Raw genomic sequence first — 255,414 nt, 5'->3', positions numbered from 1 at the left:
AAATGCCCTCCCTGCTCTAAGAGAAATACTTCCCTGCTCGCAAGCCCTGAGTCTGGATAAAACTGGAAACTTTACTGGGGATGGGGAAGGGAAGGAAACAAGGCATTCATTTTGGAAAATACGTCCACAAGAAATCAACAGTACGAATACCACAGTAAATCTGGCTGTAGTCCTTGCCTCAGTCTCCCCACCAACTACCGTGACCGTCCAGTGGGCAAATGTCCCCCTCCATTGCCATTACTTAGCAAAGTTCCATCATCCAGGAGCGCACTCAGGCAGGACTGTGGTCAGCCACTCGGGGAAGTGCTGCCAGGTCCTCCCCTGGTACCACCTTCCACTGTATCATCACCTCTCCACCATCTCTCCCTGTGCTACCGCGGCTCCCTCTCCTCTCGCCATGCCTGCGCTATTCCTCACTGTACCACCCCTGCACCTTATGGCTAGCCAGACTGTGATCCGCCCTGAGGACTGGTGCATAGCTGCCCCTCGCCAGGAGCAAGCCTAGGAAGCTGACTCTGACCTGGTGAGTCACAGGCTGTCTCCTGGTTTCTCTGCTGCTCCAGGGAAGGGAGTAAACAGTGCTGGGCCCATCCCTGTGCAGCATGCACTCCTCAGCAGGTTGAACAGCCATGCCTCTGGGCATGGAGGAGACCGTTGCACAATGTTCTCTCCGCACCCTTCCATCCCTTCCTGCCCACATGCCCGAGGGGGGACACAATGGCTCTGTGGAGCCTGCTACTGCCCATGTGCTGACGCAGTGGTACAGTGTACTGGCACAAGGGGGCGTCGGGCAGCCATGTGCAAGGCAGGAGATCATCTGACACTTAGGGTATAAGCTGTTTGGGGCAGAAGTCGTGTTGTTTTATGAGGCTGTCCATGGACTAGCACAATGGTGCCCCAATCTGCATTAAAACAATGACTGGAATGGAATCTTATGCTTCAGGGCTTCAGCCATCATTTGTAGGGGTCAGGAAGGAACTTTTCCCACAATGCACAATTGGTTGCATTCTAGGGTGTTTTTTTTCCCCCTTTGCTCTGAGCATCAGAGTTTGGTCACAGCTGGACGTGAGATACTGATCGGGGTGGCATGGTCTTCTGAGTTGGTGAGGAGAACCCTCTTTCTTAGAGGTTTGTCTGGTGTGTTTTGCTCACATGGTCAGGGTGAAACTGATGAGCAGATTTGGGGATGGGAAGGGATTTCCCCCAAAATTAGATCAACAGGGACCTTGGGGTTGCATTTTTGCTTTGTTTTATGTTTTGCCTTCCTCTGCAGCATGGGCTATGGAGCATCATTCGGGCATATCTCAGCTAATCAATTCCCTGTCTTTGCAGGGGTGTCAGGCATTGGTGGCACTTCTAGAGTTCTCTACCTGTGTTAGAAAGGAGGTCAGGCTAGGTAATCTAATGGTCCCTTCTAGCCTTAACATTGATGAAACTGAGCATCCTGTTTGGAGTCTCTGGGTAATATCTCTATAGAAATAATAATAATATTTAATTGTCTCATAACTCTGGAAAGCTGGGAGACTCTCAATTTTCCTATGGCCTAAAACAGGCGTTTCTACCCTTGACGTTTCATCATCAGAAAAACTGTGATCCCCAGCCCCCATCTTGGCTGATGCCCCAGGATTGAACTGGGGACCTCCATAACTAAAAGCATGAATGGCTACAGTGTGAGCTAAAGCTGTCTGCTTGAGGCTATAACAGACTCATATCCTCTGTGGATTGGTTCAGAAGGGGACCTGTACCACACCCTGACCAGAGGGTTACCCTAGCACTATCTCTTGGTACTTGATAGTCTGATCAGAGAGACCAAGAGTTGAGTGGGAATGGAATCTGGAGCAACTTCTTCAATGATCCATCTAGATCAGGGTTGCGAACCATGAGTAGGACAGCACAGGCAAGCTTGTATTACCAAGGATATTCATATTGGGGGATCAGTTGAAGATTTCAGCCTCAGGGCTGCTAATCTGGAACCTTCCACCAGCACAACTGTTATTTGAAACAGTGGTTCTCAACCAGGGGTACACATACTCCTGGGGTTATGCAGAGGTCTTTCAGGGGGTACATCAACTCATCTAGATATTCACCTAGTTTTACAACAGGCTACATAAAAAGCACTGGCAAACTCAGTATAAACTAAAATTTCATACAGACCATGACACGTTTGTATTGTTCTATATACAATACACAGAAATGTAAGAACAGTATTTACATTCCATTGATTTATTTTGCAATTATATAGTAAAAGTGACAGTAAGCAATTTTTTCAACAATAGCGTGCTGTGACACTTCTGCTTTTTTATTAAGCAAGTCGTTTTTAAGTGAGATGAAACTTGGGGCACTCAAGACAAATCAGACTCCTGAAAGGGATACAGTCGTCTGGAAAGGTTGAGAGCCACTGATTTAAAACATACACAAAGCCTATTTAATTTTGGAGTGACGGTCTGGGGGGAAGTTTGAGGGTCGTGCCTAACTTATTTAACCTTAGTGTTAATGATATGCCATTGAGTTGGGCTACAAGTGCTAGTCAAATGTCCAGTTTATAAGAAAAGCGGGAGTGTTTGAAATACGAATTTACATCAGTACAGAAAAGTTAGACATGGTGATATTTATGGTGCTATGTTCACAAAATGGCAATTATAGAATTGTACTGACATTTTGGCCAACACTTGCTGACTCAAAAGCACAGCATAGTCAAATTGTATTTGGGTAGATATTTTTGCCTAGCAACATACAGACAGTGTAATTGTTGGAAATTTATTTTAATTACATTGTATATGAAATGGGCAGATGGATTTAAATGAGCAGCCATGAGAACTGCTTCAAGGAAACATTGAGTGAAAAGCATTCAGTCATGTTTAAATGTATTAAGCTAAATCGGTTTAAGTGCATTTATATTGGGACTTTGTAGCAGTGTACCAAGAACAATCCTCTTTGGGGCAGGTTTTCTAAGATAGAGAAGGCCTGATGTTGCAAAGGCTGATGGGATTTCCAGGTGAAGATCTCAGAAAGCACACTGGTGTCTCAGTACTTTCCTTAAAAGAAATCTTAAAGGAACAATGTGCATGCAGAAACAGGACTGCATGGACTGGTGTGTGTTGTATATATGAATAATTCTAATAGCCTGGTTAGCTTTCTAAATGATAGCTTGTGTACGTTTAACTGGGTGTATCGTGTGCTTTTATTTCATTTATGTTTAAACATGGCCAAAGGCTAAGTCAATATTCATTTTACTTGATTTGCTTATATATATGTAAAAATGTTCCCCTTCAGTACATATTATAAATAGCCCAAGCTGGAATTCAATGACAGGGTTGTTAATTTTCATATTAATGGGGTAATGAGAAGCTTTTCCTAGTAAAGGGTATCTAACAGAGTCTCTCGTGAGCATATCAGCATAGGCACACTCCCCACGCAAAGTCGAACATCACACATTTACATAAGTATAGGTCAAACATTTTCCATCAAATATCTTTTTTTAATGGAAAATGGCGTTTCGAGCTAATGGCAATTTTTGTGGGGCCAAAAACTCTTTTCACTGAAAAATGTCAGGTTCTCGTCAAAAGCAAAAAACTGATTCCCGAACAGAAAACCAAACTTTTTTTGTTTTAAATTGAATATTTTGGGTTTCAGCTCCTGAAAACAGGTTTGATTTCCAGATGCTGAAAACAATAGAAAACAAAAAATCAGTTCTCAGGGGTTTTTTTTACAACTGCTAAAAAAACACTGAAGAAAAAAATTGATGAAACTGTTTTTTTCCCCTTTCTGTTGAAGTATTAAATGGTGCAGTGTGATAAATGAAGGGGGAAGGGGAGCTCCCTTTTATGGACACCCAGCCAGCCAGCAGCTAAAAAATCCCTCTTAGTAGCTGTTCTCTAATTGCTCTACCTGTAAAGGGTTAAAAAGCCTCACAGCTATGCATAGGTAAAAGGAAGTGAGTGGACACCTGGCCAAAAGAGCCAATGGGAAGACTAGAACTTTTTAAAATGGAGAAAAAACTCTCCTTTTGTCTGTCTATTGTTGTTCTCCCAGGAAGAGGTGGACAGGGCAACAGCTATGCTGTAAAAAACTTGGGCCAGGTATGAAAAACCATCAGTAGCATACCTAGAAACTATTCATTGGAAACCCCAGATATGTAAGGTTTCAGAGGAACAGCCGTGTTAGTCTGTATTCGCAAAAAGAAAAGGAGTACTTGTGGCACCTTAGAGACTAACCAATTTATTTGAGCATGAGCTTTCGTGAGCTACAGCTCACTTCATCAGATGTTTACCGTGGAAACTGCAGCAGACTTTATATACACACAGAGATCAGGAAATGTCTAGGAAGATGCGATTAGGTTTATCCCTTTTATTTCTTTATGGCTTGTGGATTCTTCTGTGCTAACCCCCAGGTGCTTTTGTTTTGCTTGTAACCTTTAAGCTGGACCTCAAGAAAGTTATTCTTGGTGCTTAATCCTTGTAGTTGCTCTTTTAAAATCTAGCAATAGCCCGAGTTCCCAGATGTATTTTCTTTTTCTTTTTTTATTAATAAAATTTACCTTTTTTAAGAACAGGATTGGATTTTTGTGTCCTAAGAAGTTTGTGCGCATGTTGTTTAATTAGCTGGTGGCAACACTGATTTCCTTTGTTTTTCTTTCTCAGCTCTTCCCCTGAGTGGGGGTGAAAGGGCTTGAGGGTACCCCACAGGAAGGAATTCCCAAGTGCGCCTTCCTGGGCTCTCAAAGGGGTTTTGCACTTGGGTGGTGGCAGCATCTACCCATCCAAGGTCAGAGAGGAGCTGTAACCTTGGGAGTTTAATACAAGCCTGGAGTGGCCAGTATTAATATTTAGAATCCTTGTGGGCCCACATCTTCTGCACTCGAAGTGCTAGAGTGGGGAATTAGCCTTGTCATGCAGAAAAAAATAATTCCTTGATCAGCTCTAATAGGTTCATTATAGTGGCGGAGAAAGGAGAAAGCAACTGTCATCCTCTGAAGCATCTGTTATGATCACTGGTTTGAACAATGGTCCAATTTGCTATGAGAACTAGCATCAGCCAGAAAGATTTTCACCTCAACAATTTTCAAGTGAACTAGAAAATAAAATCTCTAAAAATGCTCTCAAAAACACCAGTTCTCATATGGATCCTATTGGAAATTCTATTGTGCTCTATTGGAATCCTTCAACTCGTCTTTTCAATCATCAGTTGGCCTCTCTTGATTATTCATGGAGGACCCAGTAGGCCAATAGGATGACTGCTCAGTTCCAGAAGCTAGTTGTCATCGATGATATTCGTGGCACACACACTGAAAAGTTAGGTCCGGGGTGGCCAACCTCGGGCTCCGGAGCCACACGCGGCTCTTCAGAAGTTAACATGCGGCTCCTTGTCTAGGCACCGACTCCAGGGCTGGAGCTACAGGCACCAACTTTCCAATGTGCTGGGGGGGGGCTCACTGCTCAACCCCTGGCTCTGCCACAGGCCCTGCCCCCCACTCCACCCCTTCCCACCCTCTCCCCTGAGCCTGCCTTGCCCTTGCTCCTCCCCCTCCCTCTCCGAGCCTCCTGCATGCCACGAAACTGCTGATCGGCAGGTGTGGGGAGGGAGGCGCTGATTGGCCAGGCTGCCGGTGGGTGGGAGGCACTGGGAGCGGGGGCAGGGGAGCTGACGTGTTACTGGGGCTCTGTGGCAATGTCCATTGGTCAATTCTGACTCCTCCTCAGGCTCAGATTGGCCACCCCTGAGTTAGATAAAAACGTAAAATACTCTTCCCCTGAGTTAGATAAAAACGTAAAATACTCTTGCTGGAAGGTTTCAGAGTAACAGCCGTGTTAGTCTGTATTCGCAAAAAGAAAAGGAGTACTTGTAGCACCTTAGAGACTAACCAATTTATTTGAGCATGAGCTTTCGTGAGCTACAGCTCACTTCATCAGATGTATACCGTGGAAACTGCAGCAGACTTTATATACACACAGAGATCATGAAACAATACCTCCTCCCACCCCACTGTCCTGCTGGTAATAGCTTATCTAAAGTGATCATCAGGTGGGCCATTTCCTGCACAAATCTAGGTTTTCTCACCCTCCACCCCCCCACACAAATTCACTCTCCTGCTGGTGCTAGCCCATCCAAAGTGACAACTCTTTACATAATCAAGTCGGGCTATTTCCTGCATAAATCCAGGTTTTCTCACATCCCCCCCACCCCCATACACACACAAACTCACTCTCCTGCTGGTAATAGCTCATCTAAACTGACCACTCTCCAAGTTTAAATCCAAGTTAAACCAGAACATCTGGGGGGGGGGGGTGTAGGAAAAAACAAGAGGAAACAGGCTACCTTGCATAATGACTTAGCCACTCCCAGTCTCTATTTAAGCCTAAATTAATAGTATCCAATTTGCAAATGAATTCCAATTCAGCAGTTTCTCGCTGGAGTCTGGATTTGAAGTTTTTTTGTTTTAAGATAGCGACCTTCATGTCTGTGATTGAGTGACCAGAGAGATTGAAGTGTTCTCCGACTGGTTTATGAATGTTATAATTCTTGACATCTGATTTGTGTCCATTTATTCTTTTACGTAGAGACTGTCCAGTTTGACCAATGTACATGGCAGAGGGGCATTGCTGGCACATGATGGCATATATCACATTGGTGGATGTGCAGGTGAACGAGCCTCTGATAGTGTGGCTGATGTTATTAGGCCCTGTGATGGTGTCCCCTGAATAGATATGTGGGCACAATTGGCAACGGGCTTTGTTGCAAGGTTGCAGTATAACCCTCCTTTGTTTCTTAGAACTCAGAATGATAACATACAAGGACCCCAAACCAGAGTGACAAAGCAGGCTGCCCCCTAAAGCACAGAGCCACAACTCAACCCACCACACTCTGGGCTGGCTTTCTGCAGACTGACTGCTGCTAGGCACAGCCATGGCATGTTGCCCTACGGAGCCCCTCGGCCTGCAGGTAGGACCAGGAGACCCCCCTGACATTTGAAAGTGATAGCTTACAATTTTAACACAGTTTTCCATATACCACATGGCCTGGAACCAGTAAAAAAAACAACGGAGAGAGTTTTTAACCGGGGAAATCTTCTGTCCCTTTTTTTTTTAATTGGCCAAACAACGAGAAAAATAGTTTCTGATAAAAAAATTGAGATTACAGTTCCCTGCTGCACAACATACCAGAAAATCACAGGGGCTTTAATATTGCATGGCCCAGAAAGTCTACTTCTTTCAATCCTGATTTAATCAACTGCTTGTAATCACCTTGCAATTGCCAGATACATCCCTTTGATAGAACTAAGTATGTGATCAGGCCACATACTGCTGGCTGTACTCCGTCTGGGTCCTGTGGCAGAGAGGGATAAAGAAAAACTCCATGCCTGTGGGGTGCCGCAGTACCCTAAAGATGGTGGAGTCCCTGTTTCTTCCTTCCTCAGAAGTCTTTGACTCCCTCCCACCCTTGGGACCAATGGGCCTTGGGTTCACAATGACTGGTGCCTCCATCCATTGGCCAGGTGAAGTGACCTCTAGGATAAATTAACTAATATACTAAACCAAAACCACATAAGATAGCAACCATTTACTTCCTGGAACAGGACACATGTATAACAATGAAAGGGGAGGGGAACAGGAAACATGGAGCAGGTCCTCAAAGAATCAATCCTGAAGCACTTGCATGAGAGGAAAGTGATCAGGAACAGCCAGCATGGATTCACCAAGGGAAGGTCATGCCTGACTAATCTAATCGCCTTTTATGATGAGATTACTGTTCTGTGGATGAAGGGAAAGCAGTGGATGTATTGTTTCTTGACTTTAGCAAAGCTTTTGACACGGTCTCCCACAGTATTCTTGTCAGCAAGTTAAGGAAGTATGGGCTGGATGAATGCACTATAAGGTGGGTAGAAAGCTGGCTAGATTGTCGGGCTCAACGGGTAGTGATCAATGGCTCCATGTCTAGTTGGCAGCCGGTGTCAAGTGGAGTGCCCCAGGGGTCGGTCCTGGGGCCGGTTTTGTTCAATATCTTCATAAATGGTGTAGATTGCACTCTCAGCAAATTTGCGGATGATACTAAACTGGGAGGAGAGGTAGATATGCTGGAGGGGAGGGATAGGATACAGAAGGACCTAGACAAATTGGAGGATTGGGCCAAAAGAAATCTGATGAGGTTCAATAAGGATAAGTGCAGGGTCCTGCACTTAGGACGGAAGAATCCAATGCACCGCTACAGACTAGGGGCCGAATGGCTAGGCAGCAGTTCTGCGGAAAAGGACCTAGGGGTGACAGTGGATGAGAAGCTGGATATGAGTCAGCAGTGTGCCCTTGTTGCCAAGAAGGCCAATGGCATTTTGGGATGTATAAGTAGGGGCATAGCGAGCAGATCGAGGGACGTGATCGTTCCCCTCTATTCGACATTGGTGAGGCCTCAGCTGGAGTACTGTGTCCAGTTTTGGGCCCCACACTACAAGAAGGATGTGGATAAATTGGAGAGAGTCCAGCGAAGGGCAACAAAAATGATTAGGGGTCTAGAACACATGACTTATGAGGAGAGGCTGAGGGAGCTGGGATTGTTTAGTCTGCAGAAGAGAAGAATGAGGGGGGATTTGATAGCTGCTTTCAACTACCTGAAAGGGGGTTCCAAAGAGGATGGCTCTAGACTGTTCTCAATGGTAGCAGATGACAGAACGAGGAGTAATTGTCTCAAGTTGCAGTGGGGGAGGTTTAGATTGGATATTAGGAAAAACTTTTTCACTATGAGGGTGGTGAAACACTGGAATGAGTTACCTAGGGAGGTGGTAGAATCTGCTTCCTTAGAGGTTTTTAAGGTCAGGCTTGACAAAGCTCTGGCTGGGATGATTTAACTGGGAATTGGTCCTGCTTCGAGCAGGGGGTTGGACTAGATGACCTTCTGGGGTCCCTTCCAACCCTGATATTCTATGATTCTATGATTCTATGATTGTATGAAACAGACTTAGGGATGGTGACTAAAGGGATCCCCATCCTGCACCACAACACCACACTAAAACCCCACAACAGCAATATAACAAGGAAACACCCAGTCCCCCAGCCCTTCCCAAAGTCCCCACAGTTGGGCAGCATGGTTGGGGTTCAATGGATAGGCTGGTGTTGCTGTCTGTTCTGTGGGCTAGTCAATGGGTTGGCATCCCAGGCAAATCAAGCCATGGCTGATCTCAGGCTTTCAGTACAGCAGGAGCCTCTCAAGGAACTCTCAGGCTTTCTGAAGCAGAGTGGGGGCTCCAGGTCAGCTTCAGGCTCTCTAACCTGGAGAGTCAGAAAATGGTTTCCTCTCCATGTGGCTGAGAAGAACAAGCACTCCTTCCCCTACATCTCTCTCTGATCCCACAGTGCGTCTCCTGAGCCTCACCTGGGGCCACTCTGGAGGGTCAATCAAGCTTCCGGGTGTGCCCTCCAGTGTAAGCCAACAAGCAGGCAGTGTCAATCCCTCTGCTACCCTGCTCCCTGTCAGAGCTGTGTCTCTGCAGCCCCAGACTGCCAGGGGTTACCCAGCTTTGGGGGCTGATATTAGGATGTGCTCTGCAAAACTAGCAAGGAAAGAGAATGATGAGCCTAGAAGCCATTTGAGAGAATCTGGGGCCTAGTGTCCAAACTTTGTGGAAGACGTAGAGATTGTGACTCATTTGGTGAAAAATCGACACTGGTTAGACCTCTGGTGTACCAAGACCATTGCCTACCATGCTGACCAATATTGTCTTATTGATTCCTTGTACTCTCCCATCTGACTGTATGTACCCATCTTGTCTTATACTTAGATTGTAACCTCTTTGGGGTAAAGACTGTCATTCCGTTCTGTGTTTGTACAGCACCTAGTGCCATGAGGTCCCGGCCTTAACTAGAGCTCCTAGATGTTATGGTAATACAAATAGTAAATAATAATAAACAATGAAGGGAGATACAAGTGTAACATAGCACCACCCTATGAAATTAATGGGGCTATTTACAGAGTAAGGTACTAATCAGCATGAATAATGGTGGCAGAATGAATAAGAATCAGATCTTTGTGTGCTCATCGCAGAATAGTCTTTACACACCAGTTTCATGTTCTTATTTGTTCCTTCTCTCTTGTTCTGCTTTCATTCCTCAAGGATCTTGTAATGAATGTTACTCAAGGGAAAATTCTACTCCTGGGGACTCTGCCTGGTAATATTTTAAGAAAGGAGGAGAGCCCTGGTTTTTGGCCATGATAATGCCACCTTTCATGTTCCTGTGTTTGCTTATTATAAAAGGTGTGGTCCGGGCACATGATTGGAAACCAGGAGCTCCCAATTTCTTAACACAACTCTGACATTGACTCTAACATTGAGTCTAAGATTTGGCATTGAGCAAAATTATATACCATCTCTGGCCTTAACCTCCTCATACACAATGGGAATAATAAAGGTTTTCCTATCATTTTGGAGATGAAAAGTCTGTTAGACATATGTCACAGGCTGGCTGGCCCTTTAAGGTAAGCTGGGCTCAGCCTTACCTGTGACCAGACAGCTACCCCTGAACTGACTATGATGGAGACTGACCCCAGCTGTGGGGAATCAGAGAGATGATTATTTAAACAGCGCTGAACACAGAGTGGGGAAGAGACCCAGAATAGAGGTGCAAAGGTGGAGAACTCAGGCTGAAAACATCACAGGGAGCAGAGTAGGTTCTGTGGGGGGGAAGCCATGATACAGGGTCTGCAAAGAGCAGGGAAGTCCCTGAGGGAAGCTGCCCGAGTACCCAGGGAGGGGCGGCAACAGGAGAAACCCTGCGGGGAGGAAGCAGCATAAGAGCTCTGAGAAGGGGCCAAGCAGCAGAGAACTTCAATAGATATGTGGACACAGCTGGCAATGGGCTTTGTTGCACGGATAGGTTCCTGGGTTAGTGTTTTTGTTGTGTGGTGTGTGGTTGCTGGTGAGTACTTGCTTCAGATTGGGGGGCTGTCTGTAAGCAAGGACTGGCCTGTCTCCCAAGGTCTGTGAGAGTGATGGGTTGTCCTTCAGGATAGGTTGTAGATCCTTGATGATGTCTTGGAGAGGTTTTAGTTGGGGGCTGAATGTGACAGCTAGTAGTTTCTTTACAGTTGGTATGGCAACACACATTTTTTTATCATGTGTGTGTATATATATATCTTCCTACTGTATTTTCCACTGCATGCATCTGATGAAGTGGGTTTTAGCCCACGAAAGCTAATGCACAAATAAATGTGTTAGTCTCTAAGGTGCCACAAGTACGCTTCGTTTTTTTTCTTTATGTGTGTTATTAATATATGAATAAATACAATAAATTAACAGGCAATAGGAGAACTTTCTCATGAACTCAAGATATCTATCTATCTATCTATCTATCTATATATATATATATATTAAATTCCCTCAGTTTAGGGGGTTGATCTAATGTTAGTACCAAAGCACTGGAGTAAAGATGGTAACTATGGGTCTATCGAATGTTTAATTGTAGTATTCAGCTCATTACAGAAAATTTGTCAGTGGCATTTGGCTGAAGCTGAATAATAAATAGCCCAATAAATAATACAGTCACAAATAATGTGTATAATCACTTATTTCAGCAGGATGTTCCTAATAAAAACCAGTTGTTGGTCATCTTTATATCCTCACCACACAGGCAATTAGTTAGATATTATTTTCCCTACTATATTTTAATAAATTGTTACCGTCCTTATCACACAGTATGTGGAAAGCACTACAGAAAGAACAACTGCTTTTAATTAAGCAAGTAGATGGGAATTTCATTACCCAACCCCCTAATAACCACTAAAGGTTGTTATTTCTATTTTCTAGGAAGACATTTTAGCAACTGAACCTAGTCTGAAAAGAATGACCTGCTCTTTTACAAAATGTTTGAATGTTTGTTATTTCTTTCTAAATGCTAAGCAGCCTTTTTTTTCTCTGGAAAGACCAGAGACCTCGCTCAGGATTAGAACGACGCAAAATTTTTCAGATGAATGGTTTATTTGCTGAAAAAATGCACTTTTCAAGCTGGCTGAAAGTGTTCATGAATTCATGGTGAATTCAGAAAATAGCTTTCGGGAGGAGGGGCCTCCATTTGGAAATGATGTTTCATCTAGAAATGAAGCTAGATGTAAAAAACAAACAAGTGTACAAGCAAAATCCAAAACCAAAGTGACACTAAAAAATAATAAATTCCAGTCGAACAAAACATTTTGTTAAACCCAAAACATTTTTTTTTCCAATTTTTCATTTTAATTAGAAAAAAACAAACCAAAAATCCATTCTGGGTCAACTCAAAACTAACTTTTTTAATTTTATTTTTCAGTTTGGTCACTGACCTCAAGAATCAATTATCTACTCAACTCTCCTCAGAATGCTCGTTTGCTCATATCACTGCTCTTCAGTTACGATAATATGTAAGGCCCAGATCCACAAATTGGCACTTTTGTAAATCTAAGCCTGGCCACCTACTCTTATTGCAGAGGGTACCACCAAGTTATGGTCTGGAGCAAGCAGTCATGGAATGGACTCATGACCATAACAGCTGGTCAAAAAATTCCCATGAATAAATTATTCAACAGAAAATGGCCTTTTTATTAAACAGAAATTTTGGAAGACAACTTCTGCTTATATCAAAAAAGTGGGGGTTTTGTAAAAGAAGAAAAGCAAAACACTTTTTCTCTGTTTTTGACAACTGAAAATGGAGTTTTTAATTAATATTCTTAGTTCAAAACCAACAATATTCAGTTTTACAGTGAAAATGTTCGTTTTTCATATTGCTAAAGACTGAAAAAATGTCAGTTCAGTTTCTTGTGGCTTTTTTCCTTTAAAAATTTTGACAAAATAAGGGGGAAATTGTTCTCATTGAAAATTTTCATAGGAAAACGTCTTTTTCCCACTCTCTCTACTGACTACACTAAGGGTTGGTCTATACTTGAAACTTGCATTGGTATAGCTACATCCCTCAGGGATTTGAAAAATCCACACCGCTGAGATGTAGCTATGCCAACCTAACCCCCAGCGTACACAGGACTAGGTCAATGGAAGAATTCTTTTGTAGACCTAGTTACTGCCTCCTGGGGAGGTGGATTAACTCTAGCAATGGGAGAACCCCTCCCATCACTGTAGTCCATGTCTACACAGAAGCTGTACAGCTGAGCTGGTATAGAGATTTAAGTAGAGACAAAGGCCAGGTCTACACTAACAAGTTAGGTCGACCTGACTAAGTTGCTCAGGGGTGTGAGTAATCCACACCCATGACTGACATAGTTAAGCCGACCTAACCCCTGGCGTAGACAGTGCTAGGTCGACAGAAGAATTCTCTCATTGACCTAGCTACCACCTCTCGGGGAGGTGGATTAACTACAGTGATGGGCGAACCCTTCCCATTGGCATAGGTAGTGTCTACACTGAAGCAGTAAGCAGTGCAGTGGTAACTGTGTCATTGTAACAGTTTAAGTGTAGACATAGCCTGGGCCTCAAAGGCCCGTCCTGCAGACTTACAACTACTTACTGTGACTCACAAGTGGAATCCCTGGGAAAGCAGTGGGAAGAGTGATCCTAAACCAGTACAGGACTGGGCCCTAAGTCTATACCATGGGGGTCAGATTCTGTGCTTCCCCTTTAGGAAATACAGCCCTGGATAGTGGGCTGGGCATGTTAGCTTTAAGTCACCTGTGTGCCCGTCGAGTTGCTCCAAGCATCAAACTAGCCCCAGTGTAATACAGATGTTCCAGAGGCTGCTCTGGGTTATGGTAGCCTGTCACTGGTAATGATGTTGTCTTGTAGCAGCTTGCAGTACAGTCCCGTTCCCCTCCTGCCCACTCTTGTCCGAGCACACCCCTATGCCAGGGCCATTATAGCCAATGCCAGCGCTGGGTAAGAAGGTATTATCTCTCAGTGCCTGCTGGCTGTTTGCAACCCATACATGCCACCATAGTGTAATGCAGACAAAAAATGGCAGGTAGGAGAATCTCCTTGGCAAGAAATGGTGGCACATCTAAAGTAGTATGTGTGAAAGCTTTTCGTTGAAGGAGTCATACAATTCACACATCAGCTTTTGGGCCCGGGGGCTTTCCCATTTCACAGGTCTTTCCTATTCTAAGTATATGGCCACATGGCATGATTCAGACACCAACTGAGAGGTAACTGCTGGCAAATGCTATAATGGTGACCGCTGCCTATCATTTAACCTTGTTACTCAGTGTTACTAGCAGCATCACCAATCTATGATCTAGAAGAGGTAATGAACCCATAATGAGCTACATTTGCCATCCACAACCTAACGTTAGCCAGCACTTCAGATCCCTACCACATCCTTCCAGTGGTGAAGAAGCAGGTTGATAACTGCTGAATCTGGGTAGCTCATCAGCAACTACTGGTTTATTAGATGGTCCCCCAGAGACACAGGGCATAACCCAATAATTATCAAGTTAAGTTACCAATCATTCTGGCTACTATTTCCTCAGGCCTCACTCTAGCCAAAATACTAAGAAACATAAACTAGATCATTTAACCTGTTTCTTGGCATTGTGGCAGGCCTGATCTCATTATTCTTGAACAGATGGCTGTCTAGCCTTGAATATCTGCTCTGATGCTGATTCACATCCTCCCTTGGCGGCTAGCTCCATTGCCTAATTTTTCTTATGAAGTTTTTCCTTAACATTTAACGTAATTTCTCCCTGCTGTCTTGGAAACCCACTTCTTATTCTGTCCCTAACAACGCGAGGGAATAATTGGTTCCTGTCTCCTTTATAACATCTTTAACCATTCCCAGATAATTGCCATCTCAGTTTTTCTCCAGATGCACACACACACAGTTCTTTTAGGTTTCACCTCATAGACCTCATTTTCCAAGGCTTTTATTCTAGTCACTCTCTTCATTCTGTCTGTCTTATCTGAAGGCAGAATGCAATGTGGTTGTTGTTTTTAAAAAAACACCCCACAGATAATAGTCTCTAAGGTGCCCAAAGAAGAGGAAAATATAAAGCTATTTTAAAAGGAATTAGTTTGGAGGTGTGTGTTAAAATCTGAGAAATCCCTTCATAAGACCTTAAAGAATCTGAGAAGACAAAAAAAAAAAAAAGCACCCAGATTTACAAAGAAGTTTTCAGGGCAGCTTTATAGGGTCCCATTAAATATGGTGCCCAAAATTAAACCCTGTTCTCTTCCAGAGACCTAAGCCAGTACCAGGAGGCACTGTGTACTTCAACCATTAATATACCTGATAGATTTAGATGCAGTGTAAATGAGATCATATACCTCACAATGCAAATCTTAAATGCAGCTCTGCCTAAGAGATGCATAAGCTGTATGAGGAGTCTGTCTGTACTGAACTACAGTGGCTTTGAGTAGCACTAGATACATTTCATTTGAGGTTGTACTTCCTAGGTATAGCTGAGGTGTATCAAAACCTACAGATCAGATGCATTTCAGCTGGGCTGTGTGCTTCAGAAAGAGCAAGGAAAAGTGGGATAATGGCCTTGCTTACTTTTATGCATTGTCGTCCTCTGATCGGGATAAAGATTCTAACATTGACTCTGTGACCCTGGCAGTCTGCCCTGAGGTTGGTACTCACATTTATGAGTCACTTGAGACAGCTTGACCGACTCAAAGTAAAAGGCCACTCCCACATGGAAAGCCTTACTTACGCCACATATGGAGGAGCAATGCGGGGGCTGGAGGGAGGAACAGACTACTTTGGGACTTCCAGAGTAGTGGGGTGGCTGGGAGGGTGAAACCCTCAATCCTGAATGAGGGGAAGTGAGATTTGTGACTCTTGGGACTGACTAATACAATGTTTCTCTCACTGACCCAGACTCAGCAGAGAATGAGGTTGCGGGTGTTATCTTGGTTTGTGGTTTCCCCCTTTAGGGCTTGCCGTGCCCTTCCTTACAAAGACTAGAGGAAAGGAACGAGCTGATGGGGCCTTCACTGAGAAATGCAGCACAGGGAAAGGAAACAGGTGACAAACTGACAGGAGAAGCAGAGAAGCAGCGAAACTGCTCATTCATTTTCTTATCAGGAATGGGGAAAGACAGTGGAAAGGGGCAAAGCCCCTTGTCCCACTCACCACTTAGCACATTAACATGCAAGTGTATTACAGAATAGCAATTCCAATCCAGGGTGGAGACAGAAACTGGTGGGGGAAAAATAAAGTACAAACAAAGCAGCCTTCTAACCTCATCAGTCAAGCCCTGTCAGAGCCAGGAAAGCTTTTAGAAATCCTGGCCGTTGCTGGGAAGTTGGTGTTACAAGGCATAGATATGGCAGCACTTGTGTGTCTCCTGGCCAGTCCGGGTTTTCTCCTTGCACATTCTAAGCAATAGACTGGAAAACACCACCGCTCATCTACATACTGCATAACACATTTTCAGACGGAGTGTTTAGAAACTTCAGATGTTCATATTCAGCCTTGTGTAGTGGCAAGAAACAGCAGCCGGGATGGCTGAAAGTTGCAGTAGAGATGCATTGTTTTGTATTGAACTATGCAAAGAAACAGATTTCTCATTTATTTGATTCCATAGGTATTAGTAGAGGAACAGGCTCTGCCTTCCAAGTCGATTCACCAATTTCTGGCAATGACATTGTCTCAATTCCCCATGAAATAATGAAACTGTTCTACACTTCCTGCCCAAAAAACAGTAATACTGTGTACTGTTGCTCTCCACCCCGAGAGGTGACTGTAATATGATGAGTAGAACTGGAGAAAGAGAGTCACGTTTCAGGAGGGACCTAGTTCAGTGTGACACAGCTCATGGTGGGTTGTGGGGGCATCTTGAGCGAACATAAGTTCGGCCAGCCCTAAGATACAAGGGGCTTGGATAGGCAGGCTGGAGCAAGACTGCTACAGAACTCTAGAGTTCAGCATGTCACACAGACCTCTCGGCATACGTAGTAAAGGTCTGTTTCCTACAGCTCTGCAGGCTTGTCCCTTGTTGCTAATGAAACAGTCACCAAATATGAATAGTGGAGGGAGTGATGCATGGGTAGCTTACAAATCACATTGTAAATGCTCTGAGATCCTTCTCGGGAAAAGATTTGTTAGAAGTGGGAGACATTTTCCTTTTTACTATGAGTTATTTACTTTGCATGGAAATCACATGTTTTCACTCAAGCGTTTTTAAAAGGACATGGTGACATTGCTCATGCTCTCTACAGGCATTGCCCCAACAGAAACAATAAATAATCCCTGACTGTTCTGTGGGCCACCTACCGTAGGATATACAGTCCTGCATTGCTACATGCTGCTGGGCCAGTGACGACTCATATGTTGACCTCTCAGCTACTGCCCTGGCTGAGTTGGAGCTATATAATACTTTAAAACGTCCTGAAATGTGGGACTAGATTTCTGTATACTCTAGCACAGGGGTCGGCAACCTTTCAGAAGCGGAGTGCCGAGTCTTCATTTATTCACTCTAATTCAAGGTTTCGCGTGCCAGTAATACGTTTTAATGTTTTTAGAAGGTCTCTTTCTATAAGTCTTTAATATATAACTAAACTATTGTTGTATGCAAAGTAAATAAGGTTTTTATAATGTTTAAGAAGCTTCATTTAAAATTAAATTAAAATGCAGAGCCCCCCGGACCGGTAGCCAGGACCCGGGCAGTGTGAGTGCCATTGAAAATCAGTTCGCATGCCGCCTTTCGCACACGTGCCATAGGTTGCCTACCCCTGCTCGAGCAGCATAGAGGAGCCAGAATGGACGGGGATGACTGGGGACTTCAAGCTTAGTGCATGAGCCTCTACAGCATGAGCTAAAAGCCAACCGCCTGTTAGCTAAGGCTGTAGAGCAGACTCATTAATCTCTCTCTAAGTGGTCTCGATGCCACTAGAGGGGACAGAACACCACACCCAGAAGGTGTGTGGGTTACACTGGCACCCCTGGGAGATACCCCTCCCCCATGTAAGGGGATACCTAGCTAGTACAGAGCTGCTGGAATGACTCCAGGGCTCCACCTTTCAGATGTAGGGAGTGTGCCGGGGCGGGTAGAGAAGAAAGGGTGGTGCTGGGGTACTCTGGCTGTTTTCAGGCTTGATGGGGCCAAGGGCAGCATGACTTAGACCAGCTCTAAGACTGCTCTAATTTTTCCATAGGCCCTGGCAGGGCTAGGGATATGGAATGCAAAGGCACTGCAAAGCCGCTCCCCCTTTGTTCCTGTGATAGATGTGGCGCAGGATGAACGGAGCATTTGGCCCACTGCTATTTCTTTTAGGGTGATCAGATGTCCCAATTTTATAGGGACAGTCCTGATTTTTGGGTCTTTTTCTTATATAGGCTCCTATTACCCCTCACCCCCCGTCCCAATTTTTCACATTTGCTGTCTGGTCACCCGAATTTCTTTACCAGCCAGGCGCCCACTCTGCTTGGACCCAGACAGCGAGAGGAAGGAGGGGAAAGAAAGAGTAATCATAGAAGAGAAGTGACTCTGCCGTAATAAGAGAGTGAAAGGGAAGAGCTATGAAGAAAGGGGGACAACTGTTTGTAGCCTGGGGTTTACTACCGAGATCCATTCAGGTCACACTGGTGCCCAGGCAGTCTTAAACGGAGTCTGTCAGGTTAAAAATCATATTTAAAAGAAACAACATCCTCATCGACGTTACTAATAAATCCTGAGATTTACTAAGAGTGACTGAATGTAAGGGAGAGGTTTTTCTAAAACCACGAAGGGTAGTGAGGCCACATACCCCTACTGACATTTAGTGGAAATCACACACATACATTATCCTTGCGCCTTGGAAAAATCTCATTTATGTCCCACTGTTTTGTATGTTTATTTCCCCTTTGCCTTCCTCTCAGTTTGGACACTGAAAACAGCCTAGTCAGTTTCACTTTTCTTTGTCTCCAGTTTTAACCCAGTTTCCCTTTCTTGCTCTCATACACTAATATAGCTCACTGGTGTATGTACTAAACAGTGCATCCTACTAGTATGGTGCTGTGGTATTTGGGTTACAAACACAAGGGGAGATTTGTCTATTGGGGGAGGAAAGAGGTAAAATTGTTTCCACTGGGACTGTTTAAAAACAAAAGCAGTTGAAAAGCAGTTTATTAGTCTTAACTTCAGTAAATTCTTTTAAAAACAAACAAAAAAGAAACCTAAAGCTGGGGCAGATTTGACCCAAGAGTGTCCCTTTAATAGGATAAGCATAGTTTCTTATGATGTTGTAAAGTTCCACAAAATGTTGACCTGAATATCAACCCATAATGATAAAAACACCCTGTTAAAAAAACAGGGAAAGGAAATTTATAGATTAAAAATAAATTTTAAGTAAACAAACAAAACTAGACTACATCAGGGAACTAATTTAAATCCATAAAAACAATGAGATCCCAAATTAAGATTGAAACTGCATCCTTAACCCTTCCTGTGCACCAGTAGAGTCACTGAAATAATAAGAATAAAACACATATAATTCCTTTTCCAACATTAATTAACTAATGCTCATACCACTCCTGCGATATAGGAGAGCAATACTATTGCCATTTTAATACTTCAACATTTGTGCAGAGGTTACTTTGAAAGTTATAATTGTTGTACGACAGTGAGGTAGATATTAGCTCTTTTTCACACATGGGGAAGCTGAGACATTAAGGGCGGGATTTTTAAAAGTGCCTAAGTGAGTCAGGAGCACAAACCCTAATACAGGCGGTAGGAGCACAAGGTAAGTGCTTTTGAAAATCCCACCCTAACGCCAAAAGTTTCAAACTCGGCTACCTAATGGTATTTAGACTCCATATTCATGATCTGGAGCAGTGGATACTCAGCACCTCTGAAAAATTTGTCATTTGTATTTAGCTACTTATATATTGCCTAGCCTTAAATAGCTGCCTTAAATGTTGGCCTAAGTGACTCACCCAGGGTCTCATACACACACAAAATTAGTGCCCGAGCCAGAAATGGAACTAAAGAGTCCTTATTCCAGTCCCATTTTCTAGCCACTGGCTTCTTGAAAGATAGGTTACCTGAAGTACCAAACAGGCTGTGATATCATAGCTACCACAGTCCGTGCTAAGCACAATATTTTGGCTTTTGCTTGGGATGACTCAGCTTTTGTTGTGTTTAAGTTAAACTCTTATCATAAACTGAATGCGGCACTTGACATATGTTTTGCCACATTAAGATAACATTTGACTTCACATCACGTGGGTGCTTTGCCTCTCTGCTCTCTACCCTGGCAGGAAATGTCTTTATATACAACTTCAAACACTAAGGTAAGGTATAAACCCAGGAGATGGAGAAGTGACTGCAAGGTAAACAAAAGGGGCACAATCGTCTGAGATGCACAAAATACCCGAACCCTACCACCCTCTGAAACAATCTTAGGACACTGATCTGCTGTTCCATATCTTTTTTAAATTAAATATATATATATATATATACTGCTAAAATCCAGCTTCTTCCTCTTCCGAGCCACCCGGGCCAGAGAAACACCCTTCCTTCTCCTCAGTCTCTGCTGTTTACTAAAATGGATGCATCTTTGCTTTCCCTGTTTGGAATCGGGGGACGTGGCTGGGGAAAGGATCGACTGTTTGGACACTGCATTAATTTTAATATTCTGGAAAGTTGCTTGGGCCTCTCTCTCTCTCTCTCACCTCATTTTGTCTTCTTCACTTGTCTGTGAGGCATTTTTAAAAGGCAAATGCAGCCCGCTTCACTGATTAGTAACGAGCAGAGGTTCTGAGCTCCAAAGGGAAGTCAAGGGACGCTTTTGAAAAGACCCACGTTGGCTGCTGCTCCGGCTCAGGTGGGGGAAGGGCCAAACAGAGAGCTCAGCTCCATTTGGATGGTGCTCAGGGCATCCTGTGGACGAGTTGAGGGTGCTCAGCACCATCCGGGATAAGGCTCTAAAAGAGGAAGGAGGGGGAGAACTGAAGCAGAATCTTTTGTTCTAAGAATCAATGTGTCACACTTGGAGATTTAAAACTACTGCACTTTGCCCTCAGTAAAAGTCAGGGGCCCAATTTCTCTGCAGGGGAAACTCCACTGACTTCAATGGAATTTTGCCAGTAGAGGATTTGGCCCAGGGTCGGGCAATTTTCCTTCAGCTTGGCATGACTTACTGTTCACTTTCCAAGCCTTAGTAACAGAGACAAACAGAACTGTGTGTTTGACTGTCTTAAAAGGGCATTTCTTCTGTACCAGTGCACAGCGCAGTTGGCTCATCTCCTCTCTCCCACACGGTAAATGGGACGCACTGCAGGCAGCTTCTCAGGAACTCAGATGTAGCAAACACCCACTTGTAGTGAAGGAGAAGGAAAGTCTCGTATTGCCCCAATGCACTGCAACTACAAATGGCAATTACAGTTACAGTGAACCTCTGCTCAGAGCCAAGCCACTAGGTGAAACAAATGTGGGCTGATTATTCCCAATACCTCCCTGCTGCTTTCATTTTTCACACCCTTCCCCCTTATCATACTGCAGGCATATTTCAGTGGTTGTCATTTCCTTTGCTCCCTTTTGCTATGGCCCCAATTCAGCAAAGTGCTTAAGCACGTATTTAACTTACTTGACATTAATGAAGCTCAATTGGGCCCTGATTTGCAATACCTGGAAATGATCATATCCAAGAGAGATAGGCATGTGGATGTCACTGCTGGAACAAAGGTTTGTTTTAGAATTTCTGCTCTATTTTTTTTCTCTGAGTTGATAGGAGTAGGTAGCATCCGGGTGAAATGATGCTATAAGCCAGAAACAGCATATTCAGCAAATGTCATCCTTTTCCTCTCATCACAAATTGTCCACCAGCAGTATGATTTCATGCAAATTAGGCCTCAGCCCGGCGACATAGTTCCCCCTGAAGGATTAGGGCTTTAGTCTCTCTTTGCATTTGAACAGCAAGTATGTTCTGCTGTCATATATCAGTTTATGGATTATTCACAAACTGTTCATTGCTACTATTCCATTGAGTATCCAGTATTCACAGTTCCCTAGCTGAGCTTTGCCACTGGGCAGCTGAGCACATGTCCTGCTCCCATCTGTGTTTACTGATCTGATTGTCAAAGGTGCTGAGCAACCACAAGTCCCACCGAGGTCAGTGGTTGCTGCTGATGACTAGCACCTCTGAAAAACAGGACACATGTCGACTTTTTAATTTACTGTGAGGAACCCTGTTGCCATGGCAAACATTGCCATAGGAATGTGTCAAATAAGTAATGATAAAGAAACGAATGGGCTATAAAACAGTCAAAACCTCTTTTTCATGTCAAACCAACCAAAATAAATGCATAAACCAAAATAAAAGAAAAATATGGGGTGGGCTTCTGATCTCAGTTACATTCAATTCCAATTGCTCACTGTGAACCCAGAGTAACTCTTCTGGGATTTACACCAGAGTAAGTGAGAGCAGAACCGGACCCATAACAAATACATGAATATCTCAATTATAAATAGGGTGGATTACATGCCTTTAAACAGCTCACAGACAGCAGGCATGTAGGGTGTCCTTGTGCAATATAATAAGTAGTAGTGGGCACTGTAAGATCTTTGTAAACATCATTTATCTTAACCTCCAAAGGGAAGAAAGAATACAATCCCAGGATTAGCAACTCAAATGGAGGTGTTCAGAAAAGATGTCAGTTGTTGGAAGAAAGACTAAGATGCAGACCAAGGCTGATGATTGAGAAGCTACTGGTCCCTTTTCCTCAGCAAAGATTTTGTTAAATGGCCACAAGAAAGATAATCAGTGGACTGAGCGTTAAATAAGAACAGATTTTTCCAATGTTATATTACTATTTTCAAGGGAAACTACTGAAAAAACAGCAGTAATTCTCTGTGAGTGAAATTCGTCCCTGTGAGCTGGCCCAGCTCAAGACCTATGCATCACCTAAACCTTCAAAATAGGGCTTTAATGGTGCACAGACATGGGGTGACTTTCACCTTGACGAGAGCTCCATAGCATTCCACTTGGCAATACCAAGGATTTGAGAAATCAGCAAAGAAGACTTGAAGATCAATGCTGTGCCTCTGTCACTCGTAGGATAATTACTACTGCTTGTCAAATGCATTTAAAGAAAGGCATATGCCATTATTTATATCAGACAGTTAATCAGTATAACAAGACACTGACTGGATCCAAGACATTATGCCCACTGCCTCCTACTCCCAGCTGCGGCTGTTTCACCACCCCAACAGAATCCCAGTATAGATCCCCCCCTTTCCCAATTGCTGCTGCTGTCCTCTGCCGAGCTCAACCCTTAATTCCCCACTGACTCCCCATCCCCTGCTGCTGATTCCCTCCATATTCATACTCAAGATTGGACTCTTACATGCTCCTCAATCCCACATTGAGGTCTGTACTCAGCAACATTTTTAGGCCCACACTTAAGAGCAAAGCATATGCTCAAGCGCTTCCCCGACTAGGCCTGGACTCGAGCTCATGGCAGAATTAGGATGTGAGAGGAGGTAGGTGTGAGAGTAGCAGAGGGAGAAGTGAAAGGGTATAAAGATAAACAAGGCTTGTGGTGTACACTAGAGTAAATACATTAAGTATTTTTTTAAAAATAACAGAGAAGATGGTTTTGAATTGCAACCTGAAATGACTCAGGAACCAGATGAGGTGTCTGAAGATGGAGGGTGAACGGCCACCCTGTTCTGCACATATGGAACAGTGAGGGGTGGTACTCGGCACTGGCTCTGAGGAGACAATAGCGAAAGGAGCTGAAGAAACGATTATTAGAGGGAACTAAGGCATGGACAAGCGGGTGAAACCCTGGCCCCATTCAAGTCAACAGGCGTTTTGCCATTGATTTCAGTAGAGCCAGGGTTTCACCCAAATATTACAGCTGATGTGGGATCAGGATAGCGACATATACAGGCAAAGCAGTAGAGGTGGTTATAATCAAGTCTGGAGACAAAGGAAATGTGGGAGGAGAAGATGACTTAAAATCAGTGGTGACACCTAGGTTCAAAGAGCAGAGGGAAACGAGGGTGAGAGGTAGGAACTGGAGTTGGAGTTGTGGTCAAGGACACTTCCCAGTGGAGGCACTTCTGCCTTTGGATCATTCAGCTGAAGGAAGCTAATAGGAGAAAAAGCAGAATAACTTTTCCAAAGCATATAAAGAATCAGAGAAGTCTAGCTCATTTTTCAATCCTTGATTCCAACACACCACAGCCGCCTTATTTCCCACAGTGCAGAGCTGACCTTAAAACCTTAGTTCCAGCTGCCTAACTCTATTTTAAAACCCCAGGTTGCTTGGTATTTTCTTTTACCGGCTTTCATCCGGTGAGAGCTGCAGACTGAGCTGCAGAAGCAACCAGGTCCCATTTAACATTCACTTTATTCTAAGAATCTAAATTGCAGCCAGAGAAGAGGTAGGACTGAGCTTCTGTGTAAATAGGGATGATAAATGCAGAACCCATTGTAATGAAGTTCCAAAGCATTGCTGGACTGGAAACCTTCAAGCAGCTTTTATGCTGGGACAGGCTTAAAAAGAGAACATGTATATTAAAAAGATAGTCGTTTTCTATGTTCCTGTAAGAGCTGGTTGCAAATTTTCCACTGATACTTTTTTCAATGAAAAATGGATTTTTGACATAAAGGAAATTTTTACCAATAAAAATTAGATTTGTTTGTCAATATTTTTTCATGTTGGGGGAAGGGGAATCATTTCCCTACTAGCTCCAGTTACTATTAATATTTTGGCAGCTATTGATATGCCTGAGTAGGAGAGATTTCTCTCTCCCAAGCTAGGCTTCCTTGCCTGATTTTGCATTTCTGGGCATTTGATGTTCATTGTGGCCCTGAATTTTATTTTATTTTATTTTGGCAAAGGGATTGGTTTTTCTTTGTTTTTCTGTTTTGTTTTTGCAAGGGAAAAACTGTCACTTTGACCTGTGAATTTAATAACCAAAGGTAGACTGATCAGTTAGGTTTAGCCCTGAGTATTAGGGGACAATGTTAAGCATTATCAGTTCTCATGACTGTATTGTGAGTCTCATCATTTTTGTGATTTTATGGAATGTCCAAGTTCCTGGAGTCATGTGATTATATGTGACTCTCAACCATAATATTTTTTAGGAAGCTGTAGCCCTCATGGTTGTGGAGTAAAGCTTGAAAAGGTGGCACTCCCAGCCCCTATCGCAAAAGGCTCCAAAACAAGAAGGAAAATAATAAAAAGAACCCCAACATTATTGAATATTGTAGATATCCAGAGAGTAGGAGCTGTGTTCCACACCAGATCTGGACCCAAGATTTGTGTAAGCATTACTTGACTGAGCAGGGGGATTGGAGAGAGTTTACTCCCCTCTATACTGAGTAAGACAAGGGCACAATCTAGCCCTGAGGCTACAATTGCTAATTTCATATAGCTGGGACCCAAATCAAGTCTTCAGATGTGTGCACGCACACACACACACACACCCTCGCACACTCCCCATTGAGTTTAGAGCAAGGTGCACAGGCATCTAACTATGCAATTTGGACCTCTATGCACAACACTTTGAAAATGACGGGGTGTGTTTGCACCTTCTCTATCATGCCATAGTCACTGGCTATTCACAGAAATTGCTTGTTCAGTTAAATGTTCCAGAAGTTGCAACACTTTAGGTTCAGATCCTGCAGCCATTGCACATGCAAAACTCCCACTGAAGGCAATGGGAGTTTTACTTGTTGCAGGGATTGGGCCCTTTGTGGCAAAATCATTTCACATGGCTTATATTTGGAATAAATGTGTGCTGTTGAACGTCCACAGCATTGAAATGTAACAATGATTTCAATGTTTGAACTGAGACAGGAAACAACTATTATTATCATGAAACCAAAGTCAAGGCTTCTTAACAATATAAGATATAAATGATTAACAGGACAAACAATTCTTTCAGGAAAGAAAAGGTTATTGTTAAGACAAAGAAAATCCCACCACAATAATTAACCAGGATAAGGATTTTGACTGAGATCTTTGAATTCCATTTCTACTAGGCCAGGTATAGAATTTAGGAATTGAGCCATTGGTGGCTTTTATTCCTTATTGAGAAGTCCTCCCAGTTTTGTAATATTCAAAATTTACCTGGAAAGCCTTGGTTTGTTTCAATTAATGAGTTAAAATAATACTCCTATAATACCGTGCATATGATGCCTTAAAGGGGATATTATTACAGAATATCTACATTAGACATTCAAGCAATTAGAAATATGCAGGGCTCAACAAATAAGACATTGAAAGATTTGCAAGCTGAACATATTAGTGATGACTTCCTTAGGAGGGATGTTCTATCTCTAATGGGGGACTGCAGCAAAAAGGCCTGGATTGATATGACAACCACTTGTTTTTACTTATATATGTATATGCTTTTCTGTGGTATTCATCCCAGTAGCGTTTCAGCACCTCACAATCACTAATTAATTGATTGTCACAACATCCTTGTGATGCAGAATTATTCCTGATCTCACAGCCTGGGAAATTAAGACAAGGGGTACATCAAGTGACTTGCCCAGTGCCACACTGGAATTCTGTGACAGAGTTAAGTATAGAATCCAGTGCCTTATCCTTAAGAATATCCTGAATTGATGCAAGTTTCTATTGGGATCTATGTTATGTTGATTTATTTTAAACCAGCAACAACTGAGTCTTTGAGACTTTATAGGGCAGGGCACTTTGACTCGCCTTTGGCTAATAACACTGTTCCTCTGTGACATGTTTAAATGATGACAGTTTATCACAAGAGTAGACAATCACAAGACTAGACAAGTTCTCAGATATAGTGGTTGCCTTTAGAAGCAAGACATCTTTCTTACAAATCACAGATATGACGGCATCTATCCAGGGTTCCTAAAGCATTTGCCACTTTTAAACATACAAAGGCATATACAAAAAGAAGTCAATCCATCTACTCTCCAAAGCCATGAAAGAAAACAAAAACCACCCATGTCCCAAAATACCAGCCCTTGACACATAAATTCCAGCCCTCAACACACCCCTTCAAAAGCCTAGGTGAAGAGAGAAGCTTTGCAGCATGACCTCAAAGAATACAGAACTGGCTACTTTGCAGGAGAGGATTCCAACATCTGAAGGGCCTGTCACATCTTGGGGTGCAACGCAGACCAGTGCGCAGTTGCGTTGCTTCATGCCCTGTAACCCCGAATGCTTGAAATGCTATGCTGTTGTGGTTCACAGTATGGACCCCTACAGCCAGGAGACAAGCATCCAGTGAGTATCCGAGTCCTGAGCAGCTCTGGCTGAGCATGCTGATCCTGCAGCCTGCTTGTAATACTCCAGAAGCACAGTGGTATCCACCAGCCTTGGTTACTACTCGCCTAGTGACCCCAACACGTTCCCAGCCCTGATTTTTTCCAAAACTGCCTGCTCTGCAAAGTCCCGCCCTTTCCTGGACAATGCAGAGGAAGGTTTGTGGCCTCCTCTAAAGAGACAAAAAGCACAGTTTATTACTTTAACTGAGATTAACAATAATTTTAATTCAAACACAGCCCTGGGTTGGCTTAGATTAAAAATAAAACAAGTTTCTTAACAAAAGGAGATAGGATTTGAAGAGATTTTCAAGTATAAAGGGTTAGAAATGGTTACAAGGAAATGTTGGTTCAACGTAAGGTTCTTACCACATTTCCTTCCAGCAAGATGGCTGACTTCTGCCTTGCTCGGGATCTTTCCCCAAAGACAAAGTTCTTGGTTCCTTTGTCTTTTTAGGTGAAAGGTTACTTGGGATACTTTGCCCCTCTCTTTGACATCTACTGAATCTTTGACATGGATTCTTCTCCAGGCGAGCCCCCAGAATAAAGTTCATTCCATCACAAGAGAGGAAGAAGACATGGAGACTGGAGGGGAAGGAAGTTCCATGCTGGTGTTTGCTGAAATGTAAATTGACCTTCACCTGCCTTCTTCCATGCAAATGAGTGGCCACTAGTCATGTGTTTGCCAATCAACTCTGATGACACCTGGCTGGTGGCATTGGTTTGTCCTTTGTGTGGTGTAGCTGTGTTCACACAACCTCCAGATGTGTCTGGTAAACCCATTTTAGTTCCACATTTCCTTCATATGTGAATGATCCCTTGGGCATTTATCGTGCAGACACCATGGGAGAATATTAATTATCAGCAGTGGTGCAACTAGGGCAGTCCGGTGCAGTATGCCATACCAGTAAGATATTTATAGCCAGTACACCGTACCAGAAAGACACAGGAGGAGCAGAACGTGGGGCCACTAGGCGACCCCACACCGGCAGCTCCTCCAGCGTGGCTGTACATCCTCCAGTCCCATTCCCAGCCTCTCCACGCAGCTGCATCTCCAGAGTCCTGTCTGGGGTCTGTACAACAGTCCCACAGGATGACAGGGCTGGGGGTGGTACAGCCATGCCAAAGAAGTCACGTGCTCCCCCCGCTGCCCTGTAGCTGGTGCAGCGTACCAGTAAGAAATGAATTCTACTTCCACCGCTGATTATCAGTGTGTTACTAGTTTTCCAGTGATGCCTTACATGACACATATCAGGTACAGTGTATGACATTAATGAACTGGGGTACACTGAACCGGTCAGGCCAGCTGAAACCCACTGGCAGATCCCAGTGAGCCCCTTCCCCTCTTGCACTGGAATGCTGCTAGGTTCACAGGCTCCCAGGCAGAAGAACAGCCAACAGTCCTACTCAAGCTTCTCCACTGAGGGCAGTTGGGGGTGGCATAGCCTGGGAACAGAGGCAGTCTCTCAAATAGGCATGTCCCAGGCCATTTAGGGTCTTATAGATCAAAATCAATACTTCAGATTCCACCTGGAGATCAACAGACAGACAGCAGCCATCACAGAGCACTATTGTGCCATCCCAGCAGATATTAGAGAGCTGAGATCTGATTCTCATTGACAGGAAGGGTCCTTTGCACCATTCCATCAGGGTAAAGAGGCTTTTGAGGGGGTGTGAATGTAATTTACTGTCACTGTAAGGCCCCTTTCCATTGCCAGAGCAGTGTTAAGGGGTGTTAGTATAAGCATGAATCAGGTCTCAAGCGATAAAATATTGGCATATTGCAAGCAAGCTCTCTTGCATGCCGTGATGATGTGAGGCTTCCCCAACTTTGAATCAGGTACAAACAACTTTATGTTCCTGCGATACAAGTGTCCCCTGCCTTCCAGGGTGTTGAGAGACGGTGAAATTCATTCCTTTCCCGCCACTCATTGAAATCACACACAATGTTAACAGAAGGCTGAAAGGTTCCACTTGAGTAATAAAGGCTGGAAGATGGAGTTGGTGACTTCCCTGAATTGATCTTAGGCTGCTGTCTGACTAAACTCATAAAGTGAAATGGCGCAACATTAAAAAGTCAGAGCTGCCCCAGAGAGAGTGCATGAGTGCTGCAGCCTGTTTATAGCAGCATCCGCTCAGTGGTCAGACTGCTACTTGCTCGGGCTCCAGAGACTTTTTCAGGAAAGAAAAGCGTTAACACTTCCAGCAATTGGACTTAACGTGAGCCTCTTTGCCAAGTGCTGCTGCCCGCTCCCCTTGATTATGAAGAAAAAAACTTTGGGTGTGTGTTTTCAATGGCAAAAACACATGAATCAGTTTTCCGATCCCCCCGCCCTTCATGCACACCTTCGTACAGGGAGTTTATCACAGACAAGTTGGGGGGCAATTTTGTGGGGGACTCTTCTTTAAATGTTAGCAACGTCTCTTGGGACAGTAGCCAAAAAGGGGGGAGTATGGAAAAAGAAGGGAACTGAAGAAGAGGCCTGAGAAAGATGTGATATCAAAGATAGATGGGATCATTGTGCTGATTAGTTTTCATGTGCCTCTTGACTCCTGCTTTCAGACAAGAATAGAAACAGAACAATGCTAATGGTGCAATAAAAGCCATTCATGGCATATTTTTGAATCTGACCAACCACGAAGTTGAAGAAATCTTACTGTAAATTTGGTTTATTGGTTGTTGTTTCTTCCACTTTTTTTTTTCCTGATTTCCAGCATGATTTGGCGACCAAAGATCTCTCTGGAACATAGTGATATAGTAGTTGAGCTCCTGGAGCCTATCTATGTAGCTTAACTAAGAAGCTTAAGGGGTGACAGGATCACAGTCTATTTGTACCTAAACAGTGAACAAGTATTTGATGATGGGCTGGTTCTTCAGTATAGCAGACAAAGGTATAACAAGATCCAATGGCTGGATCCAATGGCTGGAAGTTGAAGCTAGACAAATTCAGACTGAAATAAGGCATAAGTTTTTGGCAGTGAGGGTAACTAACCATTGGATCACTTTTCCAAGGGTCATGGTGGATTCTCCATCATTGGCAAGGTTTAAATGAAGATTGGATGGTTTTCTAAAAGATCTGCTCTTGGAATTATTTTGGGGAAGTTCTCTGGCCTGTGTTACACAGGAGGTCATAAGAACATAAGAATGACCATACTGGGTCAGGCCAATGGTCCATCTAGCTCAGTATCCTGTCTTCCAACAGTGGCCAATGCCAGGTGCTTCAGAGGGAATGAACAGAACAGGTAATCCTCAAGTGATCCATCCCCTATTGCCCATTCCCAGCTTCTGGCAAACAGAGGCTAGGGACACCATTTCTGCCCATCCTGGCTAATAGACTAGCAGAGGTCAGACTAGATGATCATAGTGGTCCTTTCTGGCCTTAGAACCTATGAATCACAATCCTTGAATCACATATTACGAGTTCTAATTCAAAGAGTCAAAATAGTCAACCCCTCTGAGGCCTGATTCTTTCCTGATTTTCACTGGTGTGACTCAGGAGCAGCTCCCTCAAAATCAGTGGCGTTAAACCCAGTGAAGATGAGAAGAGAATCAGGCCCTCAGTACCATTGGTATATTATCCAGTTGCTCTATTTGTGTGGACTTGTGGTCTGCACTGTGTAACCGTTTCATCTACCCTCTTAGTTACAGGACCAGATTCTTGGCTGTTGTAAATAGGTGAGGCTCTGAGTTACATCCCTTTACACCAGTTAAGGATTGGTCCCAGTATATTTAAGGGAGGATTGGGTACATAGAATCCATAAAGTCCTTCTGCCCTAAAAGGGGTATCCAACTCTGAAGATCAAAAATCCACTGAACTATGTCTAGTAGTTCTTGAGAAAAGATGATACTTTTATGCAGCTAAGGAAGATCATTATATGGCATGGACTGTATCCTTCTGAGCTTCACTTTTGTAAAGTAACCCTGGGACACAAGGTCAGCCCTTCTATTTATCAGCATCATAGAAAGTTTGTGGTTTGTTTTCACCAACAATGTGCATGGAAGTCATGGTTTTCACTGACCACGAACGGTCTGCTTTCATTTTATATTAGAATGAATGTTTGATCTTCTGTTTGCCCATGGCTGAGGGGACGGAAATGGCAGGGAATTAGTTTTTAATGCTGTTTATACCTGAAAGCTCTTGAAATCAACTATGCAAGCTTTTTATGAACTCTGAATCTGAGCTATTCACAAAATGTTCCTCTACCATCATTTTCATTGTATCCTTTGAGGATAGGACAAGAAGCAACAGGCTTAAGTTGCAGCAATGGACGTTTAAGTTGGACTTTAGGAAAAACATTCTGTCAGGATGGTTAAGCACTGGAACAAATTGCCTGGGAAGGTTGTGGAATCTGCATCATTTGAGGTTTTTAAGAGCAGGTCTCCAACACCTTCAGGAACGACCTAGTTATTACTTAGTCCTGCCTTGAGTGCAGAGTGGACTCGATGACCTATTGAGGTCCCTTCCAGTCCTACATTTCTATGATTCTATAAGATTTTGTACACACGAATGGGTGGAGAAGGATTGTTCTTCATACAAATGCTCAAGGCCATGTGCAAAAAAGAGTGTTTCCTAGTCTTTATTTGTTGTTCATAATCAACTATTCACTGTCTGTTGCTTGATTTTCCTTATTCTCTTGTTTAAAAATTGTCAGTCCACCAGTCAAGAAGGATCAACGATACTATAAAGAAAAGGAGTACTTGGGCACCTTAGAGACTAATCAATTTATTTGAGCATAAGCTGCATCCGATGAAGTGAGCTGTGGCTCATGAAAGCTTATGCTCAAATAAATTGGTTAGTCTCTAAGGTGCCACAAGTACTCCTTTTCTTTTTGTGAATACAGACTAACACGGCTGTTACTCTGAAACCAACGATACTATGTGATTTAAGTGTCAATTCATACACCATGAACAGTGAATAGCAAATAGTCAATATGATCAGACAGCGAACATCCCATAGGTTAAAAATTGTTGAAATAACCTACTTTGACTAATATCTTTGCAGAAATCAGAGTTAGTTTGTGAATAATTCAAAATGAAACAAAAAAACTAAATTCAGTGGGACAACTTACTAAAATAAGCAAGAGCTCTGCTGCATATGGGTTTTATAGATACACACATACTTGTTCCTCAATCAACCATTTTTATTCAAATTACTGTGCACCTCCTTCTGCTCCCTAATATATATGAGACAATAGAAGTCATGGGCTTTGCAGTGCAAAAGAGGAGTTTGCATGTGTAAAACAACTTACCTTGCTTCAGAAGAGTTGATACATTCTGTATGAAACTTGGGTTGAATTAAAATTGTCGATAATTCAAACTTTAGAGAAATTTGCCTTCCTCCATCCATTGTGTGTATGTGTATCTGTTGTGAGGATAGCAATGCACATTGCCAGGGAATATTCTGTTGAGCACTACATTTGCACGTGGTTGTGTGGAAGGATGATAAGGTATTTTTATGAAATAATACAATAGTCTATTGAACCAGAAAGAAGAAAGGAGATACTGAAATACAAGAGAGATTAGATCATAATATTAAAACATTGGCTATCTCATTTCTTTGCCATGCCAATGAGCAAGAAAGGGGATTTTATTTACAAGTATCTTACACTTACTGATGTGTGTTTGCTCTATGTACAATGATCCTTGATCTTTTTTAAAAAGGGGAACAGGGCAGCTCAGTAAGGGCACGATCCAAATTTAATTGAAGTCAATGAGAGTATCCATTGGCCTCTCCAATTAGGAGCAGCCCTCAAAATCCCGAGAGAGTTGAGAACGTTTCAAATTTTTCTATACTGGCCATTACAAAAAATCTACGTGGTTTGGAGTCAAGACAAGTGCTGTGAGACTACGAATAGTCACATTACTGGTTATATATCTCATTCCAAAAAATGTCACCTACGGCACTTCCCATCATGCTATGGTGCTGATCCAGAAGGAAAAGTGGTACAAACTGAATCACCAACACCCTGTCCTGCAGCATGTTTAATTTCATTGGGTGTTTCCATCCAATATGATGGCATGGTTTTTATTGTTTGTATTATTGTAAGTCCTAAAGGCCCCAGTTGGTATCGCTGCTCCATTGTGCTAGATTCTGTATATACACAGAGAAACACACAGTCCTCCCCTGAAGAGCTTCCATTTTACAGGTGAGAAACTGAGGCTCAGAGAGTGAAATCTTGTCCTCAGTGAAGTAAATAAACTCACGGAGGCTTCAGTTAGGCCAAGATTGCACGCAGAGAGAATAAGTGACTTGCCCAGGATCCTCCAGGAAGTCTGTGACAGAGGCAAGAATTGAACCCACACCTTCTGAGGCCTAGTCCACTGCCGTCACTACAAGACCATCTTCCTTAGCTTTAGGAAGCACCCAGCCTCAGGTGGTGTAATCCACATCGAGTTAATTTTCACATGTCAATCAACCTGTTAAAATATAGGTTGCATTTTACAATTTGCCATTAGAAATTCTGTAAAATACCTAATTCATCCCTATCAAGGAGGGTTCATATCTGGGGCAAATTCTTTCTGTAACATGAATCAATTTATTAATAAATAGGGCCCAGCCAATGAGGTCAGATGAAACAAAACCCAATTCAAATCTTCACAGAAAACTTGAACCAAACCCAAACTTTTTTAAGTCCAAAAGTTTGGGCTTTTATTGTCATTTTCCCAAGGGTCTCTGTGCACTTCCCAGTTTCAGCTGGGACCGGAAGTAAAAATGCAAAGCTACTTTGGGAGCTGATTACTAGCTTTGTTGTGTTTTTTATTTTATTTTAAGAAAATACTTAACCCGCAAATTGTAGTTGGTGGACAGCTGGTGCAGCTTGTGTATATGTGAACACAAAGGCGACTTCCCGTCCTGTTGGCTCTCTTCGCATTGTGTTTCAGTCGCCTTTCTTTCCTTCTTGTATATGTTTTAAGTCTATGTGAACCCAAGTAAATAAGAATCTAAATTTAACTTGCCTCAGGCTGTAACAATGAGATGCAGATATGGAGACGGTAAGGTGCCGTCTGCTGGCCTGAGCGGAGAACTGTAAACCTCAGTTCTAATCCCAGCTGTAGTAGAATGTGCCTTTAAGAGACCCAGTAGCAGACCCCACCAGGTTGGGTGTGGGCATAGTTCATGCAGCATGATCACTGAGCAATCTGCAGTGAAGAGCAGTTTATTGGAACTAGCTGGGTTGTGCTTGTGTAGGTGGCCATGTCTACTCAGGAAAGTTACAGCAATTCAATTGAAGTCAGTTTTCAATCTGATTTAGTTAAATGTTGCACACTTGTGTGGATGCTCCATTTTTGGTTTGTTTTGATTTAGCTTAAACCTTTCCACCCCCCCCCAGTGACTTAAGCTAAACTGCAAATGCAACTTTTAAACAGAAATAAGAACGTCCACACAGGGGATTGCACTGGTTTAGCTACATTGGTTTAAATTCACATCTTAGGTCAAACTAGTGCAACTTTCTCGTGCAGACAAGGCCCACATTAGTTGTCTCTGTGTCCAATACCAACCTGGGGATGTCACACTGGCTCTGCCACTGATTTTTCCCTCTAGCCTTAGTCAAGACAGTTAATGATGGTGTGCCTCTGGTTTACCGTTTTATAAAATGTGGATTATAACGTTTACCTCCAGGATAAGGGTGTTGTGTGGGTTAACTAGTTAAGGCTTATAAAGCACTTTGAAGATAAAGAGCTATAAAAGTGCTAAATTAGGAGGCTAATACAGGACTAACTAGACTGTACAGAGAAGAATGAATGGCAGCTGTATTTCTCTGATAGGTGAGTAATAGAAAGGCATAATCTTCTGGGAGAGAGAGAACAGCTCACTAAAAATATCATACAGGTTCTTGATTCTGATACAGTTTAATAATGGGAACAAGGAGTAAAGGAGAATTCTCCAAGGCTATGTTGATGATCTGGTTATCAGTGTTTCTTAACCACAGAGTCACGACCTCCAGGGGTCATGAAAGTCCATCGGAGGGTTGTGAGGTGTTAAAAGTGTTATTACGCTGTAAAGAAAAAGAAATCTGGCTCCCCTACTCCCCACACGCCCCTAACCTTCCAGGTCAAATTTTCTCTATCAACCTCTCGAAATACATAGACACACACATCAGTTACATAGGCTTTTTTAACTCTTATGGCTGGCCTATGCTTGGAATTTACATCCGTCATAGCTACGTTGCTCAGAGGTGAGACAAATCCACACCCCTGTGCCGAGTAGTTAAGCCCCGGTGTAGACAGCACTAGGTCGATGGAAGAATTTGTCCATTGACCTACCGACCACTTCTCTAGGAGATGGATTAACTAGAACGATGGGAGAACCCCTCCCATCAGTTCAGATAGTGTCTACACTGAAGCACAAGCACTGTAGTGTTTCAAGTGTAGACAAGCCCTCACTTTTAGAATAAATGTAAGGGGGGTTGAAAAATGTTTGGTTTCAGAGTAGCAGCCGTGTCAGTCTGTATTCGCAAAAAGAAAAGGAATACTTGTGGAACCTTAGAGACTAACCAATTTATTTAGTCTCTAAGGTGCCACAAGTACTCCTTTTCTTTTTTTGAAAAATGTTTGACTTCGAATAAGTGGTCACTAACCTGAAAAGGTTGAGAAACACTGATGCATCTGAAGACGTGCGTTTTTTACCCACGAAAGCTTATGCCCAAATAAATCTGTTAGTCTTTATGGTGCCACCGGACTCCTTGTTGTTTTTGTAGATACAGATGAACACAATTACCCCTCTGATACTGGTTTAGTTGACTACCCAATTGGGGAGACTGACAGGCACCCTTTGGGGGGGTCAGGTATCCGCTGCATTCCTAATCATTATGGGAGGCTTCTAAACTTATCCAGTTCATTTCCATTTGAGAGCTATTACATGCAGAGCAGAAAGATGGTTGATCAACAACTGCTTTTTTAGAACTTGAGCCACCACCAACCATGGGAGTCTGGCTATGGATTTCAGTGGGTGTTGGTGCCCTCGTGTCTGGACATTTGTCCGTGTGCCCAATACCTACTACTGCATTTCAGATTTGAATCTGTTTACTGTGCAGCCTCCTAACATTGTATTTTAATTGGAATACTGTGTATTAAAATTGAGTGCTATAAGGGTCTTTGCCAGCACAGTCCAAACCACTTGTACTATGAACAGAACGGGAAATTATTAGTAATTATAGCCTTGACTTGCATTGTTTAGAAACCAACGTTCCCAGTTCGGGATCCAAGAATTTTGAATTCATCATTAAGCTTTTCCGTTTCCGCAACATGGAACTCGGGGGCTTTATTTAGCTATTTAGATCTGCAAATAAACATAGGCAAGGCAGCGCTCAGCATCACCACGCCTGACTTATAGGTGCCTAGAAAATCACCTTAGTCTGAGTTCCGCACCTATGCCTCCTGTGCAATGAATGGGGAGAGATTGGCGCCTCAGAATGGGGTTCACAAAAGCCAGTGCATTAGGCAGCTCCTTGCCTAAGCTAGCCAATGGGAGATGCCAAGGAGAGGAGTGTGTCCTAAGCCCTTCCCTTCTCACCCAGAGAGATCGGCCCCAAGCTCCCAGCTACAGGAAGGCGCCTCCCTCTGTTTGGCATTCCCCACTGCAAACCCTCCCGTGTTAGGTGCCGGTGCCATTTTTTTGCAGGAAGTGAGAGAAGGCAGAGCAGCTGCCTCATAACTTTTAGCCCAGTGGTTAGGGTCTTCAGCTGGGATGTGGGAGACCCCTGGTTCAAGTCCCCCTCCCACCCACATGGAGGGGTTTGTAGGGATTTGAATAGGGCTCTTCCACTTTGCAGGTGCGTGCCCTACGCCTGGGCTTTGGCAGACTCAGCTCGTCCCCCGCTCCAATGACTTTTTAAAAAAAATTATTTCTCCACAGAGGAAGAGCTTCCATGGGAGAGACAGAGGGAGCCTCCCTACCCCCATCAGGATAAAGCCCAGTGGCAATGGCACCCATCAGAGATGTGGCAGATCTCACCTCAAGTCCCTTTTCCCCTCCAGATGGAGGAGGAATTTGAAGCAGGGGTTTCCAACCTCCCAGCTGAGCACCCTAGCCACGGGGCTAAAAGTTGTGAGGGAGGACGCCTCCTGCTGTCCTTTCGTGTCAGCTTGCCTATGGGGCCCCAGTCTGCTAAGGGACATCTGATCACGCTCACGGGATTAGGCCCCACTGGCGAATTAGGCTGAGGAACGCCTATCTTCTGCTCATTTGTGCATCACTCTGGGGCTTAGCAGTGTTACTTCCTCTGAGAAGCAGAAAAAGCAGCCAGTGTACCACCACCAGCAGCACCAGCCTGACCCTCCTCTTCCCCCTCAAGTTCCCCATACCCCAGCTGCCTGACCAACCCTCCAACGCAGACAGCGGTGCACGTGGGGAGCTGGGGGTGGCTCCAGGCCTCTTTGCCCTTTACCTTCTCCACTCGTCATTGCATTACGGGCCCCTGTCAAATTCACCAGCAGCTGGCAACGGGGGTGGCCCCATAACAACAAACCCACCCATCTGCTGCCAACATAGTGACCAGAGAGCCTGCCTGACCCCAGAGCATGCCAGGAAGGAGGGGAAGGCAGCCAGGTCCTCCAAAGTAGGCCGAGATCTGAGTATTTCTTTCCCTACTTCCCCCTCAGAGAGGCAGAGGGCAAAAGATCCCTTTAACCAGCAAGGCAGTACAAAAACCAGCCACCTGACAACCCATGTCCTGCAGAGCCAGAATCATAGGTGCTTAAGGTACTTTTGCTGCAAACATTTTGGCACTGAGCAAGTTTAGGTGCCTTCGGGACTCAGGGGCAGCTGAGCAGCAGTTTTGTGAATCCCAGAGGGGCCTGATTTGTGGATTTAGGTGCCTAAAGTGGCAGTTAGTCACCGCAGTCCTTCAGTGAATGTAGCCCACAATTTCCAAGGGGCTGTTCTGGGGATTTGCAATAAGTGCAAATTCTGTTGCAATGGACAAAGACATTCATAACAATAGTCATAATAATAAACCACGCTGTAATTCATTTACGTTGATGTGCCAGCAGTGAACCCAGGGCCGGTGCAAGGATATTTTGCGAAACTTCCACCTTGCGCCCCAGAGAGCTGCAGTAGGAAAGGGAGTGCTCAGAACCACACAGCACAGCCTCTCCGGAGAACTTTGCTCCATCGGGGAGCTGGGCGGTGAAGGGGGAGAGGGGTCGCGGGGAGAGGCAGCGGTGCTTAGTGTTTGTGCTGTTGGTTACACATAAATCACCAGATTCAAGAGTCATCATGGTGAGGAGCCTAGGCAGGCAATCACACACCCACACACACCTCTCCCGGGAAGTTTGCAGCCGCAGCCGCAGCGAGGCCAGGCTGGATGCGAAGCGGGATTGGATGGAGCGCAGCGCCCTGGCGGAGAGAGGGGAAGCCCATGGCGAGGCACAGGGACCTCAGCGGCTCGCTCGCTTTGAAGAGGCTCTTCAGGGAGCTGGGGGGAAGCTCCAGGCAGGAATGGGATGGGGGGGACAGAAGTGCCACCGGAATGGAGAGAAGCAGAGCACCGGGGGAAGGAAGGCGGGGGGGGGGGACAGATGCACACCCTGGAGGGTCAGCCTTGCGCGCGCCACCTCTCCCCTTCCGACCCAGCATTCCCTGTCCCCTGCGTCCTCTCCCCCCTTCCCTCCATCACTGTGTCTCCTTCCCTCCTCCTCCTCTCCAGCATTTTCCTCCCTCGCTCCCTCTCCAGAAACAAGGGAAGTGCCTGGGAAATGCAGCTGAGGCAGGTCGCCGGAGAGCCAGCCCCGCTGGCCCCTGAGAAGATGCACCCTGCCTCGGGTCCAGGGCACGGGCTTGTGATGAAGTGCGAGCCGCCACGCCTTGCTGCGGGCTTCTCCCCGGCCGAGAGAGGCTGGACGTTGCCCATGGGGGCAATTCCCAAGCCCCTGGATTCTGGCTCCTTGATTTATTTGCCCCAGACAGAGGTTTCCCCTGGCAGGAGAAAGGAGCAAAGATGAACCCTCCTTGCGTGCACGGCTGGGTTGCCATGAGGCAACCTGCGCACAGAATGGGACAGAGCTGCCCAATGTAGTGTGTGGAAGCGACAGAGAGCAAGGGAGACACGGGTACGGGGGAAGGCGGCTTGGGGAAAGGACCCAACTGCGCCCCTTCCCATTTTGGATGAAGCAAAAAAATAAGGGGGGGGCACCGCTTTTTGGCACCCCCAAATCTTGGCGCCCGAGGCGGCCGCCTACTTCGCCTAGTGGTTACACCGGCCCTGAATGAACCCTTTGCAAGGAAAACCGTCGTGGTAATGTGCCAAGATTCGCACTGGGGAAGTGGTTATTTTCATATTTTTACTACTAAAAAAATCTTTTATTAATATGATTGTATTAAGAATCATTACCGATGTACGGCGCCCAACGTGTGCTAGGCTCACTATACAACAAATAGAAGGATAAAGTCCTTGTCTCAAAGAGGAGCGGCCCAGTGGGAGTTAGGCAGCTAAATATCTGTGAGGATCTGGGCTTCACAGCCTAGTTTTACATGTTCAGGGCCCAGGTGCTGCTTTACATTCTGTGCTGTGCCAGGGGCAGACCAGAAAACAAATTGTGACTCCTGGAGTCAGAATACTTCTCTACTACCCTTTGCTTTGAGTCATGAGTAAGTTACATGGAGCAGCTTATCCCACCTCTGTGTACCTGCCCCACTACCTCTGGCCAGTGTGTCCTGGTGGATAAAGCCAAACCTGCTCTTACTTCCTGCTTCTCTCTACCCCATTCCCGACAGACGCCTCTTGCAATTAATGCCTTTCCATCTGTCACTGCATGTGCCACTTTATAATATTTTACTCTGATATATGCTTATTTATAATAAAATAATAAAATATAATTATTAATTATTATGATTATTATTATTATTCAGTAGCACATAAGATCCCAATCAAACTCAAGGCCCCTCCTGTCCTAAGTGCAGTACAAATTCAGAATAAGAGACAATCCCTTCCCCCAAAAGCTTACTATTTAATTTGGGCCTCCAAGGGTAGGAGAACAGAACTATCATCCTCACTTTATGGGGTTGGAGGGAAGAGAACTGAATGATGCCATACAACATGATGTTGCACTGTATTGGATGGCAGGTTAAAATCAAGAATCATGATCAGTTAGTGTAGTACAACTGATTTTGTTTATTTCTAAACTGATCCAAAATCCAGCCATGCCACATTTACATAGATAATACATGGGATAATATACCAAATTTGAATGCAAGAAAGAAAAACGTATTCCACGTTTGCTTATTTTTTTAGTTTTATGTGCTGTACATGTCCTGAACTGCCTTCAACTTTCATATCGATTGGAATCTTGGTTTGGCTCTCTGATCAATGCTGCTTCATTAACATGAGAACAGATCAATAGCGATATTGATTGATTGGTCGGGTGAATTGAAAGTGTGCAGTTTTTCATATAGATACACCCCAGGCCTCGTTTCTTATCTAAAGGCGATAGTCTAAGTATAGAACAGGTATATTAGTACATATCTGCTTCAAATATATTCTGCGGTTAGTATACACAACCGTCTACAATTGTGTATTACTTAGGCAATACAAAGTAGCACAAAAATAAAACAGAAAATAGTCTTACATATTTTTGTGTTAGTTTTCTCTCCATTTCCAGTGCCATTTATTTTGCCTAACATTTACCGCAATCCTTTTCCTTTGTTTTCTTCTCCTATTTTCTTACAAAACAGTTTATTAGTCTCTTAATATAAAACATATATATAAAAAACCAGGAAATGACCCCAAAACTGTGTTTAGGTTCAAAAATGTATTTGTTTGTGCCCATTTAGAATATACTCATATACTGAGTATATATAGTCTGTGTTACAGTGTCCCTGAATTTCCCAGTATTAGCTACTCAAACAACGTGGGGTGTGTTTGATTTTGTGCCATTTTGTTTTAAGATGCACAGTTATATATGCAAGATTAACAAAAGCAGACGAGTCACAGGACTAGGCAAATCCTGTTGACACATTAGCGAGGTATTGTTCTCGGTGCCATTGTTATAGCTGCGCTCCAATTTGACTTCTAGTTATTAGTTCCCTGGAGTCCGAAAATTCAGATTTCATTTTATATCTGCAGGCTGCATCGAGGTTGTGCAGGGAGAACAAAAGATTGGAAGATGCAAACGTTTCTGGCACTTGCAGATTTGATGCTTGCTGAGAACATTTGTGGTGCAGTGTTTTGGGGGTTGCATGCAGTCTAGAAAGCTCAGCCATGTTCCATATAACTAATAACCAATTTAGGTGCATTTATTTCTAAAGGATTCTTTTGTGCGAATAATTGGAGAGAATTTTTTCATGTGCCTCGTATTTTATGTTGAAACTTTCTGTCTAGTAAAATCCCTGTTATGGGTACAGACAGATCATGTGTCCTAGCATTCCACTGTCACAGCACTTACACTGGTGATTTGAATGTCGTCATCATATATGGAGACATCGGAGGAACAATTCCTTTCCATACAGTGCCATAAATCTGGGGTTTCAGAATTTTAACTTCACCCGCTAGCTCACACGCAAGTGTCTCGTGATTTTGGCCTCAAGCCCATTGTATTTAAGAGCCAGATAGTAAAGGCTAGAGTGACAGGGGGCGAGGAAATGGAAAACCTGAATTAAAAACCTTCTGGAAATACTGCTTGTGTGTTTACAAAGAGTCTATGATAGTGATAACATCTTCAGAAATTGATGTGTTTCTTCCCTGAATTCTTCTTTATTTTGGCTTCATCTCCACCCTTGTGTTAACGTCATCCCCATCCAGATCGTATTCTTCAACTTGGCCACTGGTCCACACCTTCATACGGTCAGTCAGGTCGCTGCTTCTGGGAGCCAGGATGAAGTCGTAGATCAGGGCAGCACTTGCACCTCCCAGCATTGGGCCCACCCAGAAGATCTGAAATACAACATCAAACTCAGGTATTTCTTTCAGTGCTTTCCAAAATACTCATTCACTTTAGAGCCATTCTTGGAAACATCCTATGTTAGTCATTCATTTTCACGTTGGATTAGACCTGGAGGTGGTCACCTAATGGATTATGCATTGGGGTGGGAGCCAGGAACTCCAGAGTTCTAATCCTGGTTCTGATAATGAGTTGCTATGTATCTTTGAGCAGGTCACTTCGGCCAATATTGCCAAAGTTGTTGGGTGCTTAAAGTTAGGCACTTACAGGGAAAACATTTTGCATGTTCCTAAGTAAATGTGGTCTGATTTCCACTGAAACTATGGGAACTGCATGTGCTCTGTGCCTCCAAAAATCAGGCCACATTCATTTTGAGGTAAAATTTTCAAAAGTGCCTAAGTGACTTAAGCTCCCAAATCCCCTGGATTTTCAATGGGACTTAAGCTTTAAATTGCTTAGGTGACTTTGAAAATTTTACCTTAAGTGCCTGTTATGGATTTAGGCGCCTACCTTTAGCTACACAAGTTTGAAAATTTTAAACTAAACTAACTTTCCTTTATAACCAAAGTTACATTTTTTGTAACTGGGAGATGGATGGCATGGTAAGCAGATTTATACAAGTTTTCTCAACTCTGTCTTTTATCCTTCAGTTTGGGATTTATTGCATGCCCCAAATACTAAGAATAGCCCTACTCGCTAATGTGTAGCATAGTGATCATTAAAGAGAGGGGAGAATACTGCATAAATTCACATTGCATGAGGATTTGTGCAATCAAATCTTACAGGCATAAATATTCATTGAAAGTGATTTTGAAAGTTGTGTGCAATTGTACTGGTGGAAACCAAATTTCAAATTCTCATGCATGAGTATTCAATTCAATAATACATGTACACTTATCTAATCAGGAAACAGACACTTTATCATGTGATTTTAAATGGACACACTTAAAGACTTTATTCAAGTTCTAGACATTGTAGCAGTTCTAGTGGCATTCACCATTTTAAGCATAGGGAACATCTCTGAAATCTGTAGTATTTCCAGTGCCCTGATCCAGGACAGCATGTAAGCAGATGCTTAACTTTAACCACATGAATAGTCCCATTGACTTCAAAGCAACTACTCACATGCTTAAAGTTATTCATAAGCTAAAGTGCTTTCCTGAATTGGGGTCAAAGGCCCCATATATTCAAAGGCATTTAGGTGACTAATTCCCATTTATTTCAATGGGACTTAGGCGCATACATACTTTGAAGGATCTAAGCCTAAGTGCTCCCACTGTAATTGACCAATCACAGCTCACAAACACAGCTTGCATATTGAGTACATGGCCAGAACTATGCAGTAGGTCTGTTCAAAGTTAAAAGATTGTGCAAAATAAGATAAATGGGATAATATTGAATAAGAAATAAAGTTGAGGAGTTTGTGATCTGCATGCAGTTATTTTATGGACTGAAAAAATGATTTGTTTAACAAATGAAATATTAAGTTATTTGCTCAGCTCTGATGATAATATATCTTCTAATGTTCGTATTTTTGAAGTGCAGTCATACTTTCATAATGCTTTTTATCCAAAGAACTTAAAGTAGTAGGTATACATGGCAATGCTTAACAATTATCATGAACTTCATCTTAGGTTTTTGTCACTAAAATAAATTCCTGTAGAATGAATGATTTGAACTTACCCAGTGATTAGTAAAGTTTCTGCCAACCAAAGCTGAACCCAAAGACCTGGCTGGGTTAATTCCACAACCGGTGTAATCAATCTATGAGAAAGAAAGAGAACTTATGTTAGGGAAGTGATTCAGAATGTTATATGTTGCACAACAACAAAATATATGTGTCTGAAATACAGTTAAATCCATACTTAGTGATCACTTAGCAGGTTTGTGACCAACCAAATATGATTCTGAATGGAATCATCTATGGAGTCTTCTAGGGAATGGAATGGAAAAGAATAAGAATGGAGACTTCTATGGAAGATGGAGCAAAATTGTACTCAAGGGGCCAACGGTGGAAATCCGGCCCCATTAAAGTTAATGGGAGCTTTGCCATTTACTTTAATCGGACCAAAATCTCACCTCAGGTTCAGAGCAGTTGTGAATCAATGTAGTTTCAATTTTAATGGAATTATGCCAATATATATCCTGTGAGGACCTTGCCTGGTGCAACTGGGTATTTGGAATCATCTCTTAAAACCTGAGGTTGTCTAGTTTGGATAGTTTCCCTTACTGTCATTATTGAATATTTGCATATGCCATAGGAGTCTATGCCACCTTACAAAGGCCACAGAGACATGGTTCATATCCCAAAGAGCTTAACACTGAGATTATATGAGACCCACAAGAGATGACATCAGGCCAGGTTGGGGAATGGGAATATGTTCACAAAACAAAGCTATGATGTTACTTGTCTTCAAAAAAGCTAATTCCTTGTTTTATCTTATTTTGTTATCATTCTATTTTTAAACGTAGAATATTGAATGTTGATGACTCAAGGCAAATCACTGTGGGGAAGGAGTGGGGTTCGGAGGAAGGATTTGAAGGAGGAAAGGGCTGCATGGCATACAGAACCTGGGAAGACATTCCAGGAGCAGCAGGGGAGGAGTGCAGAGGTGGTCAGGGAAAAAGGAGCAAACAGAGTCTGGAGAGTAGCAGAGCTAGTTTAGTGCAGTTCTTGGTGAGCAAACTGTGTCTTTCACCTCTGCTGGTTCTAGGTTCATGCTGAAGTCTAAGGAATGGCTGTTACATTTGGAAATGAAGGCATTGTTTGACCTGTGTCTTTATAATTGTATACCAATGTCCCAAAGTACTGTATTAAGGAGTAATGCCATACAACCTGTAGAGTTCAGGAGCCTACTTTGTATTAATGTACTTTATAAGGGTGGGTTGCAAAGATGATATATTCAGTCTTCAGTTGGCAGGGCTGGCGAGCATTTCAGGGTGATACCAGCAGGATAAGGGAGATTTAAGGGGAAGATAGGGACTGTGCAAGGTATTTTGGCAGGCAGGTTGGAATGTATGGCCTTCTGGCCATGAACAGAATAGGCTAGCCACTCCTGGAAAAATCCTTCCAAGGGCCATTACATGGGAATTTGCAGAGTATCTACAATGAGAATTAAAACTTACAGCAAGAAGATGTCCTAAGGCAACAGAGAGCCCAATAGCCAGAGGTGCTGATCCTGAGATATCATTTCTTCTCCTGTCTGTGGTGGCAAGGACACACAGCACCAGCTGGAAGGTGGCAATTATTTCAATGCCCAGCCCTTGGCCTGAATTGATTCCCTCTGCAAGCTGTATGGAGACAAGAAGAATAATTTCATCTGACATTCTGAGCCACATGCAGGTAAGACTTGAGGTTAAAAACTCATACTGTATTAGTTCCTCAGTGAGAAATTCTAGGCCAGTCAGGCAATTTCATCTCTCATGTTGCTTTTAATTGACCAAAAAGAGAAAATCTAGAGTTGAAATACCAGCCACTGTACTCATCACATGCCCTGGAACTGTTATTAGATGATACTGTAAAACTATAAGCCCTTCCAGCCACAAGTTAAAACTGAGCTCCTAGACACAGTGGCTTTTGGTAACACAGCCAATTGCAGGTTTCTGCAATAAGAACATAATTTTTATGCCTATGAGAGACAGAAAGAACCCGGAATCTGCCATCTATAAGTTTAAGGTTACACGCATCCTATCCATTGACTTGAGCTCTGAGTGTTCAGTGTACATATTAATTTCTTCCCAAAACCTAGGCATTGTAGAAACAGATTGCACATTGCTCTGTCGTCATACAGCATCAAATGCCAAATAAATGCAAGGGGAAGAAATAAGGCAAGGAGAAAGAGAGGTGGTGTGGTCCATTGGGTAAAGCACTGGTCTGGAGGCTAAGAGACCTGAATCTATTCTTTACTCTGTCACTGATTTACTGTGGGACCTTGGGCAAGTCACATCATTTTTCTGTATCTTACTTTCCCCACCCTTTAGCTTTCATCTGCTTGAATTGTAATTTCCTCAGGACAAGGGCTATCTATTACTACCAGTTTGTACAATGCCTGGCTTTCTGGAGGCCCCGATCTCTTTTGAGGCCTCTCAGTGCTACCTGAAAAAAAGAGAACATTCACAATGCAAAAATGCCACACAGTTGCTGCTGAACCCTTCCGAAGGAAAGCAAGTTGTGGGGATGGACCAGCAATGACAGGCATAGACACAGCAATCTTGCTTCCACTCCGGTAAATCAGAACTAACTATTGAAATCCACAGTGTTACATCCCCACAAAATTGGCATGCATCAGATCAGGCCCTCAGTATCTAACACGTCATTGAGCTGCAAAATGAGTAGGTTTGCTTAGAAAAAAATGAAATTTGCTCATTTTTTGGAAGTTCCCTGGAAAACTTGTGCTCAGGAAACACACATGGATCATGCAGAGTACATGCAGAATGCTGTTTGTACTAGTTCTGTCTGTTACTAAAACAGGGCCTCTTTCTGATCTCAGCTACACTGGTTTCAATGAGGAGTAACTCCACTGAACTCAATGTTAAGTGACACTGAAACTGGAATCAGGCCAATGTAACTGAGAAACAAGCCTGCTCTGCGAAGTTTAAACCCAATGTCACTGTTATCAGTAGGTTATCCCATCTGTCATAGTATCTGCATTAAAAAGTGCAAGGCCATACATGACAATAACATATTATAATGATATTGTGACCCATCTGGAACAAGGAAAGTACAGGAAATCATGTTTGAAAATCTGTTCTCATGAGTTTTCCAGCCTAATTTCCTTAGGAGAGACATTTGGATAACTTCAGAAAAGTATCCAAACTTTTGGATGCTTAACAAATTCCTTTAACTTTCACCCCTCACTAGTCACTTTCCTGTTTTTGCCTTTGCTATGAGGCTTTCTCCGTCTCTCCAGAGAAAGAGAAAAATGATTGGGCTGGAGCCTCATCTGGCCTAAACCAGCACAACTCCATTCAAATCAGTGGAGCTTCATCTCTTTGCACGAGTTGAGGGTTTGGCTTATGAATAACACATTTTTTTACATGTTGCTCATGAAAAGAGCTGGATTGATAGCCCTACAGTTAGAAGTCATCTATTTCTCCACAGATGTCGAGTTATGTCAATTGCAATGGTGTTATTGTGCGATGTGGACACTCATTCTCTAGGAAGTGAATTGAGACAACCAAACATCCATCTGAACGGTAATAACAGTTGGGAGCTTCTAGTCTTAACTTAATAAGAATTGATGGCTCGGAGATGAAAACCTCCATTATCCAAGCATCCATACTAAACCCTTGAGCCACACCACCCCTGCTCATCTATGGGTTATCAACCCATTGCATCTGCTCCTTCCCACCCAGCAATTCCAAAAAGGCAGTTTATTTATTTCATCCCAGCTGGCCCACCAGCCCTCCCTTCAAAAAATAAATCACTTTAATTATTTGCAAATACATGGGGCTTGTGCTCCTAAGTCACTCTGGGTAAGTCTACACGGCAGCTGGGCAGGGTAATTCCCAGCTCGGGTAGATGTCCTTGTGCTAGCTCTACTTGAACTAATGCACTAAAAATACCGGATATGGTGCCGCAGCCAGCAGCTCAGACTGTCTGAGTACATACCGAGGGTCTTGTTCCAGGGCTATACTCAACTATGGCCACACTGCTATTATTAGGTGCTAGCTTGAGCAGAGATAATGTGTGCACATTTATCCACGCTGGGAATTATCCCTCCCGCATGCTGTGGAGATGTACCCTGAGGTATTTTTGAATATCCCACCTATCTATTGAATTTGCAAAGCCAAATGTTGAAATTTAGAAGCCAACTGCAGGTGCAGGTGCTGACCACCTATGAAAATCAGAACAGTGAGACATAGGTCCCCAAATACAGCTATGGAGTCAAATTCTCTGCTGGTGTATCATTGAAGTCCTCAATAGCAGAGCGACAACTAGATTTGCCCTTCACGTCAAAAGATTTATTTTAAAATAAATTGCACCTTGAAAAACAGCTTTAATCCTTATCTATGGGAGGCGGAAATCATATTCTTCCTCCCCCCTCCGCCCACCCACCCCCGACCAGAAGAGGCCCATGTTCAAAGGTCATTCTCTGTGTAAATCAACACTTATTGATGGGCTCTGTGGAATCAAAGAAAACCTGGAAAGGTCATAGGAAACCTTTACCAATGTCATAGGAAAGCATTTCCTTTTGCATGGGCTTGTCAGACGTAATTACATCTGGCCTGAGAGGCACATGCATTTTCACTGGAATAGCAAGGAGGGTGGGCCATGTTCCAAAACTCTACAAACCTGGACCAAACATGTGATGGTTTGCCCTGTTTTTTTCTCTTTTCCTTTGGTCAGATGTCAGTAAACATGCAGTGCTATGGAGGTCTGTCTGCCCTGTCCTAGAGGGTCACTACAGTGATATACAAACTTGTATTAAGGCAATCTGGGGCCCTGTGTGCACCACAACATGGGGTACTCTATGGTTCCATCCCCACAACCATGCCATACATTTGGAGTGGAGACAGCAGGCAGCCCACTTTTCCCCCACAAAGTGGAGCAGGGTAACTTCTCCCCATACTTACCTCAGCAGCTCAGCTGGGGTGTATCTGCTGGGATGAGTAGGCCGGGCCTGCTGAAATCCTTTATCCCTTCCAAATACATAGCCCCCTTGCCAGAGTGGTGCTGATGGAGTTACCTCTTTCACACACCTTTGAGATGCATGAGGCAGTTCACGCCACTCAGAGCTGTTGTTTCAGGCTCTCTACAGACTCAGGCAGACATAACTATATTGGTTACACTTGGGTCAGGTTTGCAAGGTTTTCTTCACAACCATAGAGCTAAAAACTTCTTTTTAAATGAAAGCTTATTTTTTTATCTAATCACCTGACTCCAGGATCTGAGGCCCTAGGCATGAACCGAGGTTGCCTATGCCTTCATCTGAACCTAGTAGCATACAGTATTTCAGGATGACAAACATTCTACTGGATTTAACCATCAGAACATATGTAACAAGAAACACACTGTTTTCATAGGAACATGCGGTTCTGATGTTCAATTATTCCATTGTTCCCACACATCTGCTATCCCACATCTAGCACCATGCACCACATACCTGACCAAGGTGCTTGTCCTGCAATTGGACTTGCATGGCAATTCTACAGGATCGGAGCCCAGGTATGCAATGTTTTTATTAGGAAGTATTCCTTCCTGGCCTTTGCAGTGGTCAGCTAATGCTCTGCAACATGAGATTTGATCGCCTCTCTAGTGCGGTGAGGAGCAGCCCATCTGTCCCCTTAAACTATGTTTTTGTGGTTTCAATTCAAACCCTTGACAGTTTTTGGCAGGTGAGTTTCCTTTGGTCTTTTTTTTTTTTTAAGCTAATATGCTAAAAAGAAAATTAGGAAGAAAGGGGGCCAGCTGGTTCTGAGGAGGTGGTAATAAAGGGCAGGGCCTGTCGCCTGTACGTCTTAAGCTCAATCATAGAACTGTTTGGCACTCAGCAAAAGTCAGTCCCACCTGCCAGCTGTTCGGTGGTTTATGTGAAAGCAGTAGATGGTCCTTGTCCAGTTCCTAATGTTCACATCGCAAAACCCACTAGCCCAGTCCCACCTCTAGATTGGCAGTTTCAGCGGAGAATGAGAGAGGATGGAAAAGCAACTAAACTCTTACGTTTACAGGTAGCACCTCGAAGTAAGTCGTATTGTGGCTTCTGGTGCCAGTGCTTATGCTGTATCTGACAGGAAACCTTTGGCCCTCATGGATTCCAGGCCTACAACCATCCTGAGCTCCACATTTTACTGTACACTTGTTAAAACAACGGACTCAGTTTGCTGAACAAGGGGGAAGAGGCAAAGGTTGCTCTAAGCCCCCTTTACACCTCATGCTGGTGGGCCCTGAATTGGCCTCTGGCACAAGTTGTAACAGCCACTGATCTGTTCTAACTTACAGTGACTAGAACATCCCAGGGTGGCTCCCACACACCCCATGGCGGGGGGAAGGGGAACGGGATTCCCCCACATTCAAGGAATCCTCCATTGCTTCTTTAGGACAGCTTTAAGGTCACTTAGTGCCGTTCCGGCAGCACAAACTGACCTTTCTGGGAATGAGAATCATTCTCAATAACCATAAAGAAAAGGAGGACTTGTGGCACCTTAGAGACTAACCAATTTATTTGAGCATGAGCTTTCGTGAGCTACAGCTCACTTCATCGGATGCATACCGTGGAAACTGCAGAAGACATTATATACACAGAGACCATGAAACAATACCTCCTCCCACCCCACTCTCCTGCTGGTAATAGCTTATCTAAAGTGATCATCAAGTTGGGCCATTTCCAGCACAAATCCAGGTTTTCTCACCCTCCGCCCCCCCACACACAAACTCACTCTCCTGCTGGTAATAGCTTATCCAAAGTGACCACTCTCCTCACAATGTGTATGAAAATCAAGGTGGGCCATTTCCAGCACAAATACAGGTTTTCTCACCCCCCCATCCCCTTTTTTTCAAAAAAACACACACACAAAAACTCACTCTCCTGCTGGTAATAGCTGGTAATAGCATGATAATCAAGGTGGGCCATTATCATGCACATTGTAGGGAGAGTGGTCACTTTGGATGAGCTATTACCAGCAGGAGAGTGAGTTTTTGTGTGTGTGGTTTTTTGAAAAAAAGGGGGGGGGGTGAGAAAACCTGTATTTGTGCTGGAAATGGCCCACCTTGATTTTCATACACATTGTGAGGAAAGTGGTCACTTTGGATAAGCTATTACCAGCAGGAGAGTGAGTTTGTGTGTGTGTGGGGGGGGGGGAGGGTGAGAAAACCTGGATTTGTGCTGGAAATGGCCCAACTTGATGATCACTTTAGATAAGCTATTACCAACAGGAGAGTGGGGTGGGAGGAGGTATTGTTTCATGGTCTCTGTGTATATAATGTCTTCTGCAGTTTCCACAGTATGCATCCGATGAAGTGAGCTGTAGCTCATGAAAGCTCATGCTGAAATAAATTGGTTAGTCTCTAAGGTGCCACAAGTACTCCTTTTCTTTTTGTGAATACAGACTAACACGGCTGTTACTCTGAAACCTGTCAATAACCATACAGTATGATTTTAATAATTGCAGTAATAATTGCAATATTTTTTGACATCAGAGTCATACAATGCAAGCAACGGCTTGGGTTATACTAGTGCATTTCCGTGTTCTCTTTGTTACTGCCTTGCCTAAATGGAACAAAAATGAATAAAGAATGCCAGAAAGGTAATGAGAAATGGGAAAGAGCATACACCACTGTCCATGTTATACCAGGTGCTGTATAAGAACAAAGAATGACCACTCAAAACACAAATTTGAAGAATACCAACTCTAAGAAGAGAGAGGAAATGTTTCATGTTGAAAACGAAATATCATTGCTTGTAGAGAACCTAGCACAATAGGGTTCTGCTCCTTGACTCAGGCTCCTAGGGTATGTCTACATTGCACACTAAGCCCGGTCTCTGACTCCGGTTTCAGCCCAAACCCATCTTCTGTCTGCACACTGACTAGGGTCAGAAAACATTCAGGAAGGTCCTCTTGATTTTGTTATGGAGTGATATCCGAGGGAAAGGGCCGTATCACTCAGACACAGCACATCTATCTCTTCCAGAGATAATCTTCATCTGTACAAGCTTCACAATTGCCCATTTCCGCAATGGCATGGTTAAAAGCCCTAAGCTTCATTACTTGAGCACTGATTATTAAGCGTTGCTCAGGGAGAGCACACCGCTCCCTGTCAGCGATTATTTTTATCTATATAACACTGACAACCATTCATTGACTCCATGGCCACGTAGAAGAGTGTGGGCTCTAAGTAAATCCGTTTTGGCGTTCACATGCAGAACTGCAGGTAGTTCTACCGCAGCACACTCCTGACTTAAAGTAGATAATGTCAAGAAACAGCTGTTTATTTTTGCCAGTCTATTTTAATCAATACTTGGGATTACATCACCCACAGTTCAGTTCACACGGCCCATCTCAAGTCTTGGTGAAGGCAAGCAGGTGATGTAATCTGACGGGATGGTTCAACAGCCTGCAAGACTCAATGTACATTTATTGTTCAAACAGTGATCGCTAGTGATCACGCATGGAGTGAGCAGAATTCCTTCTCTATGCAGTTGTGGGAAACATATGGCAACCACATTGCAAATAGCTATTAGAGGTAACAAAATGCTTTGCTCTTTGATTTGTCCATGAGTGGAGGTATTCAAGCTGCCTTCTTGCTGTTGCTTTTGATGGACATATTTAGCTGACCCATTTCCACCACTTTGAGCAGGAATGTGGGCAATTAATGGCATGTTTTCTTTCCTTTTGTTTTATCAGAGAAGGACATTTCTTAGTAGTCTGACTTCAAAACAGAAACAGGGAATGGGAAAATAAACTGGCCCAAGGTGAATCTGACTATGTACTTTTCTGGGGGCTTCATATTTTTTGCATTAGGGACAAAAGTACATCACGTCAAAACATGGTTCCAATTACATGGACAAGACAATAGAAAGGACATTATTATTTGTTACCCAAGGTGGTTTTATCACGTGGAATTGCCCTGTATCATCTAGCACCCTTCTAGCTATGTAGCGTATTTTCCAGGGGGTTGATTTACTTTTTTATATATCAGGGGATTGGTTAGTTTCTCATCATTCCTTAAAAATATGGAACTCTTTGCAAATGAGAACGTCACCCTTGCATAGGGGACATATTCATCTTTGTCTCTTCCAAACACTTCTCTACGTGCCATACTCATATGTTTTCTCCTGGAATGAAAATTAAGCAATATGGAATGTAGAATTTCATTGACAATAACCTCCAGAGTTACTTTTAGTGCCATTCAATTCTAGAAATTACAGGTGGAAAAGACCTGTTAGGTCTTCCCTTTAGCAGTACTGGAATTTTCCCTATAGTATGGCTTATCTAGTCTGGTTTTAAGGAAAGGGATTTTCATCACCTCTCTTGGGAATCTATTGCATAGTTTTGTAGAGTTTAAGGCTCAAAAGCAACATTAGATCATGCAGTCTGACCTCCTGTGTATAACAGGTAATTAATTTATATCTATATACCCCTATATTAAGCCCAAAGGTTTTAGTTAGGCCAAAGCATTGTAATCCTAGGAGACTAAACTGTGTGCTGCAATGTACTTTCCTGTCTCCCATCTCTACTGCAAGTTAGTATCCCTAGACCATCCTAAATAATTATTCTCCCATCTTCCACTAACAGGTAATGCATATTCATGCATTAACCCTGAAGAACCCCACATATGGCATAGCTTGCAAAAGACCTATATAGGACCGTGAGAGTTAAAAGATTCTTCCATTGTGCTGGGCTCACTGAAATCCTTAATTCCCCCAAACTTTCTTTTAATATTTGTAGAATGTAAATGCAGTGTGCACAGAACCTAGCATCTCTGCGGCAGTACTGTGATATATATCTTAATAATAATAAAATAATAAACTAATAATAATAATTTATAATAAATCATTAGAAAAGGAGGACTAGTGGCACCTTAGAGACTAAACAATTTATTTGAGCATAAGCTTATGCTCAAATAAATTGTTTAGTCTCTAAGGTGCCACTAGTCCTCCTTTTCTTTTTGCGAATACAGACTAACACGGCTGCTACTCTGAAACCAATAAATAATTAATATCTTTTCCCTACAGTGAACTCATTCTTTAGTATGTTAAGTTCAAGAAGCTTCTAATAACTAGCACTAGACATCCCTATATTTCCCACCATGGACATTAGCTTACCCAGTCCATCTCCCTTCCAGTGCAGGTCTGTTCCCTAAAGAACATTTCCTGCTGCTTTCCCCAGCCCAGTTTGAAGTATCCTAAGTGATGCAGCTCTCCCCACTTCTTTCAGGAGGCTGTTTCACAGACATTCACTCTCTGAAAGTGGTCCTTACTATTTAACCTAAACACTCCCCTCCTTAATCTTACCCTGTTCTTTCTAATGATAACTCTTTGTACCATCTTAAACGATTCATCTCCTTCTTTTCTATTCATACCCTACAAATATCAATACACTATTATCATACCCGTTAGTCATTGTTTAGCCAACCTACAGAGATTCATATTAAATTCTATGATTCTCATCTCATAAATCAGTATCTGCAGTCCCCCCACACAACCATTTCTGTTGCTCGACCCCAAAGTCCCTCAGTTATTTTGTTGATACAGGATACCTTTCCTAGGACTGGCTCGTCCGTTGTTTCCATTAACTCAGGTAACTATGTCCCGACCACCACAATTCATGCTGCTGTTCCAATTGGATATGAGCAGCATCACTTCCTGTCCTAGCCTGTACTTAGTGTTTTTATGCACTGTGGAACTGTGGCAGCATTTAGTCCCAGTGATGGTGGCAATTCAATGGGGGACCAAAACAATCCCCCTATGTCACACCGTTATTTTTAAAGGACTTTGAGATATTGTAGGATCACAGCACTGAAGTCAATGGGACTGCTCACATGACTGAAGTTAGTACAAGCTATGTTATCAGGCACTTTACCGACCGCAAAGCTCTACAAACCAACATTTCTGATCTTCATTGAAAGTCCGGTTTATAGTCCAGTTGGCTCAGGGGCGGCAGGCTCCCTACCTGACTCCACATGGCTCCTTGGAAGCGGTGACATGTCTCTGTTGCTCCTAGGTGGAGGAATGGTCACAAGGGGGTCGGAGTGCGGGAGGGGGTGCAGGGCTAGGGGTTGGGGTGTGGGGTGCGGGCTCTGGGAGGGAGTTTGGGTGAAGGAGGGGGCTTGGGGCAGGGGGTTGGGGCACTGGAGGGGTTTCAGGGTGCTGGATCTCAGACAGTTCCTCGCAGGCGGTGACCTGTCCCTGCTTTGTTGCATAGTATTTTGTTGAGTCAGGGTAAAAATGCACTATGTCCACGATCCGGCAAAGCACAGAAGTATGTGCATAATTTCAATCCCATTGAAATCAGTGGGATTACTCACATGTTTAAAATTCCACATGCTTAAGTGCTTTGTCAAACCAGGGCCCAGATTCTGTGAATTATTATAAAGTTATTAATATTGCAATGAAGTTGTCCTCTTCATAACTCTGCAAAGGCTTTGCCATTCAGATTTATCTTTGTTTGTTACACAACAGGTAAAGCATTGAGAGTTCTCCCTGACCTGACTATTTAATGATGTTAAATCCTCAGAAGTTGGGTAATTGATTAGTAACATGATGTTAATAATTGTTCTTCTGAAAGGCCTTTTGTGGAAGAGCTCAAACCACTTGCCAAACACTAATTCATTAACAACATCCCTGTGAGACAGGCATTATTACACCCATTATTTATCTGGTTTTGACTTATATAGTGCAACTTGTCACAAATCTCTGGGACACAGAGAGGTTTAACTGGTTTTTTGTCTAAGGCCACACAACAGGGGCATGCTCCAAAGCCCATTGAAGTTAATGGAAATCTTTGGAAAGACTTCATCAGCCTGTCGGTCAGTGATAGGACCTGCAGTAGAATATGGGGGCACAACTTCCTGTCCTCTGCCAGACTCCCTCCCAACAAATACAGATGAGAGAATTCTAGGTGCCAGCCCAGACATTTCGCTAAGCACAACAGCTGTCTTCCATTCTTTGGACAGTAGACAACCTCAGATAATAAGACCCAACCACCATCCTCCCACCCTTTCCACTACATGGTGAGAAACTAGTCATTCCTTTTGTGTTACAGGGCCCCACATGCTATAAAGAGAAGAATAATGGCTTCATTTATATTAAACCGACGTATATAAATCTAACATATGCGTCCAGTGGCAGACAGTAAATGTCAATATATCTGCAGGGCTTTCATTAAACATCGCCAGTGTGAGGCAAAGCATTTGTGGAAGAGTCTCATTCCACTTTACCTTTGTGTATTCCCCGTGGGAAAGTTTCCTTGTGAAATGATTTTTAATTTTGCTGTTTGGGAATAAACTAGGAAGGTTTTTGTTTTCTAAACTGAATTAAAACTGAGTAAACAAATCCTTTTTAGAAGATTGTTTGGAGCACTTAATTATACAGATAAACTATTTGTTACTTCCTTCATTGGTAACTTGTGACTATGACAATCTCCCACTGTATTTAGACACTGGAATAACTATCTGGCTTTGTACAAACACCACAGTGTGGGCACTTGTTGATTGACTTGGAGTAGCGTTAGTTTTATATTTCTAAACCCAAACGCCAATGAAACTGTGAAATCTTCCTTGGAATTAAGGGGATACTCAGAGACTTCTCAAGCCCGAGGTAGTTTATACCTTTAAAGTCCACTTTCTAAAGGTAAAATGTGGCCATATTAATATTCAAATAGGCTTCTGGAGTAAAGACAGCAACTCCTGCTCTCTCATTTCTCTGCCCTGAGCGTCAACATAGAAGCAACATGAGAAAAAGGGCTAAGGGCCAAATTCTGTCTCCATTACATCCACGTCACCTCTGTCTATTCTATTCAGGATATCCTGTGGCCCACATCACCATATATTGTGTTTAGATTCATCAGAAAGGGATTGGGGAGATAACATGGGAGTGAGAGTGAAGAGCAGCAATAATAAGGGAGCTGTGCTGAGAGTTGGAAGAGTTCGAGAATCGGAGAAAGACCGACTGTCTGAGGTGTAGATGGTTTTCCCGGTGGAACCCAGGACACAGCAGGATTTCTAGGCCGCATCCCCTAACCCAAGTGGTGGATTACAGACCTGCGCCTCTGTCAGGGAGAATAACTTTTCAGCTTGGAAAAGAGGAGACTAAGGGGAGTGATATGATCAAGGTCTATAAAATTATGAGGGGTGTGGAGAACGTGAATGAGGAAAAGTTATTTACTTGTTCCCACAATATAGGAACTAGGAGCCACCAAATGAAATTAATGAGCAGCAGGTTTAAAACAAATAAAAGGAAGTTCTTCTTCACTCAGCACACAGTCAACCTGTGGAACTCCTTGCCTGAGGAGGTTGTGAAGGCTAGGGACTATAACAGGGTTTAAAAGAGAACTGGATAAATTCATGGAGGTTAAGTCCATTAATGGCTATTAGCCAGGATGGGTAAGGAATGGTGTCCCTAGCCTCTGTTTGTCAGAGGGTGGAGATGGATGGCAGGAGAGAGATCACTTGATCATTACCTGTTAAGTTCACTCCCTCTGGGGCACCTGGCATTGGCCACTGTTGACAGACAGGTTACTGGGCTGGATGGACCTTTGGTCTGACCCAGTATGGACATTCTTATGTTCTTAACTTTGTTGAGATATTCAGACACTTTTCCCCTCCCATTTATTTATTTGTCTATTTATTTTCCTGTCCAAGATAGAGGACAGGCCCCGTGTAATTGATTTAATGGAATAATATGCTGTCCTAAACTCAGATTTCATTGTCTTCAGTGGAGCTCTTCCCACTTACCGTCAGCTCTGAATTCAGTTCTAAATTTCAATGTAATTATTTATTTTTCATTGGGATTTTCCTTTTAGAACACATGGTATCAGGTTCTGCTCCGGTTCCCACGTATGTAAATCCAGAGGGGATTTACTGAGTTCTTGTTGTTATTGCTATTATATTGTTATTCCTGTTTGTATTGGGGCAGCATCTAGGAACCCTCGTCATAGACCCAGGCCCGCAATGTGCTGGGTGCTGTACAAACACAAAACCAAAATTATAAAAGCAAAAAGACAAGCTCTGTCCCTGAGAGCTTTTTATCAAATATAAGACAAGAGACAACAGATGGAGACAGACCAACAGGGGAACACAAGGAAACAATGAGACAATTTGGATGTACAAAATAAATGTCATTTCTCAAAAATGAAATTTGCATCATGATACCTATTTTTTAAAAAAATCCTGGAATGCCGGATTCCTAAAATGGCTAATAAAGATCACTTTTACATTTTGAATTTTTTATCGGCCTTTCTCAGTTAGTAGGACCTATTGTTATCTAGTGTTTCCAGTTAATCTAGAGAGTGGGAAAGCAAACACTCATTGACTATAAATCACTGTGAAAAAAGCAGGAAACTTCTATATGAGAACAGGAAATTTTCTACAGCTGTTTTTTCCTCCTTTAAAATTTGTGAACTAATCTGGTGCTCAGAGAGAAAAAAAAAGGGTTGTCATAGATTTGTCTTTATACAACTCTGATTCCTACATTTTCTAGGATTCTCTTATCCTTTAAATAGTTGCCATCTTCCATACACCCAGAGAGCCACATTTTCGGCTGGTATAAGTGGACACAGCTCCATTGACTTCCATAAAGTTTTACCCATTTACACAAACGGAGAATTGGACTCGGAGACTCCCACAAGCTACTTCCATTACCTCATTCCTTCCCTCCATCCTGCCTCTCACCAGAAAGACCTCTTCCCCTCCCCATTTATTTCCAGATTACTCCCTCATGTGCCAGATTCCCAGTCCGGATCAATACAGATAGCTACTTTTTTCATGCCTAGTGAATCTCAACTGGATTTGGCTCATCCCTAGAAAGGAAGGCTTGGTAGCCCTGCGTGGCCTGGGGCAAGTTTCACCTATACACAGCTCTGCCAGGGCATCTCTTCCAGTGAAATCTGTGATGCTTGCTATGCTTCTCGTAGGCCTGCCCTGAGCCTAAAGTGAAAGATGCCAAATCAAAGATTCTAGAAAGTAACATTCACTGCTTAGCCACAAAACAGGCAGGGTGGTGGTAGTGAGAGTTTCCTACAAATCTTAGCAAACACGTCTCCACTTTAGAATGGAAAACTCTAGATCAGAAAACAAATTTCACCAAAAAATTTTCAGGGGGTGGGGGGAGGAAGTTCTGGTTTTTCACTGAGGAAAAAAAAATCATCAGATATGTTCCAGACAGTTCTACTCACTCTTAAATTGCTGGGACCTCCTCAAGGGGTTTAAAAAGATTGCACATTTCCTTTTAGTACCTTGAACAAAACTAATAGGTATGATTAGGTCTATTGTATCCCATTCTTATGCAAGTCTATAGATTTTCTCCCAAAATTTGAAGTCAGAGAATATAATATTTTGTATTTAAATAGCACATTTATTCCGAGGATTTCACAGCACTTTCCAAACAGGAATGTTTACCTCCTCCTAATACTCCTCTAGCCACCACCATCCAACTGCTAGTGGTCCACTTCCGGGCATAAAACATCCCCAGGGGTGCTCTATTCTAAGCCTCTATTCTAAACTGGACTGGCAGGTGGATGGTCCCAAAAAGTGATTCTAGAAGCCAAGGATTGCTACACCCCTTTCCCCCATCCACACCCACTGTACTATGAGCCAGGGTGCGGTTTAGCAGCTGCCACTGTAGCTCTGTGCCATTTAAGGAGCTCCCACACTGAGGAAATCTTCAAGCGGCCCGTTCAGCTGGTTTTATGGCTGCTTCACTCCATTGGATAGGAGCATTATCATACTGTAGGTTCAGGGCCATCATGTCAATTATATTTTCTTAAGAAGCGGTCAGGAGGGGATAGTTCCATGCATTAAGCAGATGTGCTGATTTGGGTGGAATTAATACCTCCAGACAAACCGTATTCCCTAGACACTACGCACGTTGTGCAAGGATCTCATTTACTTAGTGATAAGACTATCTCATAAGTATAGTAGAGAAAAAAGCTGGGTTCGGTAATTTCTTTTAGTGGACCAACTTCTGTTGGTGAAAGACACAAGCTTTGGAGCTAACACAGAGCTCTTCTTCAGGTCTGGGAAAGATATTCAGAGTGTTACAGCTAAATACAATGTGTTCCAACTTGTATTTAGCTGTGACATGCTGAGAAACTTTCCCAGACACAGTGTTGAAGAAGAGCTCTGTGTATGCTCGAAAGCTTGTCTCTCTCACCAACAGAAGTTAGTCCAATAAACAATATCACCTCACCTACTTTGTTTCTCTAATATCCTGGGAGCAACACAGCTCCAACAACACTGCAAACAGTTATAAGTATAGTGTCTTTTACCAAAAGGGTTTCAAAATACATATATTGGGCGTGACTCGCCCATTGCAGAGAGCACAGGACATTTCTGGGGTGGTAGAGAGCAGCTATGCTGCATGAGAAACACTAATCACTCATTTTTAGGTAGGGAAGGAAAGAATAACTTCTCCAAGTGAAACTGCATCGGGACACTAAAAAGGTAACATAGCCAGGAAATAACGGCTAACTCTCTTCTTCTTCCTAAATTAACTATAACATTTACCCGAGGGCTCCAGTTGTATGTCTCATTCAAAAGGTGGATCTTCTCTCACTATGGAAACAAGTTACTAACATAGCAACACCACTGCGGTTTTCAAACAGTGATTTTCTTGTGCTCTGTATCTTATCAAAGTCACCCATCTCCCTAGCCGAATGCTGTTAGCTACTACTCTGGTATGAAGTTCAGCTAAAAGACTGAAATATTATAAGGATAATTCTATAGGTCTCTTCATCCCCCCGAAATCTCAAAGAGCTCTACAAATTATATATTGTATGCAAGGATCATTTTGCCCACCACTGAAATACAGCCACCTCTGGAATGCAATACAGCAGCTGTAGTGTGTGTTTAATAATGCAGAACATAACAACACAACAGGCTAGGCCAGCAGGAGAGAGAGAATACTATGGTTATTGAAACCACAGAGGGAATTTAGGTATGCAGAATGTAATTACTTATGTGGAAATGTGATCAGGGAGCAAGGACTCAAGTCTTTGTTTTATAAAGAGTGTCATGCCCTCTATAATGTCTGTAAGAAGTCCAGACCTCAGATATCTGTCTCATCTGTCCAGTGGCACCTCCAGGAGTCCAATACTCCATAACACGGGGCTGGCTCAGAGGAAGAAATCCTGCCTACTTATTCACCATCCTTGACTTCTAAAACACTGGGGTTTTCTTTGTAAGTTCCACCACCCAACTCCTGACTCAATCTGATTTTGTTTAGTTTAAGATTGGATGAGATCACAGTCTGAGGGAGCAGCCATAATGAAAGAGGGAAACAGGAAAAACTGAATCACCACAGCACAACATCTGAGCCCTCCTACCATCCACAGAAGCCACTCCTGGCACAGTGGTGATAACACAGCCTCAGAGAGACCAGAGCTTTCTCTAATCTGTGATAAGAGCTGTGTGAATAACCAATTCTTTGGTTTGGTGGCAGAACCAAAAAAAAAAATGTGTTTTGGGTCCACCCAACCCTGAAATGTTTTCAATTTTTCAATGAACTAAAAACAGAACAAAAGTTTGACCCAAACCCAAACCGTTTCATTTAATTTTCAAGGAGGTTTTTTTAAGTCCTTTCAAAAAGTCAGCCGAAGTAAAATTCAAAACGAAAAGTCATTTGACATTGAAAAACGGAAACGATTCATTTAGAAAATATCAAAATGACTGCTGGGCTGAGCAATCAGTCCTGGTGCTGAACAAGACTCAGAGACCACGGCTTGTTCTCCTCAGAGAGTTACTTGCATTGAACAGGTGCGCATGGATTCGCCCTGTAATTGCAAATTGCTGGGGAGGGAAGGGGCATGAAAGTAGTGGTTACTGCCGAGCACTGATCCTGCTGTGGTGAAGAGTTGCTGTTGTAGTGAAGCCCCCTCCTTCCTCTTTTGGGCAAGACTTTTGAGTCATCTCCAGGCCTGGTTAACCAGACACCATAAAACCATTTTGCATCCCAGCTTGTACATTCATGCGTCTGCCACTGTTGATTCATCAGTGGAACACAGCCTACTTGACTATGGGTGTAGCAGAGGGACTATCCATTAGAGAGAAAGTCCAAAGCACACTCGAGGAACAACGTGAAGTGAAACCCATACAAAAGGACACCTTTATTAGTGTGATCTCCTTGGAGACTGCTCCAAAATATCTCCAAATATACTGAATCTAATTGCGTTCTGGCTTTGCTAGAAAGACATCTCCTTTATGTAACCAATTTCTGTCAGTCCACTGCATGCTCCCTTAAAACAGAGCTGATTGTATTTATTGTTCTTGTTTTTCCTCCTCTGTCTAGATTAATCTCCTCTAGTACTCATATTTATTTTCCTTGCTTTAAATTCTTTCATTTAAGGCAGAATTATCACTAGTTTTCCAAACTTGAAGAAAGGTCTTTTAGAACAAGCAAGGAGCTTGCTTGCTAAGCTTCACAGTGGGGTTCTCAGCAGCTTTAATAAGTATACAAAGCCACAGAAAGTGCAGTAAATTATGAATTCATGAAGCAGTGCATACATTTTTCACAATCTTATAATTTCAGCCATAGGAAAAATTGACTTAAAATTGGCATAACATATTTTACTGCAATCTGATAGAAGTGTTGAGATAATCATTGATGGGCAGCAAATATCTTTGCTACAGCAGTTATCTGACCACATATCAGTTGCCTCTTGCCTGCTTTTCATTAACTTAAGCAGGTTGTTGACCATTAGTAGTCTGTTTAGCGTAAGTAAATGACACGTTAACAATCCATAGCTTACAGATCTGTCTCAAACATAGAATAATCAGCTACATTCAAAAGCTAAGGTTTTGTGTCTTGAATTTACTCTGCTCTTAGAGTTCTACCATATGGAAACTAGTTTGGGGTGAGAAGCTGAAATTATAAAAAAAAAAAGATGCAAGTTGATGGAAAGAGATGCTTCCTCTGAACTGCAAACAGATACCTTTCCTGTGTTAACACTGTGTTAAAGACTGACAAGGGAGGGGCAGATTTTTAGAATTGCACATACCCAGCTTGTCTCTTACTGTCCCTCAGCACTAGTGTCTGATTCAAAGCCTGCTGAACAAAATAAATATATTTCCCTTCATGGCAGTGGCTTTTGGATCAGGCCCTTTTAATGTGGTCATCTTAGTGTAACACTGACAGGCCCCAGTCATCGGCAGGCAGGACTGAACCTGGGACTTCTAGAGTTAAATGCATGAGCCTCAAGCCATATGGCTCTTAGCTAAGGCTGGAGAGCAAACTCATTAATCTCCTAGTGGTCTCAGCGCCATTAGAGGGGACAGAACACCAGACCCAGCAGGTGTGTGGGTTACATTAGCACCGTATAGTCCCTAAAAGTAAACCCTTTAAAGGAGTTCAAATCCTTTCCCTGCTCCCTCCCTCCACCCTCTTTCTCTGCACCCTTGCATCTCTCTTGGTGTGTTTTGTTATAACTGCTGTCATTTTGCTCAGTTTGCTTGCATTTCTTTTTGTCTGTTTGGTTTGCTGTTGATAGGCAGAGAGGGTCACTATTACCACGATGCACACATGCAGGTCTGAGACTGCGTGTCCACAGCAGGTGGTCTATTCACTCACCCTTGTCACGTGCAAAGGTGCTTGCACTTTTGGGGGGAGTGGGGGGCTCATGAAAACTGAGAAAATTTGACCCTAATAAACTCTGATGATGTTACAACAGAAACCACTCCTCTAGGAACCATAGCCCAGCCTAAAAGCCTCTTCTTTTTTTTCCCCACACATTCAGAGTCATGTACCCTCTCATTCCCACTGAAAGCACAAGCAGCTGAAGCTGTTGGCAATAATATAAGTTCTATCCCTTCCCTATTGTACTCTAGTTAAAGCGGGCAGCACTGTGCAAAGGCAGATCTACATTGTTTCTGCTTATCTTCTGTTTAAGGGCGGATCCAGCCTGCTCTGAGGCTTGACCTGTGCGTTTTTTTCCCATGTGACCTATCGTGACAGGTTCTGAAAAACCCTTCTTGTCAGGGCAGCTGCTGTGCTGTTTTCCCCGGCACCGAACTTAGCCACCCAGCCAATCTGGACTGGCCAGTGGGAAGCAAATAAATTTGTTTTCCTCTCTATTTCTCTCAAAGGGAAAACAACAGCTGCTGCTCTCCCCATCTCCAGGGAGATTCCCCCACCGAGACTCCAGCCAGAACATTTAGCACTGAATGAAAAATCATTTCTTCTGAATATTTGACAATGAAGACCATTGATACCCACACTCGCGATGTCACCTTAGAGAGCTACATTAACTGCATGATAAGGGTGCTGACCAGTGTCCTGGACAAATTCCAACTTGGGGATATGGTCACACACGGCGCTGGAGCCATAAAATACCATGGTTTTCCCCTGCAGGGTACTCTCTTCCCCTAAAAGCACAAATTCCATTGAATTCCACTGAGTTGCTGTAAAGACTCAGAGGCTTCCTTCCTGCAGGTCAGGTGGAATTTTTAAGGCTCCTGGGGTAAAATCGAGTCCCACTGAAGCCAATGGCAAAATTACCATTGATTCCACCCCGACACTTTGCATATGCAATTAGATTTAGTACATACATTGGCTGGCTGGGAGGGCAATGGGGAAAAATATTGGCTCATCTGGGGAAAAAATAGTCCCTGATTTTGTGGTATAGTGCCTAAAGGCTGAGGCACATGCCCAAGTGGAGGGAACATTTTCTCTCAAGAAATGGTTCTTTCCCTCTCAGAGCCAGCCTGTATTTGCTTTATTATCCCTGTAGGCTTTTCTCCCTGCCTTCTTGTCATTCCAGCCCTATCTTCCCAGTCTTGCCCCCTGCCTCCCAGACTTTTCTCTTTGGGGCTCCCAGCTCGTGCAGTGTAACTCATAACTTAGGGGGTAGTCCAAGAAACAAAAGGGGGTTTGTCTGGTGTCATGTATCCACCCAACAAAAGTCCAGGTTCAGGGCTCTGGGATTTAGGATGAACCAGTGCATGAGGGTTTCATGGCTGGCCAGCGTGCAGACGGGGAAATCCAAATGCTAACACTCTGGGAAACAGACCACCCGCATTTAATGGCAGCTGGCCGCTAGGTATTTGCAGGAAACCTCTTTGGTTACATCATGTCCCATGTGCTTCTCTCCTGCATGGTCTAGTTCCCTCCAACATTGGTTTCAGAGGGAAAGAGTACATACCGTTTTTAGACCCTGATCCAAAGCCTATTGAAGTCAATGGAAAGATGCTCATTGATTCCCATGGGCTTTGTGTCAGGCCCATAATTATCATCAAAATTTGGAAGCTGAGTGGATAGATGGATCATCAAATCCTCTGTATCCACAGATTCCAGAGAGGTAAACAAGCAACTAATATTGCAATAAGAAAACGAGTAATTTTGCGGATACAGACTAATATGGCTGCTACTCTGAAACCTAATATTGCAATGGAGCATGAAGACCAATGACACCCACTTGTTTCTCTGGAGTAACTTATTAAATACCAACTTTTACTATATTTTTCATAATTTCATTGTAATTGCCTGTAGACACCACCACAAGTTAAACCACAACACATTATTTGTTCATTTAATACTCTTTGACTTGTTCTGTTTGTTTTCTCTTGCCCATAAAGGGCTTACCTGTAGCAAAAGACATATTCTGATCAAAACCTTCTCTTGCAAATATGCCCCGTGAATTAAACTGGGTGCTGAATATTAATGTCACAAACTGCCACCTTAAATTTTTTATATGGGAGGGAACATCCAGAAGATTTGAAATAAGTGCACTGTACAGAATCAGATGGAGTAACTAGCCATAAGGGAAAAGGAGTACTTGTGGCACCTTAGAGACTAACCGATTTAAATTGGTTAGTCTCTAAGGTGCCACAAGTACTCCTTTTCTTTTTGCGAATACAGACTAACATGGCTGTTACTCTGAAACTAGCCATAAGGGAAATCCCAGTTTTAATATTCCTGTAGGTAACACTAACAAGGTGTTTGTGGCTATGTGATTGACATTGAAAATAGGCTCATTCTAAGCCAAACAAATGCTTAAAGATATGTGGATCCATTTAGTTGCCACTCTGGTCAAATGCCAGTGTTTTAAGGAGGAACAGCTTCACTGAAATGATTGGAGCAGCTTTATTGAAATTACTGTCCACAGTCACACAGCCACAAACATCTGGCTGTAAAAGTATTGAAACCAGGGCTCCTATTATAGACAGTTGCCTCACCTCCTCTTGGACAGAGCAATGCAGAATTCAACATTTCCATAAGTGTATTTCTAAACAAACAAAAACACAAGAAGTGGCAACTGTAACTCGGTGTCAGAGAGCAATTCGGCTCTCAGGGTAATGCAACACGTACATTTCATTGTAGATTTTTGACAACAGGATTTGCTTTGCTACAGATCTCGCTCCCTCCTCCCCCCCCCCACCTTTTTCTCTCTGTGTTTAGTTAGGTACCTATGTTCTTAGCCTCCATCCTGGGGTTATCTGAGCCCCTAATTAGGTAGCCTATACAGAGTAACCTGAAAAAAATAAAAATATATATTCATCTATGCACATTAAATGGCATCACCAGAAAAGATATGTAGACTGGGATTTTCAAAGTCTGCTAAGGTATTTGGATACCCAATTGCCACTATTTTTAATGGGAATTGGGTATCTAAATCCTTTAGGCAACTTTGAATATCTCATGCTTGACGTACAAAAGCAAACACAAACATAATGTGATTCCAGTAACCAGCAACATACGACCTTGTTTCAGGAAAAAGAGGACCTTCTCCTTGATCTCTGTCTTATAGAGGATGGTTTGTATATCTGTAAGCTTACAGTAGTAGCTGTACTAGCAAGTGACAGCATGAGCCCTAAAAACTTTATCCCATGGCAATTGAAGTCAAGGCAAAGGCTCCCATTGACTTCAGTGGGTTTTGGATGAAGCCCTATTTTAAACACAGTGTCTTGCATTATGACTTGCTGCCTCAAACAATCCCCAGACACCAGATTGCCCTCCTCAGTAGGTTAGTGATCTCACATTAAAACTTCTGCTTGAAAGTGGGAAAGAAAAAGTTATCAGCTTTACCGCATTGAGCCCAAGGGAGTTGTTTGGAAGAGATGAAGTGACTCCAGAAAGAATCGCCGTGGCTACCACTGCTCCTAGACACTGGGCAACGATGTACATGAAAGCCTTCAAGACACTGATCTGACAGCTCAGCAGAAGACCCAGGGTCACCGCTGGGTTCAGGTGGGCACCACTGATGTGACCCACACTTTGTGCCATGGTTGCAATCGCGATCCCAAAAGCCAGCGAGACCTTCACATTGTCTTGAGTGGCTGTGGCTGTCTTGTTGCCGACTACAGGAAAATTGTAGCCCAGTGCTGAGCCGATGCTGATAAAAATAAAGAGGCTCATGGCTAAGAATTCAGCCACTACTGCCCTCCAAAACATTTTCTTTTTGAATTCACTAGCCATCTTTTCTCTCTTTCTCTCTCTCTCCCTCCCTTCCCCTGCTTGATATTTCTCTTTTGAGATCGGAGGAGAAAGCTGAAGAAAAAACAGAGTTCTTGGATTATTTATAGGGCTTTGGGTGGTCTGTAGGAGGAAAGGGGTGTTACACAAAAGGAGGAAAGAACATCTACATAGATTGATGTAAGGCACTACATGCATGCCAAAGTTTTTCTTCTCTTTTTTTTTCCCCTCACTTCCCCTCCCCTCAGAGACTCTGATCTCTGCTGCTATTTTTAAGAGGCTTTTTAAAATCCTTATAAAAGAGTGCTTCGGGGTGCCTCAGGAGTTTTACCATCACTTGGTTACCCTCTATGTGGTAATTCAGCATGCAAGTTGGGCTGCAAGGTTTTACAGGATTTCTCTCTCTTTGGACTCAACCAAAAAACAAGGTATCTGTGCAGGCTTGTATTTTAATCGGTCTCGATTTCAGCAGAGGCTGGCTGTGACAACTGAAAGTGGGTAAATTAAACCGACAGCTAAAAGTGCACTCCAGAGACTGTAAAGATCACATTGTATTTCATTTTAAACCAGGCAGGCAGTGTCAATTTTGCTATCCCAGTGTCAATCTAAAATTATTGAAGTAATTTGGAGGCTTTATACAGGTGTAATTATGATCAGAAACAATTCAATTGCAGAGAATGGAGTTATTCCGTTTTTTACTGGTGTAACTGAGATCAGAATCTGGCACTTTGTGTGTGTGTGTGTGTGTGTGTGTGTTGCACTTGTCACTTATGTGCTTGTAATATATAAATATATATATTACAAATAACCTATATTCTATGCACCCATATTATGTCCTTGTAAGGACTGTTTGGGTCTCTCAAATCTTCCCCAGTTGACACCCCTATTAGCAGTAAATAAGCCACTCTGGGATCTACTTACCCAAATCCTGCAGAGAAAGTAGTGTACACACTTTTTTTTTTAACCCTCCTCTTCCAGAGGGCAGCTGTCCTTGCTGTCCCCGGGAGACTGACTTCTGCTGCAGATAAACAGTACTGGCCAGAGAGGGAGACGAAAACGATGTGCTTTATTTTGTATACAAAATTAATCTTCCAATGATACCAAAACATTTTTAAATGCAAAAGGTCTAAGAGCCTGGGCTGTTATCGCTTTAAGACCTGCGTAATTCCCTTGGTTTAACTCCCTGAGTTGTCAGATCTATGTGCACTTGAAAGTCTGGCAATTCACTGTTCTCTAAGTCAAAGTCTCTTCATTTTTCAAATACTGGCTTCAAAGTTTTCCTGTGAGTTGATTCTGATTCAGGGGGTGGGGAAACAGTTCTTAGAGCATAAACAAATTTAAAACCAACCTAATTGTTTTTCTTCTTCTTAAAAAAGAAGAAAAAAGCTTACTATGAATATGTATTACTGTAAATTTCTAGTGTGTACCTACAGTCCCTTTGAGACTTTTAAACTGGTACAGCACATACTATGTATATGAAAAAAAAAAGAAAAATAAACCCACCACTGACAGATACACACACAGATAAAGTTATACAGTCAAGGAGATTTTGTATAAAGAACTTTAAAATCTTATTTAATGTAAAATGCTGACTTTCTAAAAAATCAAAATCCAGATGCTAAGCTGTTTGCAATCTATTGCACTGTGGTTGCATACCTTCTGTTCAGCAGATGTGCTTGGTTTTCTTTATGACCAGCTTTATTCATAGTGTTATATAACATGCCTATACTCCATACCTGCATCAATGAAACTAAAAAACAACAATATAGAAAAAATTACAAATTAATCCTTCATGTTATCTTTCTGATTGCAGTAAGGGTTAATCTGACCCACAAACAAAACAGAACCAAATTAAGTCACCCACATGCAACAAGGGCATTACAGTACAGAAAATAAATTCAGCACTAGCTACAGTTTAAACAATAGACTCTCTTATGTACAGCATCTTTCTCACAAATTGCTTTCCAAACCAATTTAAAGTTAGATAAGGCATTTAGATTATTGCCTCGTTGTTTCCATGATGTCATAAATATAAAGGGAAGGGTAAACCCCTTTGAAATCCCTCCTGGCCAGGGGAAAGCTCCTCTCACCTGTAAAGGGTTAAGAAGCTAAAGGTAACCTCGCTGGCACCTGACCAAAATGACCAATGAGGAGACAAGATACTTTCAAAAGCTGGGAGGAGGGAGAGAAACAAAGGGTCTGTGTGTCTGTCTTATACTGGTTTCTGCCGGGGATAGACCAGGAATGGAGTCTTAGAACTTTTAGTAAGTAATCTAGCTAGGTATGTGTTAGATTATGATTTCTTTAAATGGCTGAGAAAAGAATTGTGCTGAATAGAATAACTATTTCTGTCTGTGTATCTTTTTTGTAACTTAAGGTTTTGCCTAGAGGGGTTCTCTATGTTTTTGAATCTAATTACCCTGTAAGATATCTACCATCCTGATTTTACAGGGGGGATTTCTTTATTTCTATTTACTTCTATTTTTATTAAAAGTCTTCTTGTAAGAAAACTGAATGCTTTTTCATTGTTCTCAGATCCAAGGGTTTGGGTCTGTGGTCACCTATGCAAATTGGTGAGGCTTTTTATCCAACATTACCCAGGAAAGGGTGGGTGCAAGTGTTGGGAGGATTGTTCATTGTTCTTAAGATCCAAGGATCTGGGTCTGTAGTCACCTAGGCAAATTGGTGAGGCTTTTTACCAAACCTTGTCCAGGAAATGGGGTGCAAGGTTTTGGGAAGTATTTTGGGGGGAAAGACGCGTCCAAACAGCTCTTCCCCAGTAACCAGTATTAGTTTGGTGGTGGTAGCGGCCAATCCAAGGACAACGGGTGGAATATTTTGTACCTTGGGGAAGTTTTGACCTAGGCTGGTAAAGATAAGCTTAGGAGGTTTTTCATGCAGGTCCCCACATCTGTACTCTAGAGTTCAGAGTGGGGGAGGAACCTTGACACATGAGCTCCCCCTCTGTCCACTTGCATCCACCTGTCTCTTGTCTTTTATTTCAATTGTAAGCCAGGGATTGGCAACCTTTGCCACGCGACCTGTCAGGGTAAGCCCCCTGGCGGGCTGGGCCGATTTGTTTACCTGCCGCGTCCACAGGTTCGGCCGATCGCAGCTCCCACTGGCCGCGGTTTGCCACTCCAGGCCAACGGGGGCTGTGGAAAGCGGCGTGGGCCGAGGGATGTGCTGGCCGCTGCTTCCCGCAGCCCCCATTGGCCTGGAATGGCGAACCGTGGCCAGTGGGAGCCGTGATCAGCCGAACCTGTGGACACAGCAGGTAAACAAACTGGCCCGGCCCGGCAGGGGGCTTACCCTGGTGGGCTGTGTGCCAAAGGTTGCCGGTCCCTGTTGTAAGCTCTTTGGGCCTGTTTTTGTTCTGTGTTTGTACAATGCCTAGCACTGTGGGGATCTATCCCAGTGCAAACAAACAAATCAATAATACAGAGTGAGAGTACAAAAACTGGTAGCAGTAGGAGAAAGAATTTATGAGATACAGGCACGGGAAGAAATCTGTATTTTCATAAGATACCTCTGGAATATTATGCTATACCATTCAAATAATCCTGTGATGCTATCTTATCTACCTCAAATCCCACATGCATAAAAGTCATAGTATTTAAGGCCAGATGGGACCAGCACATCAGCCTGGCTTCCTGTACACAACAGGCCACTAAACCTCACCCACCACCCCTGCAGTGAGTCCAACAACCTGAATTAGATCAAAGTATTACAGCCCTCAAAAGACTAAAATACTGCGTGCCACAAATAGAGAACAGAAAGCACTGTGGTGTACCAGTGCCCAAGGCCCCTGCAATGGCAGGGAATTGATTTGCTGAGATATACCCAAATCCTAGCAAGCAACCCCACGTCTCACGCTAAATGATTAATGTATTATGGTGTTAAAGCACACTAGGGAACCTTCAGTGCACACCAGCAGGGTCTACACAGATCAATTAATGTGCATCATGTTAATATGGTTTAGAAATCACAGTCCATAGAACGCATTACTGCTCCAAGCGAACAAACCCTCAGAAAACAAATTAGTTCATTTGCTTCATATCATCCCTGATATGCCTAATTGCTCAGATTTCCCTACCATTTGAATGAGAAACGCGATACTGGGCTCTCATTTAAAATGTGTTTTCGTCTGTCAACAAAGCAAACATTGCATCTTTGGGAATTTTCCACTTATGTGAAGGAAGTGTAAAAGTCAAAGCGGGTGCGGGGGGAGGAATGCACACAGTCCCGGAGGCCCAGGTGATCAGTGTAAAAAGGCACACTTCGTTCAGCAAGCTACCGTTACTCTTTACAAGGAGTAGAGCGATCCTGCAACTTTACCAGCCAAACATTTTCAGGGATGTCATGGTGTGACTGGCCCTTCAGTGGCATGTTTAGCGCACCCACCCCCCACCCCCCGATGGAGATGGAGGTGGAGAAAATGAGCAATATCAGGACAGCTCATGTGGCTTCATCAGGCCTCCAGGACATAGATAAGAGGATCGTAGAGAGTCAGAGAGAGAAAAGGGAGATACCAGATAGGAAGCCCTCGGTGTTGCTGCTTGATAGAGAGCAAAGCCGCTAGCGGAAAGCCTCAAGAGCAACAAGATTAAGGAGCCCTACAGCCAGGGTTGTGGCTAGGAGTCCTCAAGTTTCCTTGTGAACTTTGCTAATAAACTTAGACCCCACGTGCTAAGCCTCCCCTGGTGCAGCTGTTGACGACCCACCTGGGTTGTGGTGGCCCCACCTGCACTCTGCCTCTTCCCCTCCCTGCTCGGCCCCTTTCCCGATGCCCCCACCACCTGCCACTGCCTGGTGAGTCCCTCCTCTCCTCCACTCCATGCCCCCATCTCCAGATGTCCTTGCCACTCGTCACATCCCTCCTCTCTTCCACCCTCCTCCCTGTGAGACTCCCCCGGCCCCCGCCCCTTGCCATGTCCCTCCTCACCCCCCTACCCCTGTGAGGGAGCGGGGTTGAGGAGAGGAGGGATTCAGTGAGCAGCAGCGGGGGGGCTGAGTGGGGAGGGGGCCGAGCAGGGGAGAGGGTGGGGCTGGGGCAGAGTAGGGGCAGGGCCTGGGACAGAGCAGGAGTGGCGTATGGGCAGGGCCATGAGCGGAAGAGGTGGGACAGGGAACTAGCCTCCCCCAGGGGAAGTTTCACCCGCCGCCTATGCTAGACCCCAAGAAGGTGTGTTTCTTGACAAATTAAAGCCTATGTTTAAATTATTGGGGAGCTCATGGGGGAGAAACTGAGGCAGTGGTTTGCCCCCAAGCCAGACCTGATAGGTGGTGCTGCTATAGTGGGTAACTGGCAATTGCTCTGGTGATTTTACTACACAGAGTGTTAGAGCCACTGACAACTCCTCCCCTCTGCCCAAAGTCAGTGGCAGCAGAGTTGGGCCTTCAGTGTGGGAGTTCACTGTCTGCTTTTTATTATAAATCCAAGCTGTGCTTTGGAGCAGGTGCTTTGGTCCAGATTCTGCTCTCAGTTACACCAGTGTTTAGCGAGAGTAAATCCACTGATTACAGTGTTAATCCAGATTTACACCACTGGAACTGAAATCAGGTTGCTGGCCCTTTCTTGGCTTCAGCTTGCTTTCTAGTGAGCAGGGATCCCTCTCCTACTTGTTAAGATAGCAGGTATATGCAGTAAGTCCATTTATAAATGCCCAGCAAGTTCTGCACAAGAGAGGTCTGCAGGCCTTTATTGTTATATTATTACACACAGAAAGCCTAACTTTTCCTATTGCTCCTTCTTCATGCTACTTGGGTGCCAGCAAAGAGGGTATTTAGAGCTCAGGAGAGACAGTTGCCCTGATGCCACTTCTGGTGCCACAAGGGCCCATGACTGCCAAGAAGAACAATTTCAGGGACCTGCTCAGCTCCTGAAGCCCCAGGATGAAGCAGATCTGGTACACAGAGACTGTTCTAAGTATTTAGCTGCCAAACTCCAACGAGTCTCTACTGAACATATGCAAACTGATTTTTCAAAGGCTTGTAGCTTGGCGAAATTTGAGTGGTTTTTCACAGGGATGCCAAAAAAGCCTATGAGAGAATTAGGGTGATTTTCCCCGCCCTCCCCGCCACTGCCAAATGTCAAGTCACTGCCTCAAAGCCTGGAGGCGCAAGGGCGTCTCTATAAAACAGCTGTAAGGCTTTTTTTAAAAATAGGCAACGTGACATATTTTCCCCTAGTCTTGTTTTTGGAAATGGTTTTAAAAAAAAAAAAAAAATCAGCCCAAGGCAGACACCCAGCATGGAGCATTTCAGCCCCAGTGGTCAAGCTGGCAAAGTCTGAGAATGCAGTATTATGCTGGAGAGCATTGAGCAACCTTAAACGTAGGTAGTACTAAGAGCTCAACTTATAATAATTATTATTTTGTTAGCATTGGCACTGGCTGGTGCTACATATGATGGCATAGAAGACATGGTCCCTGCCTCAGTGAGCTTACAGTCATAATGGGAAAACAACAGAGGACAGAGGCAGCCTAGAGTTTCCCAGTGTGCACCATTGGTTGTGGTTTTTGTGGTGTGAACATCTGGACAGAGAACACCAGCATATAGGCCTCTGGACAGTCATTTCCATACTCAACAGTTTCTGAGTAATAAAAAACAGACCTGAAGAAGGACCAAATTCTTTGTGAACATAAGGGGGTGAACCTCCACTGAAGTTGACAGAGCTGAGCACATTTACACTAGGGGAGAATTTGGGCCCATAAGTGCCCAGAATGATTGTATAATAGATTGCATCTCATGAGGTATCTGATGGACATCAAGCCAAATTCACCGGGGAAGAATAGCTGAGACTTTAGTTCTGGTTTGCTTTTCAGGTTGTATCTCTGCAGTTCTTGGAATATGGTCACAGTGTCCATCCCGGTGAAATATAAAATACAGTAGGACACAATAACACTGGAGAATTTCTTACTCCAAAATGTCTTCTCATGACTAGCCTGATGTAGCCACAGGAATCTGGATGGGGGTCCTTAAAGGAAGAGACTTTGGGGAGAAAAATTGACCATTGGAACAAGGTTCACCATTGTGGCTGCCCACCCCACCATCTCCTGTGACCCCAAGCCTTCATCATTCTAATTGTGAAAAGGTGTCCTGATCATACTGGGCCAGAGAGCAGCAGCTAAAAGCAGTGCCCTAAACAACCCAATGCTGGTACAAGTTTGCCAAATCTCAGAGTGGCTGATAAGACCATGTGTTGTGCTGTGGTTCTCCGGCAATAAGGGTGCAAGTGCAAGTTGCATTTTCTATCTTTGCTGGTCTTTTTTTTCCCCATTTTTGTGTATATGTTTGTCTTTGAGGAAACGGGACCAGACTTTAACAAGAGCAGCAAGGACAGCTCCAGCCCATCTTAAGTAACTTCTTTTCTTTTCCCCAAAAAGGACAGGTACTACTGTCTTTGGCACTACATAAATGACTGTCAGACAAGGATGATTTTCCTCTTAAAAACTCTCTCCAGCTAAAGGGAAGTTGTTAAAATGAAAGCCTTATCTTATGCTTTAAATTTCAAATGCTTTAATTGTTTTCCCTTCTTTTCTGTATCTTTCCTACAAGGTTATAAAGGAATTTTAAAGGTGTGTTTGCCAGGGTACTAAGCATGCAGAAGTGTCTGTATATCGAACCCCAAACCTTGTTTGAATCTGTTTAACGTTTGACAGTGATTGCGTTATGTTAACATCTTTGACTCTTTGGACCCATTTACTCCATCTAAATTAATATACCAGGGCCCATTCTTCAGCAGGCGTTAATCAGCATAGCTCCACTCAGGATAATGGAGTTATGCCATTTACACCAGCTACAGATTTGGCCCTGTATCTTTAGGTAGGGTAATGGCACATTTCAATGACTCTTAAACTAGGTTTTTGTGCACACCTGTAATTTGAAAGATTGGTCAAATCTTGTCATGTTTCCCCCGGCACTGGGGGACCTGGGGAGGGGAGGTAAGGGGTGAGGGGAAGTGGTAACAAAAGTGAGCCAGCATTGCACCTTCCAGATGTGACAAAGGCATATTTTGAGATTGGGCGTTGGTTGCTGTCTTGTGGGTATGTGCTGTTGCCTGGTTTCCTGTGTGTCAATAGCAAGCACTATGCTTAGCCGCGGGATTAACCACGACATGCATGCACAAATGCACATGCACACACATAACTGTTACACTGTGTGGACCTGTTTTGTTCTGATTGTTCCATCAGTTGCACAAGCAAGGATGAATGCAGCCAAAGCTGCTTGTATTTGAACAAAGACAGGGCAGATACATCAAAATCCTTCAGCCTGTGATCATTGCCCTTGGTTCCCAAGATGCAGGCTGAGCTTCACGCTGGCTGCACTCCCTTGCAGCGTGCAGAGCCACACCAAGACGGGGCATGGCCCTTTGCCAAAAGTCCTACACCCTCTGATTTCCTCAAATGGTGCCTGTGTGCAATGGTGCAGTGAGGGCTCAGATGCCCTGGTGATGAATGTATTAGAACAGATTTGATTAGATTAGAGTAAAACAAGCATCTTGCAATGCAGAGCTGCATGCAGCTGTGTGGCTCCTGGTAAAACATCTGCACAGGGGCTTTGTGCAGGGGATGCAAGCCCCAGATCCCCAGTAGCATGTTCTGTAAGGACAGATGGCAGGGAAATGTGGTGATCTTCAAGGGAAAGGGCAGCTTGGGAAGGGAAAACAAAGAGTGTGGTGTAACAATAAGGACAAGAGACCTGCAGTGTGGTTAGCGTTACTTTGGGGCAGAGGTCAGAGTGGAACTAAAAAGGCGGTGCTACTATCCCCAGCTCCACCCACAAAATAAACTCCACCTACCTCTCCACACCGCTCATCATGGATGGTGCAAATGGCTGAAATATGACCACACATGCTCTCTGGGCTTCTTTGGCTCTGAAAACATGCATGGGGGTCTGAATACACACATGGGCTCGCCTTGGCTCCTCAAGTGATAGGGCTCATATGCCCAGTTGGGCTCCTTGGGCTCGGTTCCCCCAGGAGTGTTCAGATGTCCAGCTTGGCTCTACTGAGCTCCTTAAGTGTGTCTCTGTCTTGACTGGGGCGGGTGGGGAGCAAAAAGTGGCAGTTCACTCATAAGCACAAAATGAGCTGTCCCTCAGAGCAGGGGCTGGACGTCTTCATGACACCACCTCCTCCCCTCTCCTTTCCGACCTGCTTCAAAGGGCAGTGAAACGGTGGAAACCATGTGTACATTTAAAGTATTGTGATTGGGCCTCTGAGCTAGCCCTCGCTGAGATGAATGAGGCGTGTTGCTCCTCTCAGAGCTATTGTTTCAGGGTTCCGCAAAAGCGAGCGGACATCGCTGGCATCGGTTACAATTGGTTCATGTCTTCAGGGCCATCCCCACAGCCAGGCGAGGTAGAGACTGACTTTTTGTTTGTTTGTTTTTCAGTGAAAGCTTAGCTACTGTAAAGCAAGAAGGCAGCATGAACGAGGTGATGGTGTACTGCACCTGTGCTTACTGGTTGAATCTGAGCCCTGCTTTTGGGGCACTGAGATACCACTCTGTTAGGCTGTACGGACAATGTATTCTTTGTTATTTATGATGTCTATTAAAATGGAAGCCCCAACCAAGAGCAAGCTCCGTCATACTAGAAGCTGTAAAAAGGCATAGTCAGAGACAGAGCTTAGCCGAGGGAGCTTGCATTCTCAATGGACAAGACAGACAAAGGGTGGGAGATTTTGATCTGATTTTGCAAACTGGGAACTGAGGCACAGAGAGGCACACCAAGTGTCACCCAGTGAGAACGTAGCAGAGCCGGGAACTGAGCCCAGCCCTGTAGAGTCCTAGTTCATTGCTATCCTTCTCCAGGCAGAGGTTAAAGGGACGGTCATGACACAGTCATCACACAGCACCACACATGCCATGTGCTCCTGGGGACCACTTCCATGCCCTACTGCAGCCTGTGCCCGGTCATGCTGTCCCACGTTCCACAGGTCTCCGAGTGCTCTGCTGCCTTGTCGCGCTGTCTATGCAGGAGGCATAACCCTGATCCGCCCGGTTGCTTCCCATCGCTGTTGATCTTGCTTGTGCAACACTTTGGGGAGCAGCAACGATCCCAGTCACAGCTATCTGTGGCCCTGGCAAACCCTCCCCACAGTGCTCATGCTCTGTATTAGAGGAGGCACAATGTACACTGTAGTTCCCATGCTATTTTGGATACTTTCAATCACTTTGGACACAATCCTGCAAGATGCTGAGCAACCTCAGTTTCTTTCAACTTCCACGGGAGCATCCAGCACCCAGGCAGGACCGGGCCCTTTATGCCCATTCTTACAGTTCCCCACATCTCTTATCCTCCCTCTTTCCCCACTCATCCCTCAGTCCCAGTCTTCCTCTTTTGCCTGCGACAGCTCCTTCTCTCTCTCTTTCTCAATCCCCTTCATGTCCTCAGAGTCCTATTCATTAGATGCCAATAGCACATTCCAGGAGCGAGAGGTGCGCTTTAATATTGTTTTTCTGCATCTCTTAATGAGAACGCGATGACACCAGTAAAGCCATCAGCATAGGAGCCAATTCACTAAAAGTGGGCTAAACACTGTAACCAGCTCCCCCTCACTAGATGACACTAATCAAGACAAACTCTCTAGAGGTCATTGCAGCTTGAGATACCATAAAACGATATCCTTTTGGGAGGAGATCAATTACTCTGTCCAGGCTCAAGCAGTGGTGGTACCCCGGGGCTGTTTCTCGGACCACAAGATATCATAGCCCTTCATCCCCTTAGAAATAGCAGCATACAGAACCACAGGATCCATAACAAGCCCTTGCCAAAGTAAAAGGTTTCACCTTGGCCTCAGATGCATGGCTTTAAATACCAGAATCACTTAATTGTACTAATCCCAACTTTCCCTGCGGGAAATACAGCTGAGAGCCAGGAAAAAAAATAAGTTTCACTCTTTCCCACGTTATCTCATTTGTCCATTTTGCAGTCTCCTCTCTCACTAAAGTGGGTGACAAAACGGCAGATGGAATTGAATGTTGGTGAATGAAATGAAAAAATAATCCCAACTAAACATACAAAATGGTGGGGTCTAAATTAGCTATTACTACTCAAGAAAGAGATTGTGGAGGCATTGTGGATAGTTCCCTGAAAATATCCACTCAGTGTTCAGTGGCAGTCAAGAAAGCTAATATTCCACTGTATAAATCCATGGTACGCCAACACCTTGAATATTGAGTGCAGTCTGGGGACTGATCTCAAGAAAAGATAGAATAGAATTGGAAAAGCTGCAGAGAAAGGTAATAAGAATGGCTAGGGGTATGGAACAGCTTCCATAGGAGGAGGGATTAAAGAGACAGGGACTTAGCTTAAAAGGGAGATGAGTAAAGGGGGATATTACAGGGGTCTATACAATCATGACTGGTGTGGAGAAAGTGAATAGGGAAGTGTTATTTATCCCTTCACATAGCACTAGTACTAGGGGTCACCCAATGCATTTAATAGGCAGCAGGTTTAAAAGCAAACATAAGGAAGTATTTCTTCACACAATGCACAGTCCACCTGCGGTACTCATTGCCAGGGGACGTCATGAAGGCCAAAAGTATAAATGGGATAAAAAAAGAACTAGATAAGTTTATGGAGGATAGATCCATCAATGCTTATTAGCCAAGATGGTCAGGGATGCAATTCCATTCTCCAGGTGTCCCTAAACCTCTAACTGCCGGAAGCGGGGACTGGATGGATTACTGTATAATTGCCCTCTTGTGTTCATTCCCTCTGAAGCATCTGGCACTGGCCACTGTCAGAAGACCGGATCCTGAGCTAGATGAACCATTGGTCTTACCCAGTGTGGCTGTTCTTGTCTTCACAGTTCTGTCCTAACCTCCCCAGTAAGAAAGGGTTCCCTTCAAAGTCCCTTCCATTCTTCCACCTCCCCCTCATCTCAATGAGGAGATACGATGCAAGTGGGCCAGGATGTAACCCACACTGACACGAGTGAAGAGATTCCCACTGACCTAAATCCAGGGCTTTTAGTATAAAGGTAGGCCTAAATTTAAATGGTGCATCAGTGCAGGTGCATAGCTCTCGCGCTTCAGTGAAGATGCTACCTACGCCAACAGGGGGGCTTGGAAACAAGTATCTTAAAAAGGCCAAATCCATTCAGAAAAACAAGCCTAGGCTGAGCAAATCTGGACAAAAATCAACAGACAGTAGAGCAAGTTGTCTTAAAATATCAATATCTATCAATATGTAGATTGAGTTAAAGAAGCAGCTGGTGGGATGAGAGGGAGCCAGGAAGTGGTGGAATCCAGGCCCAGCCCTGCCACTGACACTATGTGGCACGTAAGTTAAGGACAATGGACAACATTTTGTGGGTGATCTAAATGAGAGGGCACCAAAAGGAGTTTCCTGTTCAAATGGCATAGAAAATCTGAAAATGAAGCAGATCACTGATGGCTTTAGGATAAAAGTCAGCCTCAGGACTGGCCCTTCCCTTCCCCCCTCCCCCCCATCAGCCACACCGCTGACAAGATTATTACCATGTATAAGAGGAGAGAGAGCAAAGCGAAAAGGATGAGTAAATAGGGCTTGCTCTAACTCCCACTGATGTAAATGAAGAGACTACCATTGGCTTCCATGAGGGATGGATCAGGCCAATAATGAACAGCACGACTAATGCTGCACTCCAGCAGACAGCCACTGAACCCCCACCCTACATCCACAGCTAGTGAGGAGGCAGGGAAATCTTACTGACTCCCCTCTGCTGCCCTGTGTGGAAGGGAGCGAAGGTCTCCGGGGAGGGGGTGGCAGAGCAGCAGGGGACAGGGGGCAAAGGAAAACAATGCACCTCCTCGTCCTGTGGCTGTGAGAGATGTAGCCCACACAACCCCCTCACTCTGTGAAGGGAAAGAAGGAGCTGGCAGAGGTGGGCTTATAAGCACAAAGTAGGGGCTTCAGGGTTTGGTCCTGTAAGCATGAGCCCTACTTTAGCTAGGCTGGTTGTCTGAGATGCAGCTCACCACCCAAGGTTAAACTGTGCTCTGCAAACACCCAAAATAATGGAATCTGTCCCCATAATTAATGTGCCTCACAATAATGCCTGGATTGTCAGTGTGAAGAGAAGATGAAGTGCAGCTGGATGACTGACTGTATTCAGAAAGACGATCCAGATAATAGGATTTAGTGGACTTGAACAAACTCCACCAGATACCTCAAAGAAGCGGATCAGCTGTCTGAATGCAAATATTGGCTCAGCCTGCTTCTCAGATTCCTCAGTCGGCAGTAGAGTGCATCCCAAGCTGCTAACCACAGGGATAGGTGTTTATTGTTATAATTATTATATAACATTTCTATTAGGCAGGGTCATGGCCCCATTGTGCTGTGCATTACACCAATGCAGGTAAGGACACAGGTCCACAAAATTATTTAGGCACTGAATTAATGGCAGAGGGGTGCCTAGCTACCTCTGATGACCTGGGCCACAATCCCTGCTTCAGGGAGCTTCACCATCTAAAAGACACAAGAGGAGACAAAGGGACACGGACGGGAAAATAACACACAAGCAAATATACGTGGTGATGATCGGCGCAGCTGAGTTAGTGGTGTGTTTTGTTGTTACCAATGTTGGGATAGGAATAGGGGGGGAGTTGGTCCGAGAAAGGAAGTTTGAAAGGAAGCAAGGGGAAGAAGAACCATCAGAGCTTGCCACCTGCTTAGTCTCTGGTCAACAGCCAGGGTTTCACTTGGGATCTGAGAGGAGACAATTTACTGGATCTCTGTGTTTACTTTCATATTAAGGGCCACTTGCTGAGCCCTCTACATGAGCCGAGAGACCCATGCTGAAAAGGGGGAAGTGGTTCAAGGTAGAACCACTGGAATAGGTTACTAAGGGAAGTGGTAAATTAATTGTCCAGCACACGGAGTCTTTAAATCAAGACCACGTGACTGTCTAAGAGCTATATTTTAGCTTAACCACAAGTTATACGGCTTGAGGCAGGAATCACTGATTGAGATTCTATGGCCTGTGCAGTGCAGGCAGTCAGCCTCGTCGTTCATAGTGGTCTGTTGTGGCCTTAAAATCTATGAAACAAAGACAGATGAACATAAAGTGCCAGCGGATTAATAATCATGTGCACTGTCGGCCTGGGCAGCTGAAGGCGCAGTTTGGTCTAAGTTGCACAGCCAGCATTTATACAGCCTAGTCCTACGTTCTCAATATCTGTGACAGGAGTACGCAGGTAATATCGTCACTAGGATAAAATGTTCTTGAACAGCGTCCCCAGTGTATTTTGCCACACGTCTGTCCCATCAATATTAGGTGTGGAAGTCTTACACTATAGCACGTATTTTTCCAGTTTACAGTGGCCAATACAAGAAAAAAACATGTTCTTTAGTTCTGGTTTGGTACCTTTCTGTCCCTCTCATGCTAAATCAGGGCTGTGTGTGTGTTGCACAATAGATAAAGCTCCTGTCTATACAGTGACATAGGGCAACTACCAATGTTTGGGATTCCTGTACACCGGGTATCTCTGCCTGCTGGAAATGGGAAGGATTTTTTTTAAAACATAGCAGAATGGCAAGTAAGAGACTCTGGGGGGACCTTGCCCAGCTAACCAAAGTGTGCAGTGATTCCTGCTGCAGGGAATATGAAGGTAGCAACTTTTACGGCCATGGAATTGGCAGCATTATGTCAGTGACACGTTATGTTTTGTTCTATGAAACACGCCCACTTACTCCTCCATTAATGGCTGAGGGAGCAATTCAGCCCTGTACGGAGGCCCAACCCAAAGCTTATGCATCATTTAAATCCCACCTATGTCCTATTTGGGATCTCAAATGGGATTTCAGTGGTGTGTAGGATTGCGCTGGCCCTCTGCACACTGAGGGGGTGAATTTCACCTTGAAAGAACCCACAGAGTTTAAAGTCTACCCTTTAATGCTGGTAGGATTTTCACAGTTTTCCTTCGTTGTTGATAATGGGGGGCTAGCTGCACAAGACTGAGATGCATGCTCAGTTACTGTCTATGGGGGACTAATATCCCCTATATTATTTTTACTCGGCTACACATTTCAAAGGTTCAGCGCTGGCAAACAGCATAGGGAAAATGAGCCCATTGAGGCTCATTAATGTCCATCTGATATGATTTCATTATATGGGATATGTTTCCCAGAAAGGGAGAGAGTACACAGCGGCCATTTGGGAGAGAGGGTACCATGATTGTGTGTGAGATTTCACTGCTTCCTTAAGCTCCCTTCTTAAGTTATTTCCTTTTGCCCTTGAGAGGCTGTTTTGTTGCTAGCAGTGGCCGAGAGTATTTCACAATTTTTCTTCAGATGGGGGTTTTCTTCCTCTGCTCTCCTAGTCTTTGAAATCTTTATGCCTCTTCAGAGAGCACGAAAAATGAAGACGCACCCTGGGCTGCTGTGATAGTCAGTCTCCCGTCCATGTCCATGAAAATATCTCACCCGGGTGTATTTCCAAGGGAGCCCCACCAACCCTACAAAGTTTAGCTCATTAATTGGATTCTCAGACTATTCCAACTGGGGATATTCTCACAGGACCCGAGATGACTTTTAAATGAGTTTTTTCCTGTTCTGAGAACTCCAGGAGCAAAATTAGGCTCACCTCCAGTTCTTCTGGCAGCAGGGAGATAAATACATTAGAATAGAGCTGTAGTGAGGTGGGGGTCATGTCAGGAGAGCAGAAGCTCACCAGAATGCTCCCTTTCTCCCTGTAGAAACTTATTTGCAGGTAAACCACAGAACTGGGGTCCCCCTGGTTTGATGGGAAACTTGGGGGGGGGGGGAGATCATAGGTGGTAAGATCACTGTTTCCTGCAGCATAGACCCTTCCCTGCTTCATTACTCTAGGGATATTTCAGCATAAACTTTTTTGACATGCCTGTGTTAATGTCTTCTGGAAGGTAGAATCTATGGCCATCACTAGTGGAAACCCAGCAGGATCATGGTTTCCCAGTGGGGAAGACCAGTTAGGAAAAACTAAGCTTCAGTGGATGGATTGAGATTCATGGGAAATCCACACATATCTTGGACCATCAGCAGGTTGGGAGGGCTAAAGTCTTTCATCCTAAACCTTAGCCCTTAGTTCTTTGCTCTTCCTCTCTGAATTCCTTCTAGTTTGTCTACATCTTTCTGGTGCTCTTACTTTAGAAGCATGGACTTTGAAACAGCGGACATGTACTCTTTCACATGCCATGTTTAGATATGAATTCCTTTTCTGCTGAGCCAGTCTCCACGCTAACATCACAGCAATGCTGCTTCCTGAACTCTTAGATCCACCTAATTCCTAAACACAGAAAGCCAAGTGCGTCGGCATCAGATTCTGTCAGCTCTAGATCATCCAGTGCTTTGTTCTGTGAGGTGCCTGGGTCCATTCTGAAGGGAACTAAGAAGTCCAGCAAAATGTTTTCATGGTTTTACAGTGTCTTTTGCCAAAGTGGAATTCAAGCTATTCATAATAAAATCTTTGTGAACTCAAAATTCCTGTTCTTTTTTATTCTTACCACATACTATAATTAGAATAAAATAATCAGTCAAATAAATTCTATGAACTCCTAGCTGCATTCTTCTCTTGCCGTTGACTGAATGAAAATATACTGCTAAATCTCATGAGGATAATTCTAAATGCAAAGCAGTGTTGCAATCAGGGGTCTTGCACCACTGTAAAACTGGTGAGAGATTGGAATCAGGCCCCCAATGTAATAGAATGTGATAATGTGTAAATAATCTAACTAGCAGTGAACAAAGCTATCTGCAGTTGTGAACAGTGTAACAGCAACAACAAAACCAGCAAGCCAGTATTTTTGAATGTCTTGAAGAAAGTAGCTGCAGATTTAGGTCATGGAGTCTAAAGGCAGAAGGGACCATCTGATCATCTAATCAGACTTGCTGTATTTCACAAGCTTGGCCATCTCCTCAGCAAGCCCAACAACCGAAGTTAGACCAAAGAATTCTCTTGTCACATGCAGAGAACAGGAGGGACTGAGATGCACCAGTGGCTGAGGCCCCAGCCATGATAAGGAATTGATTAAGTGAGATATCTATTAAGTGGGAGAGCAGTGTTGCCTATTGGCACTGGACTGCAATGCAGGAGACAGTTCTAGTCTCAGCTTTGTTGCTGACCTTGGGCAAGTCACGTCCCCTCTCTGTGCCTCAGTTTCCCCATCTGCAAAAAAGGGGATGGTGATACTGACCTCCTTTGCCAAGTGCTTTGACATTGACTGATGAAACATGTTTTAAAATAGCTAAGTATTGTTCTTAATATTTTATGATATGGCCAGGCTGTCCCTCCTGAAAATTTAGTTATTCATGATCCCCATAATAACTGCTCTAACATTAATATTGTATTAATAGATTGCTAGAGAACAACATACTTCCATTCCCCTTCCCATTCCTACTGTTTTTTTTTTTTATCATCCTTGGCTTCATCAGGTCTAATATTTAGGGCTCAATCCTACAACTAATTGCTTGAAAGCAGACTTCAGTGCAGCTCCGAGTGCAGCAGTTCATCCCTATGTGACAAACTACAGGACCTTAGACTGCAAGCTTTAAGGTGCAGGGACTATGTTTTCTTGTGTGTCCTGTGAAGCACCTATCACACTTTTTTGTGCTGTAGAATAATTGATGAGGAGTGGATGCACGGAAACAGAAGAGGATAGACGAGATACATAAAAGTCCTACAAAATGAGAAAGGGAAATTGAACAGGGAAAGGGAGAAGCAGCAACCGCTGAGGAAGCAGAGTAAAATCACATCTGCTGCACAGGGTGTGAATGCTCCGAATCCAAAGGAAAAAAAGAGAATGACCTGGCTGTGCTATTTAACTGACAGTTGGAAGACTCACTGCTGCCTGGGACTGGTTCAGTGCACATCTCTCTGAAAAGAAATAAATGGCTCAAAGAACAGAGAATTCTGGCTGTGGAAATGCTTACTCATCTAAAAAGAAACCCAAACATACTGCAAGTGCTTGCAAAATTGGCAATCTTTTATTGGCTATGCAGGTCAAACTCCTATAAAGGAAGCAGAATCGACCTTTTCAGTTTACTAAGTAATATATATGGCATAGCAGAGAAAGTATTCAGAGATTATGGTCTAATTACGTATGCAAATATATTGGATGGAGAGTATGATTTTTGCAAGCTGCTCATAAAAGAAAGTCTGTTTTTTGAAAGCCCCTAATTTTCTATTTTAGGAGACAGCCTGGTACACACTTTGATGTTGTTATTTTTATTTAGTGGTATTACTTATCTAGGCCGTGCTACCTTGTACAGGACATCAATGGTTCTGAACTTCTCCATACCGTGACCCCTAGTTACAACAGAAAAATGGTTTGAGATCTCTCTCCCGGAAGCTTTTGAACTCCTCAAGCATGTTGAAAGGGAGGGTAGCCAACATCCTGTGACTGAGGGTATGTCTACCCTGAAATTAGTCACTTGTGGCTTGCCTGTGGCAGCTGACTCGGTCTTGCAGGGGTCAGGCTAAGGGGATGTATAATTGCAATATAGACAGGCTGCAGCATGAGCCATGGAACCCTTCCTCCTCATGGGTCTTAGAAGGCTCCAGCCCTAGCCTGAACGTCTACACTGCAATTAAACATCCCCTTAGCCCAAGCGAGGGTCAGCTGGCATGGGCCATCCATGGGTTTTTAATTGCAGTCTAGACACACCCTGAGAAGATGTGGGGCAGGCATAGCAGAGGAGATGAGAAGAAACCATGTTGCACTCGGGGTTCCTGAGAGGAATTGTTCCTGGTGACACCCAGGTAGGGCACAGCACGGCACCTACACCACCTTTAGAGAGAAGGTGCATTCTCCTGCCCCTCCATGCCTGGCCAGTCTCACATGGCGTCGCCTTCACCCCGCTCTCTCTGACACAGCCGGAGGAATTAAGGGCTATGCTCTCTTACGGAGTTCTAAAAACCCTTGAGCAGCGTCACAAGTGTAGGGGAGTCCCTGACATTCACCCACATGGTGACAGGCCAGAGTCTGGCTTCCTTATGGCACCCTGACCAGTGGTGTCTCTCTCACCCCGTGCCATTGTTAACGGAGCCCTTCGCTGCTCGTGCCACAAATCAGTCGGAGACCACGTAGCATGCCAGCACCAGTGCCCTTTGATTCACAGGGTCAGTTCCCACCTCCGTCTATGTACAGCCCACTCCATGCTGCTCCCTGGGGGACAGCTAGCTTCTTCAGGCCAGAAGGGAACTGGAGCCACAGGCTCCTCCCCCTTTCCAGGTCCCCCGCTTAGCTTCCTTTCTGCCAGCTTTATATAGCCCCCTGTCTGCTAAGGCCAGCAGGTGTTTCTGCTGAAGCCCTTAGGCGAGCCATACCCAGCCAGCACCAATTAATACCCCTTAATTGGGGCTGGGCTAACAGGGGCCTGGCTCAGAACCTCCTGGCCAGCACCCTGATACACGCCTCCCCACTTAAGAACCGCAAGGTCCGGCCAACCTCGGCCCTCTCGCCTTCTACCCAGGGTGGGGGATCCTTCCGGCGAAAGCTCCCTGCTCCTGGCCGGGCAATCCCCAGTCACCTCTGCTGGTGTTTTCTCCATCCCCCTCCCACAGGGCATACACTGCTCAGGAAGTGGCTGCCCCCATAATTCCGCCTCAGCCCGCAGGTCGTCACACCAGTCACAGTTCGGCGGGCACCCCATCCCCTGCTCCTCCTGTACCTCTGGTCGGGAGTCAGAATTTATCCCACCATCTGGCGGGGCTTTCTGCGCCTCAGTTTCCCCTGCACTGCCCTGTGGGTTCGGGGTCTCATCCATGGGGAGCGATGTTATGGGATGCTCCCCTGGACCCGTCCCTTCTTCTGAAGGGCTCAGGCTGGCCAGCTCCCCCATATACCCTTCCCGAGGGTTCACCTGCTCTGGGCTTTGTTGTCTAGGAGTTTCTTCATTACCGATGGGACTTTGCCTGTACCAGGATCCTCAGGCTTGGGATATTCGCCCCCGCTCTCGGAGCACCCCACCGCTTCCTTCCAGGTAGCGGGCCCCAGTCTCTGCCTAACACCACTGGGTACGGTAGCCTCTCCAGCACCTCCACCCGCTTCCATCTGAAGCGGCCTCTCACTTCCAGGGGTACCTGAGCCACCGGGCAGGACTTCTTGTCCCCATGGATACACCCAAGGGCCATCCTTGCCCCTGCGATGAGCCAGTGCGGCTTCACCAGTGCCTTCTGTACTAGTGTACAGCCTGATGTGATGTCTACCAGGCCCGTGCGGGGTTTTCTCCCAACCCTCGCGGGGATGGTGGACAGGTTCAGCCCCCGTTTTTGCCCCTCAACCTGAGTCCATCCACAAAATTCTGCCCATCCGCACTCCATATCCAGGCAGTCCCGTTTTGTGTGACCCGGTCTCCCACACTGCCAACAAGTTAGCCTGGCGGGCCTTTCGGGCGCACCTCAGGGGAGCCCTTCTTCTCTTGGCCTCTCCCGGAAAAAGGTTCTGTCTGCCTCTTCCCCGGCTCCCTGCCTTGCCGTAGCCGGTCCTCCCTCGGCCTCAATGTACTCCTCCGTCAATCTGACGGCCACTTTGACGGTGCCGGGCTGGTGACGCCTCACCCACACGCGTGTAGTCTCAGGGAAGCCCTGCAGTATTTGTTCGAGGACTAGAGGGTCCATGATTTCCCCTACAGTACGCCTCAGCCAGCGGGTGGCCCAGTCCATCAGCCGCTGGGCATAAGCCCAGGGCCACGCTGCCGCCGCCCACTGAGCCATCTGGAACTTCTGATGGTACCGCTCAGCCGACAGGCCCACCCGATCCAGAATGGAGGCTCTCACTGCCTCATGATTCTGGGCTTGTTCCTCGCTCAAGGCCATAAAGACTGCTTGAGCCTCGCCCGTCAAATACGGAGCCAGATAGAGGGCCCATGTTGTCCTCTCCCATCCGGCACACGTGGCTACCCACTCAAAGGTCCCCAGGAAGGCATGTGCTGGGCTCATTTTACATAGTCCCAAGACCGGCAGCCAGGCGCCCTCCCCTCCCACAGGACTCACCACGGGTTGCAGGAGCCACTCCTATACGCCGGTCTGCTCCCAGATAAACTCCTGCAGGTTCCACTGTTGTTCAGCCTGCCAGGTCAGTAAGGCCTGTCTCTCAGCCTGGTGGGACTGCTGGAAACCTTGCAGGGCCTGCTGCATCTGTTCCTGCTGCTTTACCAGCCATTGTAGGATCTCCTCCATGTCCAGGTCACCAACCACATTTGCTGGCTTCCAATCCCAGACAAGCCCCCACGTGTAACAGAGCCCTTCACTGCTCATGCCACAAATCAGTCAGAGATCACTTAGCATGCCAGCACCAGTGTCCTTTTATTCACAGTGTCAGTTCCCACCTCCATTTATATACAGTCCACTCCACGCAGCTCCCTGGGGGATGGCTAGCTTCTTCAAGAGCCACCAGCTCCTCCCTTTCCAGTTTCCCACCTTAGCTTCCTTTCTGCCAGCTTTATATAGCCCCTGTCTGATAAGGCCAGCAGGTGTTTCTGCTGAAGCCCTTAGGCAAGCCATACCCAGCCAGCACCAATGAATACCCCTTAATTGGGTCTGGGCTAACAGGGGCCTGACTCAGAACCTCCTAGCCAGCACCCTGTTACAGCCACCTGAGAGTGTCTAGTGAGAATGGTAGAGAGGTTCATTTTCTCTTACTCTTCCCTGACTCATGGAGCAAAGCAAAAGAAGCAGAAAGAGGCAAGCAGGGGGTGTAGTCAGTGTTGCTGCTTAGAACTATAACCACAGGATGAAGCTTGTACTAGTAGTAAAAAAAAAATAGTGAAAATCTAATGTACAGACACTTTGTGCATGAGGGTTCTCTTTCCTCCTAGAAAGGAAGGTAGGTGATGCAGTTCTTGCTCCCGCTTCAGCTATTAGAACCCGGGGCCAGATGGCACAAAGGTGCTAAGTAATAATCCTTCATCTTCATTGCGAGAGGGCTGCTGTGTTTTTCCCATTTCCATCCGTTGGTCCGGCCCCAGGGCTTCTGCATTCTTCTCTGTCGCTTTTATATAATACAAATGCCAGGTAATAAGTTCAAAAGGCTAGATGCTGGGTTAGTTCATCTCTCTGGTTTATTAGGCTAGCCCTGACTAACAAGGTTGTTTTAGCTTGGGGCAGCATGGAGGGAAAGGGAACATTATTTCTCACACCTTGTGCTTACTGCACTATTCAACAGCCAAGAGAAGCAGCCAGCAGGGCTCTCACTACACTATAAAAAAGAAAGACACAATTCCTCTTCCTTTTTTTTTTAAGTACATGCTAATATGGCCTTGTGGAACAATAGTAAAACAGTAGCAAATTCCACATGTAATGGCAGCAGAGTTCTAAGGCCTGTGTTATGCAGGGGGCCAGACGAGATCATGTAATGGTCCCCTCTGGACTTAAAATTGATGACATATTATGAAATTTGAGTGACGTTCTTGAAATTCTTCAGATACACTGAGCAAGGACCATCCTTCAATCACTTGCTCTGTCTCATGAGATCACTCACAAGGGGGTCCATTTTAACATGATAATTCCTGTAAATTAGACACCTTTGTGTTACCAATTAGGCTGAGACTCTTCCTTCATTTTATAGGAAATCAAACAGTCCATTCGTTTGCTGAAAATCTGGGCCTGATTTCAAATGATGGCCTACAGCTGAAGCCCTCCATATCCTGTCCCTAATCTCCATGGCCATCCGGACCCCTGAAGCATAAATATTTTAACTACATGAAGATAAAGTCCCATGCCACAGGGCTTCCTCTTCTTGCACATCAGTGATGTCTGTGATACTCCAACCAACCCATGTGGCAAAAAGAGGATTTGGGTTTCTTTCAGCATCTTTTCTTGAAAGTGAAGTGCAGCTGTATGGATTTCATTTTGTTAGCCCCCTCTGAGGCTGGAAACCATTGGCATCTCCTCTATCCTATAGTCTCATTTCAGCACCAGTAGAGCTCCACTTTCACTGGCTAGGAGGAGGATCGTAAAAGATTCCAAGTCCTCAGAAGCGTGAAGCACCCTCTTATATTGGGTGTAAACTCAGTACCAATGTGTGAAAAGAAATAATTAGAAAGGACTGTTTTACATTTGAAAAGACTTCAAAAGCCTGTGGAAGTGAATTCAGCACAAATGAGAGGCTATCCGTTTATCTGTCCTGCCCGTTGCTGAAGTATCTAAGTGCTCATCTGATGCGCTTTGTATGAAGGAAGTTATACCTGATGAAACCCTTTACTAAGCCCAGGGACGGTGGTATGCCCATGCTTTTTACTTGCGTGGGGGAGGGATAGTTCAGTGGTTTGAGTATTGGCTTGCTGAACCCAGGGTTGTGAGTTCAATTCTTGAGGGGGCCATTTAGGGATCTGGGCCAAAAATTGGGGATTAGTCCTGCTTTGAGCAGGGGGTTAGGCTAGATGACCTCCTGAGGTCCCTTCTAACCCTGATATTCTATAAACATGTTTCAGATAATGCATGATGAAAATATAAGAACCTCCTCCAGCAGGGTCAGCTCTGGAAGCTTCTTTCCTTACCACTCAGACTTGGAATGGAGTTTCTGTTATATTCTCTTTGTCTCCCTCTCGTGGGGGAGGTTTAGATTGGATATTAGGAAAAACTTTTTCACTAAGAGGGTAGTGAAACACTGGAATGCGTTACCTAGGGAGGTGGTAGAATCTCCTTCCTTAGAGGTTTTTAAGGTCAGGCTTGACAAAGCCCTGGCTGGGATGATTTAACTGGGAATTGGTCCTGCTTTGAGCAGGGGGTTGGACTAGATGACCTTCTGGGGTCCCTTCCAACCCTTATATTCTATGATTCTATGATTCTATGACTCCATCACTGCCAAAGACTTTTAACCGTTTAACCAAAACAAGTGTTTTCTAGCCATAAGAGCAGGGGTTTTGGAGTCAGCATCAAGCAATCCAGCAACTTTAAATCAAATCAAACCCTCCATGTACAAGTTATTGTTTCTCAGCTCAGCAACCAAACCAGCCTTCCAAGCTCCCCTCACTCCAAAGCATTCAGAGTTCATATCACTAAGCAAATGGATCAGAACATTGTGACACACTGAAGGAATGGTTGTCTGTGGGGATGCAGATGACCCATCCATCAGAAGGGAGGAGGGATTTCCCCTGGCTGGTGAGACACAGAAAGCAGCTATGGAAGAACTGCTGGGGAAAGGTGAATCCAAATGAAAATAGACACTCTTAGCCCAGAGAGCAGAGATCACAACTCTCTAGAAGAAGAGTGTGGGGAAGGTCCCAATGCTGGGAGTGGGGATCACACAGTAACCCCAAGAAGGGAGATGGATTTTTTGCATCTGTACAGTTCGAGGGTTGGGAGACAGCTCAACAGAGGGCCAGCCAATATGCAGGATCTCCCTGAACCATTATCTCACCAGACCCTGTGGTGCCAGAATCCCAAATGTAGGATTAGATTGAGAACACAGGCAGAAAAGAACACTGGAGGAAAAGAAAAGCCAGTAACTGATTACATGCAAAGGTTCAGGAAGGAGATAAATGACACAATGAGTAATTAACAAACCAACCTCAAACCCAGGCTGATTAAACCGAAGGTGTAGTATAGTAAAAATACTTGGAAACGCCTACCCATGGTGAAAGATTTGCTGTTACAGTTAAACCTTGTAATAAGGATTTTGATACTGATGTTAAACCCCGTGATAAGATACAGTGTGCACAATTTTTGGGAAGAGCCTTTGAGCATACTAGGAATGATAATTGGGAACACCTGTAATGATAAGAAACCTCATGATAATGCTGCTGCTCAGCTATTATCTGTAAACACACTTAAAGTTTGTCACTGCAGAGAAACCATAATAAACCTGGTTTGCTGTATGGAAGGGGAAACTGAGGCATACCGCCTCATGGCTTTGATGGCTGGATGCCAAAAGAACCCTAACACACATTGCATTTGAGTTAGTCAGTGACTAACTATCTTACAGTGAACTAAGGGGGGAGGTGAGACACACTGTACCTCAAAAGGGCATCCTGTAACCCCCATAGTCATCATTCACATATAGTTGTGATACCTCATACAAAGCATGCCGTGTAAGATATCATATGAAAGGTCATGATCTACTGAAACCCGTTGTTCTGTCCAAATAAGTATATCATTAGTATGTCTGAAGTTATGAGATTTTGCTGTATGGTTGTTACTGAAATATGCTGTAAGCTTGCTAGTGACATACAAAGGATCCCCGCCCAGGATGGTGTTCAACGACCATTGATCAGCAGGGGAGTTGTAACTGAGGGATTTAGAAGTCAGTGACAGCTGCCCAAGCACCACACAATGGGGCCTACTCAGCTTTATGACTCAGTTGCACAAGACCACACCAAGGGATTGGTCAGCACAGTGATTCAGCAAAGCCCACCAGGACATTTCTGGGCAAGTATCTTCAGGGCACATGGACGAAGGATATAAAATAGGAAACAGAGGCAGCCTGCTTTTGCCTTTCTCCTCCCCCACCCATTTTGGAAGCTGCCGGAAGGCTGAGAATATGACAATTTCGCCGCAGGAGACTGGTCCAGGCGTAAGGGGAAGTCTGTGTATTAAGAACTGTAACATCCCGTGAGGTAAGATATTGCTGCTCTAAATACTGCTTAATGTAATAAGGTTTAAGATTTAGATTGTGTGTTTTTCTTTTATTTTCTTTGGTAACTTTCTCTGATCTTTTATGTCTACCACTTATAGTCACTTAAAAGCTATCTTTCTGTGGTTAATAAATCTGTTTTATACTTTACCTAAAGCAGTGTATTTTGGTTGAAATGCTTGGGAAATCTCAGCTCAGTTACACAGGCTTGTGCATCTCCTCTCCACCTAGAGGGAGGGATGGACTGGGTAATAAACTTACACTGGTCAGGCTTCTGATCAGGACAAGACGGTACAGCTCTGGGGTGTAAGATTGCGAAGCTGGTGGGAATTGGCTGGAATCTCTATTGTTGGTTTATGAGTGGGTGAGAGAAGCATTCATATAATTCAGCTGGGTGTGTCCCTGCCTGTGGATGTCTGTGTAAGTGCCGTACCTGCCAAAGGTTTGCAGAGTGTCACAGTACTACACTGTGAGAAGGAGCCCAGGTTGGTGGGACAGAGGGCTCAGCAGTATCCCAGTTCTAGGTTGCACCCCAGGGATCCCATCACAAACATAGACGCATTTCATAAGCACATACCAGGGCAGATCCTCGGCTGAGGTAAATTGTCATAGCTCTGTTGACTCCAATGGAGCTCATAGAATCATAGAAGATTAGGGTTGGAAGAGACCTCAGGAGGTCATCTAGTCCAACCCCCGATCAAAGCAGGACCAATCCCCAACTAAATCATCCCAGCCAAGGCTTTGTCAAGCCAAGCCTTAAAAACTTCTAAGGATGGAGATTCCACCACCTCCCTAGGTAACCCATTCCAGTGCTTCACCACCCTCCTAGTGAAATAGTGTTTCCTAATATCCAACCTAGACCTCCCCCACTGCAACGTGAGACCATTGCTTCTTGTTCTATCACCTGCCACCACTGAGAACAGCCGAGCTCCATCCTCTTTGGAACCCCCCTTCAGGTAGTTGAAGGCTGCTATCAAATCCCCCCTCACTCTTCTCTTCTGCAGACTAAATAACCGCAGTTCCCTCAGCCTCTCCTCATAAGTCATATGCCCCAGCCCCCTAATCATTTTCGTTGCCCTCCGCTGGACTCTCTCCAATTTGTCCACATCCTTTCTGTAGTGGGGGGACCAAAACTGGACACAGTACTCCAGATGTGGCCTCACCAGTGCCGAATAGAGAGGAATAATCACTTCCCTCAATCTGCTGGCAACGCTCCTACTAATACAGCCCAATATGCTATTGGCCTTCTTGGCAATGAGGGCACACTGCTGACTCATATCCAGCTTCTCGTCCACTGTAATCCCCAGGTCCTTTTCTGCAATCGTCCGGGACTTCCCCCGATTGCCATGAGTTTTCAAAGATAATGGCCAATTGCTCTGCAATCACATCAGCCAACTCCCTCAGCACCCTCAGATGCATTGCATCTGCCCCATAGACTTGTGCATGTCCAGCTTTTCTACATAGTCCTTAACTTGTTCTTTCACCACTGAGGGCTGCTCACCTCCTCCCCATACTGTGCTGCCCAATGCAGCAGTCTGGGAGCTGACCTTGTCTGTGAAGACCGAGGCAAAAAAAGTATTGAGTACTTCAGCTTTTTCCACATCATCTGTCACTAGGTTGCCTTCCCCATTCAGTAAGGGGCCCACACTTTCCCTGGCCTTCTTCTTGTTGCTAATATACCTGTAGAAACCCTTCTTGTTACCCTTCACATCTGTTGCTAGCTGCAACTCCAATTGTGCCTTGGCCTTCCTGATTACACCCCTGCATGCTCAAACAGTATTTTTATACTACTCCCTAGTCATCTGTCCAAGTTTCCACTTCTTGTAAGCTTCCTTTTTGTGTTTAAGCTCACCGAAGATTTCTCTGTTAAGCCAAGCTGGTCATCTGCCATATTTGCTATTCTTTCTGCACATTGGGATGCTTTGTTCCTGTGCCCTCAATAAGGCTTCTTTAAAATAAAGCCAGCTCTTCTGGATTCCTTTTCCCCTCATATTAACCTCCCAGGGGATCCTGCCCATCAGTTCCCTAAGCAGTCAAAGTCTGCTTTTCTGAAGTCCAGGGTCCGTATTCTGCTCTTCTTTCTTCCTTTTGTCAGGATACTGAACTCGACCATTTCATGGTCACTGCTGCGCAGGTTGCCACCCACTTCTACTTCCCCTACCAATTCTTCCCTGTTTGTGAGCGGCAGGTCAAGAGGAGCATGGCCCCTAGTTTTACTATTAGTTGTACTACATGGTCCCTAATTGTACATACCAGTGAGTTTCTTCTAAAATGTAAGTTATTGGCCGATGCTGGAATTCATACCAATATCAAAATTTAATTGATGCCACAAAATTAAGCCCTTGGTTTCCATTTTCCAGTGCAACTCTTGTGTGGTACTAGAATGTGGCAGCATTCTTTGAATCTCAGTTTGACATGGCAGATACATGGAGGAACACGGCCCCTAGTTGTACCAGGAAGTTGTCCCCAACACTCTCCAAAAACTTCCTGGATTGTCTGTGCACGGCTGTATTGCTCTCCCAGCAGATGTAAGGGTGATTGAAGTCCCCCATGAGAACCAAGGCCTGTGATCTGGAAACTTCTTTTAGTTGTCCGAAAAAAACCTTGTCTACCTCCTCCTTCTGGTCTGGTGGTCTATAGCAGACGCCCACCACGACATCACCCTTGTTGCTCTCGCCTCTAAACGTAACCCAAAGACTCTCTACAGCAATGGTTCTCAAAGCCGGTCTGCCGCTTGTTCAGGGAAAGCCCCGGGCGGGCCAGGCCAGTTTGTTTACCTGCCGCGTCCACAGGTTCGGCCGATCGCGGCTCTCACTGGCCGCGATTCGCCTCTCCAAGCCAATGTGGACTGCAGGAAGGGCGGCCAGCACATCCCTCGGCCCGCGCCGCTTTCTGCAGCCCCCATGGACCTGGAGCGGCAAACCGGAGCCAGTGGGAGCCGCGATCAGCCAAACCTGCGGACGCGGCAGGTAAACATACTGGCTTTCCCTGAATAGGCGGCAGACCACCAGGGGCTTTCCCTGAATAGGCGGCAGACCGGCTTTGAGAACCACTGCTCTACAGGCTTTTCTCCAGTTTCATTCTGTAGCTCTGAGTAATCATACTTCTCTCTTACATACAATGCAACTCCTCCACCTTTTCTCCACTGCCACTCCTTCCTGAGTCACGACAACTTATGCCAGATGAGAATCTGCCCTATCATATTTTCACTGGGACCATTGGATGAGCACATCAGTAACAGGGACTGGAGTGTTTCCTTTATCCAAAAGAGGTGCAATAAATGAAGATGGAAAACCTTTATTCCTCTTCAGACCCTTTCCATACATCTCACCAACAGCTGGCGAATGCTGCTGAGCAAAGGCCCACTGGACTGAAAGATTTGGGAAGGAGGAGCAAATGGCGGCATGTGAATGTGATGGCATTCAGAGGAGATGCTGATCTGGGAAATGTTGCAAAGATTCCTGGGAAAGGATATGTATTTCAAAAGGAATCTACTACAAGGGGGTTAGAAGTATGGACAGGAAGAAACAACATGATGTTCAAGCTGAAAAAATGCCTGCCAAAACATAGCGGGGGAAATAACCCAACACACATATGAAAACGGGAAAGACAGACACTGAAAGCAGCGGTGCTGGAAGGAATGGCAGCAAGCAGCACTGATAATATGCTGGAACAAAAAGCCATGTGAGGCTTGTCTCAGAAGAGGGAGACGCTAGGCTCTCTCTGTGGGCCTGATCCTGCAAGCTGGGAGTCTTAAGTTCACAACACTGCGCAGAAGGCATTCAGCACCGGCCAGGATCTAATCCTACATGAGTCTAGTGAGACAGTGCTTACAGCAAGGCTGTTTTGAAGAGGTGCTCTGCGGCAGTGCCCCAAGAAAGGGGACTGAGTTTTCCATTTCAGTGCCTTGGCTCTGCTGTGGGACTGGTGACACGAGAAATATATTGTTGCCCCCCCCCCCCCCCCCGTGCTAAGCCGCGCAGTTTGCACTCCTCTATACTGGGAAGATATTGACAAATGAGAAGCCATTCATAACTCATATAAAAGATTTAAGACACTGATGGGACTTCATCTAATCAATCTGTCAGAGTTGCTGGATGCTCAGTGCTTTGGAGAATCAGCCCACTTATTTACATACGGAGGCAGGAGCCTAAGATTAGGTACCTACATTTCAAACAATGCTGACCTGGGTTCCCATCTCTAGTCAGCAAAAATGAATTGTAGAACATATGGGTTATTGTCCTGCAGGTCCTTATGTGAAAAGGCAAAGGGCAAAGACGTTGTGCTCCAGCAGAAGCTTCCACTCTGAATGGCAATAAACACCAAGGTCATCTCTGCGCTCTGAGTAGTTCAAGGCAATACAGGGATCAGGTGTGGACAGAGGACGGTCATGTCTGAAGAGGCATGCACTTAAGTGCAATCCTCACCTTACAAATGAGGCATTTAGCTGGGCATTCCCCACATAGATTTCATTTCACTGCTGCTGTTAGGCAGGACTAACTTTGAAACTTCACAGGATCAATCTTTTTAATGCCGGATCAGGTTCACCTGTGCTCGCTTTCCAGCTTCTGTGTCTATGCACTACACTCTGCCCTGAGCTGCACAAGATTGATTCCTTCATGTTTCTCACCTGCAGTGCAAAAAAGGGAGCAATCTTCCATTGGCAGCGAGTTGAACTGGATGATCTAACAGGTCTGTTCCATCTCTAGAGCATGTGATTCTACGAAAGTCGCCATGCACCAAATTTCCCCCAGGTTCCTATTGGCCTGGATATTGGTCAGAATTGTGAGAACAAACACTGAACTCTTCCAGTAGTTCAAGCAATAGCTGGAGTGTCCCTGAGCAGGTTAGAATGGGAGATCACGTCAGACTCAATGAAACCAGCCCCCTTCTCAAATCACAGTTCTGACAGCCTTATTCATGTCTCCTCTCTGATTCATTGGTGGGGGATCCCCAGCGACTTTACCTAGTAAGTAATCTGATATGGATGCTAAGTGAAAAACTCTCCTTGGTTTACCAAAATACGGTGTCCACATCATCAGTCCCATCCCATGGCATGAAGGAGAAACCCAGGAGCAAAAAAGACAGCGGTGAGAAATAAAAACAGCGTTTCTTATTTTGTCCAGGCTCTTTCTCAAATGGATCCAGCACCGCTTCTAGCAAACAACTGGTCTGTGGCATGTTCTACAGCTGTCCAAGGAGCAGCAGCAGCACGGCTGTTCATACAGGGGCGTGTGCGAGCTGGCACCCTCTTCAGTTTTCTTTGTGAATCATCTTCTGGCGTTTCAGTTCATTTCAGTACATGCATTAAAAAGAAACATTCCGAGACTGGAACAAATGTCAGAAGGGAGATGCCCTGATATAAGAAGCTATAATTACATACCAAACTGCTTCTGGATTCATCACTGTGAGGAAACTGCACAGAAGGTATATTTTTAAGCATTAACATATCATAAAATAGCAGCAATTTCCACAGAACGTGTGTTTCAGACCTGGCAATCCTGCAGGAAAGCTTAGACAAACCTGTCCAAAATTAGTTCTAGCTGTTAGTGAGCTGTGAGACGTAAAGATTTGGGGTGCTGACATCAGTGCCAATTTTTTTATGTGAAATAAATGCCTTCCCAGTGCTTAGCTCCAAGCTGCTAATGGGGAAGGACCTAGTCATCATTCAACATTGTCACTTGCCTCTAGAGGCCAGTCTAGCTCCTGTTAAAGCCAATGAAAAGTCTCCAGTTGGGTTCAAAAAGGGCTGGATGGGGCTCCAGGCCAGCACGGATTGGAATTGTTATTGAAGGAGCAGACATGAAGAGGGCTGGATCTCTGACGCAGAATCACCTTATGGCCCATTAAAGAGAGAGAAGTTATTTTGCTCAGGTGCGGGGTCTATATGCAGAAGAGCAAATAGGACAAGACAATGGGGATCCCAGAAACCCATCACAATAGCACCAGCTGCACTGGGCATAGGGTGCACTTCACCCTTCTCTAATGCTTCCTCTCCCTCTATACCACAGCCAAAGACCCTGCTTCATGGTTGAGACCGCATCAGCCACAGCTCCTTTCAGAGCCTGTACAGCCTGGCCTCATGCATTTACCAGAAGGAGTTACTCCAGGCAGACAGAGGCATGATGTGCCTTTACCCCATCCCTGTTGGTGATGACAAAGTGCTTAATTTAGGGATGAGGAAATCTCACTTAAAGTTGTGCTAAATGACTTTGACCTAAATGTGGGTTCATACAGCAGTAGAAGATGGGGCGGGGTGGGTTTATACAGCATTTCAGGGTTAGAGATCTTTGAACAGTCTCAACCAGCATCCAGCAGCGTAGATCCAAATTCAGTGCAGGTGCGAGCTGGTGAACTGACTTCAATGGGAGTTACACCCACTTCTGCCAAGGCTAGAGTTGGTCCATAAAGCCTAATGGTGCTGATGTGGAGCTATGTATGCCACAGTCCCCAGCGGCTGAACATGGTGTCTCCACTGTAGCCTGGACACACGTGGACCTGGGAAATTCTAGGTAATGAACCCAAATGGTGCTGCTGCCCCAAGACTTGGCAGTGTTGGCCCGGGTGCTATGTTTATGGAGCCTTTTTGCAATGTTTGCACCAAGTTCTGAGTAATGTAAGAAATAAGTCAAAGCTCAGGGAAGACAGACGAACTTTTGCTGCACTATCGTGTGTGTGAGAGAGAGAGAGAGGCATGTGTTCAGCTCACACAGATGCAGCCACAAGATCAGACCACACCCAGAAGCCTCTCAGATACACAGACCAAGACATGCTAAAGAAAACAAATCCCTTTTCATTCCACATCATTTCTGCAATTTCCTTTTAGCCAACTCATCCTGATCCAGTCTTCCCGAATGATCCAAAACAAGAGACAAAAGGAAAAAAAGCAGTGCCCAAAACACACAAAAAGGTGGGGATTCATTGCTCTAATGTGAATAACATTTGCTATCTGCTCACTTTCCAGAGTCGTCATTTCTCATTCTATTTCCTTTTCATTGCATTTTTCATACAAAACGAACTGGCAGGCAACAAAAGAGCCGAACTATTAAAGATATTCTAGACACCGGGCTAGGCCATCATTAAGATTCTTCCATAACGGAACCACAACCACAGAAGGAGCATTTACAAAGACCATTTAAGGCATCAGAGATTAAGTCCCAGTGCTTAGGACTGCACTTTCCAAGTCAGGGAATTCTCATCATGGCTAGACTAGTAATAGCTGGTAATAGCTACCACAGCTCCTAATGGATACCACCTAGTCCATTCATTGCTCTTAATCTACTCGTACAGTTCTCAACATTTGCTTAATCTCCCTAAAGGCTTGACGCTACATCACTGAAATCAATAATATTTTGCCATTCACTTCCATGGAACTGGGATCCAGCTGCTGCCACCATTTTTAAGCATTTAAATAACAGTAGGTCTGATTTTCAGAAGTGCTGACCACCAGCAGCTCCCACTGACAGCACTTCTGGTACTCTGGCTGTTGGCTGTGGATTTAGGAGCCTAACTTTAGGTTTGAAAAGTTAGGTGGTAATTGTTAGACGCAACCTAATTTCTATGGGAGAATGATCCTGAAACATAGAATGTTTTTTTCAGAAAAGGAATGTGGCTTACGCTCAGGAATTGGAGTCAAAAGGTTATCATTATTATTCGTAGTAAGCCTACACCCCAGTCAAGGATCATTGTGCGAGCGGCTGTACACACAGGTCACAAAGGACATTACAGTTCGTGTGCCAGAGAGGATGCAATCGGAGGACAAAACAGACAAATCAGGTGGGGAAGGGAAGATATAAATAATAAAATGAACAGAGTTTTGCAGAGACATGGAGATTCATACATTATTAGATTCCAAGGCCAGAAGGGACCATTGTTATCTTCTAATTTGAACTTCTGTGTAACAGACCAGAGAATTTCTGCAAAATAATTGCTAGAGCAGACCGGCTAGAAGAACACACCATCTTGATTTTAAAAATTGTCAGTGAAGGAGAATCCACCGCAGCCCTGGGTAAATTGTTCCAATAGTCTATTACTCTCATTGTTAAAAGTGTGTGCCTTATTTCCAGTCTGAATTTAGCTAGCTTCAGCTTCAATTCGTTGGATCACGTCATATCTTTTGCTGCTAGTTCGAAGATCCCATTATTCAATACTATTTCCCTATGTAGGTGTGACAAAGTGGGGATTTTCCCTTTTTATGTTGTATGTGAGTCTCACTGTTTTGCATGAATGCTGTGTGTGTCTCAGTTTCCCTGTGTATTGCACCAATGTCTAGGTGGTGGGAATAAGGGGGTGTGACTTTTGCGGAGGTTGCTCCAACTGCCTGCACTGATGCTATAGCCTCCCCTTCGTAACCTGAGACACAGGAGGGGGATGCAACCAGGTGACTCTTGGCCCAGGAAGGGAGACAAAGGCCAGAGGAGGCGCTACGGACAGGGCAGGGGCCATTCAGCTGGAAGCAAGTCAGTCTTGACTGTCTTGGGGCTGAGGGGGAAGACCAGAGCCCTGGCTCTGGGCTCCCTTCCCCACAAGATGGACTTGGCTGAAAGTCACTGATTTCTGTGCTAACAAGTTCTGTTCTATGCTGTGTTCCTGTCGACGAATAAACCTTCTGTTTATCGGCAGGCTGAGAGTCATGTCTAACTGTGGAGCTGGGGTGCAGACTCGCAGAGGGAAGCGCATGGTATGGAAGGGGATGCTGAATGCTCCGAGGTCAGACTCAGGAAGGTCAAAGCTGTGTAAGCTTCTTGCCCTGGAGACAGTATGCTCAGAGAGAGGAAGCATGCTCCCCCAGAGTCCTGACTGACTTTGTATGGAGTAGTTTCAGAGCATTGACCCAGGGACTCTGTAACAGTAGCAAGTCACCAGGACCAGATGGCATTCACCCAAGAGTTCTGAAAGAACTCAAATGTGAAATTACAGAACTATTAACTAGGGTTTGTAACCTGTCCTTTAAATCAGCTACTGTACCCAATGACTGGAAGATAGCTAATGTAACACCAATATTTCAGAAGGACTCTAAAGGTGATCCTGGCAATTATGGGCTAACGTCAGTACTGGGCAAATTAGTTGAAACAATTGTAAAGAATAAAATTGTGAGACACATAGAAGAACATAAATTGTTGCACAAAACATGGTTTTTGTAAAGGGAGATCATGTCTAACTAATCTGTTAGAGTTCTTTGAGGGGGTCAACAAACATGTGGACAAGGGGGATCCAGTGGACACAGTGTACTTAGATTTCCAGAAAGCCTTTGACAAGGTCCCTCACCAAAGGCTCTTATGTAAATTAAGTTGCCATGGGATAAGAGGGAAGATCCTTTCATGGACTGAGAACTGGTTAAAAGACAGGGAACAAAGGGTAGGAATAAATGGAGAGGGGTAACTAGTGGTGTTCCCCAAGGGTCAATCCTAGGATCAATACTATTCAACTTATTCATAAATGATCTGGAGAAAGGGGTAAACAGTGAGGTGGCAAAGTTTGCAGATGATACTAAATGGCTCAAGATAGTTAAGACCAAAGCAGACTGTGAAGAACTTCAAAAAGATCTCACAAAACTAAGTGATTGGGCAACAAAATGGCAAATGAAATTTAATGTGGATAAATGTACAGTAATGCACATTGGAAAAAATAACCCCAACTATACATACAATATGATGGGGGCTAATTTAGCTACAACTAATCATGAGAAAGATATTGGAGCCATCGTGGATAGTTCTCTGAAGACGTCTAGGCAGTGTGCAGCAGCAGTCAAAAAAGCAAACGGGATGTTAGGAATCATTAAAAAAGAGATAGAGAATATCATGGAGAATATCTTATTGCCCTTATATAAATCCATGGTACGCCTACTTCCTGAATACTGCATACAGATGTGGTCCCCTCATCTCAAAAAAGATATACTGGCATTAGAAAAGGTTCAGAAAAGGGCAACTAAAATGATTAGGGGTTTGGAACGGGTCCCATCTGAGGAGAGATTAAAGAGGCTAGGACTTTTCAGTTTGGAAAAGAGGAGACTAAGGGGGGATATGATCGAGGTATATAAAATCATGAGTAGTGTGGAGAAAGTGAATAAGGAAAAGTTATTTACTTGTTCCCACAATATAAGAACTAGGGGCCACCATATGAAATTAATTGGTAGCAGGTTTAAAACAAATAAAAGGAAGTTCTTCTTCACTCAGCACACAGTCAACCTGTGGAACTCCTTGCCTGAGGAGGTTGTGAAGGCTAGGGACTATAACAGGGTTTAAAAGAGAACTGGATAAATTCATGGAGGTTAAGTCCATTAATGGCTATTAGCCAGGATGGGTAAGGAATGGTGTCCCTAGCCTCTGTTTGTCAGAGGGTGGAGATGGATGGCAGGAGAGAGATCACTTGATCATTACCTGTTAAGTTCACTCCCTCTGGGGCACCTGGCATTGGCCACTGTTGACAGACAGGTTACTGGGCTGGATGGACCTTTGGTCTGACCCAGTATGGACGTTCTTCTGTTCTTACGTTCATGCTTCAACTTCCCTGCGCAACGGGGAAAATACTACTTAAAGGAATGTAGCAAAGATCCATTCATGCATGTCTGTAAAATGTTTGGAGAATCTTGGATGGATTGAAATAAGAACGTGCAAAATATTATTATTTTTAATAGTGCTCAGTATTTCCATCTGTGGATGAAAGGTGACTTTACCATCATCAAATGCCTTATTAAAGGCTGCATATATTCTAGCCACCCTGATTCTCTTGTTCACCAATTTTGGTAATTCTGCCAACAAAACCGTGTGGTCCAGGAAAGGATTGTGCTGGAAAACTGATGTGTGGTAGAGAATGTTTGCACTGCCATTGCCCAGACTGAGGGTGGAGCGAAGACTTACATTCACACCTGTGCTCTCAGTTCGGCCCTGCATTGCATTCACTTTGACAAGAGAATCCTGATCCTAAACCTCACATATGAAGGGCTCTAAACTTTGTGATTCCAGCTCATCTCTCTGTATGGTGGAGGGGGGCGGCAAACTGTACCTCTCCCCCCAGTATGGTCCTGACATCAGAGCACAAGTAAGCTTTGGAGCCTTCTGACTGTCCTTGACTACAATGACTATTCTAAGTCAAAGATACCTGTTCAACCTGGCTTTTTTGACAAATAAGTAAGATGCTTCTAAATGGCAAGATATAAGCAATTATATACTGCTGTTTGATTTGTTTGCTCTAAACGTTTTATGGTTAGCATGTTAATACTGTAGCAAGGACTGTGGTTAAAGCATTTTTTACTTACGTAGATCAACATGTTGATGCAGACTTCTTTTTACTAACATGTGTTAACATAATCACAACTGAATGCATGGCTTCCATCATACGGGGTTTACAGTTTTGTTCAATAGCTTTCAGCACTCCAATAATAAAAAGTTTCCCAGTGCCCCAACCAGGCTCAGTGCAAGCAGGAGTTCATCCTGTATCCGTGTGTTTAACGAATGAGGGACATTCCTGAGATATCTCGCTATCCATGAGTCTTCCCAGCTGCTTGGAAACTCTTTGTGACATAATGCATACCTGTTGTATATGCCTTTCATATCCCCCCCTTGAAGGCTTGCATAAGAATGATAAGTTCCAAGCTTGCTGAAATCAAAGCCACTGTGCTGGTGACACAAAGCAAAGATACAGAATATTATTATACGGCATGCTGGCTGGGAACAAAGTGTTCCCCTTTCTGAAGCCAGGTTGACATTTTTACCGTGATTTAGGATCTCAGGGTGTAATTAGGATGGGAGATGAGTGTCCAGGACAGGGTCAAACAGCTGAAGGGAAGATGTCTTGGCCAGGGATCCCTCAGCCTGGATGCTCACTGCAAACAACTCTCATGCACATCCCAATAAGGTCAACACCCAGCACTTGATTTACAATGTGCTGTATCAATGTTGTTGGTTTTTAATCTGCTGCATTGAAAGAGGAATTATTTTGGGGACTTTCCATGGCCTGTGTTGTACAGGAGATCAGACTTGATGAACAGAAGGGTCACTTCTGACCTTGGAATCTATGAATTTGTGTGGGAGAGCAGCAACGAAGGCAGGATTTGTTAAGTCTGTAAACTTACTGTTCTGTGCCACCCTCATAGTTTATATTCTTTGTGTTTTCCCTGCCACAGGGCTCAGAGGCTAGAGAGATTGAAGAATCACAACACACCGCTTTGGATCGCCTTAACAATGTTGTCAAATTTTATTCAGCAAAATATTTTCCCAAGGAGCGCTAGAAATCAAAAGAGAAATCTAACTAGCTTTCAAAAACCATCAGACTTTTCCAGCAGCTTCCAGTATGGACTTTGTTTCCAGGCTAATTACATGAATGCCAGTGCAGAGTAGAACATTAATTGTAACAATGTATCCTCGTGTTCTCTCAGATACTTTTAGTCAATAAAAATACAGCAATTTACATGGATTGCCATTTATAGCATGTGCATTCAACCCCCTATTTTCCATGCACAATACCCAATGCACATGGTCAAGCTGAGTTTGCACCCTACTGCCCATTTTACATACTTGCCTTGGACATTTTGCCAGCAAAGAACAAAAAGTGCGTGAGCATATTAGAAAAGTCAGCTCACATGGTTAAATGTTTAACTCTTTAGTTACTTGGACCACACTGCAAAACAAATATCTAACTGATAAGGAGGGGGATCATGGGCAATGCTTTTAGAGTAAGCCAATTTCTTCTTCCTTTAAGAGAGCTGCACAAACCAATTTACCAAATTACTTGAATGTAGGCCCAGATGGGATGGGAAACAATTCTATCTGAAACGTCCAGCACAGAGTCCCTGGTGGTGGTAGCATGTTTCTTTAGAGGCTTCCTACGCCATTCGCCCTCACGCAGTAGGAGAACACCAGCCAGAAGACTCACTCAACTCAGCCTTGTGTTTATAGAAACAACCCGCTCCCTTGTGACTGTTTCATCGTATGGAGCATAACTTTCCCAAACACCTCACAGGGCTAATTTTAAAAACACAAAAGCTTTTTAGAAAGCTTGGGTAGGGGAAATTTGTTGCAGAAGGAAAGAGATGGCAGAAATAGACTCCTTCCTTTTTCCTTTCTCTTGTTTGAGATAAGGAAACATCACACGCTAAAAGCAATTTAAAAACAACATGAAAGATGGATAAATATAGTCATGAGCATTCCATTGGGTGCAGAGTGCTTCAGCGATAGAGAATGAGGGTGACTCTTTGGCCATGGCAGTTTTTAAGAAAATCCACAAAGTGGTCATTGTGGAAAAAGTAAAAGCAACACTTATATAGGACCAGGTTGTGAAGCCCCTACTCAGTGGAGGAAGGATGGCCCAATGGTTAGGGTATTAGACTAGGACTTAGAATCATAGAAGATTAGGGTTGGAAGAGACCTCAGGAGGTCATCTAGTGCAACCCCCTGCTCAAAGGAGGACCAACACTTGGACTTGGAGAGCTTGGGTTCACTTTCCTGCTCTACTGCAGACTTCCTATGGCACCTTGAGCAAGTGACTTACTCCCTTTGTGCCTAAGCTTTCCATCTGTGTAATGGGGATAATAGCACTGCCCCAACCCACAGGTGTGTGACAAGGGTAAATACATTAAGGATTGTGAGGTGCTCAGGTAATGGGGGGCACATAAGTACCTACGAGAGAGAGAGTCTGATGAGGAGCTACTCAGGTGAATAGTCCCATGGGTGTCAATAGGTTAGTGATGTGAATGTGGTCTGTAGTCTCTTTTAGTTTCAAAACAGTTGATAGTCATTGGCTGTCTTATTCTCACAGCACCCCTAGGAAATCAGTCAGTGGGATAAGAGGGAAGGTTCTCTCATGGATCAGTAACTGGTTAAAAGATAGGAAACAAGGGATAGGAATAAATGGTCAGTTCTCAGAATGAAGAGCGGTAAATAGTGGTGTCCCTAAGGGTCTCCTGGGAACAACATATTCATATTCTGTACTGTTCAACATATTCATAAATGATCTGGGAAAAGGGGTAAGCAGTGAGGTGGCAAAATTTGCAGCTGATACAAAATACTCAAGATAGTTAAATCCAAAGCAGACTGTGAAGAATTACAAAGGAATCTTACAAAACTGGGAAACTGGGAAACAAAATGGCAGAGTAAATTCTCTATTGATAAATGCGAGGTAATGAACACTGGAAAACATAATCCCAACTATACATATAAAATAATAAGTACTTATCTGACCTCCATTATTACCTAAGCACCTCAGATAAAATTAGCTGTTACCACTCAAGAAAAAGGTCTTGGAATCATTGTGGATAGTTCTCTGAAAACATCTACTCAATGTTCAGTGGCAGTCGAAAAGCTAACAAAATTTTGGGAATCATGAAGAAAAGGATAAATAATAAGACAGAAAATATCATATTGTCTTTGTATAAGTCCATGGTACACCCATATCTTGAATACTGCATGCAGATTTGGTCGCCCCATCTCAAAAAAGATATATTTCAGTTGGAAAAGGTGCAGAAAAGGGCAACAAAAATTGTTAGGGATATGGAGAGATTAATAAGACTGGGACTTTTCACCTTGGAAAAGAGACAACTAAGGGGGGATATGATGGAGGGCTATAAAATCATGACTGGTGCGGAGAAACTAAATAAGGAAGTGTTATTTACTCTTTCTCATAACACAAGAGCCAAGGGTCACCAAATGAAATTAATAGGCAGCAGGTTTAAAACCAACAAAAGGGAGTATTTCTTCACACAACACACAGTCAACCTGTGGAACTCTTTGCCAGAGGATGTTGTGAAGTCCAAGACTATAACAGGCTTCAAAAAAGAACTAGATATATTCATGGAGGATAGGTCCATCAATGGCTATTAGCCAGGATGGGCAGGGATGGTGTCTCTAGCCTCTCTTTGCCAGAAGCTGGGAATGAGCGACAGGGCATGGATCACTTGATGATTACTTGTTCTGTCCATTCCCTCTGAAGTACCTGGCATTGGCCACTGTCAGAAGGCAGGATACTGGGCTAGATGGACCTTTGGTCTGACCCAGTATGCCCGTTCTTATGTTCATGTTATTATCCCCTTTTTACAGAGGGAGAAACTGTGACACAGAAAGGTTAAAGTGTGGGGTTCTGTTATGAAGAGCTAACGCATATAAATGGCATTGGAGGTCCCTCATTGTTTCTCTCTCAATGACTCCCAGGTCAAACGGGCTCTGTTTTCATCTCACTGCCAGCCCTTTAAATGTGATGGCCACCCTCTTGGCCAACATACTGAGGATTCAACCAGGGACCTCCTGAGCTATGAGCATGAGCTGCTCCAGCTTGAGCAAAAGAACCAAGTGTCCTTAGCTGGGACTCTAATAGACATATACCATCAATAAACTGGGCACATCAGGAGACCTGTAACACACACTGTCCAGTGGGTTACCCAAATCAGCCTGGACCTGGACAGCAAAGTTGAGGTCTTCCCATCCATCCTGAGCATCATCACTAGTATTACAGGTTACACAAGCCAAGTTAGACCATCACTACCTCTGTGCAACACCACTGTTTTCCAGTTATGTCCTCTCTGCAATCCTGTAATAGTCAGTGGATTTGCAAGGGTGACATTAATTGCAACTTAGTAAATAGTTGTGTTGATGGTGCACCGGAAGGAATAGAATCCAGTTCACCATTCCATAGCAGTTTTGGCTCCTGCAGAGCTAAGAGCAGTGAAAACCGCGCACACACATTTTACCACTAAAGTCAGTAGATACAACTTTGAAAGAACAAAAATAACAATTCTGTTGAATAAAAAAATCTCATTTTTTTACATTCCTCTTCATCTTTCATCCTGGAGCATCTTTGCAGACATGGGCAACAGTACAGTATTGCCATTTATTCCTGTCCAGGCCTTGTTCCTCCAATAAGCCGAGCCTAGTCATGTCCCTACGTACAATGTCCTGCCATCCAGTCAGTGGTTGGTCTCTAGGTTGGACTAACCTTGGTTGTGTTTGCATTATTTTCTTTGGCATTCTATCATCCATTTATCTTTTGCAGTGTCCCCACCATTGCAATCTCTTCAACTGTAACCAATCCCACACCTTGATCTCACATCCTGCTCCTTCTACCCTCTTTATTTGTCTTAACAATCATTCCACTTTGCACCTGCTGTCCTTCAAAGAACTTTCACCTCTGCTGCCTCCAACCTTCTGATTAGTTTGGAAAAGAGGAGATTAAGGGGGAGACATGATAACAGTCTTCAAATATTTTAAAGGCTGTCATTCAAAAGGATGGAGAAAAATTGTCCTCTCTTGCCACAGAGGGCAGGACAGGAGGCAATGGGTTCAAACTACAGCATAGCTGATTTAGATTAAATTTCAGTAAAAAAAATTCCTAACTTAAGAACAGTAGGACAATGGAACAGACTGCCTAGGAAAATCATGGAATCTTCTTCACTGGAGGTTTCCGAAAAGAGGCTGGATAGCCCTCTGTCTTGGATGGTGTAGACACAACAAATGCTTCTTCTTGGCGAGGGTACACTAGATGACCCTTTGTGCCCCTTCTCACCCTATGATCCTATGTCTGTTTTGTTCAGTGCAGCTGCTTCCAGACCACAGAGTAATACTGTTAGTACATTGGTTTTAAAATTTTTAACTTTGGCACCAAACATAATGTTTTTATCGGTTCATAATTTCAACAACTTCAGTGCAGCTCTTGAGGCTAAGGCATTTTAACATCATCACTACTCATAGATGAACCCTCAGGGCAAAATTCTCACACCTGGTTGAATAAATGTAGGTATCTATGTGCTTTGACACTTACTTAAATGGTCTGATTGTCAGTGAGCAAGAGGGGGGTGGTCATGCCCAACGGTTAGAGCAGGAGTCAGCACCCAAGGTCAGAGCCGGTGCCAGAGGCCGGACTCCAAAGCCAGAAATCAGAGCTGAGGGTCACAGACAATTTACCTGGAGTGAGGCAAGGCAGCCGTGAAGCACTGTTTTGAGCAGCTGGTGCACTGTTGCTGCCTCTGGGTTTAAGAGCCAGTCTGCTGTCTCTGATGACCAATCAGAGGCTGTAGCCAATCAGGCAGCCTACTACAGGTGCTCGTTTGGTTGCCTGGAGGCTGGCTCTGCTGCCGACCCTGCTTCCTGACATTGATCTTCCTAGGTGCTGAGCACCTACATCTCCCGCTGAGAGAACGCTTATGGGGGCAGAGCTCCACACCCAAAGACACAGGACTGGGATGAACCCCAGGATGAAGGAAGGTTGTCCTTGGCTTTAGGCTCAGACTCCGGTGATCTGGATTCAGTCCTTGTCTCTGCCACAGACTCCTTGTGTGACCTTGGTTAATCACTTAATCGCTCTGTACCCTCTGTAAAGTCAAGTTCCCTTTCTCCCCCCTTTCGTCCAACTTTTCTATTTAGATTGTACGTTCTTCAAGGGAGGGACTATCAATTTAATATGATTGTGCAGCACCTACCACAATGAAGCCCTGATCTCGGCTGCGGCCAGGAATTACCATAATGATAAGCTTGGGGAACTTTTCTGATGCTCTTTTTTGGCTTTGTTTCATTTTCTAGGTATGGACATTATCCACTGAGGAAAAACCCTTGCTTATCGCCTCTATGTTTTGTCCCTACTGAATCATTTCAGCGGCATACATTCCCACAGCGGTCAAGTGAATAGCCCAGTTATTTTTCTCCAGCAGAGAAAATGAATACAATACGTTAGCTCAATGCTTGAAAAGGAAAATGTCGTTAGTGGCCCTGACTCTGCTGGCACAATATTGGAAGTGAAATTATATGCAGTGGTTTGACTGGCTGCAGTGCATTGCAGGAGCACGTGTGAAACATACAATTGTGACAGCAGCATCAGTCAACCTCTGCTGCCTCACAGCTCAGGGAAAGAACTATTGGTACCCGAGGCACAAAGGAGAGATTTGAATTCCTATTTGCTGATTATTTTTTTAAAATGTAAACCGCTCATCAGAGTTAACCATGTTTGCGCCACACACAGTCTCCAGGAATAATAATTGTGCAGGTATTCTGAATGGAACGAGATGCATCTTCAAGGATCAAGAAGGGCAAACAGGTGATGACAGAAAGTTATTTTGTTTGATATGAGTGCACGAGGTCTTGGTATACACTTTACTGAGAAGAACCTAAAAAGTCTCGATCCTGCTGCCAATGAAGTTAAAGGGATTTTTGCTCCCAACATAATTGGAAACAGGATGCAGCCCAGAATATATTAATTAAAATACACTTTTATTCAAAACAGGGTCATTAACAACCCTTTCACATATGTAGTATGGTGAGTGGAACTGGAGAAAGAGGTTCAAGTTTCAGGAGGGACCTAGTTGGGTATAACAAAAGGGGGCTCAGGAATGCAAGCAGAGGCCAATGTGGTTTTCCTCAAACTGTAGAGCTCAGCATGTAACAATGACCACTACACATTCTTAATAAAGATCTCTTTCCTACACCTCTGCAAGGCTGCCTGCCACATCAATGATTACTAATGAAACAACTTGAACCCCTTTAACTTAAAGTGCCTTTTATAGACAAACCCACTTCTCTGCAGGACAAACCCAGATACCTGAGTCCCCAGATGTGGTCTGGTTTTGACGGACACCTGAGTCAGCTGGCTAAGAGTTGTGATCTTAAGTGATGGACTCGGCCATTTGTTCATAACAAAGTATTGAATGTGCCTTGGCAGCAGTTACAACACATTTAGTTACAGAGCACTTGGGAGAGTCTTTGGTCATAGAAACGGTCTGTCTGAATGCTTGAATATGGAACTGGGCACAAGAGTTCTGTTGGGTTACATCTATATCTGAGTCTTTTAAACTGCCTTTTACTTTAGCCACCTATTCCCCCCACCCCCCATTGTTTACTCTACTACATAAAGGAGTGGCCATCATAAACTCCTAGCATTTTGAAAACCTCCTAATAATACATTTATACATAAACAGATTCCAGCAATTATCCCCAGATAATACCAACATGAATATAGTGAAAATGTAATAAACCCCACTGACAAAACCATCACTGGAGTCCCTCCCCAACCCATTCAAGAGTCTATATAAATAATATATTTATAAGCAGTATCATAAATTATACTGTTTGTGTGTTAACTGATTTTTCTCGAAAGAAGGAACATAACCTAGTTCTGGAGTCCAGACATTCCTGGTCTCTATTAGACTGGGACACAACATTTGATTCTCTTTTAAATCAGATATGAAATGACAGGGAACTTTATATTCCCAAGACATGCATTCAGACTGGGAGTTGTGGGAGGAGTGTATCTGCAAATATAGCAAGTAGAGGTGAACAAGCTACTTTTGATAAAACATAAACGTCACCTTTAACTTTTCTGAGGGTCAGAAAAAATGGTTAACTTTTTTGATGTGTGTTTTTTTTTATATTTACTGCCTTGCTACATCCTAGATTTGGCTAGGAGTGGAAGTGAATCTGCCAGAATTTAGTCAAGGGTGTTTTCCTTATGATAGTTCCGATTCAGCCAGCACCATGAATACAGCCCTTTTCTCTTTTGGTTTCATATAATATGCCAATCTCTCCAGTGAATGCGGACTAGAAAGCTCAAGCTAGAATTTTTTCTCATGAGTGTTCCAGCCTGGCTTCCAGATGAAGGAGTTCAGATAAGTACACATGGATTTTTGCATAATTATCTGGATTGAACCTCTGAGAACGTGAGACTCGCCTATCATGAATAGTCAGACATTTCTTCCAGAAGAGATTAGTTACCAGAAGTTACCAGAGACTTTACAAGCCAGCAGTCTGCTACATCACTGCTACAAACCTGATCCACGAACTTTGCAATGATTGTATGAATATGACTTCCTTACCCATTTTAATTCACTCCTCTTCTTTTCTCTTATAAATAAAGCTTTAGATATTAGATACTAAAGGATTGGCAACAGCGTGATTATTTGGTAAGATCTGAATTATAGACCTGCCTATGTGGCTGATCTTTTGGGATTAGAAGGACCCTTTGTTTGATTAAATTGGTTTTAAATAACCACTCATCATAAAATCCAGTGTCTGGGTGGTGAAATGAGTGCTGGAATGTCTAAGGAGACTGCAGTTTGGACTTCTTGTTAACCAGTGCGGTGAGACGTAAGTTTACTTTTGTTTCTGACTTGGTATATCTGATGATAGAATAACCACCAGTTCTGGGGTGATTCTGCCTTATTTCTCAGCAGTTTGACCTGAATCTGGTATTCTCAGCTGTGACCCACTGAGGCATGGTGACACAGGGTCAGGATACCAGGGGGTCAGGGTCCAAAACAGGCCAAAGTGTAAACCAGGAGTGAGATTATCAGGAGATCAGGAACAATGGAAGCAATCGGAATCTAGTTGCATGGATAACTTCCTGTTCCTGTGCTTGGATTAAATAAGAGCTGGGAATCAGTCAGGACCCCCACTGTTCCACCAGCTGGATCCCAGGATTTGAGTCCTCCGTCAGAGGTCAGCTTCTACGCTGGCAGCTGTTAGTAGGTTAATGGGTGGCAGCTCAGAAGTGCCTAGCCCCTAAATGTTTTCTAGATAAGGGGTTCTCAACCTTTTTCTGCATATAAAAGCCAGGGCCAGCGTTAGGGGGCAGCAAGCAGGGCAATTGTCCAGGCCCCATGCCACTGGGGGCCCTGTGAAGCTAAGTTGCTCAGGCTTTGGCTTCAGTCCAGGGTGGCAGGGCTTGGAGTTCTGGGTTTCAGCCCCAGGCGGTGGGGCTTCGGCTTTCTGCCCTGGGCCCCAGCAAGTCTAATGCCAGCCCTGCTTGGTGGACCCACTGAAACCAGCTCGTGGCTCACGAGGAGCCCCCGGATAACTGGTTGAGAACTACTGCTGTAGATCAGGTTTCAAGACAGGATGCCAACATATGTCCTGGGTTTGCTGTTTTATAGACTCTCACAGGGTTTTCTTTAGCCACAACTTCATGATTTGACCTACTGTTTACATTTTAAAATGTTAAGGAAATTTAAGTCAACATTTTCATACGTGTGTGTTTAATATGAGGTGCTGAAATCCATATTCAGGAAACTCATTATAGTCACTCAACACCTCTTAAAACCAAGTCATCAGTGTCCTACCCAGTGGGCTCTGGCATATTCTGATGTGGGTCTCCCTCAATCACTCCTATTGCAGTTGTTCCACTTTAATTCAATAATTGAATAGTTAAATAATTACTGGGCCAGGGAGAAAGTGAGAATGACTCTACAGTCCAGTGGTTATAGCACATACCTGAGGAGGTGGCAATCCCTGCTTTCCTCATGAGGTAGAGGGGGACTCAAACCTGTGGTTTCCTACAGTATGGGTGAGTGCTCTAACCACTGGGGTAAAGGTTACAAAGCAGGTCTGCTGGTACACACATCCCCAGCTGTTTTGAGTGAACTGCCTTCCCCAGTTAGCAAATCACTCAGGGCTTAGGCGGGAAATGGGCATCCAGACACCCAGAGTGAGGCAGCCAGGCACGTGCACAGAGGTAGAAGCACAGGCATTTAGGGAAACTTTCCTTAAGAAATGTAGGCACTAAGGGAATGCAGGCACCAATAGGGTTAGGCAGTAGCCAAACGGGGGTTTTGTCAATCGCAGTTGTTCCTAAAAAAGGGACTTAGGTGCCTAAATACCTTTGTGAATCCCACCCTAATTCCATTAATTGCTAGCAGTAGCAGGCTCTTATCCTCTGTGTGGTCCAGGCTGGAGAGTGAGAGAACCCACTTTACTAGTGTATTAAAAATAAGGATTTCAGACTAAATGAACATAGGCAAAATTCATCACTGATGGGTGAATGGGTGTAACCCAAGTTGATGTCAATGGATTTGCACCCATTTCACTGAGTGCTAAATTTTACCCTTCGTGTCTTTTGCAAACATTAACGTTTCTAGCAATGAAGGCAACATATACAGCGGGGGAGTTGTATCATTATAAAACCAGATCCAATCTCTTTGATTACCTTGATAGCTGTAAAATGCTGAACAGCCTTCAGAGTTGTTATTAATTTTCCTGGAAAACTGTCAGGTTCTAATGTGTTTTCTTCTGCCTCCAAAGCTCTCAGGCAAAAATGAATATGACCAGGAATTCTTTGTGCCTGGTTTATATTCTGTGCTTCTCACAGTTCATCCTAACACAGTACTATTACAGAATAGGCTGCGAGAAGCAGGTCATTCAAATAAAGCAGATGCAAAATTATGACTCTTGTTCCTTGGCTTCAAAATGCCAGAGAATTATCCAGTCCACCTGGATAAAAGGAACCAGGGTAGTCTATGAATTGCTCCCCTGGGAACTCTAACAGTGAGCAGTTATCTAATAATGACTCTCTCGGGTCTTGTTGTGTAGGAAAAGGTCCCACTTGTTCTGGCCTGTTCTAATTTTTCAACTGCTCAGCTTTGGTAATGGCCTTTTTGTCACTCCCCTATTTTCTTTTCAAACAGTGGGTTGATTGTTTTAGTTCCAGATTTCTCCATTTCTTTTCTTCTTTTGACTATGACCATTTGGTAAATAATTCTGTTGTTTCGTACTCTGTAGTTAGGACATGACTAATCACTTTCACAAAAAGAACCAGACTTCTTCTTGACAATTGCTTGCATCTGTCCAGGATTTCCCCGTCTCCAATAAAAACAGCAGGGACTCAATTACCAGTTTATTCACAAATCCAACAGTTTAAAAATTTATCCATCAAATGAACTTCAACTATTGTTCAATAAACGGGACTGATTATGGAAGAAATTAACAGAACAGAATCAATTTTCTTATATTTTGGCTAAGAACCTCTACGCTCGTGGCAATATATCATACAGTGTGGTCTTAAAATATATATCTAAGGATCCAGATGTGATAGCTGTGATGATAGATACCAGCTCCACTTCTGTGGGTTTGATACAATAAGAATCCACTCCATAGGTCTGATTGTGAGGTTGGGGCCTCAGAGCGTAAGCTCTTTGGAGCAGAGAACATGGGACAAATTTGGAGGTAAACTTAAAGGGGTCTAAAGTGTTGTAATGTACACCTTCTTACAATCCTATCAGTATTAGACTCCCTTGGATTCACTTTGACCTGCTTAAGTGGAGTTATACTCACTTGGATTCATACATCTCAAAATGTAGCTTGCACCCCTCTATCTCTCTGTATTTGGCTCTGATTGTCCATCCTTACTGATCTCTAAATGCTCATTCTGTGTGGTGCCTAAATGCCATATAATGGGGGAAGTTCTTAAATGCAGAGTTTTATCAGTGATTCTAAATATCCAACAGTAAATTCTCCAGGTGAAATTCTGCCCTATTGAAGTCGACGATAAAACTCTCATTTTATCAGGATTTCACTCAAGCCATATCATTAATAGTCTTTTGAACATATTTAAGGTGCTAGTTTCCTTCATTTCATGGTGCAATACAATTTCGTCTGGAAGCATATGGGAGATAACACAATCAGCAAGAATGGAAACTTACTGTATCTGATCTGATATAAGTCTATAGTGCAAATACCAGTACTAGCTTAGATAATTTTTACAAGGCATGTTATTTACAGTAGGGACACATGGAATTCAAGTATGGTGCGCTGATCATAAAAATGCATATATTTCCCAATCTTGCAAAATCTACACAAACTCTCAGAAGTCTGGTTTTCCTGAACTTTTTGTGGTTGTAGATTAGACAGAAAAAAATGTATAACTTCTTTGATTTTGATAAGTCTGAGTCTTTTTAAAACTATTTTATGGCACAAAAGAAGAAATGAAATAATTCAAGGGTGATAATGTGATTTGTGTTCACATTCTATTCTCCCTGAGTTTCATTTTGCTTCCCAGCTGTCATCTGTACTGCTGTCCTTACTTTAAAAATTGTCTCTTTTTCACACTAAATGAAGACTGAGCAGATGGTTTTGGTTGTTTGACTTTCTAATTTTAAAAAACAAACACACTGTGAGTCGGATTCTCAAAAGTGCTCAGTGTTGGGAAGGGAAGTCAAGGGAAATGTTACCCTTGGTTTCAGTGTGAACAGAATTAGGCCACTACTGGGTGTGTTTGAAAATCACATCCTTTTCCAAAATGTTGAGGACATTTGATACATTACTGTGAAACTGTTTCTTTCTCTTTGTGCAGTAGCTCTGCAGTTGAGATCAGCACAGGCGCCCTAACTAGAGCCTCCTTAATATAAATGAGTTGAGGCTGCTGGGAGACCATTCTCCGGGCTGGAACGTTGGAACTTGCTACCTCCTTTGATGCACCAGACCCTCAGATTTGTTACAGTGAGGACACAGGCCATAGGACTGGAAAGGACCTCATGAATCAAATCCAGATCCCTGTTTGCTAATGCAGCCAACCCATTATATAATCCCATTCATGAATTTATTAAGCTCCATCTCAAAACTAGTTAACCTTCCAGACATCTTAAAAAAGATCATCTCTCCAGGGCTTTTAGGGATGGGATGGGTTAAAATTTAAAGGGGTTTATTATGTGTGTTTATTGTATTATTGGAACTGCTGGTGGGTAATTATTTATGGCACTCAGGTGGGATGTTTTAATTTCAGATTCCCTAGCATGTTTCCTTTCAAAGTGGGTTCAAAAGCAGCAGAACCTATTCAGTGTATATCAGGAATACGTTAATAACACATCATGATGGAGTTTACCCTTTAGAGGGACACACTCCTAACACAGGGCCAGCACACACAGTCCCTGCTGGATAAAGAAGTGATTTAATAATTTGGGGGGTGGGAAATTTTAGGAGCATTCAAATTCCACATGCCTTGTTCACAAAGAGGGGAACTGGAATGAGGTTTAGTTTTATTTATTATGGTAGTAGTTCTCTTGGCACATTCCAGCGCTGCCATTGAAAGCAGAATAATGTCACCAGAGGCCGTTTCCTACACACTGCACTGGAAGTGCTCAAAAATCTCAGCTGGAAGGCAACTTATTGAGGCCTGAGATCATAATGTGTTTCTCCTGCCTAATTGACACTTGTCCCGATGCTAGAACAAGCAGTTACCAATGCTTTGCGGACACAGAACAGAAAGCAGAAAAAGTCTGCAAAGCAAGATTTGAATGTTGCCATTATTTTCCTGGGTAGGTTTATTATCTGTGCACAGGTATCATTGGCTGACCCTACATTAAAGCTTCAGAGCTGTCACAGCGGCTGCACGCAGGGCTTCCTCTTGAGAAGCCTTTGTGTTTCCAGCTATTTGTCCAATGCCGAGGAAAACATTAGCCAACAGCTAAGGACCTCGGGATGTCTGAGTAAGAAAAGAATATAGTCAGAACTATTCACATGCGGAAAGGTTGGCAAGAGACGTCCTTTGGATAAGAGACACAAGAAGAAAACTGTATAGGGCCAAAGGGTGCCAGCTTGCACTAGCTTGGATTTGGGACAGTGTGGAGCCAGTCCACCCAGAGCATGATCCGTCCCCATGCTGTGTACAGGGGCTACAAAAGCAGCACTGTACTTCAAGTACTCTACAGGCTGGTGTGGAGGAAAGGGTGAAGCCATGGTTTGCTCTCCTCCCTGTAGTATATTGTGGTACCGTCTTTGTAAAATTAGTCAGAGGGCTTCCCCTTGTGAGGGGTCGCTCACAGGATGCAGGCAGAGTCAGGATCTGCTTGCTTGGAGTTTGTAGGAGCCATCTCAGCATGTATCCAACAAAGAGAATTGGGGTTTAAACTGTGTATTCCTGGTCTCAATGTGGGTTCCTGAAATGCAGAGACTGCAGCATAATCACAAGCAAGATACTCCCAGATGCCTGACTGTGGTAAAAAGCAAGACACTTCCTGCCCCCTTAGGGCATTGTGCATCCCAGGATGGGGAGAGGTAGAGACAAGGAGACCAAGGAGAGACAGTCCAAGTGAGGACCAAGGGATGGTCCAGGGACTTAGCAGTAGGAATGGACAAGATGCTCTTGTCTTGTATAAGTAGCTGAGCATGCCCAGCATTAGGCTTTATTCCGACAAACGATCTAAGCTAATCAGCTGTGTAGTAAGGCATGACTCACCAGTACGGCGCCTCCTGTTGGTCATCCTGGGAATTAGCTCTCCAGCCTCCAGAGCGCCCTCTGCAGGCCGGTGTACCACTTGCCTCAGGCCCCCGGGTCCATCCCGGACTCCATGCCCCTTCCCTCGGGGTTCTGCCCTCTGCAGTCCCCCTGCAGTCTCTGGGTCTCCCCACCCCACGGAACCGCCAACCCTCTATCCCCACCTCGCCTCAGTAGCTACTGCCAGTCATCATCTAGCCCCCTCTCTCTGAGGCAGACTGCAGTGTAATGGCCACTCATCATCAGCAAGGGGGTTTGGACCTGCTGCCTTTGCCTACCCCTGGGCTGCCCCTCTGCAACCCCAGTACTTTTCCCAGCCTTTAGTAAGGCCTGCAGCCTGGGGGTTTTCCAGCCTGGAGCTCCCCAGCTTCTCTGGCCTTTCCCCAGCCCTGCTCCACTCTAGGTACCCTGCTCAGCTCCCAGACAGCCAGGCCCGTCTCTCTCCACAGCTAGAGAGAGAGTACCTGAGCTCCTGGCTCATAGTCTTTTATATGGCCAGCTTCCCCATCAGCTGAGCCTTTGACTCCCCTGGGGCAGCCCTTTCCCTGGGCTGTTTTAACCCCGTCAGGGCTGGAGCGGGTGACCACCCCGCTACAAGCTGCATAACATGTGTAAAATGCAGAACGTGTCTCTTCCCCCGAATTTCACTCCCCATTCATGAATTTGCCCTGAGATGTTATCACTGGGAAGGCATGCGCCTTTGAAAGCGGGCCCAATCAGAGGATGAGTAGATGCTGCGATAAATACAATATGCTTCTGCAGCTACCCAAAGAGAGATTCGTTGAAAAATATAGCATTAGTCGCTTCATTGCTTGGACCGCATAAGAATGTCTTTGATGCTGTTTACTCTGGTGCTTAGAGACAAATTAAGGCACAGAGAGGTTAAGCGATTTGCTGTGGGTCACAGATGGCATTAGTGTCAGAGTCACAATTAGAACTCAGGAGAGCCTGGTCCCGTCTCCTGTACTCAGAGCACTAAACAGTTGGGGTACACTGTAATCAGAGCTGTGATTGCAGCCCATGTAGATGTACCTCAGCTAGGCTTTACTCTAGCTCGTTCAGTTACCGATAGTAGTGAAGCCGTGGCAGCCCTGGTTAGCACATGGGCTAGCTATCTGAGTAATTACCCCGGCTCCCTGATAGGCTTGTACTCAAGTGGCGAGCCTGAGCTAGCTAAATTAAAACTAGCTGGAGTACGTCTACACAAGCTGCAATGACCCCTCTGACTGCAGTGTTGTCTTACCCTTCGTTTCTCTAGAAAGCAGGTAACAGGACATGTTCATATGTGACAGACACAAAATTAAAAGAGAGAAAATACAAGCAAGATGTATATAGTTTAGGCCCAGTACCTTCCCCTGATGCATTAACACCCATGACTAGCATCAGGGCCGGCTCCAGGCACCAGCGAACCAACCCTAACCCTAACCCTAACCCTAACCTAACCCTAACCAAGCTGGTGCCTGGGGCGGCAAATGTAAAGGGGCGGCAGGACGTCGGGCTCTGGGGCAGCAATCCGCCCTCGGCGGGGGCGGGAATTCAGCGGCCGCTCCGTCACAGTGCGTTTCGCGGTCGACGGCAATTCGGCAACAGGGACGCGACTCTTGTTCGGTCGCTGGCAGCAATTCGGTGGCCGCACCATCACTCCGCCTCTGTGTTTGGCCACAAGGTTTTGTTTCTTGGGGTTTTTTTTCTGCTGGGGGATGGCAAAAACGCTGGAGCCGGCCCTGACTAGCATCAAACATTATGACCAAGAATTTCAAAAATTGGGGAATTGTAATGATTTTGCGTGCCTCAGTGTTTGGCCACAGGTTTCAGAGGGGTAATCATGTTAGTCTGTATCAGAAAAAACAACAAGGAGTTCTTGCGGCACCTTGGAGACTAACAAAAAATGTGTTAGTTAGAGGAGTCTCTAAGGTGCCACAAGGACTCCTCATCATTTCTAGTGTTCGGTCAATTTATTTCTTAAGCTGCGCACCCAAAATCACTCAGCATTTGTTAAAATCTTGGTTGTTTTCTCCATCCTGGTTTTGTCTATCCACCTCTATTCTGGGTGCAAAATGTTACATTCAGCATACATACAGCCTTTGGTTTCAGATCCTTCCTTGGAAATCATGGTTAGTAGCTTTTTGCTCCACAACATCAACACCCTTTAGTTTCAAAATCCTTAGCAACAAACTGCAAAGCCCAAACCTGAGTGAGTGAGGAATAAAGGTGATAAACAGCAGGAGGAAACATCGAGGAAACCATGAAAAATACAAAACTAAAGGAGCTGTATAATTACAATAAGGTAACGGACAATTGTTTTGCTTAGGTGTTTGATCACAGGGCTCTATTCAGCCATGGCATAATGTCTATTGTCTTCAGTATCTATCTAGTTTGTAAGCTCTTTAGGGCAGGAACAATTTTTTTTTTAACTACATGTGTGTAGCTCACTAAAACCCTGATCTGTGACAGGGCTTTTACCTGCTGAAATACAAACACTGATAATAATCAGTAATAAAGGCCTAATGTAGACCCTTTCATTTTACCTTCATTTTGGACTAGATGTTTAAAACTAGAGATGAACACAAAAACATATGAGAAATGTGGTGCCATATTGACGACCTTATTGAAGAAAAATGTTCTAGCAATTTAGAAGGTACATGGCAGAAAGTGACAGCTCTGATCCAGGGAATTTGTCTGTACAGAGAGGATGGGAAGAGAACTTGATCATTATTCTTTAGGAAGCAGGAATTTAAGGGGTGACCTCATGAAGGTGCTGCATATCCAATTCCAATGGGATTAGAGACTGCACATCACCATTTGAGTTTTTGGCACATGTAAGGATCTGGGATCCGGGCTGAAGGGTAAGAGGAATGAAATCCTGAATCCAGGAGTATTCACATGAATTCCATATAGGCCAGTAGCCTTCAACAAGAGCTGTGTGTTCATAGATTCCAAGGCCAGGAGGAACCATTCTGATCATCTAGTCCAGCCTCTATGATATAGGCCAGAAGTTCTCCAAAATAATTCCTTTTGAACTAGAGCAGATCTTTTAGAAAAAATCCAATCTTCTTTTAAAAATTGCCAGTGTTGGAGAATCGACCCACAGCCCTAGGTAAGTTGTTCCAGTGGTTAATTACACTCACTGTTAAAAATTCACACCTTATTTCCAGGCTAAATTTGTCTAGCTTCAACTTCCAGCCATTGCATCGTGTTATACCTTTGTCCACTAGTTTGAAGAGATTATTATCAACTATTTGTTCCCCATGTAGGAATTTATACACTGTGATGAAGTGATCCCTTAGCCTTCTCTTTGTTAAGCTAAATAGACTGAGTGCCTCTAGTCTATCATTATAAGGCATGTTTCCTAATATTTTAATCGTTCTCATGACTCTTCTCTGAACCTACTCCAGTTTTTCAACATCCTTCTTGAATACTGGGCACCAGAACTTCACACAGTATTCCAGCAGTGGTCACGCCAGTGCCAAATACAGAGGTAAAAATACAGAGGCATTGGGTTTTACCTCTATACTCCTACTCCAGATTCCCGTTTATGCATTCCAGGATCACTTAAGCCCTTTTGGCCACAGTGTTGTACTGGGAGCTCATGTCTAGCTGATTTTCCATCATGATGCCTATGCAGGAGCAAGTCCCAGTTCTAGAGACTGAGAGCACAGATAGGTTAAAGCCAACAGCAGCTGTTGGGTATAGCAGCTAACAAAGTCCCTCCCTGGCAAAAACCCAGCTCTTCCTTTCTGTTTCAACAGTTAAAAAGTTTGTCCAAACCCTGTTGATCTCCTCCTTCTTTCTGGCCTCCCCTTCTGTCCATCTAAAAGGCAACAGCTAATATGATTCTACTCCCCTGTCAGTCTGAGCACATCACTTCCCCTCCGAAAATGGTTTCACTGGGTTCCCCTCACTCAATTTATGTCAAGTATAAACATCCAGGCACTGCAGATTTCTGCCCAACTTATGTGTCAGATCTAATTTCTTATTGTGTTCTCCTCCCCGTAGCCTCTTCCCTCCACCGGTGAAGCCAACTTCACTGCCCAATTACCTTCTCGCTCACTCCTGTCTCTAAGTCTTCTTGTGTGCTGCACCAATGCCCTCTCTTTACTCAGATCCCTCCTAAAGACTCTCTTTGGTTGCAAGGCTCACTAGCCCCATCAATGAAATGTCTTCTCTACCCCATTGTTTGATAAGAGGGGAAGATCAAATTGGTGGGGGAATTAACAATTATTAATAAATAATAATGCCCCTCTGCTGAGTCCAGGGCCTTGTAGGTTAGTTTCCCAGTGGAAGAGAAATCAGTGATGCAGAACCTGGGTATATTCTAAGTGTAACCTACTTGAGTTACACATATACACCTGTCCTGGAACAGAGGTGTTCACAAACAACATACAGGGCAATCCCATCTCTCAGGAATCTCACCTAGCACCAATTCAAAAGTATCAGGGAACAATTCTGTCTATCAAGGACTGAGCCCAATCAGAAACCAAGACAAAGCACAAATTCTCCTGCAGTTCACACAACTCCCTCTATGCAATACCTTGCTGTTGAGAATGTTAGGATATGTGTCACTTACCTATTATTCTAGGTATGAAGAATGTGGGAGGTGAAATATGTGGGTGGAAGTGAAATAATGGTTTGAAACCTACAGATTCTGTGAGGAAGCATTGGGTTTCTAGGAGCCTCCCAGAATGTCTGATTGAAAATCATCAGTGGGAAGAGGACTGTTGGAGGAGGGGGTGTGGACACTTGTCAGCTTGAGGCAATTGGGTTCAGACTGGATGAAATTGCCAATAAAGGTTTCTTCAGACTCCAGGGACTGGTCCATTAGGGTCCAGGTTGCTGAGTAGGTGGTGGTAAGACATGATAGGAGAGCATCGGACCCTGTGGCTTGTGAAAGAAAACCTGAACTGGGCATGAAATAAGACTTTTTGAGACTTGAAAAAGGAAGTGGCCAGGATCAGTACCAGAATTCATTCGTAGGTTTTAATTGTAAATAAAAAATTGTAAATAACAAATTACAAGTTCATTAATTCCATTTGGAGTAGAGCTGTGGTGACTGGGGATTTCTGCGGTGGCTTTTGAAGAATGCTTACCATACCTATCAGGGACCCCCACTGCTGGGATCAGGCTCCTCATAACATGGGATCAGAGGACGGGTGACCTGAGATAAGATTTCCAAATGAGAAGCTGGATGGTGATAGCCAGTAACTGAGACCCGGTAATAGAAAACCTGGGGTCGTGACACTTGCATAATGAAGGTTAAAAAAAACCCCCAAAACATAGCATGTCTTTCCAAGACCGAACATTTGCTTGCAAAATCAGACCCTAAAGAGAATGGCTTCCTGCACGTATCTGTTATTTTTACTTGCTATTACAAAATAAATACACTTTTATTCCCATGAATTTCTAGGCTCAAAGCAGTGGAGAATAATAACTTAGACAATCCAAACCCTATGGGGATTGTTAAGGATGTGTGCCATATCCTCAGTCGGTGTAAGTCAGTAAGTGGAGCCACACTGATTTACGCCAGCTGAGGATCTGCCCTCATGTTTTACCTTGGCCTTTCTTGCGTGCTCATTTAATGCAATCCAAGGCCACAAATTAAAATAAATAATAAAAAAAAGAACAATTCACAGCTGGTTACATTTGTGCTCACAACCTACGCCTGTCCGAACAGGAGTTAGGCAGGACAAAGCACAATGGACTTCCTTGCCTTTATTGCTTTCATTCACTTCATGTCATGCCAAGGAAGGTTGATTATAGGAAATTCTAATAATTAACTGTTGATGTTTTTAACTGCCGTTCCCAGGAGATTTAAAATAACCTGTAATGGTTGTTCTGTAGGATTGTCTTTCTGGAGCAGTTGTAGATAATATATACCCTCCTCATGACTGGTTTTGGATGGACTGGACTTGATTTTGGTTTTGTTTGAAAGCAAAGAATGGTATTCCTTTAAACAACAGTCATCTGTTTCCTCCCTTCCCTTGTAAAACTTTCTGCTTGTATTAGGCACCTGCAGCAAATTTGCTTCTCAGAGTCCATGGAAGAAATACACTCGCTAAGTCACTGTAACCCTGAAGATATATGCTTTGCACAACATAATAAACCAGCAACTAAGGGGTTAAAATTAGTCTTGACATTTAGAACACAAGCGATTTAGAACACAGTGATTTCTTGTGTTCCTATTAATTTTATAGATCAAATGCACATAATATCAATTTTTTAAAAAACAACCACAAACAAATATAGCCAATTAATAGAATGTATGAATAGAGACATCTAGGATAAAAATGACAGACAGAGAGACAAAGAGACAGATAATCCTTTTATTAGCCAGGGAAAACAAAATTGTGTAAGGTCTTAATCTTCTAACTGAGCTATATATTTCCACACAGTGGAAACAGGCAGGCCTCAGTGGAATTATAGTGGGAACGAATTTGGCTTTAACTGTAGTAACCTCCTCATTTAACTTAGTTAATAGAACAAAGAGAGAAGCAAATGCAGGTGAAACGCCATTTGTCACAGACTCAAAAAAAAGAGAGTGTTTATCATCGAGTCCATGTTTCACAAATGTGCTGCATCTCTGGGATGAAACAATTTGTTCTAGTTTCACTGCCTGGTATGTAAGGTGGATTTTTTGTTTTTAACCCAGGATTCTTAAAAATCCTTTGCCATTGCATCTTTTTGCTCTCACCTATGGTGATACGTTTTTTATGGTCTAGCATTTGAACACCCTTCCCCCTGTCAAAACCCAGATGAATCATGTCAATAACAGTTCAATCCACGGCTTGGTTACTCCAATTTCCTCATTTGGGTTTACAACTTCTCTTTGAAAGTAACCTTGTGAAAAACCTAGCCACTCTCGGACAGATCATGCCCTGTACATCTGCACACGTGGACAGCTGGGACCACACTCCTCCCTACCAATAACCTAAAATGTTCCCTGTTCACTGCAGTATGTCATATCGATGGGACAAAATCCAGCGTCTGAAGAGCTTGGCTGTTAGCCACAACACTTACTAAACCAAATACATCTTAATGGAAAATCTGTTTGTCGAATATAGCTTTTTAACCTCGCACTCTTGGTGTACTGCACAAAGGAAAGACTGGAGTGGAATATGTTCTGCTGCACATTCTTTGCTAGTATTTCATTAACTAATAAATATTTGCTAAATACCAATGTGCTGAATTCCTGGCATATTTTTGCTGATGATTTGGATTTCCATGAAAAATGGATTCAAGATAATGATTAGGAAATAAACAGAACACACACATAAAAGAGAACTGCATCTTTGCTATATTAGTGGCCTTTGGGATTTTTACGCAGTCTTAGGGCGGTTAAACTCCCTCTGTGTCATCCTCCCTAGGACATGCCCCAAGACTCCCTCCACATCCCAACCTTGATAAACCTCCAGTTTCCTGATCTGAGCTATCTACCCTCATCACCAACCCAGTCCCACCACGTTGGCAAATCTCTGAGCTGTCAAAAGCCTCCTGACTTCTTTTCATAAACCCCCTTGACTAACTCCTGAACTGACTGGGAGGTTTCTCGGGCTCATATATGGAAGGTGAATAAGGATACGGAAGACAGAGGTGGGAATGGCATTCATACAAGGAGGATTCTACCACCCACCAAGATCCCTATTGATTTCACCAGTTATATGTATCTATCAACAACTGTACCATTCACAGAGTTTCCACAAGCAAGAGCGAAGCTAGTGCAGCAGGAAGCCACTTGAGCAGGTTGCTATATATAATATCCATTGCAGATGAGGTTTTCAGAAACAACTAATGATCATGGGTGCCTCAATTTTTGGATGCTCAACTTGAGACACCTTAAAGGCCCTTGATTTTCATAGTTGGGTGTTCAGCACTTTCTGAAATTCAAATCCCTTTGAGGTGTCTCCAGTGGGCACCAAAAGCATTGAAAATCATTGGTTGCTCTTGAAAATGTTGGCCTACACATAACTAGGTTCTGCTACATCAATGAACCGGATAACAATGTGGTGTGTTCATGGGCTACTTTGAGAGCTTAGGTGGTGTAAGGACATTCTGCAGGTCTTCTGCATAGTGCTGAATTCGACCTTTAATAACCAATACGCTGCATACCCTTCATACCCAAATTTCATGAAGCATTACAGTTAAGCAAAACATATGAGTTATAATGTAGTGTTAGAATTAAAGATCATTGTGTCCAGTAAAATGAGGTTGGCAAATATATCTTGGAATCTTGGAATAGGTATCACTAAAGAACGACACATGCCGTCTCTTACAGTTCTCTTTTTAATACAGCACTTGTTTCCGTGTTGATATAATTCATTTGGCAGCTCTTTGTTAACTTAGAACATCATTAAAATAAATTGTTTTCTACAATAGCTCCAATCCCATTCCATGCTGGTTAAAATGACCAAAGAAAATATCTGAAGAGAAACCTTTTCACACCTCCCAGTTATAAATAAGGTTGCTAGAAAGAAAACAACTTCCTCAATTCAGAGCTCACAGTGGGGTTTATTATCTTCCAGCCAAAGAAAACAAATAAATAAAGAGTACTAATATATAGGAAGTCACTTTAATGGGAGCCTGCTGTGACTAGCTTCCACAGTTTACATAGCAAAGTGAACCAGACAGTGGGGCTAATTATTCTCTTGCTGTGGATTAACCTGTTTAGTTCTCAGACCTTACTAACATCAAACAAAAATAATAGCCACCAGTCATAACGGGGACTGGGATGCCTGCATCCCACTGAAAGTCAAGTAAGATTTAAGCACCTTAATTGCTTAGGCTTTTTTGAAAAGTATACATTTTGTTAGTTCAGAAATTAAGGCCAAGATTTGCTAAAGGGACTAGGGATTTTGGATGCCCAATTTGGGGGTTCCCAACCTGAGATATTTTATAGGGTCCCCCTTAATGGCTGCGTACCTGCCTCCTGAAAATCAGCCTCCTTAAAGTGTCTCAGTTTGGTCAATCAAAACCTGAAGCACACTAGCTGCTTTTGAAAATGTTGGCCTAAGGCTGTATGATTTTACCAAGTTATATAGCTTCCCACTGCTTTCTACAGCGACCACCTCATGTCAGCTCAATTCCATTGAGCCCAGTATGTCATTTTAAAAAATAATTAATTTGAATGTCATGTTCATGGCAGATGCTGGTTTGACAACAAGTTGCCATTTTTGCAGAGGACAGGGACAGCACAAATAACGTTAGGACAAGCTTCTCCATAGGTCCTGCCAGTGTACCTCAACCTGTTCCTAGATATGCCTGTCACCTTAGGGGTGGATCTACACTGGAAAAATTAATGCTCACCTCACAGCAATAGAAAACAATGTTGCAGCTCCACTTGTACTAAACCACTAGCACAGACAGGACTCAAGCAATTTTACCAGGTTTTCAAGACATGAATGTAACACAAAGCAAGAGTCCTAGCAACACTAGCATTTACATTGCTACTAGCTCTAATGCAATAGCTGCACCATTAATGGAAGTTGCAGTCATTTTTCTAGTGTAGAAAGGCCTGCCTAGTGGTGAGAAAAAAATTTAGTATCCAGGCTAAAACTGTTAACAAGTGGCATCTTTTGTATTGTGGACACCTTTCTACTGGCAACAAGATAAAGGCCATCAAATTAATTTCATAGAGGACTCCAAATCGCTCTGAGATGATAACAACTTTCATGGGTCAGCTAGTCCCATGAAATGTTCATTTTCAAATCTCTCCGTTTAATTTCCACTAACAAATTCATTATTCAAAAAGGGTGAGGGATCAAAGATGCTAATATTACGATTGGTTTGAAAGGTATATTTCCCACAAAGGTGACAAATTATATACAACAATTTACTCAATTTCTGATCAAATCCTCATCTGAGTATACAATATGTCACTTCTGTTGTCTACTAAGAGGTCTGTTTTCAGAAGAGGGTACATTTATTACACTATAGAAGGAATGAGCATGAAATTAAGATATACTGCAATTTATGAATATTACAGGTTTTAAATATTACAGGGGTTGCTGCTTTGTTAGTTTCAGGAAGTCACATTTGCAGGACAATGAAAACCAAAAGGGGAAACAATCAAAAGGAAAATGTAGTTTAAAAAACAGAGTTTGCTGGAACAAGACGTGATTCTGCAGAGAATTGTGTTTCTATATTGCCACTGAACCCCTAGAGAAAACAAAGTCTGGGGGCCCTTTATGCTTGTCTGATCCAAAAAGAGATCTATACATTTGCAACCGTCAGTGTTCACTTGTATTTTAAATGAAATAGAATCACTCAAGCGGGTTGATCATCAGGCCTGTGGATAGCATGAACAGTGATAGTGTTGATGCTCTATAATGTCAGGCAGAAGAATTAGATCTGAGTAAGGGTCCCAATACCTTGGTCTCAGGACCAAGATAAGCCCTCATCACCTTTGAGAGAAGGATTACCGAACATCTTTCATCAGTGATTCCTCTCACCTGGAGAGCTATCTCTGAGCTCTGAACATCAAACCCTTCAGTGCCCTTTAGTTAGGATGGTGGCTGTATTGTGAGCCCTGAAGGGGATGTAAGTATCTTAGCAATGTGCTGATTCTCAGGGCCCCAGCCAGGTCATGGAGAACTATGCTGTAGGAGTGGAAGTTAATCGATATATACATACAGTGCTTTTGTGGAATTGTACTGAGCACATTTATTTCTGGCTTTCTGATATACAGGATTTGACTGTAACTTCTGTCTGGATGAAATGGAACTTGGATTTTATTCAGATAAAGAGATTTCAGATACACAGGGGACTTTTCAAAGCAAATGGTATGTGTGGGACGACATAACAATTACAGGTAACAGGTCTTCTTGGATCAGAGGTAGTTGGATCCATAGGATTCTGCGGTGATGAAAAACAACTTTCAGTGAAAATACTTGCCAGTCACAGAAGAGACTCAAAAGTCTTTACAGTCTGGTTTGGAGAAAGACTCAGACGTTCACATGCTTACCTAAACTCCCCATTTCCTCACTCCATAGAATCATAGAATCATAGAATATAAGGGTTGGAAGGGACCCCAGAAGGTCATCTAGTCCAACCCCCTGCTCGAAGCAGGACCATTCCCAGTTAAATCATCCCAGCCAGGGCTTTGTCAAGCCTGACCTTAAAAACCTCTAAGGAAGGAGATTCTACCACCTCCCTAGGTAACACATTCCAGTGTTTCACCACCCTCTTAGTGAAAAAGTTTTTCCTAATATCCAATCTAAACCTCCCCCACTGCAGCTTGAGACCATTACTCCTCGTTCTGTCATCTGCTACCATTGAGAACAGTCTAGAGCCATCCTCTTTGGAACCCCCTTTCAGGTAGTTGAAAGCAGCTATCAAATCCCCCCTCATTCTTCTCTTCTGCAGGCTAAACAATCCCAGCTCCCTCAGCCTCTCCTCATAACTCATGTGTTCCAGACCCCTAATCATTTTTGTTGTCCTTCGCTGGACTCTCTCCAATTTATCCACATCCTTCTTGAAGCATGGGGCCCAAAACTGGACACAGTACTCCAGATGAGGCCTCACCAATGTCGAATAGAGGGGAACGATCACGTCCCTCGATCTGCTCGCTATGCCCCTACTTATACATCCCAAAATGCCATTGGCCTTCTTGGCAACAAGGGCACACTGCTGACTCATATCCAGCTTCTCGTCCACTGTCACCCCTAGGTCCTTTTCCGCAGAACTGCTGCCTAGCCATTCAGTCCCTAGTCTGTAGCTGTGCATTGGGTTCTTCCGTCCTAAGTGCAGGACCCTGCACTTATCCTTATTGAACCTCATCAGATTTCTTTTGGCCCAATCCTCCAATTTGTCTAGGTCCTTCTGTATCCTATCCCTCCCCTCCAGCGTATCTACCACTCCTCCCAGTTTAGTATCATCCGCAAATTTGCTGAGAGTGCAATCCACACCATCCTCCAGATCATTTATGAAGATATTGAACAAAACCGGCCCCAGGACCGACCCTTGGGGCACTCCACTTGATACCGGCTGCCAACTAGACATGGAGCCATTGATAACTACCCGTTGAGCCCGACAATCTAGCCAGCTTTCTACCCACCTTGTAGTGCATTCATCCAGCCCATACTTCCTTAACTTGCTGACAAGAATACTGTGGGAGACCGTGTCAAAAGCTTTGCTAAAGTCAAGAAACAATACATCCACTGCTTTCCCTTCATCCACAGAACCAGTAATCTCATCATAGAGGGCGATTAGATTAGTCAGGCATGACCTTCCCTTGGTGAATCCATGCTGGCTGTTCCTGATCACTTTCCTCTCATGCAAGTGCTTCAGGATTGATTCTTTGAGGACCTGCTCCATGATTTTTCCAGGGACTGAAGTGAGGCTAACTGGCCTGTAGTTCCCAGGATCCTCCTTCTTCCCTTTTTTAAAGATTGGCACTACATTAGCCTTTTTCCAGTCATCCGGGACTTCCCCGGTTCGCCACGAGTTTTCAAAGATAATGGCCAATGGCTCTGCAATGAATGGCTCTGCTCCACTCCTCTACCTTCCTAGGTCTAACCAAAACATTCCCTCTTTCCCTGGTCCTATATTTCCTTTGTCTTAAGTCCCAACTTTCTGTCTCTTACACTCAGACGATTTCCTATATCTTCCTGACACTAAAAAGCTCCCTAAACGCCAACAGACCCTCTACCTTTGTTGATATTCCATATGGAAGATGTTCTTGGGATTGGCACTCTTTCTACAAGGGTCCAGCTAGGTGTTCTATTGACATCTTGCATGCACCTGGGTTTTTCCAGGCTAGAGGGCACACAAAGATATTTTCTCTCATTATATCTGACTCCAGGAATTCAACTTCCTTTGCTCTCCTATAGTACCTTCCAATTAGAATTCAAAAAATACCTTACAAACAGTAATTGATCAAGCCTCGCAACACACCTATGAGGTAGGTATTATTATCCCCATTTTGTAGATGAGGAAACCTAAGCACAGAGAGGTTAAGGGACTTGGCAAAGGTCATATATCTGTAGAAGAGCCAGGAATAGAAATCAGATCTGCCAGCTCCTGTTGATCTTTACTTTAATGGAAGGTTTGATCTCACAAGGTTTAAGTACAGTATCTGGCCTAGCTGACCTTGCCAGACTAGCAGAGACCCTGATGTGTGAAGGTAGAAGGCTTGCTGGGAACTGGAAGCAACAGAGGAGGAGGGTACATATCCAAAGACTTTTTAGGCTAAAAAAAGTTTCTGTTCAAGTTTGGTGTCCTGGCTCACATTCAGACAGGCTCATCAATCTATCCCTAGTGATAATTTCCCTCCGTGTATATATGTTTCTGTGTAGTTGGATGCTCTGCTATAACTTGTCTGAATACGTGCAGATGTAAAATTAAGTTTTAATCTGAAAATTCAGTCTGAAAAATTCTACTATTATTGATAGAAAAGTAGAAACTAAATATTAAATGATGACAAAGTGGACAACTGAAAAAAATGGATATTCCTAGGGTACCATTTTGAACATAAAAAACAGACATGAAAAATTCCTCATTAAAAGATATTTTATGATAGTTGCTCCCAAAGGCATAGGAATAAATTACAGATACACCACTTCTCTGTTGCCTTTCCATTAGTAAATAATATTGTTGGTTTGTTTCAAAGTTTTTGTTCCATTGTTCCTTTGATTGATCTGGCCCAGTTCTACACATTTCATTTGCAACATAACCCTCACACAGTTCATTCATGAACCCCTAGCTCTGGGTTTGGTAGCCTCTGGATTAATTGCAAGAATATGGTTTCACACATGCCTTTTATTTAACTGTCAGGCACATTACCTGTCACAGATATGTGCATCTTAAATGTAGAACATTATGGCTCCTCTGTTTTTTTACACTGCAAAGAGGCAAAGCATCTTAGACCTTGTCTACACACAAACATGATATGGCTTTAACTATGTCAGAATAGTTCATGTGGTACAACGCCCCTAGTGTGGATGCAGTTATACCAGTATAACAGTGCTTATAGTGGCATAGCTTATTCCAGCTACATCTACACTAGAACCGTTTACCTGTAAAGGAATGCCAGTATACTGTACAAGCAAAGTGCTCTGAGGCCTGGGCTACATTGAAAAGTTATATCTACATCGGTCTGTCAGGGGGTTGAAAAACCACACCCCCGATGGACCTAGCTATGCCGACATAATCCCCAGTGTAGACACAGTTATGTTGATGAAAGAGGGCTTCCACCAACATAGCTAACTGCTCAGGGAGGCGGTGTTCCTACACCAACAGAAAAACGTCTTCTGTCAGCATAGGCTGTATCTGCACCGTGTCTGGCGATGGTGGCATAGGTATGTTAGTAGCATAACTCAAGTCGACATAGCTTAGATCTACTTACCGAGGGGTCCACACTATGCTATGTCAATGGGCGACGCTCTCCCGCTGACACGACTTCCACCGCTCCTTGAGGCGGAGTATGGAAATCGATGGGAGAGCGCTCTCCCATCGATTGAGCATGTCTTCACTAGACCCTCTAAATCAATGTTGCTGCATCAATTCCAGCAGCACCGATTTACCTCCAAAGTGAAGACAAGCCCATAGTCTCTGTACTGTAGTGATACCCCCTAGTGTGGATGCAGCTGTGCTAGCATAGGTGCACTCTGTCCCGATACAGTAAAACCACTCCCATGCGTGAAACAAACTATATGAGTAAAAGCAAAGCTTTGCCAGGATTGCTGTATTCACTCTAGGGGCTTCTCCTGACACAGCTATGTTGGTCAGGGATTCCACCTCTTCATACCGCAGACTGACATAGCTATGGCTGCAGATGTTCATAATATAGACATAGCCTCCTGTATAGGAAGAGGAATAAATTCTACTGGTATAAATATCCTTATGTTGGTATAACTGGCTTCCACACTATGGCTTGTACCAATATAATATCAGTAAATATTATATCCCCACCTAGTTACACTAGTACAAAACCTGTGTGTAGACCAGGCCATACTGCAAGTGCCTACAGTGTTAATAACCAGTTCACTGGAAAGTGTGAAGTACAAAAACTAGTGAAAGAAGATCATTCTTTCTCTGGCAATGCTTCACATTTGTACCTTGGTTTCCTTGGGGTGAGGGAGGCTGTGAGGGGAAGGAAGGAAAAGCCAGTATCAAAGAAATCTGGGTGCGGCCTGTTTAGTCTGATCTTTGGAGAAAACTTTGCAAGATGCAGAATGAATCCATCAATGGAACTCAAGTAGAAGTTGACAGCTTTACTGCTTTGTCCAAAAACTTATCTTGGCAGTGGAGGCTCTGTCTCCTTTCACACATTGTGCATAAAAGGAAGTGAAACAGTATTTACGGAAGTGATGTTTACGTTATGGATGAAATATCTGAAGCGCAAGGTGAAATTCTTCCCGCCTGCATGCAGCATGTCACTCAGCTTCACCACAAATTGCAAGGGCAGCCAGGAGTTTCGCCCTGCTTCCTTACTGGTGAGAATAAGAACGTGCTGTTCTAGCAGGTTTCCTTCTATTTCAGTTCAGTCACAAGATGGGTTCTGTGCCATTCCAGTCAATAACTGCTCCTTGCCACCTAAGGACAAGAGAGATTGTTTTATTCTAATGGGTTAAGGTGCCAGTTGTGGTGGTGCCCCTCCCTCCTAAAAAAATAGTGTAGGGTGTGTTTAATTGGGATGGACCCATTAATGTCAACCACATCCATTGTGAATTCAACAGGAATCCACCTCTCTGGAACCACTGCTTCAACTGGAACCCATTCGCACTCTGGATGGTACTCTCTGCAGAGGGGACCCCAAAACTGAATTGACCTGGAGACTGAGAGGTCTCTTATTAGGTTTCTGCCCTTAATATTCAAGGGTGAGACTTTCCAAGGCACTTGAGGAAGTTAGGTGTCCAACTCCCATTAGATTTCAATGGGATTTGGAGCTGCTCCCCGCTTAGACTCCTTTTCAAATTCCAGTTTAGAGCCTAAGTTCCAGGCTTCCTAATGTGTTTTCTGGGGATAATATTACTGATCTTATTTAAACTTTGTTAAGGTCAAGCATCAGATGAGAAATAAAGGGGGGACACACTTGAAAACTCCTTATCTTCCCCTTCCACTATAATCAGAGGCACACACTTAAAATCAAATAGTTGTTCCTATTATATACTGTCTTCTGCCTTAACGCCTCTCCCCACAAAAGATTTGACACATATTTCTTGTGGTCTCTTAGTGATCTCTATAAGGGTTAACCCTAAGCACCTACTACTGCTCTAAACTCTCAAATGCCACTAGGTAATTTGCACATTCCTAAATAGACGGGCCTCTGAATAGGCAATTTGTATTTGTGACCCTAAGCCTAGGAAAGTACATTTTGCTGCTGCTGCTAGTGTTTATTTCTTTCAAATGCTCAATAGACAAACGTCTACAGGAAAATTCTATATCTTCTCTTCTCTTCTCTGCCACTGCCCTGCCCTGGAAATAATGCTAAGATACATACTTAGGAGAACATTTTCAAATGGGCCTCTACATCTGTATTCATCAACATATTTATTCAGTAATTTGCAGTAGAAGCCAAAGTGTGATAGGCATTGTCAAACACAGAGAAAGAGACCAGGCTTGATCTAAAGCCCACTGAAGTCAATGGGAGTCTTGCGATGACCTCATTGCGTTGAAGATCAGGCCCATGGAGAGTACAGCTGGGTATTTAGATGAAGCATTACTTGAGCTACACATACAAACAGCTACTTGTACATGTAATATTTGCAAGCGCCTGTTTAGAAGCCTCTGAAAATGAGACACCTCTAGTCTAATTCCATTCCAACCACCAGTTACTTTGATCTGGCTTGAAGGTCTTGTGGACTTTCGAATTGGAATCACATTGGAATCATTGCAAAAAGTTCAGACGGTGATTCATAGATTCCAAGGTCGGTGGGGACCATTGTGATCATCTAGTCTGAACCGTATAACAGAGGCCATAGAACTTCCCCAAAATAATTCCTAGAGCAGAGCTTTTAGAAAAAGATCCCATCTTTATTTAAAAATTGTCAGTGATGAAGAATCTACTATGACCCTTCGTAAATTGAAAAGGAGTACTTGTGGCACCTTAGCACCTGATAATGCTTGATTATCACTACAAAAGGTCGTCCCCCCTTCCCCCGCTCTCCTGCTGGTCATAGCTCACCTTAAGTGATCACTCTCGTTACAGTGTGTATGGTAACACCTATTGTTTCATGTTCTGTGTGTATATAAATCTCCCCACTGTATTTTCCACTGAATGCACCCAATGAAGTGAGCTGTAGCTCACGAAAGCTTATGCTCAAATAAATTGGTTAGTCTCTAAGTCTCTAATTTATTCTCAAGTCCTCCTTTTCTTTTTGCGAATACAGACTAACACGGCTGCTACTCTGAAACTTGGTAAATTGTTACTAGTTGTTAATAATTACCCTCACTGTTAAAAATTTACACTGGATAGTGTTATACCTCTCTCTGCTAGATGGAAGAGGCCATTATTAAATATTTGTTCCCCGTGTAGATACTTCTGGACTATAATCATATCACCCTTTAACTTTCTCTTTATTACGCTAAATAGATTGAACTCTTTGAGTCTGTCACTATAAGACAGGTTTTCTAATTCTTTAATCATTCTTGTGGCTCTTCTCTGAACCCTCTCCAATGTATCAACATCCTTCCTGATGTGACCAAAAAAGCAATAAAATGTGGCTAAGAAATATAACCCCCATCCTCTCCTGGCCTCTTTGGGAATGCTACAGAGCTCAGACACATCACCATTCATGCACACTCTGCCCACCACATCATCTTCCATCATCAGGAGCTGGTGGAATGATATGATACAACTGTCTGGATTGGCAAATGCAAAACCACATGGTAGAGAAAACACTCTAGTGAATGTGCTGTTATCAACTAAAGGATTGAGATACCATAGTTATAGCAGGCGCCACTCTTCCTGTACACGTTGAGACACATGTTAGTCATGTTACACTGATGATTTTTTTTTGTCATTAAGTGTTTTGCAAAAACAAAAATAGAAAAAAATATTCTGTGGCAAAAATCAGGATGACTCCCATAACAACACTGATTTTCCTCACTGATTTACAAACCACTTCCCTTGAGCTATTTGTAGGCTGAAAAAAATCCCTTTGTTGTTCACCTCCCATAAAAGCCTGAGTTGAAGATGCTGGAATGTCAGTGTTTTTCTTTTCATGAACTCACAGGAAGTGCTGAACTGTCAGGTGCTGGGCAAGTTCTTTCCTTATTGGCAGAATAGGTAGGGCATAGAGAGTGGCAGTTCGAGCTTTCCCCCCACGCAACCCTGCTGAAATATACCTCAACTCTACCCTGGCATTTTTGCTTCTGACTCAATTCTACTTTATCAGATTAACAATAAAAAGAAAATCTAATTCATGCCATTCACTTGAGGCCTCATCCAAAGCCCATTGAGGTTCATGGGAGTATTGTCATTGACTCCAAAGGAAGCTGCATTAAGCCCTTGCAGAGCATTCAGTCTAGAATAAAGTTCATAAAGCTGCTGCTGTGTTGATTATTTGGCTGTTGCATAATGTGTGAGTAATTTGGGGTGAAATGTACATTCAGTGCTGCCCTGCATATGGTACTTGGTACATCCCTGTTGTCCCAGTGGAGTGTGTCACTTCAAAGGACAACAGCAGTATTCTGCTACTGTATAGCCCGGAAACTGCAGAGGAAGGTAGAGGACGGGTTACTAAAATATATTGCTGAATTTAGATGATAAAGTAAGATCAAAGTTTTGCCTCCTCAGGCAGAGATGACAGATGTTATTTCCACCACTGAAGACAGAAAACAACTGAGGACGGGGACTATGATACAAGCGTGTTCTACTGAAGTCTGCAAGGCATCGCCAAAACAAACCAAGGACGCACATTCCAGGCATCTTTTGGTCAGAACCGAACTGTTTCCCCCAGATGTCTGGAACTGGGAGGCACAATGGAAGGGCATGTGGTTGCTCTGACTCATTGGTTGGGAGTCTGCAGTTGGAAGCGACATCAGGTGGCAAAGTTTGGACTGTGTTGCCTCCTGCTGCAAATGCAAAGTGCACTTCTCCAACCTTGTCTTCTCAGAGCAACATGGACATTAAAACCTTCCCCCTCAAAAGAACAAACAAAAACCCTGCACTGCACACCCATTTCTCCCCCTAGGGGGAGGACGAGAGAAGAAACCAAAGTGACAGATGTTAGTCGAAACTGCTTTCTGTACTACTGGAAGGAGCTCAGTTAATGTGGTGATGGGCACGATGTAAGAACCTGTATAGAACAGAATAGCGGGAAAGAAAGGGGAAAATGGAGTTCTCTTGAAAATCCCAATCTAGGATTGGAGTCCTCGGCAAAACTTCTTGGTTCTGAGAATCTAGAGGGGCAAATAACAAACTTGCCCCAAATCTTGCAGCTATTCTTGCCTCCATAGTGAGAGTCTTATGGCAACAGGTATCAAGTAGGGACTAAGGATTGTTTTTGTTTAATACAAGGGGTTTTTTGAAGTATTTCCTCTGCTCTGCCTGTACCATATAAAGTATTTTTCCTTCTCTCTCTCTCTGCATGTATACTTCAGTGCCTGCTTTATAATAACCTTTGTTTCCGGAACATACTTAGCACATGGATTTTCGGTTACACATAAGAACACACAATATTTGTTTTTCATTTTCCCTCTGTGCCTTCTGGTGATTCTAAGGAACACAGTAATCAAATGGGGGCTGGGGGAAGGAGTGTAACATGACCACCCTCTAGACTTGCTACTCTTTGATTGGCTGCCTGCTGACAGTTCTCCAGTACAATGATTAGCAACTTATCAATAAGAGCACTAGACAGACAGACAGATCAATGAGACAACCTTTAGTCCTTAGAACTGATACATATAGATATGCTGAGAGTGGAATTAATTTTTAATTCCACCCTCTAAAAATTAATGCAGGGAAAAGTTAAAAAAAAAGCTGTGTAGAATTGTGTTGCAATATGGCAATCCGCAAAAGTCAGGAAACAAAGTGATTATAACAACAAATTTAACTTTGTCTGCATTGCCCATCCGGTGTATTCTTTGGGCATAGGTTTCACATTCTAAACTGTCATCTGTTAGGCTGTGTGTTTAGCCAGATCATGAGAATAGATGCATCCCATACATGCAATATAGCTGTGCTAATGTATCTGTTGTAATGTTATGTTGTGCCTTTTCTAACTTGTTGTGATGCTGACTGTGTAATATGAGCTTTGCATTGCAATGATGTTAGACAGTTAATGTCCCAGCTTGTTTTTTTAAAAGAAAACTGGGGGTGGGGGTGGAAGATGACAATAGGAAATTAAAAAATGTGGAGCTGTTTGTGTTGCTGATTTAACAAGTGCTACAGTCTTCACCTATGATGCACATATGTTTCTTGCTTCAGAGATACCCAGTTAAGGGATTTTCCAAGCTCTGCCAGTGGAGAGGATACATTTCTTTGTTTAGCTAGTTGCGCACATAATCCCCATCCCCCTCCATTGACACAATTGGGAATCTTCCCATCCACTTTAATGTATTAACTGGATTAAGCCCTTAAATAGCTGCACAACCATGACCACCACACTTATTTTTAAATACCAAAATCTGTCCTCTGATATGTGCATGAAATTTCCATTGCAGTGGGAGTGGTGTCCATATTTGAGGGCAGAATTTGCCCTAAGAGCTTACCTAACAAAACCAATTTCTATTGTGCATGCTCAGTCCCATTTCTTCAAACAATCAGAACATTGTGTAAAAACATGGTCTTTTGCAATCTTGAGAAATCACATACTCCTCATAGACGCCTGTTAAAAAGCCAGGACTACAGTTTCAAATAGCAGTGGGGTTTTTTGTAGTTATCACAATAAAAGAAAGGGTGATCACCATTTTTTTTTACTATGGAAATATTTGAGATTTTTTTTTACCACCACCAGAGATAAAAAGGATTTTACTCAAACCTTCAATAAAAAAAAAAATCAATCGATCAATAAAACACCATCAGGCTGACCCCAAGCATGGAATATTTTGGTTAAAAGGCTGAATGTTTCAGAGAGTTGTGAGCATGTGAAAAGAGAAAATTATAATAGAAACTGTTCTGTAGCCTTACCTATAATGGCCATCACCAGGATGACTTCTATTCCATGAGTTGTTTGAGTTAATGCTATTATAACAGCATACCCCCTATATTTATGAGTATCCATACAAATACCTTATTCTGCCCCCGTGCTCATGTTTTATTTAAAGCATGCATGTTTATCTCACAAGTAGTGTTTGCTCTGTTAAGCTCACAGCATTGTCTGCCCTGTTACTGTTTTTTTCCCCATTCATGTCTAAATCCCATTCATATTACAGTTCCTTGTGCTTCCCTGTGCTTTGAATTTGGACATTTAAGAGGACAGAAAAAAAGGGCTTTTCTTCTCCTTTTCACTCCTTTTGGCAGAAGCTGGGAATGGGCGCCAGGGGTTGGATCACTTGATGATCACCTGTTCTGTTCATTCCCTCTGGGGCACCTGGCATTGGCCACTGTCGGAAGACAGGATGCTGAGCTAGATGGAACTTTGATCGGACCTAGTATGGCCGTTCTTATGTTCATGCATTTTGTGCTCTTGTAACAAATTGCTTTCGGGGGCCCAATTTTGGTCCTATGGAAATCAAGGAGAATTACTGTGACAAGGTCAGCTCTTAGTGATTTACTGAAGGTTTCTTTAAGCACTAAATTGAACATCCCAGCCCATTAATGTGGTCATCATAACATCATACAGGAACAGAACCCTATTTCCGATATGTTCTGTTACCAACTCTGGCTCATTGAGGTCCTTTCTTTTTGTTAACCAACAACTCTTTACGACTAAGCTGAACATATTTATTTTATGGCAAGTGAAAATCTCATTTTGAGAAAAAAAGTTAGGGAACTGAAACTATCTGTGCTACAAAACTGTAGATGAGGGTTACTTACTTTGTCCTAATACAGTGCTCAAGTGGAGGAATAAGGTCATTTTCTTTATCTTCAGTGTAAGGCTGAACTGTATCTGCAGAGACATTTCAGATATTTATCATGACCATCATCATGTCTGGAAGTCAACATCATGGACCAGAGCCCCACTGTGTTAGGCACTGTACAAACACAGAACAAGAACATAGTTCCTGCCCCAAAGTGGTGACAATCTACGTGCTAAATCCTCTTTCCAAAACCTGCAAACAATATTGGCATGGAATGGCAGATCAAATATTATCATATAGAGCCGATTACATTCAGGATGAGTCTGGTAATGTAATATGAGCAAAGGTGTAGTTTAAAGAAAAGTATGATAGTCTGAAAACCTCGTAAGTGGTACTTCTGTTATTTAAAAATGGTACCCTGCCATTCAGAACCACTTATGTTTTACCAATCATTTTTCCACAAAGCCTACAGTGGCACACACAAGACCTCTCTTCTTAAATATGGGACAAAACTCTTTTTAACGGGAAGTACAGCAATAAATATACATGCAATAGCTAATAGCCTCAATCAATTCCATTTCAATTAAGTCACTCAAACTATTTATTGTAACTTATGGCGGCTGCCTTGAAGTTGGGGGTGGTAAATGCACCTCTGGAGAAAATGCCACCTTCTAATAACTTCAACGACAGTTATATTTCCCCCAGCAATTTAGTAAATGACTATGCTCTTGAGAACCCCATTTTAAAGAGTACTGAGTTCAAAGGATGTTTGAATGGGGTAAGATACACAGATGGTCGTCATCTGTAATCATTATAAAGGTCAGTGACATTTCTCCAGAAGTCCAAAAAACCTTTATTCTTTTCTGAAAGTTCTGTGTAAAATATATAATAAATATCCCCAAACCCATGGAGATTCTCTGAATGACTGACAAAGGCACATGGGTAAAACACGAGAGACATTTAAAGTTCTCATGGAGTGCATCGTTTCCTCCAAATAAATTAGCCTGTTTGCCTCCTATATTTGAGTAGGACTTTCTGTGTGGAAGAAGGCCCTTTTTGCCCTGTAAAGCAGAGTGAAGTTCTGCCACCCTGGATTTGCTCTGTTTTTTGGAAAGAGATAACAGGTATCCTCTCTATCTTGCGGCAAATGGGTCCATATGAGTGAGCACCATAGATAAAATCTGCCCTTATGCAAACGGCTAGCATGAGACTGTACATCAGTTAAGTCCTACATAGATTATGTTCTGGTCCCCTACACAAGGGAAAATTTCACTCCGAATGAAGTTAATTCTGCTATCCACTTCTTCACTCTTCCTCTATTTTTGCAAAAGGCTTTACCAGGCTTTGATCCTGCCTTCCTGGTTACAAAGTACAGCTCTGGGTGAAGGTCATCATTTCAAGGAACACTACTTTTGCACATCTGGTCACAGAAAGCACAGCACCTAAGGACTCAGAAGACTCAGTTACACTTTTTAGGAGATGTTAAAGAACCCCAACTTTTCTCTAGATCAAACAAAGTTTGTACTGAGCAGGATGGCTATCTCCAAAGACACACAGCAAGCTCAGAGGAATCTTGGAGAGATTTTCTAGCCAGAATGGTGAAACTATTTGGCGTTAATGCAGTACTGCAAAATTCCAAAGATAAGAAAAGATTTAGTAGTACAAACTATTTGTGGGTGTGATGCCTTAAATTTAAAACATACTTCTGAATCCAAGCCTAATTCCAGAGGAGAAATAAATTGGAGTGATAAGAGTTGGTTGAATGGTACAAAGAAACAATACACAAAATAATAATTAGCAATTTCTCATCCACAGATCTCAACGTGTGAGCAAGTATTATTATTCCTGTTCTACTGATGGATAAACTCAGACCAACAGAGGTGAAGTGACTTGCCCAAGTTGACACAGATGTTAGTAGCAGAGGTGTAAATAGAACCTAGGTCTCTACTGCTATGCTGACAAAGGACGTCCTTGCCACAAACTGAAACTCACCGCTGTTAGAAATAATTAATAAGTAAGGATTCTCCTTGACCATAGACAACTAATAAGACTGGCTTAAACCAAAAGGTATGTTGTTGCTCTTTAACAAAGCAAAACTGAAATGTTTTTTCTCAAACTTACAAAAACATTGGAAAAAATCACAGAAAAGGTCAGCCCAAGAGGCATACGTTTCAAAAAAAATTGGGGCATATGAAAAAAAAATTATAGTTATAATAAATGTCCTCTCCTAGTGGCCCTTTGTACGATATATGTTAGTAAGTCTTCTCACTTCTGAAATAGACCACATATGGGTACCTGTTTATTTATGGAGATAACATACAACCATCATAATCATCCCAGTAGGGTGGGCTCTCAGTGAATTTGAGTAAGATGATACAAACTATGGTGCTGCTACAATTTCTCTTACCAAAGACCAAATCTTGAAAGATTCTCCTGAGCACCCACAACTCCTCACTGCAACTCTCAAGGGTTGGGCACATCAGCTCTGTTTAATGAGTGGCCAGATTGTCCATTTTACAACTAGCCATGACTAAAGGGCAGTGTGCAGATGTGCTGCCTCACGAGCAGTCCAAGGAAGGAATTGGACCATATTAGCAGCAGCTTACTATATTCTCTGCACCAACTCAGCTGTCCCCGAAGGAGCATTAAGGTTCAAACTAAGGTTATAACCGTTCCCCACCCTCTCTGTCATTTCCAGCCCATCCTGCAAGGGGAGGGGGAAATACTGAGACTGCGGGATCTACTCTGTCCCCTGCGCCTGCAGAGATGTGGAGCCTATCCAAAGTCACAACTGGTTTATGGCCCTGTGAGTCTGGACAGACCAGACCACAATCTAGCCCTTAGAAATCAGCTTTCTTTAAAGGTGTAGCAGCTTCTGGGAAACAGGGCACATTTTAAACTTTTAAACATTTCAGGTGTTTAACCTTATCTTAACCTCAAAATTATCCTGCTGCAAACCACTATTTATTGTAACTCATAATGGAAACCTAGGCAGTGGGCACCAAACCTCTAATAGTTCGGCTAGATTTGGGTTATATTATCAGGACTCTTCTTTCAGGTGTGATGCTGTTACTGTCACTGTGGAGGAAATGCAAAGGTTCTCCTATACATACCAACTGTTAACCGTATTTCCTCTTCCTGGTTGGCCAGGCCATCATAGTAATAGAGATCAAATCTCCGTTCCGTTTTCCAGTCACCTAGTAAGTCCTTTCTCAAGCAAAAAAGCACACTGAAATGGCTTTCACTGCATACGACCCAAATGGGATACCTAGGGGTCTTCAAATAGCAGCCAACCTGGAAGAAACAGAGATAGCATGAAAAACAAAACAATTCATGGTGTACAATAATAAAAACAACAATAATTTTCACTTATGTATCGCCTTCAACATTAATTAATTAAGGCTCATAGTACACCTCTAAAGCCGGTACAGGTTATTTCCCCTATTTTTGCAGTTAGGTAATCTGAGGCACAATTAGGCTCAGTAACTTGCCCAAGGTTACACACAGATATGTTTTTCACTGCAACAAAGGTGTGTTCTTATCTTGGGTTAATTAACAGGGGTTAAATTAGAAGTGAAGACACTGCAACTTGGCCTTTAACTCAGGTTAGCAGTTTGAGTTAAAGCCTACAGGGGAGCCTGGGGTTAAACTCAAGTTACTAACCTAAGTTAAAAGCCAATTTACTGTATCTTCACTGCTATTTCAACCTGAGTTAGCTAACCACAATTAAGAACACCTCTTTTTCACAGAGGGCGAAATCCTGGCCTGACTGAAGTCAGTGGCAGAACTCCCATTGGCGTCAATGGGCCCAGGATTCCATCCCTGGAATTCAGAAGAAAGGAGAATCCAGTTAGCTGCCGTAGCTACTAAACCACACTGAAAAGAGCAGAGTAATATGAAGATCATGATTTAGTTATTCCAAGGTGCTGTACAGACATATTGGAAGACTAAATCCCCGTTCTGAAGAGTTTACAATCTAATATAATCCCTGCATTTCAACACATTTTTTCATTGGCATTTCAAATTCAGGGGTTTGGGTTTTGTTTTGTTTTGAACGAGTAGAATAAAACAATAAAATCTTTTCACATTGAACAACCTTTTCCATTGTTACTAAAACGGAAGGCTTCTCAGAATCTCAGATGGAGTAAAATCAACACATTATTATTGGGCCGCCTTTGACGAACCTCAGTTCTTTCTTTTTAACCTTCAATTGTAAAGGCCTTATCATGCGCTTAAGTCACATGTGCAACTCCTGCTGACCTCATATGGAAGTTCTACCCTCAGACTAAAGGCACAACATAAGTATTCTTCGTGGGGGGAAAAAAGTGTACTTTACTTGAATAGCCATTATTTTTAAATCTCCCAACAGTTTGAAATATAAGTAAATACAGTATTATTGATATTTTTTGAATAATCACCTAATTTATCATCTAATCTAATCTAATCTATCTATCATTGGGTTTTATCCTGCTGCCCACCACTGTAGAATCTGACCACCTTCCACGTAAAATCAATAGCAATAGCAAAGTCCCTACTGGACTTCATAGAGTCTCTGACACGTCTTCCTTTTTGGGGTAAAAACTCTTCTTGGGGTGCATGTTTTATATATATATTCTGGTGTTTACAACATACTGATAGGTAAATTATTTAGGCCATGCTCCTATATCCACTGAAGTCAATAAGAGATTTGAGATTTTCTTTTCCTGCCTTAATCTGTTCCATGATGAACACCATCCCCTTCCCTCCCCAAGTCCTGGGTTGCCCTTTTACGATGACACCCTCCTGAAATCAATGCAATGTCCAGAGGTATTGGTTCACAGTGAGCAACAGCAGATGTGTTCACTTACTGGGACCAGACTATCATGCAGTACATTTTACAGCAGGGAGCAAGTTCAGGATTTCAGCCCCTCTACTAACATGTAAATGGGTAAATATAGTAGCTAGATTGTTTAATGAATCAGGAACACCTTTCTTTTTTCTTCCTGTTGGGATTTTAGTTTTCAGCTATAAAGGATATTTAGTTATTTGCTATATTCCTGTAATTGAAATATGGCATCTTGTCACAAAGCAGCTTTGTTTTTCCCATAGAACTACTGACAGTTTTATCTTCCAGAAATTATTTAGGGAAACTAAAGACAAAAATAAAACTTCTATTTTAATAGAATAGCTTTTATTATTACTATAAGTATTTCTATTGAGGTACTGCCTAGAGACCCCAATCCTATTGTGCTAGGTGCTGTACAAATCTTAACTTTAGAACTGCTTAACATTAGAATAAACGAGGAGTACCTGTGGCACCTTCGAGACTAACAAATTTATTTGGGCATAAGCTTTCGTGGGCTAAAACCCACTTCATCAGATGCATGCACTGGAAAATACAGTAGGAAGATATATATACACAGAGAACATGAAAAAATGGGTGTTGCCATACCAACTGTAACGAGACTAATCAAATAAGGTGGGCTATTATCATCAGGAGAAAAAAAACTTTTGTAGTGATAATCAGGATGGTTCATTTCAAACAGTTGACAAGAAGGTGTGAGTAACAGCAGGGGAAAAATTAGCATGGGGAAATAATTTTTAATTTGTGTAATGACCCATCCACTCCCAGTCTTTATTCAAGCCTAATTTAATGGTGTCCAGTTTGCAAATTAATTCCAATTCTCCAGTTTCTCGTTGGAGTCTGTTTTTGAAGGTTTTTTTTTTGCAGAATTGTGACTTTTAAGCCTGAAATTGAGTGACCAGGGAGGTTGAAGTGTTCTCCAACTGGTTTTTGAATGTTATAATTCTTGATGTTTGATTTGTGTCCATTTATTAGGTCCTATGATAGCGTCCCTTGAATACATATGTGGACAGAGTTGGCAATGGGCTTTGTTGCAAGGATAAGTTCCTGGGTTAGTGTTTTTGTTGTGTGGTGTGTGGTTGCTGGTATTTGCTTCAGGTTGGCATGTCTGTAAACAAGGACTGGCCTGTCTCCCAAGGTCTGTGAGAGTGAGGGATCGTCCTTCAGGATAGGTTGTAGATCCTTGATGATGCGTTGGAGAGGTTTTAGTTGCGGGCTGAAGGTGACGGCTAGTGGCGCTCTGTTACTTTCTTTGTTGGGCCTGTCCTAGAGTAGGTGACTTCTGGGTATTCTTCTGGCTCTGTCAATCTGTTTCTTCACTTCAGCAGGTGGGTATTGTAATGAATAAACAGTGAAGAAAACAGTGAAGTGAAGAAACAGATTGACAGAGCCAGAAGAATAGCCAAAAGAAGTTTGGATATTTATATGGGTAATGAGAATATCCACAGTTACATTAGGGTGAATAAAAATATATGAAAAGGCTCTAAATCCTCATCCACTGACTAAAACAAAACCTTCCCTTGGGGCTGGTTTTCCATAATAATTGTCCTTTACGTGGCTTCTTGCAACTCTCCCTAAAGCTTCTGGTGTTGGCCACTGTCAGAGAAAGGATTTTGGACTACGTGGACTGCTGCTCTGGATCTGATCTGATCATTCCTTCGTTCCTTCGTTCCTGGGACTGAATAAAGAGGTCAGGAGAGGGTTCTAGCAGGTATATTTGCTACTGTGGACATTATGGTATATATTGTATATATAATGCTGCTTCCAATTCTCAGGCACATTGCCTATAGCCACCAATGTGAGCTAATCAGCAGAAAAAATACAGCATATGGTGTGTAGCCCATTCTATTATAAAAATCTCAACAAAATTCTCAGCATTGTGAATTATGCACTTTTGTTAATAAGAAATGTATTTTGCATCTGAAATGTTATATAAATACAAAATCAAGCATCTTCCTGAAGCAGAGTTCCTTGTGATGTTAGGAAACAATTCTCTAGATCAATAAGTAACTGACTCATTACTTTGTTAATGTCTATATAACACATCCTTTTATTCAATAGTTTGGAGAGGGAGGGTTTGTAAATTCTTGGCTCAAAAGTACAGAAGAAATTTTGCAAAGTTAAAAGCTAAAAAAATAGAACATAAAAGGAATAACAATAAGAGAAGTACATAGATCCAAGATTTCAAAAGATTTCAAATAAGAGGGAAATTGATGAAAATATTTCACTTTACAAAGATGCTTATATTAGTATTCTTGTAAATCAAAGACAAATGTGAACAGTGACTTCCTTGTAATGCTGTCATCCCATAAATGGCTGCTAAAATAATGCCCAAAAGGCTTCAAACAATATGTGCTGATGTGAGATTAAGGAAATAGAAAAAGGTTTCCAACCAAAGTTCCACTTTAGCTCTTATTCACTCGAACAGTCCCACTGATGTCAATAGGGCTGCTCATGTGAGTAAGGCTTGCAGGACTGAGCCTCAGATATGTATATTGCACAAAGAACTAAAAGCACATACTGCATTAACATAAGCGTTCCACTAGTGTTTAAAATGCTGCATGCCAAATCCTCAGCTATTGTAAACAACAGAGCTACACCAATTACACTAGAGGAAGAGTTGGTCTTAACTGTATCATAAAGTAGTGTTATTCGTAGGACTGATAATCAAGGGCTTCAATGAAACAAATACTATCAGCTTTCCCCAAGATTTGAGACCAGAGACCAATAACACAGTGAGAAGGGTAATATGCTACACTAAAAGTGGAATTTTCACAAGTACTCATTTGCTGGCCTAACTTGCTTCCATTGAAGTCAATGGTCAAACTTCAAATTTAGGCCAACATTGAGGGCTTTTAAAAATCCCACCCTGGGATTTCTGATGTAGTCACCTATTTCTGATGTAGTCACCTTCAAGAAGATAATGGCAGTCAAATACCCAACGTTTTCTGCAAGAGGAGATGAATGCTGTACCCATGCCTCTTGCTGGCCAAAGAAGCCAGTTGTTTGCCCAGCCTCACCCACTAGTAAGAAGAGCTTGCATATTTTCCTGATGTCTCACACTCAGGAGACTCATTCATCTTTGTCTGCTGAAATCACACTGATGCACATGCAGAATTCAGAGTATGTAAATAAAAACCCAAAGATTCCCTTCTCTCCTCTTGGTCTGCTGAAATCCTTTAGGCAGGCCTATTTACTTAGGCCATGTCTACATTTACCGGTAGATCAGCACTGCTGTGATTGATGCAGCAGTGTCGATTTAGCGGGTCTGGTGAAGACCCGCTAAGTCAATGGCAGAGCACTCTCCCGTCGACTCCGGTAATCCAACTCCCTGCAAAGAGTAAGGTAAGTCAGTGGGAGAGCATCTCCCATGACACAGTGCGGTGTAGACAGCGCAGTAAGTCGACTTAAGCTGCGTCCACTTCAGTTACATTACTCATGTAACTGAAGTAGCAAAACTTAGGTCGACTTACCACGGTAGTGTAAACCAACCCTAAGAGCTTGCAGAGAGATCTGGCTCTTGGACTTATTAATATTTAACAATTGTCATTTTTGTTATGGGCCAGCCATATGCTTTGTACTTTACAGGAGACAAGTATGAAGAGAGTCCCCTCTTAAGGAGCCGATATTAGTATCACAAATTAATTAAATACTATAATGCATCAGTTTTAAAATATTTCATCACTTTTGACAGATGCTTATTAATCTATTGCAGGCAGAAAGGTGGGGGGAATATAGGGAGTTAGGTATCTTCTTATGCTGCATGTTTACAATCCTACAGAGACTTCCCTACCACGGTGCCCCTCCCTTACAAATCCCTTAAGTACCCTCATAAATTTCACTGAGGCAATTTTCATCTTTGGAAAATGTCAACCTTTCAGAAGAGAGCACCTGCAAAGAAAGACTCATTTCCAACTCTGTGGGTGGTCTTTTTAACCATCTGACTTAATTTCATACTTGCACAATGGCAAATTTAACTCTCCTCACCAACACTTACTGTGGCAGAATCATTTCCAATGTATCTGCCCTTGTGAAAGTTCCTGAATCTGCACATATTTCACCGTTCATAGCTTATCTTCTTATAGCACAGGACAACTGCGTTCTTGCTACGTTTTCTTCAGACACAATACATATGAGGCAGAGGTTTTTTTTCCTGTTTTTGGTGCTTTAGTAAGGCACACAGCTTGAGCAGATACAAATTAATGTTCTCATCATTCTTTGTAACGTTTATAATTCAGATGGGAAGAGGATGCAACATCAGAAAAAACAAGATGACTGAATGGCCATGGCTGATGTGGTTGTTTTTTTAGTTCCATCTTATCTAGCACAGTTTTTAATTTTTCTGCTTGCTGTGTTTTACATTATTTAAATTTGAATTGTATTTATTTATAATATCAACCCTGCCATTTCCTGCCTTATTTTTGTTTGCCTGGGTACTGCAACACTTGTTACAGTGTTACACTTACAAGCTCCCCTCCTGCAAAGTCCCATCTTGCAAAGTTGAGTAGAGCTCGGGGGGGGGGGGAATATGGGTTTACTGGCAATTCTGAAAAAAAAATTGTTTTAATTCTTTTGGGAAAACCAAAACGTTTTTTTCAAAATCTCCAGTGAATTGAAAAGTAAAAAAAATCCTCTGTGTAGGAAAAAAAAAGTTTTATTTTGACATTTCCAAAATATTTTGATTTTTTTCAGTTCAATTGAATCTATTCAGTGGACTCAATATGAATTTGCAAATAGTTTTGGGTCAACAAAACTGCATTTTTCAGCAAATATATTATTAAAATTTCACCCAGCAACACTGCTGAAGTCAATAGGATTCTATGTGGGTACAAAGGCCCAGCCATACAGATCACTGTCTGGGATCAAGGCAATAGTTTGCTAACTCATTAATGCCCCTTTTAAAAACTCCCCAATCCTACTGAACTCAGTGGGATTCACTTTCATAGAATCATAGGCAAGTAGGGCTGGAAAGAACCTCAAGAGGTCATCAAGTCCAGTCCCCTGTGCTAAGGCAGGACCAGTAAACCTAGACCATCCCTGACAGGTGGTTGTCCAACCTGTTCTTAAAAACCTCCCATGATGGGTATTCCACAACCTTCCTTGGAAGTCTATTGTAGAGTTTAGCTGCTCTTGTAGTTAGAAACTTTTCTAATATCCAACCTAAATCTCTCTTGCTGAAGATTAAGCCCATTACTTTTTGTCCTGCCTGGATAAAATGGATGTAACGGTGTGATAGGACTCAACCCCCATCACCTGCAAGGCAAGGGGAAGAGTTCCTATTAGTCATGCTCTGCTCCTAGGGGGTGATTGACTAATTGCCTCCTGGCCAGACAAGACAGAGCTATGCCTTATAAGTAGACTGAGGGAGCTCATATGGGAACAGACTGCGGAAGAGACAGGTCTCTGGCAAACAGAAGTCCTGGGATAGGGTTTAGTAGACAAGAAGCAATGGAGAAAGGACATTACAGGAGCAGGTCAGGCTCCTACAGGGGAAGCCCTGAGGTAGGGCCAACAAGGAAACTATCATGAAGCCTGAGAGGGGCAGAAGGGCTTATCCCAGAAGGAGTTTTTGTGAGTTGCCTGGAGTGCCAAGCCAGAGAACATCTAGGTGGGAGATGGGAGAAGAGGCAGGCTGAGAAAGGCTATTGTAGGTGCAAGGGAGAGCCTGATATGGGGACACCAGAGACACAGACCCTGTGCAATGCTACGACCAGAGACAAGGGGGCATCCATGAGGGGTGGACGTGCTACTACAAACGGATATAATTAGCCGGTGCTTAAGTGTTTACAGGAAATTGCACATTGTCTGTTCTATCAACAAAGGTTTTGATTACAATGACATTTGCTGTCAGGCATTAATATTAAATGATGTTCCCACAACGTTAGTCTGAGGAGTCGATACTATAAAAGAAGATTCCCTTTTTACATTCCTTGGGACATCTACAGTATCACAGCCTCAGCATACTTGTTCCACCTGCAATAAAACACTAGCTCACTCCCCCTGGGTAATACACTATTTAGTATACTTGCAATTATATGTTTTCCAGTTCCAGGTGGCATGAGGGGCAGAGCAGTTGTGGCCATTAAAATGTAGCAGGTTTCAAGTAGATTAAAGAAAACAAAATTCAATTACAAATGTTTGGGAATATTGATAAATAGAAGAATATGCCAGCCCTGCCAGAAACAAAAACGTTTTAAACAGAGATCTTTGAGTTCAACTAGAAGTAGACAGTCATTAGTATAACAGAAACAGTATGTAATTTATTAATATTATTATTTGTATTGTGGTAGCACCTAAGAGCTCTAGTCATGGACCAAGACCCCACTGTGCTAAGCGCTGGACAAACACAGAACAATATGGCACTGGATAGTTTTGATATAGAAGAAGAACTGTCTCACATGATGAAATAGGAAACAGATGAAAAGGTGAAAAATAATGGAGAGGAATGGAAAAAGATTTGGGTCCAATCCAAACCTCACTGAAATAAGTGACCAAACTCCCTTTGACTGCAGTGGGCTTTGAACAAGACCCTATATGCAGCCACAACATACAATTATTACCAATTATTATATCACTGGTGCCTTACACAGGTCAGATTAAAGAGATCTATAGCAAATGAAGTGATGGCTGTGGGTCAAAGGCCATATGCAACTTGTGCTCAAAAAGGCATGCAGACATCATGGTGCTGAGTGAAGCCTGTCATCCAAGACAGACAGGTAATAATAATGAATTTCCACACCAGTTACAGGCTTCACCAATCATAATTTGCAAGTGGTAGGTCCAAAGGCTGGTGATTGTAAGCTCTTTGGTTCTTCTCATCATGTGGATGCAGTGTTTAATTCAATGGGACCCCACCCTGACTGGGGCCTTTAGGTGCCACTGCAATGTAAATAATACATGTAAAAATAACAGTGGTGGTTTTGAGAACAGAGGTTGGTAGTGCAAAGTTTAACATTTCATTTTCAAGAAGTCAAGATTTACTCGCAGTGACATCAGAGACAGTCCAATGCTACAGAAATTTGGGCTATATTTGACCAAACTCTTTCTGCTATAGATGCTTGCAAAATCTGTGAAAATCTCTAAAATCTAAGGTTTAAATAAAGAAATGCTGCAATCTTGTTGTTTTGTCTTTTCTTAAACAAGTCAGTGTTAATATCCCAACTGTAATGACCAACCCTATGAAAACAAATCCACGGATGAGATAGAAGACAAAAAGTTTTCTGTAAGGAAACACATTTCATTTCCAAGCTAGAAAGGGATTTGAATAAACAAGGAGTCAAGAACAAATTTTTTTAAATGATGGATACCTTAAGATGGAACACACATTTTTCTCCATAATGGAGCTCACCAGTAATTTATAGAGATATTACAGTGCCTTTGCAGAATCCATACATGAAGCAGAATCTCTACTGCGTGCTCATTACCGAACAATAAAAAGCCAAACTGATGGATAATAAAGCTTGCCCACCAGTTCCCGTTTTGCATGTACATATTTTCATGACTTGTTTCTTAGCTAAGATGGTTGGATATCTTTTTCCCCCAGATGAGTTGCTTCTAATACATTTAAGTGCAAGAGGCACCTGCAAAGCAGACAAAAGGTTATGGGAAGAGTGTTGCACAGGGCAGATAAACAGATGAAGACAGAGAATATGCAGTGAATTTGTGAGTTAATGTAAAGCAGATCTTGTTAGTGCACACAGTGTGCTGGCTGCGTCAAAGGGGTTGAAGCTAATATTTCCCATCAGTGGTATTTTAATGAATAAGCTGAGTTAACAGATAACTGTCATTGTCCCAGTTTTCTAAATCAAGAAATGAAGGTAGAAAAGTTTGCTAACATGCTCATTGCCACCACAGTGGGAACCATTGGCAGAACCAAGATTAGTTCTTGATTTCGAGTCCTCCTATCAGATCACATGGCACTTAACACGTTAGGAAAAAGTGGGAAAATGAGGAGCTAAAATGACCAAGTAGCTATGGGAAAAGGCAGTGAGAGTTAAAGACATGATAGTGTCTGGATCATGGCAGCGGAGGCTAAAATTGAGTTTTTATGGTGTGCACTGTATTCAACTATAGAGTAGCTCTGTTGCTTTAGACTTTTCAAGATAGACTTGACAATGGGCACAATCCTACACTTGGGAGGTTGACTGGATATGACCTCAAAGTACTTTTCCATCCCTACGTTCTGATTCTGTGATTCACTATAAGTCTCATACATGAGCCTCTAACTGTTGAAAAAATTACTGTTCTTATCCATTTCTAGTTCCAGTTACCATCCTCATTGCCACACTGTAATTTCATGCAGAACCTATTTACTGAAATGCTGCTAAGAAGGAAACAGTCAATTCTAAAGACTTAGAGCCCAATTCTGCTCTCAGCTACACCAAAGTAAATACAGTGTAACCTCACCCACTTTCCTGGTGCTACTCTAGATTCACATTGGTGTAACTGAGAGTAGAACTTGGCCCTTAATTCTGAAACCATGACAATGAGTTCCAGGCCTGGTGACATGAGTCCACTGGAATCCGATTTTTGTTACATTCCCTCCAGTGTGTATTGTGTTGTACTCGAAAAACTCAAATGTACAGCAGTGACAGATGTTCCAAATAAAATATAAGAAAGTTTGCATCAGATGCTTGAATTAGTGTAGACCAAAAAAAAAAAATGAAATTATGTCTACTGGGGTTTCTGCAACTGAGTAAGAATAATTGACTTGGAAAATATATCGCTGATCATGATTCTAATTCTCAAGCAGCTGCATATTCATAGAAGGCGCCACATCCCTTAAGTTTAGTATCTGAAGAATAAGTTGAAGAGGTCAGGTTTTCAGATGTTTTGGGATTTGGTAATGTAGAATTTTTGGGGGAGAATGGAGGAGTAGATGAGTTATCATCTATACTAACCTCACTTAATGTTATGCTACATACAACACATCTTCCACTCTGGAGCATGGAAAACATCTGTAAGAGGTGCTAATCTTTTTGAGGTTCAAGTCAAGGAAGTGATACATTCTTTATAATAATACTAAGGAAGGACTAGAAGCATGAACCAGATAAAGCACATGTTTTCCTTGCTTTGTTTTGATCAGTATTCATCAAATTTGGACATTAATATCATATTGGGATATTTTCTTGACTTTATTGTTTTAGTCCTGAATACTGTAGTAGTCTTTTTCCATTACAAAAACGAAACACTAGAATTTATCAGTGTTAAGAAAATCCCACTAACTTCAGCCATATGGGAAACATTTAAAGTCAGGATTTGTTTTCAGATACATTTATTTGCATTTGATCAGTTAAAACAAATTATTAGCTAATTACTTGATGGGTGTCTTTTCATAAATTCCTAAATTGAAAAGGCCAGAGGGAACATTGTGATCATCGAGTCTCATCCCCTGTATAGCACAGGCCATAGAATTTCCAACACTATTCCAGAGTCAAGCCCAATAACTTCTGGTTGTGAAAGAACATATCTTTTAGAAAGACACCCAGTCATGATTTAATGACTTCAAGTGATGGATAATCCACTACAGCTGTACATAAATTGTTCCAGCAGTTAATTACTCTCACTGGGTTATTTTGGAAATTTCAATCTAATTTTGCATTTTCTTTCTAAATGAAACTAAAATATTATTTTCAAAATTAAATGTCGAAAAGAAACATGTCCCTTTATGTTGCCAGATATTATCATTGTCTTTTATTAGTCTAGCAAAATGAAGACTAAGAAGGGATTTGATTCCTCTCTACAAATACATTAGGGAGGTAAACACAAAGGAGTGAAAGAGCTATTTAAGATCAACAACAATGTTGGCACAAGAACAAATGAGCATAGGCTGGTCAGGAATATTATTGGGCTGAAGGTTAGTGGTAGGTTTCTACACATTAGTGGAGTGGGGTTCTCAAACAGCCTCCCAACAGGAGAAGTGGGGACAAATAACCTAAGTTCAAAACGGCACTTGATAAGTTTAGATCTGTGATTATATGATGGTGCTATTGTAATAGCAGGAAACTGGACGCAGTGAACCAGGAGGTCCCTTCCAGTCCTGTGTCCTATGTTCCTGTTATTATTAGTGGTAGTAGCAAAATTATATGGTGGCATCACCTAGAGGATTCATCCAGGCCGGCTCCCCAATGTGCAATCACACAGTAAGTGAAATATAATGTCTTACTGCAAGCATCCAGTCCATGTCAAGTTTCAGATTTGTAAATTGCTTCCTTTTTAAACTAAACTCAAAAGCAAATGGTACATACCTGGCAAACATCATAGTGCTCAAAGAGAGACAGCAAGCCGATATCACTGCGGTTAGTGATTCCTTTCAAAACTGTGATATTTCCATTTCCAGAGTCCAGCTCTATTACATCATTGAACACGTTGGACACAGCTTTACCAGTCAGCAGCAAGTTCACAAGTTCCTGTTTATAATATAAAAAAAAGTCACCAACTATACATCTCGCCAGCTCACTAAGAATCAACACAACACATTGTGGTAACCACAGCTTTTACTGAAGTGGGGAGTTACCCTTATTTGGAATAAAGGCATTAGCTAAGCAGTGGGCTTTTCAAAGGATGTGCTTCAGGATTCCTACCCCAAAGTGCAATGAAGAAACATCAACTGGATTTAAAAGGCCAGCCAGATTAGGGCAGGAAAGCCAGTTTACATCCAATACAACCTTACATCCAATACTATTCTCAACCTTTCTAGGTTGGCACCCCTTATTCTAAGTCAATCATTTTCACTAGCCCTGACATGTTCTGTAACAGTAAGAGTAAAAAATGTATCAGCATAAATGCTAAGCCTATGTAATCGATGTGTGCGTGTTTTTCAAGAGGCTGACATACTTGAGCTTGAAGGGTGAGCAGATGCAGGGAGTGGGGGAGCGTGATTTTCTTTGCTTTAGATTGTAATAAAATTTTCACTGGCTAAGGATACCCCCACCCCCAATTGACTTACATTACCCTGTCCCCTTGAGGGGCTGCAACCCACTGGTTGAGAAACATTGCAATACCAGAAGACATTATCAAGATATGGTTAACTAGGAGTTGAGTAAACAAGTATTTTATAATATTTTCCTGACATTTCTGCATGTGTGTGGGCATACTTTTTCTATCAGATTAGATTTGCCAAAAGGTTTACTAACTTTTGTGAACCTGGACTCACTCAGAGATGGATTTACCTTCGTGGAGGCAGGGAGATGCAGTATCTATCTATATGGCCCGTATCACTGCTGCCTTTGAAAGCCAGTGTGAACCCCAGGCCTCTCAGTGCAATGGTATTACCATTGAAGATCATGTTGGAGAACACTGCAAGCAGGTGGATCCACTGTGGAAGGACAGCTTTAAAATACAATAAGGGCCTCAGAAAATTGTGACTGTGGAAGGGGCTTGAGCCATTAGGGGTTTGACCTGAGCTGTGCTTTGATGGTTTGGGCTTCTTGGAACCTGAATCCCAAAGCACATCTCAAAGGGCGAAATGCCATGTGTATCTAAGCCAAAGAACATGTTCCTCCCATGCCCTGTGAATTGAAAGAGCCAAAACTCATAAAGCCATTGGGTGGCTTTCCATGGAGAGCATTTAATCCATTCACATTGAAATTCAAAATCAGGCAGGGTAGATTCCTAACATTGTTTCATAAAGAAAGGCCAAGAAATGAGTGTTATATGGATGTGTTCATTTTCTAGGGACAGAGAAGAGAACAAGTCTTGCCTGTACAAAACAGCCTTCCATGTTGTAACAATGTATTAAATTCACCCAGTACAACTCTGAAACACCCTCCTCTGCCACTTACGTACAATAATCAGTGGTGGGCTTAGTCATGGCCTGTACCACCACTTACGGCCTACACGCTACATCTGCCAGAGTCTGCTCATGCTGTTCCTTCTAATATTACTGTTGGCCAGTCCATGGAGTCAGAGTGGTGTGTGAGTATAAAGCCGATGCAACTGAATGGGACACCACGCACATCTCACTTTGGATAAGGTCTCCACAAAACACGCTGACACTAATGGCACATGGCAATACACAGAAGCGGATTATGCCACACACAGGAATTGGCTGAGCATTAATACACAACATTGTGAGGGTCCACAGAGAAAAAACAAAATATGAAGATAATTTTGAGGAAAAAAGTTTCAAGTTGCCATAGCTTGAAGGCAAAAAGAATTAAGCTCTTGCCAGTTTAGACTTGATGTATGATAGCAATAATAAATTTACATATTTATAGCCAGTTTTTATTCCAAAGGAGCCCAGGAGCTTTATAGACTTGCACGGATGTACAAACTACAGCAAGGGAGCTCTTAGTCCACCAGGGAAGTACAGCCCCCTCTTACAAGAAGCACCAAAGATGTTTAACACACACCGCAACACCGCACAACAGGTTTGGGAAAGGAAGTGAATGGTGCCTTTTTCCTGCAGCAATAATTTAGGTACTGTAGACAGAATGTCTTGAGTTTAAGATTCACCAGGGCAATAAGATTACAACTACTTCTTTATGAGGACATGCCAATTTAATGATTACAGATTTTCAGGACCTCAATTTTACTTCTCATTGGAAGACAGGAACTCCACCAGCCCTGCAGCCTTAGTTCAATACTAAATCGGAAGGAAGAATAGTAATTTCTGAGCAACAAACACTGCTTCCTGCATCATTGATGCTTACATGGTGGCTCAGTGGTATTTGTTAGGTCCCCCTGATCCAAGAACCCAGCAACTGAGCATCCAGTTCATTAAATGGGGATGGGAGAAAGATGCACCAGAAACCCAACTCAGGTATCGATCAAAAGCCCACTGACTACAGCAAGCTTTGGATTAGGTCCCAACTGAGCTTGCAAAAATAAAAAATTAGAAAAACAAAGCAAAATTAGAAAAATGGCAAATAATAAAAATTTTTGTTTCAGGCAGGTAAGGAGAAGATTCACAAAGCGAGAGGCTCTCAGAACAAAGAAGAGAAAACGAAAGTCTTATAAAAGAAAAAAGGAGGAAGATACTTAAAAAAAGGGAAAAACACATGAGGAACCTGAAGTCAAGAGTGTTGTTTCTTCATGGAGTATAGTTCATATCATGTTGGCTTTTTTGCACATGCTGTCTTTAACACTCACCCACCTCCCTTACTTACTTGTGTACAGTATCCGTGGGTGCCAATCAGTTGGTTAGTGAGCACATCAAAATCATTGCGCACCCTGAAAAAGGTTTGGGAAAGTTTAATCATAATTTCACAGGATTTAACATTTCTAAGGCTTGGAAAGTTGCTACCATGGCTCAGTTTTTGGATTTGTTTTGGGTACATTTCTCTAAGAAAATATATGCTTGTTTATGTAGTTACCTAAAACCTGCTGAAGACATAGCAGACATAGCAAGTTGTTTTAAAAGAAATTAGCAATTAAGTGGTAAACTGTAGCAGTAAAGAGAAAGGGAAGCTATTTTCAACAATAGTTAAAGCTACAAAACTCACAGCTCCTAGAGCGTTTTGCTTAAATAACTATTGAGCAAAAAAAGAGTGTTAGAAGAAGATATGCAAGTATTCTTCATATATATGCATGACTTCCAAGGATGATTGTTTTAGGAACATACTTGATTTTGTATTTTATGTAATGTTTCAGATATGAAATATAGATATTACTAACAAAGGTGCCTCCACCAGGTTAGTCTGTCTTTGATCTCTAGGGAAATTCTCATTGCTATCAATGGGATGTGTCCATTAACTGCAGACAATTCTGTATATGTACTATACATAGTATAATCTACCATACACAACATGGAAGAACAATATGCAAAGTAAAAACCCTATTCTGAGGTCCTTTATTCTTAGAAAAAACAGAATCATCATAGTGCTTCGTGCCACTGGTCCAGCTACTGCAGTACTCTGTCTCAGATAGTGGTCAGCATCAGCTGATTCAGAAGAAGATTCAAGAAACATCCTTGTAGACAATTATGGAATACTCTCCCCAAAGAGGAAGGTTTTTTTCCTAAATCCCATCAGTTAGTGGTTGGATTATGCCCTGAGACATGAGGGTTTATATCCATTATAATTCTCATGTAATTGTGAATATTCTTATACCTATAAATGTTTGATCCTTTTCTGAATGCAATCAATCAACTGGACCCTATGACAATTTTATGGCAATAAATTCCATGTGCTGGCCTAAAAAGTATTTCTTCTTTCAGTTTTAAATGTGCCAATTCCAGTTACATTGGTTCCCCTTATTCTCGTATTAGTAAAAAGATAAAGGGCTTATCTGACTGACTTTCTCTATATATTTCATTGTTTTATATACCTGTTGCATGTTCCCTCTTATTTGTCTCCTCTCTAAGCTGAACAATTCTAATCTTTTCACTCTCTCCTGATATGTAAGCCTTTCCATACATCTAACAATTTTTGTTGCTTGTCTTTGGACCCCTTCAATTTCAGCTTTAAAAAATACATATAGCGGTATAATATGTCTGTGATAATGGAAAAGGTATTATGGTGCACTTGGTGTGGTTAAAATAGGATTTAACTTGACATTTCATCCAAAACACAAACTTAACACTTATTTTCAGTTCAAAAATTTGGTTCTAAGAATAAAAAAGTTGGGGCAACTCTGCAGTTCCTGGTTACGTCCCAAATATTGTAGAGATATGTTTCTTCTGGTATTACTTGTAGTGCCAAAAGCAGGATGTATTGTAAATCTTTTAAGATTTCCAGCCTGCTTTCAGGACTGAAGAGGTCCTTAGAATCACTATATCTGAACTGAACCTGCTGAGGTTCACATGTGCACTACTTCATGTGTATAAATGAGAAGGGCAATCCAAGAGCCAGTTCCAGTGATGTCTAAGTGCCTTACTAGCTAATATTACTTGTGCTGAATCAAAAGGGCTAAGAAGAATCCATGAACACTGTGTATGTGGTGTGGAAAAGTCTTGTATAAAGAGATCACAACCTTTCAAGGCATGGATGGAACGATAATAATCTTTGGAATTTGGCCACTTATTAGTTTTAGAAACAGTTGCATCTTGAAAATGCCATAGCCTTGTCCGAAATGAGCGGACTATACAATATACGTCAGCTAGGGGCAATGGGACATACAAGCAGGACAATGGAAGGAAGTTCTAATTGCCTCTTTAGGTGCAAACAATATGGGACTTTAGAGGTGTATCTCAGATTTTCAAGAAGAAACACATCTGCATTTCAAATCATTTCTGCTAGGGAGGAAACAACCACCAAACATATAGCTATAAGATTTACAACGATTATAAATCATACTGTCACTACAGTTCCCCATTCCCAAGAAGTTAGCATGCGAGCCAGAGTGTTTATTTACAGTACAATAAGAGGTGTGGTATTTGACAGGCCTACCATACTTTAGGCACTGTATAGACTGAAAATAAATACAGGTAACGACATTGCATTGTATATTTTTGTCAGATTGCAATGCAGTAGGTTGAAGACATGCAGCTTGTGAAAGGGTCATTAATTTTGATGTCCTGGTAATAAATTGTCTAAAGAACCTTAATCAATAAATTATTGTTATTAATAATACCAGTTCAATAGCATTTTCCATCTGTCAGTCCTGGTTTATGCTGCCGCCTAAATCGATGTAAGTTATGTCGCTCAGGGGTGTGAAAAAATCACCCCTGTGAGCGACGTAGCTTATCTCAACCTAACACAGTGTCTACACCATGCTTTGTCGATGGAAGATGCTCTCCCGCCAATTTAGCTTCAACCTCTCGGGGAGGTGGAGTACTGAAGTCAATGGGAGAGGGCTCTCCCATCGACTTATCGCATCTTCACCAGACCCGCTAAATCAATGCCACTGAATCAATCACAGCAGCACCAATTTACCAGGCCAGTGTAGACAAGCCCTAAGTCTTCAAGCACTCTACAGTGGTGAATATCATTATCCTTAAGTTAAAGATGGGGAAGCTGAGGGACTAAGAATTTTGTCCAATGGTACACAGTGAGTCAGTGGTTCAGCTGGGTATAAAATCCCAGTCTCCTGGCTCTATTCCCTAGGTCAGGAGGGTCTCAAGTCAATGAAAAGATGCTGCTCAAGTACAAGGCCATTAAAAAGGGGGATTGCCTTCTTTCATTACCCTATAGGGCTCTTGTGCATCTTCATGGTGTGACATTATCAATATTTTCCTCTGTTACGATAGCATGGAAGTATTTCTGTGGAGTGGCAGAAAATATTTTGATTGGAGGCTGAAAACATGGAATCAAGTTAGTTATGGGATTTGGGTCATAAGCAATGGTCTGTAAAGAAAATGATCCAGTTAGATACCAAGGATCTGATTCAGGAAAACGCTTAAGAACGTCCTTAAAGTTAAGTTCATTCTTAAGTGCTGCCCTGAATGGGCACCTATTTGCATAAAGCCATAATGATAGCTTTGGACTTCCAGATTGTTCTCAAAGGTCTTACAGATGAACTATTATTACTAGATGTATTTTCTATTTTCAGCTTGCACTGTATTTACGGGAAACACATTTGCTCCATTTGGAACCCAAATGCTGATGTTAAAACTCCCTTCCCTATACCCAATTATTTGTAGCCATCTCTATCATCACATATTATTCTTTTAAAATATTTTTTTGGCGATGGTAAGTTCCCAGTGTAATTCTTTTGCTTTGTATCAGTTCGGGAAATCCCTTCATGACAAAAATACCACAGTGGAGCCCTTCTATAGTTATAAAACAATCCAGTGGCCCGCATGCACTTTTCTGATGCTTTCCAACACTGTCTCAGAAGGCTGCTGTTAGAGACAGGACTGGTTCAAATACACATTACAGAATATCATCCTGACATACAATTAATCTCATTTTGCCTGGGCTCAACCACATTATTATATATTAACCTTGAGTCCTATTGGAATTATAAGCACTACAGTGCCATTAATCTCAAAGAGCTATACAAACTGTATGGGTAAGAGCCTCCGCTGATATAAATTCTCATTGCTCCATTGACAATGCTCCTTTGAAATCAATGGAGCGAATACAATTTACATCAGCTTACTATCAGCCCCAAAACTTTGTATCCATTCACCTACTTCGATCTGTCCCTCTTATTAAACCTATCAGTACATCGCAGCCACTCCTGATTTAGAAATTACAAACAAATTACACAAGAGTTTAGGAAAAGTAAAAAAAAAAAAAACATATTTAACTGAAACTGTAGTGGGAATGGGGATTTCTAGTGAGCGGTATCCAGGTTCTATCCAATTTTTAAGAATGCACACATACAAGTTCAAAAAATGTAAAGAAACAAAAATACTTGAATACTGAACACGACGGTTTGAAATACTTAATCAGATGGACATCAGATGCGTGACACTCATGTTAAAAAAACAATGCTCTATAATGGTTTATGTTCTCAATCTGTTGGTTCAAAAACCTGCAAGCTCCAAGGAAAATCCATGCCCTGTCTTTAATGGAAAACAGCTGAGAATTGCACATTAAATCCAAAAACCAGGCATACATTTAATACTGGGGGAAACGCTGACATAGCAAAACAAGCATAAAACTGGTTACTGTTCATTATTTATCTTAGATTTTCCTTCAGTTTGCTAGCTATAAAAAAAAAGTGTGTGTTTAAGTTAATGTTAGTTCCTTAATCCTGAGGTGAAGCTGAAATAGTAAATTGATGACATCACACCCATTTTCATGGCAACACTGTTACATTACCAAACACACAATTAGGAGTCCACTACAGAAATAGAATTGGCGCTAAAGAAGGAGAAAAACTCCTCTTTGAATGTAAAGATCTCAAATAAGTATAAAGGAGATATGAGGAATGACAGGGCAGATTAATGGCTTTATGTATTAATGGTCTAATTTTTTCCACATTTGCACAGTATGAAAGTCTTTTTACAAAGGTAACAGATGTTTAAAAAAGGGCAAAAAACCCCCGATGTTTAAAAACTGTGAAGGTTGTGATGTGACTCAATAAAAGCAAGGACACGGTGTTGTTCTTAACTCACTGTTTTTTCTTGTTTGGATCCCAGCTCAGCAAATACATGTTTAACTTTAAGCATGTGAGTAGTTCCATTAACAAGACAGTCAGTTTTAATACATTCTGTATTCTGATTTAATACAACTTACTCCATGTAGGTACTTCAAATCCAGGCAGCTTCAACTCAGCCCTTCATTTTTCCAAAGTATGTTGATTGTTTTCTGTATTTACCATGTCAAGCTCTTCTGTATCAAAGCCTGCCACAGTAAACAAAGATACTAAACCAAGACCGACCTATTTGTCCACATTGATGTTGATATTTAAGCTTAGCAAATATAACTGATCAAAGCTTGAGGGGAGGGAAAATCAGCTGAAACTTTGGTAAATTTGAGAGCGTTTTCCACTCTGTTCTGTTTCATAAAAGCCCAAGGTTTCATTTTCCACATATTCTGAGTTAGTTGTTGTTGCTTTGTTCTTTTTTTTTTTCAATGGAACTTTTTGCCACCAGAACGAGAAGCACAAGCGGAGTCGATGAGAGAGCATCAGCTGTCGACTTATGCAGTGACAACTCCGTGGTAAGTAGATCTAAGTACGTCGACTTCAGCTACGCTATTCACGTAGCTGAAGTTGCATACCTTGGATCGACCCCATGTGGTAGTGTAGGCAAGCCCTGAACTGAGAGAGTTAACAAGTGGAGTAGCATGAATGTCACTTTTGTGGTTATTTTATATTTAATCATTTATCACACATATAAGTGAATATATTGCTCCAGAGCCAGCGATCTCTTCGTTTTAGCTGCAGATTGCTCAAGCAAAAGACTTTTCCCACCGTGTTTCCTAGGCTAGAGTCTCTGTCTTTACTAGGCTTAGGCACTGACACAATCAAATTTGGTACCACACCTGAGGAAGGTCTAAGCCTTTCCTTTGGTACCAACAAGAGGGACCAAGGAACCACAGACATCTCTGGCATGCTCCACACCGAGGCTGATGAACTCGGTGCTCTCTCTGTGTGAAATGAGTTCAGTGGTGCCTGAAGTGCTGCCTCCCAGAGTAGACCCTTGAGCCTGACCACTCTGTCCTTTGAGTGAGGTTCAAACCATTTGTAGATGTGACATCTGTCGCTGGTGTGGGATTTTCCCACACACCAGGCATGGGTCACTGCCTGGCATGGATTTAGCACAAGTGTGGCAGGACATATACCCTGGTGAACATGGCATCGTTTTGGCACCCAGCCCTGTACTAAAGAATCAAAAATGTAGTCCAAAAGACCTAAGACTAAATCTATCAGTAAAAAAACTAGCTAAAACTAACTTATCTTAACTAACTAATTCCTAACGCAAAGGAGTGAGGGAAACACTTGTGATAAGTAGTCTAAGATCACTCCAACAACCATCACTGGCAGTAAGAAGGAACTGAAGGAATCAATGGGCAGCTCCATCCTCTTATACCAGTGCACAGCCGCGTAAGGCAATAGAGGGAGCTTGAGCTGACCTGATGGGTACCACTGAGGGAAAAAGTTCTCAAATAACTGTGCACGAGGCTAACACACACGTACAGCAGAATGGACGTGTGTGAGCACTTGAAGAAGAACTGCATAAGTCAATTCAAGAAGGAGCTGGACACATTTGTGGAAGAGAAAAGACTACAAAGATGCAATTACTAGAGATTGGGGATCGCAATAACGAGATACAGGTTGACTCACATTTTGCTGGGTTTATAATAAGTCACCTTTAATGACCTACACAGCCTCCTCTTGACCCCTAACTTTTTGGTGGTTTTTCAGAGATCAAATGACTATTTTCTTCATTCATAAGAAACACTTTTTAAAAAGTTAAAAAGGTTCAAATAAGCACTGCTGTGTGCACAAATCTAGTTGCAATGAGCTACTATTAAGCAGTGAAATGCCCATGGTCCACACTGGCCAAATAAGTTCCTGAAGTTTGTGAGTAATACACTGACGGTGTGTGTGATGTAGCCAATATTATATTTAGTCTTGAGGGGATGACAAGCTAGCGTCAAAGTGGTAATGCACTGTGCTTGCACACAGGAATCTGAGATAACATATTCAATTGGTCAATTGGGCCTCGGTTTGGCAATAGGTTATAGAACTGATGGTCTCATGTATAACAACGGAGGGAGAGAGGCCAAGAAGATTTTATGTTGCTACAATGGGGGCTCACCGCAGGACCATTCTGGTGGGATGCAGGACTTTAAAGTAGGCTTCTGAATGGATGGATCAGTGCCAGAAAGGTCCTAATAGAGCAACAGAGTGTGCCTAACATTGCCTGGATGAGTAAGATGTTTGAGGAGGAAGTCTGAAGAGATGTGACAGCGTCTAATGTAAGACTGCAATTATTTCTGATTTTTTTCACCACTAGCAGTAAATGCAGTTACAATCGTTACCAACTAGCGTTGCTTCCCAAACCAGAGGCAACAACAAATCATGAGGAACTCACTTAGGAATTCTCTCTTGCCTCTTTCCATTTGTTATCAGTTCCGCAGCTGAGGGTTATGTGAGCATGCTGTATGAAGAAATCATAAGCAAAATACAGAGAGCAGCATGAAAGCGCAACTCTTCACCTTTGTTACTTGTGTAGATCTATTTAAAAAATGTCCATGATCTTACTGACTTACAATGACTGCTGGATAGAGCTGGTCAAAAATTGGAATTTCTGTCCTGCAGGAAATTCCGTAATTTGTTTTCATCCTGAATTGTGGTGAAAAGTCAAAACTTTGAAATTTTTGGTGGAACAGAAAGTTCCAAAATTTTTATTTCTGAGTGATTTTATGAACTGAATTCAAACATTTTATTTAATTTGGTTTGACACTCACCTATGTAACTCTGAGCTGAGCAAAGCCTCATGGGAGTTGTAGTTCGAATGCCCTGTGCCCCCATTCTCTACCATGGGCTGGGCTCTTGCATCGGTTCAACCAGAGGAGAGACTGTAGTGCGATCTCGGAGATCAGTAGTCCAGCCAAGGACTGTAGCCTATAGAGAAGTGTGGAATGAGGCACCCAAACTACACCTTCCATGAGGCATTGTGACCACTCAGACAGTTTAATAGCAAACTGACCTGAAATGAAATATTTGAATTCAGTTAGAGGAACCAAAATATTTTGATATGGGCTGACATGAGCTGAAACAAAATATTTTGTTTTGATTTTCTCAATGCACAATTGAAAAATGTTGGCAAAACTGAAATTTTTGCATGGAAAGTTTTTATTTTGTGGGAATTCATTTTCTGTGGAAAAAAATATTGTAACAGAAAATTCCCGATCAGCTCTACTGCTGGATTTGATCCCTTTAAGTATAACCAGAGCCGTCCCCAGGGCAACCGCTCTGGGCCCCACTCTTTGGGGGGCCCCGCACTTCGACATCACGGTGTCAGATGGGGTGAAGACAGCAGCTGTCTGCCCTGAGCAGTGAGAAGATCAGGCAGAGGCAGCCAGTGAGCAGGAGACACCGTGGTGTGTCTGGCCCTACCTCCCTCCAGACAACTGGGCTCCCCCATGGCACCAGCACACAGATGTTGTGCTGGCAGATGGGTGCTGCGCACGCAGCTCCCCTGCCCCGCATGCCCACCCTAGTCCCGCCATTATTCGAATACGGAGGCCAGGGAGTGTGGAGATCCCAACCCAGGCTGGGCAGGAGGCAGCACTGTCATCCAGCGGACAGGCACACCCGACCACTTTGCGCCAGATAAGCCTCCTCGGCCCACGCCCCGTGGAGCAGCTGCAGCCCCATTGCCCCCACCAGCGTGCCCCTTGCCCCATGTAGCGCCCCCGGGGGAGAGTCAGTGCATCCCCTGCCCCAAGGGGTCCCATACAGGCTGATTTGTCCCAGGCCCCGCAACCCCCTAGGGATGGCCCTGAATATAACAGTTCTCCCTGGCCTTTGAATTCTCACCCAGAACTATGTCAGTTGTGTAAATAACAACCACTCACTACGTCTGTGTATGAGCCACGAAATGGCACATATTTCTGAATGATATGAGTAGTAAGGTCATATCTCCTGTTATTTTTCAAATCCTAACTGATGATTATGACATCTCCACTCATCTGTCATTGAAATATACATAAGAAGGTTTAGTTTTCTATTTAAAGGCTGTGCAGAGGTTTGAGTACACATTTCACTGTCTTTAGTGATAAATTCCTGTTTCTTATAAACAAAGGATCCGTTTGGGTCCTATTTACCTCACTCAGGGCCAGGAAAGCAGCACAGTTTCTGAAAGTTATCCAGTGGCATGGTGCTAGATCTGGCTTTTAAGAGAGCTGGGTTTTGTACCAGCACTGCAACTGTGGATCAGATTTATAAATATATTTAGACACCTGAAAATGCAGATCAGTGCCAAGTGGGATTTTTCAAAAGTGTCTAGGCACCTAACTCCCACTGAAATCAATTACAGATAAGTAGACATGGCATAATCCTTCTGTTAGGATTTCAAAAATAACAGGAGCTCTAACCTCACTGCTTGTATCTTTAAGAAATAGGTACTAGTTAATGGCTGATTCATGGACTGAAATCAATGGGAGTTAGGCATTTACATGCCTATGAAAAACCCACTTGGCACCTAAATATCTTTTAAAATCTCATGCCTGTGTGGCCTAAAAAAAGCCACCACATCTCTTTGGGCCTCAGTCCCCCAGCCAATAAGATGAAGATAATGCTACTTATATTATAAAATACAGATACTGTATTGCTATTATTAAACCAACCGCTTGGGTGTCAGCTCTGCATAAGGGCAAAGGAAACGTAGTGCAATGTTAATGTTAAGTCAACTAAAAAAACCTGTGAACCCTGGAACAAAACTCAGTGGATTAGCAATTGAATATATATATATTATATATATAACTCAGTTCCAAATTGTGATTTGTTTTCAACACAATATAGGGGTCAGAGGAAGAAAATCCTAACTGCAGCAAAGCACTTTGATAACCCTAATGCATAATCTTATGTAAACACAAATGATTTCTTCATGAGAGTTATTGTTGAGAGATGGTATACAATGAATGATGGAAAAGGAGTACTTGTGGCACCTTAGAGACTAACCAATTTATTTGAGCATAAGCTTTCGTGAGCTACAGCTCACTTCATGTATTGACACTTCTCTTTCACTTGGGGATGAATCTTAAAGGCTTTTGCAGGGTGTGCTTTGACATTGTGATATAGAGTTTACTGATTAGTCATGAGACAGATGGCAGTGAACTCTATTAAGTGCAAATAAACATCTCACCCATTGTCCCACATGCTGGTGACCCTCAATTTAAAACAGGCTATCTTAAAGAATGCTTCTGAATTAGAGCCAGCATGTCTATTACACTAACCAACTGACTCACTTAGTGATCACTGCTTCCTGAGTGACATCTGACCATATAAAACGGAATCACCATCCAAAACTGAAATGAAGTAAAACTGCTCAAGCTATCAGAAATTCTGCCAGAATTGGAGAGCCCGGAATAAAAAAGGTCTGTTATTTTGTTTGTATTTGTTATGTGGCAGAGAGACACTAGAGTAGACTAACCCAATTAGCACAGTACGTGTCACCTGCTGGCTGGATTTCTTGTGTGGACATTCTGTACCTCACTGCAGATCTCACACAAACCAGGCTCCATGTGGTCCAAAGGACTGGGCTCAGCATCTTTCTACTAGAACACTTTCCACAGTGGACACCCGTAAAAACTCACCAGCTATAGATTAGGAGCCTGATCTAAAACTAACAGAAAGCCTCTTACTGATTTATTGAGCTTCTGATAAGCCAAACATAGGAATCAATCAATATCAGCAGTATTCCCTGTATTTGTAAGAAACAACACCTAGAATGCTGAAAATGCTGAACTAATATTATTTAGTGGGCCAAGGGACTGTCTGTGGAAACTAGAAAGATTTAGAAGGGTGACCACTCCCTGCCTGTGTTACACCTTTCACATGGCTAAGGCAACTCTGAAGTTTAGGAAACAGGAATATAAAAATACTCACAGGTCGATAGATCTTGTAAAGATAACCGACAGGGTAAGAAGAATGCACCCAAATGGACCAGTTTCAAACTGGAAAAAAAAAAGTTCCACTGTGTTTACATTTGTTTGTTCATTGAACATGCTTTTCAGCCCTAGCATAAGGAGATGCACCTCCAATTGGGGTCAATAAGACTCACTCCCATTTACATTATGGTCTGAATTTGGTCCTTTATCTTTTTCAAACATGGGACGCATCAGTGTCATACCCAAAATGTTGTTTATACAGTTTTCTACAAAACGTTAAACACTGAAAAAATAACAGCTGAACAATGACAAGTTTAATTTCCTCTCCATGCATCATACCTGATGAATATTCTGCTGAAGAAAAATGGTCAGATCTTCATATTTTGTGATGCTATGTAGTATTAGCTGTAACAAAATGTAAAATAATGTAATTAAAATAGATAATAATAAGCTGGTATAAATCAAGCCTGAATTATTTAATCAAGATTTAACCAAAATCTGTATGTTTGGCCAGATCCTCAGCTGGTGTAAATTGGATCACATCCATTTTGAAGCCCATGATGTTCACAACTCTCACTTTTTTCAGCAATGTTACTAAAATGAGAGAGACAACACTGGTAAGGTAGTATCTGGTCAAGTATTATCTTACGTACTTTGCCTTGCTCATATCCTGGGACCAAGACGGCTACAACAACACTTACCAAAATAACATACTTTAAATCCTATTTTAGCTATAAAATTCATATATTCTGAGAGCTCTTTTAAAATGTTAGTTCCTGATATGTGAAATTTATTGCATGGAAGTTCATTATTAATTTAAGAATGATCTGTGGGTGGAAGGGCGATTCCTGGAGCCAGCTTCTGAATACCAAATCACTGGTGATTTTTAAGAGCAGGTTAGACAAACACCTGTCAGGGATGGTCTAGATCAGTGGTTCCCAAACTTGTTCCACCGCTGGTGCAGGGCCGGGCCGGTTTGTTTACCTGCCGCGTCCGCAGGTTTGGCGGATCGCAGCTCCCAGTGGCCACGGTTCACTGCTCCAGGCCAATGGGAGTTGCTGGAAGCGGCAGCCAGTATGTCCCTCGGCCTGCACCACTTCCAGCAGCTCCCATTGGCCTGGAGCAGTGAACCGCGGCCACTGGGAGCCGCGATCAGCCAAACCTGCAGACGCAGCAGGTAAACAAACTGGCCCGGCCCACCAGGGGCTTTCCCTGTACAAGCAGAGAACAAGTTTGGGAACCACTGGTCTAGATAATACTTAGTCCTGTCATGAATGCAGGGGACTGGGCTAGATGACCTCTCAAGGTCCCTTCCAGTCCTACAGTGTCTGTTATTTAAACAGTATCTGTTCTTTATCACTGATTTACACCCCTTGATTTTGAGGGGAGTAATAGTCTTGAGGCCAAATCATGGGACTCAGGGTCAGGAGAGATGGTTATATTTCTGGCTTTGTCATGGGCTTCGTGTGTGATTGTGAGAAAGCTCTTCTTCCCATTCTGTCTCAGTTTTTGGGGATAAAAATATTTCCCTAATTCACGGAGGTATTATTTGTAAGGCTTAATGCATTATTGCTTTATTAAAACAATTCCATCTTCAGATGGAAAAAAATGCGTAAGTGGAAAGAATTTAGTTTACAATTAATTATTTATTAATCAGAAAAACAAAGGGCGAGGAATACTGTAGGAAGGACAAGAAGGGAAAATCAGGGTTTCTTTCTCTGACAGTGTTGTGAAGAGCTATGGAAGGATCCATTTCCAGATCTCTTCTACTAGAGGGGAAACTGCTATTACTTGGGGCCTGGGAGAGGAGAGGGAACGAAAGGAAAGGAAAAAGGAGGATGTCGGAAAGCCCAATTCCCATTGAAGGGTGAGGTAGTTTGGGAGCCAATTATGTCACTTCCTCTTTGATTCTCCTCTGACAAGTAAATTAGAGTAATTACAGTGGTGTCAGTAGAGTTAAACCTTGGTCAGCCAGGGGAGAATCAGGCCCATTGCACTATATATGTGAAGTTACAAAATATATTACAGGAAGATTACATATAAAACCTTACTGTTTCAAAGATTCCATCTGCTTTGTATTTTCCTGCTGGAGTGAACTGCTGCCTTCCTGAAGACCTAAAGAGGAGAATTAAATGAAACAGCAATTCATTTTAGAAGAATCAACAACACAACAAAGAGAAATCCATGGGCTGTAATGAATTGGAAGACTAAACAAAAAAAAAGTGACGATAAATAAGACCTTTGGCTTTTTTAATACTACTTTATCTGAGCTCTGATTGCCTTTAGATTTGTTTGCAACTGATCAGTTCATGTTTCTTTATCTAGAAAGAAAAAAGGTATAGATGGAAGAACTTACTGAATTTTTTCATTGCAACAAAATAGAAGAACAATAATATCATAACAAAAGTAGAACAGACATTCAAAGTCTCTTCTGAGTTACCCACTGTAGTTGAAAAACATTTAAAAATATAATTACAATAGTCAATGAGCTGCTTTGGGAAAGTTCTACTTCCAGATTAATAGGAAGGAATTCTCATAAAAAACTGTCCCATTGAATGGGGCCAGGAATTCACCCTGAGATTTCTCTGACTATTAGGACAGGTAACTCCAGCGAGCATGTGCCCATTAGCAATAAACCCTTTCAGACTAAACGGATACATACTGACCTTCGAACATAGTGATAGCTACTTAGGAGTATAAACAGAAACAGTCATTTTATACACACATGAGAGTCTTACATGATAATTAAAAATGCTCCTCCCACTTACAGTGCAACCACAGCTTTTTCACTGCCCCCTGCACGCCATAAAATATCTGCAATAGCCAGGGTGAGGCATTTGGTCCTATGAGTGTCTGAAGGCTGCAGACACCTGTTGTTTTTGGATATATGAGAAACAAGGAAAAAATCACAGTTAGTGAGACAGCCCTGTAAAAGTGAACATCTCTTTCAGTGTGCACAGGTTCACAGCAGGTGTGATATGTACAAAGGCCCAGATCCTCAAATGTATTTAGGCACCTAAATCCCATTGAAGTCAAAGGGAGTTATGTACTTAAATACCTTTGAGAATCTGAGACTAAATGAGTAAAATCAATGAGTAGAGTTGCCTCACGCAGGACATTCTCTTTGCACTGCTAGAACATGCCTAGTACACTATGCATGATAAACACTAACTTCTTTAATTCTGGAGGTTTAACTTTAAAGGGCAGTCTCTGTTTTTTTACAATTCACTTACGAGGAAAGATTCACATACATTAGCATGTGGAGCCTGGTGAAGCAAAGACTGGGTGGAGGGATCATGATAAAGGATGTCAAGTAATGAGGCAGAGAATTATTTAGCATAATATAAAAGCTTATAACTAGGAATAAAGTGGCAAAAATCAAGACAGCCAATTTAGGCTGGATAGTGGGAAATACTTTTAGACAGTGAGATCTACAGTAATAGGCTATGGATTAAACTTCTAGGGGGAGCAGTACAAACTCCATCAGTAGGCACATTTAAAATTAACTCAAAATACAAGTAACTGTCCCTTGGGGACTAATCTTGCACTGGCAGGAAGTTTGACCAGGTGTCTTTATATATCTTTTCCATCTCTACATTCTATGATATGATTGTTTTATATGCTGAATATGCTTTATAGTCAAAAAAGGCCTTCAAATTTCATTTCAGTCCTAACTCTGAATGATTTAGCTTTTGTTGGCTTGAAGCCTAAGCCTGAAAATCCTTATCTACTAATTGACTTTATTTACAATGTCATGTGCTGTAAATAAAATACATTGCATTTGTGCAGCACCTTTCACCAAAGGATCTCTAAGCTCTTTACAAAAATTATTTGCTAAGTCTCACAATACCCCTTGAGATAGGTAAGCAATATTATTCCAGTTTTACAGATGAATTGGACCACTGGAAAAAGGTGAATATAATGCCCAACTTTAAGAAAGGGAAGACGGAGAATCCAGGGAACTACAGACCGGTCAGCCTCACCTCAATCCCTTGAAAAATCATAGAGCACGTCCTCAAGGAATCCATTTTGAAGCAGTTGGAGGAGAGGAAGGTGATCAGGAACAGTCAACATGGATTCACCAAGGGCAATTCATGCCTGACCAACCTGATTGCCTTCTGTGGATATGGGGAAAGCAGTGAATGATATGCCTTGACTTTAGCAAAGCTTTTGATATGGTCTCCCACAGTATTCTTGCCAGCAAGTTAAAAAAGTATGGGCTGGATGAATGGACTATGAGGGGACTAGAAAGTTGGCTAGATCATTGCGCTCAACGGGTAGTGATCAATGGCTCCATGTCTAGTTGGCAGCCGGTATCAGTGGAGTGCCCCAGGGGTTGGTCTTGGGGCCGGTTTTGTTCAACATCTTCATTAATGATCTGGATGATGGGAAGGATTGCACCCTCAGCAAGTTTGCAGATGACACTAAGCTGGGGGAGAGGAAGATAAGCTGGAGGGTAGGGATAGGGTCCAGAGTGACCTAGACAAATTGGAGGATTGGGCTAAAAGAAATTTGATGAGGTTCAACAAGGACAAGTGCAGTGTCCTGCACGTAGGGCGGAAGAATCCCATGCACTGCTACAAGCTGGGGACCGACTGGCTAAGCAGCAGTTCTGCAGAAAAGGACCTGAGGATTACAGTGGATGAGAAGCTGGATATGAGTCAACATGTGCCCTTATTGCCAAGAAGGCTAATGGCATATTGGGTTGCATTAGTAGGAGCATTGCCAGCAGATCGAGGGAAGTGATTATTCCCCTCTATTTGGCACTGGTGAGGCCAAATCTGGAGTATTGCATCCAGTTTTGGGGCCCCCACTACAGAAAGGATGTGGACAAATTGGAGAGAGTCCAGCATAGGGCAACTAAATGATTAGGGGGCTGGGGCACATGAGTTATAGGAACTGGTCCTATTTAGTCTGCAGAAAAGAAGAGTGAGGGGGGATTTGATAGCAGCCTTCAACTACCTGAAGGGGGGTTCCAAAGAGGATGGAGCTCAGCTGTTCTCAGTGGTGGCAGATGACAGAACAAGGAGCAATGGTCTCAAGTTGCAGTGTGGGAGGTCTAGGTTGGATATTAGACAAAACTATTTCACTAGGAGAGAGGTGAAGCACTGGAATGGGTTACCTAGGGAGGTGGTGGAATCTCCATCCTTAGAAGTTTTTAGGGCCCTGCTTGACAAAACTCTGGTTGGGATGATTTAGTTGGGGTTGGTCCTGCTTTGATCAGGGGGTTAGACTAGATGACCTCCCGAGGTTTCTTCCAACCCTGATATTCTATGATTCTAATTAAACTGAGGCACAGAGAGGTTAAGTGATTATAGGACCAAAAGTTGTAAATTGAGAAACTGGCAGACCTCTGAATAGAACCTAGGGGTCCTGACTCCTAGCCCCTTGCTCTAACTACTAGATAATACACCCTCCCAAATGGGAAGTTTGGAGTCTTTCTCCACTGGTTTTAACGGTGCCCTCTTTGAGCTTTAGACAATATCAGTCTTAGAGCACTGCCAGCCTGAGAGATGAGGTAAAAAAAACATTTGCAGCACTTGAATTAAAAGATCTAATAATTCAAAACACTAAACATCAACCAATAAAAATTAAAAAACAGATTTTTAAGTTCTATGTCTGCCTGGAATATAATGTTTAGTGAGAAAACTCTTCCCTCTCTGAGGACGTGGGGCATTTGAACTAATAGATGAGAGAACTCAGGTTAAAAAAAATGTGCCCATAGCCTTTTCACATGTTCTTGTAGCCTAGCTGAGTTGTTCAGGTATTTGTGGGCAGTGCCAAAATTATATTCAGTGGATGGAGGAGGTAAAGGAACAATAAGAAAATCCATTATTTTATTCATGTAGCTAGAAGAAATCTGAAGCCTAGTGCTTGATGTGAAGCAGTCACCACCTTGAAAAGGCAGGTACGTTAGAAAAAGATGTTTATTTACACAGTTCAACCATGGAGACTCTTGTCCTTTTCTGATCAAGAATCAGCTTCCACTCTAGGCAGACACATCTGAAGAAAAATATGCCTCTCTCATGAATAAAACAACCCATCTCGCTATTCAAGTTTTACATGCCTGAAGGCCTTTTTTGTTTCTGCCCATAAAGATAAAGCGTTTGCCTGTTAACCAGAATTCTTTTGGGAATTTCTTCATACTTCGTCCGTCCTTCTCATACACAAAATAGGGGAAAATAAAATCTTTTAGAATGACGAGGATGAGAAAAACGAGGAGAGGAGAACAATTTCCAGATAAACAGGGCTGGGAGAAGCCACTTTAAAGCAAAAAATCTATCTTAGGTACTTATATGGCTGCCATCACCCTAATATCTGAGCCCCTCACAACCATCCTGTAAGTTAGGGAAGTGCTATTATTCCCATTTTACAAATGGGGAATTGAGAGACAGTGAAACGAAGGACCAGATATTCAAAGGTGTGTAGGTGCCCAAAGATGCAGTAGATGCCTAAGGAGGTTTGGCACCTAATTCCCATTGATTTAATTGATGGACTTAGGCATCTAACCTGCTTAGGCACTTTTGAAAATCCCATTAGGCACCGAAAAACTATTAAAAATCTGGCTGTGACTTCCCTAAAGAAGTCTGAAGAGCTGGGAATTCAACCCTCATCTCCTAAGAACAAGGACAGCATCCTAACCGCTGAATCTTTCTTGCTCTCCTTTTTGTAAACTACCAAATATCAGACTCCATTTTTCCATTAAACATGAAACCCCAAGCCTCTTAAATGTTCTGGGCCACATTTAGCCCCAGAAAAAGAAGGAAGATTTCCCATTGATCTCCAAGATGAAATTAGGTTCCTGGTCCTCATGGTCAGAAAATGATCCTTTACTGACTCCAAAGGAGATGCCTACGCAATAAACTCTAAAACTGAATTTAAGCCTCATGGTGGTGTCAGATATCTACAATATGAACAAAGGTTAGAAACTGTCTTCAAAAATATACCATCATATCTGAAAGACAATAGACTGTTACATATTTCTTAATGCTCCTTTAGCCAGTGCTTGAGCCACCCCTGAGTTGATTTCTTAGTTGACCTATATGTCAGATGTCATCAATTTGCAATGTGTTAATAATTTCCCCCTCCATTGAAACTAATTTTTGTTCTCACTGCATTGAGAAAGAAATGATTTCTGTTATATTTCCCTCATATTCTCTAATACGATGAACCAGACATAGTCCCTTCTACAATTCAGGAAATTTCCTGTCTCCTTGTCCAAACTGGAGCATGGCACCACAATGTAAAACATGGTCGATCACTGTGTATTTTAATAAGTCTGTTCTGAACGAGAGGCTAGCTGGTGGAGCTATGGACAGATATGCTCTTCTGGAAGAATTGAGAAAAAATGAAGAAACAAAATAACAAAAATTGTGGAACTAACATGATTTTACACCCTGTTTGTTTGGAACTCTCTCCCAGAAGTGGTCTGCCAGAATCATTCACTGGCTGCCTTGGATGATTCAAATCACATGCCCTGCAAGAGACTCATCCCTGAGGGTTTTAGGGGCCTCTCCCCGGTTCTCTTGGTTTACTGTGTCTCATGTCTTTCCATCCCCATTCTATCTGTCAGTGAGGAATCAGTCCTTTTCACCTGGTAAGGTGGCTTCCTCATGATTATGGGGTTGATTCTTGTGCCAGGGATCCCTACCTTTGAAAGCAGGGTTACTTTAGTTTGGATAGGTTGGGAGAGTTGGTTCTTTATTTGATTTTAATGTTTTACATTCTTTTTTCTATGACACTGACTGTCTCTAACTGTAATCAGAGGTGTGAATGCAGTTCGTGCAGGTATACGCACGCTAACTTTAATCTAGGTTGCACGGCTAAAAAAGAGCAGTGAAGATGCAGTGACACGAGACTCAGCACAGGCCTTCCTGGTACCCTGGGTATTTGTATTCCTAGTCTGTACTGGGGTCCATGGTGCCTCATCGCCCACTGCTATTTTTAGCTGCACTAGATAAATCAAAGTGAGGTTGGGTATAGCTACATGTGTTGTAATCACGCTGCCAACTCCAGCATACACATATCCTTAAAGACATATTAATCGGTACCTCATAAATATTAGAAATAAGGGCCACCTCTGACAATACATGTATACATACAAGAATTTGCTACCCCAGCAATAGCTGTCTCTGCCTTATCATCTCCAGTTAGAATTCCCTTTTTCCTAGTAAAGCTACCAAACAGCCTATTTCGAAACCCACATTTGCACGGTGCAGTCTCCGTTATGAAATTTAATGAAAGGATGAACCAGGGAAGTTGTGCCCAAGAGCTTGACAATATCCCTCAATAAAATGAGGCTTACATTTAAAAATCTATTCAACTGAGTTTAAAATAGGCTACCGTGTATACTGCGTGTGTGTGTGTGTGTGTGTGTGTATTCACAGTATATGTTTGCCTAAGTAACCTAGATTAGGGATTTGAGATAGCTGTCAGATAGTGAAGTTGTTTTTATCAGAAAAAGACAAATTGAAATATATATATATATATATATATATATATATATTCAAACAGAATATTCTTTATCTAAAGACAAATCAAAATAATATTTTCCATTAAAGTGTAATATTTTCAAATGACAAAACAATTAAAATGCCTTAACTGATATCATATCATTAGAGCACTAATTTCACACTAGTGTCATAAAGAGATTACTGAGAAAAGTGAAGTTAAACAAACAAAGATTGTGGTTAAAAAGAATGTTTTAAAAGGTCAGCACCAGGCTCATCTCTGATTCTTCCCTCTGCTGGACATTTCTTTCAAGCACTCCACCAGCTTTGAATCTGATGCCTAAATATTATACATAAGAACATAAAAATGGCCATACGGGTCAGACCAAAGATCCATCCAGCCCCGTATCCTGTGTACCAACAGTGGCCAATGCCAGGTGCCCCAGAGGGAGTGAACCTAACAGGTAATGATCAAGTGATCTCTCTCCTTCCATCCATCTCCACCCTCTGACAAACAGAGGCTAGGGACACCATTCCTTACCCATCCTGGCTAATAGCCATTAATGGACTTAACCTCCATGAATTTATCCAGTTCTCTTTTAAACCCTTTTATAGTCCTAGCCTTCACAACCTCCTCAGGCAAGGAGTTCCACAGGTTGACTGTGCGCTGTGTGAAGAAGAACTTCCTTTTATTTGTTTTAAACCTGCTGCCATTTAATTTCATATGGTGGCCCCTAGTTCTTATACTGTGGGAACAAGTAATTAACTTTTCCTTATTCACTTTCTCTGCACCACTCATGATTTTATATACCTCGATCATATCCAAGTACAATGCCAGGTATAGTACAACAGACAGATTAGCAAGTGTGGGGCTTCTCGAGCTGGCAATATTCTAAAGAGCGATGACCTCTCAAGTTCCAGATATTACTGTTATGTTACTATCTACTCAAGAATGATGGGACTGAACCATTATCTGCTAAATGCTGATTCTTGTGGAGCTCTTTTTGAGCTGATGCTGTGGAGGTGAGTGCAGTATAAGAATCTAAATATAATAGGATAGGGATCACAAACATCATTTGACATTTGGGAACGTACCAATGTAATTTTTGCATGTTCAACATTTTTTTGTTTAGTTGAGAAACAGAGAGAGAGAGAATTTTAGTCCCATCCAACGTATAAGGCTCAGCCTGTTTTCGAGAGGGTATAAAATACAATGGGGTAGCTCCCAAACCTCAACTTTTTTTTCCTTCACAGCTGTGGGAGTGAAGGTGAGGAACTAATAATTGATTTGCAGATTTACACCAGTGTGACAATGGGCAGAATTTGGCCTCTGGTATTTTCATTTTGGGCCTATGTTGAGATTAGTTGGCTAGCAGTGCTGACTTATGCCCATCTATGCACTAATGGTGTCTTTAGGACAGATGAGGAATAAAATAAGATCCAAAAATAGATTTTTAATTTTAGACTAACATATAATTTGAACCCAGGTCTCCAGCAATTAGAGACATGTGCAATCACTGTTTCACTTTGAGGACATACCCCCTGAGATTTAGGAGTGGAGATCCAGAATTGTTCACAGAACAGTTTAACTGCTAATTCTCTCCCATTTTATGTCAAATCATAATTTTGGCCCTTGAAACACTCAAAATTGTATATTACATCATCAAGAATCACTGCAGAAAATCTTAACAGATATCACATAGTTTCCACAAGAATCTGCATATATTGGTGCAGATTCTCTTTCTCATGTAAAAAGTCCTTTGTCCCATTACACAATTCCGGCAAGGAAAGGGAATTTTAAAGTGGAAGTAAATTACACTTACACTCACTTTAAGTGTACATGGCCATTTACAAGGCCAGAGTGAAGTCCTAATGGGGCCAGAATTTCTGTCCACAAGTAGAGAAAGGGGCTAAGAGACCATTTTTAACGGTGTTTAGGCACCTAAAGATGCAGACAGGCACTAAAACCTTTTCAAAAGTGTCTAGGTGCAGAAATCCCATCAAAATTAATGGGAATTAGGTGTCCATGTGCTTATGAAAATCCCACTAGGATAAAATCCCACAGTGAATAAGATTTGTCTCTTTAGCACAGACAAAAATGCTGCGTTCACTGAGTTTATTAGAACATAGCAAGTAATTTTCCCTTGATGCTATGAATATCCTGTAACTTTTCTGTAAAGTAATTAAAAGACATACACAGTTTTTAAACCCCATTAGGGACTTTAGCTGTGTAAAATTAGAAAGGAAAAGAGCTGGTATGACTAACTTTTTGCAAGTTCATTGGGATTTTATATTGCCATGAAAGACCCCATGCATAGCATGGTCTTACAATACATGATTGCATTCTCTTTGAAATCATTGCTTCACCATGGGACTCCGCAGGTTCAGTAACTGATGCTGGCCATAATTTAGGGTTTCTTTTTTTAGAACGGTTCTTGGTTAATCACAAAAAACTAGTATGTTAATGAAAAGCTAGCCTTTAAAATCCACTGTTTAAAGGCAACTTCTATTAGCCTCAAGAAGAACAAGTAAAGCCGTTGGCACTTTCTCTCTTCTGGATACAAATGCAAGGGCAAGAGGGCCAAGCTTAGAAAGGCTTTTTTCTGGCCACACTAAGATAAAGTTTTAGTTTAATTTAGAATGGAAAATATTTCTTGTGTCAGCTGTTGACTCACCGCACATCGCTGTTTCTGTTACTGTCTCCAAAGAGAAGTTGTTGCAGGACACAGGCTTGAACTGCGACCAATACTCCACATGGGCCTCCCTAAAGCGAATAATACACTGGATGAACAAAACAACTAGCACTGTTTGATGCTGGTGAGAACTTTTCACAACCCTTATGTTTTCATTCAAGTTTAAAGCCATCCTTTGATCTATCTGTTTTGCTTACTGAATTTGCAGCATTTTGCTGCTTTTTGAAGCCACTGAAAAGTCAGCATTACTAATTGAGGTTCTGTTTCCTCTGTGTTTTGTCTGAAAGTCCCTAGAACATACCGTACAGACATCTTTGAAGCCAAGGACAGGAGTTTTATCTACTCCACCATCAAGCAAAAATATTCCTCCTAATGCCCCTTGAACATGCACCTTGTCTGAAGATGAAAAAAAACCTGAAGGTCTATATTCCTACTGGGTGAAATTAACCCCTAGGCAGAGCCAGCCCCCCCCCCCCCCGCCATCAATTCATGAATTAAATCCCATACAAACTCTCAAAATAGGGTTTCAGTGGTGCATATGTCTAGTGTGGGCCCTCTACACAGGGAAGAATTTCACCCACGGAGAGTAACAGGGAGAGAGAGAAGTTGTGTGCTAAATGGGCTTGATTCAGACACTGTCATGGGAAGATGAAAAGCCCCTCTCTCTGCATATGTTACTGTTCTCAAGTCCAGGTTCATACTTAAATATATGAGCCAACCCTTTATAACCTTGTGCATTAATGTGATCTGCCATCTTAGACCATTATCAAACACAGGTCAGCCACAACACTGTTTAAAGAATATAAAAGGCTTCAATCTACTCTTCTGCCAAAGTCCTAGAGAGGCATGGCCCATCACAAGCTCACATTTTAAACTGCATCCAGTTATGCAATTTTTATCTAGTTAACAACTTCATTTTGTTGCTTATTATTGGTATGTGCAACGCCATGCACAATGGGGCCCCATGCCCCAAATGAGGCCCCTAGGTGCTACCACAATATAAATAATAGATAATAAATGCATTTAGTCCAGAACAAATATACAGCAGAGAAACTTAACTTTTTCTTCACTCTCTCAATAAATCATTTAAATAACTAATGAGTGAATCTTTGGAAAACTGACTTGCGGAAAACAGCAGGGTTTATTTCAGTCTGTCAAGGAAAGCTCCCAATATTAAAAGTTTACATGAAACACAGCAATTGTTTAATATCACTCAGAACTACTACAGTTTAACAACTGAAGTGAAACAGAGAAACTAACACTGTAAAGCATCACTATACAACCAGTTAAGTGAAGTCAAGTTAGGAAGTGAAGAGAAAAATACAGTATCCATTTGAAATTTACAAATGTAACAAGAATTCCAGGGTTTACTCCCCTTCTCTTGGTCTCCATAGGAACTTTAATGGCCAAAGATGTTCTAGACCTCAAGGTGATGGCACCTCTTCTAGCAGAGTGTTTCCTAAAGCAATGGTTCAGGATTGACTTAAAGGAATAAATGTCACCTACTGATTCCCCATACTTCCTGGTGCACCCTGAGTTTTCTTCTGAAGTTTTCCATCTAGCCCAACTTTCCTTACAAGATTTAGCTATTTTGAAGATTTCTGAAGTAAAATTCCATTCATTAACCAGTGATGAAAAAGAAAAAGGAATATCTTTTAACGAAGGATGGCTTCTTTTATTAAGGTAACACACAACTTCTGGAAACTTTAGGTTAAAGGTAAAGATCATTGAGCTTTTAAGGAAGTCATCTACTGTACCTTTTTTTGCACGATGCCATATTTTAGCTGTGGTATACTATTAAATGTAAAGTTCTGTATTTTCCATTCTTCACTGAAGCAACAAAGGCTTGAGCCAAACAAAAGATTTTTTATTTCCTACAAAAAAAAAGAAAAAGGGAAAAAAGCTCTCATTTTAAAAACAAATCCAATAGGTATATTTTCTTTCCATAATTTATAAGAATGGAGGCATGTGGCAGGATAATTACTAACTCTATATAACCACCCTTTTAATTTTTGTTTTATAAATACTGTAAATAGCAGGGCAATTCCACTGAAAAGGAGTCATTTTTTCCTTTTCCTGCAATGTTCCTTCAACACATAATGCTATGTGTTGCTCAGCATTATGAGCTTTTTTCTGTAGATCATTGGATAAACGGTGCTTCTTGAAATGTTCACAGAAGACAGCCTCAAACTTAACTACGAGAGGAATAATATGTACTACTGGTTAAAAAAAAAAGATTATCGCTATGGTCTTCTATTGAAGAGTTTTCAATTTCCCACATCCCAATAAAAGATATCATCCAATGGGATAAAATATAAGCTGTGAAAGAATTACCTTAGCTGGCACAGTATGTAGAATAGACAATCTGTTTCACCTACCAAAGGTGGTGGTCTGAGACCGATGTTGTTCAAAATTTTGAATAACACTTGTCTTGGGACATGTAACAAACTGTCAAATTCAGATACTAGCCCCAACCAAATTTGGACTGTTGACCCCAATCAGGAGCAGCTTCACTGAAGTCAATGAATGAATGCATCTGATGAAGTGAGCTGTAGCTCACGAAAGCTTATGCTCAAATAAATTGGTTAGTCTCTAAGGTGCCACAAGTACTCCTTTTCTTTATGCTAGTGTAAATGGATGTAAGTAAGAATCAGACTCCTTCAGTGTTTGGATACTTATTCAGACTGCTTTGGTCTAGGAATCAGGTTGGGAATCGTTCTCATGAGATTTGTAGTGCTTTTTAGCTCTGGCTGAGTGGGAAGTACAGTACTATAAGAATAGCCCTTCACATGGTTTTTAGATACTTCTGCTTCTGCCCAAAATAAAAGAGATAAAGATGCATGAGAAAATGGAGGGAGCACTAGGGAATAAAATGAATCAAATTACTCTAAACCTCATGAAAGGTTTGGTTTGGAGGATAGGTAAACACGTAAATTTGTTTCTGTTAGAGAGAGAGAGATGAAGGTACAGAATAACTCTTATTTTATTCAAACCAGTTTGTCTGCAACTAGTGATAACCCAGGTGTGCTAATGAGCAAGTCTACATTTTTCCACTCATAAAGATACAATACCAACACACCAAGGGCCTGATTTACCTTGAACTAAAGTCAATCAATTGGGAGTCTTTCCACTGACTTCAGTGACATTGGATTAGGCCCCAAGTGAAATGGGGAAAATAAATTCTTATTTTGTACTTGTTTGTGAGGTTTCTCAGCTGCAAACATATTCTATGAAATAATAACAATACATTGCACCTGTATAGTGCACTTCATCCAAGGATCTTGAAGCACTCTACAAAAAATAACTGATGGATGAAGCCTTACAATATAACTGTGAGGAAGGAAAATACAATTATTACCATTTTACAAATACATAAAATGAAGGATGGAGGAGTGTGAGTTGCCCAAGGTCACATAGAAGTCAGTGGAATATCAATAAGAGACCCCAGTAGTCCTCCTTCCCCATTCTAACCCCCCCCTTAAAATACCACTTTTGAAATAACTGATTAAAAATTAGAACAAGTCAAAGAAGCACAGTTGACTGGAACCATTAATAAAGGAATGTAAAAATACAATTTTAATGATAATTAGGATTTACTGGATTATGAATCTCAGATGCACTAAATGTAAAAAACAAAACCTATTGTAGCTTTGGCTTACTCAATAAAAATAACAGGTTTTAATGCATCATTTTGTGTTTATCATCATACATGTGTCTTACTTTTGCTAGGGAAATATCAATTGCCTTTGATACTATTTCAAGTGTATACAGCGTTGAAAGTTCTGGGATCCTACTAACTTCCCCAGTGGTTGCTTCATCATCGAAATCAACTGAAAGAGAAGAAACCTTGTAATATGCAGAATGTTGTCTGGTAAACCAAATTCTGCCCTCCAATACCACCAAGTAACCCACTGCTAGTGGTTGATCATAATGACAGATGCAACTTTAATACCTCTGATCTTTAAAAAGTTACGAGTACGGTGCCACTCTGAAAAGTAATGATACAAATTAGATCATGAGAGCCACTGTTTCTTATGCCCCAATAATTTAGTATTAAATTTGTTCAAAGGTCAATTAAATGAAAGCGGTTTATTTGTTTGTTTAAATTTCCTAAGTGCTAGTTGCACTTTTTTGGCCTGGCATCTAAAAGTTAAACTGGGATTGAAGCAAGCACACAATCTTATCTAGGAAATTAAAACACAACTGTCTGCACCCTGAATCAACTAAGACTTGATCAAAAACAGACCATTATGCACATTGCTGTTAAGTTTTATTTGCTGTGAAAAATATGAGAGACAGACCAAAGCGAAGCATGACATGACATACCTAGTTCTAGGACATTTTTCATCTGGTCACTTTTATTGGATATGGATGATGGAGTCTTTCTAAATTAAAATGAATTAAAGAACAAATTACCAAAGGTTCACATTTAATGAAAAAGCAATATAGAAGATTAAGTTAAACAATGTATAAACCACCATACCTTATTAGGGCAAAATCAAATTTTTCACAGAAGTATATGGCATTCTATATAGTATATAGACAATCACTAAAGCCAGAATAGCAGTCTGCACATTGCAACATAATGCAATCAGTTTGTATCACTAAATGTAACTCCCCTGTGGATCAGATCCTGCAAGTTCATATGCATGGGCAGGACTACACCCTCATGGAATCTCAACTGACGTCTGTGGTGCTCTGCATGAGTACAATCTTTGGGTGCCCACAACTCAGCTTGCAGGATTGGGACCCATGGAGTGAAATTCACTCCTGCATGAGGCCTATGGACCACTTAAATCCAACTTAAATCCTTAAAATAAAATTTCAGTGGGATATAAATTGTGCTGGCTCACATACTGGCCTTGTTTGTGTCATCAACAAGTTAAATGTTTATAGAAATAAGTAAATGATGATCAAAGCTAATTTTTTCAAACTTGGCTGTGAAGTTAGACTCCTAAATATCAGTCGGATTTTCAGAGGTAGCACAGGCTTGTTGCTCCCACTGAATTCACACCAAAGGGTATACAGTCCGAGGAAAAGTTTCCTACTGTCGCTGTTAAAGAGGATTATTTTTTTTTCAAAATAATAACACTGAACCATTTTTCATCCGTCTTTTGTTTGGAACTGTGTTGCAAATGACAGTCCTTTCAAAAACTGTATGGAATCACTTCCTCAGAAACACTCTTTCTATGCACATTATTATTATGGCAACAGTTGCAGCCATATCACATATTTTCCATTAACTTAATTTCCTTTTTTCACTATGTGAAAGAAGATGAATGAAAGCAGAACACACATGCACACCACACTCAGGACTTTTCCAGTCTGAAAACCTTCTGGCACCTTTTTCCTTTACAAGCCTTTCTAGAACTTAAAAGTAGGAACTACCATGCTGTTTTTCTTCACAAAAGCATTAAGGGATTGATTCAACTAAATCTGGCAGCACGCAGAGTCACAACAAACAGACACTCTACAGCAGGAAATGAATCACCCATATTACTAGTAAGTCAAAGTAAAATAATTAATGTTCATGAGATCAGTCCTGAGATCTAAGTATGTGGGTTGAGAGCAAATATGCATAGCAACATACTAAAAGATTCTGAGCTACAGTGGAAAATAGCAGTACTTTTTACTACAGTGTATTTTAAAATACAGTTAGTAGTAGTGGTGGTATTTATTATGCATTAGAAGTGATAATCATGGACCAGAACCCCACTGTGCTGGGTGCTCTATAGAAACAGAACAAAACCACAGACCCTGTCCCAGTGAGATTACAATCAAAGGATAAGATGAGAGACCTCAGATGGATGCAGCGGGACAGGGGAGCACAAGGACACAATGAAACAGTCTTGGTTAGCATGATGGGCAACGGTCTCAGCACACCAGCGGACTAACCACTGTCAAGTAAATTACAGTACATTCTAACAGATCTTACTAATATTGGTTTCCATCATTCTTTTCAGTTTATTTTTTTCTGCGTTACTTGCTAATATTTTCATACTTACTGGTCAGGTGGAGGGTCCCAATAAAATCAGTGTTTACGCACAGAATGTGTTTCAACGGAATACTGAAGTCACTGAACCACGCTTACAGCAATAACATGCTTTTTTATTTTTATTTCTGAGATTGCAACTATTCCACCTGGCTTCCTAGCAAGAATGTTTTTCCTTCCAAGGTCAAGCCCTTTGGGTCCAGTCTTACACATACAGTACCTCTGAAAGCTGAGATCACAATACAGATAGGGTTTGGATATAAAGGAAAGTTACAAAAAGTGTCATTTGGTGTACTTTTTGGTGAGCAAGTCATTGTTCCTATCTACATCAGCATTGTTTACACTTAAAAGAGTGTGTGTGTGTCACCAAAATAAGCCACTCAACCCCGTTTACATTACATTGCACTTCACCATGTCCCAGGTCGAAGATTTGATCATGAATTGAGCCACAAAGGTAACAGGATATATTACAGAGATTACAGACTAGGATTATTGGAGATGATGACTGCCAAATGCTGCCAATGGCAGTCTGAAATGGAAGGATAGGGTTTACTGGTCATGTTCTATCCCCCTTTAGAAGGAGCCTATCATGCATTCTTGCATCAGCATTTACATTCTATCTCTCTCTATATATAGTTTTTATGGGCTCTACAACCATAGTATCTGTGCTCCACACAAACATTAATAAATTTATCCTCTTTAAAATACTCTAAAGGTATGGAAGTATTATTATCCCTATTTTTATAGATGGGAAACTGAAACACAGAAGAGTTAAGTGACTTGCCCAAGGCCACACAAGGTGTGTGTGGCAGAACTAGAAATTGAACCCAGATCTCCATCCATGGTCTTAACTACAAGACCATCCTTCCATCTGGGCTCTTATAATGTGCCCAATCACCTTAGTATCTGACTGCCTTTTGAAACAGAAAGGACTAGAAACAGGTTAAATTAATATTCTGACTCTTTCCTCTCCCAAACTCCTCTTCTCCCAAAAAATCCCCAACCTGAAAGCAATTGCAAATGAAAAAATACATAGACCCACCACTGAAAGAACTGAAAGAAAGTCTAAATGGATGATCTCAGAGAACTTCCAAGGCGTATATCACTGGGGAAAGCACCAAAAGCACAGATCCACGTAGGATGTTTTCCTGCACAGAAGGGTATTTTTGCAGGTGGAGATTATTTGTGAGCTCCCTTCTTAAGTTACTTGAAACTTCGTCAGAACTTTTACTGTTATTTCCACTTCAACAGATGGCCACTATTCCAGGAACATTTATTGTGCATATAATATCATACAATTAAAGCGCTTTGCAAGGAGGAAGTCATCCGTCATGTCAGAAAAATGAGGCAGGAAGAAAATATGTATTATAAATATACCATACTGTACTTTCTCCAAATATTTGAACATTCCTATCTCATCTCCATGCATAGAAAACGTTGTTTACATAGGATAACCAAACTCAGAGAAAGTTCTTCCCTCTGCACAATAAGGCATGTGTCCTCTATGGTTTCCTATTTATATTAACCTATGCTGGAGGTCAAAGAAACAAACGTGCTTATAAAATAAGCAATGGTCACCAGCTAGTTCAGAATAACTAACTGTGTTGGAAAACCATAGTTTCCTTGTCAATTTAACGCATTCTGCAGCTCTTGCACGGTACTTACATCTTGCCTCTGAAATAACGTAGAGATTCAGAAGAATTCCTACAGGTTCTGAAACAATCCTAGGGTTGTATACTGTTCTGTTGCTGTACACACAGTACAATAGAAGTATACAGCCCTCATTCCATTCTTGTGATACTGGAGACTGGAGCCCATAGAGCTAGCTTGCCTTTATTATATTCACTGCCTTGCCGTCATTATATTTATCTGTTTTCGTTATATTCAGCTATAACGCAAGAAACTTAAAAAGAACAAGAGTACTTGTGGCACCTTAGAGACTAACAAATTTATTTGAGCATAAGCTTTCGTGGGCTAAAGCCCACTTCATCGGATGCATAGAATGGAACATATAGTAAGAAGATATCTATATACATACATACAATACCCTGTAAGACATTAGATGAAATGTGAGTTAGCATAAGTGTTGTTAAATAGGCCATAACCCATGGCATAGATCAACTGTTACCTTTAGATTTTAGGAACTAGGGAGACCTTGCTCAATAGTAGGAAGTAGAATGTTCCAGTAAGTGCCACCACAAGGAACATAGAAGTAATAACCCAACATCTGCTTAAGCAAGGGGTGATGGGTATGATCATGAGTTGACATGGTAGTACATGTAGCAATATACTAACCGATGAAGTGAGCTGTAGCTCACGAAAGCTCATGCTCAAATAAATTGGTTAGTCTCTAAGGTGCCACAAGTACTCCTTTTCTTTCAGCATTAGTAGGATGAGAAAATACAAATAAGGAAAAGGGGAGAACCTCTTACTGAGTATGCATTAGATATAGTGGTGTCAGCGCAATATATCATAAAAGTCGCATCCCAGCCTGACGCGGTAGAAGAGAGAGAGAAATGTGGCCCTTGGAAGGAACCAGAATGATGGCCACTCGTGATGAGGAGGAAGGTGATGAGGAGGAGGAAGATAATGGCTAACATTTCAGGTCATCCTGCAAGGCATGGTGTGAGTATATGGATGTGTAGAGGTACATTCTATAGTCTCTCTATCTACCTTATTGAGTTAGAGTGCTTGTGACCTTGCTAAAAGTATTAATAAAATATTTGGAAATACAGAAGAGTTCCTATAGTGTGAGTGTTGCAACTGTGCACATTGGGGTTCCCAACTATCTAGTAATTTTATAAAACTGGGTCTGATCTTGGGACAAGAACCTGTCACCCCTCAAAGGGATAACTGGAAATTCTTAAGTAATCAATACAATTATATATTCAATATTATATTATTACATTGGGCTAGAAGACATTCCAGAGGACTGGGAAAAAAACTAATGTATTTTGTGCCAATATTTTTAAAAGGTAAATGGGATGACCCATGTATATATAGGCTGGTGAGAGTGACATTGATTCTGGGAAAAATCATGGAAAGACTTATACAGGATGCAATCAGTAAAGAGCTAAAGGGTGGCAGCATAATTAATGCCAGTCAATATGGTTTTATGGAAAACAAGTCTGGTCAGATAAACTCAATATAGTTTTTTTATGAAATTGCAAGTTTTGGTGACAATGATAACTCTGTTAACATAATATACTTCTGAAAATCATCGGATTGAGTATAGCATGAAATTCTGATTCAAAATTAGCACCATACAAAATCATCATAGCACAGGTTAAATTGATTAAAACAGGCTAACTGATAAATCTCAAAAGTAATTGTAAATGGGGAGTCATCATCTAATGGGGCATTTCTAGTGGTATACCACAGGGATCTGTTCTTGATCCAACGTAAAGCAATATCGTTATCAATGATTTAGAAGAAAACTAAATAACTGTTGGCAAAGTTTTCAGATGACACAAAAATTCGAGAAGTGGTAAATAATGATGACAGGTCAGTTCTATTGAGCAATATGGATTGCACGGTATGCCAGGCTTTCTTGAATAACGTGTTTTAATGCAGATAACTAATTACAATTTGTAACAATAGCATTTTATCAACCAGGCAAGGTACTAACAAGCTTCAACAGGACTTTATTTTCAAAGTGGAAACCTCTTTACCAAGCTGCTGCTGCACCCTCTGTCTCTCTCCCAGCCTCTCAACTCCTCCCCCCTCCTTCCTGTCTCCTGTCCTTTCAGACTCTCAACAGCCAGTGCTCCCAATTCTAATAATTACAAGCAGCGTCTAAACACCACATTCCCTCCTCTCTTAAGAAACTTTTCCAATTAAAATAAACATTATTGTTCTAGCCACAGGAACAAATATGAAACAAGACACTATACTGTTGGCAGAAATATTACACTGAAAACACTGTAGATACTATATAACATAGTCTCTAGTCCAGACAGGTGGTCGTCTGGGTCTGACAGGCCGTCTCTCAAGCCCCGGTTCCAGTGCAATGTCTTGTTGTGTTGGTACTACGGTGAAATCATCCAATGCAGACTGGGTGTTGGCATAATCTCCTCTTGGTGCATAGGCAGGTGCAAGATAAGAAGCATTCAATACCCGCCCATCAGAAAATCGATAGGCGTAAGGTCCCTTCTTCTCTATGATTTTAAGAGGAGCTGTGAATTTATGGTCCCCTTTGTGTAAAATTCCAGGTTTTCATATTCTAACGAAGGAACCACACTCAAACTTTGGTTCCTTAGCACCCCGACGCTTGTCTGTGAAAGCTTTAGATTTTGCTTGGTTCTGTTCAACTGTTTTTCTCACATCATCCTCGTTTAGGGCATTAGGTCGTGCCTTTAACAATCCAGCAATATTCAGTTTAGTATTCATCTGTTTCCCATGCACTCTGCGGGTGATCTTTGCATTGTGGCATGTCGTGTAGCCCAGTATGCTTGCAACAACTCAGTAGTGAAGGGTATCCACAATTGCCCTTCCAGTTTAGCCGTTTGCAAACTCTCTTTCAAACTTCTGTTAAACCATTCGATTTCCCCATTGGCTTGAGGGTAATATAGGGATGACCTTCTGTGTAAAATGTTCCTCTCTGCTAGAAAAGTTTCAAACTCCAGGGAAGTAAATTGACTACCATTATCTGAAACCAGTTCTTTGGGGTTACCTTCCCTGCTAAAAACTGAAGAGAGGAACTTAATTACTGTAGCAGAAGAGATTTGCCATGTAAACGCTACCTCAGGCCATTTACTGAAATAGTCTATTAAAGTGATGGCATAACGACAGTCAATTGGAGCAGTATCAAAGGGTCCTACAATGTCAATCACCACTTTTTCCCATGCAGATTCAGGAAGAGGAACAGGCTGTAATGGAGGGGTACATGTCACTGCTGTCTTATCATGCATTTGGCAAGTGACACCGGATTTTATAAGTGCTTCAGTTTGAGAGTCCATCCCTGGCCACCAATACAGATCCCGTAGTCTTTGTTTGGTTTGGACAATTCCTTGATGAGTATTGTGTGCCAGGTGTATGAGTTTTGACTGTAATTCTTCTGGCACAAGGAGCCGGTGTGTACCTCGTAGCACACAGCCATCAAACAAAGAAAGTTCATCCCAAACTCTAAAATAAGGCAGCAAAACTGGGTCAAGGTTTTTAGGGTGACTGGGCCATCTCTTTGTCAGAAATTCCCATAGTTTTTGTTGAATTGGACACGCTGAACAAGCAGCTTGAAATTGTTCTCTTGTAACTGCAGTAAGAGTGCTTGTAATAAGCTCAACCACTACATCCTCATCCTCCGGTGGACCATCTGGTGAAGGCAAAGGCAGGCAAGAAAGGCAATCAGTGACCACATTTTGGTTTTCAGGCTTATATTCCAGTTCATAATTGAAAGAGAGCAGTCTTGCAGACCATCGAGCAATACGGTATCCTGCTCTTCCCAGTCCTTTCGTGGTGAGCAACGTCGTCAAAGGGCTGTGGTCTGTGCGCAACTTGAACTTGCGGCCCCACAGGTAAGTTTGTCATTTTTTCAGTAGCCCAGACACAAGCAAGTGTTTCTTTTTTGACTGTAGAATATTTTCTCTCAGCATTACTTAGTATCCTTGAAGTCCTCTCTGTGTTGTCCTCATGCAGTTGTGTGAGAACAACCCCAAGTCCATAGTCAGAAGCATCAGTAGTTACAATTGTGGGCAATGCAGGACTGAATAGTGCAAGTACTGGACTATGTACAAGCAAGTCTTTCACCGTTTCAAAACTAGTTTGTGCATCCGTTGTCCACACTAAGGTTGAACTTCTCCATAGTAATTCCCGTAACGGTTCAATGACAGAAACATAATTGGGAATGAATTTTGCATACCAGGAGGTAAGACCCAAGAAGGAATGTAAGGTTTGCAAATCTGGAGGATGAGCATTTGAAATTGCCAGGATATGATCTGGATCAGGTTTTAGTCCAACCTGTGAAATTGTATGCCCCAGAAAGGAGAGTTCCATTTGTCTACATTTGCATTTGGACCTATTGAGCTGGAGGCTTGCTGTGCCGATGCAGTTTAGTGCAGACTGCAGGTTATTGTCATGCTCCTCAGAAGTATTTCCAAACATGATAATATCATCCAGATAGCACTGAACTCCATGATGATTCTTCAGAATCAGTGACATCATTTTTTGAAAGGCACTTGGGGCAGATGCGAGACTGTATGGAACACGTTTAAAACGAAATAGTCCCTCGTGTAATAAATGCTGTGAGGTCTCTGCTATCTTCATGCAACATAACCTGGTGGTATGCGCTCTGCAAATCAAGAGTAAAAGACATCTTTGCTCCACGGAGTTCTGCAAATACTTCTTCTATGTGAGGAAGAGGATGGCTGTCAATCACAATAGCTTTATTTGGCTCTCTTAAGTCCACACAAAGGTGAATGCCTCCACCCTTCTTCTGTGTCACTACTATAGGTGAAACCCATTCCGAGGAGTTGATCTCTTCAATAATGTCCTTTTGAACAAGTTTTCTGAGTTCCTCTGAAACAGCTTCCCTGACTGAAAATGGTAAGCGCCGTAACTTCTGTCGTACAGGCATCACATTATTCCGCATTTTAACTTTATGCAGAAACCCATAAGCACAGCCGAGTTTCTCCTCAACCTGGTGTTGGGTCCCAGCTGAAACTGGTGTGCGTACCACAAGAGTGCTTTGCTGAGGAAGATCAATTTGTCCATTAACTACCCTGAGATTTAAATCTCTGCCAAGGATAGGAGTGCCTTTGTGGACAACGTAGAACTCTGCAGTTACACAGCAATCACCAAAAGTAACTATTACTGGCAGGCAACCATTTACTGGAATATGGTTTTTCAAATAGCATACCAAGTGAAGTTTGGGTTCAGTAAGAGGTACATCTTTAAAGTAACGCAGATAGATGGAATCAGGTAGTACAGATACTGCTGAGCCAGTGTCCAGCATTAGCTGAATAGAGTGTGGTTTGCCTGAGGGTATGGCGGAAACGTTTACAGTGCACTTTACCTGTTCTGGAATATGTGCAGTAGTGATTTTGTCCACGCTCAGCACAGTAACATCTGGTATTGTAACTGCATGGACCTGTTGATTGAACTGGCTACTGTGACATACTTTGGCAAAATGTCCAATCTTTTTGCAATGATTGCACTGAGCTACTTTTGCCGGAAATCCTGTGTAGCTTGCAAGGTGTTGTGGGGATCAACAGCGAAAGCATGCTTTTACCGTATTTTGAATTTGCTGATTCAGTAGTTTTTCATTAGTTTTCCTCTTGCAATTGTGTGTCTGCAGTGGTAGTGAACTTTTCTGCAAAGGAGTCACAGCCTGGACTGTGCCTCTTGTAACCATGCTCATTATTTTGGCTTCAGCTGTAGCTGACTCAATCTGAGAAGCAATGGTTATTGCTTTTTCTATTGTAAGTTGTGGTTCTACAAGTAAGCATTCTCTTCCATGAAGCATGGTTGTTTTCTCAATGAGCTGGTCTCTAATCATCTCATCTGCCATATTCCCAAAATCACAAATTACAATCAGACTCCTTAGGGAAGCGATATACTGCATTATAGTTTCCCCTGCTTTCTGCTCACGCTGGCGAAATCTGTAGCGATTAGCTATTTCATTCACTTTTGGCACAAAAAAATTCTTTATTATCATCTGCAAGGGGAAAAGTGTGAAATATAAGCTGCCCTTCTGCTCCAAGGCAGTGGATTAGCAGAGAACACTTTCTTACTTCAGAAATCTCTGTAGCACTGATTGCAAGCAGATAAGTCTCAAACATATGGATCCAGGTAGTAAAAGCAATTGGAGGCTCACCTGGGCTTTGCAGAAAGGGTGCAGGTGGGTTCAGAGGCAGAAGACTCATCCTCGTCGCCAAAATGTTGTATCAACCAGGCAAGGTACTAATAAGCTTCAACAGGACTTTATTTTCAAAGTGGAAACCTCTTTACCAAGCTGCTGCTGCACCCTCTGTTCTCTCTCCCAGCCTCTCAACTCCTCCCCCTTCTTCCTGTTTCCTGTCCTTTCAGACTCCCAACAGCCAATGCTCCCAATTCTAATAATTACAAGCAACATCTAAACACCACAAATAGTACAATAAATAACTACAGTTATCACTGGATATGGACAAGGAGCTAACATGCTGAAGGTGCAGTTCAGTTATAGATTCTACTCCTAATAAAGAATTCCAAATTAAAACTTCCACACTGGAACTCCCTCGCATCCCAACACCACATATAGTAGCCTGAGCTGCAATGCTCACACTGCTGCTTTTAGCAAGCCGATTGAGCCCTGCTAGCACAAGCCTGTCTACCTAGGCTGGGAAGCTTGCTTCCAGTTGCCGTGCAGACATATCCTAAGACACTCAAACAATGGCGGTAGCGACCAACAGAAGAGCTAAGGGAGGTAAACTGCTTTACATTAAATAAAGGCACATTCAAGATACTGTCCATTGTACATGTGGCAATGACAACCCTAAATAATGGGTTCCCAGCATTTAACAGTCACATGAGTCTTCTCAGTGTGGGCGGTTTAAGAACTCTCTCCTTTGCTTGTCTAGGAGAAAGTAGCCACTCCTTCAGTTTTTGACCTTCATTTGTTTTTAAGGATGTGGAAAGTGTCTGGCCTGACATTTCCTGTGAGAAACCTTAGGACTTTCAACACTCCCAGACAATCTAACCTAACAGTTTCTAGCCAAATGAAGTCTCTTCCTGAAAAGTAATGTCCAACCTGAAATAGGAACATGAAGAGAGCTTACACTGAATACCGAATTCAGAGTAGCAGCAGTGTTAGTCTGTATTCGCAAAAAGAAAAGGAGTACTTGTGGCACCTTAGAGACTAACCAATTTATTTGAACATAAGCTTTCGTGAGCTACAGCTCACTTCTTCGGATGCATTCAGTGGAAAATACAGTGGGGAGATTTATATACACACTGAACATGAAAAAATGGGTGTTATCATACACACTGTAAGGAGAGTGATCACTTAAGATGAGCTATTACCAGCAGGAGAGCAGGCGGGGCAGGGGAGGAGAAAACCTTACTTTGTGTAATGACCCACCCACTCCCAGTCTCTATTCAAGCCTAAGTTAATCGTATCCAGTTTGCAAATTAATTCCAATTCAGCAGTCTCTCGTTGGAGTCTGTTTCTGAAGACTTTTTGTTGAAGAATTGTCACTTTTAGGTCTCTAATCAAGTGACCAGAGAGATTGAAGTGTTCTCCGACTGGTTTTTGAATGTTATAATTCTTGACATCTGATTTGTGTCCATTTATTCTTTTACGTAGAGACTGTCCAGTTTGACCAATGTACATGGCAGAGGGGCATTGCTGGCACATGATGGCATATATCACATTGGTAGATGTGCAGGTGAACAAGCCTCTGATAGTGTGGCTGATGTGATTAGGCCCTATGATGGTGTCCCCTGAACAGATATGTGGGCACAGTTGGCAACAGGCTTTGTTGTAAGGATAGGTTCCTGGGTTAGTGGTTCTGTTGTGTGCTGTGTGGTTGCTGGTGAGTATTTGCTTCAGGTTGGGGGGCTGTCTGTAGGCAAGGACTGGCCTGTCTCCCAAGATCTGTGAGAGTGATGGGTCGTCCTTCAGGATAGGTTGTAGATCCTTGATGATGCGTTGGACAGGTTTTAGTTGGGGCTGAAGGTGATGGCTAGAGGCATTCTGTTATTTTCTTTGTTGGGGCTGTCCTGTAGTAGGTGACTTCTGGGTCCTCTTCTGGCTCTGTCAATCTGTTTCTTCCCTTCAGCAGGTGGGTATTGTAGTTGTAAGAATGCTTGATAGAGATCTTGTAGGTGTTTGTCTCTGTCTGAGGGGTTGGAGCAAATGCGGTTGTATCGCAGAGCTTGGCTGTAGACGATGGATCGTGTGGTGTGGTCAGGGTGAAAGCTGGAGGCATGTAGGTAGGAATAGCAGTCCGTAGGTTTCCGGTATAGGGTGGTGTTTATGTGACCATCGTTTATTAGCACTGTAGTGTCCAGGAAGTGTATCTCTTGTGTGGACTGGACCAGGCTGAGGTTGATGGTGGGATGGAAATTGTTGAAATCATGGTGGAATTCCTCAAGGGCTTCTTTTCCATGGGTCCAGATGATGAAGATGTCATCAATATAGCGCAAGTAGAGTAGGGGCGTTAGGGGACGAGAGCTGAGGAAGCGTTGTTCTAAGTCAGCCATAAAAATGTTGGCATACTGTGGGGCCATGCGGATACGCTCTCTTATCTCCATTTGTTATGATAAAAACCAAACAAAGATGATAGCTGATTGGTGAGAACAGGCTCTGTAGAGATAGCCTTTACCTCCTGTTAAAGTAATCAAAAGGGGTGTAAGGCTTTGGGAGAACACACTCTTTGAGCTACTGCCATACATGGAATTGTTCTTGTGGGACAGTGATTTCTTGCACTAATTCTCCTTCCTAATGTGTTACACCTGATGTTCCCAAGCAGACATACTGAAAAGGAAACGTGTAAAGCCCTAAGTGCATAAATTAATGTGTACCGCCTTTCTGCTTTACATACAGTATGCTTTAGAGATACCATGTTTCCAGTGCTCTGATTAAGAAAGTTGTCTTGTTCACTGACTGCATTTTAGGCCATGCGATTGTCCTCTTCCAGTCTGATACGCTTTCCAAAAATAAAATATAATGAAGAAGCAATTAATAATTTCCAATAATTGCACACAGCCTCTTCCTATGAAGTTTTGGGAAAATATTGAAAGGGCAGATGGCAACATGCACAAATGTTGTGTTGACATATCTGGTGCCATGAATCCACTGGCACCAAAAGGCCACAATAGATTACTAATCTTTCTTTGAGCTTTTCTTACCAGTCCAGACTTTCCATTATGAAAGGAGCAATGCAATTTGAAATAGCTGAAGGTTTTCTCCCGTCGTTTATTTCCCATTTTAATTTGAAAAAAAACAAGTGCAATATTAATGTGGGCTATTTAAATCCATAACTCCTAAATTGACCTGATCTTGTTTGACAGCAGTTCACTTTGCTGCCAGTTAAGAGAGTCAAGTGCAGACTTATTCCCAGGCTCAAGGCTGAGTGTACTGTAGAGGTGATATGTTTAGTCTCTGTGGAGAGGTGCTGACTGTCCTATTCTTACAGTGCTTCCTGTCTGCGGAGTCACACAGCAGCATTGACGTCAGCTGCGGATCAAGCCACATGCCTACTCTCATGGCAAAGGGTACAGCATGGGGCCACACAGACAAGCTGGGTTGGGAATTCAGAGAGGATAGAAAGGAAGCATGTGCAAGTAATTACATTAATTGCAATGCTTTAATGTTGAACGCCGAACCCAGACTAAACTGACCTTTTCTATAAATGCTACCATTGTAAAGCTCATCCTCTCCTGCCTATTATGGGAACAATTAAACACATTTTTGAAACATCAAACAAACCTGTCATACGCTGGTGTGGCCCTACGGCCTGATCCAATGCTCAATGAAGCCAACTGGATTTCTGTGGGATCTGGATTAGACCCCACTACACAGTCATCCAAATCAGGCCACACCCTCTCAGAGCATAGTTTGAGACCCATCAGTCATTACTCAGCAGCTTGTAGGATAATGGCATTAATGCTTGCTAATTAGCAGGTTTAGTTATTTTAGATAAAACAGTCCGAGCTGATAAATTAAGTTACATATTTAACAAGAGAGCATTACAGCACACTGGGTAAACAACACATTTAAAAATATTTATTATGCTTAGAAAAACTACTTATCCACAGGGTTGCCTGACAGAAAGGATTGGAGTCATTCATAACTCTTGGGTAAACGATATGCATTATATAACCTTCCTGGAAAGACATTTATTGTTTTTAACAAGGAAATTAAATTAAATTTTAAAAATGTACCATTAAATCTGGACCATTGATCAATGAAATCTAGGAAATCAAAAATTAAAGATGAAACCTTATCCTTTACTGAAGCCAGTATGATTCCCCCGTCTTCCTTAAAGACAATATATGTTAAAGGAGCAGCCATTTTAACTCTGAGGGCCTGATTCACCCGGCTTTTATACCAGTTGTACTCTGATGCATCTCTGCTGATTTCCATGGAGCTACCAGCATTAAATGGAGTTAACAGAGTGATGAATCAAGCTCTGAATATACTAGGATTTGTCAATATCACAAATCTTTGTAAAATCATGACTTTCTCCATCCCGGAATATTTTTGTCTCTTCCTTGCTGTTAACTAATTACATATAATTTCAAGAAACATCCTCATGCGGCAACCCAAGTTCTAATGCCCCCCTTCACAAAAGACTCTTAAAGCACAAATTGGAAAACAGATGGGCAGAAAAGTTGAGTGGAAAAGTTATTTTAAATAGATAATAAACAGTTGAATCCAGCTGCAGGTCTTTGTGACATTTAACTTGTTTTATAAATATTGTTACTAGATGTCAGCATAACAATAATATCATAGATGCAAAACTAAAATGAGAAAGCTCCACAAGAGTTCAGTAATGTTAGGAGTCCAACACCTTTCTCCTTGACCTGCTCACCCGTACCCTGCCTCAGAAGTAATTAATGATGTCTTAATAACATCACATCAGCACTGATTTTTTTCTATCCCATGGGCCAAATCCTGTAGTCCACCACCAGAAAAAATTCTCATGGAATTCAATGGGAGTTTTGCCTGGTGAAGGATGACAGGGTTTGGCTCTACGCTGAAAGTGGATGTCTGCAGATGTTTATTTTATTCTATCTGGAGGAACTTCTTTGGCTCAGATGCTCCACTTTACTATTCTGATAAAAGTTTATGAACACTAAAAACCAAGTTACGATGCTGATAAGCACTTTTCCTTTGCAGTCAGCTATTACATTTTTCCCAGGCTGCTGAAAAGTCATTTCAGTGTGATATGCTGAGTACTGTCTGAAAGCCATCCACATCTGTTACTCCAAGTGGAATAGCTCTGTTCTGGATTTGACAATTCTCTCTCCTACTTAACAAAAATGAGCTGTGAAAAATAAGAAGACATTTATCTGAAAAACCAAGAAGTATTTTCTTTTTGATACTACGGTCATTCAGATTAGGGAGAGTATTAGGAAGACTTTGGGTAAATGGCTTGATTCTGATTTCACCTACACCAGTATAAATTAGGAGTAACCTTCCTGAAGATAATGGAGTTACACCATTGTAAACCTGGGAGAAGAGAAGATCTGGCCCAGAGTATACCATATGAACACATTTTAGAACAAGAATTTCTTATTTCACTGAAGTTCTGAAATAAAGTGCTTTGTGTATTTGCTATTATTTTCCTTTTAGACAAGGAGAGAATGCAGTTAAAATTCAAGTGCAATATTGACTGTATCCAGATGTACACTTCCATTGAAACCAGTATTTATTATGTTAGATCAACACAATTATTTTGACGCCAGCTTTAAATTGGGAGGAATCCCCAGAAATGGAAGGATTCCTTCTTTCCCCAAGAGCATAAAGGCTTGGCCATTTCCAGCAAAGCTGAAAATAAATGGAAGGAAGTTAGCACCGTCAAGATTCATAACGAGTTAGTCTAGCGGAATGTACAGTACACCTTCACTAGAATGCTTTTCATAGCCCCATAGCCCTTAATTGCCCACTCGAACCTAGGATACAACTGTTCCAGCTCCAACATAACAGACTTCCTCCAGGTTATTTCTCATTTAGCACAAGGGACAAACTGTGTGTGTGTGTGTGCGTGTGTGCGAGCGGTTCGTCAGTCCTTCAGAAATGAATATCCATCTTCTGTGCTTATATTTTAATGTATGCCAGCACAGACGGCTTGTGGGTGGGAAGCATGCAACAGTTTACCAGGAGAAAAAAAAACTACTGAGATCTCAGGCAGTTCTAAACTAATTAAGCATAGAGAATTGACAAGCATAGGCTTGAGTCCTCCTGTAGGCAATTAAGCTGTTTTACTCCAGTTTTAAAACTCATTTAAAGCAAGAACGCTGATTATTTAAAGGGCCAAGTCACTGTTTTTGTTGATAATTTTTATTTTTGCTGGTTTCAGATAACTGGAGAAATACTAAGAAATAACATTTGTATTTTAAAACTGGTCACCTTGATTTTTCTACTGAGTTTCTTAGAGGGCAAGAGGTATATTTGTTTGCTTCCAGTGGTCTTCTATCTAGAGCTGGTCAACAACTTTTGGTCCATTTTTTTTTAAAGCCGATTTGTTGCTATTGAAAATGTTAGTGAAACAGGGTCAGAGTCAACAAATCTCCCAACTCAAAAAAATATTGAGAAAAAATGTTTCAAATTTGTCAAGATATTTAATTGCAACATTTTCAAAATGAAAAATTCCAGTTTTCCAATCCAAATAGTTTCAAAATGTAAGCTAATTTGACTAAAAAGGGTAAAAAACCCCATCAAAATTGAAACAAAATATTTCAGAATTATAGAAATGAAATGTTTTGATTGACCTGAAATGAAAAAAAAAAAGTTTTTCCAGTTCATGAATATTTAGAGATTTTGACATTTTGTCTAGATTAAAGATGGGAAAATATTTCAAACTCTTGAATATATTTGTGGGACAGCAAAGCCCTTTTCTACCCAGCTTTACTCTTATTCCAAAAAAAGTGTCTTCAGGTTGTTGGGTTTTCTTCTATACTTTTTACTGAAATGAATACATAGGGAAAATCCTCTCTTAGCCAAGAATTTTTCATCATCTCTAAGAAAGAACTGTCAGTAGCATCCACCTTCATTAATCTTAGTTAAGGTGAGAGTGAGAAAGCGAGCAATGATTCAGAAGACAAAACAAAGTGATTCAGACTCACAGCCAAGAGTCACATGTAGAAATGCCGTATTGCAAAGCATAGAGAAAGTGCCTGTACTCACCAAGGCATAGGAATGCAGAACTATTGTACCACAATAGATTCATCTAACCCCGTATCCTACATCTAACACTGGCTCATAAAGAATGGTTCAGAGGAAGACACTCAGGAAAGGTTATGTTTGCATCACTGTCCAAAACTGAAATTAATAATACACGAGCTTGCAATGCAATGTAGTGGCAAGCGACACCAATGTGATATTTCACCACATACTAAGAAATATAACATCAACAGAAAGATTTTTAATCTCCATGTGGCACTGGTGAGTCATGCCTAGAATACTGTACCATTATGGGAGCCCCGAGTACTAGAAAGAAATAGGAAGGAAATCAAAGAAGAGCAGCAAAAGACAAAAATTCAGGGGTTGGAGGGTTAGAATTATGAGCAAATATTAAAATCATTATATATAAACTTTAGTCAAATGATGACTCATGGAATAAGATAACTGCCTACAAGTACTTAAAAGGGGTAAACAAAAAGCAGGGATAGGAATGACCAGGACGGTAAAAGCAGCTATAACTACAAATAATGGGACAGAATTAAGCAAAAGAAAATTTAGGCTGAATATAAGGGCGAAAATCCTAAAACTAAGATCTATTAGACTTTGGAATAGATTCCCAAGGGAAGTGGAGGGAGTTCTGCCACTTGAGCCATTTAAAGACTGAACTGGACAAAACCCTGGAAAATGTGCTGTAGCAAATATATATATATAGCACTGAATAATATACTGTAGAACAAAGTGACCTAAAAAGGTCTTTTCCATCTCTAATTTCAGTGACTCTGTGAAATATGACTAATGTTCCAATGAAGGCATTAGTATCTATGGCAATTCACTACGCTCGGCCTGTTTGTGTTTGGATGCGTATCACAGCTTGGAAAGAATTCATGACTGAATAATGAGTCTTTGCCGTGATATTTTTGGAACAATTAAAACGTTCCCATCTGGGGAATTTTGGTTGAAAGGCTATGCATTGCCATATAGGAAAAGAAATTCTGGCAGTGGACTCATTTGGCACTTACTCCCCAGCTAGTGGAGATGGAGCACATCACGGAGCTGCTAAGGTTTTGGTTGGAAGAAGAAGGCTGACGCCAAGCCACATGCTCATAAAACAGTCCCTACTCTTCAAATTACCCAGCTACCTTGGCAGAGTCTTGAAAGGAAATCCCAGCTCACATTCCATTCCTAGCCAAGACTGCAGGCAGTAAAGAGGACAGTATAGACGGAGTAATTAGACGTACAGAAGAGGTAGGGATGACTAGTGTTCACAATGAAAGAATGAGTAAAAACTCAATTAAGTGCCTCCTTCCTGATCCTGTATTATAAATCCCTTCCTTTGGACAATGGGATCTTCTGAGATATTATAGCCTGATCTCATAGATTCATAGATACTAATGTCAGAAGGGACCATTATGATCATCTCTTTGTTTGGTCTCCTGGTTCTCCATGTAATTCCAGTCTTAAGTTTTGTCATGCTTCCTATGCTGTTGAGATTTTAGTCTCTACTCTGTTTTCCTGGGGAATTGATTTTTTTCAGCTCCATATGTCATGGCAGGCAGAACACAGATGTCAAAACTGCTAGAATATGATACCGTTTGATGGGCCAGATCTTCTTACCCAGCTGTGGGTAAACAGAGGTCCTGAAAACATCAGAACTGTTGCAGTTACACAGAGAGTCTACCCTCAGAGATGCCATGAAGCTGCATGGACTCCATTTGCATTAATATAGAAAGAAATTTAGGGGTGGGTGCAAGGATGCTGGATCAGCAAATACAAGGATCCACCTGCCAACTCATATCCCTCATCCTTTCAATGAGGAGATTGGGGACACATCAGACTAGAAGTCTACTATCATCCTAAAGCTGCATTGACAGGAGTAGGATGACTCTGTAGGTGGGCAAAAGCTGCCATGGAATGCCCTCAATTCTATATGAGGTATAGACAAGCAATAGAATTAATTTGATCCATGTTAGACATTCCTCTTACCTATTTAATTTTTCCCATTCACAGTGATCATATATTCTGTTCCATGATTGATCCTCATTCCTTATTCTGCATGCTCAGTTCACTGATAATAGAATTCTTACCCTTACGGGTTCAGCATCAATGACAATACATCAGAGGGGCAGGACATTTTTTTGTTATCTTTTTGCACTGCATTCCCATTCAAGACTCTGCTCAGGTAGGAGCTTAGAAGGTTTGGTGAGGTCTTTGTTAGCTTATAGCCTCATATCTGAATATGCTCTTTCAGACGTGAACTTGTTGAACTTATAGTGTGATTATGGTCTGAAAAGTCACTGTCACACTTAACATGTTTGATCCTTGTGCCTCTCTTTGTGCTGTACACTTATTTTTAAAAAAAATATTTTTATTCCTGCTAGAGCCAAAACAGCTAAAGAAGACGGAGCTGCATTGCACATCACTAACATTATTTTCAAGTACCATAAATTCAAATGAAAGGATAATGAGGATAGAAAGGGATAGCTGAAGACTGATGCGCATTACTGGTGATGAACATAGAAAGGGTAAGGAAAAAACAGCTTGATTTTGAGATTTTATATTGACTGGTGTTGAAAGTTTGAAAAATCATTTTTGACTTGTTAAATTGAGCAATGTTGATATGAAGTCATGCCAAGGTGTCATATTTACAGCCCGTTCCCAAGATCTAACTCTTGAGGAACACAGAGAAAACAACACCTTTGTTCTTCTCATTTGCACTCTTTAGTTTTGTATAGAAGCACTAAGACACCACAGTGATAGGCACTATGTAAGATAGATATTTTTTCCATCTCTAACTTCTGTGACTAAAGGGATGTTTTAAAAGTTATTACTTGGCAGTAGACACAGTATATCTACAAGGGGATGCATGGTAAGTCAAAAGTGTATTGAAAAATAGAGAGGTCTCCATTAAGAAGTCAACATTTTACCACAATTACCAATGGTAGTGTAGTAAATGTAGTTAAATGTTGACTTTTTAATGGTGGATGTTTGGAATCTTTGTGAGACCTATAAAATGGACAATATCTGTTAAGGTAAATAAATCAGATATTAATCCACAGATCCCTAATGGTGTCCTTTAAATAAACTGATAAATGCCACAAGCTACATCCATACTCTTTGTTTCTAATTGATTTTCCTAAACGCAGTCAGCTATTTTATGAAAAACTACTTAATAAGAAACAATAGCAACTAAGTTTGCTTTTCTAAGAATATTTGGAGAATATTTTTATTACTACAGCTGATCATTTTTGGAAGTATTCCATTCGTAGTCAGTTCATCATTCCTCTTATATGTAAATCTAAAATGGCTGAGCATTTAATTTTGGTTGTAAGAGAAATCCAAATGTCTTCTCAGTTTGTCTACCTGGCTAAAATGTGCCTATAAAAATAAGATTCTAATCCTGAAGTTCTTATTCAGAACAAACTCCCAACAAAGCTAATGCAATGTTGGCCTCAGTACTTACTGTTGAATGTAAAGGACTAGTTTTGCATTTATATTTTTAATACTTTTTTAATTTTAATTTTTAATATATTTTTAATTATTTAATAATAATATATATATATTATTAGTCTAAACTAGTCAATAGAGCACTAGACTGGGATTTAAGATACCTGGGTTCTATTCCCAGCAGCGGCGGATTTAGCCTCTGGGCCAATTGGTCATGTGCTCAGGGGCCCCAGCCAATTGGGTGCCCCCGACCCCAACCCACTCTGCCCGCTTGGCACTCCTACCAAGGAGCAGGGGAAGCCCCCAAGCCCTGACCAGCAGGAGTGCTGGGCACGTGGGATAGGGCAAGCCCCCGCGCCCCGACCTTGCTCCCCATCAGGAGCACCGGGCGGGAGAAGCCCCTGCGCCCTGACCAAGCTCCTCAGCAGGAGTGCCAGGAGGGGAGGCGGGATGGAGCAAACACTTCCGCCTTGACCTCGTTTCCCCAGCAGAAGCGCCAGGTGGGGGGGACTGCAGGTGAAAGGGGTGGGGAGGGGCCCCCATTTGCTCTGGCCCAGGGCCCCACAAACCCCTAATCCGCCTCTGATTCCCAGCTTTGCCATGGGCCTGCTTGGTGACCTTGGGAAAGTCACATCACCTCTTTGTGCTCAGTTTCTCCAACTGAAAAGGGAAAATGATATTGATCTCCTTTGTCATTGCTTTGAAATCTCCTGATGAAAAGCATAAGAGATCAGTATTATTATTATCATTATTAAACTGAAGTTAGTTAACAGATAGCCTCCTGTGCCCCCCAATTCTTGCCTTGTCTAAGACTAATTAATGATATAATGACTCACAAAACAGCAAACACAGCATGGTGTTCATCTTTCTCTTTTACTTAAGTGTGGGAGCCCAAATATTGAGGAATCCATATTTCTCCAGTAAAAAGAAAAGGAGTACTTGTGGCACCTTAGAGACTAACCAATTTATTTGAGCATGAGCTCTCGTGAGCTACAGCTCACTTCATCGGATGCATACCGTGGAAACTGCAGCAGACTTTATATATACACAGAGAATATGAAATAATACCTCCTCCCACCCCACTGTCCTGCTGGTAATAGCTTATCTAAAGTGATCATCAGGTGGGCCATTTCCAGCACAAATCCAGGTTTTCTCACCCTCCACCCCCCCACACACCAGCAGGAGAGTGAATTTGTGTGGGGGGGTGGAGGGTGAGAAAACCTGGATTTGTGCTGGAAATGGCCCACCTGATGATCACTTTAGATAAGCTATTACCAGCAGGACAGTGGGGTGGGAGGAGGTATTATTTCATATTCTCTGTGTATATATAAAGTCTGCTGCAGTTTCCACGGTATGCATCCGATGAAGTGAGCTGTAGCTCACGAAAGCTCATGCTCAAATAAATTGGTTTGTCTCTAAGGTGCCACAAGTACTCCTTTTATTTTTGCGAATACAGACTAACACGGCTGTTACTCTGAAACCTATTTCTCCAGTAGATTTTTATAAACAGTTATTTTTGTCTGCTCTGTCAGCAGCCATTATTCATTGATATTCAGATAGTCCTTTGATGTAGCACTGTGGTTTTGCCTTCTTTTTTTGCCAAGTGCATATATAGACAAAAGGTGCCTGGGGTGGTGAATAACAATAGGAACCTTTGAAAATGGCTAGCCAGAAAAAGGAAAAGAAAACAGGAATGAAAAATAAGACTGGAATGTCTTTACTTTGCTAAGGGAAAAAAAGAAAAAGGTTACAAAACCCTGCGGGTGAACCAGCTGCAATCAGTCCTAAACTAAATCTCAAATATTAATCGAGAAGGGTCAAAATCTGTCCTTGTTAACACTGAAGTCAATGGAACTACATGGGAGTTACAGAGAGTGAACTTTGGATCCCAATAAATAGCGACTGTTATACTTTCTGAGACAGATCCTGCAAAGTTATTATTATTTATTATTTGTACTATTCCAGCACCTATGAGCCCTACTCATGGACCAGGACCCAGTCATGCTAGGCACTGTACAAACAGGGAACAAAAAAGACAATCCCTACCTAAAAAAGTTTACAACTGAAGTGCTAAACAATCTGCCCAAATCTGGCAAAGCATTTAAGCATATGATTAACTTTAAGCACAGGAGCAGACCCCTGACTTCAAAGAGAATACTCATGTGCTCACAGTACTTCCACAATTTGCTGGGTTTGGCCAGAGTTCTCAGCACCGGGCAGCAGCCTGAGAGCCCTATGTCAGCAAGGTCTTAGGATACTAATACCAATGCAATGATTAGACAGACTGTTTATGAAACAGCTCCCTCCACTGTTCTTTCTGAAATCTGCTCATTCCATCAGAGGAATCAACGCTGTTTTAGCTCAGTGACATACATACATTGTGCAGGATTGTGCATGGGGTGTCAATTCCTTTCAGCACAGCTACTGCTTTTCGTCTCTGTCCCACAGGTGCTGATTTAGCATGGTAGGTGCTGCGAGGCCCAGCAGCAGCTGCATGGAGGTATTACAAACGATTTGTTTGAACAAAACCTCCTGCTCGGTTTGAGCCAGCCCTGTGCTACAATGCAAAGCGGTGATAAATAATCTGCTATACTCCTGTTATTTCATCAGTATTGGGAACATACTCACTCTTTTCACCCTGTATTCCCTAAAACAATTCTTTCTGGTAGTGCAGAATACTTATTTTTTCTTACTCGTGACATAATGGCTTTTTTTGGCCATCTACTGTAAACCTCTTGGGATGCTGGGACCTTGAAGACGGTGTTCTGACAGGTTGTTCAGCAATCCGTATCACTCAGATGAAGCCTGCTAACATGAACAAATAACGGTGTCATGCAGGTGAAGGAAGAGAAAAGGGGAGGAAATCCAACAGCCTCTGCAAATGTGTTTTGGCTCCCAGGAAGAGAAAAGTGCCACGCTGGTCTCCATGCAGCTTAAGTCAGTCCCTTGCTCGCTGCTTCCTCCAGTCCACTGAAAAGGAAGGTGGAGGGACCTAACATACTATCATGGATGTTAACAGTGCCCCATACTCATTAGGTTGCAGAATTTAAATACAGAAACCAAATAAACCAAAAGAGAGAATTTAAGTTTGCAGTTTGGAATAGTGATCAGGTCATCCTCAGTGTTTTGGTTTTAAACCTACTCTTTTAATAACCAGTATTACATTCAGTCTAAGATTTTCAAACCAGGTGCCTAATGCTACTCTTCTATACCCCCAATAAGGCACCTACCCAAGTCTCCTCATTTTAAGAGGTGCTGACCACCCTCAATTTCTATTGACTGAATATTGCAATTCAGGCCACTTATTTATGCACTTATTCTATTGCAATTCAGGCCACTTATTTATGCACCTAATTATAGACTGCTATAATCAATGGGCCAATGAAGATGGAGACCAAAATTAGAAACTTTTAGCCAAGTTCATTCTAACTTCAGGCAAGATAACTCTTAAAGACAACCTGTCCTAGCAACACTTGAAAGGGAAAAAACAACACTATCTCCAGCCTTTTCCTCTTCTGCTGCTCAGATATAAAGCATCCTAATATGTTCAGAAATCAGCCTGCTTAAACCTGATGCACTATAGCCCTGCATTATTCCAAGGCCTAATCAAGATCACAGCCCCATTCAGACAATGTGTATTTACTTCACATTAGCACCCTGAAGCATGGATCAGCATCAAGGTCCCAATGTGCTACGAGCTGTACAAAGCTCCTATGTATAAAATACCTCAGATCCTGCACTGAAGAGTTTATAATCCATGTGAAGGTAGTGACATATAAGGGTGGAAGGAGAGGGAAAGCCATCAATATGTTTTTGGGGTTAAGGAAGCTCTCTCTCTCCCTCTTAGAGACTTGAAGATCACCTTCTATATTCCCTCATTTTACATGAGGACACGGAGACCATATTCTCATACTTCTCAGATGCAACAGGACTCAGTTCATAAAAACACAAGAGCAGCCATACTGAGTCAGACCAATGGTCCATCTAGCCCAGTATCCTGTCTTCCAATGGCGGCCAGTGCCAGATGTTTCACAGGGAATGAACAGAACAGGGCAATTATCAAGTGACCCATCCCCTGTTGTCCAGTCCAGCACCTGGCAAACAGAGGCTAACAGCCATTGATGGACCTGTCCTCCATGAACTTACCTAATTCTTTTTTGAACCCAGCTATACTTTTGGTCTTCACAACATCCCATGGCAACGAGTTCCACAGGTTGACTGTGCATTGTGTGAAGAAATACTTCCTTTTGTTTGTTTTAAATCTGCTGCCTATTAATTTCATTGGGTGAGCCCTGGTTCTTAGGTTATGTGAAGAGATGTATCATACTTTCTTATTCACCATCTTAACACAATCCAAAGCTCATCAGTGCTAGTTCTTAATGCATAAGAGGTGTCTTTCTTGAGCACCTCCTTTTGTGCCTCTGAGCTAAATGAAAATCATATGTAGGCTTCCTGCACAAATCAATATTAGTTAACTACAACACTTCCTGAACTCTTCAGTGCAGTAATTTTACAGATATTCTTCAAAGATACCCAACAGTCTTACCTGCGTCCTGATAACCGATTCTCATTGTTTTTGGGAGATCTTTCTCTCTTCTCTCTTTCAGTTTCTGAATGTCTGTGAAGAACATTTAATTTGATGGTTTTTTCACTGGTGTCTATATCAGAGCTTGCCATTGGTTTCCCTTCTTCAACCTTGGTTCTTTCTCTTTCCGATAAGAGTTTGGCAAGTGGATCAGCTGTGTCTTTGGGCGTATGTCTTAGCTTCTCACTGACTGAACTTGTGTATGAGTTTGATGAAATCTTTGATGAAAATTCCATATCTACTTTCAGAGCACTGGCATTGTGTGATGAAAGGTAACTCACGGACTCTGTGGAAGTTCCTTTAATCTCTTGAAAATCACTAGCTGGCATTTCTGAAGATTTTTTCTGATGATCTTCCCCTTTGAATTGCATTGTGCTATTTATGCCAGAGGATCGTTTCAGAAGCCTCCTTTTTACTAAATCCTAGAATAAGTTGTAAATAAAGAAAATACCAGATTCAATGTTCAGCCTTTTTAAACAAACACACAAGAAAGCAGAAGCCCCTATTAGTCTAACTACTGGGATATGCAGTTTATTCTGTTATTAGGGATGGGGGAGAGCCTGTTTGGATAATAACAGTAAGAACTGACTTGCATCTTCAACCAAAATTTGGCCAATATCAAGCCAGAACTATATGGTAAGTCACTTGGGGTGGGGTCCACCTGGCCCATGATTAGTGCTACTTGGTGCTACAACATAATAAATATATAAATAAATAAATAATAAGGATCAACTTTTTTGGTGTCTTAATTGTTGTGCATTTTCAGGCACTCCTTCTTGTCATCCAGGATCAGAAATGAAATAGCTCACAAAAGCTTGTTGTTGAGGTTTTACCCAGCTCAGATGAAACCAGGAAGTACAGGAAAGTATCCAGTCCTATTTCCAGACCAAAGTGGTTTAGACAAGTTCAGATACACACACAAACTTTTACGTGCATCTGAGAAATTACTCAAACTGATCGTATGAGTTTTTCCATTGCTAATGATCATAGGTCCAACTTTACACTCTTTACTCAGGCAAAACTCCCATTGACATAAAAAAACAGAACAGGGAGAAAAACCAAAAACATGAATCTTGGTGCTGGTTTTCAAGAATACTCACTGAAACAGTAAAGTACAAAACACATGAGAATGTTAGTTGAAGTTTAATTGCTGGAACCAAGAACTGTTGTTGATTTAGGCTGGGGTTTCCAAAGAAATTCATTGGGATTTGAGTGCCTAACTCCCTTAGGTACCCTTGAAAATTCCAGTCTTAAAGAAATAAAAGGTAATGAGAATGGAAAATAAACAATAACTATACATGGTGTAATCAAAGATCAGAGAGTTGCATAGGTTAGTTATTATACAATGTGATGATTGCTGATGGTTCTAAATCATCTAAAAGATTTCCTTAAATTACTAACTATAGTTGCTTCCTTAAATTACTGCTCTGTAAATATGGTAATTTAATATACAAAAACAATCTGCATGTTATATTCAAATGTCTTTACTAGCAAATATAATGTAGAAATCTATAACTCTAACCCTCTATTTAATCTCTCTAGAAGTACAGGAAAGCACCTCTTGTGAACTTGCAGTGGGTCCAGCCATCATTCCTCTGACAATGAGACTAGACCTGGACTTTTGCTTCTCTCTCATTGTGGTCTTCATCTCCTCAGAAGTTTCTGTTATTTTCAAATCATCTCTGCTATTTTTTAACTTTTTATCTCCTTCAGAGGATGAGCCACTATTGGGTTCTACCACAGTCTTGGATTTCTCTCTTTTATGTTGATGTCTCTTCGATGGAATGACTTTATCTCGTGGAACATCAATGTCATATCTACAAGGGAAGAAAGGTATTTAAAATGAAATTATACACAAATACTATCAATAAAAAATTACAATAATAACGTGGTTGAGTTACTTGTGAATTATCTAGCAATTATATATGACTATGATAGCTTATCACTTAAAATGTCTACATACAGCTCTTCAGTTTTTAATCCTGCACTTTTTCTGGAATGAATTATAAATTAAATAAATCATTATTTTAATTTTATGATATCTTAATGTGCTACATACCATATCCTAATGGAGAAAGTATGTATAAAATCCTAAATAGCTTTTAAACCATTAGCTGTCTTCAGTGAGAATTAATTTATTATTATTTCTTATTTGTAATTAGGGTTGTCGATTAATCATAGTTAACTCATGCAATTAACTCAAAAAAATTAATCATGATTAATCAATTTTAATCGCACTGTTAAACAGTAGAATACAAATTGAAATGTATTAAATATTTTTGGATGTTTTTCTACATTTTAAAATATATTGATTTCAATTACAACACAGAATACAAAGTGTACAGTGCTCACTTTATATTATTATTTTTATTACAGATATTTGTACTTTAAAAATGATAAACAAAAGAAACAGTATTTTTCAATTCACCTCATACAAGTACTGAAGTGCGATTTCTTCATCGTGAAAGTGCAACTTACAAATGTAGATTCTTTTTGTTATATAACTGCAACTCAAAAACAAAACAGTGTAAAACTTTAGAGCCTACAAATCCACTCAGTCCTACTTCTTGTTCAGACAATTGCTGAGACAAACTAGTTTATTTACATTTGCAGGAGATAATGCTGCCCGCTTCTTATTTACAATATCACCTGAAAGTGAGAACAGGCATTTGCATGGCACTTTAGTAGCCAGCATTGCAAGGTATTTACGTGCCAGATATGCTAAATATTCACATGCCCCTTCTTGCTTCAGCCTCCATTCCAGAGGATATGCTTCCATGCTGATGATGCTTGTTAAAAAACTTATGCATTAATTACTTAATGACTGAACACCTTGAGGGAGAATTGTGTATCTCCTGCTGTTTACCCACATTCTGCCATATATTTCAAGTTATAGCAGTCTTGGATGATGACTCAGCACATGTTGTTTGTTAAAGAACACTTTCACTGCAAATTTGACAAAATGCAAAGAAGGTACCAATGTGAGATTTCTAAAGATAGCTACAGCACTCAAACCAAGGTTTATGAATCTGAAGTGCCTTCCAAAATCTGAGCGGGACAAGGTGTGATGCATGCTTTCAAGAGTCTTAAAAGAGCAACACTCTGATGTGGAAACTACAGAACCGAACCACCAAAAAAGAAAATCAACCTTCTGGAGCTGGTATCTAACTCAGATGATGAAAATGAGCACGCGTCGGTCTGCACTGCTTTGGATCGTTATCAAGCAGAACTCATCATCAGCATGGATGCATGTCCTCTGGAATGGTGGTTGAAGCATGAAGAGATATATGAATCTTTAGTGCCGAATACAACAGTGCCATGTGAATGCCTGTTCTCACTTTCAGGTGACACTGTAAACAAGAAGAGGGCAGCATTATCTCCTGCAAATGTAAACAAACTTGTTTGAGTGATTGGCTGAACAAGAAGTAGGACTAAGTGGACTTGTAGGCTCTAAAGTTTTACATTGATTGTTTTTGAATGCAGGTTTTTTTGTACATAATTCTACATTCATAAGTTCAACTTTCATGATAAAGAGATGGCTCTACAGTGCAATGGAAAAATACTATTTCTTTTGTTTTTTTACAGTGCAAATATTTGGAATAAAAATAAATATAAAGTGAGCACTGTACACTTTGTATTCTGTGTTGAGTAACTGAAATCAATATATTTGAAAATGTAGGAGAACATCCACAAATATTTAAATAGATGGTTTTCTATTATTGTTTAACAGCGTGATTAATCGTCCCTGCCCCAAAGAGCTTGCAATCTAAGTATAAAACAAGACAGATATAGCCAGAGGGGGGAATACCAGGAAACAATGAGGCAAAATTGGTCAGCATGATGGACAGGGGTCGCAGCAAACCAGCAGCCTAACCATTGCCATTCCTTCAAAGCTTGCCAAGAGTCTCTCATTTGGAATGAGACTCACTGATTTTGGATTAAAGTTAAGGATGTTTTTAAAGTATTTCATTCTTATGATTTACATTTTGTAATGTGTTTCTGTGAGGCTTAGATTTTTGTGTCTTGCTAATATTACATTGCCAAAAGTTCTGACTCCTTATTTAAACATAGGATGTGCAAGAATACTATATGGCTCTCATCCTGCAATGACTTATGCAGGTGCTTATCTTTATGTATGAGTAGCCACATTGAATTCAATGGGGATTGCACTCAAATTGTAAAGTCACCCATGTACGTAAGTCTTTGCAGGATTAGGCCTTAGTCTAGTATCTGGTTGATAGGTGAAATTCTGGCAAAACTCCTATTGACTTCAGTGGGGCCAGAATTTCACCCTCTGACTTTAGCCAGTTCCAGATGATTCACAGGAAGGTATAAAACCCCATAAAGCATCTATGGTAGGGGCTCTCAAACTTCATTGCACTGTGACCCCCTTCTGATAAAAAAAATTATTACATGATCCCAGGAGTGGGGACCGAAGCCTGAGCCTACCTGAGCCCCGCTGCCCCAGGTGGGGGGGGGGGCAAAGCCAAAGGGCTTCAGCCCTGGATGGGGGGTGGGAGGTCTGTAATCTGAGCCCTGCCACCCTGGGGTGAAGCCGAAGCCTGAGCCCTGCCACCCAGGGCTTGAAGCCCTTGGGCTTCAGCTTTAGCCCCAGGCCCCAGCAAGTCTAATGGCAGCCCTGGCGACCCCATTAAAACAGTGTCACGATGCACTTTGGGGTCCCGACCCACAGTTTGAGAACCTCTGATCTACAGTATTGTGCAACCCAAATGGTATATCATGGGGGGATTGTACTTCGTGACTATAGTTGGTGAGCAATTTATGCCCTGATGCATGAGTATTAGTACCAATATAATTTGTATCCCAGCTAATGTAACTGCAGAGGCTAAAACATTAAGTGGTTAACATGTTCATATAAATATCTAACCTTTTAAACCTTTTTTTCTAATTAACTATTTTCATCATTAGGATCCTTCAGCAGCAAGTTCCATGAAGTTAAAAAATATGTTGTGTTATAAAATATACCTTTTAATTAAATAGTTAAACAGTTGCTTTTTAAAAGCAACCAAAATATTGCACAATAGGGAAGGGCACAGTATACAGAAAGGATACATGGAAGTTCTAGAGGTGCTAGGGACAATGACTTGTGAATCAGGGCCATGCAACTCTTGGCTGGCAAAGGGCACAGTGGGCCTGATTTAAAAGGTATTTAGGCACCGAATAATGCAGATAAGTGCCTAGTGGGATTTTCAAAAGCGCCAAGGCACTGAAGCTCCATGGGTGCCTACGTGCTTTTGAAAATCCCATTAGGCATCTCTCTGCAACTTTAGGTACCTAACTACCTCTAAAAATCTGGCCCATGTGTGAAATGCTGGGGCTGTTTTTAAGAGTTTGTCAAAGCCTCTCTAAAGGCTGTGAAGAGGTAAACGTATCTATAAGAGATGGTTATTAGATCATCACTCAAGGAACCAGCGCTTGGCACAGAAAATCTAATTCTCATTCTGTGCCGTCTCACTTTTTTTTTTTTTTTTTTAATTTTCAGGAAGGCTGAAATGAGGACTCATCTCAGGCACTGGCGTTTTACACTGTAATTGCACCATTTCTCCTCTGGCTGCTGCGGGCTGACTTGGTTACGGGGGTCACTGGAGGTAGCATACTCCAGCCACACTCCTTCGTGCCTGGACATTCTGTGGGGAGTGGAGGGGCTTAACATAGCCAGGTGGGCAGTCCCGCAAGCCATTTCTTGTTACGGCAGCTTTGCAGCCCCTCTGTGTTGCCAGAGCATGGGCCAATATGCATCCCACTGTCCCCACTGACAGAGATCTGCAGCCCCATTGGTATTAAAGATGGGATGGAGAAATCCCCATCTTTACTCACATCCCGTCCAAGGCCACTCAAAGGTAGGAATGAGATCAACATACAAATGGGCTGAATCTCAGCTGGTGTAAATTGGCACAGCTCCATTGCAGTCAATAGAGCTACACTGATTTATACCACCTGAGCACAAACCCACAATGTATGCCTCTATGGCACACCCACTCAATTTACTTTCTTCCATTCCCACATGCATCCACGCTCAGCATCGCCAACCCCAAGCATGCAAGAATCATGAGTCAGGCAATCCAAAAAAACCCCACAAGCCTGGCAAAACAAAAAACAAAAACAAACCATCATTATTTTTTTAAGTGAATACATTGTGTTATTTTTTCTTTGCCTTCTGGTTTCTGAGCTTTCAGAGTACACCGGGGTCATGTCATCAAGCTTATCTCTGCACCCACAGTGGCTAGAAGTGTAATCTTTCTGTAAAGAAAGCTAAGTGTCTCAGGTAATCACTTGACTCCTGGAGCTGGGGCTTTTTTAAAAAAAGCACCACCTCCTGTGAGAGTTGGCAACTCACCTTTCTCAAGCTACCTTTGGAGCAACAGAGAAGGGGGGGGGATGAGACCAGGCATGTCAGTGGGGTCACCCCTCCCCTGGCTGCACCCTGAAACCCCACCATATGCTACTGGGGAGGGGAGAGACGAACGTGGGTGTGCCTCTTTAAAAACAGCTGGGCACTCCTCCCTGCCCTCCTCCGCCAGGGAAACACTGCGCAAGCCCAGCGACTAGGGCTGTCCGGCTTTGGAGGGTGAGGGTCATAGAGTCCCACCGAGGCACAGAAAGAGAGTAAACCTGCGCCATCACACTTCCTGCCAGTCGGGGCCGCCCTGCGTCCGCAGCGGAGAGCTCGCTGGTCAATCATTCCTGCCTCCTTGCGCGCGCGCGCGGCGGGGGTGGGAGAGAACGGTCGCCTGCTTCATTGCGCCTGCGCGACGGAGGTGTTGAACGAGAGCGGAGCGCGCAGGTTTCAGACGCGCCCGCAGGGCTCGAGCTCCCTGGCTGCTCCCGCTGGCGGGCAGCCCGCCTGTGGGGGAGGGGGAGAGGAGCTCGCGCCGCCTTGTTTCAAACTGTCTCACTGGGGGCGGGGGCGATGCGGGGGACGCGTTTGCTTTCAACATCTCTCTCCCTCACACTGCTGCAGACCTGCCGTGTCTGTAGGGCTCTTCCCTCATTTGGGGTGAGGCGTCATCGCTGGCTGAGAGGCGGCTGGGCAACATGCTTAAAAATCCAGTTTGTTCAGCCTGCCCGCGCATTGACCCTGCTAAAGGAACCAAGAGTAAAGCACCGGCAGCTACAGAGGACTTGAAAGCCATGGGAGCGAGGGGCCAAGCATGTTTCAGATTGCCAGAGCCTCTGGGCCTTCAATTGATCTAGCCCAGGGGTTCTCAAAGTGGGGGTTGGGGACCCCTCAGGGTTTGCAAGGTTATTACGTGGGTGGTCACAAGCTGTCAGCGTCCACCCCAAACCCTGCTTTGCCTCCAGCATTTATAATGGTGTTAAATATATAAAAAAGTGTTTTTACTATATAAGGGGGGTCCACACTCAGAGGCTTCTTAACGTGAAAGGGGTCACCAGTACAAAAGTTTCAGAACCACTGCTCTAGCAAATAGAAAAACCTGCTTCTAAAACTGTTCAGTTGAAGCATACTATCTAGCATAAACTAGACATAAACATCTGAACAACAAAGGGACATTAATATTGAAAAGTAAGTCATAGAAAGCATTTATACAAGCTCCACACTGCAGGATATACAGTTGGGTAGAAATGGGCTTAAAATACTTGGAAGTTGTTAAATTAGTGGGGATGAAACAAATACTATCATGCCTTTTTTTATGGTTCTGATCCTATGTACTCTATTTCTAGTTACAGAAAAGAGAATGTATTGCCTAGAGATTTATCACTACTTCAAGCAGTGGTGGGCAACCTGTGGTAATCTAATTGTGGGCCATGAGACATTTTGCTGACTTTGACTGTCCGCAGGCACGGCCCCCCGTAGCTCCCAGTGGCCAGGAACGGCAAACTGCAGTCACTGGGAGCTGCAGGCACAGCCCCCCCCGCAGCTCCCAGTGGCTCGGAACAGCGAACCGTGGTCACTGGGAGCTGCGGGGGGCCGTGCCTGCGGACAGTCAACGTCAGCAAATGTCTCACGGCGTGCTATCAGATTACCTTGATGGACTGGCCACAGGTTGCCCACCACTCATTTAAAGGCATGCATTCATACTGAACTTTCTCAAACATCTGGTATAATAGCTCAGAACCCCTTGTACAGCAGAATGAAGATGTAGGCTAGAGAGATTGTCAAACACCAAGTATGATAGCAGAGGGCACCCTAAGACAAATCTCAAGGAGCACATAATTAAGAAGATGGTCTCAATTTAGAATATATTTACCTATATTGATCATAGTACCCCTTTTAATAGTGTGGCAAGTTAAAGGCACCTAAGAAAAGGTGACAAAACTGAATGTAAAAACTGAAACCTCTTTATATTTGTAATTTTGAATGTAGGGATTAGACTGCATACATACTTACATAAAGTAAAATGGAACTATACCTGTAAACTTCAGTTTTACTTGCATCAGACACAGTTGTTCTGCCATGCATGTCTTCATCTGAGTAGTCATTAACTAGTGATGTTTCTATACACCTAGACTGTGAGCGCTTAGCTTGTGGAACTGAAGCTACAGGACTTGTGATGCATCTGGTGGTCCCAAAATGTTCAAGAAAATAATTGGTGATAACTTCAAGAATTGTTTTCAGTGGATTCTCCTTTGCCTGGAGAGGAGGAGGAGGGAATACGTTGCTTCACAACTATTGAAAGTCTCCAGTTAACTTTAGTTAAAACAGAAGATTGAGAAACATTTTAGTTTTACAGTGCAGCAATTTAAACCGGCTCATGGTCTTTTAGGATGCACTGAGGGGTTTTGCAGATATAAAGTCATGTTAGTTCATAAATGGTATGATTCAGGAAAATATTAAGGAATGTTGAGTAGTCAGAGATCCAGTTTATTTTACACCTTAAAGATTCTTAAAGAGTCAGAAGATTAAAACAGAATAGGCAGACAGTGAAACAAAACATTCTTTCTCCAGTCCTTTTTTCTTGGCTTCATATTTAAAAATATTTCTTAATACAATATCCAAAGAAATTACTAAAGTGATATGTTTATTCCAGTAAGAAACTACTCCTTGGGAAACTGACCATAGGGGATTGAACTAACTAGAATATTATACATGCAATAATAACTCAAACTTCTGATTTCTGTTCTGTTTTTCTGGCAAAAAAAATCTTTAGTTCTGCAGCTAGCATTAGCTATCCAATTAGATACAAGTAAATGTAATCATGCATGTTGAACTACATTTCTCAAATGTTGGTTTTAAAAGAAAGTCAGAAATATTGGGTGTCAACCACTTCTGTGTAAACGTAACAAGGAAAAGGTACTGAACAAAACATATGTCCTTCGAAACCAGTAAAAAACTACCCTGTGTAACCGTACAAAGCTGAGCATTAAAAGCAAAACCAAACCTAACATAACTATGGTTATACCAGGATAATTGCCACTCATTTTACATAGTATATATTGTTCGAAAGTATCCTAAACCAATTTACATGTGTACCATTTAATGTTTCCAGCAACATCTGTAGTTGAACAAGGCTACCACATACAGAAGCACAATACAGTATTTTGGGACAAGTGAAGTAGCTGAACATGATATACCCATAAAAATGCAGGAGAAACTTGGGTAGGTAAAATTACCTGAACTGAAATATAGTTAGGACAGCAGTGCTAACACACCTACTCTTACCGAAAAATAAATAAAAATGTATTGTCTACAATGCCCATAAGTGGCAAAGGCTTAGTTTTACAAAATGTTTTGAAAGCATGATCTGATAACAGTGCCTGTAAAACCAGGCAATGTTGCATTCTTGTTCAATTCTCACTCAAGATGATGCTTACTATCCATTCTGTCTGGGTTAGATTCTGGTGTACAAAAAACTTCATTTGGAAAATGGGTACACTAAAAGTGAATAATCTCTGATGGAAAATTAACTGCTCCCTACTCTAAATAACGTTTATGTAGACTGAAGTTGTAATAAGAGTTAGTGTTCCATCTCCAGCCCTTAACCTTGTGCTATGCAACTTACACAACCTCATTACCTCAGCCCCTCCTTAAAGTCAAAATGTAGATCAGGTCTATTCTTTACAACCAGAAATGGGAAATGACACGTAGTAAGTCCAGCTAACAGTTCTTTGCACTTTAAAGTAAGCCCATAATGATGATTCTTGTCTGACCAGTTTTTTTAAGATTGCTTTTAACATGTAATAACATACAACTGTTGGTGATGCTGACTTCTGGCACTTAAGTACAAAAGTGAAAATTCCCTTACCTTGTTTTCTTTGTACAAAGATTGTAGATGCAAAACATTTCGCAGTTCATTTCTATTGTTGATGCTAAGTGCAGTACGTGGAAATTCTCTGTCCATAATGGCACTTGTCTTTTTTAAACCCTCAAGGGAAGAAATGTCAATTTTAGACATACCGCAGGAAACTGTACAACTTTAAAGTTTACAACATCTTTATTCAATAGGTCATACCTAATTTGAAGCTTGCTATAATTGCTACAGCACATACAGCAGTGGTGCTTAAACTTCCTACTATTGTCTTAGATAATTTAACTATTGCTATATTATCTAAACTTCTTTTATAATTAATCAAGGGAAGACTGCAAACACAATGGTTACATTATCCAAGGTGATGCTTAAAACATGGCTACAGTACTTTTACGTCAGGAATAAAATCTATATGCTCACAATATATAAAAAATCAATAAAGCTTGGTTATGAAATATGTACACCAGTGGCTTGACTTTTTCATAGGTGCTGAACTTCAGAATCTCATTAATATCTGATTGGGCAGCCAATATTACCAGTGAAAACTGGGCCTGTTGTGAATATAAATTCCCAGAATAATTAGGCAGCAGTTGAAAATCTTTAAGAGGATGCTATGAGTTTATAACATGTATCTGAAACAGTAGCTTATGTTTTTATAATCTAAACACTTCCACTGATCAGGTCTCATTATATTTGTAGAAAACAAAGCTGTATTGTATGTTCAAAGGTCAATCAGGCATGCATGACATCTGATAATGGCTGTCTGGAAGGCCTCGTATTCCTCCTGTGTTGCACAAGCTGTTGGGTATTTTCAGAAAGTATTTGACCATTAATAAATAATAACTTGAATCTGCTTTGTAATGTATTATCTTTTGTCGAACATAAAATGTTGGGCTTGATCTGAAGAGACCTTAAAGCAGGCTAAAAACCAATCCAAAATTTCAAAATGTATACTTCTACAGTACTCTTGTGGTTTTCTCCAGTTAAGAGAACCAAAGCACCACTTTTAGTTATATGAAGTCTCTTTCTAAACTACTTAGTGAACTTATGAATCAGGTTGAGTTGAAAGTTACACAAAAATGATTAAGAGCAGTCCCAGGACAAGATTCAAATATTAGCTCTACACCTGAATATCTTATAAAATCTCTACTTTAGAAAGACTCCATACAAAGTTGCCCTGAAATGCTAGGTTTGGAGAAGAATCCCAATTTTAGTGTAAACAATGGGAAGACTTCAGAGTGGTAGCCATGTTAATCTGTATTAACAAAAACAACCAGGAGTCCTTGTGGCACCTTAGAGACTAACACATTTATTTGGGCATAAACTTTCGTGGGCTAGAACCCATAAATGGGAAGGTTGAAGCTAAATCCAGCAAAACAAATTACTTTGCTCTCATGAGACATGAGATTCCTACTTGATAGTTACGCTGAGAGACTGCTTTAAGGAGTTAAGGTGGCTGGCTTCAGTCACAAAGATGTGTGGCAAAACTGCTAGTGAATGATTCTCTGCTGCAGACACCGTGCTTCTGAGCTATGAAATAGCTCCATAGAAAGTCACATGAACACACAAAAAGCACTATGGCAGAAATGAAATAAAAGCAGCCTCTTTTCAATTGTAGTGTGTCCCTTGCTTAATGGCAGAATAAATTCCAGGAGCTGAATCTGGCACAAGTGCTAGGTTTTGGATATGAAGGACCTTGAAGCAAGTCTTGTATTTGCCCATTCTGCCATCATCCCGCTGCTCAGTTTAAACTGATAAGTTTGATAGTGGTTCGCTATGTGTTCTATGTACATGTCTAATCTAAAAAGCAATGCAATATTTTTACCGGAACATCTTGGTACAACGTCATCCTGGCAGATAACTTCTGTTGTACTTTGAAACAAAGAGTTGGTAGCATAAGACAAATAGAGAATTAAAACTTGTTCTAAACTAATTCCCATGGATGGGAACAGCATCTGGATCCTGGAATCCTAACTATCTCAACCCATATACTACAGTTATAGCTCTAATAGGTTGGGGTGCAGATGGAGAATATTATGAGGTGAAGAATGGATAGTACAAAGATGTATGAATGTGGGGCTTTCTATAATCCCTACCAACTCGGGCCTTAACTCTGAGAAGGCTGAGAGGAGACACGATAACAGTTGTCAAGTACATAAAAGGTTGTTACAAGGAGGAGGAAAAAAAAAATGTTCTTCTTAACCACTGAGGATAAGATGAGAAGCAACGGGCTTAAATTGCCGCAAGGGAGGTTTAGGTTGGACATTAGGAAAACTTCCTAACTGATAGGGTGGTTAAGTACTGGAATAAATTGCCTAGGGAGGTTGTGGAATCTCCATCACTGGAGATTTTTAAGAGCAGGTTAGACAAACACCTGTCAGGGATGGATAATAGTCCTGCCACGAGTGCTGGAGGCTGGAGTAGATGACCCCTCGAAGTTCCCTCCAGTCCTATCATTCTATGATTCTGAAAATGGATTTTTGTTTTATTTCTGATCCTAAGTTTGGTATGATCAGCAAGAACATTATTTAGAGTGGACGATAATGCCTTACATGGAGTAGCTTTTTTAAATGGGGCTTCCAGAAAAACTAGTTTTTCAATTAACCCTTATCAGGATTTCAGTTTTCCCTTTAATATCTGAAACTTTCCAGAGGGATCTGCATGAATGTTTGAAAATTAAATAAATTTAGAATGGGATTTTTTTACAACCATGAAATCAGTCCCCTATGCGTAATTCATGATTGTACTGTTTCTCTGTATTCCCCTGCTCCCCACATCCATTCTGACTGCTTGATCTCTATTAGGTTTGGAAAACTTAATATTTAGACAGTATCAGAATAGACACTTCCCAGTAGCCCCCAGAAATATTCCATAACCTTTTTAAAGTGTTGATGGGGGCATTTTCAACAAAACAGATTTTTATTTCCAAAGTCATGTTTCTTAAGCTAGATAAAACCCAACTTCCGTATTCAGAAGTGTTACTGTTAAAGAAATGCCTTATGGGAAATGTAGTCTACTGTTTTTATTCTAATAGCTTGTTACGGTGTAAATACAACCACCCAAAAACTGGAAAAAGTCTTTCCTCTCCCTTTCCCTCCCCTCTCCAAGCATCCCTTAATCTCTTTCATTGGCGGGGTGTGTGTGTGTTCATGTGTTGTTTTGCTAGGGTCTCTCATGCATTGACTGAAGCAAAATGAGACAAAATTACCTTTCTGCTGAGAAATTCTCTAACCAAAGATGCAGCCACTTCTTCCACAAAAGAGTTATCCATTTTATTCCAAAACATACAGGGGTGTTCTTTACTTGATCAAAATTGGTCATTAAAATTTGCTGACTTCCTAGCTCTTCCGTACAGCCATTAACCACTGCATTCCTGAAGCAGACAGCTCAAATTGCAGCCTGCAGTACCCTCCTCTGTTGCGTTGTCATGGATTTGTTGCCATGGAGACTGTGTGTCATCAGAGATGGCCAGAGAACTCCTCCCCTCTGTGAGAAAGTAGATTTTTCATGCAGCTGAAAAGAGGTCTTGTGTTAACATTTAGCATGCAACTAGTGTGCATAATATTTCTATTAAAGTTCAATATGTTGTAAACATCAGATTCCAAGAAAACCATTCTCAACTTGAGATCATAATACTCAAATCTCAGTTTACCCAAGATTTTCTAAATTATTTACTAACATATTTAATGAAAATTTGCCTGTTCATTTTAGTGAGCACTTTTCTAGATCCACATTTAAATGTCAGCATTGGCATTAGAGTTTAGAGGTAAGCTTACTATGTATGACAATATGAAGCTATTAAAGTTCTTGGAGGCATCCTAAAGGAACAATATCATAAATACCAAGGCCAGAAGGCATGGCTGTGTTCATGTAGTCTGATCTTTTGTATAAAATAGGCCATAAGTCTTCCCCAAAATAATTCTTAGAGTCTAAATTTTAGAAAATAACATTCAATCTTGATTTAATAATTGTCAGTGATGGGTAATCCCCCATGGTTCTTGGTAAATTGTTCCAGTGGTTAATTACCATTATTGGCAAAAATCTATGGCTTACTTGCAGGCTGAATGTATCTAGCTTCATTTCCAGCCATTGGAATAACTGTGCTTGACTGAAGGGCCCAGTATCAAATATTTGTTCCCCATGTAGATACTTAGACTGTAATCAAATTACCCTCTTAGCTTCTCTTTTTAAACTAAATAGATGGATATCTGAGTCTCTCATGTGGCATATTTTCTAATCCTTTGATCATTCTCATGCCTCTTCTCTGAACCCTCTCCAGTTTCTCAACATCATTCTCGAATTGTGGGCACCAGAACTACTCACAGTAGTGTGGCAGCAGTCCCACCAGTGCCAAATACAGAGTAAAGAGATTGTTTGCAATCATATTGTAGCAGCAAATGATTCACTTTTCAAACACCAGCAACTAGTAAGATAATATGAAAGCTGAATTTTTCTACCTTGGCAGCTTCTGTTGAGGTGGGAGCATTTAGCAGTGGAAATACCCTTGTGAGACCTTAGTAAAACATGAACACTATATGTAGGCTGTTATACATTTTCTATTACAAATTCTGAGAAGAGTTTAAGGGAGTCAAATACAACATTTTTTCAGAGTTCATTGTAGAAAAAATGCATAATAAAACATTCATTAAGATGAATTTCAGAGTATCACAATGAAATCAAGGTTGGCATGCCACATTTTGCTGTCTCATGCAAGCCAAAAAATAACTTCCATTTCACTTTTCTGTTAAGGTACCTTTACTTGATGTGCTGCACATTATAATTGTCTATGTACAGAGGGCCTCTTCCCTAAACAGATGGATTCTCTAGATCAGTGGTTCTCAACCAGAGATATGTGTACCTCTAGGGGTATGCAGAGGTCTTCCAAGGGGTTCATCAACTCATCTAGATATTTGCCTAGTTTTACAAAAGGCTACATAAAAAAGCACTAGCGAAGTTGGTACAAACTAAAATTTCATACAGACAATGACTTTATACTGCTCTAACTATGATATCTATATACACTAAAAACTGTGTTTAAAACAACAACAAAGAATTAGTGTCCAAAAACCACGGGGAAGACTTGCTGAAGCAAGAGGGGTCATAAGAACAGCCATACTGTGTCAGACCAAAGATCTATCTAGCCCAGTATCCTGTCTTCTGACACTTGGCCAACGCCAGGTGCTCCAGAGGGAATGAACAGAACAGGTAATCATCAAGTGATCCGTCCTGTCGCCCATTCCCAGCTTCTGGCAAACAGGCTAGGGACACCATCCTTGCCCATCCTGGCTAATAGCCATTGATGGACCTGCCCTCCATGAACTTATCTAGTTCTGTTTTGAACCCCGTTATAATCTTGGCCTTCACATCCTCCTCCAGCAGGGAGTTCCACAGGTTGACTCTGCATTGTGTGAAAAGAATACTGTACTTCCTTTTGTTTGTTTTAAACCTGCTGTCTATTAATTTCATTTGGTGACCCCTAGTTTTTGTTATGAGAAGGAGTAAATAACACTTCCTTATTTACTTTCTTCATACCAATCATGATTTTATAGACCTCTATCATATCCCCCCCCCTTAGTCGTCTCTTTTCCAAGCTGAAAAGTTCCACTTTTATTAATTGTTCCTCAAATGGAAGCCGTTCCATACCCCTAATCATTTTTGTAGCCCTTTTCTGAACCTTTTCCAATTCCAACCTTTTCCAGCATCCATCACGGGCAGTAAGAAGAAACTGAGAGGGTTCATGGCCATTGGTGTCCCTTATACTGGTGCATGAGCGTGTGGCTCCGGAGGGCACTATTGCCATCCCAGAAGATACCACTGAGGGAAAAATCTCCAGTAATGGTGCTTGTGGCATGCACACACCTAATGTGGAATGGATGAGTAAGCACTCAAAGAAGAAACATCCTTACCCTGTCCTGTTATATCTTTCTTACTGCCTTGTGGATCAATGGAAAAGCATGTATCAAAGCTATTCCAAAGTGCAGAAAGAAAGGAAGGGTCTGATAGGGATACTAACACCGCCCACTCTGGAACAGAAGAGGCAACGCTTCTTGTTGGACCTCATTGTGAACAGAACCACAACTGGTTGACCCCAGCTGCAGGAGTTGGTCTGAACCAGCTTGTCCTTTAAGGACCATGTATGCATCTGAGTGCTGTTTCTCCTGAAATGATCTGCAAGTACATTGTTTTCCTCTGCCAAATCAAATATAGGGCCACAGGTTAACCATTGTGACAAATACAGCAGTCCCAGATACTTAGTGCCTCTGCATACAGGAGAGCATAGTGAGCCACCCAACTGCTTGCTGATGTAATTGTCTATCACTACCTGACTCCATACTGCTTTTGAAGTAGGTCCTATAATCCTGAACATGGGCATTTGCAAAGCTGATATGTTGGGGAGGAGCCTGCAGAAACCAGAGGAGAAGATGGGAGTAGACCTTGTCCTCCAGGAGTCCGTCTAGTAGCCATTTCCTTCTCCCTTGGCCCCTGCCTTCCCCATCTCCTGATTGAGAGAGTAGTAGACTTCTCCTTTGTTAGCTTTATTGATGTTTCTTTCCTGGAGCTCAGTGGAAGAAAATGGTCTATTTCTATGATCATAACCAGGAGGTTGCAGCTCTTTGTGCTTCTCTAAGTGGACCTGATGCAGAGCTGAAACACTAATAGATTGGAGCTGTTTAAAAGAGTGGGTCCATCGGGCATGGTGTCTTGTTACGATTTTTAGCTGCCAACTTCTCAGAGACAAAACATCATTATCTCCAGCTTCTCTACCACCTTCTGGAAAAGCTCCCAAACTGGATCAGTATTTCTGTGGCTGCCTTCCTCCAGAGAGATGCAATGTGGTGTTGTGGGCTGAGCCAGAGGGGTTGCCACTAGCTGTTATGAGGCAATAGTTCTCAACCTATTTACTATTGTGGGCCACATATGCAGCTTACTGTGTTATGTGGGCCACATCCACACAATATATATACTACCTGTACATCGATTTTAAAAAACGAGGTTTTATTCAAATCAGCACAGTACCTTTCATTTCAACATTGACAAATGTCTACCACGGTCATTTTAAATTAGCAAAATAAGTCAAAACATTAATTGTTAACGTTAATTAATTTACTGCAAGGGTGGCATATAGCATGGTGTATTGCCACCTTGATTTCTGTGCTGCTACTGGCAGCGCGGCTGGGCTGAGCACCTGGAGAGTGCGGCTGTAAAGATGGGGAGTCCTGCCTGATGTGGGGCACCCTCACATCTGGTGTGGGCACCCAATCACCCACCCAGGGAATGCTCCCCATCACCCTACCCCCCTGGGATTGTCCCCCCAATGTCCAGACCCCCCCCCAAACACGTGTCTGGTTGCTCCCCAGGCAGGGTGGGCAGTACAGCTCAAAGCTATGTTCCTGACGCACTCTTGCCCCTGCCCAAAGTTGCTCAGTGGACACTTCCTGAAGTCAGACCCCTGCCTGTGGAGCCTGGCTGCCATGAGATGCTCCCCGAGGCACTCCCTGCAATACTCTTTTTATTAATATAACTAAATAATTTCTACTACACTATATATAATCTAAATGTAAATGTCAGACATAATTCCACATTGCAAGTTTGGGCAATCTGAACTGCAATGATGCACAGTTCAAATGATACTACATAGATACAATCCGCTATAGGTGGCCAGTTTGTAACAGCTCTGACAGCAGTGCTGACTTTCTACTTTAAGGTTCATATAGGAAAATTGCAATGAATAAACTTTCATTCACACACACACACACACATAATACTACGACTACTACACTATGCTACGCTGTATAGTGTAATTTAATAGCAAGCTTACTTCCTCCGTTCGTTATTTGTCTCGCTGCCGTAGATGTTATGGGTGGAGCTGGTGCTGTTATGGCGCTGTGGCTGCTACAGCTGCTGGTGACGCGGCGGCTGCGGTGGGTGCTCTCTTCAGCAGTGTGCTCCGCAGGGTTCTAAACCGTCACTCTCTCCTCAGAACCCCTGAAGGTCGTCTCTCGCTCTCCATCCTTCCAGCAGCTCTTCTGCCTGCTCAGTCAGCTGTCCGATCTCTCTCTCAACGATCTCATTTGACTGCCTGATACACTGTTCTGTCAGCAGCGAGACCTTTACTGAGCATGCTCCAGATCTGACCCTTTAGTCTCACGTTTTACTTTTAGCCTATTTTTGCTCTGTGTGTGCCCAGCAGTTTTAATAACCTCCAGTAACCTTTAGCTTCTACTCTGTAGCCTTTCGTGACCCATATTTTCAGCTATGGGACCTTAAGTAACCTTTTGGTCTATAGCAATCTTTAGTTGTTTACCATTTTAACTTTCAGCTGGGCATGCTAAGCCCAGAGATACTTCGTGGCCGTACTTCGTTCTACTTGTAGCAATCATGTGCTCCACAACTTCCAATTGGTATACAGCCTTCAATTTTTCAAATGTGAAATGACACTTACTTATTTTAAAACGGAAGCTAGGGACCTAAGTTGGAGTTCATGGAATTTTTCCAGTATTCGGGGAAGGGGGGCAGGCTGAACACTCTGGCTGATGCTGCTGGGCCCAATCCTGCAGGTGGGCTGAGCACCCTTTGTTCAACTGACGCTGCCCCCAGCTTTGTGCCCTGGGTTCCTGTCCTGCTCGCCCCGCCCTAGTTACAGCCCTGGCAGAGGTCTTGTTTCTGGGGGAGGCGATCATGTGGTTCCATGTGACTTAATTAGGTTCCTGTGGGCCTGGAGGAGATGAAACATCTGGAGATGACGATATTACCCATGCTATAGTAGATGGCTTAAGCAGGGATTATCAAGATACAGGGTTCACAAAACCTTGTGTGCTGTACATATGGTACTGTACATGTGTGTCCAGAATGAGCTGGTCCCTTTGTCACAAATGGTACATTTTGGCAATGTTTATATGTGAAGACTTGATGTCCATGACTTATTTTTATTGCAATTCAGTGGGGGTAGTTGAGAGATTGATTACCTGTTTGGAGAGGAGTATCATAGCCTGTGACTTCAGTTGTTACCCAGATATTTCCACAGATGCTTCATCTCTTAGGACTGGCACTGTATCTTGAAAAGGCTGGGAAATACCATGACTCTGGATGGCCATACAGTGATGTGTAACCCTTGTACCAGATGTAATTAGCAGTAGTAAGGGGAGGCAGGTTCAACTGTTCCCTAGAGGTTCCATTAAAAAAAAATCTTGAAGTCCTCATCTAGAACTGCAATCCCATTTCTGGCTCTAAGAAATTAAAACATTAACCCTTATGGCCGCCTTTAATGGCACTTATCTCCCAAATTATATTGGAGGTACACAAAACCCAACTATAAATGTCCAGCTCCCCAAATGTCTGGCTCTCAGCAGAAATCACATCTGTGCTTCACCTGCAAATTCAGTCAACCCTGACCTCATGTGAACACAAGGCCTCCCTGATCTGGGGACTTCATCTGGCCTGCTGCTCAGCTCAGTTCTCAAGTCAGCTCTCATTCTGAGGGCTGCTACTGCTCCCATCTGGTTGGCTTGGGTTCCATGCTGCCTCTTATTAAATGGTGCTTCAAAGGGTATCTCTGTTCACCCAAAATAGTATTTCAAAAGGTATTCAATCCTCTTGACCACCTTGGAGCAGGCTACCCAAACTGGGCCCAATGCCTTTGAGATTAGGGTGGGCCACTGTCCACTGGTTAACCCCCATATGTTCTCATACTTTCTCTTCCTTCCGTATAACTTCAGTCACACAGCAAATGTATCACAATTCATACGTGTGACACATAGGGTGATTCCAGATTGTACATATGTGACCACTTTATGGGACTGTTGACATAATGTGCTAATGTATAAATGTCATCAGGTTGAAAGTCCATCAGTTTTACCCCATGGGAGAACCAAAGAGCAGCATATGCAAATAACCTTGGCAAGTGGGAACATTCAGATTCTCCCCCTGTACCTCTAGTGGAAATCACAGCTTCTGTTCAATAACTTACTTCCTGTCATTTATAAGTGAGCAAGAGGAATGAACCTGGTCCCTGCAGGCAGTTTCAGGTGCAATGTGAAAGATCCAGTTCCGAAAAAAGACTGTTGGAACACCACAGTTCCATATTACTCAGTGAAGTATCTGATCTACTTGCACAAGTGAGTAATGTTTCTGATGCTACAGTATTAACATTTTATAAATATGCATAAGCAATACAGACATCCGAATGAATAACAAATGCATGATTATAGCAAACATTTCTGCTTTTTTACCTTTTCAAACAAAGTTTTGCTTGAGAAGTTTCTTGAGGGTTTTTTTATTTGCCTGATCTTGAGGATTGGCTGTCATGCATGCATCTTTCTTCTGTGCCATGTTCTCATTTGGTACACCTGGGCCTGCTCTGGGAAAGCAATCTCAGATGGATGGTATCTTTATAATAACACCCAAGATGTACTAAGTACTTCCCATACATTCAAGGACAGTTCCTGTCCCAAGTAATTCCAACTCTAAGAATAGATAAAACTGGAGAGAAGTTAGGGGATGTGGGAACAACAATTAAGTCAACTTATTTAAAGGTTGACATGGTGGAGGGTGGAGGTCTAAGTGGGTTTGCTTCACTGGTATGGGAATACACTATATGACAAGTAATGCATATTAAAGGAACTTTCCTCGGGCTGAACAGGAAATTAGTAATACCAACTAAGTTACAGCAGAAAGGATCCAAAGAGGGAACCAATAATGAAGCATTCCTGAAACCCTGTTAACAAATCTTCACTGCAAGCTAGTCCTTGGTCTGGAGTGGCACTGCCTTGCAAGCCTCGCGCTCTTGAAAGGCAAAGACCTGCATATTCAAAATCAAACATGGACATGGTAACAATTTCACTCTCAAGGTTTGAAAATTAGTCTAATTAAACACTACTTATGTTTCAAGAATCTATTGATTTGAATTTGTATTACCAAAAAAAGACCTTGAACATTTGTTTAATTGCAATAGTTTATAAAAACAACAGGTGGCAGCATCAGTCTACGTAAAAGTCTTTTACTTTTAACTTTCTCCTGCCACCTTTCGGATCTTTCACTGTAGGTATCCTAGAGATGAGTTTACAGGATGACACATCCACTCTTTTTTTTACTAAACTTTCTAAACTTACCTGTGCTGCATTATCTGAACAGACTGTAGCAGGGAATAACATATGTTGCCAGACATACTTTCAATTGTGAATGTGACTTGACCTTTTTGATATTCTATTCTCCAAAAAGTTTCAGTAGTAGCCTAGTGATCAGATTATTACTGAAAGTCTAAAGATTGGTTCCCACTTCTAATTTGAGATTAGTTTGGTGTTACCTCAAAACTCTGCAACAGATAAATAAGACTAAGGTTCGGACCCAGATAAATATCTCTATCACTTTTTAAAACCCACAAGGTAAGTAAAAACAACCCAGTGTAAAGATAGATTTACTAAGATTTATTAAAATTAAACAAATTAACAAAGGCAGTAGAATAATAGCTCAGAGGTTTGACCCAAAAGGGCATAAAGCCCGGCTCCCTTCTGCCCTTAGCAAGCTGTGGGAACTCCTTTACTTGGAGGAGATGACTTTCACTGGCAGCTCGGATGGAAAGGCAGACAGCTGGTCTTGACTGCGGACTAGTGCGGCGGTAGCTGGATTCTGGACCTGTAACTGCCTTAGATGGGATGACAGGAGGGACATGGACTGAAGCTGGATCAGGATACCACGCAATGGTCTTCAGGTAGGTATTTCATGAAGAATCTTGCCTCTCAACATGCGTGCAGAAGAACTAGGTATGGGCTGCCTCTGTGATGGACAGCCCCTGGTGCTGAATGCACTGGCTTTTAAATAAACTTGGGCACATGCCTTTTTCCCACACTTTTCTTCCCACCATTAGGAGAAAAGGCGTCAAGCACCCAACCAAAAGGACCCACAAAATGGAGTCCAAACAACAACTTGACCATGACCATCGACAAAACGGTTACTCACCTTTTGTAACTGTTGTTCTTTGAGATGTGTTGCTCATATCTATTCCAATTAGGTGTGTGCGCGCACTGCATGCACGGCTGTCAGAAACTTTTTCCCTCGCAGCTACACGTTGGGCCTGCTGTGGAGCCCCCTAGAGTGGTGCCAATATGGCGCTCTGTATACGACCCTGCCGCCCCAACCCCCCTTCAGTTCCTTCTCGCCAGCTACTCCAACAGAGGGAAAGGTCGGCGGGAATGGAATAGATATGAGCAGTCTTGAAGAATAACAGTTACAAAAGGTGAGTAACCATTTATTCTTCGAGTGCTTGCTCATATCCATTCAAGTTAGGTGACTCCCAAGCCCTATCTAGGAGGTGGGGTCTGAGTCAAGGTATTGCTGACCGAAGTACCGCTCTACTGAAGGCCGCATCGTTCCTAGATTGTGGATGATGGCGTAGTGCAACGTGAAAGTATGCACAGAAGACCAAGTCACAGCCTTGCAGATTTCCTGGAGAGGTACTTGGGCTAGAAAGGCTGCCGACGAGGCCTGTGCCCTCGTGGAATGAGCTGTGATAGTAGGTGGAGGAATCTTTGCCAAGTCATAACAGGTGCAGATACAAGCTGTGACCCAGGAGGAGATCTGCTGGGAAGAGACTGGTAATCCCTTCATCTGCTCTGTTAAAGCAACGAACAACTGCGTTGTCTTTCGGAACGGCTTTGTGCACTCGATGTAGAAAGCGAGCGCTCTCCTGACATCCAGTGAGTGCAGCTTTTGTTTTTGAGGGCTGTTGTGTGGTTTTGGGTAAAAGACAAGCAGGAAGATGTGCTGGCTAATATGGAAATGGGACACCACCTTGGGAAGGAAAGCTGGATGAGGTCTAAGTTGTACCTTGTCTTTATGAAAAATCACGTGGCTCAGAGGTGAGGGCCCGCAGCTCAGACACATGTCGTGCTGAGGTGATAGCCACCAGAAAAGCTACTTTCCAAGAGCAGTAAAGGAGTGAACAGGAAGCTATGGGTTCAAAGGGAGTACCCATGAGCCAGGAGAGGACTAGGTTAAGGTCCCAAGCCAGGATGGGGTGCTTTATTGGGGGATATATCTTCTCCGGGCCTTTCAGGAAATGACCCACAATGGGATTAGCGAACAGCGAATGCCCAGAATCGCCTAGGTGAAAAGCCGAGATGGCCATGAGGTGGACCATGAGAGAGCCAAACACCAGACGCTGGTCCCTTAGATACATAAGATAGTCCAGGATACAAGGGATGGGAGCCTGGGATGGGAGTACCTGCCATTGGGTGCACCAGCTGGAGAATCTCTTCCATTTCGCCCTGTATGTGGCCCTAGTAGATGGTTTGCGGCTTTCCAGAAGTATCTGCCTCACCGGATTCGAGCAGGCAAGCTCTGTCTGATTCAGCCATGGATTCTTCAGGCTGTGAGGTGGAGAGACTGAAGGTCTGGATGAAAGAGGCGACCATGGTCCTGTGTAATGAGGTCGGGAATGAGAGGTAGTTGTATCGGTGGCTGGACCAATAAGTCCATGAGGGTGGCGTACCAGTACTGGCAAAGCCAGGCTGGGGCCACCAAAATGATGTCCACCTTGTCCCTGCGGATTTTGAGGAGCACTTTGTGGATCAGTGGAAATGGCAGGAAGGTGTATAGCAGCTGCCCGGCCCATGGGATCATGAATGCAGCCGCGACCGAGCCTGGACTGTGGCTCCTGAAGGAGCAAAAGGTTGGGCACTTTCTGTTGGCCCGTGTGGTGAACAGTTCAATTTGAGGAAACCCCCAACTGCAGAAGATGGAGTGGATAATGTCCAGGTGAATCGACCACTCGTGTGAAAGAAAACATATGCTCAGTCTGTCCGCCAGCACGTTCTGAACGCTCGGCAGGTATGAAGCTTGGAGGAGTGCGCTAGGCAAAATTCCCACAATAGGAGGGCTTCCTGACAGAGGGGAGATGAGCAAGCTCCGCCTTGTTTGTTTATATAAAACATGGCCGTGGTGTTGTCCATCAACACCGCTACTCAATGGCCCTGCAAGCGAGTCAGGAAAGCTTGGCAGGCGAGGCGGATTGCCCTGAGTTCTTTGATGTTGATATGTAGAGCCAGTTCCTCTACTTGCCATAAGCCCTGAGTTGTTAGACTCCCGAGGTGCGCTCCCCAACCCAATGTGGATGCGCCTGGACTAAGGTCAGGGTGGGTTGGGGTGGGTGAAAGGGAATTCTGGTGCCTACCGCGTGAGGATCCAGCCACCATCGTAGTGAATCGAAGGCGTGCCGAGGGATGGTCAGCACTGCGTCCAGACTGTTGCGGCCCAGGCGATACACAGACACAAGCCACACTTGCAAGGGTCTGAGTTGCATCCTGGTGTGTTGAACCACATATGTGCAGGTTGCCATATGGCCTAGCAGCCTGAGACACTGCCTTGCTGTGGTGGTAGGTAAGCTGGAAAGGTTGCTGATTATTTGCAAGAGGGCCAGGTGACGCGTCTCTGGAAGGAATGCTCTCACTTAAGTCGCGTCCAGAACGACTCCAATGAACTCTATTCTTTGAGTTGGAGTGAGCACTGATTTGCTGACGTTGAGTATGAGACCTAGTTGGTCGAATGTGTCTCTGACTATATTCACCTGCGATTCCACCTGCTGATGGGAGCGGCCCTGGAGGAGCCAATCGTCTAGGTAGGGGGTAGACATGTTTGTGGTGGTGGCGGAGAAAAGCTCTACAACCGCCATGCACTTGGTGAAGATGCAAGGTGCTGTGCAAAGCCCGAAGAGGAGGGCCGTGAACTGGTAATGCACCTTGTTCACTACAAAGCAGAGGAACCATCTGTGAGTCGGGGTGATAGATATGTGAAAATAGCATCCTTCATATCGAGGGCAGCGTACCAGTCTCCAGGGTGGAGGGAAGGGATGATTGTGTTTAGGGAGACCATGCGGAACTTCAAGCTGACTATGAACTTGTTGAGTTCCCATAGATCCAGAATGGGTCTGAGGCCCGCCTTTGCTTTGGAGACGAGGAAGTATCGGGAGTAGAAACCCTTGCCTTTGAGTTCCTGGGGGACCTTCACCACCGCTCCTAGGGCGAGAAGGGCATGGACCTCCTGGATGAGGAGTTGCTCATGAGAGGGGTCCCTGAAGAGAGAAGGGCAAGGGGGGTGGGAAGGTGGGGAAGAGCAGAATTGGATAGAATATCCCGCCTCTAACATGTGGCACACCCATCAGTCCGACGTAATAAGGGACCATGCATGGTAGAAGTGGGATTGATGGTTCAGGAAAGGAGGAGAGGCAACCGGGTGGTCGACTGGTATTCCATCCTCGTGCACACCTTCAGAAGGGGTGCTTGGGGCCCGAGGGGGGCTTGGATTGCCCTTGGCCTTGCCCAGATGGAGGACACAATGGCTTGCGTCGATTATATCTGCTTCTCCTACGCAAGAAGTCCTGTCTGGGCCTAGAGGGGAAGGACCGGTGCTGATGGCCTGCGGCTTAAAGGGCTTTCTTTGGGTCGCTGGAGTGTGCATGCCAAGGGACTTATTGTATTTTGGGAGTCCTTTAGGCTATGCAGTCTGGAATGTGTCTGCTTGGCAAACAAACCCTGGCCATCAAAGGGAAGGTCCTGTAGGGTCTGCTGGACCTCTGGGGGAACTCAGAGGACTGGAGCCAAGCATTGCATCTCATTGCAATCCCCGACACCAGAATATGTGCTGCAGGGTCCGTGGCATCAAGGGAGCCTTGGAGGGAAGTTCGGGTGACCACTTTACCCTCTTCTGCAATTGCTCCCAACTCCGCTCGTGATTCAGATGGAAAAAGCTTCTTAAATTTGAGGATCGAGGACCAGGAGTTATAATTGTACCTACTCAGAATTCCGAGCTGGTTTGCGATCCTGAGAGAGAGACCCCCTGTGGAATAAATTTTCCTGCCAAACAAATCAAGAGGTTTAGCATTCCTTGATTTGGGTGCAGGGGCCTGCTGACCTTGTTTCTCCTTCTCATTCACCACCTCTACCACGAGAGAGCGTGGGGGAGGATGGGTGAAGAGGTACTCATATCCCTTAGTGGGAACAAAGTATTTGCGTTCAGCCCCATTGGCTGTAGAGGGGATGGAGGCAGGCGTTTGCCAAATGGTCTTGGCATTGGACTGGATAGTTTTATGATGGGTAAGGCTACCCTAGAGGGTCCCTCTAGTGCCAAGATGTCCACCATTGGGTCCTCCTATTCGACCACTTCCTCCACCTGAATGTTCATATTCACGGCTACTCATCGGAGGAGGTCTTGCTGCGCCCTATAATCCATGGGTGACGGCACAGATGTTGAGGTGCCTGCCACCGCCTCATCAGGGGACGATGAGGAGGAAGCCACCAGTAGGGCCGGTTCTGTGGTGACCGCTTGATCCTTAGGGTTTGGGTCCTCATGGGCACTGGGTGTACCCTTGGTAGGTGAATGTGGTGCTCGGTCCGGTTTTTGTGGGAGGTCCTAGGGTGGGCGGCTGAGAGCTGCCTCTGGGAGTTGAGACCCCAAACGGGGAGGGGGTGGGGGGATTCCAGGTGGGGCGTCCTGGGACTGATGGTATGCCCAAGGGGTCCAAAACTGCCATTGTAGCGGCCATTGGGGTGCTGAAGCGTCCTTCCTTAGGCTCCCCGGCCCTGATCTGGGTGCCTCAGATGCTCCCGATGCCCTGCCTGAGCGAAGGGAGGGTGACCTTGAGCAGGACAGCCACGGAGGAGCAGTGCGAGACTGCACCAGAGATACATCCTCCTCCGGTGGACGGGGTGCATGCCGTGAACTGTAGCGGTGCCGTGATGTAGAGCAGTGCCGCAATGTAGAGCAGTGCCATGGCGGGGAATGATGATGGGGTGTAGAGCGTTGCTGCGACCAAGAACGGTGCCGAGGCGGAGAGCGGTGCCGCAGTGGGGACCAGTGCCTCGATGAGAAACAGTGTTGTGATGTCGGGTGGTGCCACGGTGTAGAGTGGTGCTGATTAGTCGAGCAACACCTAGAAGCTGAGCAGCGTGCGGGCTGCAGCCGGTCCTGGGAACGGTGCCGCAAGGTCACAGAGCGGGACCTGGAACTCGAGCGGGACCACGACTTATCTGCCGACGACCACCTTGAAGGGGAGCAGCTCCAAGGGTCGGGGCTATGGGACCAGCACTGCGAATTGGACTGGTGCCACAAGTCAGACTGGTGCAGGGCATAGTCGCGGTGCCGGGACTCGGAGCAACGTAGCGACTCAGAACGGTGTTGGGACTCTGAACAGCGTGGAGATCCAGGTCACGGAGCAGACGGACCCAACATGGCAGGCTTGCCTCTGGATGGTGCCATGCTCCGAGGGAGTGGATGCTTGTCCTTCATAGTGGGAGACTTAGGTACTGTAATGTTGATGAGGCCCCTAGCGGCTTCAAAATTGTCCGGGGTGGAAGGCATCATAACTTCCCCCACATGCAGCCGCAGTGAGTCCAGGAGAGTAGGACTCCCTGTTGAGACAGGGGCCTACGTTGGCTGTGCGTGGCCCCAAGGGTCTGCCATCCATAGGCCCCTCCCCTGCACTGTCCCCTTCTGGGAGTGCAGTAGCTGTAACAACCCGCCGGGGGGGGATTTCCCTTTCTCTTGTGGGCAGCTGGGGAATGAAAGTGGTGCTGGGGAGAATGCTTCTGGGGCCCAGGTGACCGGCAGCTCCTAGGTTGGCACACCGGGACCTTTCTCCGCACCGCAGAGGGTACTGCAAGGGGAGTGCTCCGCACCAAGGCGCTCAGAGCCGGGTCCTGTTGAGGACAGAGTGCTGACACCATGAGGAGTTGTTCAGGTGGATGTCACTCTCCTTCCTGGTATGAGGCTTGAAAGCCTTGCAGATCTTACACTTGTCCGATTGATGGGCTTCTCCCAGACACCAAAGGCAGGAGTCGTGGGGGTCGCCCGTGAGCATAGGCTTAGCACAGGAACTACAGGGTTTGAAACCCTGAAACGGTATGCCCCGTGTCCCCGGTGGGGTGCTTGTTGGAGGGGGAGCCCCCCCAACCCTCTTAGTAGCAAGACTAACAACTAACTAAGAACTGTGAACTATTACAGAGAATAACAGATGAGCTAGGGATTAATGGGACACTTAAAAGCAAGAGGCCACTGTTCCAACAACTGTCACTGGCGGTAAGAAGGAACTGAAGGGGGGTCAGGCCGTCAGGGTCATATATAGAGCGCCATATCGGCACCACTCCAGGGGGCTCCACAGCCGGCCCGACGGGTAGCTGCTAGGGAAAAAGTTTTTGACAGCCATGCACACGGTGCAAACACACACCTAACTGGAATTGATATGAGCAAGCATTCGAAGAAGAACCATAAGTTTCACAAAACAGTACATCAACAGCACAGTATATAAATCAGAACAATACATAAATTCTAATAAGCCCTACATTTCCCTTCCTTGATGGTAAAAGAAGATACACCCTCTTTGCCATCACAACCCAACTACTCTGATTTCATACATGATGACATTTATACCAACTTAAATGGAATAATGTATTTCTTGGATTTCACTCGTTTCTTAATCCAGACAGTTAAACATACCAGATATATAATAATGACCATTTGAACAATGAAAACCACTACAACAGGGTGTAATGACTCTTCAAATAGGTTTTTCCAGCAGTGATTTGTTGCAGTATCACTCTGAATTCTTTTAAGTTTTGGTCTGAGGCATGATGTACTGTAAGCATCACCTCTTTTCCTTCCCTCTGAATTTGTCTTAAGTGGTATTTCATTTCTGGATGGTGCATAAGATGTTTTAAGGCTGATATAATCGCTCCTAAGTGAATTGGTTCAAGATGTTCATATAGGATGTAATGTGTCTGTATGGTTTACATCATTACTTTGTGTAGCATGAAATTCACATCACATCCCACTATGGAAAATATTGAACATAGACAGATGAATGGTTTGTGGGGAATTTTGTGGTAAACATTATCAACGAACTCATGGCACCGACTGCAAATAGAAATACAATTGTCATCTACTAACACCATAGTGGAATGATTAAAATCAGACAGATGCATTTTATAATGGCATTTACCCTCCTTCGAATTAAGAGATACATAAGAAAGTTTGATGACTTCTGAGCTACATGTATATCCCAGGCCCTTTTCCTCAAGGCATGATTGCAGGTTAACAGTGTGGTATTCACTATGCTTCTGATGGACCCATTTGCTGAGTTCCATTGGGAGCAATACAGAGTGATTAACATTTAGACCTAAGGGTACTAATGGGTACACCCATTCCTCCTTTGCTTCCTTCAAAGTCAGTTACCACAGGCAACAATGGTATGGTTACTTTGCACATAAGAGAAATTAACAATTCTCCACCAAGTCTGATGTTTCTGCTTGAAGTGGGTGGCATTTTTCCATGTCGTACCTCTACAGGAACTAATCCATTTAGGCCATTTCTAATTATAGTCTTTGCAACATTCAGTACCCATTCTTGGGCTTGCACACATGCGAGCGCCATTGAGAGACTGAACTGCAAGACATGCTCCCACTATGCTGATGTGATCATTCTCCTGCAATTGCATCCACTCTGGAAGTGCGTTGGCGACGTTAAAATTCCAGCACCCTCATTCGATTTAGAGAGGTAGTAAGGAGATTAGACAAAGATGCAATTTCATGTCCCAAAGCTCCTATCTTACTTGCCAGGACCTGGTCATCGATGGTGTTAAGGACACCCAGTCCAGTCCCCACCTCTCCTAGAATCTTAGCTACGGTATCTCTTTTATTTCTTTCAGGGTGAGTGTTTCGGGGTATTACTCCATGTATCCATGCATCCCATCCTGCTATCAAGGGTGCAGTATATGAAAAACATTGCCAATTAACTAAAGACATGGAAATTTGGACAGGCATGATTACTTTTTTCAATGAATACACCGGGTTTATCATCAACATCCTTTTTACCTCAGGCTTAACAATCACAGGACCAGTGGGGTTTACATATGGTTTAGGAATCACAAGGACCTCAGCACTCTTTCTAATGCCAAACAAACTGCATAACAGACACCAGTATCATTCAATTTTACATACACTGTCACATTTCCAACACATTTAACAAGAAAAGTTGTTCTTTTGGTGAGCACAGAACACATTCGTAGCACTTCTATCAAAGGTATAGCATGATTTAGTACAGTTAAAACATTTCATATTTATCTGATAGCGGGATGACAGGGTATATAGATGTGCTTTAACACATCTCTTATCAAGATGTTGGATTCCCATGGAGAGCTTTACCCTTAGCTTCCCAGGTTTTGTTTGAGAGGGAATATCAGTTTGGATATGAGAACATTTGGAAGCTTCTCATAACTCTGGTGTTTTAGAACATTCTTCCAGAAAGGCGTCACCAAACAACCACAAGCATTTACCAGACATTTTCCTTATGAATGTAATCTGTCCCTGTTCATCAATAATGGGATCATGTGTTTTATTGTTGTTCTTAGTAAATGCTACTAATGTTTTAGTGCTGGTTTCTTTTTTCTTAACCAGACAGCAATAACTCTCTTGCACATATACATACACAGAAATTGAGTTCCTCAACACAGGATTAGGCAACTCAAAATCTATTCCCTGAATTGGTTAATCCTCCCAGGCGGATTCTTGGGTTTTGTTTACCTTGCAATCATAGAATCACAGGGTTTGAAGGGACCTCAGGAGGTCATCTAGTCCAACCCTCTGCTCAAAGCAGGACTAATCGCCAACTAAATACCAGTGCTCGTTTTGATTAACAATTAAAGGAATTACAAATTTTAAAAACATAGAACATGCTATATACAACACTTTTCCTAGCAGATTGGTGGTATCTTGGAACACAGGAAACAGAAAAACAGGTTAGCATTCACTGATTAGCTTTAGCTATGACCTTTCCACTCTTTTAGCAGTGTGGAGTGGAACCACTTAAGAATCCTCCTTTTACCATTCTTAATTTCTACCTGATAGATAATAGGACTAGCCTTGTTGGTGATTCCAATGGGACCCACCCACCGAGGACTTAGTGAATGGTGCTTTTCTGAAAAGAATCTGTAAAGGACCTTGTCTCCAATCTGCCACTCAATAAATTGCAGGTTTGAATTTAATCTTTTATCCATCTGACAGATGTTGTATTTTAATTGGGCAGCAGCCTCCCTTTGTGCATCACTGGTGGACTGGAGCAATTGGTTGATGTACTGATCCACCTGTGTACGGGGTTAGTATTAATCAGGTGGGACCCTCCCAGGCACCGTAACTCCAGGGTTCTCATGGGTCTCCCTGGGGGGTATACCCATGAGATCCAACAGATGATGTAATTGCCATGAGGACGAAAGGCAACCTTCTGTCCCAATTTTTGCCAGAACTCTCAACGATCTTTCTGAGGGCAGTCTTAATAGTCTTGTTCATTTGCTTCACTAGTCCGGAGCTCTGGGGATGGCCCACTATGTGGAACCGCTGCCTAATATTTAGAACCAGACAAATGTTCTTAATCAGCAAAAAGAAAAGGAGTACTTGTGGCACCTTAGAGACTAACCAATTTATTTGAGCATAAGAAAGCTTATGCTCAAATAAATTGGTTAGTCTCTAAGGTGCCACAAGTACTCCTTTTCTTTTTGCGAATACAGACTAACACGGCTGCTACTCTGAAACCTGTTCTTAATCAGGTCCCCCCCACCTTAATGAGGCCCCTGATCAGAGTGGATAACCTCTGGGAGGCCAAATCTGGAAAATGCTTGCTCTAATAATATATGTGCGATGGTTACAGCTGCGTTATTCTTAGCTGGATAGGCTTCCACCAACTTAAAGACTGGATCCACTATGACTAAGCAGTAGCAGTTTCCCTGTCTGGAGCATGGCAAAAGACCAATGTAGTCTATCTGTAGATGGTGCCATGGTCCACCAATAGGCTGGTGTGATAGTGGACCCTTCACAGTTCTATGATCTGGGTTGTTCTCAGCGCACGTTAGGCAGTTCCAAATGTGCTGTTCTGTATCCTTAGTCACCTCTGGCCATCGTCCGACTGTCAGGATCCTTTTAACTGTCTTCCCAACCCCGAAATGTCCCTGTTTATAGGTAGTACGATCAGTTCCTTTCTGAGGTATTTGGGGATGACTAGAACTGGGATGTCATCCTTAGCATTGTTCTCACTGGCCATGATGAGTTTGCTCTGATGCTTAAAAATTTTGTATCCCCTGTAATTCTGCTTTCCCTTGTCCCTTGTCAATTGTCACTTCCTCGTCCTGTTTCTGTAGCTGTATTATGTCCAGATGGCTTTGTACTTCTGCGGGTTGTAACTTGTACATGATGTCCTTCGATTTCTCCCACAGAGTCTCAGGACCCATAAGGGCAGCTTGTTTTGCTAAGATATCTACTTCGTTATTTAGCATGGAGATTTCAGCCATGCTTTTCCTGTGTGCTCTTATTTTAAATAAAGAGGTCTGTCCTGTCCTGGCTTCAGCCAACCTCCACACATGCACAAGATATTTAGCATGGGCAACCGGCTTGTTATCAGCTGAGGTCATGTCTCTAGGTATCCAGACTGTCCTCCAATCGAGGGCTCTAATGACCCAACCTGAGTCGAAACACATGATGATGTCGGATTTCAAATCTGCTGGATCTATGGCCACTACTACTGCCATGATCTCTGCTGCTTGCGCAGAATGAGGGATGACCCTACCCTGCAGCACTTTTCCAGTTGTTGCTTGGAGAACGGCATATCCCATGCAAGGCTTGCCCTGTTGATGATAACTACTCCCGTTGACAACCCATATGCCTTGGCCTGCCTCCCTAACTTTTTCAAAGTAGACTTTCAGCTGGAAAGAGGATTTGATGGTTTCTACCTCCTCCTGCAGCAGTGGGCATTCATGCCCTTCACGCTGTGTGAGCAGAGCGAATGGGACCTTTGCTAGGGTTGTTACCTTGTCCTCCTGCACCTCTTTATTGAGGAGGCTCAACGTCCATCCCAGTAGGCGAGGATTTGACATCCTGCTTTCATTAACTTTTCCAGACAAGACATAATGAATGGGTGTATGCGGTGTCCGTAGCACCACTGGGGACATCCTGATAAGATATTCCCAATGTTTCAGGGACCAGATGAGAGCCATAATCTCTCTCTTGCAGGGTGAGAGTACCTCTTTTCAATCTTGACAGGTGTTTCGATCCATAGACTACTGACTTAAGACTTGCACCACTCTGTTGCAGCAAGACAGCGCTCAGCCCTTGTCCTGTAGTGATGAGTTGCAGATTAAATGTCTTGTTAGGATGAGGGTATGCAGGTGCAGGGGCTTTTACAAGAGCTTGTTTAAGTTTACAGGCAGCTTTTTGCTCTCGGTCTCCCAAGATCCAATCCTGTCCTTTTCTGAGCAGGGCATAGAGGGGTTGAGCAATCTCTGCGTACCCACCTATAAAGTCTCTTGAGAATCCCATGCAGTGGTCCCCAACCTTTTTGTGGCCAATCGCACATTCATGTTTTCAGAAGAGTGTGGCAGGCGCCAACAATTTTTCAAGGCTTATTTTGTATTTGTAAATTAAATAATACGAAAAACATCATATTTAATATTACATAATATATGAATCCATAAGATAAAAAGGTAATTTTATATGTAAAAGATATTAATTAATTTATTCGGCAATTACTCTTTCACCTTACCATGTGAATTTGCTCTTTTTTATCTACCTGTAAGAAAAATTAAGGAGTTTTTACCAAATAAATATCATAAACAGTTTTCATCTTATTTATTTTAAAAAAGTAAAATTATTTTTGATTGGACAGTTTTTTGGAAAAATTTAGACTAGCTGTAGCAGAAAGTGAGGCTAGTAATATTTCGGTCCTATATATAAAACATTGTTGAACTGCTGGTCTAAATATATTTATTATTCTTACTTTAACATAGATAGCCAGTTATGGTTAATTAAAAATTATTCTTTGTATTGTTACTTGTATCTGGATTTCAATAAACAAACAAACAAATATGAAAAAAGTTAAACACAAGTTAATCATACACGCTCATCAGCACTTAATGGAAAATAGGTATCATTAATTCACGTGGTTTTTCTAATAAAGTCAGTGTGATTTTTGGCACTGCATTTCTTCAGCCAATTTTTCATAGTTGGGAGAGTAAGATGATATTCCTGTTCATAAGCAATTGTCAAGATGGGCATCTGTAAGCTGAGATCTGTATTTTGATTTTATGATGTTCATTGTTGAAAACAGAACTTCGCATAGATACGTGGAACCGAAATAAGATTTTATTTTGTATGCTACATTTTTTAAGGCAGGAAACTTTTTTTCAGTCAATCAGATTCCAAAAGTTTTCATTTGTTGTGCAGGATTTTAGAACAATATCATTTTGAAGGCCCAAAATCTCCAGTTCCACATCTTCTGTTCTTACTTGAATGAGACTCGCAATTGATGTAACCATTTCTGTTACCTCTATTTGGCAAATAAAGGGATTCACAAGAAAGGCAACTACAGGCTCAATAATGGTGAACTGTTGAAATCTCTTTTCAAATTGTTCCAGAAGTGTTTGAATGTGGATAAAAAATGGTGATGGGTTAAAATCACTGTCACATACCATTTTCTTCATACTTGGGAAATGTACGAGAGACTTCATCTTCATATGTGACATCTACAAGATCAGTTTTGCTTTGAATGATTTTACAGAACCTATCATTTGAGCCACATGTTTGTCTTTTCCCTGGAGCTCAAGATTTAAAATGTTCAATTTGTCAGTGATGTTGGCAAGAAAAGCCAAGTCCATTAACCAGCTGGAGTTGTCTAGTTGCTCAAAGTTCTGATTTGTGGACTTCAGAAATTCTTTGATCTCTTCAATTAGGCTTAAAAAACATGCAAGAACTTTACCTTTGCTCAGGCATTGTACTTCTGTGTGCTAGATAAGATCAAATTGTTTATCATCAACATCTTCCAACAGGGCCTTAAAAAGTCGGTGTTGCAAAGGTTTCGCTCAAATAGAGTTAATTATTTTAATAACGACATTCATGACATGTTGAAAAGAAAGAACCTTGATGCACAAAGCTTATTGGTGGATTATGCAATGATAAGACATAAAGTTTGGAAAGGATTCATTCTTCTTGCAGAGTGCAATGAATCCATTGGAGCTGCCCATCATTGCTGGTGCCCCATTAGTGGTGATCGTAGACAGCTTGTGTAGTGGCATACTAATTGATGTTGCGTATGATTTGAATAAATTATAGATGTCCTCACCCTTTGTTCGCCCTTTTATAGGCAATACTTTTAGTAACTCTTCTTTTACGGTGAAGTCACTGAATACCATCCTCATCATAACTGCCAACTGCGCTGTATCCGATATATCTGTTGACTCATCGAATTGCTGTGAAAACCAGTCACATATTTCTAAGTCATCCTTTAGATGAGTTTGCATGTTGCTTGAAATTGCATGTATCCTCCTTGTAACTGTGTTGTCTGATAACTGCAAGTCTTGTATTGCCGAAAAAATCTCATGCTTTTTAGGAAATCCTTGAAACAGGCAATCAGCACCAGTCAAAAATACTTCCTTCAACAATTCACCATCTTGAAAGGGTTTTTTCTTTGCGAGCAGATGAATAATTTTAAAGGAAGCAATAGTAGCACTTTTAGACTTTACCGCTTGTCTAGTGAAAACAGATTGCTGGGCAGATAGGTTTGATTTGAGTTGATTCATTTTCTTCTTTCTCAACTCAGATTTAAGTGGATGGCCAATGTCAAAAGAGCTGTGATTAGTTTGGAAATGGCGTTCGACATTATGTTTTTTCGGCACTGCAACAGTACCACCGCACAATAAGCAAACACATTTTTCCCTTTATTTTCAATAAAACAATAGCATTCTCCCCACTCTGCGTTGAAATAATACATATGTTGTCTTTTATTTGAACCACTCATTTTGGGGCAAAATGTTAAAAAAATAATAAATCGCAAAGCACAAGAAAACAGCAGTATCCGTGCAGCAGAAGAATACTCACATACAGGGCCGGCTCCAGGCACCAGCGGAGCAAGCACGTGCCTGGGGCGTCACATGCTAAGGGGCGGCATTCTGTCCATTCTTGGGGCAGCAGAATCCGAGCGGGGTTTTTTTTTTTCTGCTTCAGCAGTTCGGGCGCGTTTTTTGTTTGTTTGTTTGTTTTTTTGCGCTTTGGCAGTTGGGGCAGCGGCAGTCCAAGCCAATTTTTTTTTTTGGCAGTTCTGGGCAGCGCAGAGAGAAGCCAGAGAGAAGCCGCGGCCCAGCGCCTGCCGGGGACAGAGAACACCGGCGCCTGCAGCCTGCAGCCCCAGAGTTCTCTGTCCCTGCTGGGCACTACTTTTCACACCATGTCACTAGGTGGGCACACATAAATGCCTAAAAAGCAAAGATATCATGCGGAGCCGGCAACTTACAGTTAAGCTCTATTCTACTTGCATCTGGTCGGCATCCGTGTATTCCTAGTTCTACTTCCAGGTAAGTCACTCACTGTTTTAACAACTGTACCTTCTGTGGACTGATGAGTAATCCAGTTTCTTGAATGACCTTCAACACCTCATCTAAGACTTTTAGATTTTCTTCTCTTGATTTCGTGGCTACAAGAGTGTCACATAACTGATGACCTCGTCTTTGTGACTCAGGCGTTTCCACATTCTTGTCACATATCTATGACTCATTGTGGTATCCTTGTGGTACCCTTGTGAATGTTACCTGTTGATTGTCATATGTGAATGCGAATTTGTACCACGCATCACGATGCAGGGCTATAGAGAAGAAGGCATTGATCAAGTCAATCACGGAAAACCATTGCACACCTGTGACTATTGCAGACATGATCTCTCGGAATTTAGCTACCGCAGATGCTAATCTAGGTGTTATGTGACTCAAGGCTCTGTAATCTACTGTCAGTCTCCATGTGAAGTTTTTGATTAGTGAAGCTGCCCTAGTACAGACTATAGACATTGTGGCACCCGTGTCCTGCAGCATTGTTTGCTGTATTTTTTCAAACTCCCCTACCAGGCAGATGTCCGCCACTGGTCTCCCCCATTTGTCATTATTAATAGATGCCACATACGAAGGAGGAGGGAGAGCTTGGCACCCTCATAAGGAGCTTTGCGGCTCTCCTGGTCTCAGAGGAGTTGCTGCATTTGCTGTTGAATTGTCTCCTTCGTACTTAGACAACCTCCTTAACAGCTCTTCTGTGGGAAGGCAATCATTTTGATCTCAGGTTTTGTATTTTAAGAGCCTTTTCCACAGGACTGATCTAAATCCCTTCATTTCATTTGCAGCAGCTCGACTGTCATTGGTGTCTTGAGCCTTGGCTGAATCATTATTCCCTCTTCCTTTGAACTTATTGACCTTCTTACTGTCAGCACCTTGGATTGCAGCTACTTTTTTCTTGTTCCCAGAGCCAGGGTAAGCCTCACAATTGTAATTCATAAGCTTCCGGAGCTTGGCTTTCTAATTCTTTGAGGCTAGTTACCCTGGGGTTAGTTGGTCCCATAGTTATTCTTGGTGGTGGTAGTAGACCTTGCACAAACATCTCCCTGAAATCAGGAGTGTCACAAGTTGCCACTCCATTTATGATCGGTGACATACAAGTAAGCCACTCTAACAAACGCTTTCTAGTGAGAAATTTCTCTGGTCTTTCATTTAATTTCTATCACAGTACATTTTACCCAAGAGATTCTCATGGGGATAGTATAGTCTGCTTACCGCTATGTAGATATAAATCAATTCATCTACACTAGCCAGCTGGACTTCACTTGGCAGAGCCCCAAACTCTTCCCCGTTCATGCAGTCTCTTATCAGGGTGACAGTGATCTCTTTGCTAATACTGGCTGTGCTGCTAATTTTCGCTAGCCAGTCTAGGGCATTTTCCTTATTAAGGGGGCCCATGTTTTTACCCATTGCCCTAGCCTGTTGTGGCCCTAGTGCACAAATTTCATAGCGTGTTTCAGGTAGTTTGTTGCACCCATAATGTACCACTGTGTGGTAATTGGTACAATCGGAGGGTATTTCCTCCCCTTCTCCTCTACCTGAGATCTCATGACCTCTTCAGGGGCAGATGGCGGAATATAGCTGTCACTGTACTCAGGAAGTGCTATTTCCCTTTCACACTCATTCCCATCTGAATCTGATTCCCTTGACACATACCCCCATAAGGGATCAGTATGGATGGCACTTATAACCCCTTGTGTTCTTTTCAGTTTCTCTTTTAACTTGTGTATTCTGTGATCACACAGAGTATGATTCCCGGTACCCTCTTTGGCTTTTGTGACCTCTTTCATCAGCTCCCTTACTGCAGCCTGGGAATCTTCGAATTTCTTTGCCAGTATGTAATTCTCTTTCTCTTTCTTTATTAAATGTCCATTTAGTTCTTTGATTTGTTCTTCTAATTGGTTTATCTGCAGTGTTTGATTTAATGTTAGAGCTGATGTGGCATTATGCTGCATAGTGAGCTTTTCCAACTCAGCTTCCTTGCTATTTACTTGGCCTTGAGCTTTGGAAACAGACTCTTGGTGGAGTTTCACCTGTTCATCTAGCTCTTTAGCTATCATTACTAGACCATATAATAAGGCTCTTTTCTTGATTTTCTTACTAGGGGAGGGCTTAGAGATCATAAATCTCTCCTATGTTTTACACAATTTACCCAATGCATTTTCCCCTGAAAATAAGTTCTCTTCCCATGGGATTTGATTTTTCCCAAATAAGCTGACACAAAATTCAAGGAAGTTTTTATTAATCTGCCTTGTCCATTTGGTCGATCCAAAAACATTGACTGCCATCTTACCCTGTCAGCTGATATCTTACCCACAAAAATGTTCAGCCTATCACAGAGAGACCAGATCCTCTCTATTCCTCAGATAGCTCTTGATTTCCGAGCCTATCCGTGCCCACCAAGCCCTGATGGCCAGAGCCCCTCTCCTGCCTGCTGGGTTTACAAAGCCAGCACGAGTTGGGCTGGAATCAACACATTTGAATGGAAGACCCTACAGAGACAGTGGGGGAATCTCAATGACCGAAGATGGATCTTATAGTGTGGGCTGGGGGGGGAGTACTGGCTTCTGCCAGTATGAGCTCTGCTTTAACCTTTGCTTTTTTATGCTAACATAAAGACTCCAGTTGACCATTGAAATGTACCATGGTTGGTTAAGCCTCCTGGGTGTTGCTGCAGATACTTACTGCTGTGCACTGTTCCCTGAAAGTGGTATAAATACAGGAGGCTATCTCAGATTCAGTGAGAAACCACAATATGGGAGGCCAAAGGCCCAGTCTCAGGTGTTGAGGCTGTGTGGCGTACCCTTGTGGAAACGTGAGCCCATGAGATTTCTGGTACACTAAAGGGGTTGTCATAAATATAAAGGGAAGGGTAAACCCCTTTAAAATCCCTCCTGGCCAGAGGAAAACTCCTCTCACCTGTAAAGGGTTAAGAAGCTAAAGGTAACCTCACTGGCACCTGACCAAAATGACCAATGAGGAGACAAGATACTTTCAAAAGCTGGGAGGAGGGAGAGAAACAAAGGGTCTCTGTCTGTCTATAGGCTGCTTTTGTCGAGGATAGAACAGGAAAGGAGTCTTAGAACTTTTAGTAAGTAATCTAGCTAGGTATGCGTTAGATTATGATTTCTTTAAATGGCTGAGAAAAGAATTGTGCTGAATAGAATAACTATTTCTGTCTGTGTATCTTTTTTGTAACTTAATGTTTTGCCTAGAGGGATTCTCTATGTTTTGAATCTAATTACCCTGTAAGGTATCTACCATCCTGATTTTACAGAGGGGATTTCTGTACTTCTATTTACTCCTATTTCTATTAAAAGTCTTCTTGTAAGAAAACTGAATACTTTTTCATTGTTCTCATATCCAAGGGTTTGGGTCTGTGGTCACCTATGCAAATTGCTGAGGCTTTTTATCCAACATTTCCCAGGAAAGGGGGGGTGCAAGTGTTGGGAGGATTGTTCATTGTTCTTAAGATCCAAGGGTCTGGGTCTGTAGTCACCTAGGCAAATTGGTGAGGCTTTTTACCAAACCTTGTCCAGGAAGTGGGGTGCAAGGTTTTGGGAAGTATTTTGGGGGAAAGACGTTTCCAAACAGCTCTTCCCCAGTAACCTGTATTTGTTTGGTGGTGGTAGTGGCCAATCCAAGGACAAAGGGTGGAATATTTTGTACCTTGGGGAAGTTTTTGACCTAAGCTGGTAAAGATAAGCTTAGGAGATTTTCATGCAGGTCCCCACATCTGTACCCTAGCATTCAGAGTGGGGGAGGAACCTTGACAGGGGTATTCACAGGAGGCTGTTCATAGACTAGAGTATAGCACAAGCTCTGTGAATCCGTGACCATCGAACCATGGTCCAAAGCCTACGGAGGGTGACCCCCCTCCTGAAAATGCCATACTAGCAAATGTAATCATACCTGCTCCTGCTCGCTGTTCAGTGAATTTTATTTTATTTTCATATTTTAGGAGAAAAGACGTTCAGCTTTTTGCCTTTTAGGTAACTATGCCTATAGTGAGTTCCCATTTAGAAAGTGAGCATTTGTCCACAGTCTTAAGTCCTGTGGCATTTCAGATAGCAGTGTGTCATGACCATTGCAAATGTTCCATATTTACGCAAGATGGTTTTATTTTTTGTTGAGGTGATATTACTGCAGAAGGTTTCATTAGTTCAGGCATCTTCTTTCATGAACAGTGAGCTACAACATTATACTTTATTATTTGGAGATTTTGTTTTCCCCAAGCAAATTATAAAGTTTTCCTTTAAAATTACTAACAAATCAATCCATTTTTGAACAGTGCAATTCAAGCACTTTGAATAGTAGGCAGAGTGGTAGTTATTGAGAGGCCCTTATCACCAGCTCCGCCACCATCCTCTGACTTGACTTCTCTGATCTACCTGGCTAGTTTCTGCCTCTCATCCTTGAGGCAGCCAAGTAGAACCAAAGAGCATAGGTCTGTAGATGTGTACCAAGGAAGAGTTGAGGATCTAGTCTCCCGCTGGCTGAGGTAGATGTTCCACGTTTATTCCCAGTACTAAACTAGTGACAGAGCAATACCAGCCCTAGAAGCCTAAAGTTAAGCTGCAGGTGTAGGAAACAAAAATCCATTTGCAGCAAGGGGTGGATGACCTGACTCCAACTTTATATCACCAGTGACAGTTTGGAAATAAATTTTCTTATAGAATAGCTATAGCGTTTATATAACTCCTCTCTTCTGGCTTCGATGACATTGTGAACATGCAACAGTCCCATATGCTGGTACATTTGTGATACTCTGATAACTTAAAAAGCCTGCTCCACACATTCCATTCCTGACTCCAAGTTTTCTCAGGTGTCCTGATAGGGATCCCTGTACCTAATAAACTCAGCCATTTTGTCTTGGCCCAGAAACATCTGCAGTGAGTGCTCCATTTAAGTCAGAGCCTCAAGAAATAGCTTGCACTATTAGGCCACAGTAGCTACATCGGGTTTTCTTTGTACCACAATGGCTAAACATGATTTTCCAAGGTGTGGCGTAATACCTTTCTTCAGTACTTATGGGATGTGTGCCATTCTGTGGTGCTCACATCTCCAGATCCAGAGTCTTGAGTCCATCCAGTGCATCTGCATGTCATATAGGACTTTTTGAAAGAGACTTCAGTGATCTCTGAATAGTCTCAGGGAATCTCTTGAAATATCTGAGGCTGCAGCCAAGACTTGAACACTCATGTGAAATTACTAGATTTGTGTAGCCTTTTTAGTTTTGGTTTTAAGTCTCCTAAGATAGTTACCTGCTGGAACTGGAGGTGAGTCCCAGATTGCCTGTCATCTGAAGTGTGGGAGGAACAAAAGATTTTCCAGGGACTCTGACCTTGTGGGATCAAGTGTCTGAGCTGTATCTTCATCAGGGGAGTGAGCATCTGTGTGGGCTTGAAGGGCTTGAGTTAGAATTGTCTAACTCCCAACTAATTCCATCACCTGTTGCCCCAGATTCTGAAATGGCCCATTGCCCATACCAGCCATCACCTCCCAACTGAAACCTAGATCATCCACCCTGTCTGCTACCCTACGCAATCCTTAAATTAAGCATGCTTATGTATTTCACTTCACAAAAGAGGAGAGATAGAGGTAAATATAAAAATAATAAAATAAAACAGTAGGTTACAGATACAGAGTGAAGGAAGCAGCGCGAGAAATAAAGACATGGTACTAAAATTACAATTTAAGTAACTCTGTCACATATAACAATATAACCATACACTTAACACTCTATCTTTTGCAACAATATCTATTACATGTACCAATACATCAATTAAACACATAATATATCAAATAACATTCAATATCAGTTACTTAAAGCTAAACATTTAGTGCAGGGGTCTCAAACTTGAATCACCAGTAGAGCCACATGAGGACTTGTACTTTGGCCTGAGGGCCGCATCACCCCCCGCCCGTTACCCCCGCCCCTGCCTGCGGGGTGCAGCAGGGGGCTCAGGGCAGGGAGTTGGGGTGCAGGAGGGAGTGCGGGGTGTGGCAGGGGGCTCAAGGCAGGGGGTTGGGGTGCAGGAGGGAGTGCAGGGTGTGGCAGAGGGTTGGGGTGCAGGCAGGGGGCTAGGGCAGGGAGTTGGGGTGCAGGAGGGAGTGCAGGGTGTGGCAGAGGGTTGGGGTGCAGGCAGGGGGCTCAGGGCAGGGGGTTGGGGTGCAGGAGGGAGTGCGGGGTGTGGCAGGGGGTTGGGGTGCAGCAGGGGGCTCAGAGAAGGAAGTTGGGGTGCAGGAGGGGTGCAGGGTGTGGCAGGGGGCTCAAGGCAGGGGGTTGGGGTGCAGGAGGGAGTGCAGGGTGTGGCAGAGGGTTGGGGTGCAGGCAGGGGGCTAGGGCAGGGAGTTGGGGTGCAGGGAGCAGGAGGGGTTCGGGTTCTGGCCTGGCGCCGCTTACCTTGAGTGGCTCCAGAGTGGCAGGGGCATGCACCAGGGCCAGGGTAGGGTCCCTGCGTGCCCTGGCCCTGTGCCACTCCACTCCGGGAAGCAGTGAGCACCCTGTCTCTGCGGCCCTGGGGGGAGGGGGAACAGAGAACTCTGTGAGCTGTTCTTATCTGTGGGTACCTCCCCCAAACTCCCATTGGCCGCGGTTCCCCGTTCCTGGCCAATGGGAGCTTCAGGGGAGGTAACCACAGGCAAGAATAGCTCACGGAGTTCTCTGCTCCCCCTCCCTCCAGGGCCGCAGGGAAGCGGTGCCCGCCGCTTCCTGGAGCAACGCGGGGCCCTCAGCACCACGGGGTTGGCAAATCCGTGGGCTGGATCCAAAGCCCTGAGGGGCCAGATCCGGCCCGGGGCCGCAGTTTGCCCACCCCTGGCCTGGAGGTAGGCTGGGGCCATGGTGCACTGGGGAGGGGCCGCGGGGAGCTTGGCTGGCCGCAGGGAAGAACCCCACAGGCCGCATGTTTGAGACCCCAGATTTAGTACATGCTGGCCTAACAGGTACCAAATGGGTAGGGAGATCTCACTCAAACCAGAGACATCCAGTTTTATTTACACTTGAGACACATATGCTTCAGGATGTCAAATAGAAAAAGATTTTTAACTTACAGGGGCTTCTATGAAAATCCCTCTGAATCGTCTAGTCAAGTTCGTTCTGTTCTGTGGGTTGCCCAAGAGCGATGACCATAGGTGTTGTGGTCAGTGGGCAGTGCTGCGCTGGGTGGCTGTCGGCTGTCGCTGAGGTAAAGCTGCTCCTCCAGTGAGAGATATGGAAGTCTGCTGGGCTATGATGCCATTAGATGTCCGGGTAGTCTGCATGCGTGCTACACTGACTGGCTCAGCGTGTGTCTACCCTACGCCAACAGGTGCAGGTAACCCGTTGAACCCCATTCATGGTAGGGATCAGGGATTGCAATTATTCCCCATGAAGGAGGAATTCTCAGTAAGTGCGGGTCACAAGCTCGCATTGATTTAGTCCCTGCCCTTTGTACACTAGTTATGCGACCCCTGAGTGGGCGGCGTCCAACTTTTTAGAGGGACAAGTGATGTTCAGCCACCCGAGATTGAACAATGCTGGGTACTGCTGCCGGGCTGCTGTGAAGGCCGCCTGCTGGCGGGGTACCAGGAGCGGCTGTTGCCAAGGCAACCCTGGAGCCTTGGGGTGGGCGGCTGCTGCTGCTGTTACAGTAGCTGGCTTTCAAGCAACTTTTCCTTTTTCAGCTTTTTAGGTGACTTCTCTTGCGCAGGTATCTTCTTACAGGTGTTTGGCAATGTTCTGCTCTCTTGCTGGTCCCTATCCCTACAGAGCTTCAGCCTGCTGGCTGCTGCCTTTATATACGATTTCAGCTCATTAATTATTAATTTGTTATCGTAATTCAGCCAATCAGCTTTCAGAAATTGTCATATGCTAATTCATAATTGGTATATACTAATTAGTCATGTATACAAAAAGCTCCTCCCCTCTCCCATGGACTTCTATGGGCTCAATACTTTCTTATGGGCTTTTGCAGCTGAACTTTAGATGACCTCTAGCTACTTCCTGTCTGGAAGTCCCATTGGTTTTGATGGGCTACAGTGTGTCTCTATGGGATTTTGCAGAGTCATTTTCCACAGGAAGTGATGTAACACCTTGCCTTGATTGCATCATAATTATTAATTTCTATGGGCTCCATGCATTCCTATAGCATTTCTCACTACATTACATAACCTTATAGCCCAGTGGTTCTCAAACTGGGGGTCGGGACCCCTCAGGGGGTCACAAAGTTATTACATTGGGGGAATTGCGAGCTGTCAGCCTCCACCCTAAACCCCACTTGCCTCCAGCATTTATAATGGTGTTAAATATATAAAAATGGTTTTAATTTATAAGGGGGGGTCACACTCAGAGGCTTGCTTTGTGAAAGGGGTCACCAGTACAAAAGTTTGAGAACCACTATTATAGCTGCCATTACTGTATTTTCTAATTTAAACTATTAATTTTTATTTAATTAAAGCTTTATTCTTAAAACTGATTACTGTTCTAAGCATGTCAAAGGACCCTGATACTATCAACACGTATTTTATGTTGAATTAAGCAATTTTATAATTTCAGCAAATTTAAACCCCTTCCGAGGTTTTTCTGCAGATTTTCCCATTCAGAGCTGGCTAAGGCATTCATTCAGATTTGGAACAGCTGAACCATCTGAGTCATGGTTCCATACCTAATAATATAGAGCATGGTATGTTTCAGAAATGGATTTAGCCAGTATTCTTACCTTTCCTGCTATTCCCTCCCGTAGTTTTGGAATTTAGAGAGCTGCTTCATGTCTTCTTGTGAGTTATTCCAATTTTACAATCTTGTTTCATTCAAAGTATTTCAGATTAAGTTATCCCAAGCATTACTGGGTTGTGGCCATAGTTTTAATGTTTCTAGGGGAAAGTGTGATTCATCGCCCCGCTTGTAGCATGTGCAATTGAAGTGTGTGGTATTCTTTCCTTGTTACCCCAATATTCAGACCTAAGGCACCGCACAATGGCCTTCCTACTCTAGCAACTCAATTATCAGCTTGGTCTGCTTTGAAGGGCAACAGGAGGTGGCTGGCCTGAGAGGAATTGCCCAGGTTTTACCAGGGAGTTTGTCCCTGACCAGCGGACAAGAACAGACAAACACCGTTAACCCTTGGGAGGATACGGATACAGCCTTCCACTCAAAGGATCAACACTCAAGCAGTAATTTCTTCAAAAACAAAATAACTTATTTAACACATAATATGCCTAATACAATAAGTCTAACACATACATCAAGAAGACTAAACAATAAAATTTAACACCACTGGCATATATCAGAATACTAACAAGCCATATTAGCAAATATGCATATTCAAATACCCAATATTATGATATTCAAATAGTCAATACTATAGTACTATACAATTAACAGTTTTAATTGGTTACATTCTGCAAGCAATGGCCAGTCACATGCAGAATGCCGAGCAAGGCAATAAACATATAGACACACATGTACACAGACATCCAGCTTTATTAACTCAGGCATACACATACATGCTTTAATTGGAGTCTAAAAATCATTAGGCTTACTTCTGATGTCTTCACTCTCTCCAAAAAGGTCCTTTTGATCTGTGAAAATCTGGTGTTGTCAC

The 255,414-nt window shown here is 42.6% G+C and overlaps 2 protein-coding genes and 1 long non-coding RNA gene across 5 annotated transcripts; 1 reads left to right on the top strand and 2 right to left on the bottom strand.

Annotated features, from left to right (window-relative positions):
- Positions 1-40,235: 40,235 nt before the first annotated feature.
- AQP1 (aquaporin 1 (Colton blood group)) lies at positions 40,236-67,196 on the bottom strand. Its single transcript, XM_048837453.2, has 4 exons — positions 66,695-67,196; positions 45,147-45,311; positions 43,704-43,784; positions 40,236-42,013 (listed from the first exon to the last, which is right to left on the bottom strand). The coding sequence occupies exons 1-4, from the start codon at positions 67,082-67,084 to the stop codon at positions 41,834-41,836; spliced, it is 816 nt and encodes a 271-aa protein (XP_048693410.1). The 5' UTR covers positions 67,085-67,196; the 3' UTR covers positions 40,236-41,833.
- LOC125631170 (uncharacterized) lies at positions 67,182-159,731 on the top strand. Of its 2 annotated transcripts, none has more exons than XR_007354872.2 (4): positions 67,182-67,509; positions 142,291-142,542; positions 146,899-147,029; positions 149,557-149,725. It is a non-coding gene; the product is annotated as an uncharacterized LOC125631170 (long non-coding RNA). The 2 variants fall into 2 exon arrangements; XR_007354870.2 differs by lacking the exon at positions 149,557-149,725 and adding an exon at positions 158,210-159,731 and having other exon boundaries at positions 67,184-67,509.
- Positions 132,061-227,375, bottom strand: MINDY4 (MINDY lysine 48 deubiquitinase 4). Of its 2 annotated transcripts, none has more exons than XM_048837450.2 (19): positions 227,252-227,375; positions 222,641-222,945; positions 219,430-219,537; positions 217,597-217,817; positions 210,762-211,020; positions 209,165-209,625; positions 184,685-184,743; positions 184,079-184,188; positions 182,116-182,232; positions 180,341-180,429; positions 171,984-172,085; positions 171,267-171,330; positions 169,555-169,620; positions 169,214-169,281; positions 158,428-158,491; positions 155,566-155,727; positions 143,589-143,769; positions 140,492-140,564; positions 132,061-134,103 (listed from the first exon to the last, which is right to left on the bottom strand). In XM_048837450.2, the coding sequence occupies exons 2-19, from the start codon at positions 222,716-222,718 to the stop codon at positions 134,055-134,057; spliced, it is 2,331 nt and encodes a 776-aa protein (XP_048693407.2). In that variant the 5' UTR covers positions 222,719-222,945; positions 227,252-227,375; the 3' UTR covers positions 132,061-134,054. The 2 variants fall into 2 exon arrangements, with proteins under 2 accessions (XP_048693407.2, XP_048693406.2); XM_048837449.2 differs by having other exon boundaries at positions 219,430-219,549; positions 227,252-227,374.
- Positions 227,376-255,414: the final 28,039 nt, after the last annotated feature.

Source organism: Caretta caretta, chromosome 2 (assembly GCF_965140235.1).
Source record: "Caretta caretta isolate rCarCar2 chromosome 2, rCarCar1.hap1, whole genome shotgun sequence".
NCBI lineage: Eukaryota > Metazoa > Chordata > Testudines > Cheloniidae > Caretta > Caretta caretta.
The sequence above is the reverse complement of the archived record's forward strand: the minus strand, read 5'-3'. Positions and strand labels throughout refer to the sequence as shown.

Excerpts from the sequence above, each read along its gene's own strand:
- AQP1 (XM_048837453.2), bottom strand. The coding sequence starts at position 67,084 with ATGGCTAGTGAATTCAAAAAGAAAATGTTTTGGAGGGCAGTAGTGGCT. Across the intron at positions 43,785-45,146 it reads CCTTAGGACATCTTCTTGCT|ATTGATTACACCGGTTGTGG; the intron begins GTAAGTTTTAAT and ends TCTTTCTCATAG. Across the intron at positions 42,014-43,703 it reads GAAACTTTACTAATCACTGG|ATCTTCTGGGTGGGCCCAAT; the intron begins GTAAGTTCAAAT and ends GTTGTATTTCAG.
- MINDY4 (XM_048837449.2), bottom strand. The coding sequence starts at position 222,718 with ATGTTTTGGAATAAAATGGATAACTCTTTTGTGGAAGAAGTGGCTGCA. Across the intron at positions 180,430-182,115 it reads ATGGCATCGTGCAAAAAAAG|GGAGGCCCATGTGGAGTATT; the intron begins GTACAGTAGATG and ends TATTCGCTTTAG. Across the intron at positions 171,331-171,983 it reads GAAAAAGCTGTGGTTGCACT|GTCTTCAGGAAGGCAGCAGT; the intron begins GTAAGTGGGAGG and ends TCTCCTCTTTAG.